At 35.7% G+C, this 288,358-nt stretch overlaps 17 protein-coding genes and 13 non-coding genes across 37 annotated transcripts; 5 read left to right on the top strand and 25 right to left on the bottom strand.

The window, feature by feature from the left end:
- Positions 1 to 6,542: 6,542 nt before the first annotated feature.
- Positions 6,543 to 6,615, bottom strand: Trnar-acg (transfer RNA arginine (anticodon ACG)). Its single transcript has one exon. It is a non-coding gene; the product is annotated as a tRNA-Arg (tRNA).
- Positions 6,616 to 8,494: 1,879 nt separating this feature from the next.
- On the bottom strand, positions 8,495 to 8,567 carry Trnar-acg (transfer RNA arginine (anticodon ACG)). Its single transcript has one exon. It is a non-coding gene; the product is annotated as a tRNA-Arg (tRNA).
- A 486-nt stretch (positions 8,568 to 9,053) lies between these two features.
- On the bottom strand, positions 9,054 to 9,126 carry Trnar-acg (transfer RNA arginine (anticodon ACG)). Its single transcript has one exon. It is a non-coding gene; the product is annotated as a tRNA-Arg (tRNA).
- A 3,085-nt stretch (positions 9,127 to 12,211) lies between these two features.
- Trnar-acg (transfer RNA arginine (anticodon ACG)) lies at positions 12,212 to 12,284 on the bottom strand. The gene has a single exon. It is a non-coding gene; the product is annotated as a tRNA-Arg (tRNA).
- Positions 12,285 to 13,292: 1,008 nt separating this feature from the next.
- Positions 13,293 to 13,365, bottom strand: Trnar-acg (transfer RNA arginine (anticodon ACG)). The gene has a single exon. It is a non-coding gene; the product is annotated as a tRNA-Arg (tRNA).
- A 486-nt stretch (positions 13,366 to 13,851) lies between these two features.
- On the bottom strand, positions 13,852 to 13,924 carry Trnar-acg (transfer RNA arginine (anticodon ACG)). The gene has a single exon. It is a non-coding gene; the product is annotated as a tRNA-Arg (tRNA).
- Positions 13,925 to 14,412: 488 nt separating this feature from the next.
- On the bottom strand, positions 14,413 to 14,485 carry Trnar-acg (transfer RNA arginine (anticodon ACG)). The gene has a single exon. It is a non-coding gene; the product is annotated as a tRNA-Arg (tRNA).
- Positions 14,486 to 15,490: 1,005 nt separating this feature from the next.
- Positions 15,491 to 15,563, bottom strand: Trnar-acg (transfer RNA arginine (anticodon ACG)). Its single transcript has one exon. It is a non-coding gene; the product is annotated as a tRNA-Arg (tRNA).
- Positions 15,564 to 16,051: 488 nt separating this feature from the next.
- On the bottom strand, positions 16,052 to 16,124 carry Trnar-acg (transfer RNA arginine (anticodon ACG)). Its single transcript has one exon. It is a non-coding gene; the product is annotated as a tRNA-Arg (tRNA).
- A 488-nt stretch (positions 16,125 to 16,612) lies between these two features.
- Trnar-acg (transfer RNA arginine (anticodon ACG)) lies at positions 16,613 to 16,685 on the bottom strand. The gene has a single exon. It is a non-coding gene; the product is annotated as a tRNA-Arg (tRNA).
- Positions 16,686 to 17,171: 486 nt separating this feature from the next.
- Trnar-acg (transfer RNA arginine (anticodon ACG)) lies at positions 17,172 to 17,244 on the bottom strand. Its single transcript has one exon. It is a non-coding gene; the product is annotated as a tRNA-Arg (tRNA).
- Positions 17,245 to 17,721: 477 nt separating this feature from the next.
- On the bottom strand, positions 17,722 to 17,794 carry Trnar-acg (transfer RNA arginine (anticodon ACG)). Its single transcript has one exon. It is a non-coding gene; the product is annotated as a tRNA-Arg (tRNA).
- Positions 17,795 to 18,553: 759 nt separating this feature from the next.
- Trnar-acg (transfer RNA arginine (anticodon ACG)) lies at positions 18,554 to 18,626 on the bottom strand. The gene has a single exon. It is a non-coding gene; the product is annotated as a tRNA-Arg (tRNA).
- A 6,320-nt stretch (positions 18,627 to 24,946) lies between these two features.
- LOC128244362 (zinc finger protein 271-like) lies at positions 24,947 to 28,087 on the bottom strand. Its single transcript, XM_052962376.1, has 2 exons — positions 27,997 to 28,087; positions 24,947 to 26,109 (listed from the first exon to the last, which is right to left on the bottom strand). Exons 1-2 carry the CDS (start codon positions 28,085 to 28,087, stop codon positions 24,947 to 24,949), a joined length of 1,254 nt encoding a protein of 417 aa, XP_052818336.1.
- Positions 28,088 to 39,629: 11,542 nt separating this feature from the next.
- LOC128245107 (targeting protein for Xklp2 homolog) lies at positions 39,630 to 56,075 on the bottom strand. 4 transcript variants are annotated; one of them, XM_052963340.1, is made up of 18 exons: positions 55,895 to 56,075; positions 53,511 to 53,660; positions 53,015 to 53,074; positions 52,693 to 52,761; positions 52,386 to 52,454; positions 50,059 to 50,152; positions 49,317 to 49,394; positions 48,816 to 49,061; positions 47,971 to 48,136; positions 47,552 to 47,686; positions 47,129 to 47,300; positions 46,618 to 46,774; positions 45,811 to 46,021; positions 45,136 to 45,234; positions 44,542 to 44,721; positions 43,222 to 43,365; positions 42,854 to 42,980; positions 39,630 to 42,511 (listed from the first exon to the last, which is right to left on the bottom strand). In XM_052963340.1, exons 1-18 carry the CDS (start codon positions 55,980 to 55,982, stop codon positions 42,195 to 42,197), a joined length of 2,562 nt encoding a protein of 853 aa, XP_052819300.1. In that variant the 5' UTR covers positions 55,983 to 56,075; the 3' UTR covers positions 39,630 to 42,194. The 4 variants fall into 4 exon arrangements, with proteins under 4 accessions (XP_052819300.1, XP_052819302.1, XP_052819301.1 ...); XM_052963342.1 differs by having other exon boundaries at positions 42,869 to 42,980; XM_052963341.1 differs by having other exon boundaries at positions 44,542 to 44,718.
- An 11,902-nt stretch (positions 56,076 to 67,977) lies between these two features.
- Positions 67,978 to 69,768, bottom strand: LOC128244361 (heat shock 70 kDa protein 12A-like). Its single transcript, XM_052962375.1, has one exon. The coding sequence runs from the start codon at positions 69,766 to 69,768 to the stop codon at positions 67,978 to 67,980; it is 1,791 nt and encodes a 596-aa protein (XP_052818335.1).
- A 10,553-nt stretch (positions 69,769 to 80,321) lies between these two features.
- LOC128244360 (heat shock 70 kDa protein 12A-like) lies at positions 80,322 to 82,112 on the bottom strand. The gene has a single exon (XM_052962374.1). It carries the CDS (start codon positions 82,110 to 82,112, stop codon positions 80,322 to 80,324), a length of 1,791 nt encoding a protein of 596 aa, XP_052818334.1.
- Positions 82,113 to 94,631: 12,519 nt separating this feature from the next.
- On the bottom strand, positions 94,632 to 96,419 carry LOC128244358 (heat shock 70 kDa protein 12A-like). Its single transcript, XM_052962373.1, has one exon. The coding sequence runs from the start codon at positions 96,417 to 96,419 to the stop codon at positions 94,632 to 94,634; it is 1,788 nt and encodes a 595-aa protein (XP_052818333.1).
- A 4,156-nt stretch (positions 96,420 to 100,575) lies between these two features.
- Positions 100,576 to 103,010, bottom strand: LOC128242657 (heat shock 70 kDa protein 12A-like). Its single transcript, XM_052959896.1, has one exon. It carries the CDS (start codon positions 102,713 to 102,715, stop codon positions 101,138 to 101,140), a length of 1,578 nt encoding a protein of 525 aa, XP_052815856.1. The 5' UTR covers positions 102,716 to 103,010; the 3' UTR covers positions 100,576 to 101,137.
- A 7,470-nt stretch (positions 103,011 to 110,480) lies between these two features.
- LOC128244357 (heat shock 70 kDa protein 12A-like) lies at positions 110,481 to 112,268 on the bottom strand. Its single transcript, XM_052962372.1, has one exon. It carries the CDS (start codon positions 112,266 to 112,268, stop codon positions 110,481 to 110,483), a length of 1,788 nt encoding a protein of 595 aa, XP_052818332.1.
- Positions 112,269 to 115,661: 3,393 nt separating this feature from the next.
- Positions 115,662 to 131,304, bottom strand: LOC128244356 (E3 ubiquitin-protein ligase DCST1-like). Its single transcript, XM_052962371.1, has 17 exons — positions 131,208 to 131,304; positions 129,773 to 129,883; positions 128,856 to 129,059; positions 127,623 to 127,762; positions 126,877 to 126,945; positions 126,031 to 126,211; positions 125,470 to 125,604; positions 122,970 to 123,103; positions 122,205 to 122,359; positions 121,349 to 121,448; positions 120,267 to 120,362; positions 119,397 to 119,523; positions 118,623 to 118,739; positions 118,206 to 118,348; positions 117,830 to 117,943; positions 116,821 to 117,009; positions 115,662 to 116,101 (listed from the first exon to the last, which is right to left on the bottom strand). Exons 1-17 carry the CDS (start codon positions 131,302 to 131,304, stop codon positions 116,018 to 116,020), a joined length of 2,196 nt encoding a protein of 731 aa, XP_052818331.1. The 3' UTR covers positions 115,662 to 116,017.
- A 5,991-nt stretch (positions 131,305 to 137,295) lies between these two features.
- Positions 137,296 to 151,429, bottom strand: LOC128243931 (peroxidase-like). Its single transcript, XM_052961944.1, has 16 exons — positions 150,946 to 151,429; positions 146,248 to 146,314; positions 145,817 to 145,988; positions 145,120 to 145,207; positions 144,576 to 144,796; positions 143,544 to 143,729; positions 143,310 to 143,373; positions 142,237 to 142,346; positions 141,979 to 142,080; positions 141,685 to 141,780; positions 141,121 to 141,467; positions 140,633 to 140,769; positions 139,867 to 140,097; positions 139,425 to 139,606; positions 138,904 to 139,006; positions 137,296 to 138,066 (listed from the first exon to the last, which is right to left on the bottom strand). Exons 1-16 carry the CDS (start codon positions 151,098 to 151,100, stop codon positions 138,003 to 138,005), a joined length of 2,325 nt encoding a protein of 774 aa, XP_052817904.1. The 5' UTR covers positions 151,101 to 151,429; the 3' UTR covers positions 137,296 to 138,002.
- A 3,352-nt stretch (positions 151,430 to 154,781) lies between these two features.
- Positions 154,782 to 213,648, bottom strand: LOC128243144 (nuclear factor of activated T-cells 5-like). Of its 4 annotated transcripts, none has more exons than XM_052960708.1 (15): positions 212,354 to 213,648; positions 190,459 to 190,581; positions 187,956 to 188,048; positions 185,849 to 186,671; positions 181,534 to 181,597; positions 180,238 to 180,426; positions 178,451 to 178,641; positions 177,854 to 178,026; positions 174,724 to 174,917; positions 173,884 to 174,010; positions 167,496 to 167,576; positions 164,937 to 166,048; positions 162,588 to 163,566; positions 162,151 to 162,300; positions 154,782 to 161,896 (listed from the first exon to the last, which is right to left on the bottom strand). In XM_052960708.1, exons 1-15 carry the CDS (start codon positions 212,454 to 212,456, stop codon positions 161,802 to 161,804), a joined length of 4,497 nt encoding a protein of 1,498 aa, XP_052816668.1. In that variant the 5' UTR covers positions 212,457 to 213,648; the 3' UTR covers positions 154,782 to 161,801. The 4 variants fall into 4 exon arrangements, with proteins under 4 accessions (XP_052816668.1, XP_052816671.1, XP_052816669.1 ...); XM_052960711.1 differs by having other exon boundaries at positions 165,744 to 166,048; XM_052960709.1 differs by having other exon boundaries at positions 180,238 to 180,423.
- LOC128243146 (peroxisomal coenzyme A diphosphatase NUDT7-like) lies at positions 197,869 to 202,028 on the top strand. The gene is made up of 2 exons (XM_052960712.1): positions 197,869 to 197,938; positions 201,214 to 202,028. Exons 1-2 carry the CDS (start codon positions 197,896 to 197,898, stop codon positions 201,993 to 201,995), a joined length of 825 nt encoding a protein of 274 aa, XP_052816672.1. The 5' UTR covers positions 197,869 to 197,895; the 3' UTR covers positions 201,996 to 202,028.
- LOC128243147 (uncharacterized Nudix hydrolase NudL-like) lies at positions 201,892 to 206,451 on the top strand. The gene is made up of 2 exons (XM_052960713.1): positions 201,892 to 202,027; positions 202,301 to 206,451. Exon 2 carries the CDS (start codon positions 202,338 to 202,340, stop codon positions 203,070 to 203,072), a length of 735 nt encoding a protein of 244 aa, XP_052816673.1. The 5' UTR covers positions 201,892 to 202,027; positions 202,301 to 202,337; the 3' UTR covers positions 203,073 to 206,451.
- Positions 213,649 to 219,284: 5,636 nt separating the features above from the next.
- Positions 219,285 to 226,083, top strand: LOC128242258 (uncharacterized). The gene is made up of 12 exons (XM_052959349.1): positions 219,285 to 219,436; positions 219,853 to 219,968; positions 220,317 to 220,460; positions 220,838 to 221,074; positions 221,350 to 221,473; positions 221,933 to 222,121; positions 222,472 to 222,595; positions 222,720 to 222,839; positions 223,186 to 223,265; positions 223,661 to 223,841; positions 224,241 to 224,341; positions 224,847 to 226,083. Exons 2-12 carry the CDS (start codon positions 219,854 to 219,856, stop codon positions 225,022 to 225,024), a joined length of 1,593 nt encoding a protein of 530 aa, XP_052815309.1. The 5' UTR covers positions 219,285 to 219,436; position 219,853; the 3' UTR covers positions 225,025 to 226,083.
- A 4,372-nt stretch (positions 226,084 to 230,455) lies between these two features.
- LOC128242468 (guanine nucleotide exchange factor MSS4-like) lies at positions 230,456 to 235,140 on the bottom strand. Its single transcript, XM_052959625.1, has 2 exons — positions 234,984 to 235,140; positions 230,456 to 232,062 (listed from the first exon to the last, which is right to left on the bottom strand). The coding sequence occupies exons 1-2, from the start codon at positions 235,113 to 235,115 to the stop codon at positions 231,820 to 231,822; spliced, it is 375 nt and encodes a 124-aa protein (XP_052815585.1). The 5' UTR covers positions 235,116 to 235,140; the 3' UTR covers positions 230,456 to 231,819.
- Positions 235,141 to 236,448: 1,308 nt separating this feature from the next.
- Positions 236,449 to 251,251, bottom strand: LOC128242108 (cytoplasmic tRNA 2-thiolation protein 1-like). Its single transcript, XM_052959151.1, has 13 exons — positions 251,136 to 251,251; positions 247,893 to 248,016; positions 246,840 to 246,958; positions 244,695 to 244,751; positions 244,358 to 244,415; positions 243,891 to 243,968; positions 241,645 to 241,686; positions 240,992 to 241,041; positions 240,235 to 240,365; positions 239,309 to 239,367; positions 238,918 to 238,977; positions 238,385 to 238,509; positions 236,449 to 238,119 (listed from the first exon to the last, which is right to left on the bottom strand). Exons 1-13 carry the CDS (start codon positions 251,190 to 251,192, stop codon positions 237,796 to 237,798), a joined length of 1,284 nt encoding a protein of 427 aa, XP_052815111.1. The 5' UTR covers positions 251,193 to 251,251; the 3' UTR covers positions 236,449 to 237,795.
- Positions 251,252 to 252,223: 972 nt separating this feature from the next.
- Positions 252,224 to 263,182, top strand: LOC128243232 (NFX1-type zinc finger-containing protein 1-like). The gene is made up of 4 exons (XM_052960849.1): positions 252,224 to 252,287; positions 253,848 to 254,049; positions 254,357 to 254,499; positions 254,966 to 263,182. Exons 3-4 carry the CDS (start codon positions 254,364 to 254,366, stop codon positions 260,776 to 260,778), a joined length of 5,949 nt encoding a protein of 1,982 aa, XP_052816809.1. The 5' UTR covers positions 252,224 to 252,287; positions 253,848 to 254,049; positions 254,357 to 254,363; the 3' UTR covers positions 260,779 to 263,182.
- A 2,709-nt stretch (positions 263,183 to 265,891) lies between these two features.
- Positions 265,892 to 282,845, top strand: LOC128243549 (NFX1-type zinc finger-containing protein 1-like). 2 transcript variants are annotated; one of them, XM_052961387.1, is made up of 2 exons: positions 265,892 to 266,046; positions 276,283 to 282,845. In XM_052961387.1, the coding sequence occupies exon 2, from the start codon at positions 276,291 to 276,293 to the stop codon at positions 282,663 to 282,665; it is 6,375 nt and encodes a 2,124-aa protein (XP_052817347.1). In that variant the 5' UTR covers positions 265,892 to 266,046; positions 276,283 to 276,290; the 3' UTR covers positions 282,666 to 282,845. The 2 variants fall into 2 exon arrangements, with proteins under 2 accessions (XP_052817347.1, XP_052817346.1); XM_052961386.1 differs by lacking the exon at positions 265,892 to 266,046 and adding an exon at positions 266,535 to 266,614.
- Positions 282,846 to 288,358: the final 5,513 nt, after the last annotated feature.

Genomic DNA, 288,358 nt, shown 5'->3' with positions numbered 1-288,358 from the left:
CGGTTATAGAGGGCGGCGTCAGTGTGACGGTTCTAGAGGGTGGCGTCAGTGTGACAATTCTAAGGCGCGTCGTCAGTGTGACGGTTCTAGAGGGCGGCGTCAGTGTGACGGTTCTAGGGCGCGTCGTCAAAGTGACGGTTCTAGAGGGCGTCGTTATTGTGACAATTCTAGAGGACGTCGACAAAGTGACGGTTCTAGAGGGCGTCGTTATTGTGACAATTCTAGAGGACGTCGACAATGTGACAATTCTAGGGCGCGTCGTCAGTGTGACGGTTCTACAGGGCGTCGTCAGTGTGACGGTTTTAGAGCGCATCGTCAGTATGATGGTTCTAGAGGGCGGCGTCAGTGTGATGATTCTAGAGGGCGTCGTCAGTGTGACGGTTCTAGAGCGCGTAGTCAGAGTAACGGTCCTAGAGCGCGTCGTCGTTTTGACGATACGTCAGTGTGACGGTTCTAGAGCGCGTCGTCGTTGTGATAGTTCTGGATGGCGTGTTCAGTGTGACAGTTCTAAAGCACGTGTGCAGTGTTGAATTTATTATTAAGTACTGTCAATGAACAGTTTGAATTAGAAAGAAACTGCTTTTGTCATATGTCATATACTGCAGCAATAGATGTTTTTATCTTTTTGAATAAGTTTCCGTTTAAGATCGACCAGTTGATGCTCATATTTCGGACTTACCATCAAGCTTTGACTAAGTCACAACAACTTTAAGCCAATAGGTTAACGGGTGCGAATTGTTTACAACAACACCGAAGGAAAACTTTACGGTGTTTTGATTGCCTTTCAAATATAAATACACCAACTTCTTTTACAGAGAATATTGAGGACTTCACACGCACGTTATTTTATCGAGGTCGGGAAGCCTTTTGTCGAAGTTCTCGGTCTTTACGTTAAATAACCGGTGTCCGGTTCCACTCAACCACCATATGTCATGTTACACGCGTTCCCTTGTTCTTAACGATCTTGTAGTATAAATTCGAGCAGGCTGACTTTGTTCTTGGTCACAAAACACGTGAATAAAAACGAGCGCACCCTGGACGATTTCTAATACTGTGGAATAAAAGCCAAATATTCTTTGAGAGAAAGGTGCGTTACTCTTTGATTTCTCAGTAATATACGGGAAAGAAAGAAAATAAACTAAAGTGGCTGATGAATAAAGCCCGTTATTCCGAAACAGTAAATGTGTTAATCAAGCACCTTCTTTGTAAGTAATCGATTAATAAAAACAAATAATAAAGATGGCCGTCTCTCCCTGGACATTAAATCCATTTGGCTCAAAGAAGAAAACACACAAGTGCCAAGTCCAAATCTCGTTTTTGATAAGTAATCAATCTTCTATTATCGTTGTTTATATAACACGGTGAAAACATATGTAACAGTTGTGTTGTTCCGCTCAATAGATTCTGAGAAACAGTGAGGCAGTTGTCTTCTAACGAACAGTGGAACAATGCTCTTCAAGAAAATATGCGCCATAATTAAATTGGTACCTAACACTATGAAATATAAGATAGTGTGGCTACTGGTACTTTAATTCTGATTAAAAGATAAAAGTTATGTACTTCCATGGAAAATGCATTGACAGTGACTTTTCGGCTTCAATAATTTACCAAGAAAATTTTATAAAACTTACGTTATAGCGGATAAAAAGAGCATTGTAACACCAATATACCATATCATTGTTACACCAATATACCAGATCATTGTAACACCAATATACTAGATCATTGTTAAACCAATATACCAGATCATTGTTACACCAATATACTAGATCATTGTTAAACCAATAAACCAGATCATTGTTACACCAATATACCAGATCATTGTAACACCAATATACCAGATCATTGTAACACCAATATACCAGATCATTGTAACACCAATATACCAGATCATTGTTACACCAATATACTAGATCATTGTTAAACCAATATACCAGATCATTGTTACACCAATATACCAGATCATTGTAACACCAATATACTAGATCATTGTAACACCAATATACCAGATCATTGTAACACCAATATACCAGATAATTGTTACACCAATATACTAGATCATTGTTAAACCAATATACCAGATCATTGTTACACCAATATACTAGATCATTGTTACACCAATATACTAGATCATTGTTACACCAATGTATACTATTATTGTTTCACCAATATACCATATCACTTTTACACCAATATACCAGATCATTGTTTACCAATTTCCCAAAACTATATGAACTTTATGTGTAACAATGACATTTTTTTATCTGTATTAACGTAAGTTTAAACTTTGTACAAATCGACAAACACAGTAAATATGAAATTGCATTTGTTTTACAAGCAAGTTTTATGTATATCTGTATTTGTTCTATGAACAAATCTTTGTGAAAGAAAATTGAAAGCATCCATGGACAGGTGCTTATTCTTCATTCGGCATCACTCGGATTTCATTAGGAGCTCTAAGTACTCTTGCACATGGCACACTCAGCCACTGAAGAGCGCCTTTCTACGCCATGCACTTCCACGATTATTAATACTAATGAATATCAATTGAATAACGGTGCATGTTGAACAAGTCTTTTGATGTTGAAGATGAAATCCACGCAACTACTAGAGCGAATATGTCGGTATAGGTTTGAACCTATTTCTATACCGAATTTTTAGGGTAGGCCTTTCATATTTAAGTGTTCTGATGGTGATAATGGCAAAAAAACAGGTTTGGGTTCCAAGTACCACCATTATCATACTTCACGTAAAATACACTGCTGTTGATTAATTAATTAACAAAATTACATGTTTATATTATCGTTTGAGGCAGGAATTACTGAATTGGAACTAAAAGCGTACAATCTACCACAAATTAGGGATGTATTGTTAAACACGTGCCTTTGAAGTGCTCAGCCTTGAAGTGAGTAAGTTATTGCCGGAGTCCTCAGATCAAAGGACCCATTACGTCCCATACGGTTGACATATTTATCTCATGTAATGTTTATAGACAAAACTGTATAGATATGCATAACCTAAGCTTAAACACGTGTCGTACCGTTAGGATGTACCAAAGCAAAGTGTATAAGGCCAAAAAAAAATACCTGTGTTTCCGGTGACCCGACCGACCCTATTTTTTCCTCGCCGACCCTAATCATTTTCGTTGTTTGTCTTTCAATGTCCCCGGTGAATATACTTTCATTCCTGATTATGTATTACCGAGACGGGGAAACAAAATGGCGGAGGGCGGCGAACCCTGTCCGATATCATGCTTACGGTCCAAACACGTTGTTGATCACCGGAGACATATTTTGCTGTCTTTTTAATGAAAATATTTTGAATTATAGTTCGCGGTGTTATTTATCCATACCCATGTCCAAAATAAAACTTACTTTTGTTTACGATTAGGCTTTGTGTATATCATGCAGGCTTCTTACGATTAGGCTTTGCGAATTCATGCAGGCTAACTGCCAGGTTCCAATACACATTTCATTAATTGTTATATTATTTATCCGCAATTATCAATGGTTATTTATTTCGCCTTATTTAAGTCCCATCAACTGAAATCCAAACAAAAACCTGCGAAAGTTAACAACACATTTATTGGAATGTGTCGGCTGCAGATCAAACGGTACAATTTGTGACGTCAGAGCACGAGCGGGTGATAAGATCAAAGGCGCGTGGCTATGGTTTGTATCAAATTCGGTCAGTCGGATACCGTATGATCCCATTTGATTGCCAGGATTTCGCCTAGGCTGGTACGACAATACCATACGATCGAAAAAAAAATCAATAATCGTCGTCTGGGAATCTTAAAACAATGACCGAAATGTTTGGATTCACTATAAATCCATATCCGCGTTTACTTGTTTTTTTATTAACCTACCTCCACTTGAAGGCCTAGTTTCAGGAGCTCACAGTTGACAAGAAATTCGGAGATTTTCCTCAAGCAAATTAAAAACTTAGTTGATAATTAACTTTTTGACTAGAAAATTATCACGGATTTGTTGAAATTGAAGTGCTGGATTTTTATAAACGAGTATTGTACCAAAAAACACCAGATTTTATGGGCAAAATTGGCGGGAAAATATGATGCCGAGTTTGCTTTAAATGTTTTTTAAACAGTGAATGCAGGTTCACAATATCGCATTATATATTAATAGTAAGTATATGTATGTATGGTCATAAAACAAGCATTACATTGCGTGTTCGGAGAATATTGTAGTATGAATCAGGCTAATAGTACAATTTAGCCGGTCAATTTTTGCCGTAATGGATTACGTTTAACTTTGCGCATGCGTGACTCCCCTTTCTCGTCAACTAATGTTATGGCCGAGCAGACATGTTCCGAAGGAAGCCTGTTTCAAGGTTACAAGATGCGACTTCTTTCTTTGTTTTACTGTGAGTTGAGATTATAAAAACAAATACGGTGATTTATCAGTGTGTGTATACCACGTGATAAATTGCGTCATAAATGCTACTTCGGAGGCAATATTTTGCTTCGAAAGAAGACTTTAAACAAAGATAACTTTACTATTTTTTCACCATTTTAAATAAAACATAGCGCAGTCTACGCCGTTTACGGAGCCCCGCCTTCGGTCTTTTACCAGAGTTTGGCGTAATATATCACGTGGTATACATACACTGTTTATAGAACAGATGAAGAGTGAGCAACCACGAACACCTTCTCCAAGGCCTTGTGGTTAAGGCGTCCGCCTACGGAGCGGGAGGTCGTGGGTTCGATCCCGGGCCGCGTCACACCGAAAGACGTAAAAAGCTGGTACAAGTGGTTCCCTTGCCTGGCGCTCGGCATTTAAAGGGTAGTGCTTGGAAAAGTGGTGTACTCAGTACTGGTTCAACCCAGGAAAGTTGTATCCCGTGTATCGGTGCTTTACACCGAACACGTTAAAGAACCAAGAGGTCTCTTCGCAAAGAGCTAGGGTATCGCACCTGGATCTCTTGTATCTCACTCTGTTTCTTCAAGTCTGGATCTGACTGTGAATTGATGTCACTTCTATCTCATGTCACTTATGGCATTTAAAAATACAATTTAAGTCGTGATGGCGGGGTCAAGCCATAATGCAGCCAATGGGCGCGGGCAGACCTTGATAAACTCAAATAAACAAACAAACAAAACAGCAACCGTGAACTAGATGTCTATCATTATTTAATCACTTTAATTTCACATGATTTCGTTATGGTATGACGCAGTCACATGACCGTAGTACTACGCTCGACATATTGCCTCGTGGATGAAGCCTAGAACACATATTAACTAGAGCGAAAGTAGACCCGCTCGAATTGCTCGAATTGAGAACCTGTCTTTGCGGTAATTGACGTCACAATATGGCGGCTATAGTTGCAAAAATAACTATGTATTAGACGTCAAAAATATAAACATTGGTTGCCGATACATTTAAATAACATGTTCAAATAACCCATTCCGGCAGGACTCGAACCTGCAATCGCATGATTTGTAGTCAGGCGCGTTATCCATTGAGCACGGGACGTGTTACAATTAAATTAACAACTATGTTTAAATAAAACTTAGACAAAATTAAATATAGTTGCTGAAACGGCATACGGAAATTGCGATCACGGCAGGACTCGAACCTGCATTCTCATGGATCGTAGTCAGTGGCCTTTTCCTTTGCAGAGACCTTCGCTAATTATGTAACAACAAAGTTCAATGTTTAAATCAAGCTTCGACAGCATAAAACATTGGTGTTTTGAATAGGCATTTCTAAAGCAACAGTGCCACCACTTTTATAAGTAAGTGTCTAAATCCATTTTGTGAAATGCTTGTCAGTTTTGCGGATGCGTACTGGTGAAAGTACTATACATTATAGTTATATATTTGCAAGCGCAAAAAATGTTCTTTATATGATGTTAATGCAGTTGAAATTAGTGATGTTCCGATGATCGATTATAATCGAAAATCGATTGGTTGGGCCTGAAATCGGCGACAATCGATAGTATTTAGTTATAATCGATTATCGAAAAAAAAAGTGTTCAGATGTTATCTTTAACAAAATGGCTGATGAAAGCCACAATGAGCAAGAAAATGAACTAGTTTTTATACAACAACACTTAATAACTTCAATCATAGACATAATGTATATGCATATAATGATTAAGAGTTTAATACTGTACATGAATAAAACTACAACTCAGATACTATCTAGTATTTTAAAAACCGATTGTACTATCGATAATCGGTTACTTGAGTGGAACCGATCATCGATAGTAAAATTGCAACCCATTCCCAACACTAGTTGAAATGCTAACATATCTCAAATTTGCACAAGTCGAATCGGGGAAAACACTTCTCGCACGACACTTTGCACAATATTGAAACGGAATCGTAGCCAACCTGTAGTAAAAGATTTCTTACACGATATCACAGTCTCCTATTTTAGGCATTATGTATATTTTATTAACATATCAGATTAAATATAAGTCATTCTCACGCAGTAGTCATGTACTAATGTCACAATGACTGCTTTCAACAATCATTGACAATATCAAACATGTATGGGCCGAAATCTTGGGCAAAAGTACGATCCCGGCAGGACTCGAACCTGCAATCTCCTGATTCGTAGTCAGGCGCCTTATCCATTGGGCCACGGGACCTGGATGGCTACTTTGGACACAACAGTTCTCTTTTAAATCAAACATCGATAACATCAAACATGTCTGGGCCAAAATATCAAGGAATCCGTTCCCTGAAGGATTCAAACCTGCAATCCCCACGATTCGTAGTCAGGAGCCTAATCCATTGGTCTACGGGACCTGCTCTTCTAATTATGTAACAACAAAGTTAAATGTTTAAATCAAACGTCGACCACATAAAACATTGGTGGTCAAATAGTCATTTCTAGAGCAACAGCGCCACCACTTTTATCAGTTTGTGCATATTTCCATTTCAAGAAATTCTTGTAGGTTTTGATGCGTGCAGGTGAATATGCTATAAATAAAAGTTTTAATTACAAGCGCCAGAATGTTCTTAAGTTGGGTCAATGCACACAAGTGAAGTTGAAATGCTAGCAGATCTCAAATAAGCAAAAATAGAATCGGGAAAAGAGCTCCTGGCACCCCAGTTGGCACACTATTGAAATGAAATCGTAGCCAACCTGTAGTAAAAGTGTTCTTACACGGAATCACATTATTGGATGGGTGAAATATGTTGATTTATTAAACATATCAGATCAAATATATGCCATTCTCACGTGTGTACAAATCAACAAAAGGCCCAGCTTCACCACGGATAGTTCCATTGCTCGATTTCTTTGCATCACCGTAATTGGCGTTAAGTAGGCATACATATATGTTACAACGACTATTTCAATCCATTATTGACAACATCAAACACGTATGGGCTGAAACATTAAAAAGTCCGTTCACGGCAGGACTCGAACCTGCAATCCCCATGCTACGTAATTAGGAGTCTTAACCATTCGCCGGGACTTCCTTCGCTAATTATGTAACAACAAAATTAAATGTATAAATTAAACGTCTATCACATAAAACATTGGTGATCAAATAGTCATTATTAGAGATACAGCGCCACCACTTTTATAAATTTTGTGCATATTTCCATTTCAAGAAATGCTTGTAATTTGTGATGCGTGCCGATAAAAGAGCTATATATAATAGTTTAATAGCAAGCGCCAGAATATTCTTAAGTTGTGTCAATGCACACGAGTGAAGTTGAAATGCTAGCAGATCTCAAATAAGCAAAAGTAGAATCGGGAAAAGAGCTCCTGGCACCCCAGTCGGCACAATATTGAAATGAAATCGTAGCCAACCTGTAGTAAAAGTATTCGAAAGGGTCGACAGATGATTTAAGTTTTACCACCGTTATCGACGTAAAGTAGGTATGTACTATTGTTACAATGACAATGCTTTTATCAATCATTGACAACAGCAAACATATATGGGCCGAAATCTTTGATAAAAGTATGATCACGGCGGTACTCGAACCTGAAATCTACTGATTCGAAGTCAGGCGCCTTATCCATTGGGCCACGGGACCTATTTGGATAGATGTCTACTTTACGCCTGAATTCATGCATGAAAGTAGACCTACAGGGTAAAATACTTGCACTGGCACGCATCAAAACCAGCGATGTGTCTATGCAACAAAATGTAGTTAAAATGCTAGCAGATCTCAAAATATAAGCACAAGTCGAAACGGGAGAAAAATTCCTGGTACCCGAGTTGCAAAATCTTGGCACGAAATCGTATCCAACCTGTAGTAAAAGTGTTCTTACACGGTCTCACATTCTCTGATTTTCAAAATATGTTATTTGCAATACACATATCAGAATAAATATACGTCATACAAATGATTAAAAAGGTCCAGCAGACCGTAGATTAATCAAAAGCTGATTTATTTTAACCACCGTATTAAGTGACGTTATGTAGGCATGTATTAATGTTACAATGACTATGCTTTTATCAATCGTTGACAACATCAAACATGTATGGGCCGAAATCTTTGATAAAAGTACGATCCCGGCAGGACTCGAACCTGCAATCTCCTGATTCGTAGTCAGGCGCCTTATCCATTGGGCCACGGGACCTGCTTAGACAAGTTGCCTACTTTACGCCAATTCTGGTGCATGAAAGAAGACCTACCAGGTATAATACTTGCACCGGCAGGCAACAATACCTGCGATGTGTCAATGCATCAAAATGAAGTTGAAATACTAGCAGATCTAAAAATTTAGCACAAGTTGAAACGGGTGAAAATCTTCTGGTACCCAACCAAATGTTGGAACGAAATCGTAGCCCACCTGTAATTACTTATAAGTATTCTTAAACGGTATCACCGTTCTCTGATTTTTAAAATATGTTTATGCAATAAATAAATCAGTAAAAATATAGGTTATACTCACGTGTACAAATAAACAAAAGGTTCATCTGACCTTACATGTATTAACAGCTGATTTATTTTTTTTCAACAGTAATTGACGTTTAGTTGGCATGTACTAATGTTACAATGACTTTGCTTTTATCAATCGTTAACAACATTTAACATGTATGGGCCGAAATCTTTGATAAAATTGCGATCCCGGCAGGACTCGAACCTGCAATCTCCTGATTCGTAGTCAGGCGCCTTATCCATTGGGCCACGGGACCTGCTTGTCATGGATTCCTACTGTACGCGAGTTCTGCAGCACTAAAGTAGACTTTATAGGCATAATACTTGCACTGGCGCGCACCAAAACGTGCGATGTTTCGATGCACCGAAATGTAGTTGAAATACTAGCAGATCTCAAAATATAAGCACAAGTCGAAACGGGAGAAAATATCCTGGTACCCAAGTTCGCTAAATATTGGCACGAAATCGTAGCCGACCTGTAGTATAAGTATTCTTAAACTGTATCACATTCTCTGATTTTCAAAATATGTTCACGCAATAAAAAATATCAGAATAAATATATGTCATACTCACGTGTGTTCCATCTAACATTAGGTCCAGCTGCACCAAGGAAGGGTCGACAGCTGATTTATTTTTTACCACCGTATTTGACGTAAAGTAGGCATGTACTAATGTTACAATGACAATGCTTTTATCGGCTACCAGACAAATCGGCCCCTTACCAAATCGGCCCCTAGCTCAAACGGTTACCTTTTCGGCCCCTTACCAAATCGTCCCCATCCCGTAGACGTTTCGGCCCCTGATTACCGAGACGTTTCGGCCCTTATTTATATTTTATTTTTTTATTTCCAAATATAAGTAAAAAACATGTAATTTCATTTTTTATTTTAATAGACAAAGCTATTTACATACATACAAAGGTATAGATAAAATAGATTTAAAGAAAATATCTGTACACTTGAAAACATGTAAAGATTTATTCACGAGATATTTTTATAAAACGAAATAGAGTTAAAGAAAAATAATTAAACTTCATTTTTTTTTAAATAATCTTTAAATATTATACATAACTATGTTGCTAATATTATGTATAATGACATGTCCATTGTCTAACATCAGTCTTGACCAAACACCTATCGCCCGCCGTAGATGGCACCAACATTTTTCAGGAACTCCTCGCAGGTGACATCATGCGAATCGTATGAGTCCCACTCATCCATGATCCTGGCGTCTAGAGCGGATACTTCATTTGAAGTTTCATCAAGGAACGATTCCGCAGTGGCGAACTGCGAAACATCTGAATTGATGGATAATGATTAATGAAAAGAAGAAAACAGATTTTTTATAAGAACTAATATACAGTACACCTTCTTATTAACTACAATTTAATAATAAATATACACACACATGGTAAGACATAAGTTATACATTTTATGAATTTATATTTTAAATCAGGTAAGGATGAAAAAAACTATTATTAATCTTATATTGAATACGTATGCAAAACCATACTGGCTTAAAAGGTGTTTTTAAACAGACGGTCTTATAGCGAATTGTCACATTCCACAGGGGTATCAGGCGTTGGAATTATGACACTTTGTGTTTACAAGCTTATAAATACGTGTACAAGGTTTGTTCCGACTTTCCCAACCGCTAATTCTCACACTTACAGAATACCAATTATCTCTTCGCACCTCAAACAGAATATTATTATTTTATTACGGATATATTGCTTTACTCTTTTTAAAATGCATATTTGTTGTAGAATATCTGTAGAACTATCAAGTTGTCACTTGTTTGCAAGTCATATCTATAAAACACACATTATTTCCTAATTATGTATAGATAAAACACTAATTGTCAAAAATAATAATTTATAATTATTCTGGAGCAATAGTATACAGTATACTATTGCTCCAGAATAATTATAAATTATATACGTTTTACGTTTTTTTTATAGTATAATACCACATACATAACGAATTAATGGTTGAAACGTAAAGGCATTTTCAAAAACCTTGCTTAATAACATAAGTTCTATTCTATCATAAGTTTGATAAAAAATATTGTGAGAATGTTATCGATATTAAGGTATAATATGAAAAGGAAATGATTTCGGTGTTATACATACCGCAAGGTACATACAACACAAAAGAAACAAGAATACGTACATCGCGTATGTCCTAAGGATCTACAGAATTATGTTTAAACACTACCGTTTTTGATACAATAAACATAACAAAGAAACATAGCAAAAAATTCATACTAGGGAAACACAAGTCAGACACGCGTGTAATCAGGAATGATTGCAAAATAAAAACCACGAAAGCCAGTCCAGTGTCAATGACAACAGCTTTGATATACCTTTGGCGGTACGTGCATTTTAATCTAAATTACATACGTTATGGGAGTACTTAGCGGTAAACATAGCCATACCTGGATAGTGTTATACATTTATATACGTTTTTTTGTGTCTATAAAACATATTAATTGCACCTACCTGTATCGTACCTGCTGCCAACGGTCTCACAACCTTATCTCACTCAATGCAAAAATCCGAATCAGACATTACAATTTTTAACAAATTTCCATTACACAATAAAATAAAAGTAGAACAACAATGCGTTAATAATGTCCAATATACGAAAATTTAACAGTAGCACAGCAACACGTTTAAAACAAATCGTTTCTAAATATATATACTTACGGTGTTTATATTACTCAAATCTTCTTTAATCAACTGTAAATAACATTAAAAAATTAAAGACAATTATTCATTCACACGTCTTTGAATGTCTTTTTCACACCCACAACACTTACCGTTTGCCTTGTAAAGAACGCATGGTTCAAACACACATTTTCTTTGAAGTCTTTAATGATCAATTAATAATTAACAGTTATAACAAATAAACTTTCTTAGATTTTCTAACATTTTATATTAAAAATCAGGGTTAATAGTTATTTAGATTTTAATTATATTTTTTATATCAGTCATATCAATGTTTTTCATGCATATTTGTCTATTTGTAAGTTTAAAGATGTTATTTACAACTTATTTACAGATCTCATTTACATTTATAAGACGACCTACAATGTTTTTCTTTATACTCAAGATAAAAAATAAAATAAAATTAAGGGGCCGAAATGTCTCTGTTGAAAATCACTAAGGGGCCGAAACATCTCGAGTCATTTTAATTAAGGGGACGAAATGGCAGGGCCGAAACGTCTTAGGGGCCGATTTGGTAGTAGGCCGATTTGGTAAGGGGCCGATTTGTCTTGCTCCCCTTTTATCAATCATTGACAACATGAAACACGTATGGGCTGAAATATTCGATAAAAGTGCGATCCCGGCAGGACTCGAACCTGCAATCTCCTGATTCGTAGTCAGGCGCCTTATCCATTGGGCCACGGGACCTGCTTGTCAGATGTGCATACTTTACGCCAAATATCGTGCGTTAAAGTAGACTTGCTAGGTATAATACTTGCACTGGCACGCATCAATACCTGCTTTGTGTCAATGCACCGAAATGTAGTTGAAATACTAGCAGATCTCAAAATATAAGCACAAGTCGAAACGGGAGAAAATTAACCCTATCAATTGCAATAAATCGTGACAGTGGGATCTCTGAATGTGATGAAAATCAATTTTTTCTTAATTCATTTACCTCCAAAACTTTACATCATCTTAATTTTTTATGATGTTGATTTTTTTTTTTCAATTTTGATTGGGAATTTTTCTGAAAATTGGGAAAAATATCTTATATTTTGATTTGGGAATGGGTCCAATAGTCGGACCCGTGGGCAGTACAGAAAAAAAGCCCTTTAATCAACCACATCATCAAACTGGTATGGGCCGTTATCTGTAATAAAAGTGCGATCACGGCGGTACTCGAACCTGCAATCTCCTGATTCGTAGTCAGGCGCCTTATCCATTGGGCGACGGGACCTGCTTGGATAGATGTCTACTTTACGCCTGAATTCATGCATGAAAGTAGACCTACAGGGTAAAATACTTGCACTGGCACGCATCAAAACCAGCGATGTGTCAATGCAACAAAATGTAGTTAAAATGCTGGCAGATCTCAAAATATAAGCACAAGTCGAAACGGGAGAAAAATTCCTGGTACCCGAGTTGCAAAATCTTGGCACGAAATCGTATCCAACCTGTAGTAAAAGTGTTCTTACACGGTCTCACATTCTCTGATTTTCAAAATATGTTATTTACAATATACATATCAGAATAAATATACGTCATACAAATGAACTAAAGGTCCAGCAGACCGTAGATTGATCAAAAGCTGATTTATTTTAAACACCGTATTAAGTGACGTTATGTAGGCATGTATTAATATTACAATGACTATGCTTTTATCAATCGTTGACAACATCAAACATGTATGGGCCGAAATCTTTGATAAAAGTACGATCCCGGCAGGACTCGAACCTGCAATCTCCTGATTCGTAGTCAGGCGCCTTATCCATTGGGCCACGGGACCTGCTTAGACAAGTTGCCTACTTTACGCCAATACTCGTGCATGAAAGTAGACCTACCAGGTATAATACTTGCACCGGCTGGCATCAATACCTGCGATGTGTCAATGCATCAAAATGAAGTTGAAATACTAGCAGATCTAAAAAATTAGCACAAGTCGAAACAGGTGAAAATCTTCTGGTACCCAACCAAATGTTGGAACGAAATCGTAGCCCACCTGTAATAACTTATAAGTATTTTTAAACGGTATCACCGTTCTCCGATTTTTAAAATATGTTTATGCAATAAATAAATCAGTAAAAATATAGGTTATACTCACGTGTGTAAAATAAACAAAAGGTTCATCTGACCTTACATGTATTAACAGCTGATTTATTTTTTTCAACAGTAATTGACGTTTAGTTGGCATGTACTAATGTTACAATGACTTTGCGTTTATCAATCGTTAACAACATTTAACATGTATGGGCCGAAATCTTTGATAAAATTGCGATCCCGGCAGGACTCAAACCTGTAATCTCCTGATTCGTAGTCAGGCGCCTTATCCATTGGGCCACGGGACCTGCTTGTCATAGATTCCTACTGTACGCGAGTTCTGCAGCAATAAAGTAGACTTTATATGCATAAAACTGGCACTGGCGCGCATCAAAACGTGCGATGTTTCGATGCACCGAAATGTAGTTGAAATACTAACAGATCTCAAAATATAAGCACAAGTCGAAACGGGAGAAAATATCCTGGTACCCATGTTCGCAAAATATTGACACGAAATCGTAGCCAACCTGTAGTATAAGTATTCTTAAACTGTATCACATTCTTTGATTTTCAAAATATGTTCACGCAATAAAAATATCAGTATAAATATATGTCATACTCACTTGTGTTCCATCTAACATTAGGTCCAGCTGCACCAAGGAAGGGTCGACAGCTGATTTATTTTTTACCACCGTATTTGACGTAAAGTAGGCATGTACTAATGTTACAATGACAATGCTTTTATCAATCATTGACAACATGAAACACGTATGGGCTGAAATATTCGATAAAAGTGCGATCCCGGCAGGACTCGAACCTGCAATCTCCTGATTCGTAGTCAGGCGCCTTATCCATTGGGCCACGGGACCTGCTTGTCAGATGTGCATACTTTACGCCAAATCTCGTGCGTTAAAGTAGACTTGCTAGGTATAATACTTGCACTGACACGCATCAATACCTGCTATGTGTCAATGCACCGAAATGTAGTTGAAATACTAGCAGATCTCAAAATATCAGCACAAGTCGAAACGGGAGAAAATTAACCCTATCAATTGCAATAAATCGTGACAGTGTGATCTCTGAATGTGATGAAAATCAACTTTTTCTTAATTCATTTACCTCCAAAACTTTACATCATCTTCATTTTTATGATGTTGTTTGTTTTTTTCAATTTTGATTGGGAATTTTTCTGAAAATTGGGAAAAATATCTTATATTTTGATTTGGGAATGGGTCCAATAGTCGGACCCGTGGGCAGTACAGAAAAAAGCCCTGTAATCAAACACATCATCAAACATGTATGGGCCGTTATCTGTAATAAAAGTGCGATCACGGCGGTACTCGAACCAGCAATCTCCTGATTCGTAGTCAGGCGCCTTATCCATTGGGCCACGGGACCTGCTTGGATAGATGTATACTTTACGCCTGAATTCATGCATGAAAGTAGACCTACAGGGTAAAATACTTGCACTGGCACGCATCAAAACCAGCGATGTGTCAATGTAACAAAATGTAGTTAAAATGCTAGCAGATCTCAAAATATAAGCACAAGTCGAAACGGGAGAAAATTTCCTGGTACCCCAGTTGCAAAATCTTGGCACGAAATCGTATCCAACCTGTAGTAAAAGTGTTCTTACACGGTCTCACATTCTCTGATTTTCAAAATATGTTATTTGCAATAAACATATCAGAATAAATATACGTCATACAAATATACAAAAGGTCCAGCAGACCATAGATTGATCAAAAGCTGATTTATTTTAACCACCGTATTAAGTGACGTTATGTAGGCATGTATTAATGTTACAATGACTATGCTTTTATCAATCGTTGACAACATCAAACATGTATGGGCCGAAATCTTTGATAAAAGTACGAACCCGGCAGGACTCGAACCTGCAATCTCCTGATTCGTAGTCAGGCGCCTTATCCATTGGGCCACGGGACCTGCTTCGCATAGATTCCTACTGTACGCGAGTTCTGCAGCACTAAAGAAGACTTTATAGGCATAATACTTGCACCGGCGCGCATCAAAACGTGCGATGTTTCGATGCACCGAAATGTAGTTGAAATACTAGCAGATCTCAAAATATAAGCACAAGTCGAAACGGGAGAAAATATCCTGGTACCCAAGTTCGCAAAATATTGGCACGAAATCGTAGCCAACCTGTAGTATAAGTATTCTTAAACTGTATCACATTCTCTGATTTTTAAAATATGTTCACGCAATAAAAATATCAGAATAAATATATGTCATACTCACGTGTGTTCCATCTAACATTAGGTCCAGCTGCACCAAGGAAGGGTCGACAGCTGATTTATTTTTTACCACCGTATTTGACGTAAAGTAGGCATGTACTAATGTTACAATGACTATGCTTTTATCAATCATTGACAACATGAAACACGTATGGGCTGAAATATTCGATAAAAGTGCGATCCCGGCAGGACTCGAACCTGCAATCTCCTGATTCGTAGTCAGGCGCCTTATCCATTGGGCCACGGGACCTGCTTGTCAGATGTGCATACTTTACGCCAAATCTCGTGCGTTAAAGTAGACTTGCTAGGTATAATACTTGCACTGGCACGCATCAATACCTGCTATGTGTCAATGCACCGAAATGTAGTTGAAATACTAGCAGATCTCAAAATATAAGCACAAGTCGAAACGGGAGAAAATATCCTGGTACCCAAGTTCGCTAAATATTGGCACGAAATCGTAGCCAACCTGTAGTATAAGTATTCTTAAACTGTATCACATTCTCTGATTTTTAAAATATGTTCACGCAATAAAAATATCAGAATAAATATATGTCATACTCACGTGTGTTCCATCTAACATTAGGTCCAGCTGCACCAAGGAAGGGTCGACAGCTGATTTATTTTTTACCACTGTATTTGAGGTAAAGTAGGCATGTACTAATGTTACAATGACAATGCTTTTATCAATCATTGACAACATGAAACACGTATGGGCTGAAATATTCGATAAAAGTACGATCCCGGCAGGACTCGAACCTGCAATCTCCTGATTCGTAGTCAGGCGCCTTATCCATTGGGCCACGGGACCTGCTTTGACAAGTTGCCTACTTTACGCCAATTCTGTTGCATGAAAGTAGACTTGCTAGGTATAAAACTTGCACCGGCAGGCATCAATACCTGCGATGTGTCAATGCATCAAAATGAAGTTGAAATACTAGCAGATCTAAAAAATTAGCACAAGTCGAAACAGGTGAAAATCTTCTGGTACCCAACCAAATGTTGGAACGAAATCGTAGCCCACCTGTAATAACTTATAAGTATTTTTAAACGGTATCACCGTTCTCTGATTTTTGAAATATGTTTATGCAATAAATAAATCAGAAAAAATATAGGTTATACTCACGTGTGTAAAATAAACAAAAGGTTCATCTGACCTTACATGTATTATCAGCTGATTTATTTTTTTCAACAGTAATTGACGTTTAGCTGGCATGTATTAATGTTACAATGACTTTGCTTTTATCAATCGTTAACAACATTTAACATGTATGGGCCGAAATCTTTGATAAAATTGCGATCCCGGCAGGACTCGAACCTGCAATCTCCTGATTCGTAGTCAGGCGCCTTATCCATTGGGCCACGGGACCTGCTTGTTATAACTCCCTACTATACGCCTGAATTAATGCATGAAAGTAGACCTACAGGGTAAAAGACTTGCACTGGCACGCATCAAAACCAGCGATGTGTCAATGTAACAAAATGTAGTTAAAATGCTAGCAGATCTCAAAATATAAGCACAAGTCGAAACGGGAGAAAAATTCCTGGTACCCGAGTTGCAAAATCTTGGCACGAAATCGTATCCAACCTGTAGTAAAAGTGTTCTTACACGGTCTCACATTCTCTGATTTTCAAAATATGTTATTTGCAATAAACATATCAGAATAAATATACGTCATACAAATGAACAAAAGGTCCAGCTGACCGTAGATTGATCAAAAGCTGATTTATTTTAACCACCGTATTAAGTGACGTTATGTAGGCATGTATTAATGTTACAATGACTATGCTTTTATCAATCGTTGACAACATCAAACATGTATGGGCCGAAATCTATGATAAAAGTACGATCCCGGCAGGACTCGAACCTGCAATCTCCTGATTCGTAGTCAGGCGCCTTATCCATTGGGCCACGGGACCTTGTCCACCTTCGTCTTTATGTTTGACTGAATAATTAATACTATTATACATTGGTTATATCTAAAAAAAGAGAGTCATATGGGCATTACCACCACTATTAAAACGATAGGTTCATTTTTAAACATAAACATTAACCATAAAAACCTATAGATCTAGATCAACCCAAAGTTCCACGATGATGTCTTTTCCCAATATATTCCGTAATACTATACATGATTACATATTATATAGGTTGACATAAAATGGCCCTCATACTGCGATGGTGTTATATTAAAAGTCATAGCTTATTGTTCAACCAATTGCCTCTAAATAACTCACATGCGTTTCAGAAGATAATAAAGTTTCAAAAAATGTACAATTTCAAATACACTTCAATAAAATGCATATTTCGAGAAATACTGGTACTTTAGGCAAAAAGGCAAATCGTCATTCTGTGTGTTTCAAATTAAAATCGCTCGTTCCGTCAAATTAAACAAATAACAGGGCATGCAACTGTCAAAGGTTATAAAACCAAAGGTAACAACCTACTTACACGCTAAACATATTCTTAAATCGCTACCAGGTCAGTATAATGTCAATTTGTTTTCGCAAGTGGTCATAATTCGGATAGTCATATTCGGATACGGATATCACAGAAATGTTTTGTCATACCCTATGAATCTATAATTTTTCTTTCTTTTTTTTTTCAAAAACAATTGTGAATAATTGTATACTGCCATTATCAACTTGATGTTGGTGGGCAAAAATATTAAAAAAGTATGATCCCGGCAGGACTCGAACCTGCAATCTCCTGATTCGTAGTCAGGCGCCTTATCCATTGGGCCACGGGACCTGCTGACTGCAGACATAAATTTAACATTATATACTCAATACTATTTTAACTCGTCTTAAACCTATCCTGTTTATTTGTAAGTTTTACTTTACAGTATATAGCTGACAGACGAAGACAAATATATTTTAAATTAATAATTATGTAAAGAAATCATGTTGGCTAAGATCAGATAAGATAAGACAAGATAAGATACATATTATGTCCAATCGTAGGTCATGTGATAAATGACTTGTGAATCCATACCATGGTATCCAGTCAATGTTTTGATTCACATTTCATTTATCACATGATCTCAAAGTATGAAATCATATATTTCTTGTGATGAATGGCATGTGAATCATAGCATAGGCTAGGGGCGGTAACAAGATTTGAGGTTTGAGGGGGCGTAACTCAGGGGCGTAATTTTTTAACTTGAGGTGTTGGCAATTGGGTACGAAAATTTTAGCAATTTATAGTCAAAGTCGTGCATTATAGGCGTATTTTATTACCATTACTCTGTTTTGGAACAATTCATTTTTTTAATTTATTTATTTAATTTTATTTATTTATTTATTTATTTATTTATTTATTTATTTATTTATTTTTATTTATTTTTATTTTTTTTATTTATTTATTTATTTATTTATTTTATTTTTTTTTGGGGGGGGGGGGGGTCCGCAAGTGTAGAGAATTATATATCAGTTACTGTACATATATTTTAATGAAAATAAAGCTCATTCCTGTTTGTTTAGACACAGCTATATTAAACTTGGTCAACAGCAATAAACAAGTTAAATTCCCATTCAAATTTCCCGTCTACATAGGAAAAACTAGACAATAAATTATTTTAACATTTATATTAAAGTATACAGGCGCGTAGCGTATGTTGATTTCATTCAACTTTCCCGTCTACATAGGTAAAACAAGACAAAAATATTTTAACATTTATAATATTATTATAGTATAAAGGCGCGTAGCTGACTGAACGCAAATACGCAGTTGCGTTATGAAATTTTGACATACTAAAAACACTCATACTTAAAATAGTTCCTCCCACAACTACCCCGAGACATCAATCTGCGTAATCACAAATTGGCCCTAGCTACGCGCCTGGTATATAATAAGACATTTAATATCATTAAAACTTAAGCATATTGTATTGTTAATAGGCCCTTAAACATAATTGAACATCTTTTAACAAGAACAGTATAATCAGTCAGCTACAAATAGTTAAAGAACTATCCAGTACATGTACCTTTGAAATAGCGGTGACATTCTAACATTTATACATGTCAGATTATCGGCACACCTACAGCTTTTGACCCACTTTTTACCTTTCTTTGAGGCTGTGGGGGAACTGACACATACTACAAGTTTGTTTACCCCCTGCCAAATGAATGCAGCAGTAAGCAAAGCCGCTGAGTAGATTATTTTTTAAAGATGTACACGGAAGTCTCAAAACGAAAGTGAAAGTTAAGACTTACGCGCTGTAATCAACCTACCCTATATTTATGTATGTTACTAATGCACATTGTGAAGTATATTTGTGCTTTAATAGAAAACATTGAAATATGTTTATTTCATGGACAATTTAACTTGGTCCTGTTACAGTAACATAGCTTCACTAGCGGCTTTAGAGGGGGGCGCACCCGGCGCGCGCACCCTCTAAAATCTTCCAAGTCTACCTTTCATTTTAAGATGGGCGAAAAAGAAATAATCACTTACGCTTAAAATGCAGCATTTCTTAATATAAATTGTTAAAATATGCTTGAGGTAGTAACCCCCAACCCCCCTGCAAATGTTTATGCCATATACATTCGGTTCTGAGGTAAGGGCGTATGTCAAAGGGTTGCGCCCCAAAGTTTCACCCCCTCTAACGTCAATTTCTGGATCAGCCCCTGATCTTAGTCTTAAACCTTAAGCTGCGCTATAATAAGACTTCGCTGGAGACAGCCATGTTCAGCTACGGGCAGAGTCTACACAATAAATGCTCTTTAATACGTATATTTATTGAAACGCAGTTTACGCCAAAAGCGGGTTAAGGCCTGGAAAATCCTTACGATCATTATTTTAACGGGATCAGAATCTTAAGACAGTGTTTTGAAATATTTTTTTATTAAACAAGATCCTAATAAACTGGAAACATTCCAATATAAAATTATCCAAGTCAAAGATCATGTATGTTCGTATAAATTTCGTGGACAGGCTTCGTATTTTAAAATATCATTATAGGCTTGGAATGCTAATCTAACAAAAGAGTCACATATTTCCAATCATTTAAGACACAGATTCAGTTTGTAAATATGGCCATATATAATATTTTTTGTTAACGATACTAAGAAAACTAAGACGGTATGGACCACTCAGCATTTTGAAAATATTTTGGGTTGCAAAATACTTGAAATTTAAATAAACTTGCATGATCCCACGGACCTTTAAGCCATATACTAGTAATTTCTACAGGTCAATGATAACTTCATATGAAAACTCAACATTGATATCTAATAGCTCGAACACCACTTGAAACATTGTACAAAGTTTAAATATGATCATAAACGTAGAAGAATTTTATCGGATTAAGAAACTCATGGGCGAAAAAATCAACGTTGAAATCCTTGAAATTGACATTAAATACGGAGCACTAAAGATTCTTGGCATGAACTGTTTTGCGGTTAATTCTAAACATTTACCCCTAACACCTGATCATTTTCACATTTGATAGGAATGTGCATATGTTTTCTCCAAATATTTTATAAATTTCATCGAATAATGGCTTCAAACGGAAGTTTCTGACCTTGAATCTGTTTCGACATGCGCCTTTTAAGCTGCACTCTCACAGATTAAACGTATTGACAACTTTTATTTATCTATTTTTTTTGTTTTGGAACGAGCCAATTTTTGCAAAAATGCGTAGTAACCAGTGATATAAGACTGCCGACAAAAATCAGATTGCAGGTTTTCATATTTATGATGAAAAATGATGGTTTATGCATTATCATTGATTTTCGAACGAATATATGAAAAACTGCGATCTGATATTTTGCCGGTGGTCTTTATACCACTGGTTTTCAGATATTTACAGAATGGCTCATTCCAAGAGAGTGCAGCTTTAAAAGAGTGTTTTTATGAGCATTGCGTAACCACTGTTTACCGTACATAGTCCCACATGAGGAAACGGGAGATCTAAATAAATTTTAACTGATCTTAAAGAAACGGGTAATAAGATACAACATCTAGTAACTATATGGGCAGATAACAGTCTTTAAAATATATTGCCTTTTTAATTCACCGGACGCCATGACGTGTCAAAGTGCTACGAACCGAAAAGGTTGTTCGTTAAAAACTGCACATAGAAAGCCCATACCAATAAGATTTTTTTAAACTTCTTCATACGACATATCGTATATATGCTGTATTGTTTACATTAATATTTGGTGGGATGAATTTACTCCTGTCCACAAACTTTACGAACAGCCCTCGTAGTTTCTAATACTATATATGCAACATATTACGTAGTTCAATAATGATATTTTTATAATGATTTTTTTATATCATTAAACTCGCATTATAGCATTTATTCATATAAAAAATGGTTAAACTAAATACTCCATACATGAACCAGTAATGTTATTTTAAGCATTGATTAAAAATTAAAGAAACGAAAACATTTATTTTTTATTTGTTTGTGTTAATGTGTATAATCATAAATCAATTAGAAATAATGATGCTATGTCAACAAACGAATATATGGCACAAAAATTCAACGCTAAAGTGAAACTGCCAGTCAGCAAGACTTTTCTTAACTATATCGTTAATGATATGCTTACTTGTCTTTGACATTTTGTTTCTTTGGCAGGATTTAAACAAAAATAAAGGCAATACCTGATGCTCAAACATATACAGATTTTGTCATTTTGCACGTTTATATAATATATATCTTATTATGATACTACATGGATTTATTTATTTTATATTTTGAGGGTGTGCCTGTCTTGTGTTGATCAATGAAGTGAGATTTATATAATTAGTACTATACGATTACAATTATGTTGTTTATTGACAAGTTTTTTTTTTGTAGAAGACCACGTTGTAAAACATTTTTATTATTTATTATTATTATTATTATTATTATTATTATTATTATTATTATTATTGGATCATGGTCCAGATTAGTTCGTGAAGTTTCCCGCCTAGCGGCTTGGCGGCGTTCAATTGACGGCCTGGCGGTCTAGTGACATGGCGGCGTTCAGTTGGCGGCCTGGTGGTTTAGTGGCATGGCGGCGTTCAGTTGGCAGCCTGGTGGTTTAGTGGCATGGCGGCGTTCAGTTGGCGGCCGGCGGTTTAGTGGCTTTGCGGCGTTCAGTTGGTGGCCTGGCGGTCTAGTGGCATGGCGGCGTTCAGTTGGTGGTCTAGTCAGTCTAGTGGCATGGCGACTTTCAGTTGGTGGCCTGGCCGTCTAGTGGCTTGGCGGCGTTAAGTTGGCGGCCTGGCGGTCTAGTGGCATGGCGGCGTTCAGTTGGCGGCCTGGCGGTCTAGTGGCATGGCGACGTTCAGTTGGTGGCCTGGCGGTCTAGTGGCATGGCGGCGGTCAGTTGTTGGCCTGGCGGTCTAGTGTCTTGGCGTCGTTCAGTTGGCGGCCTGGCGGTCTAGTTGCTTGGCGTCGTTCAATTGTCGGCCTGACAGTATAGTGTCTTGGCGTCGTTCAGTTGTTGGCCTGGCGGTCTAGTGGTTTGGCGTCGTTCAATTGACGGCCTGACAGTCTAGTGTCTTGGCGTCGTTCAGTTGTTGGCCTGGCGGTCTAGTGGCATGGCGGCGTTCAGTTGGCGGCCTGACAGTCTAGTGTCTTGGCGTCGTTCAGTTGGCGGCCTGGCGGTCTAGTGGCATGGCGGCTTCAGTTGGCGGTATGGCGGTCTAGTGGCATGGCGGCGTTCAGTTGGCGGCCTGCCGTTTTAGTGGCATGGCGGCAATCAGTTGGCGGCCTGCCGGTCTAGTGGCATGGCGGCAATCAGTTGGCGGCCTGGCGGTCTTGTGGCATGGCGGCGTGAAGTTGGCAACCTTAAGGTCTAGTTGCATGGCGGCGTGATGTTGGCATTTTAATATTTTTATGATTGTCGGTCTGATCGCCTTCAACATGGCGGCGTGAAAGTAGAGGCCTAACGGCCTTTATATATTTCGTGATCTGTAGCAGTAGAATATTTACATTAGGGAAAGGCAGGGACATTATGTTAGGCCATAACTCTGAAACCGCTTGGACGATCACGTCGATCGAGGTACCGTTATAAAGGTCTAAGAGAGCTCTGGTCCGACCTGGCTCATTTGTCACCCTGCCCGCAAGTTTCGGCTGCGGCTGATCCCTGGTCAAGCGGCAATTTATTCAATGAAAATACAAATGCGTTTTGTGCAATATTAATGTTCACATGCGCGAAAATTGGTTAATTAACATGACACGTTCGGTAAGAGACTTCGAAAAAACATGATTTAACACTTGATTTAGATCAAATATTAATGCAACTGCTATTGTAAGTGAAATGAAATATTAGGCCGCCCCACCGCCAGGGTGCTAAATTCATGCTGCTAGGCCGGTAGGCCGCTAACTTGACGCCGGTAGGCAGCCGACCTCACATGCATTTGTAATGTAGTGATTATGGGTTTTGTTATCGAAAGATTCCCACAAATAAATCGAAAACCTATATCATAACATCAAAATCCATTGCAGACTATATAACTTCAAACTTAAAACAAGAAATGTCCTGACGCCATAATAGCTAGAAAATGTGCAAGTTCCATATCTCGCCTCACTTTCGGTGGAAACCGGTATCATATTATAATCATGATAGTGTGTGTTTCAGTTGAACTAATAATGAAACATCGATCCAGTTGAAGGCTGTTTTGTCATACTTGTGTTTTAAACATACAAGTTTTTTTTCTCTTCTAAATTTGAGGTCTTTATATTTTAAAATTATTCCAATAAAAAAAAATGGACTCACCATATCATGTGACCATATACAGCATTGCTGCTGATTTGCCCGGAAAAAAGGTCTTCGGTGCTCTGGACAAGGTATTATATTTTATAAATGTTGGGAGTTGGAACAAAAAAAATACATTTAAGTTTAATTGTTTTTTTGGGCTACGTTTTTATTTGGTTATATCATAATATACATTATCATATAAATAATTACAATAGTTATATAGTATTATCTTATTACAATTTTACATATTAATTTCGCAAGTTTATGAAATAATTTAAATATCACATTTTCCAAGAATATGTTTTTTTCGAGATAAAATAACACCTTTATAAAACATATTAAGCACTATTGAACATGGAGAGCCATAGTTCGCTACCGTCTGAGTCCCATACAACTTCCCTCCTCGTGTTTCAACAGCAGCGACATTCTGGAAAAGGTTTTGGAACAGTTCTTGCACCCATATTTCTTAATGTCAGAATGAGTCTGAAGATGCGCGCGCAGGTTGGATCGGTCCGCGAACGCCCGGCCACAGTGCGCACATTTAAATGGCTTCTCCCCGGTGTGTGTTCTCACGTGACCCTGCAGTAACCATGGTCGCGAAAAAGCCTTACCGCATAGTTTACATTTACACGGTAGGGTGTGGGTCCGTATGTGCATTTTTAAGGCACCCAATGATCCGTATGACTTGTCACAGTATTTACAATTGAACTCTTTCTTTACATGACTTACACAATGGAACTGCTTGTGTTTGGACAACCCACCAAATGTGGAGTAGCTCTTTTTACAGTCCTCGCATTGATATCTGGGCGGTGGTGGAATTCGAGACTCTTTGGGTGGATATGATGTCAGCGAATCCGCTGATTTTATCCATGACATCAAAAATGGTGACGCCATATTCTGGGCATGTCTGCTGGCCATTAATTGTTGCTGAGCTAGTAAGCTTGCATTGTATTGGTCCATGGTTATTGACTTTTCTTGTTGCTCACGTAATGACTGAAGTTGGCGTGGGGTTTGTGGTACGCATCCTTGCATCAAATAAGGATTTAACCCTTGAGCTAAAGCGAACCGTTGCTGTTGTTGTATGTGCTGCTGTTGTTGTAATTGTTGCTGCTGGTGAGCGAGTCTCTGTGCCTGTAAAAAATGTATTTGTTCTTGAGTCAATCCGTTGGGACTGGCGTGCGATGTCGCTACAGGTGACGTCATATATGGATAGCATGACGTCATATTTGGTGACGTCTGGTAGCACCTGCGGTCACATTTTGCCAACATAGCCAGAGGGGACAACTGCGCTGTCCCAGGACAGGACATGATCGGGGAAAATGCACTCGGTGCCATAGTTTGTGACGTCAGAATGTCGGTTTTGCCCAAGCTATCCAATAGCCGGCCTATCGGGTCCCGACGTTTGCTCGTAGCGTCGTCGGGCTTTCGTTTCGGTGTGTCGATGGATTTGGTCCTTGAAATATGTTCTGTCAATGTCACTTCAGGTGACGTAGGAGGAGTAGGAAGCGCCGGCACAGGGCATGTCACTGGGACACCTGAAATGGTACAAAACCATTGTAAATCATTTGGACACAGATCTATATATACGTCTTATGAAATAAAATGTTTACTGAGGGGAAGTAGGAAGTAATAAACATTATTTGATTCCTATAAATTACTTTCTTTCATTTTACACACAGATCTCGTTTATGAGGCTGAAGTGAGAAGCTGTTTAGAGGAATGGTATCATCAATTTTCCATAAGTATGTGGAAGTGGTTACAAGTGTAATGGCGAGCGCCGTGCGGCCGTGGACGGCAGTGTAAACAAAACAAACATAATTGAGCACGGGTCGTCCTAATCACCGCCACAATGGTCGGTATGCGCGTGCATTCTGGAGCCAGATTCCACACGCGGACCACGTGCTGGGATGGGCTACAGAAGTCACATGCCTGCCTGGTCATGAATGCTTTTGAATACTCCTTTGAACAATTGAACCATATTTGCTGTTGCATAATTGGTTAACGACTTTTCTTGTGCACAGCCCTTACTATGTTCAATAAAGGTATTAACTCTGCAATATGTATGCTGACTTGTATTGCAATTATGATTATCTGAACTCTTTTTTAAAACTTTAACCATCAAAACAGTGTCATTAGAGGAACATTACGAACATTTACTTGCTCAAAAAATAATAGTCGTTTGTCATGAGTTTTGGGTAGAAATAATTGGGAAAAGTCTCGTTTGCACTTCTATGTATTTTTCATGACATATGAGGCACTTAGTTATATTTTTATTCAAATCATTAAAATGTCATGATCGCCGTTGATAAGTCATATTTCGGTGTTTTAACATGAGCTGATGTCAGTCGCTAGTGATGTTGTCTCAGACTCTTCTACCCCACGCTAAACACCCAAACGTAATAATCACCACCGCAGCTTTAATGACAAGCAGTTTCCTACAAAATTCATATTAACAAAACTTCTTAGCAATCCACTTAAATTCTTATCAGCAACAGAGATCATCTTTATTTTCTGAGAGTAAAAACTTGCTCGGTATTTTTAATTGCAAATTAAACGAATGCCAGAATGGCGTACCAATTAGAATTAATTTGTTGCATTAAATGTTTTATTTGATTCTTCAAGGCTGTTTTTTTTTGCCTACATTTAATATTACAAAAACAACAACACATTTTTGACTGCCATTCCGTTGAACATTTTTATTCAACTTAAATTAAAATTGTCCAATGACCTGCTATATTTTGTATTTGTTATATGCTTAAGGATTTTCTTTCTTAATTTGGTTTTAAGCCGTTTTTTATTTATTTACTTATGTTTTTATTTATTTACAAAGGCCCTTTTTCACTGCATTGTTTTCTATATTTCGATGCCTAATTTAAAAATACATGTAAATCTATAAAAAAGCAGTATTATTGATGAAATTGAATTTAATCGATGCTATTAATTTACCCTGTAGATAATTACTCATTTCAATAAATAACAAAGTCTTTTTGAGGTTTTCTTTTATATAATAGATGTGGTATATCGTATTATAAAGATAGTACAACTGTCATGAATATATAATATATTAAAATAATGTATGCACATTTCTCAGCAAAAGCTATACGGGCTATTTTAGTTGTTTATTGTAAAGGATACTAATAATTATACTTTAAAAAATGTTTTTAAAACATATACTATATTGTAACTTACGCTATTCCTATGTGAACTCCTTAACGGCGCAAACTAGGTTTTTTAATGTTTGTTTCATCGTTTAATGTATATTTTGCTAGTGTATGTTTTACAATTTTTAATGCTGAATTGACCGTGTTAAGTTAAACTTGAAATGAGTTGACTCTTTGTCTGTACATATATGTATATTTTAGTCATTCTCATATCTTTTAAAACTAACATGTAGAATTATTTAAATAAATGCATTAACATACCTGATTGGTTGTCACCAATATCATTCTGTTCCTTCTTCGAATCTTTTTGCAGAATGTCCGATATTGTAAACGTTTTTGGCTTTGATGTCATCTTTTTTTTTGGCTTTTCACCATAAACGTTAAGATATATTCCGCAAATGTCAATTAAATGTCCACTCTTTCAACCACTCGAATGTATCTCTAGTATGACTTTTCGTGTTCAACTGTTTTCACCACAATGCCAGAATTTATGATTATCTTGTAAGATATGTGTATTCATTACTTTACAGCATCTACAATTCCACAGAGGTGATAATTGACTTCTTAATTTCATATCGCAGACTTCTGGGCATCTCCGCCAATCGCCTACAAGCAAAGAACCGTTAACTCCGCCCTCCTGATGCGCACGACGAATTGCACGCGCCCATACCTCTTTTCTCATTGGATAAACATTTTTGAATTCTCAGAGGATCGCGTGCCACAAAATTCCTGCAAATCTAGCGATTAAAATCGTCTCCAACCATGAAAGCCACGATAAAGGAATGTCAGATACAAATTATGCCCATTTTGTCTCAAATTCTCTTGAGAATGCGACTGCATTTATAATATCTCTTCAATAACAGACTGAAATATTCTGACTGTTATTTTGCTATAATATTCCATTGACATTATAATTATATGAGAATTGCAGAACTTGGTGTCAAAATAGGAAGGTGTCTTGGAAGTATGGCAAACCGAATAATACACATTACAAAGACAATATTCTCGTTTTTCTCTGCCTAGTAGTTTGACACTTTTTCAGGAAAACCTGTTTTGAGGAATTTCTATGTTGAACCATGTTGGCGTCGTCAGGTCCCCTGGTCGCTCATTTAGTTCAATGCCATGAACATAACTGGTCTCAAAGAAAAATATGTATTATTTAAATCTGTAATTTTGTTATTACAAGATATTACGAAATGCGATTTTCTGACTTAAAATTACAAATAATATTCTAGTATGAATTCATAGGAAATTTTGTATAATGCGTCGTTTCTTGTTTCTGGACAAATAGTTTAACAGTCAGACATTTTCAAAAATATTGTCTTTTAAAGTGTTAAACTTAAGAGTACATGCTTTGGGCCTAAAGTTTACTCTTTCGACACTGGTCAACATATATACCAATGCATGAACAACACCTTTTCCCGTTTATGTCAAAGAACTACCTTTTTTCCAACTAAATTATGATATCATTTTTGGAATGAACCCCCATGTCAACGATAGCTTTCCCCATATGTCTAATGGTTTTGAATGCACGAATTGAACCTCTACTGAAACCTTCGGCCCCTCGTCGTGTCTCTGAAGTCAGTAGTGCTACTGTTGGTAAAACAGCGATCATTAATATGTTGGCCGAAAGAAGAGGTCCATTAATTCATTTGCCTAACGGTTCATGTCATTTGGTCAATTTGAAGTTCATGGTTCTCGCCGGTTCAAACGGCACCACATCTCCATGTCGACATAGATCAGTCAGAACGCTCAGCATCTACATAATTAATTGATTTTTCCAGATCATATTTATTATCATTTCTTTCAAAAGTTCATATGCCCAATTAATAGGCTATCTTTGATGTTAAAAGAAACATGGACATGTAGAAAAATGACCCTCTGTTTCAAAACAAACTCGTCAATGACAGATACGAAGTATGCGGAAGAAAATTGAAGAAAGATGCATACCCAAAGCGAAGATTATCCGCAATAAATTTCCGGGACATTTAGAATTCAAAGGAATACAAATTTTAAGGAAAATGTGCGGTATTTCGTTGAAGCATGTAATAGGTTGCAAAGCGTTCATTTAATGCCGTGTTTACATGTGCTTACAACTGGTGAATGGTTGCCTAGACAGTTCTGAAATTAATCATATTGTGGTTTGATTGGCAGCGCCTTCAGCCCACGTTTGTTTCGCTGCTATATGCTCGACGATTGTTTGCCGTAATTGTTTTCCAAGCACTTGCCGTTACAAAGAAGCATTAATTTTGTGGCAAAAAAACCGAACGGTATTAACTTGTTAGGTATCACCTGATTTGAAGTGAAAAGCAATTTCTTGGTGTGTTTTTGTGTGTATTTTTTTCGTCAAGAAATGTACGTTCGCCGAACCTGTCTATTGGAATATCAAGTTCACTTATCTTTGTTGTTGTGGGTTTTTTTTAAATTTAAAAACAACAAAAAACTGAAGTAGAAAATGAAGTTGCAAGTAACAAAATAAAATCCCTTTTAACAAAATTTTGAATATATGAACAGTCGAACACCCTTGGCTCGATCTTGTTTAGTTCGAATTAATCGTTGGCTCGAACTGGATATAAAGGACATATTTCTTTTATGACCTACAGGTAAGAATTCCCGTTTGGCTCGAATTTTTCGAGGCTCGATGAATTTTCGCCGGTCCCGTTGGGAGTTCGAGCCAGCGAGGTTCGACTGTATAGTAAATGCATCTTTTAATATAGACAGGTTGAACCATTTATATACAATGGGTCGGCGTAAATGTGTGTAGATTGCGGTCATCTTGGAAGCCGACAATTAAATTGATTTTTTTACGATATCATAGAGTAAAATTATGATAAAATAAGGGTTTTCAGATGCATTACCGGGAAAACTATTTTTGGGTGAAAAACATGGGCCAGTCCCTTTAAACGTTAAAGACCCCTTATTATACTAAGTAGAACAAGTTTCGTTCGGAGATGAAATGGTCCTGACTACAAAAAGGCACTGAAAAGTTCGGCCGAAGTTGTATTTGTCATGAGACAGTTGTACACACACAGACACTTTCCCGCTTACCTGTCGGTATCTTTAAGAGTCATTCTCGCAATATAAATATTTTCCTGAAGGAGTGCCTTTACAAATGATTGCAAAAATAGTTGTTTTACTGCAATAACATAAAGCAAACAAGAGGATCTGATGATCGCAATATGCCGACAAGTGATTCCGCGGGGAAATAGTTCCGTACTATTCGCACTGGCAGGAATTTTTATTACAACAATACCGGATTTAATAATATTTATATTATTGTATGCATGTTAAAAACTTTCGTTCTTCAGGTAAACCATTTGCTTTGCAACAGGTGTTTAAGCGATCTGCCTTTGATGTTTAGGTATTAATTTTGATTTCTTAACAGCAAGAGTGTGCAAAAAGTAAATAATACTTAGAAGAAAGGTACCGCCACTTTTGAATCGCACATGTTTCAGAAATCAACTCCAGGAAAATACGAAATATCAGAATTATGTACTCTATTTCAAATATTACGGTAATTAGTAAAGAATGCTATGATGGTAAATGTATTTTTACCTTTATTTTAATCGTTTACAAACTTCAGGTACAGCCATGAGACGGTTCGTTAACATTTACATGATGACACGAGGTATTAAACTTTATAGTTTTAACGTACAAATACGTAAATGTCAGAAGGTTTTATTTATTTGAACACTTGCTGGGGCTATAAATTATTTATTTTTGTACAAGAAGCGAGAAAACATCTCAATTATTTGTAATTCGTGCCCTGTCACGGGTTTTAAACATACGACTCGCGTGATGAATTTCTGTGGTTTCAAAAATGATTCACCGTGACTCTCTGGAGTTGTAGAGTAAACAAATAACCCGGGAAACAATAAATAAATAGCATGAGAGGGGCAATAAAAATGACAATCTCTGCCAATTAGTGATGGAAGAAGCCATTGAGTCAAATATAAGTCAAATATGACGGCCCTTTCTATATAGGTTATATATACATGTATACATGTACAAAATGAGTATTCTATTAATAAAAACATAAAAATGAGATTTATATATTAATAGGCTAGCTCCATTTTTTATGCCGAAACATGTATATATTTTCTGGCGGAAAAAAATAAGGTTGTGGTATTACGATTATATAATACGTCTTTCTTATTTGCTTTGATAAAGTCTTGGACTAAGTAAACTGTACGGCATTTCTGACCTGTACAAATAATGAAATATAAAGAATCGGTTTGCTATTGTTTGATTATTTGCATAATGATTTCGTATTTTGTAAGTTTACAGCCAAAACAAATGAGAAAACCTGTTCAATTTGAATAATAAATATTAAATTGTAATGAAGAAGATATTTCAATTTGTTCACCAACGAGAATAAGACAATACATTTTCAAACCCATTATTATTATTTCTGCAAAAATGGAATAAAAAATATATTAAAAAGTCAATAGTGCCTTTCAGCCCCTTAAAAATCCCGCGTTTTATTTTGCTTCATGAAGACAGCAGTTAATAAAATCTCGACAGTTATATTACTTTGGGTGTTCCTGTTTCCCCCACGGGGCTGCCGAGCTTTGACAACAGTTCACACATATAACTGAAAATCTCATTAAATTCCGAGGTGGTCATTTCCGTACAGTCTACAGACAGTTAGTTTGCTTTTCCATTGATCTATAACTGCCAAGTGGCGCGAATATTCCACATAAAAGTAAAAGTATATTTTCCAAATTATTATTCTATTTAGCAATTTAAAACTTCAAAGCCACTTCTAATACATCGCCCATCAGCCCGGAAGCGCCGCGATCGAGGACCTATATCGCTACTTGTTCCTATTTCTACGAACCTTCTCTAATTAAATGCACAAAGGGCCAATTGACATAGAATATTTAAAAACCTGTCTTAAGGATCATCAAAGAGTATTCTGAGAGGGATCTTGAAGCGCTCTTAGTATCAAGAAACATTGGTGTTTTTTGCGCTTTGAAACTGGGAGAAGGGTTCCTGGGTCGACTCCGACTGGGAAGGGTTTGGAGCTTGGGGTGCGGGCACGAGAGCCCCGTGTATGCGTGGTGTATTAGATTTAACCACGACTGCCTTGTAGTGCTCATTGGATATGAAATGAAGACTATCATATGTTTAATAGCGAACAGTAAGAAAATGAAACACAAAAATAGCGTTATATTTCGGTTAGTTTCATTTTTTATGACCACAATGGCTTTAAAATGGATACCAAATTCCTTCTTTTACTTAAAATTAGGTCAATTTTGAAGTGGTTGCAGACACGCTGATTATAAATATAAGAAACAAATTAACTCTGTGCATAACGAATACCTTCAAGTATTCATTATTATACCAATAACTGTTTTAGCATGGGGGTGAAATCTGCACGTTTGTGCACCTAAATACCTGTCCTACATATTGCCGTCCCGCCGCGTCTTTACAGGGGAGGCGGAAGCATGTGGCGTCCAGTGCAGGCGAGAACCTGTCGCCTCAGACGTCCGCCATGTGCTCGCCATTTAGCTGTATTATTATAATGCACAGTGCCGGTCCCCTCGTTTACTGATTACCGCGGGGGCAGACGTAGGCTGTAACCAATCCTGGAGATCAAAGCCATGAGCTGCCTCCATGCTGGAGAGGCGGCCGCCCATGTACCGCTACATAGAGCCTCTCGAGGTCTTTATGCCAGATCAAATAGCTAAGCGTATAAAATATATCAACGGAATGGTCCGAGGATAATTTACTGCTGCTAAAGTGATGTATACCTTTTCCAACTGTCGTCGACATCAGACGCCCCAATTAGATTGGTCTACAATATTTTTGCTCTTCTTTACACTGACTGTATGTTTTTAACAAATTCAAGGTATGTGAAAATAGTTGCCACAGAATTCACAATAATTATTGTGTGATGTGTTGCCCTAACCGTGATCGAAAAAGAATTCTGGTTGTCCGGTTAGCGCAGTGGCTAATGCACTCGCTTATCACCTAGGCGACCCGGCTTCGATTCCCGGCCTGGGCGCATGTGAGTTTTGTTTGTGGTCACTAAGGCGGACAACTGGGTTTCCTCCGGGCTCTCCGGTTTCCCCTTCAACGCAAGACTACACTCTCGCGTAAAATCGTGCCAACGAGAGTGATTAATATAATGTTGTAATAACTTGTTTCGCAATCGTTGAAAATATATAAGTTTAAACTAAAAATACCTCTCGTCAGACGATTTTGTCTTTCCGACAATGTTATGATACAACTTCAGAATTATGCCAGCAGGCAAAGAAAACATCTGCCTTTTCTAAAATAAATTATTACAATTTAATTGGCAAATTTATGCGCATCAGAAAATGAATTAAGCTATTTTGTGGACGAGATTTTCCATGTTGTTCTCAATGGCCCTTAGTAAACATGTGCAATGCATTTAACGTAATTTAGTGTCTCTTAAAAAACTTGCTGATAATGATCTGTGATGCCGTACAAAATTCACCAATGCAATTGGGAAAAAGCATCATTGCCATGTTCTTATAGATTTGAACATACTCTTCCACTCCAAGTAAAAAGACAGCCAAAACGCATCAAAAGACTTACTTCATTACGATCCTCAAGAGAACAAATTGCACGTGCTCCCAGCTCTTACAGATTGTGTCATTGTCTCATTAAAGCTCATTTGTTAACGTTTCAACATTTTGAAAAAAACAGTCTATTTCTCTTAAAACTCTTAACAGCTGTTTGTGCGCATGCGACGTACGACTAGCTGTGCGCGGGGTTATGCCTCATTTACATCACGAAATGGAAAAAATCGTCATAGACATAGCGGTGCATGCAGATGTAGGTAACACAGCACGAGCGGCCGTCCTCCTAGCATAGGGCTCCCACTTGTTACATCAAAACTGCGACCAGCTCAACGGGCAGGTTAGATTCGCTCGTAATTACCGTTAATTATGATAATTACCTGATACTATATGCACGGTAAACAAGATGGTAGCTATTGTCATAACTTAACGAAGTGCTGATAAGCCCGGAGTATACAATGCCTGGTGCAACTGTATCAATCATATCCCATCAACCCACACTTGGTTCAGCGGTCAGCACGGGTCCCACGGGGAATCATGCACGTGCCGGTGACACGTCCGAGACAGATCAGGAATTACTGAGCAAATGGAGGAATTTGCTTTCGTTTGCAAGTTGTATTCATGGCATTTTACGATGTAACTATTCTAAGGGGTACATAAACAGCTAAGGTCATTAATTTAAACTGACTTGTAAAAATGCACATATATTGCAAGTTCCATTCACAGTTAGGAACAAGAAGAAACATGTATAACAAATATAAATTTTGAATGATAAACCTTTAACTACTTACTAAATAATGCATTTATGGAAAATATTAATTACTGATAACAAGATTGTAACCGTGTATTTAACACATGAAAACGTAAAAATATTAAATGATTGGTTAATGCTAAAAGCGGTCTGCTATCGTCTCATTAGGTAGAAATACCATGTTTTCTGCACCCTTCTTTCAAATTAAATGCAGTATCCTTTATAAGAACCATTGTTTTTGACATTTATTCACCTTTTTTGTATATTTAAACAATTGTATTAATTGTGGAAAATCTTATTTGAGAGTAAGAGTGCATCTTTAAACATAGAAAAGAATAATTTCATATTCGTTTCCGTGAATAACACTTCATCTACCATCTAACTGGTCTTAATCTACTGATTCTCATCCATCACAGGTTTAATAATGATAAATCTATCTCAGGTGTACGTGAATGAATCTACGGGACTATTCACATAGTGACAGTTTTAATCAAATTTGGAGTAACACCGCTTAACGAAGTGGGTTCCGCTCCCACGAGTAGCACTACCAGACTGCCTGAAACAATGACAAAGCCCACTTCCGTGTTCGCTGCTTCATCACTGCTTGTCATTTCGAGGACTAACACCTTGACTAACTTCAGGCTGCTGAACGCTTAAACAGTTTGTTTTCATGAATAGAGTATGGATTGCGTACAGAAGAGGTTTTGACTTTCGTCGGTATCGTTTTCCTGTATTCCTTTGTCCATAGATGGCATAATCGGTCAGGGATAGTAACTTTTAGTATGTTATAATATATATTTGTACAATTATATGCCTCTGATCGATGAATACTTTGGTAAATAATATGAAATTAAGGATCAATCGTATTTTAATAATAATAATATAAAAAAAAAAAAAAAAAAAAATAATAATAATAATAATAATAATACTTATGTATGTTAAAAACTTACAAGTGGCCAAGTACTTATTTTAGATACAAAAAATTACCGTTTGCTACTTAGGAAATTCAAATGCATTGTTTTTGCTCATTTGAATTCATTCTCAATGGTCAAAGGCCACATTTTCATAATTGTATTGCATTCATTTATCAAGCTATCCCGTATAACTGATCATTTAGGTGTAATATCCATGTTGTACTATTGATAATGAAGTTGAAATTGAAATAACCATTTTGCACTGTATATAGATCAACAAGTTGAATAACCATGTTGAATTAAAATAACCATGTTGCTCCTCCGAACAGTAAGTTGAAATAATGATGCTGCGCCGTCGATGATTAAGTTAAAATAATGATGCTGCGCCGTCGATGATTAAGTTAAAATAATGATGCTGTGCCGTCGATGAATAAGTTAAAATAATGATTCTGCGCCGTCGATGATTAAGTTAAAATAACCATGGCTCTTCCCATCGTCAATACACGTACGTAACAATGTTACGCCTGTATAAGAACAGGCACTGTTTTCGTTTCAATTGCCTTATTTATTGAAAACTTTACTGTTATAAAAGTGTGTTAAAACATACTTGACTTGTTTCTGGAAACGAAAACATGTTGTAGTTATATACAGATATTAAACTGATATTTGTTCCGTCGCATCGGTATATTTCCTGGTACACGAATGTGGCGGGGCTCATTAGCCTGAAGCACATCCATATGTGAGTTTCCTACCAGCCACCGACTCGTTATCTCATCCCACATCATAATTAACATTACCATCAAGTGTTACGACTTATATTCGCAATAACACAGCTAACATTTCTTTTTTTGAGATAAAAACGATCTCCTGAAATGCGTGTAATGATAATTTTAGTTTTATTGCAGTAGTTTGTGGTGTTTTAAATAGTTTGCATCAAACGCCTTGAACTGTCAAGAACTGCATCTTCATAAATGCATGCATTGACACGCTAGAGCACATTTGGAACTGAACATAACGCCGCACATTAAGAGAGTTTTGTGATAATGTCTGTAAGGAAAGTATGGTTATTAAACTACCATAATTCTCAAATATTCAGTAAGAGCTCTACTGTCTGTTTTTTTCGTAATTGAAACTGAGTTTTTGTAACCCTATTTGGTAAATGTTGCTTCTTAGTTCTATGTCGTTGTGGGTTCGATTCCGGTACTGGTGTTGTCAAGTTATTCGATATGTTACTTCCAACCCACAAGGTTAAAACCAACCCACTAGGGTACTTTGAGCACACTAGGTCAATACCAACCCACTAGGGTACTTCCAGCACACTAGGTAAATCGTAACAACTCCGCCATCTCCGGCAAGCGTAGAGATAGTCAATTATGTTGGATACTGGCCGAGGTGTTCCGATTGACACTAGGTAACTAACCCACTAGGTTACTACCAACACACTAGGGTACTACCAACCCACTACGTTACTACCAACCAACCCACTATTTTAATACCAATCCACTAGGGTACTTCCAGCAACCAAGGTAACCAACCCAAAAGGTTACCACCAACCCACTCAGATACTCAGGACCTCGGTTTTTAAACAGTTTATTTCTTTTAATCGTTTCTACCATTGCGGCACAATAACGCCATCATATCTTGGCATCCATCTCATAATTTCCTCGTTAATTCCGTCACATATACAATCTAAAACTGCCAGAGTCCCCTTATCCGTCAGATATCTCAGATTAACAAGTGGTGACATAATGATTAATTTGAATTATTAGCATCGAGTGCGTTGGAAGTGTTTTCGCCATAAACGTTGATGTTTTGAAGGCACGCTGTTTATAAAAACAAATGGTATTTCTTGTTAGATGGTTAATAATCATTTATTTGTTCACGCAGTTTTTATTGTCACTGTTTCTCTACGAGTGCCATTCAACAATAAACATGACAGTAGATACTCAATATACGTTAAACATTAACAAAATAATGACCTAGTGACCTAATTTCTATCATAGTCGTGTCTTTAAATTAAACAGGTACATGCTTAACAAGTTTTGCAAATACTGGTATTAAATAGAAATTGTGACCTCAATATTTTCAAATTCTTATATTTGGCTGAATGGGCTTGTTATTTTACTAACATTCGGACCTGGGGCGAATAATCTAACGCAGACAGCTCATATCTAGATTTTCATGAAATTAGACATTTAAGGATGTTTAAATACTCGGTAATATGAAGACTAGTTAATTCCGAGATCAAAACTACGTCGAAAAAGCTGCCTTGGGGGATAAACTATCTCGAGTCATTTACAAAGTATTTAAAATATTGTAGGTCGTGACCTTGATGTATGGCCTACTGATCTTATAGCAAGGGGTCTTCTTCGTGTCAAGTAACTGTACTAGCTCTAACGCTAACTGTTCTCGGTTTGTTGTAAGGACGTTTTCATAACATTGTTGGCCACGTCCTTCGCCTACTGACCCCTAAACATGGGTCATCTGCTGGTCAAGTACAAACAACAGGTGTTGTTTCATTGCCCAATGTCCACCCGTTCTCATTTTTGTGCGGAAAATGTCTTTAAAACATTGTTGGTCGTGACTTCGAATTACTGCACCGTCTACTGGTCATGTACATCTCACCTGCGACGTTTCGTTGTCCTTGGTCTTATTTATGCAGACGAAGTATTCAAAACAGTACCAGTGACCTTGCCCTTCGACCTACTTGTCCCTAAAACAGCGACAATCTACCAGTCAAATACAACCAGAATAAGATTTACTGTCCTAGGTCTCACCTTTAAGATATTGATTTTTAATACACTGTTGATTGTAGCCTTGACCTTCTGAAGCAAAACGTGGCAGGGGTGATCTCATGGCCAAGGGCACCGTACCAATGATGTTACATGACCCTAGGTCAAGGCGTTCGCAAACGTATGTCCTGTTATTCTGGCCCCAATTTCTCGAAACTTCTTAAGTCCCTTATAACAGGATTAAGCTAATCTCACTATTTTTGTTGTTCTATAAAATGTGTTATATTTACTTCTTCAAGAATTTTTAGAAATTATTTAGGAATAATCTGTATGATTATCAGAATAAACCATTTTTCATTTATCAAAATTAATTTTCAGTATGTATTTTGGCTGTTTGAAATAAGGGACATAAGCCTGTTAAGCTTAAGAAGTTTCGAGAAATTGGGGCCAGAAGTGCTTCCATCTAGTATGTTAAAGTGGTCTAAGGGAAGCAAGCCATTGTATTGTACAACCATAATCAGTCAACAATGCTTTAAGTATTCATTTTAATGATGACCAAGTTATTTTGTCATTTGATAGCTAACTGCCTGTTTGATAAATAGTGGACATAACCATTAATTTATAGGATCCCTTAATGCCCAAAACCAACACGGAACCAATTATAGATTTGAAATCACGCATCAAGCTAAAATTTGAGCTTAATAATAATTATGTATTTCGTTGATTTGACAGCAGATGGCAAATGACCAAACCAACCATCCAAGGATTCTTATTAATCATAACAATCATTGTTACGAGCAGCGCAATCATTTTTCAGTTAGTTTGAGACTATGAGCATGCCCGCGCCAATTGGCTGAATAATAGCTTGACCCGCCGTGACCCTATTTAATACCAGTGACTGTTACAATGTCCCGAGATAAGTTTAAATCAACAAATAACCAAGATCACAAATTCATTATTTATTTCCATACAAGAATACATCAACATTTTTATTACAATCATTCACGTTAATCTGGCATTAAAAATTTAAGAGTGTCCATTGAATGAATAAGTGATAAAACTGCAATAAAAACTTACATGTGATTATAGATACAAAATACAACTCCCAAATCCAGGAAGATACGAGGAAAGAAAGACACAGAACATTTTGACAAAACATTAATAACGCGCATAGGTTACTATGTTCTACATTAAAACTATAATTGTATTTACAAGTTTTACTTAAAATATAAAAATAATTTATCATACACCCTTCCCTTAATGATAATGCATGACAGAAAACTGAGAAAAATGGCTCCTCACAAATATGCATAACCGATGAACTTCCATATCAAGTCTCTTGATAGCGAGGAAAGTGTCAGAAAAGTTAGAAAATGAAGTAAACAGGTTTGTCAAAGAAGGAAAAACAAGAGATGTTTGTCAAACATTATGCCCCCTGAGCGCCAAGTTGCCAGAAATATTTGGACAATTGAATGAAATATGCATGGACTGAAATGACAGCTGATTTGTCATTGGATGCATATGAGGCAGGTCATCTACTTATGATAACTTAAGAAGGCAAATAAATGCCCAACTAAAATAGTAACATAAAAGAAAATCATTTCTATACAAACATTTATACATCAATCCCAATCATCTGTGCATGCATTAAAAAAATATGGACAATCAGAAAACCTTTTTTCAGCTTACAGTCACACTGACCTTGACCTTTGACCCACTGACCTCAAAATCAATAGGGTTCATCTGCTGGTCATGACCAATAAGCCTACCTAGTATGAGGTCCCTGGGTCAAAGCGTTCTCAAGTTATTGATCGGAAACCGTTTTTCATGTAAAGGTCACACTGACCTTGACCTTTGACCCACTGACCTCAAAATCAATAGGGTTCATCTGCTGGTCATGACCAATACACCTACCAAGTATGAGGTCCCTGGGTCAAAGCGTTCTCAAGTTATTGATCGGAAACCGTTTTTCATGTAAAGGTCACACTGACCTTGACCTTTGACCCACTGACCTCAAAATCAATAGGGTTCATCTGCTGGTCATGACCAATAAGCCTACCTAGTATGAGGTCCCTGGGTCAAAGCGTTCTCAAGTTATTGATCGGAAACCGTTTTTCATGTTAAGGTCACACTGACCTTGACCTTTGACCTCAAAATCAATAGGGTTCATCTGCTGGTCATGACCAATACACCTACCAAGTATGAGGTCCCTGGGTCAAAGCGTTCTCAAGTTATTGATCGGAAACCGTTTTTCATGTAAAGGTCACACTGACCTTGACCTTTGACCCACTGACCTCAAAATCAATAGGGTTCATCTGCTGGTCATGACCAATAAGCCTACCTAGTATGAGGTCCCTGGGTCAAAGCGTTCTCAAGTTATTGATCGGAAACCGTTTTTCATGTTAAGGTCACACTGACCTTGACCTTTGACCCACTGACCTCAAAATCAATAGGGTTCATCTGCTGGTCATGACCAATACACCTACCAAGTATGAGGTTCCTGGGTCAAAGCGTTCTCAAGTTATTGATCGGAAACCGTTTTTCATGTAAAGGTCACACTGACCTTGACCTTTGACCCACTGACCTCAAAATCAATAGGGTTCATCTGCTGGTGATGACCAATACACATACCAAGTATGAGGTCCCTCGGTCAAAGCGTTCTCAAGTTATTGATCAGAAACCATTTGGTATTCCGACCGACCGACCGACAGACAGACAGACCGACCGACCGACCGACCGACATGTGCAAAACAATATACCCCACTTTTTTCAAAAGGGGGCATAATAAAAAGAAAAAATGCACACACACACACCACTAAGTAGATTAACATGGTAACATGCATAGTGTCAATATCAAATGCATACTGAAAACCTTTGTTTTTCTTAAAGATTATGGTGCCATTCTTAAAAATATATTATGTACTAGCATGATCTGAGAAACAGGTCAATATCAAAATTAACACTGCTTTGTCTGACCTTTAACTCTTAATTTTCCCTTCAACTAAATCCTTATTCCTTTAAACAAGAATCTGAAAAGATATTTTACCTACAGGGACGTCATTTACCAGGCAGCTAAAGGGCTGAAACTAGTTTGGTGATGGGTTTGGGTGGTGCTTAAGACCCCCCAAATAGAGGTCAAAGTGGGTGAAGCACCATGCCAAGGAAGCAAAAATGGCTTTTTAGAAGCCCTTATCAGGCTAATTTCAAATTAAATGGGAGTGTCAATACTAACAACCAATAAAGCAGCAACCCATTTTTTAAACATCAGCGAAAAAAATAATAATGGGGGGTCATGATTAGACAAATCCCATTCCTGCTACATTCACTGTAACAAAAATTAATTTCTTTTTAATGCCAAGTATACTGAATCACGAAAGCCATACAATTTCCTACATTGTCATGTTGGAAGAAAATGAGTCTTAAAATTAATCAGCAAATCAATTATCACATCAATTTTAGCTAAGAACAAATGTTTCAACCAACATTGTTACCAGCCAACACTGTCTGAGTATCATGCAGACATAAAGCTTTCAGCATCCTGGTTCCTGGACCGTAGTCTAGAATCTGTCCTGAAGTGGGGTGACATCGGGGCGGTGAGGGGCTTGATGCTTGGCCTGATGGGGACACCCTTGTAGTGTTTCACGGGCTCGGCATGGTGGACCGCCTCCCGTCGGAGCCTCTCATTCTCTGCCTGCTCTTCAGCCTCGCGTGCGCGCTCCTCCTGCAGTCGGATATTATCCAGATCGTCCTGTCGCTGCTTGCGGCTCATCTCATAAGCTTCTCGCTTCACGATCCTCTTGGCCGTGTTTAGCTCAAATTCACTGATCTCTGGAAAACAGTGTTGAAATGGACTTGTTAATAATGTTGAATTTGATTCATACCACAAACAGTGGTAAGAATAGTTTATTTTTTAAGTGATACAGAATGAATAAATTTAAGACCATTTGAACCATTGCAAATATACTTAATATGTTTAAAACATTTTTTATACTAAAACCGAAAAATGTGGCCCAGCAAATATTAATATTGAATATGGTATATACCTTTTCAAACAATGAGAATTTAAATTAACAACTAGCTTTCTGATAAATTGTAGTTCAATCGCTCACAAAGCACATCTTAAAGAATTGCAACATTGTAAACCTATTTGGATAAATCAATATTTCGTACCCCTGTTTTCAGTACCTGTGGCTGGCCTGTTTTCCTTTTGTGGTTTCCAGGGCTCTTGTTCAAGGACTGTGGGGCTGCGCGCTCGGAACCTCAGCCTCTCCTTTGCCTCTTGCTTTTCATCTTCCATCTTAAATGTATAAATAATGTCATTATGAATATTCTCTATCAAATGAATTTCTTCATGTGAAAACAGCTACCATGGTCATCAAAATAGTTTGCTCCTGTATGAAATCTTTCTAACAATGTTCTATGTCAATGTCAATTCTATCCTCTTGCTGTACAATTTATAACATGTTATTTTCATTTTACCTGAAAAAATAGACTCAAATTAAGAAGCTCCAAGCAACAAACAAGCCATGAACATGTACCTTTTTATTCCACTCCTCAACCTTGCGAGCCCCACGATTGTCGGTGTCAAGGTTAAAGGGGCATGCTTTCGTCAGGGGCATCTTCTTCTTGGGGGGCAGGTTGGGTTCGTGATCCGGTAGGGGCTGGGCATGGAACTGTCGGTTCTGTACAAAATAGAAATACATAGTTTGATACACAATTGTTCTATAATGATTCATGCTATAAAACTATTAAAGGGTCATAATACAGTTTACACTTAATGGATGCAAAAAAACTTACAAAACATATTTTTAATGCACTACCGCATTTATTTTCTGAACTATACCTGTCAGATATTGGACGCTAGGCAAAAATATGTAATCAACTTTAAAAAATGCACTGTTACTCCCAGATAAGATTTACCACAATTAATAGTAGTTTTAATATTTCAAAAAGGTTGAATAAATGTAGAAAACAATGGTTCTTATGAAGGATACCGAGTTAAAATTGAAAGAAATGAGCATAAAACACAGTATTTCTACCTTATGAGACTATAGTAGAACACAGTAAATCTTTTAGCATTCACCAATCATTTAATATTTTTGCGCTTTCTGCTATTAAATACACGGTTACAATCTTGTTATTAGTAACTAATATTTTCCATAAATGCATTATTTAGTGAGTAGTTTAAGGTTTATCACTCAAAAATGATGTTTATCATACATGTGTATGCATTAATTTGAATAAGAGTCACTTTGATGATCAAAGCAAAATGAAAGCATATGATTCATGAACAGATAAAAATATTCGCGATATTTTAACTGAGGAATTTGTGACCGCAAAGCTATTAATTGAAAATCCATTTGAAAAAGTTAATATTTTTTAACTTGTTTAAACCTTCTTTTTTTGGATCTATCAAGTGTAAATCTACCTAGTGCCCCTTAAAAACACCTTGACATGTTTGCAGCAAAATATCCCTCTGACAAGTTTCTCCTTCAAAATGCATCTTAACTCCAAAACCGCAAAACTTATTTCATAGCAACATCTATCGTACAATGGGACAATTGTACAGAACTTTGTTATCTGTAACACCGTGGTAAACAGCATACCGGGTAATTGTTAACTTTTAAGCGTGAAATATTTTATTTTATTTAAATATTAACAAATTCAGCTGAAACAGTTGTCTCATACTAATATTTTGTAAGAAATACAGCAGATCACAAGTGTATCCATTAAGCTTCCAGAACACTAACGTTTAAAAAGTTGGGAACGATGACAATAACAACGTTGTTATCATAAACAAATTTCTGAACAACTGGCCCATTATGTTGCTCTTTCAGGATATGTTGAGTGCCACTAACCTTATTTTCCTCTTCCAGTATCTGTTCCATCTTGCGGGCACGGACTTCAGCCCTTTTCTTCTCTCGTTCCTCAAAGCCAAATGGTTCGGGCTCGGTTATCTTGTGGTTCAGCTGGGGCTGGAACGGGAGCCCGTAATGGGGCACCTGGCGTGACCGCAGCACAGGCTTGTCTGATTCCTGCTGAGAGAGAATTGGTATACATGTATGAAATAATATAACCAACATGCATCTCAGCACAAAATGGATTTAAGAAACGAATACCTAAAACTGTTACAAAATCATAATGTCATCATCATTGTTTATATTTTCTATGTAACCTTTGTGTGAAATGTCATCATCATTGTTTATATTTTCTATGTAACCTTTGTTTTTTAAGATTACCAATGTATTTGGTATCATTTTCAAAAAATTCACAACAATAGTCTGACTACAGCAGCTATCTGTAAGCATAATATAAAAGATCATTTACAGCAAATATACAAGTCTACAGCCCATCATGAAAGCATACTCCAGTTATTTTAGCTACCATATTTTCCCATCTCAAATAAGCAAACAATATAATATAGGAAATTCCAGCAATGGTAGAGCACTCACAGTTGGTTCCTCGACTATAGGTAACCTTGCCCGGTGTTTGAGAGCAAAGGCAGGCGACTCTGGGGCAGTTAGGGGCAGTCTCTTCGGCTCCTTTACTCCCTACAATATAAACAAGACACCCATGTAACGCTGTATAACATATTTTATGACAATTGTTTTATTAATTCACCCTAAACTTTCCCTTTTGTAAGTTGGAATAGAGTTAAGCTTACTAAGGATCCAGCCACAGCACTGTTAAAGTGTTTATTCTTATAAACCCTTTTTTCCTTCCTTGGAAGACACTATAAAGTTTATTCCAACGAAAATATTTATCATTCATAACAAGTGGTTGAAATTATAACATGCAAGCAAGCTTCATCCCTGGCTAAAAGTTTTGACATTCTTACTGAAAATTTGTATTTTACATATTGCTATAAGTTCTAAAACCAAACATTGTTGTAAAAAACTTGGTTAGATAATTCAAAGACTTCAGAATCCTTGACTGAAATGGTTAGTGAACATTAATAACCTAAACTAAAGCTGTCAGCTGAGTGACGAATACTTGGCACAGAAATAATCACAGATTTCTTTGAGAAGGGGCCATAACTCAAGCAAATATTGTTGAATTGAAACTAATGGACATGTGATTGCCAAAATATTTTTTGTTTGAGTATAATTATAAAAGAACAAACATACCACAGGGCCATCTAGGATCTTCTTGTTCAGCGGTTTAGCATGAAACTCATAATGCTCTTCCTGGTGTTTGTCATCGCGGTGCAGGGCCCGGTTGTTGTGTGAGAGGTGGAACTCCTCAGGAACTGTGGGTGCCTTGCTGGAAACCTTCCGGATACCCGTGCTGGGGTTCTTGAAGATCCTTTGGTTCATTGGGTGAGCCTTGAACTGATGCCTACACAACATCATGAATGATTTGTAATGTTATAGACAAACGCAAAAATTTAATTCTATTTATATTCTTTACCATAAGATGAATAAAATTATACAAGGAAATGAGAATGTTGATTTTCATCACTGAGTTTTTACAAATTAGACCATACAAAATGAAGTACCTAAGTCAGGACTTTGGGACAAACATATTATCAAATAACATAAAGTAATGTAGAGACTTTCCAACATACATACACAACATAGGCATATAAAAAAATCTAATTTATTTGCTAGCAATAACATGGTTAAGACTTTCATAGCACTGACTGTTAAAATGCCTCTATTCATAGTATCAAGTCACATCAGATGATCTCAAACTCAATACTCCCGAGACAATACCTGACATTCCAACACTGTTGTTGAGAAAGGGCATTTCCATTTAAACATATTACCCTTGGGGGAAGGCACTTCTAAATGATACAACCATCCTACTGAAGCAACTTTACACTTTTTGGGTCCAAATTAGGGAAAAAGACTTATATCATGAAAATAATTGACCTTCCCCCATGGGTTTTATGCTTTACTGGAATAGCCCTTACATAAATGTTTTGCGCTTACTTGTGCATCTCCTCTAGCTCCTGTCTCTCCTCATCCTCTCTGCTGGGGGCTGTCACTGGGCGGGACCGGGTGCGCGTCTCAAACTGGGGCGTCTTGGGCACAGTGATCCCATGGGGTGGAGACCGGGAACGGCCACGCTTCTCATTAGTGGGGCCAGCTGGTAAAGATTTTAGATAAAAACCATTTATATTGCAAAGGAAGTATTAAACTCTTCTTGACCTAGGTTATTAATACTGAACATTATTCTTAGAACAAGTACAAGACACTGAGTCAAGTTGTCATACCTGTCAATAGCTTTTAAAACAATAGTTTCTGTTTTCATGCTTATTTTTGCTAATTCCTGCCAATAGCAGCAAAACAAAAAGCTTAATATTCGCAAAATCAGTAAAAATATCCAGTGCATGTTACAAAAACATATGATCTATTTTTAATTTTAAAAAGCATTTTTCCACCAGTGAATCTATTCGTGTAAATCCCATGAACCCTAAAACCAATTCTATTCTATTTTTACCTTTTGGTTTGGACCGGAAGCGGTCAGGGGTTTTGGCGAAATTTGCCAGTCTCTGGGCCATAGACTCATATTTCTCTGCTTGTTTTTCCTCCAGATCTGGCAATTTCCTCTTCCTCTGGCTTGACAGCTTGAAAGGCTCCGGTATAGTTGGGCCAGACTTCATTGGTCCAGCCTGGTCAAGAAAAAGTTAGGTATCATATGGAAGTTGATATTCTTGATAAATATTTGACTTGGTTTGAAATTATTTCCCCATTTTTCAAAATTTGTAATAATAGAATCATACAGGAAAATGATAAGCATGAACTCTTCAAATCCAGCTTCATCAGTCCAAAAACAACCTAACTGCAAATAACAAGACAATTGCCATACATTTGTAAATTATGTGTTAGGAGGACCTTAAACCAGATATTAAATAAAATGTACTTGTTTGCCAGTATCTGATCTGAGGCCGCTGGCAAAGTCCTTCACATCCCCGTCACCTCTAGTCTCCATGGCATGCGTCTTGATACGGGAATCCGTCTCAAATTTGAACTCCTCCGTCCTTGTGAGATGTTTCACCTGCAGAAGATTGATTTAAAAAATGTAAAACCACCCATGCAAATTTTGAAAAATAGCTGTTAGATTTTACATGGATGCACAATTTTACTCCATAGATATTTTAGATATTAATTATTAATGCTGTTCCTGTACATTTTTTGTTTAATTTTATGCAGATGTTATTTCATTCTTCAAAAAAATGCATGTGTGACGTTTCTCGAAAATATCATGTTCTTTATGGGTTGGATTATTTTTTGCTGAGGGAAACAGGCACTAAAATGCAACTTCAAACGCAAAAATCAGACCTGTACAGGTCCAACTGGGCCTTTTCCAGCAAGTGCTGCACGGCAGCTTTCCTCGTTGATCTTGCGTTTCTTTGCCAGCTCCTTCCTGTAGTAGGCAATCTTCTCCAACTCGAGCTGCTCCGAGTTCTTCACTGTCCCCTGTGGCTGAACATTCATGGGCTTCCTCCTGAGAAGACATAAAATGAAATATACTACGTAAAAAATACACTGCATGTATTTAATGATTTTACCAAAGATATAGAGTTTCATGTCATGTACTGTATATATTTTAACCTTGTTGTTTTGTTATTAATTTTGTCAAGTTCAGGATCCAAAGTTTTATTGTTTTCCAAGTTTTGAAAGTCTGACTGATCTGATAAAAATCTCAATTAATCAACAGGGTGATGCTTAAATTCAGACAATGATAAGGTTTAACCCAGGGTGCCCATGCTGGTCTCCGCAAGGTCAGAAGGTTGCTTCCAAAAAAGGGCAGGGTGTAGAACCCTTCCATATCTCTTTAGCTAAAACCCTGAACAATGAAACAGTTTCAAGACATTATGACTAAGACTAAGAATGCTAGTATGGGGAGAATGCTCATGCTCACCACCTTATTATTTAAGGGATGTGATTGACCTGACATCTGAAGCGCTGAAACCATTTCAGCCAGGGGTTTGGGGGCTTCTTTCGGCCTCTGATGGGGTGAAGCTCCCTACCCAGGGGTAAAACTGGCTTTTACGAACCAACTTTGAGGGCTCTCCTTGATTCAAATTTGGGAAGAACCATAGGATCCACAGACAAATCACATTCCTGTGGTCATATTATCATCGAAAATTAAGTTACATGCAAATTCTTAAATAAAGGCTTACTTCATAACTGTAGGTGTTGTGGGTATGGTCATGCCACCCGTCTTATGTTTTTCTTGACTGCTGGCCGACCCTGCCCTTCTGTCCCCAGAAAGCCCACGGGTATGTGCCTTCTTGGTTGTGGAGTCCATGGACTGGTTTCGGGTGGTGTGGGTGTTAAAGGTGTTACTCCGCTGGAGGCCCGTGGTACGCCCGGGCGCTCTACCCCTTTCAGTGCTCTCTGTCCTTGGTTTCTTTTGGGACTCAGACCTGAAATGATGACCTAACTGTTATACAAGTAGCACCTTCAATCAAAGTGGAGTTCAAAACTTTTAAGTTTTAAATTTTTAGACATATAAAAGGTACTGAGATTTAATAATATTTCTTTCTGCCAATTAACGTAGCATTTCACAAGATTTTGTTGCACCTGTTTACAATGATCCTGGGCATTTTATCAGTAGCGATATAACTGAAGGAAATGTTAAGGCCAGCATACTCAGATGCAGGACCTGTAGAAATGTTTACCTGTCCAGGGAGCGATACTGGCGTTTCGTTGCTGGTTTATTATCCATCTCTCCCGCTTCTTTTTGTACTTCACTGCAGCTATGATATAACACAATGTATTGCAAAGTTGTAATCAAGAAAATTCCTCTTTACTTTAGATTATATAGATTTGATATTACAAATCTATTAAAGGCTGTATATATATCCCTCTGTGCTGTTCAGACTACTGTTGTTTTAAATGAAATGCAAACAAGAGATAACAATATTAAAACTTACAACAGTAGTTCAGTTTTTTTCAACGCATTATCAGCATTAATTGGGAAAACGCACGGCCTTTTGATTTTGGGAAAATGCTTCAAATTTGAATTTTTTTTATAAGTGTTTGGCCTGAATTATTCAAGCTCATTTAAGAAAGTTAATATTCAATTAACAAACAATAGAAACAATCCAACTATTATAACATCAGCACTAACAACCATTCCTATAAAGGGACTGGCTCATGGATTGTAAAATCTTTTTCTGCGATAACAATAAAGTGAAAATTTCCAGATGAAAAGCCAGGAAAATTTATACTTGTGCAAAAACATGAGCAAGTCCCTCAATATTAAAAACATTTTTTATTCTCTTTTTTATTAATATTTTTTTGAAACGTGTCTATAAATTGGGAAAAATTCCCTTTTTATCAAATATTAATTGAATTGTAGCCTAATTACAGCCTCTGCTAAAGAAGGTAGGTTAAAAGCCCTGGTTACGGGTGTTATACCTTTTCTGCTGTTTAGTTGCAGTTGTTTTCTTTCGCCACTCATCCAGGTTTGTACAAAGGTTCTTTGGCTTTTCATTTTGTTTAACCAATTTTTCTGAAGAGAAAACATTACCACATCAGTTTATAACTCTCCATTTTTTTGAATGAATACATTACATATCTTATTTTGAAATTAATGCTTAAACACACCTGTAGGAAGGAAATTGACAAAACAATAATTTAAATTATGTCCAATATAATAATGCTCAGATTGTAAATTTTGCAGTAGTCTTTTTGAATAGATGATGAACCACAACCCAATTTAGGTGATGAAATTAAAACCTGCAAATCAACACGAATAAAAATGAAATTTCAATGATCCCATTTCTTTACATAATTTTTCTAAGCATTTTTAGTATGATTAATTGAATGAACGAAATGGTTCGTCTGCGCAAAATCATTGAATCGGCTATGTATGGTTTAAGAGTGAAATACTTGAAACAAGAGCTGTCACAGTATGTGACGAATGCCCCCGAATGTGACATTGACCTACGAACAAGGCCAGTACATGAAAAGTTGATCTTGCCTTTATGTGTCAAATACATATGGCAAGTTATTTTAAATTTCCTCTGAACATAAAAAAATACCACCCATACTTGACAACCTACACTGTTATGTCCTTATATTCAGAATTCCCTTGTAAATAAACACTTAGTGTATCTTTCACCTTAGAGGTAGGGACATGGGTCTTGCACAGGACACGTCGTCTTCGTATGTGGAACACATGTAGCAAGTTATTTTAAAATCTGTCCTTACAAGGGAAAGTTACAGCCCGGACACGACAACCTATACCCTATGTCCTTGTATGCAGCACTCCATTGTGAATAAACACTAAGTGTGACCTTGACCTTTGAGGTAGGGACACGGGTCTTGCACGCGACACGTCGTCTTGGTATGTGAAACACATGTGGCAAGTTATTTTAAAATCTGTCCATACAAGGGAAAGTTACACCACGGACACGACAACCTACACTCTATGTCCTTATATGCAGCACTCCATTGTGAATAAACACTATGTGTGACCTTGACCTTTGAGGTAGGGACACGGGTCTTACACGCGACACGTCGTCTTTGTATGTGGAACACATGTGGCAAGTTATTTTAAAATCTGTCCATACAAGAGAAAGTTACAGCCCGGACACGACAACCTATACTCTATGTCCTTATATGCAGCACTCCATTGTGAATAAACACTAAGTGTGACCTTGACCTTTGAGGTAGGGACACGGGTTTTGCACGCAACACGTCATCTTGGTATATGGAACACATGTGGCAAGTTATTTTAAAATCTGTCCATACAAGGGAAAGTTACAGCCCGGACACGACAACCTATACTCTCCTTATATGCAGCACTCCATTGTAAATAAACACTAAGTGTGACCTTGACCTTTGAGGTAGGGACATGGGTCTTGCAGGCGACACATCGTCTTGGTATGTGGAACACATGTGGCAAGTTATTTTAAAATCTGTCCATACAAGAGAAAGTAACAGCCCGGACATGACAACCTATACTCTATGTCCTTATATGCAGCACTCCATTGTGAATAAACACTAAGTGTGACCTTGACCTTTGAGGTAGGGACACGGGTCTTGCACGCGACATGTCATCTTGGTATGTGGTACACATGTGGCAAGTTATTTTAAAATCTGTCCATACAAGGGAAAGTTACAGCCCGGACACGACAACCTATACTCTATGCTTATATGCAGCACTCCATGGTGAATAAACACTAAGTGTGACCTTGACCTTTGAGGTAGGGACACGGGTTTTGCACGTGACACGTCGTCTTGGTATGTGGTACACATGTGGCAAGTTATTTTAAAATCTGTCCATACAAGAGAAAGTTACAGCCTGGACACGACAACCTATACTCTATGTCCTTATATGCAGCACTCCATTACGAATAAACACTAAGTGTGACCTTGACCTTTGAGGTAGGGACACGGGTCTTGCACGCCACACGTCGTCTTGGTATGTGGAACACATGTGGCAAGTTATTTTAAAATCTGTCCATACAAGGGAAAGTTACAGAGCCGGACGGACGGACGGTGCGATTTTAATATGCCCACCTTTGGGGGCATAAAAAAGAACAACAAGAACAAAAAGTCTTATGGCCTTGTTTGTTTAACACAGAGACAAATTATACTAAAAACATGTATGAAGTACTGTACATGTACACTTTAAGAACTGTACATTTTATAAAAAAAATCATTTTTTGTATAATCATTAATGTCACTTTGTTTCATATTTATAACCATGAAGCTTGCGCTATTTTTTTGATACCTACCAACTGTATTTGGAGTAAGTCCCTTCCCTGCCCTGGTCACCCGTGGGCTACCAGTTGGCGTCTCTACATCTGAAATGTTCGAAAACATTAAACCATGTTCCTTTAAATGCGATGTACAGGTTTACAATAAATGAGAACTTTATCAAATATTGGTAGTACAGTATCGTCAAAGTGAAACTAAGTCACAGTTTAATATTACTAATTTAATTGATCTCATACTTAAGCCAATGAACTACCGTCAGGGTTTTTCCAGTCCTTTTTGTATATTTATAACCAAAAAAAGCTTGCATTATTTGCTGCAACCTACCAACTGTTTTTGGAGTCGGTCCCTTCCCTGCCCTGGTCACCCGCGGGCTATCAGTTGGCGTATGTACATCTGAAATGTTCAAACATATTGAACCATGTTCTACGAAATTGGATACCCTGGTCCATGTTTACAATAATGAGATATCAATTACTGGTAGTACTGTAATGTCAGAGTGAAACAAAGTGGCTGTTATTTCAAGTAATAAAGCCTATGAACAACAATTGAAAAAGGTTGATATTAGTTTCTGTTACCATTCAACTTGTTACTTTAAATAAATGCAAATGTAAGGAGATTGGATAATAAGAGTACTGATCCAACTAACCTTTCGACTGAATTTTACTGGCAACTACTTCTGGCGTGGGAACATCAACAGCATTTGATGCTGAAGAAAAGAAATACACATGTAAAATAATAAAATTACAAATGTATTGGGTATATTGTTACATGGATTATATTAATAGCATGAGAAAAGAGGTGCTTAAGGCATCAAAACACATAATTTTTTACTTAATGAGAAATGTTTTAAAAATATATATAAATATTTTAGTAAAGAACATGGATCCCTATACTGTTCCTATAATAAATAACTTATTCTCAATCTTTTTGGTCTTTTATTAAGCATTCTTGTTCATTTCTAGGCAAAAATTGAATTGCCAATTTAAGTCCATCAGAAAGACCCTGGCCCCAGTACCAACGTGGTTGAAGTTTTAGCACTTTGACCAAGCTGATGACTGCAATTGTTTCACAAAAAAAAGGTTGACAATTTTCCTTAAAAACAACAAAGACAAGATAAAATGTACATGAAAGACATCTAGAACCTTTGTTTAGTGGTGTCCGTGTCGAAGATCTGGTGACTCGCTTGACCTCACTTTGAGGAGTAGCAAACACATCACCTGTGTCTGTGCCGTTCAGACTGCCATCTATACCATCTTCCAAACACACTTGCTCTCCACTTTCATAGTCAAGTTCTGAAAACAAAAATCATACCATGGTTTTATTTGACTCAAAATAACTTTTATATATAAACATGTTTACCTTGTCCCTCAAACATTAATATTGACAAGGAATTTGTTAACTTTTTGTTGTTAACAAAAGTATAACTCAATAGGTTTAAGAATAATGAGCTTGTGTAAGTCCCTATAAATAATTTAAAGAGTCTTGACTTACGATGTCTTGTATTGGCAGACTATGGTTTCCATACCTACTGTTGTTAACCCAGTTGTGAATGCAATGCAGATATTCTATTCCTATCGCTCCTGATTTTTACAATATCAGAAGGTAGTTAAATTTCAAATTGACCAGACATTTTATAGACACTTTGGGTAAAAGTTACTTCAGGAAAAATTAAACACAAAATCTCATTTTACGCATGAAGGGACAAACAGGTGCTTGTCAGTGGAAGTGAGCTTTCGAGTTTTAAAAGCCCTAATATATATGTTTATATGTATTTGAACGACACAGTGAACCAACTTGAAAGCCAACATAGTCGAGGTAGTGAGTAAAGAGACTGATCACCACTACCTGTCCTGCCATCAAGAAGATGTACCGAGATAAGGGTTGAAACACCCAGTGACAGATTGGCACTAGGCTTAGAACAGTTTGTTACGCAGTACATCTGTATCCAAACATGCCTATCATGTATGTAACAAAACTTGTGTGTAAGCCCTTCAATGTCGAATGAGCCAGTAAACTTTAACAATCACATTTACACAAAAGGGAATGAAACCAAGTCATAGACTGCATTTGCAGAATTACATAAGAGCGCTCAAACCACTTTAATTAAAAAAAAGTAATCTGTAGCTCTGTAAAATGGATTACGTTCTAAATTAAACTTTAAGATTCATGCATTTAAGTTACAGTCTAGAGTTCAAGCATTACAGGAAAACATAAAAATATCCAAATGATGTTTCCCTGACCCTGAGCACCCGCAAGAGTCTGTGTCAACATCTGGTAGTCTCTGAATACTGATTATTTTGCCTAAGAGTGATCATTTGGTTGTTAAGTGGAAAGAACTAGTCTTATGGTAATAAGAGGAGGTGAACACATAAGCCACAATAATGCGCGTTTAGGGAACTTTTTTAACATTTGGATATTCATTTTGTTCCTAAACGCCACAAGTCGACTGATCCATATCAATGTAAAATATATATTCTTCAACTGAACAAGCATTACTCCACAATACTTATCACTTCACTTTTAAATAAAAACACAAAAGTTACACTTCAATTGCTTTAGACAATACCTTTTACTTATTACACTCAAGTGTTTAATGAAACACAAATAATTAGTTATCCATAGATCGACTTTTATCAATAAAGCAACGCCATTTTGAAACCATCTAGCAAGTGCCCGTTATCTTTCCGCTCAATATACTTAGTACTGGAATCTGTCATTCTTTGCTAGTAAAACAAAATGTGGGATATGGACGTGTAGAATCGCCAAATCAAAAATCGTAAAAGGCCCTGAAGCGTCTGTTTATATGGACTAGTGAACACATATACAGCTCACCTGCACTTACTTGACTCGTTTTTCTCCTTATCTAACGCCTATCTCTAAATTTTCCTATCACTTCTTTTTTTACCTGTAACCACCCATCGCATAAATGTAGAGTGGGACTGACTCAACATGCGCTGTAGATGTAGAAGAGAAGTCGTACCCATACAAACTCATACCACCATTACAAATTCATACCATATATTTGGAGGTGTCACTCAATTGTATACAGTTGAAGTAACCCAAATAAAGGTAAATTGTGAACGAAAAGGAAAGCTATCGACGAGACAACAATATAGTTTATTTCACTAATAGTTAACTAGTGTCAGATACATAACACAAGGGTTGGATTTTCCTTCAATTATTATTATTTTGATCACTTCATGAAGAAAGATGAATGATTTCATCTGTATGTTGGACGAGGTCTGATAATTTTCGTTTTCGTACAATTTGTTTGAACAGACTGCCCCATGATTAATATGGGTTTAAGCTTTCTTTCTTCGCATAATTTGTTACTAATTTAGCTTTAGTATAGATATCATCACTAATACTTTGTTAATCAGTCTGTGTTATAACTTTATGAGATATTTGGTTTGTTACTATGACATATATATATATATATATATGCACGAATAAATCTATCTATCTATCTATAAAATACACTTTTCGATTTATGTATTGTGGGTGGGGTAACAGAAATTTAAATTACCAAAGTATTTGTCGACATTTTCGTCCTCGCACGGTTGAGAAAAGTCGATGTATTGTGGGGCATTGAAATCCCATCCTCCGGAATCCATGACGAAACGAAAAAAGTGTTAATTCATATGTACATTTATAACTTTAAATCGTACACAATATTAGTATTTTAATCTACCCGCACAAACAAATAAACCAATGAACAACAGCCTTTTTTACACATCATAAATGTAACGCTCGTTTTCATTGGTTGAAAGTAATCTCTGCGTGCACTCATATCCGTTCGGTCAAATCATACATTCGTTCCATATGGATTGGGTTTATTATTATTATTATAATTATCAGTATTATCATTATTATTATTATTATTATTATTATTATTATTATTATTATTATTATTATTATTATTATTATTCATTATTCATTATTATTAAAATTATTATTATTATTAACATTTGGATTATAGAGTCTTAACACGTTAGTTTAAGAATCACTCAGAACCAGCTGATTTTAGTACATTCAAATAAGTCATGTAAGATAACTGGTTCGATTATACCAGAGTGGGTGCAACTGACTTATTATCGGTTTATGAACCGTCCGTGGTCTAAAAAAAACGGTTAGTCGTTCCTTACGTTACTGGTGTCTAGAAAGGTTTGGTTTACATACTTTTGTAAAGTAAAATACGAATTAATGTATTCCTCCATGTTGCTAAGTTTGGCTGCGCTAAATGACACGATCGTGGATGAAGATGTCACGCGAGTTTGAGGTTTCCCAAACTAAAAATGGGATGAAAAGTTTTCGGGTTGAAAAAGTCCTGTAAACGACTACAGTCGTAGATAGCGTCTCGCTGCTTTTTTCTCTCTTGTTACTTTTTTGTACTTTGTCATAATGAAGAAACTCGCGGGGTCATGATTACGAACAGTCTCAAGTCTGAGTTTAGACTCAAGTGGTAATACTGCCAATATTTGTTTCATTGTAACTTTCTGTTCGAAATTGTACAATTTATTTTTGTTAAACGAATGTTTGATAAAGAAAGTTCTTTGTAATTTAATCAAAAGTACCGTGATTCTAGTAGTAGTAGTAGTAGTGGTTGGGGTGGTGGTGGTAGTAGTAGTACAATGTAGTAGTAGTAGTAGTAGTAGTAGCAGTAGCAGTAGCAGTAGCAGTAGCAGTAGCAGTAGTAGTAGTAGAAGTAGCAGTAGCAGTAGTAGTAGTATAATTATTATTTGCAAAACGGCATGGATTTTACCGGGCTGGATTAATTTACAAGTTGACTGATCTTTTCCTTTGTTTGCAGTGTCAAATATCGTGAAAAATACAAGTTTAAAAGCCAAGCCTGACACTCGTCAAATCTTTACCTGATTTTTGTACACATCTGGTGTTGTTTAACAATTACCAAAAACCTTAACCACAATGTGAAGCTAATACGTAAATCATATTTTTTTAGCAAACCTGAACATAAATTCTTACCGGATCTGCTAGCACATGACTTCTGGTCTCAGTGACCGATTGGCTTAACATTCCCAAGAGTCCGGCTGTACCGTACAGTCGTGTTAAGGACCATGAAGAGCGTGTACAGGCTCAAATACTAATACTCCATTATTTCTCTCTATTCCCGGTACTCGAACGTTTAAGAAACCATTCATTATTGTTACCGTAACTATCACAATCCGAGATTCAAATTGCTTTTTATGGATCGATACCATTCCAACTGGCAAGGGCGGTTTTCACCCTTTCGACCACAACACGCGGGGATGTCGGTGGGGCCTAAGCCACAATTCAATCCACAATGGGTGCGGGTGACTCTGTCATGATAACTGAAACTGAAACTACCCCCCCCCCCTACACACACACACACACACACACACACACACACACACACACACACACACACACACACACACACACACACACACACACACACACACACACACACACACACACACCTCTTGTCCAAGAACACTATCTCTAAAGCTTAGACATTTGATTTTGAATTTTGATACACGTATCGTTAGCTAGAGGTCTTGATACTGCCGTTGTGACAGAAGTACTACACTAAAATGTTTATTAATCCCAGCTTCAACGGTGGTGAGGCTCTTTCATTCTATATCATTATTAAGTACTATGTGTTTTTTTATTAATTTGTAACTCTGTTTCATTGCGTTGCCATGGTAACATGTGTTTTAAGTTGCTCTTATACGGTTTTTGAGTCATTGTCAAATGCTGAAGTCTGCACTACGCCGCCATCGATGCCTCAAAAGCTATGGCACATTTCCGGCTGTCCTCGCCAGTTTGTCAAATAACACCGCCAGATGTTGTAGTTGTGTGATACTTCTCTTTGCCATGCCCATGTTCATATAGTACACATAATAAAACCCCCACATGCCAATCAGTCTGCAAACATGCTCTTTATTGGAGACTTAAAACATATTGACACTATCGACTCCAAGCCAAAACCAGGCCTATCGAAATGTTCAAGTGAGCTTCTAGTGTCAATATAGAAGACAAAAAATGAAATGGTAAGTCTTATATTATTGCGGTGTATATATAACACCCGATAGAAGGCGACTATGGCACGCCTATTAATATAACTATTTGAATAAGGCGGCGGGTTTGTGTCACAATCTTACCCTAACTAACCATACCCCTAACCAGAGTGACGTTTAAAATTAGCCCCACCGACGCTCAACCTACGTCTGTTATTGGATGACATTTAGACCTCACGTAAAATGACCATTAAGAGACCCTTTCAGTAAGAATTTTATATGATCTTCACCGATTTAGCTGCTGTATCCATATTTGCACATCCAAATTTCCACAGTTCGTTTGTGCTGCCTTATTAAGTAATAAAAGACTAACTCAAAGTTGTAAAGAATGTTTTTTATGTAGAACGTTTTGTCGTGTTCTTGTGTTGACTTTATCATTGTCATCGGAAATGCATGTTCACTCTGTTTCAATGCAAGTAGAATTTGCCGACACGGTCTGTTAATTGTAAAACTGACAGAAAATAACAAACATATGATTGATCATAAGGTTCACGGAAACTTTTCACAATAAAAGGAATAAGTCAAATAGTTTGTGCACATTCCTGTTTACGTGCGTAAAATATTATTGCTTTGTCAATAATTTCGATCAAATTTCAAATCTATTTGGCATTGGTTTTGTGCCATAATTACATAACACTCGCACTGGAAATGATCAAAGCGTAAACAAGTTTTTTGTTTATTCGAGTTTATCAAGGTCTGCCCGCGCCCAGTGTTATTTTTTCCTTTAAATCACTTTAATAACAGTCTACTAACAAAACTCATCAAAGATAATCATTTTCTTTGTCCAGACGCCTCAGATAAACAATACGTGGAGGATTAAATAACCATTTGATATGAATGTTTAAGGTCATATATTCAACTTAGGAACTGAATTAAAAGAGAATTCGTTTAAGCAGTCTTACAGCATGAACAATAGACTGACGATCCAGAAAATATAAGCTCTACCTCTTCAAACTGCAGCTTGACACAGATGAATAACTGGGTGAAATTAACTTAAAGGAAAAAGTAAAACGAGAAAAAAATGAAAAAATGCTTATAATTTCTAAACTTCTTCTAACCACACCTTTGCACAGCTGAGTAACTAGGCTTAACTAACTTAAAAGTAAGGAAAACGAAAAAATGACAAAATGATGAAAATTTCTAAACTTCTTCAAACCACAGCCTTCTAAAGACGAATTACTGGGCTTTACTAACTTAGAAATTAAAGTAAAACGAGAATGACAAAATGCTCAAATGTTCTAAACTTCTTCAAACCACAGCTTTGCACAGATGTATAACTGTGTTTAACCAACTTAATAGTAAAAGTAGAACAAGAACGAAAATGACAAAATGCTCAATTTTTCCAAACATATGTTATGAACATGTGAGATGCACGTTTCGAATGTCTTGTTATCTAGAAGAGTATGGATGGTGCACTCATGAGCATGTCAGACATGGTATAAGAGATAACCAAAGCCATAAACAGAAGACCCAGATTATTTTTCCGCCAGGATGAGTACATCTCAAGTATAGATAATATTCACAAAACATATTGGGAAAATTGCACTTACTAACACATAATCTGAATGTTTCATATTACTACGATTCCTTATCAAAATATTTAACGACGTAATAGTATACTAAATTTACTTATTTGTTTAGTGCTCATGACGGGATTAAGACAATGGCGAAGTGCGTACAATACGTAAGACACCTTTGTTGGGAGAGCCCTGAACTCTTGTGAACCTGTGATAGGTGATTAAGTCTGATTAATTTCTGGTTATGCTATTCTGCCACATTGAAACAAGAATTTAATGGCCGATTAAGATTGTTTTGATATTCGACATTTGTCAGGTTTATTGTTTAGTTGGCCATGTTCCATTGATAAGAGCAGATGACTTGTTTTCAATCAGATGACGCCTGGGCGTATCTTAAGTTCATGTCAAAGCCGATATAAAACTGAACACGCACAGATTCGTCAACAAAACTTTCAGAAACCTGCTAGTAAGACAACCCTACAAATCCACTGACTATTAAGTAGTTGGAAATTGCGTAAAACTGCTGAAAGAAAAGATAGTTGAAAAAATGGTCGGATATTGTGAAAGAGGAGACTTAAAATATCTACATCTGAAGTCTCTACAGAGTAACCGTCTTGATACTGACAGAGGAACATTTACTGTGCAGGAGTCTGGACCTATTCTTGCGAAACGAAAGAAAAAAGACGCGAAAAGGAGGAAGAATGTTAGACTCACGCCTATCCACGAAAACGATGAACGTGAACGGGAAATGTCGTTTAGTTCATCAGATGTTGCGATTTCTGGAAGTCCAGACAGCGCAGAGTTTATTGAGGGAACACCAGAACGGACAGCTCAGAGGGACGTTGTTTACGAACGGTCGGATACCCCGGTACGAAAATCATCTAACTCAAATCTTACTCTTGACTTTGATACGTTTGAGGAAGAACTTGAAAACATTCCAGAAGAGAGCCATTTTACAGTGCAGAGCGATTCCAGAGACATAAACGCGCTAGCGGACCTCCCTCCTCGACCGAAATGTAAGCTTAAGGTCCTTCCGCCAAGCATTACTGGCTCTGAACAAGCAAAACCTAAGGCAAAATTGTTAAAACTCAGACATAAGATCCAGAACCGATCCTCCGTTGACAATTCGGTATATAGACATGAACTTGCTGTTGCTAAGGAATTACAAAGAGTTGTTACGAATGAGACTATTCGCATAATAACAGAAAAGATGCGGCCTAAATCGGCGGATAGAGTTCGTGTGATAAGACTTGGGGACCTCAGTTCAACAAATAGCGGCTCAGTGCCAGATCTTCCATCTATTATCAAGAAAATTGCAAAACAGGCTGAGCTGAGGGATGAGGAAATTGATGCAAATAGACCGCGCGCACCTATACGCGAGAGTTCTTTTGACGACAGTGGGGCACTCTCAACACCAAGAGATGGTGCCAAGACCCAGAACTCTTTACGCGGAACGGATATTTCGTCATTTTACCATATGTGGGAACGGACAAGCAAAAAACGGCCTTTTGACAGAAAGGACGTCGATAAGGGGCCGAAAATACAGACTCACAGGAGTTGTATGTGCTCGATTAGAAATTGTGTTAGAAAGTGCTCTTTTCAGAAAAACAATGTACTGCCTCCGATTGTGTTGCCACATAGGGACAGTTAGTGATGATTCGGAGAGACTTTTCGTGCATTTACTTTGATTTATTTCTGTGGTGCTTTTTATTCTTTTTCATATATTGTACAGAAACGAGACGCCGTTCCGGTATCAAATATAACAATATCTTCAATGCCATATACTTTTCGAATTATATTGTTTGTTTACTCATTGCAGTTGTATTTGCTGATGTTTTATTTGTAAATACGAGTATCCCATCAAATCATACCATGACGAAGTGCCATAATTGGACGCATATATTTATCATTTGATAAATAAATAATAAAGAAACGCAATATTTTTCTGTTTTACTGAAATAAATTGTTTATCTTATTAAAGAAACACACATATTGAACAACGGATTTTAAAAACTGAAAATTATATACGAACTGAACAAACATTACCCTTTTAGTCAAGTTTTTGAAATATAATGAGAATAACTCTTTCTTGTCTGGTATATCACTTAAATATATGATAATGAGTATATAAATGCACGTTTAGGTGGATTCTGCAATTTGAATTATACTAGATAGCATAGTTGATCATAAAGTCGATTTGCTTTCAAGTTAGCTTAAAATTGTATTAATAACAAGTGATCCATAACAGGCGATAAAAGTTTTATTTGTGTTCGCAAAAAAATCAAGTTTTATTGACACGGACACAATTCTACTAGCAAATAACAATTCTGATATTGAATAAGTCCAGAATAAACGTAAGTGCAAGACTTCCAGATCGACAACTCTGCACTCTTGAAGCAAATAGTTCCCACTAAATAAGCGGTACTAAAATCTGATCTCACTGACATTAAAGCTATAAAAATGTAGATTTTATCAATCGCCATATTTAGAAAAGTGGCTTAATAAGCAAATAAAACTCTTTTAGAATATTTAGAACAAAAAAGGAACTAATTTTTGTCAAAAAACATACAAACGGCTACATCAAATTTGGCTTATACGATAGGTAAATTTACTTGCATTATCTTTATTCACACTCTTAGGGTTTTATAAATAAACCTTAGGCAAATTGTAAGGATTTGGTTATGATAATGCAAAAAAGAAAGGGAGTGTACACACACCTGACAATGTATTTTCAAAACATAGTACAAGTTCATGTAATATAGCAGGAAATTATGAGGATTGTGATAAACCATTCAATTTTATATACATCGTTCGGTGAAGTTTTATCAAAAATGAAATTTAATGCAAAATGGCGGCAAAAACTAGCGACAAACCTAGGTCAGCAACACTCGTCCAAAACATTAACAATGTTTGAAGTTTTTTCTCTATAGATAGATATTAAAAAAAGAACTGCGTACGGTCAATGGGTACTACTGGTAGTAATAAGATTCATATTTTCAATGGCACAAACCGGTGTCTATGACTCTAAAACATAGTTCACACCAACGTGTTTATAACTCTGAAATCATACTTCACACACAAGTGTCAATAGCCTGTAGACATAGGTCACACACAATTGTTGATAATTCATAGACAAATTTCACACACAAAAGGTAAATGACCCCCTAAAAAGTTAACACACACAAATGCTTCTAATAATCGTAGACATTTTTAACTCACAGAATCATAGTAAGAAATAGTTCACACACAAAATGCGTACCACATGTTTACATGTTTCATACACAGAATGATTATGATTCGAAGACTTAGTTCAAAGAAATATCACTGAAAACCAATTAGCGCAATATTTGTTATCAATATCAGATGAAATTGATATGTTATATACATAGTGAAGATGTTATCAATTTAAATATTAAAATTTGGTAAATAACTCTTAGTATATTTACAAAAAAGGAGGACATAGCTTTTTATAAAAATACACAAAAGAACAACTCAATTTTGGTTAATTCACTAAAGCAAATTAAGTTACAATATTTTGTATTCACACTATAAGATCTTCTCAAGTAAAATGCATGAAGAGTTTAACAATTTGTAAGAATTCGGTAAAATAATGCAGAAATGGTCACTCGTAACTTGTCCGAAAAAGGGCAAAATTCACCTTTTTTAAAATATCTTCTTTAAAACTTGATCATTAAACTAAGCAGGGAATAAGAGTGTGATTAATAGAACAATTCTTTATACACCCTTCCGTGATTGTTTTAAAAACCTCATAATTTAGGTCAGCACCGATCTTTTAAATGTGATTAAAATGACAGTTATCGTAGAGGGAACGTCGATGGTCAATGTATACTACCTTGTTATGATACGCACATCAACGTGCTTAAGGTGGAACGCGACTATGATTTTTTTTCGAGTTACTGTCTGAAAATTGGTATACGCATAGAAGAGCATATGCCCAGTTAGGGACTGTTTTTACTTTTTCAATATTTGGAACAGTTTTGAATCTACGAGTCTTCAAAATATGCCACTGACGTCAATTTTGAGACGTCTCTCATATTTTTGCGTTCCAGCTACAATAACCGATATTTTCATCAATTCTTCGTTTACAGCTATGAAATTTCAACGTCAAGTGCGTCTTGTGAAACGTTTACGTTCATATATTTTTCTTTCTCTTGTTGAACGTTATTGTTTCTAAATTCGTCTATAACGGCATTTTTCTAATCTTGATGTAGTCAATCGGTTATCGTTGTATAAAAACATTATTGACTAAATTTGGTAGTGAATATAACTCTTGAACATTTTCAACGAGGGTCATTTGTTACGCAACGGTTTGGGGAGGGTGGGGATGGTCAGTTCTTGACGTTAAAAAATGATCGGTCATTCTTTGAACAGAAAGAAAATGAGTCATGTGGTCAATATATAACGGGTCAAAATTGAATGATACATCGGCGTTCATTTAAAACACACTAAAATTTTAAAGTGAAACTCTTTTTCAAAATCAATATTCAACATGTATAACAAACAATTATTTTGACTGATAAACCCTTACATCTTACTAAATAATAAACTCATACAAAACATTATTCACTGATTACAATATTGTAACTGTTTATTTAATAGTAGAAAGCGCAAAAATGATTCATTTTTTTGGTGAATGCTTAAGGATTTACTATGGTCTCATATTTCTATCAAATTAAACTCGTTATTCTTCATAAGAACCATTGTTTTCGATATGTATTTATTCTTAAATGCATATTAAAACAATAGTATTAGTTGTGGTAAATCGTATTTTTGTTTAATACTTGCGTTTGCACTGATTGTAAATGATCACATTGAATAGTTTCTATTATCTCATCTTATAAAGGGTTGTTATAGTTCACACAAATGTACTCACATGAACGCACGTATACGCCCACATACTCGTACATGCACGCACGCCCATACACACGAACACGCACACGCACGCACACACACACGCTATGATATAATATATGTTCCAAATGGCTCAAAGAATGATCTTTAAGTTAATGTTTTTATAGCAGTAAAATGTTTAATTTTGTTAATCAATACAATGTTTGTTTTAATCCATAACGAGTTATTTTGTTTTCTTGACTTTACCACGTAATCAAAGCTTCTCGTGCGTACAAGCAACTTCATGAGACAACTTTCGGCGATGCATTCAATGCCCACAATACAGAAGCCAACATAGTTACCTCATCCCGCACTCAATATCCCTGCCGTGCGTACAATGGCTGTGCACGCGTGCGTTCATGCGTTCATGCGTGCGTGGGTGTGCGTGCGTGCGTGTGTGTGTGTGTGTGTGTGTGTGTGTGTGTGCGTGTGCGTGTGCGTGTGTGCGTGCGCGTGAGCGAGCGTGTGTGCATACATGCCTGTGTGTGTGTGTGTGCGTGTGCGTGTGCGTGTGCGCGTGTGCGTGTGCGTGTGCGTGTGTGTGTGCGTGCGTGTGTGTGTGTGTGTGTGCATGCGTGCTTGAGTGTGGGATGGTGTGTGGGGTGCGTTTTTACGCGTGCTTGCGTACGTGACTTTATTGTACGTTTTGTGCGTGTGTTTGTATGTAAGCTATAACAACCCTTAACAAAATGAGCTTAAAGTAACTATTTAATGATGCACACTTACTCTCCCATCTCAACTCAACTCAATATCTTAATTTTCCCCATGGCTGGACATAATCACAATATATCCAAACATTGATAGACATAGAACATAAATAATATTATATACAATAATAGTACAGTTTAAAATTATAGCATATTGGTGTCAAAATATTTATATAGGTAGGATATAGCTATATATTAGTATAGATAAAAAGCTTATATTCTACATGCAAATAAAATAAGTCTATTTATCTTCCGTGATAGTAAGGTCGTATGTGATCTGACGCTTGGATGCAGAAATCTTGTCGAAAACAAAGGTTCTTATGAGAAATACCGAGTTGATTTGAAAGAAATGAGCATCAAACATGTTTTTTTACATTATGAGATTAGGGTAGACCACAGTAAATATTTTAGCATTCACCAATAATTTTTTGCGCGTTCTGTTATTAAACACGCGGTAAAAATCTTGTAATCAGTAATTAATATTTTCCATAAATGCATAATTGAGTAAGAAGTTAAAGTTTTATTAGACAAAATTGATCTTGTTATACATGTTTATGCATGGATTTTGGATAAGCATGTCACTTTAACTATAGTTCATTTATAATCAGTGCTATAATGATTTAATAATGTTAACTATTCGGAATTCAACAGAAGAAAACAATGTTGAATTATCAATTTAGCTAAAATTAACAACAACTGTTATATGTTATTAACCAGTGGTTTATTGAAAACTAAGCTCTTATTAGCGTAAATAATAGTTCGATTTATGTCATGCTAAACGTTTTATAACAAAACGTAATGAAAAATAACAGGTATAGGGGTTAGATTATTTGATACTGCGCAAAAACGAATTCGGTGAGGTACCCTTATTTTGATATCAGGCGATTTGTAATGAAACATTGAATACATGTATTTAAAAAAATCAAAAATTAAACGAGCAGTTTTTTCAAGAATTAAAGAAAGGCGCACTTTTTTCAGCGAAACACGACGCCGTTTTTCCAGCGAAAAATGACGTTAAAGACGAAAAATAACGTAAAACAAGAGAACGAAAAATATATGAGAGTAAACGTTTTCACAAGACGCACTTGAGGTTTAAATTTCTTAGCGGTAAACGAAGAATTGATGAAACTATCGGTTATTGTAGCTTGAACGCAAAAATATGAGAGACGTCTCAAAATTGACGTCAGTGGTATATTTTGAGGAGTCATAGTATCAAAACTGTTCCGAATATTGAAAATGTAAAAACAGTTCCTAATCGGGCATATGCTTTTCTATTCGTATTCCAATTTTCAGACAGTAACCCGAAAAAAATTCATAGTCCCTGGACGCATTTTGAGTTAATGTGTAAAATTGGTGTATACATAAATCAGCCATAGACAAAGTTCAAATCGACATGCTTTTTCCACGTTGACATTTTTCACACACACACATTGCTTATGACTTATAGACATAGTTCACTTTTAAACATGCTTTATACTAGTTCAGTGTGTGTATATCACGTGATAAATTGCGTCATAAATGCTACGTCGGAAGGCAACATTTTGCTTCGAATGAAGACTTTAAACAAAGATAACTTGACTATTTCTTCACCATTTTAAATAAAACTTAGCGCAGTCTACGCCGCTTACGAAGCCCCGCCTTCGGTCTTTTACAAGAGTTTTAATGAAAGTTTAGTTTCTTAAAACACTTTGACAAACCTTTTCACATTACGGCCGTCTGACGGAGCACTGTCAAAACATTATATTATAAACAGGTTTGTCAAAGTGTTTGATGAAACTAATCACCATATCAAACTTCAGTAATAAAACGGAGGCGGGGCTCTTTAAGTGGCATTGGCTGCCCTTTGTTTTATTTAAAATAGTGTAGCAAAAGAAAAGTTATCTTTGATTTAAGTCTTCATTTTAAACAAAATGTTGCCTTCCGACATAACAACTATGATGTCATTTATCACGCGGTTTACACACACTGTAGTTGACATTTTTCAAACACAAACTGCTTATGAGTTGTAGACATTGTTCACATCGACATGCTTCATACTAGTTTACATGTTTCACACAAAAAATGCTTATGAGGTTTAGACACTGTTTACATCGACATGCTTCATACTCGTTTACATGTTTCACACACAAACTGCTTATGACTTGAAGACATAGCTCACATCGACATGCTTCATACTCATTTACATGTTTCACACACAAACTGCTTATGACTGGTACACATATTTTACATCGACATGCTTCATACTTGCTGACCTGGTTCACACACAAGATGCTTATGACTTGTAGATATAGCTCACATCGACATGCTTCGAACTAGTTTACATGTTTTACACACAAAATGCTTATGACTTGTACACATATTTTACATCGACATGATTCATACTCGTTGATTTATTTGCACACAAAATGCTTATGACTAATAAACATAGTTAACATGCATTTCGTGCTCTTGTCCCGTAATCTTGTTGACAAACTTCAACTGAATTTCATTTTCCAATACAATCAGTTGTTGTTCGTGGTGCAAACGGCTGGGCCACCCGCCCGTAGGAGGCGATATTTCAACGATTGCAACTCTGCTGCATTGTTCCTCCTTTGTGCAGTACTTTGGATCAGCTTTATCGGACTTCCAAAGAGATGTAAATCTCGTTTTGTGTTTCTCTTTTTTGTAGTCTGTTTTTGATTCTCTCGAAAACACCTGACCATAACGAATGATTTGTCCTTTTTCAATCAATTTGTGAAATACTTGATCGCACTGTGGGATTCCTTCATGGTAACATTTCAATTCTTGCGGATGGTTTTTCTCATCGAACGGTATCTTTTTGTAGAATCCGTATGTATATCTCGAACGCCTCTTTATGACGGATTGAGGTGAAATCCCCATCTTAAGCGCCCCTAACATAACCGAGCATTTAGCGTCTTGAAAGTGAACGACCCGAACATTTCGCTTTTTCATCGCTTTGTTGATGTTGTTTCTTACGTAGTCGGAATCTGAAAAACCACCTGTTAAGAGAAGCATCTCCACACGTAAGTTGTTGGCAGAACATTCGGCATGTTTTTCTGCAATAAACGAGGTTATATTTCCAAGCGGTCTATCAAAAAGATCTTTCATCAATTTATCGGACATAATTAATCCAGTATCTTTTTCGTAACGGAGCTTACTGTGAAACATTCCGGAGGAAATTCGCTCGTTCAAAGATTCTGCGGAATGCTCTTCAAACTCTTGAACAACAAAATCGACACTCAATATCACTTCTTTCGTCGTCGATCTGAAACGTACCTTTTCATCTTCAAAATCCTGTAACAACTTGTTGTATTTAAACATTTGTTTGTCTTTCAACCTTTGAATGCAATCGTTACCAAACAGGTTTTTAAGCAGCTCCTCGAATTGGAAATTAACATTGTATCCTCCGAAATGTGCTCCAGCCGCTGGGTAAAGCTCCATCAAGTTTCCGTCTACGAGAATCTCGTGCACACAAAGGTCAACCGTTCCTGCGCCGAGGTCAACAAGGAAGTATTTTGCGCCCGGTTCCAGGGGTTCAATAGCATTATTGCCCTTAGTTTCAATGCACCTATCGCGGATGTACATTGATGCAGCTTCCGGTTCGGTAACTAGCCGTATGTTGTTGACGTTCATTCCTGCATCCATCGCCGACTTCCTCATAAAATCTTTAAAAGAATCATTCCATGCCGATGGGAAAGTAATCACCCACATAATATCATCCTCAATGATTGGTGCACCAGCCCCGGGGTTTGCAATGACTTCATTGACTCGTTTTATTACGCATCTTTTCAAATAATCGAGAGCCCCCTTGAACACGCACAATGGATCGATGTCATGTCTCGAAGCTGTGTCAGTCAACTTCAGATGTTTATCTTCCACAGTCAGCGAGGTTTTAAAGTTTCTGTAGAAATAAACTTGATCTCTTTCGGCTGGTGGGGACCTGCTGTATTTGTGCAAGGCGTCCCTGCCATACCTATCAAAGTTCTTGTCAGCATCGAACAAAATACATGTTATCTCGTGTTTCTTTTCAAGTTCGTTTGCGTAGCTCGGCTTTGCGTCGTCATTGTCCCTGATTTTGAACGCATATACAGTAAAAAAAGTTCCGAAATCAATAGAGGCTACCACAGGAAACTTCTTTTCTTGCCTTGTCAATTCTTGACCATCGTTGTCGGCTTTAGCTCTTTGTCTGGATAGATTTTGTCCCATCCTCTTTCAATGTTCCAATTTAACAATGCATACGCAGGACAGTGAGACTCAGCCTATCTATCTAGTTCACCACTCGAACATATACTATTCAATATTTGCAAGGACAACCTAAGTACAATCCTACATAGCATGTTATCCTAAAGGCCTTATTAGTTCTAGAAATGATGGACTGGTAAAAAAATACACTGGTACAAATCAAATGGCGTCCAGTAATAATTTATAAAGAGATTTGTAATACCAGCTTTACAGGAATGTTACCGGAACTAGTTATATAGGCTATTGCTATTTTCAGGTGTTTATCATATAATAATGCCAACGGTCATAATTGAAGGTGTTAAAAAGACTTTATGGTAGATACATTAATATCAGTAATGTTTAATTCGCTAACGGTTACATATAGTTTCGTTCTGGTAATTGTGTGGATCTTAACTTCAGTTTAAGACGTTTAGTTGGTATGTTCTTACTTTAAGGTAAAATACTCATTGAGTTCAACAATGACCGTCTTATTCCTTTTCATTAATTTCATACAATTCTTAAACCAGAATAATTGCGATAGATCCTTGGCAAATTTGTGTAGTATATTTTCGATTTTATCTAAGCACGTACACCGTTTTGCCACTTTTAGATATAATTTAGTTGTATTCCCTAAAATAATCGGAAGATAATCAGTAGACGCATGGTTTTAATATGTTATCAGACAAAACAATTGCGTGTATGATAAAGTTTATCAATTTCAGAGGAGGGAGGCGGAGGCTTAATCTATAGTCAAATGCCAATTACCTCACTTTATTATGAGCCACGTGGAAAAATATGTCCGAGATAGTATCAAGATTAAATCAAAACGTATTTATATGACATCAAGAAGGCCATATGGAAAATATGACCGAGATATATTCAAAACTTATTTACGTGACATCCAGAAGGCTATATCGGAAAATATGACCGAGATATATTCAAAACATATTTACGTGACATCCAGAAGGCTATATCGGAAAATATGACCGAGATATATTCAAAACTTATTTACGTGACATCCAGAAGGCTATATCAGAAAATATGACCGAGATATATTCAAGATATAATCAAAACGTATTTATATGACATCAAGAAGGCCATCTGGAAAATATGACCGAGACATATTCAAGATATAATCAAAACGTATTTATATGACATCAAGAAGGCCATCTGGAAAATATGACCGAGATATATTCAAAACTTATTTACGTGACATCCAGAAGGCTATATCGGAAAATATGACCGAGATATATTCAAGATATAATCAAAACGTATTTATATGACATCAAGAAGGCCATATGGAAAATATGACCGAGATATATTCAAAACTTATTTACGTGACATCCAGAAGGCTATATCGAAAAATATGACCGAGATATATTCAAAACTTATTTACGTGACATCCAGAAGGCTATATCGGAAAATATGACCGAGATATATTCAAAACTTATTTACGTGACATCCAGAAGGCTATATCGGAAAATATGACCGAGATATATTCAAAACTTATTTACGTGACATCCAGAAGGCTATATCGGAAAATATGACCGAGATATATTCAAAACTTATTTACGTGACATCCAGAAGGCTATATCGGAAAATATGACCGAGATATATTCAAAACTTATTTACGTGACATCCAGAAGGCTATATCGGAAAATATGACCGAGATATATTCAATATTTATTTAAAGAACGTCAAAGACGCCATTGCCCATGTTAAAAATATGAGAGTGATGTATTCAAAATTTAATTTACAGATTGGCAAGGACGCCGTAGCCGATGTGGAAAAATATGAACAAGATATATTCAAGATGAAAAGGGCATCTGGGAGCCCATTGTCTATGCGGAAAAATATGACCGAGATTGAAGGCCATGGCCCATGTGGAAAATACAAATGTTCAAAGACCAATCGACGAACATATTATACTAATTAAACCATTCAGTAATAACTAATAAGTAATTTATCGTTTCATTTATCAATCTTTGAAAACATATCGTCATATAATGAAGTTTCTTTCTGACAATTTCAAATTTCTGAAAAATCGAGTTTAAAGATAAAGATCTTGGTTTTAAAAGAAAATAAGGGATTACGAATATGAAAACAAATTTTGAGTATGTATTTTTGCTAATAAAATAGAAATTCTTAATGGCATGAATGCAAAATCTGATTCATCTTGCATAATTAATTTTTCTCGCAAAATTAATCTGATCTATTACTGTTTTTAACTATTGAATGTAGTTTATTTATACTGGTCAATTGCTATTTGTTTTTGCATATGTATTTCATTTTACCAGTTTATTTGTATTTCTGTAGATCATGTAAGACATTTTTTTTGCGCAGAAGTGTATGCTATATACATACCTAAGATTGTTTAAGTCCGGCATATGTTTGGGACATTTTTGCATACATACAATTTTTATTAATAATAGCATTATGTGATCATATGTTACGAGACTTTAGTGTTTTCAGGGATTTCGGCCCGTGGCTTTTTTGTTAATCATTTAATAAATTACTTGTATGTGATATATATAACACTCACATTATTATTACATGTTTAAACTTACAAACTCATAGTAAAGCACAAACATCAGGCACAACCCAATGCCTTACAAGTGTGAATAACTACAAGTCCTTATCGACAACCTTTCCTCCTATCTCGACCGTAATAGCACTGATAAAAGAAATAACAATAACAAAACACTTCGCCTATGTCAAAAACAAGCTGTCCATTGGTGTTACACGTGCCACCTTTAAATAATTTCATATTTAGTCATCTGGGAGCGGTAAGAACGTCATTGATCTATCACTTTATCCTCTACAACATTACAATCAGTAAACCCAAGATAAACTTTGTATCCCATAATATAATTGTTAAATTTTTGGCCAGATGCTTGCTTAAAATTCGTTTTAAATATTCTTGACTTTTGCAAAAAACAATTGACTTGACAATAACTAAATTGAAAGACAGCCCTTCTTTACACCAAAGTTTGAGTACAAGGTATTCTTGTCGATACTATTTCTCTAACGGCACGCTTACCGCGGAGTTCAGCTTCTCTATACTCTGCTAGATAGTTTTAACAGGCATAAAAAGCTTACACTGAAACAACTTCAATATACATTGTATTACCTCAACATTTTACGCAAGGTTACCAAACCGGAACAATATTTCTTGCGTCACCTTTATGACTTAACTATCGGGGATACAATGACCAATTATCATATTCGCCTTAATTGCCAGTCAAGTTAGGGCAGACACAGTATTATGGCACGACTTCCTCAATTACTACAATGGCTGAACACTTCTAAAATATGTTATATTTACAACCTCTTATCAATGTCAATAGGTTTTTCATGTAGCCATGGTTCATCTTTTCGCTTTCGAACAAAACTTAAATAACCGTATCCCATTGCACATGTCGTGTCTATCGAAAGACAAAGTCATAATGAACCTTATTAGGAATATTATTCCTACGCTTTTAAAAACATTTCGGTTTCCATGTGAAACGCATGACCACCAATACAATATGTGACCGTTTTTCTCGGTTACATGTTCAATATTTATGTGTAAAACTACAGAAACAAGCTCAGTAGCCAAAAGTTTATAAATAAACCCCGTTTAATGGCACAGGGTAAACGCCAATGACATAGAACACAAAAACAAAATAATCACAAATAAGAAACTTTGAACAACAGCACAAAACTCCAAAAACAACACAGTGCATATATACTATACAAACAAAACAGGGTATTTTTTCAAGGATTGTTAGGTACCGGTCAAGTTCTTTTCATTTGATCCAATGGTAAGAGTGCCAATGAGTAACTTACCGACGACATCTGAAATAGTGTTCTCATTCATTACCAACCTACATTTACAAAAATATTATTTTATCACCCATAAGTAGCCACTTGTCGTCAATTATATATCAGCATCTACTCACAAATTACACTTATCTGTGCAGTTCCTTCCTGGTAATTCGTATGACACAATGTACACACAAATCAAACTCCAAACCCGAAAGCCTGTTTTAATTGAGAACATAAAGACCCTTTCAAAAGTGACTGCCTGCGGCTTTGCAATAAATTCACACATATAATAGTCATGTCAAGCACTTCCATTGTTAGCCTTTTATGGTTTCTTTAGAACTTCTCTCTTCCAAAAGGAGCAAAGCCCACCATGTTTCCGCCTTCTACATAAATTGTTCCTCTCGTTTTGTTTGAAAGCTACTTAACTACACAGAGACTAATCATGACCGATTTTTTTTGTAATAGCAAACAGTACCCCTTTTACTCTGCAGGGGAATATTCTTAACATTTTTTCGTGAACCTTTTACATTTTGCCAGTCTCTCATCTAAATATTACAAATTCGTGAGTTTGAGTTGCACTCAAGCGGTATTATCAGTAAAATCTGACCATGATATCATGCTTTTGGCAAAATGGAAATCTGACTAACTTAGAAAATACCGTAGAAATTTACAAATTCCGTTCTTAAGCACTATATTTATCTTGTGCAACACCACAGGTAGGAGTTGTGTTGCACTGAACCTTTAATAGTACAGTGATTTGGGGCTGATATTGGTTGTGCATCAGCCATTATTATTCTTCAAAATTGTATACTAGTCAAATTTTCTACGCTCATCTCCGAAAAGCAAAACTCTCATTTTTAGTCAAATGACAGATGGTACCTTTTAATTTATCGTACATATTAGAATTCAAATAGTACATAACCAAGTCCGTGTCTTCACTGAGGTTTTGTATTATGACGAAAACACTACATTGAAATCGGACGCAGCCGAAAGCTTTTTTCTCAGTGACATAAAACTCATTTTTTTCTCTGATAAATGAACAACGATTTTTTTTAAATTGAGGTCGTATGTGACGGTAAATGTAGGAACATTTAGCCTTAATAACAGATAAACATCTCGATGTAAGCAGAGTTGGGCACAGTAGTTACTCAATACATCAGTTATGAACTTGTATAATTAAGAAATTTCAATTCGATTTAATTATTCTTGTGTTTTGTGCATGCCATTTTGTTGAAATGCTTTGGGAGTTATGTCGGTTATTGGCGCAGGAAAAATCAGAAAAGCGCCTTCACTGTTACAAACAGTCGGATCAGCGGTTACTGAGGCTTGAGGAGACATCTGAAAGGCTGCTGGCCTGACTGACATAGAGAAGTCACTTTGTTCATCAGTTGTTGAGATTTCTGTAAGTCTAGACAGGGCCGAGTATATTAAGGAAACACCAGACCGTGAATCTCACAGGTTACTCCGGTACTAGTATAATCTGATACCCCTGTAAGAAACACATCTTCATCAAATGCATATACCAGCTTAAAAACTATCCAAACGAAAGCCATGTTAGGAGAGATCCTGGAGTCATAAATGTGCTCGCTCGCAGAAATCGATGAACATCGGCCGCGCGCCCTCGACGGAAGAGTTCGTTTAATGACAGTTGTATACTCTCAACACCGATAGAAGGTGCGAAGACCCAGAACTCTTTACGCGGATCACCTTTATTGTTCTCTTACCATATCAGGGAACGGACAAGCAAGAAACGCCATTTCATCAGAAAGGACGTTAGTAAGGGGCCGAAAATACAGAAAATATAGGAGTTGTATGTCCACAATAAGACAAAGTGCTTTTTCAAAGAAACAATGTACTGCCTCCAATAGTGTCGTCACAGACGGACGTGGTGAGTCGGATTATTTTTAATTAATTATGTGGTGTTTTTATTTATCTTCATAATCATAATGCACAGAAACAAGCAACCGTCTCGGTATCAAATATACTTTTATCTTCAATGTCATCATGTTTCAATTAATATTGTTTGTGTACTCATTACAGTTGTATTTGTTGATATTATATTTATAAAAACCGAGTACCCACATCACGCTTACTATAAATAGACGCAAATTTTTGGGGACTTTTGATAAATAAATTATGAAGAAATGAAAGAACTTTAGTCTTTTAGTTAATGAGCGCTTCATTTAGCATAGTGAGCTTTACTAGCTTTTCTTGTATGTAACTGTTCATGCGTCGCTTATCGTCGATTTGATTTCATTTACCAATCAATTGTTCGCATAGGCTTGTATTAGTAGCAAATCCCTCATATTCAGATGATACAATTTTTATTTGCGTTTGTAAAAGTTTCAAGTTTTTTAAAAATGATTAAACTGCATAAATCAAGAATAAATGCAAGTGCAATACTTCAGGTATGACGCAAATTTGCTTGTTCAAAGATTCTGCTGAATGCTTTTCAAAACACCGTTTGTCTGTGAAAACTATTCAGTGAAAACCAATACACCTAATAATTGATATCAAATTAGACAAACTTGATAGTAAAGTTTAAAAGTTTTATTTGCGTATCATGACCATGGCCCATGTAGACAATTATTCAGTATCTACAGATGAACGCATAAACAGAAAACAATATTACCAATAATAACTGTCAATACATAAAAATTAATAGCAAACTTATCAAGCAATAAAGCAAAATACTTTAGTTATTTTGAGATTTTTACTTTGTACACTGTTTAACGATAAATAAGATATTAACCTTGTAGTTGTATAGTTGATTTCATATACAACTTTTATCTATTTCAGTATAATTCTTTCCCTTATTAAAGTTTATTATATTATGCCATACTAATACAAATGATGGAAACATGTGTAACATATCTATCAATTTTCAGTTTTAAACAAGCGTGGTATTACCTCTTAAAAAGAAGTTATTTGTTTCAGATAAGAGTTACTACACACAATTCACATTACATATTGTAAATAACTGATAATGTAACCATCGTTATGAAGTAGTTAATGAGAAATAAGTTAATTAACAAATACCGTTAATCCCTATATGTGGCCATCTATACGAAAACGAGAGAACCGTTATTAAAAATTACGTAAACGTTCTTAAATTTTACAAATCAATCCATATTATGTTATATATATATATATAAGACAATTTATAGATTATTGATATTAGTGTACATATGGCATATAATAAACTTAACATTTCTTGCAAAATTCACACATGAAAATATTTGAATATTCACACAAGATCATATATATTCACATTAGAGCATACGTATTAACTGATCTCATTATAATAGCATTTGAAACTAAGTTTTCTTAACATGTCTCAATTGTTATATGTTACTAATTTTATATACGTCAACAATATAATGGAATATATGTATCTCGTACATATATCAGAATAAAGATTACATTTCAAAACAAACTGGTATTCGTCAGTATTGGCCTACATTATAAATTCTTTGATTAGTAGGTAAAGGTTTTTGTTTCGCCAATTATCCACTTTCGACTTTGAGTGTTTGTTCAGATACACGTAACATAGATAATCTGAAAAGAAACCTTTTTATATTACATGAATTTAAATAAGGTTGAAGTTTAAAACTTGCTATATTCTTGTTAAAATGCTCTACCAGATTCGTCATATCTTCCATTTCATTCTTTAAAATTATCATTCAATCTCAGTTTATGCAACATTTAAAAGAAATATTTTGTCATTACATACATCTTGGAGAAGCCATGCATAATAAAATTCAGAGTGTACTTCGTTTCTAATCAATAAACACCAACTGGTCATATTTGGGTATCCTTCACAAACATTCAACACTGTAAGGTTTATTATCTATTTAACTTATTATCGTTTGTACGTATCGCTTAACCCAATACTTTCTAATATCATAATATCTTAATGTCTAAAAATTGACACGTTCATGTTCACCCAAAATAAAATCATTCTGCCTTCTCCTCTTGTACATTTTATCAATTAAAATATTATGAAAAAAGACATAATTGGTCAAACAAACTATTAGTATATCTACTACAAAGAAGGACATAGCTTTTGATAAAAACACACATACGATTAAATCAAATTTGGTTAATACACTTAAGTTAATTAATTTACAATATTTTTATTTAAACTTATATAATAAAGAAAAATGCAAGAAACTCTAGACAATTTGTAAGAATTGGTTGAAATAATGCAAAAACTTGTCGCTCGTTACTTGTCCGCAAAAGGGAAATTCACACTGCTGACAGTACATGTCAATTAGCAGATAATAAGAGTTTGTAAGAATTCGGTGAAATAATGCATGAAAAGTTACTCGTTGATTGTTCGAAAATGGATAAAAATCACACTTGTGCCAAGATTTTCTCCAAAAATGGTATTTAAACTTAGCAGAGAATTGGATTGTGATAAATCGACAATTCTATATACACTATTCAATGATGTTAATCGAATTGCATTTCTAATGCAAAATGGTTTCAATCTAATAACAAAACCTAGATCAGCTACAATCTTTCAAAATGTTAACAATGTGAGCAATTCAAATGCCTGTTGTCGTAGAGAACATCGGTAGATCAATTCATATAATAAGTTACGCTCATAAATAGAGAATACTAGGTTAGTGCCGTGGATGGAGGAAGTTTATCTGGCAAGGCGGAGGAATTTATCGGGTGAGCCGAAGGCGAACCCGATAAAATCCGCAGCCGAGCCAGATAAACTTTCTCCACCCACGGCACTAACCTAGTATTCTATTTATCCTGTTACTTTGTTTAATTAAACGCTATAAAACCTTAAAATTAATAAGAATCTTTAAAAGTAAGGGGGACAACTGTTTTTCCCTGTTGACGTCATCACACTCGGTATCCATGTTTAAATCGCCCCCAAAATAGTTCGTAAAACTGTTCAACTTTTTTAGTACGTTTATATTCAAAGTCATTGCATTTTAATACGTCAATATCAATTCAAAACATAAAAATACTTTTAAACGTGCATAAGCATGGATCAGTCTCTGAACATTATCTGATGATGTAACAATTATTCCGCAAGTCAGAGTACAGTACACAGGTCAAAATTCAAGATCACGAGTGTTTACAAACAATCGCAACATATTAAATGGATTTAAATGATGTTGATAGTGTTGAATGATCATAACTGCACCGGCAAAGAGATCATTCATTTCTGTTGTAAGTGAGATTTTGTCATTCACCACAGAAATGGAATAAACTATCGACGAGTATCGTTGAATGCTGTTTCACAGTTTCCAGCATTTGCGGGTGGGGTAAGATTTTCACATCTCATGAAGATTTCAGGTCGATTGTTTTGCCAGTGTCATTATTTTGCATAATGATGGGACTTTATGGGCGAGTGATTGCTGAGGTCGGCTGTTAGTGGTCCATTGATAAGATACTGAAACGGCAGTTCTGCTTTTCTTCTGACATTGCAGAATATATAAAAGAAGTTCGTTTTCGCGGTCACATGACCACCTGACTGTAGATAAACATCACGTGGTCTACTATCCTAATAAACTAAAGTTTACACGGCACCTTGTTATTGGACCGATTTGTATGCAGGTGACAGGATAAATTTCACATCAACGTGCTTAAATCTAAAACAATAGTTTAAAACAAAGTGCTTACAGTTCACACCAAAATGCGTTTGACTCTTGGGCTTATTTTTATCGAAATCGTTATAAATCGAAGATATGTTTCACATACAAAATAATGCATATGACTCACGCACAAAATGGTTCTGATGCTCGAAGATATTGTCAACCCACAGAATGACATAAACTATCAAAACACAATTTACAATAAAATGCGTTTTACTTCTAGAAATGGTTCAAATACAAAATGCTTAATACGCTTAAACATAGTTCAAATAATCATGCTTCATACTATTATATATTTCACAAAATGCTTATTACGCTTCAACATAGTTCACATCAACATGCTTCATACTCGTTTACCTGGTCCACATATAAATAGCTTATTTTTTATTCGAAGACATAGTTCACATCAACGTGCTTCATACTTGTTGGTCTGGTTAACATATAAACTGTTTATGACTCGTAGACATAGCTCACATCGTCATGCTTTATAATCGTTAACATGTCCACACACACTGTTTATGACTCTTAAAAACAGTTCACATCAACATGCTAAATACTTGTTAACATGTTCACACACACTGCTTATGACTCTTAAACATAGTTCACATCATCACGCTTTATAATCGTTAACATGTTCACACACACTGCTTACGACTCTTTATTTCAGTTCACATCATCATGCTTTATAATCGTTAACATGTTCACACACACTGCTTATGACTCCTAAACATAGCTCACATCATGCTCTATAATCCTAGACATGTCCACACACACACTGCTTATGACTCTAAAACACCGTTCACATCAACATGCTTTATAATTGTTAACATGTTAACACATACTGCTTTTGACTCTTAAACATAGCTCACATCATCATGTTTCATAATCGTTAACATGTTTACAGACACTGCTTATGACTATTAAACATAGCTCACATCAACATGCTTTATAATCGTTTACAGGTTCACACACACTGCTTATGACTCCTAAACATAGCTCACATCATGCTCTATAATCCTAGACATGTCCACACACACTGCTTATGTCTTAAAAACAAAGATATTCAACAAGTTTCATACTCGCTGACTGTTTTTACAAACAAACTGCTTATCACTAATATTCATAGTGTACCAGCATTACATGCTCTTGTTCCGTGATCTTGTTGACAAACTTCAACTGAAATTCATTTTCCAATACAATCAGTTGTTGTTCATGGTGCAAAAGACTTGGCCACCCACCCCTAGGAGGTGGTATTTCAATTGTTGCAACAACGCTGCATTGTTCCTCCTTTGTGCAGTACTTTGGATCCGTTTTATCAGACTTCCAAAGAGATGTTAATCTCTTATTGTGTTTTTCTTTTTTGTACACTGTTTTTGATTCTCTCGAAAACAGCTGACCATGACTAATGACTTCTCCCTTTTCAATCAGTTTGTGAAATACTCGATCACACTGTGTGATTCCTTCATGGTCGCATTTCAATTCTTGCGGATGGATTTTCTCATCGAACGGTATCTTTTTGTAGAATCCGTATGTGTATCTCGAACGCCTCTTTATGACGGATTTAGGTGAACTCCCCATCTTAAGCGCTCCAAACATAACCGAGCATTTAGCGTCTTGAAAATGAACGACCTCAACATTTCGCTTTTTCATCGCTTCTTTGATGTTGTTTCTAACGTAATCGGAATCTGAAAAACCACCTGTTAAGAGAAGCATCTGCACACGTAAGTTGTTGGCAGAACATTCGGCATGTTTTTCTTCAATAAACGAGATGATATTTCCTAGCGGTTTTTCAAAAAGATCTTTCATCAATTCACCGGAAATAACTAATCCCGTATCTTTCTCGTATTTAACCTTTTTGTGAAACTTTCCGGAGGAAATTCGCTCGTTCATAGATTCTGTGGAATGCTCTTCAAACTCTTGAACAACAAAATCTACACTCAATACAACGTCTTTCGCCGACGGGTCAAAATTTTGCTTTTTATCTTCAAATTCTTGCAGTAAATTGAAGTATTTAAACATTTTATTCCTTTTCAACTTTTGCATGCAATCGTTACCAAACAGTTCTTTAAGCAGCTCCTCGAACTGGAAATTAACATTGGATCCTCCGAAATGCGCCCCAGCCGCTGGATAAAGCTCCATCAATTTTCCGTCTTCGAGAATCTCGTGCACACAAAGATCAACCGTTCCTGCGCCGAGGTCAACAAGGAAGTATTTTGCGCCCTGTTCCAGGGGCTTAATATCCTTATTGCCCTTAGTTTTAATACACATATCGCGGATGTACATTGAAGCAGCTTCCGGTTCGGTAACTAGCCGTATGTTGTTTACATTCATTCCTGCATCCGTCGCCGACTTCCTCATAAAAGCTCTATAAGAATCATTCCATGCTGTTGGGAAAGTTATCACCCACATAACATCCCCCTCAATAATTGGTGCACCAGCACCGGGGTTTGCAATGACTTCATTGACTCGTTTTATTACGCACTTTTTCAAATAATCAAGAGCCCCCTTGAACACGCACAATGGATCGATGGCATGTCTCGAAGCTGTGTCTGCCAATTTCAGATTTTTATCTTCCACAGTCAGCGAAGTTTTAAAGTTTCTGTAGAAATACACGTTGTCTCTATCAGCTGGTGACAACCTGATGTATTTTTGCAAGGCGTCCCTGCCATAACTATCAAATTTCTTGTCAGCATCGAACAAAATACATGTAAGCTCGTGTTTCTTTTCAAGTTCGTTTGCGTAGCTCGGCTTTGCGTCGTCATTGTCCCTGATTTTAAACGTATATCCAGTAAAACAAGTTCCGAAATCAATAGAGGCTATCACAGGAAACTTCTTTTCTTGCCTTGTCAATTCTTGACCATCGTTGTTGGTTTCAGCTCCTTGGCTTGTGAAAATTGATCCCATTTTCTCTGTATTCAAAATGAGCCAATTCAATCCATGGATATTGATTTAATATTTTAGTTCAACGACATGTACGCAGTATTGCGCAACTCAGCATATCAATATACACTATTCAATATTTGCTAAGGACAACCTTACTTTACTCCTAGCACGTTATTCAAATGGCATTCAGGTTTGTAGAAGTGTTCGATTCCTTAACAGACACAAGAAAATATCGCCCAGTCATATTTTGTAATGAATCTTGTTATATTTTAACTGAAGTATTACCGGAACCTTTTGTATAGGTCCTTGCCTGTACTTGCTATTTTCACGTTCACGAGTTTATCATGTAATAATATCATTGGTCATCGATGCAAATTTAATATAGCTTGAACGTGGATACATTATTTTCAGTAATGTGTACATCTGGCATATAACTGTCGTAGTTACTTTTGATAATTGTGCTGTGATTCTAGACTTCAGTTCAGGTGATATATTTTTTTTTGTTTTGTGTAAAGTACACATTGATTATAACAATGAGTTTAAATGAAAACCTTTTAAAAAAACATGTAGTAGATCTTAGCAAATTTGAGTAGTATATGTTCTATATTATGTGAGCGCGTCCAATGTGGGTTTTCTTTTTATACAATAATGTATCCCTGAAATAAGGACAATTGTATCATGAGACACACGATACTACTAGTTTATCAGACACAAAGCAATTGATTTTTCGATAATTTATCGATTTCAAAGAGGGTGCGCTACAATATATAATCAAACCAAATAACCACACTGTTAACTGCAGCTATTCACATTGTATTTAAAATCATAATTATCGCACGAGGAGATACAACGATAAAATAAGCATATATTACAAAACTATAATTTCTTCAGTAATCAACGCAAACACGTATTTATAAACACAACTTGACTTTATGTAAGTAGCTTATGTGTTTTAAGTTGTCCTCAGACGAAACGTCACTTCCGGTGTCAGTAGCGCTAAAGTCTTCCACCGGTAGACAAACGTAGCAGCGTTTCTGAAAAATATCAGCGAGATTTATTTACAGAACCCACAGAAGGGCATGTTTTATGTAAATAAATTTGACAGAGGTATATTCAAGATTTGTTTATAGAACATCCAGCAGCCAATTGTAACTCAAACTGGTTATTTATTTAGTTTTGTTAAATTTCTTTGATATGCGAACTAAACAAGAGATAACATGTGAAAAACTTATCCAGTTTTATAGAACTGGCTGAGGATGACCATTGTTCTTGTGGACATACTATTATACGTTACAGTGTTGACATATCAATCGAAGCAAATTTTTAAAAAAGTAATTAATATTTCATCTATAAATCTTTAACAATATATATACGAGATATTATAACATTTAACGATATAAGCAGAAGTTCGAATCCTCATTCAAGTTGTTTTACAAGACTAATTGTGATGCAAAACAATAAAAACTCGGAGAATACCTTGGAAATACGACTAAAAGAAAGCAGATGCAACAGCATACCTGGATACTAACATTTTTCACTTATTGAATGAAATTCACGAAACGAAACGGACTTTCAGCTTGAGGTCAACACGACCTTGACCTTTGACCAACTGCCGTCAAAATAGGACGATGGTCATGTTTAAGGGACCTCTACAAAGTTCGAGGTCTCTATGCATATGCATTTTTTGTTCATTATTGATAGGAAATTGCATTCAAGTATTCAGCTTAACGTCATAACGACCTTGACCTTTGACCCACCGACCTCAAAAGCATAAGGTTCATCTGATGGTCATGACCAACCTGCTTACACAGTTTGAGGTCCCTGGCCATAACGCACTTTAGATATTGATCGGAAACCGTTTTTTAGCTTAAGGTCATCACCTACTTGATGTTTGATCCACTGACCTCAAAATTAATGTGGTGGATCAATCAAACTACCGAGTTTGAGGTCCCTATGCCAAAACGTTCTTCTAATAGTGAATGTAAATCCACTGAATGTCACCATGAACTTGACCTTTAACCTACTTATCTCAAAATCATAACAGTATCGGACATACGATCAGATATATGTATTCCACCCTTTTGGGCATACAAATCACAGTTGCCGTAATGTTTATATAAACGTTGGTTATAGGTAAAGGGACTCGCACTTTTTTCATGGACATATAAACTGTGGCAAATCATTAGGAGTGTTAAAACTAAGATACCCAAAGCTGGAACCCTTCAGCAAATGTTGATATATGCTCAAATATCGTCTTTGAGGGCCACAAGTGTCATTAGCGTTAATAACGGCTTTGTTGTTGCGTGATTGATTGACATTGTCACGTGATGTTATAAATGTTTTGTTAAAACCGGCGTTGGTTCGCACCCCACTGAAACCAGAATATGTTTTTATACTTGAAAATGATCATGATCATATATGAGAACAGAAGTTCAAAGTAATTATAATAGTACTATTGTGTTGTGTGTTTTTTTTCGATATAGAAAGTCAAGAGTAGAGCTAATAAAAACTCGTGTTAATTATTAATTGGTTGTGTTATTTCTTTTCGAAAATGAAAGTAAATAGTAGAACTTATGAACTCTTATTGATTTTTTTTGGAGATCCATTACCATCCGTTTCAGTTTCCAAATTTTCTTTTAACTTTTCTTCGCATATTTATTGTATTTCTCTTCTTCTGCAACATATTGCGTTTCATACAGCCGTTGGCAATAATGTAATATAATAATGCCTGATGAAATGTTCAACCCATGTTACTTTGGTATCATTTGAAAGGGCATTGCTTACTGATGAGAAATAAAAACACGAAAATACGTGTATGATTACAGATAAAGTTATGGCAGTTTGTATATTTTTTTTTAAATAAAATTGAAAGTAAAATGCTCGATTATCATCGATTGCCCAAAACAGCCTGTTTGTGATATTTTTAATCAGTTTTATATATTCTTACTCTTCACATTTAACATTTCTCTGTAATTTCGTATTTTTACCTCATAAATACGAAAAAAAGTCAAGTGGCGAGGTGAAAACACGAAACTGCGACAATTGGTTGGGCGAAACTACAACAGCTCATTATTAAGTGCGTACCAAAGGAAGTAGTACTCGTAAACCTTGGTAAGAGTTGTGCATCTGGAGGGAAGCCGAGTTGGTTACAAAAATAATTCTATGTAATAAATAAATATTTATAGAACTTGAAATCGAGTTTGTTATTCTAAACCTGTTTCCATGTAAATTGGTTTTGCATTCTTAGCGTCACTTAGGGTCAAGTTATTGGTACAAGGAAAGTCTGAAAAACACCTCCACTGTTTTGATACAGTCGAACAAGGGTTAAATGAGGTTGAGAACACATATCAAAGTCAGCTGACCTGACTGAACTTGAAACGTCGCTTCATCAGATGTTGAGGTTTCTGGAAGTCCAGACAACGCCGAGTATATTGCGGGAGCACCAGATCGGGGAACTCGCAGGGACGTCGTTTACGAATACACGGATACACCGACACGAAAATCATCTAGCTCGAATCTTACTCTTGACTTTGATACTTTTGAGGAAGGAGCTGGAAAACATTCCAAACGAAAGCCATGTTACAGTGAAGATCGATCCTGGAGTTAAAAACGTGCTCGCTCGCAAACATTTATGCAAATGGAGTGTACGTGTCGACAGTTGGGCACTCTAACCGCCGATAGATGGTGCCAATACCCATATATTCTACGCGGATCAGATACATCGTTCTTTTACCATATGTGGGAATATACCTGCAACGCCCTTTCGTCACAAACGGGCGTTGATAAGGGGCCGAAATACAGCAGTTGAATGAGTTCGATTAAACATTGTGCAAGAAAGTGCTCAGTTCTGTCTTAATTGGTCAAACAAACTTTATAAGTATATCTACCACAAAGAAGGACATAGCTTTTAATAAAAACACACATATGATTGAATTAATTTTGGCTTATTAAGTAAATTTGTTTACATTTTTTTATTCAAACTGTAAGATATAATGAAGAGAAATGCAAGAAACATGAGACAATTTTTAAAAAATTGGATTAAATAAAAATGAAATAATGCAAAAAAATAGTCGCTCGTGACTTGTCCGCAGAAGGGAAATTGACACTGCTGGCAGTACATGTAAATTAGCAGGAAATAGAAGTCGGTGTAAGAATTTTGTGAAATAATGCACGAAATGTCACTCGTTATATTGCTACGCTCATAAATTTCACATCAACGTGCTTAAATCTAAAACAATAGTTTAAAACAAAGTGCTTACAGTTCACACCAAAATGCTTTTGACGCTTTTTCTTATCGAAATGGTTATGAATCGAAGATATATTACACACACAAAAAGCATATGACTCTTAGTAATAGTTCACAAACAAAATGCTTCTGATACTCGTAAATATTGTTACCAAACAAATGACGTTGACTGTAAAACATAATTCACTGACATGGTTCAAATACAAAATGTTTATTACGTTTAAGCATAGTTTATATAAACTGCTTATGACTCGTAGACATAGTTCACATAAACATGCTTCGTACTCGTTGACCTGGTTCACATATAAAGTGCTTATGACTCGTAGACATAGTCCACATCAACATGCTTCATACTCGTTGACCTGGTTAATATATAAACTGTTTATGACTCGTAGACATAGTTCACATCAACATGCTTCATACTCGTTGACCTGGTTAATATATAAACTGTTTATGACTCGTAGACATAGTTCACATCAACATGCTTCATACTCGTTGACCTGGTTCACATATAAACTGCTTATGAATCGTAGACATAGTTCACACCAACATGCTTCATACTTGTTGACCTTGTTCACAAATAAACTGCTTATGACTCGTAGACATAGTTCACATCAACATGCTTCATACTTGTTGACCTGGTTCACACATACACTGTTTATGACTCTTAAACACAGTTCATATCATCATGCTTTATAATCGTCGACATATTCACACACACTGCTTATGACTCTTAAACACAGTTCATATCATCATGCTTTAGAATCGTTGACATGTTCACACACATACTGCTTATGACTCTTAAACACAGTTCACATCATCATGCTTTATAATCCTTGACATGTTCACACACACTGTTTATGACTCTTAAACAAAGCTTACATCATCATGCCTTATAATCGTTGACATGTTCACACACACTGCTTATGACTTGTAGACAAATATAATCAACAAATTGCATACTCGTAGTCCTTTTTACAAACAAACTGCTTATGACTAATATACATAGTTTGCAAGCATTTCATGCTCTTGTCCCGTAATCTTGTTGACAAACTTCAACTTAAATTCATTTTCCAATACAATCAGTTGTTGTTCATGGTGCAAAACACTGGGCCACCCGCTGCTAGTAGGCGGTATTTCAATGGTTGCAACAACGCTGCATTGTTCCTCCTTTGTGCAGTACTTTGGATTAGTTTTATCAGACTTCCAAAGAGATGTAAATCTCGTTTTATGTTTGCCTTTAACAATATGATGATGTAATTTAGAAAGCCGAATCATGCATATGTAAAACTGCAATCCTACAGTCGACACTCGCATTCGTAAAATGAACATTTGCAGTCCAACAAGTCCAGGTTTACAAAAGTGAATTGGCAAGTTCAGAATTACAAGGATAGACGATTTCGCCTATACGTTATATGGTAAATGTCACCGAAAGAAACGAAGGTGAATGGGCGGAGCTAACGAATCAGACTTTCTTTCGTTTATTTCCGTCGAATCAAGCAAGGGAGATAACATCTTCACCTACCTCCTGTAAATTCCCGGTTGTATATCCGAGTACTCTCCCTTTATTTCACAATCAAAACTAAAATTAACTTCATCTTTTGTTCTATTTTGACGATGTCCCTAAATGGGTTATAAATCACCACATTACTTAGACATTTAAAGTTGGGTGTATCTGAGCTGGGCTCACGGACCCAGATTTATATTGCCACTGTCAGTTGTTTTTTTACTTATATATCCAAGCAAGCAAAAATTGTTCATTTATATTATTTACAAGTGGACCATGGGCGGTTTGTTCAGTGGGGGGTGGGTGGGGCTGTAGGGCCTGTGCTCCCCCAGTTGGCCCGCAACTAAACTTAAAGGTTAATTTTTTTGTCAATAGTTCTCAGAAAAAAGTACTTTTACGCCATAATGCACCAATTCAGACTAAAAATATTTTAAAAATTCTAGGGGGAGTACCTCTAAACCCCACTTCCCACATTTTAAACATATTAATGTCATGCCCACTCGAGGGATCATGTCCAAAAAGTTGTGCCCCTAAGAAACGCCCCTCTAAAGCAAGTCCCTGTTCAAAACGTGCTCCAGCAAACCCACGAAACTTTTGATGGACATCATAATGATATCCACCTAGTTTTGTCTGATGTTATACATTTACTATCTTAATAAGCATGTTTGGTGTAAACGTGTAATTTCAATACATCATTGAAATAAAATATCCATGTGGATGGAAGAACAGCCCTCCAACCCACTTGTGTCCCCCAGTTATGAATTACGGGATCTGCCACTGTGAACCATAACAATCAAGTGGGGGATTTCAAGAACATGAAAAAATAGATATCGTGAGTCTTAGATTAGAAAAACAAACGCGCGATTTTCCCCTCCAAAAGGGCTAGGTCCGCTTCACCGAAATGTGAAAAAAGCCCTGACTGTTGAGTGTGGTCGGGGTATAAAAGGTAGCAGCAAGTAATAATTGTTTATTAGCAATAAATTGACTTCATATTTAAAATACTTTATTAATTACCTATAAAATAATATTCGTTACAGTACAATGTACGAGTTATATGAAGTTGTAATCTTAGTGTATTTTATCCATACAGTTCCAGCTACCAGGTAAGAAACCTCTGGGGCATCTTAGTGAATAATTTCAACTTAATGGAAATTTAGATTTTTTTCTTCGTAAATTTTAAATTATCATATATTACTTGCAATCTTAAACATTGCAAAAAGGCAAGAAAGTGTCCTCTAATGGTAGAATTTAAAATAGTGTTTATAGTAATTTCAAGCCCGCACTCTCACAGATTGACAGTTTTGACAACCTTTTTTTTGTCCCAGACTCGGCTGATTTTGGCAGCAATGCTTTCTATACAAATAATAAGATTACTCACAATAAAACAGATCTAAATTGTTTGGAAAACTGCCGGCATTTTTCATTTTTCTTAAAACGTTACTGTAGTATCACTTTTAGCCATAAAACATCAATTTGCGAACGTAAAACTGAAAAACTGTATCTGATCTTTTGTCAGCAGTCTTATACCACTGGTATCCAGACATTTACGCAAAACAAAAAATAAAAATAGTTGTCAACACCGTCAATTTGTGAGAGTGCAGCTTTAAAAGAAAAATAAGACAATGGGACTTTTCATTCTTGAAGTATAATTTAATGCTAATGACTTACATTTTGTTGTGTTTGAGTCAAGTATCATTTTGCATACATCTCATTTCATGTCATATGTGCGTATTAATTACTACTATATAGACAAAAACATGTTGTAATATCATATTTTATTCGACATGAAATAATTTATAATCCATCCTGTTTCCAAATCATAGTCCATAGTGTCATAATAAAGATGATTCGTCATGTCCATAATAAGGTTCGCAATGTCCCTGGTCCAAAGTATCCATAATTGGTTTAAATAGAGCCGAGTGATAGCGGAAATTTCCGAAAGGCGTAAGGAGGAGTTAAGACATGGTTAAGGCGGAGTTAAGACATGGTTAAGGCTGAGCTATATATAAATAAAATTAAATCCATCTCGTAAACATGTTCAACTGCGAATGAAAAGTCACCACCATACAATGTACTTTGTAGAACTACGAACTGAAATCTGTCTTCTACACACCGCAATGTAAAACTCGGCATGTGACTTTCACAGAATGACGTGTGTTTAACATACACAACTTTATAAACACGACTGAATCGTCTGTTGAATAGATGCAACGAGAATAAAACTCCAATTGGTACAATGAAAAATGAAAATATGCAGTGTAAAATGTAAACATACAACCGATGAGTTGGCGGTTGTAAAATGTAAATTGGTAAATCATCAATGTTACAAACCTAAAATACACACATACACGTCTGGACTTTTGGCAACGAATAGCCTCCATATGGAGAGCTCGTTTGACGACAGTGGGGCACTCTCAACGCCGAGAGATGGTGCGAAGACCCAGAACTAGCGGATCAACTATTTCTTTCTTTTACACTATTAGGAAACGGACAAGCAAAAAAAACGTCATTTCAACAGAAAGGACGTTGGTAAAGGGCCGAAAATACAGAAAATATAGGAGTTGTATGTCCACAATTAGAAATTGTGCAAGAAAGTGCTTTTTCAAAGAAACAATGTACTGCCTCCAATATTGTCACCACATGTGGTGCTTTTAATTATCTTCATATATTGTACAAAAACGAGACACCGTCCCGGTATCAGATATACTATCATCTTCAATGTCATACACTTTTCAAATTTTATTGTTTTTGTGAACTCATTACAGTTGTATTTGTTGATATAGTTTTCGTAAAAACGAGTACCCACATCAAGCTTACCATAAATAGACGCAAATTTTGAGGAAATTTGATAAATAAATTAAGAAGAAATGCAACATCTATAGTATTTTAGTTTTATATTATGAAATAACTTCATTTATGATCTTACAGTATTAACATAATTATAATAAAGGAACACTGATTTCAATAACTGAAAATTACACAGAAATAATCAAACATAACCTTTTTGCAAAGTTTCAAAACATAATACTGATTTATGACGATAGCATTACTGATTTCGGAACAGGGAAGTCAACATGTTTATAACCACTCTTTCTCACGAGCGCTTCATTTAACATATTTACTCGCTTTACTTGTATACAACTGTTCATGTTTTCGCTAATCGTCGATTTGATTTCAGTTGTCAATCAGTTGTTCCATAGATTGTATTAGTAGCAAGTCGCTCATATTCAGATGATACAACTTTTATTTGCGTTTTCAAAGGTTTCAAGTTTTATTTACAATGGTGAAAATCCACAAACCCATAACAAGTTTTGAAATTGAATACAATCAGAATAAATGCAAGTGCAAGACTTCAAAGTTGACGCAAATTTGATCGTTTAAAGATACTGCTGAATGTTTTTTAACATAATTGTATGACAAAAATAAATCACTGAAACCAATACACGCAATAATTGTTATCATTATTAGACAAACTTAGTAAAGTTTAAAAGTTGTATTTGCATAGCATCCAGAAGACGATGGTCCATGTATACAGACATAATATTCAGTATACAGATGATCGCATAAACAAAACAATATTACCAATAATAACTCTCAATACACAAATAGCAAAATCATCAAGCAATGAAGCAAAATACTTAAGTAAATTTGACATTTTTACTTTCTATACTGTAGAACGATTTGTCAAATAAATTTGATAAATTAGATATTGACATTATAGAAGTATAGTTGATTTCATATACAACTTTTATCTATTTCAGTATAATTTTTACCCTTATCAAAGTTTATTTTGTTATGCCATACTAAAACAAATTTTTGGAAACATGTGGAACATATATCTATAATTTTTCAGTTTTTAACAAGCGTGTCATTACCTCTTAAAAAGTAGTAATTTGTGTCAGATAAGAGTTACAACACATAATACATGTACTTTATTGTAAAAAACTGATAATGCAACCATCGTTAAAAATAATTAATGACAAATTAGTTAATTAACAAATATCGATTAATCCCTATATGTGGCTATCTATACGAAAACGAGAGAACAGTTATTAAATTAACGTGAATGGGTGTTCTTATATTTTTACAAATTATTCGATAAATATATATAATATAATTAATAGATTATTGATATTATTGTACACATGGCACATATAATTAACTAAACATCTCTTGCAAAACTTAATATTTACATCCGTACTTGATTTTCTGACAAGAAAGCAACGATCTGATTGGGCGCTGGTGAATCATCGCGCGTAGTGACCTTTCTATGATCTACTTTATTGCTAAATATAGCAGGGCACATGTTCTGTCGAATGCCGGCTTGTTTATATAATTATTTTGAAGCTTTACGAAGAATTTAGATGAAATACATTATTTTCTGGTAATATCATTTGAAATGCTTTATTTTGCATTTGATAACAAAAGAACACGCATTGAACAAATAGTAAAATCAAGTTAAAATTGATGCGGTTTTCACTACGGTTCGTCTTCAACAACTGTCAAAACAAGCATGGCTTTTACATACATGAAATGATGAGAGACTGTCAAAGTGTCGTATATTTTCGCGAGTTCGAACAAACGTCTTAATATTGACAATTCGAGAAGACATCACAAAACTTCAATGACTTTGCAAAAGTTAAAAGACATAAAAATTATGAGATTATAACGTTATAATTACATTAAACTGGAAGTTATACATTAAATCACCATGACCATTTTTTAACAGGAGTAAACATGTATCGAAAGTTCTTTTGATTAAAATGAAGATATTACAACAAAAAAACATTATTACCTCCACATATTTTACAGAAACTACCAAATGATAAAAAAATCTTTGATTATTTATTTGTTTCTGCAAATAACGCGGTTTATTCCTAAATGTTTAGGCCCCAGTAGGGGTTTGACATAAATGGAAGATAGATAGATATATGGACTATTTATGATGCGGAGGATAAAAAGAACGCCCAGCTAAAACACCAAGAGCGACAAGTGCTCTTACAATTTACATACGCTCTACAAGTTTTTGTTCCCATTTGTTGTAATTAAAGACTTATTCTCAAACACTATTAGTTCGAAAAAAATAAACAAATAAAAAGGGAAAATGTAAATATAAGTATTGATTCTTATTTTTTTGCGTTCATGCAGTGTGAAAGCTCGGTCGCGATTTTGCATTTTTCCTAAATCGCGGTCGAGCGTTCATACAAAAAATAAGAATAAATCCTTAACACATGAAAATATTTGACTATTCATCATAATAAGCAGCAAACGTATTAACTGATCTCATTAAAAATGCATTATTAACTAAGTTTCCTTAACGTGTCTTCATTGTTAGATGCTCCTAATTGTATAAACTTGGTCATTAAACTTAGCAGAGAAAAGGATTGTGATAAATCGGAAAATTCTATATACACTATTCAGTGATGTTAATCGAAATGCATTTTTAATGATAAATGGTTTCAATCTAACGACAAAACCTAGATCATTTAAAATGTTAATAATGTGAGCAATTCAAATGACTATTGTCGTAGAGAAAATCGGTAGATCAACTTATATAATAAGCTACGCTCATAAATTTCACATCAACGTGCTTAAATCTAAAACAATAGTTTAAAATATTGCTTACAGTTTACACCAAAATGCTTTTGACTCTGTGCCTATTTTTTTTATCGAAATCGTTATGAATCAAAGATATATTACACATACAAAATGCATATGACTCTTCGAAATAGTTCACACACAAAATGGTGCTGATGCTCGTAGATATTGTCAACACACAAAATGACATTGACTGTCAAAACATAATTCACAATAAAATGCGTTTCACTCGTAGACATGGTTCAAATACAAAATGCTTAATACGCTTTAACAAAGTTCACATCAACATGCTTCATACTCGTTTACCTGGTCCACATATAAACAGCTTATTTTTTACTTGAAGACATAGTTCACATCAACGTGCTTCATACTTGTTGGCCTGGTAAACATTTAAACTGCTTATGACTCGAAGACATAATTCACATCGTCATGCTTTATAATCGTTAACATGTTCACACACACACTGCTTATATCTCTTAAACATAGCTCACATCATCATGCTTTATAATCGTTGATATGTTCACACACACTGCTTATGACTCTAAAACACAGCTCACATCATCGTGTTTCATAATCGTTAACATGTTCACACACACTGCTTATGACTCTAAAACATAGCTCACATCATGCTTTATAATCGTTGACATGTTAACACACACTGCTTATGACTCTTAAACATAGCTCACATCATGCTTTATAATCATTGACATGTTCACACACACTGCTTATGACTCTTAAACATAGTTCACATTATCATGCTTTATAATCATTGACATGTTCACACACACTGCTAATGACTCTAAAACATAGCTCACATCATGCTTTATAATCATTGACATGTTCACACACACTGCTTATGACTCTAAAACATAGCTCACATCATGCTTTATAATCATTGAAATGTTCACACACACTGCTTATTACTCTTAAACATAGCTCACATCATCATGCTTTATAATCGTTGACATGTTCACACAAACTGCTTATGACTCTTAAACATAGCACACATCGTCATGCTTTATAATCCTTGACATGTTCACACACACACTGCTTATGACTCTTAAACATAGCTCACATCATCATGCTTTATAATCGTTGACATGTTCACTCACACTGCTTATGACTTTAAAACAAAGATATCTAACAAATTTCATACTCGCTGACTTTTTTACAAACAAACTGCTTATGACTAATATACAAAGTTAACATGCATTTCGTGCTCTTGTCCCGTAATCTTGTTGACAAACTTCAACTGAAATTCATTTTCCAATACAATCAGTTGTTGTTCATGCTGCAAAACACTGGGCCACCCGCTCCTAGGAAGCTGTATTTTAATGGTTGCAACAACGCTGCATTGTTCCTCCTTTGTGCAGTACTTTGGATCAGTTTTATCAGACTTCCAAAGAGATGTAAATCTCGTTTTATGATTCTCTTTATTGTAGTCTGTTTTCGATTCTCTCGAAAACACCTGACCATAACTAATAATTTGTCCCTTTTCAATCAGTTTGTGAAATACTCGATCACACTGTGTGATTCCTTCATGGTCGCATTTCAATTCTTGCGGATGGATTTTCTCATCGAACAGTATCTTTTTGTAGAATCCGTATGTATATCTCGAACGCCTCTTTATGACGGATTGAGGTGAAATCCCCATCTTAAGCGCTCCAAACATAACCGAACATTTAGCGTCTTGAAAGTGAACGACCCGAACATTTCGCCCTTTCATTGCTATAAAGATATTGTCTCTTACGTAGTCGGAGTCTGAAAAGCCACCTGTCAAGAGAAGCATCTGCACATCTAAGTTGTTGGCAGAACATTCGGCATGTTTTTCTTCAATAAACGAGATGATATTTTCTAGCGGTTTTGCAAAAAGATCTTTCATCAATTCATCGGACATAACTAATCCGGAATCTTTTTCGTAATTGAGCTTACTGTGAAATTTCCCAGAGGAAATTCGCTCGTTCAAAGATTCTGCGTTATGCTCCTCAAACTTTTGAACAACAAAATCGACACTCAATACCACTTCTTTCGTCGTTGAGCTAAAACGTAGCTTTACATCTTCAAAATCCTGTAGCAACTTGTTGTATTTAAACATTTGTTCGTCTTTCAACCTTTGAATGCAATCGTTACCAAACAATTCTTTAAGCAGCTCCTCGAACTGGAAATTAACATTGGATCCTCCGAAAGGTGCTCCAGCCGCTGGGTAAAGCTCAATCAAGTTTCCGTCTTCGAGAATCTGGTGCACACAAAGGTCAACCGTTCCTGCGCCGAGGTCAACAAGGAAGTATTTTGCGCCCGGTTCCAGGGGTTCAATAGCATTATTACCCTTAGTTTCAATGCACCTTTCGCGAATGTACATTGAGGCAGCTTCCGGTTCGGTAACTAGTCGTATGTTGTTGAAGTTCATTCCTGCATCCATCGCCGACTTCCTCATAAAAGCTCTATAAGAATCATTCCATGCCGTTGGGAAAGTTATCACCCACATAACATCGCCCTCAATAATTGGTGCACCAAACCCGGGCTTTATGACTTCATTTACTCGATTTAAAACGCATCTTTTCAAATAATCAAGAGCCCCCTTGAACACGCACAATGGATCGATGGCATGTCTCGAAGGTGTGTCTGCCAACTTTAGATGTTTATCTTCCACATTCAGCGAAGTTTTAAAGTTTCTGTAGAAATAAGCTTTATCTCTTTCAGCTGGTGACAACCTGCTGTATTTGTGCAAGGCGTCCCTGCCATAACTATCAAATTTCTTGTCAGCACCGAACAAAATACATGTAAGCTCGTTTTTCTTTTCAAGTTCGTTTGCGTAGCTCGGCTTTGCGTCGTCATTGTCCCTGATTTTAAACGCATATCCAGTAAAACAAGTTCCGAAATCAATAGAGGCAACCACAGGAAACTTCTTTTCTTGCCTTGTCAATTCTTGACCATCGTTGTCGGCTTTAGCTCTTTGTCTGGATTGTTTTTGTCCCATCCTCTTTCAATGTTCCAATTTAACAATGCATACGCAGGACAGTGTAACTCTGCCTATCTATCTAGTTCACTTCCTTGACTTGTGAAAATTGATCATATTTTCTCTATATTCCAAGTGAGCCAATTTAATCCATGAATATTGATTTAATATTTTAGTTCAACGACATGCACGCAGTATTGCGCAACTCATCATATCAATTTACACTTTTCAATATTTGCTAATGACAATCTTAATATACTCCTAGCACGTTATTCAAATGGCATTCAGTGTTAGACTTGTTAAACAGACACAAGCAAATATCGTCCAGTCATATTTTATAAAGAATTTTGTGATTTTTTAAATGAAATATTACCGTAACCATTTGTATAGGTCCTTGCCTGTACTTATGCTATTTTCACGTTCACGTGTTTATCGTGTAATAATATCATCGGTCATAGATGAAAGTATTATATAACGAGAACGTAGATACATTATTTTTAGTAATGTGTACATCTGGCTTAGGGTTTTATAAATGTCGTAGTTACTTTTTGATAATTGTGTTGTGTTTACTTCAGTTTATGACCTCAGTTCACATGATATATTCTTACTTTTATTTATAGTACTCATTGATTAAAACAATGAGTGTATCTGAATTCCTTTTAACTATTTCATAAAAAGAGTTTTTGAGTGCTTCCATAATTAACTATTTTGAAACAAAAAAATGCAATAGATCTTTAGCAAATTTGAGTAGTATATGTTCTAAATCATGTGAGCACGTCCAATATGTTTTTTATGTATAATTTTGTTTCCCTAAAATAAGGACAATAATATCATGAGACACACGAAAATTCTAGTTTATCAGACACAAAACAATTGATTTTATGAAAGTTTATCGACTTCAATGAGGGTGCGCTATACTATATAATCAAAACCAAATAGCCACACTGTTAACTGCAACTATTCACATTGTATTTATTTATATAATTTTGTTAAAACTATATTTCCTTATGATATCAACGCAAAAACGTATTTATAAACAAAGCTTGACTTTATGTAAATATCTTATGTGCTTTAAGTTGGCCTCAGACGAAACGTCACTTCCGGTGTCAGTAGAGCTAAAGTCTTCCAACGGTAGACAAGCGTAACAGCGTTTCTGAAAAATATGAACGAGATTTTTTTACAGAAGCCCCGGAAGGGTATGTTCGAAGTGAAAAGATGACCGAGATACATTCAAGTTTTTTTTTAAATTATTGATAGGAGGCTGCGTATTTTTAGCTAAAGGACATAACGACTTTGACCTTTGACCCACTGACCTCAAAGGCATAAGATTCATCTGCTGGTCATGACTAACCTGTCTACAAAGTTTGAGGTCCCGGGCCATAGCGTCCTTAAGATATTGATCGTGACGTTTTTCAGTTTAAGGTGATCACCAACTTGATGATTGATTAGCGGACCTCAAAATTAATGTGGTTGATTAATCATACTACCGAGTTTGAGGTCAGAAAGCCAAAGCGTTCTTCAAGTTTTGAATGTAACCCGATTTCAACTGAATCTCACCACGACCTTGACCTTTGACCCACTGACCATGAAATCAATAGAGTTCGTATCATGTTCATGGCCTATCTACCTGAGCCGAAACGTTCTTTTACGATTTTTATGTGAAGCTTATCTTAAGATCACCATGACATTGACCTTAGATCAGCTGACCATAAAATCAAAAGGCTATATCGGCTGGTCATGACCAACCTGCCTACAAAGGGTAAGAACTCTGGGCCTTCAGATAGTGATTGAAAACGATGGAGATGGACGGATGGACGGACAGACGACCTTATAACTGTATGCCACCCTTTGGAGCATACAAATCACAAGTGTCGTATTGCTTTTATAAATATAGGTATGGGTTAAAGGGACTCGCTCATGTTTTGTAAAATTCACTCTTATTTTCACTTGGCAAATCATCAGGAGTGTTAAAACTAAGATACCAAAAGCTGGAACTCTTCAGCAAATGTTGATATTTTCTCAAATATCACCTTTGAAGACCACAATTGTTGTTAGTGTTAATAACGGCTTTGTTGTTGCGTGATTGATTGATTTTTTGTCATGTATTGTTAAAACACGGTTTTTATACTAAAAATTGTATTTTTTCTTCAATTTCGATACCATTGAGTAAAGTAATTATTATAAAATGCATTTACGTGGAAACTAGTTTTTGGTCCAAAAACATGAGCAAGTTCCTTTAAGTGTGACACAAACTTTGGATGAATAAGGGAAATCCACACTCTCTCAGTTTATTAGGGGTATGATAAAAACAGGAGTATATATGGGAAAAGAAGTTCAAAATCATTATAATAGTATAATTGTGTGTTTTTTTTTCGAAAAAGAAAGTAAATAGTAGAACTATTATGAACTCGTTTTAATAATTATTTTGTTTGAGATCAATTACCTTCAATTTCAGTTTCCCGGATGTTCTTCTGATTTTCTTCGCATATTTATTGTATTTCTCTTCTTCTGTAACATATTGCGTTTCATACAGCCTGGTGATTGGCAAAAATGTAACATAATGATGGCTGATGAAATGTTCAACCCATGTAACTTTGGTATCATTTGAAAGGGCATTGCTTACTGATTAGAAATAAAAACACGAACATACGTGTATGATTACAGATAAAATTATGACAGTTTGTATATTTTTTAAATAAAGTTTAAAGTGAAATGCTCGATTATCATCGATTGCCCAAAACAGCCTGTTTGTAATATTTTTAATCAGTTTTTACTCTTCACATTTAACATTTCTCTGCAATTACGTATTTTTACCTCATAAATACGAAAAAAACCAAGTTGCGAGGTGAAAACACGAAAATGCGACAATTGGCGGAGCGAAACTACAACAGCTCATTATTAAGTGCGTTCGCCTTTGTATGCCCCGCCACATGGCTTAATTTTGTGATACCGTATTTTAGAAATTATTATAATCGTGGCGATCATGCTTACCCAAATCTTCAGGTATGGCAATGATTAATTAGCGCTATAGTGGTATATCGTACTAATTTTTGCTACTGTGTCGTATGGCAAAAGAGATGTGGCCAATTGTAGCTTTCCACTTAGCTCGTTCTTCTGTATGGTTTTATCTGATCCAAAATTTTTAATGGCATCTAGGAAATTACTCGCAATACTGATTTTATTTAAATACTGCCTTGTTTATGTTTTATGATATCGTTAATTACGCCTCTCAATTTTTGTTAGTCTCATTAATATTTTAAAATTGTTTCAAGACTTTAGTTACTTTTCAATAATTCGTGATCATTTTATTAAAGGTTCAAAGGACGCCTTAGATCAGTGACATTGAAATGTTTAAGAAAATTATCATTATTCATACCATTTAAGGAAGAAGAAATACTCAAATGGTTGTTACCATACCTAATAACAAAGTTATGAAGAGAAACACAAACTCGAACAAAGGCGATGTGGAAGGATGGCGAAACCTATTCCACTACCAAAGGATGTAGTACTCGTAAGCCTTGGTAAGAGTTAAGCTTCTCGAGGTTAGCCGAGTTGGTTACAAGAGTTATTCTATGTTATAAATAAATATTTATAAAACTTGAAATCGAGTTTGTTATTCTAAACTTGTTTGCATGTAATTTTGTCGAAATGGTTTTGCATTCTTAGCGTTACTTAGGGTCAAGTAATTGGTACAAGGAAAGTCTGAAAAAAAACCTCCACTGTTTTTAAACAGTCGAACAAGGGTTAACTGAGGTTGAGAACACATTTGAGGAAGGAGCTGGAAAACATTCCAAACGAAATCCATGTTACAGTGAAGATCGATCCTGGAGTTAAAAACGTGCTCGCTAGCAGACATTTATGCAAATGGAGTGTACGTGTCGACAGTTGGACACTCTAACCGCCGAGAGATGGTGCCAATACCCATATATTTTACGCGGATCAGATACATCGTCCTTTTACCATATGTAGGAACAGACCAGCAACGCCCTTTCGTCACAAACGGGCGTTGATAAGGGGCGAAATACAGCAGTTGAATGTGTTCGATTAAACATTGTGCAAGAAAGTGCTCAGTTCTGACTTAATTGGTCAAGCAAACTTTTAAGTACATTTACCACAAAGAAGGACAAAGCTTTTAATAAAAACACACATATGATTTTATAAATTTTGGCTAGTTAAGTAAAGAAGTTTACATCTTTATTCAAACTGTAAGATATATTCAAGAGAATACAAGAAACATTCGACAATTTGTAAGAATAAGATGGGAAAAAAAATTGAAATAATCCACACTGCTGACAGTACATGTAATTAACGCACGAAAAGTCACTCGTTATTATGCTACGCTCATAAATTTCAAATCAACGTGCTTAATATCTAAAACAATAGTTTAAAACAAAGTGCTTACAGTTCACACCAAAATGCTTTTGACTCTTGGACCTTTTTCTCATCGTAATGGTTATGAATAGATGATAAATTACACACACAAAATGCATCTCTTAGAAATAGTTCACACACACGATGCTTCTTATGCTCGTAGATATTTTCACACATATAAACTGCTTATGAATCGTAGACAGAGTTCACATCAACATGCTTCATTCTTGTTGACATGTTTAAACACACTGAATATGACTCTTAAACATAGCTCACATCATGCTTTATAGTCGTTGACATGTTCACATACACTGTTTATTACTTGTAGACTTCCTACTCGTCGACTTTTACACACAAAATGCTTATGACTAATATACATAGTTGACAAGCATTTCATGCTCTTGTCCGGTAATCTTGTTGACAAATTTCAACTGAAATTCATTTTCCAATACAATCAGTTGTTGTTCATGATGCAAAACACTGGGCCACCCGCTCCTAGGAGGTGGTATTTCAATGGTTGCAACAACGCTGCATTGTTCCTCCTTTGTGCAGTACTTTGGATCCGCTTTATCAGACTTCCAAAGAGATGTTAATCTCGTTTTGTGTTTCTCTTTGTTGTAGTCCGCTTTCGATTTTCTCGAAAACACCTGACCATAACTAATAATTTGTCCCTTTTCAATCAGTTTGTGAAATACTCGATCACATTGTGGGATTCCTTCATGGTCGCATTTCAATTCTTGCGGATGGATTTTCTCATTGAACGGTATCTTTTTGTAGAATCCGTATGTATATCTCGAACGCCTCTTTATGACGGATTGAGGTGAAATCCCCATCTTCAGCGCTCCAAACATAACTGAGCATTTAGCGTCTTGAAAGTGAACGACTTTAACATTTCGCTTTTCCATCGCTTTAATAATCTTGCCTCTAGCGTAGCCGGAATCTGAAAAACCACCTGTCAAGAGAAGCATCTCCACACGTATGTTGTTGGCAGAACATTCGGCATGTTTTTCTTCAATGAACGAGATAATATTTTCTAGCGGTTTTCCAAAAAGATCTTTCATCAATTCACCGGAAATAACTAACCCCGTATCTTTCTCGTATTTAAGCTTATTGTGAAACTTTCCGGAGGAAATTCGCTCGTTCATAGATTCTGTGGAATGCTCTTCAAACTCTTGAACAACAAACTCTACACTCAATACAACGTCTTTCGCCGACGGGTCAAACTGTCGCTTTTTATCTTCAAATTCTTGCAGTAAATTGAAGTATTTAAACATTTTATTCCTTTTCATCATTTGAATGCACTCGTTTCCAAACAGTTCTTTAAGAAGCTCCTCGAACTGGAAATTAACATTGGATCCTCCGAAATGCGCCCCAGCCGCTGGATAAAGCTCCATCAAGTTTCCCTTTTTGAGAACCTCGTGCACACAAAGGTCAACCGTTCCTGCGCCGATGTCAACAAGGAAATATTTTGCGCCAGGTTCCAGGGGCGTAATATTCTTATTGCCCTTAGTTTGAATACACATATCGCGGATGTACATTGAGGCAGCTTCCGGTTCGGTAACTAGCCGTATGTTGTTGACGTTCATTCCTGCATTCATCGCCGATTCCCTCATAAAAGCTCTATAAGAATCATTCCATGCCGTTGGGAAAGTTATCACCCACATAACATCGCCCTCAATAATTGGTGCACCAGCACCGGGGTTTGAAATGACTTCATTGACTCGTTTTATTACGCACCTTTTCAAATAATCGAGAGCCCCCTTGAACACGCACAATGGATCGATGGCATGTCTCGAAGCTGTGTCTGCCAATTTTAGATGTTTACCTTCGACGGTCAGCGAAGTTTTAAAGTTTCTGTAGAAATAAACTTTATCTCTTTCAGCTGGTGACAGCCTGGTGTATTTTTGCAAAGCGTCCTTGCCATAACTATCAGTTATTGTCAGCATCGAACAAAATACATGTCAGCTCGTGTTTCTTTTCAAGTTCGTTTGCGTAGCTCGGCTTTGCGTCGTCATTGTCCCTGATTTTAAACGTATATCCAGTAAAACAAGTTCCGAAATCAATAGAGGCTACCACAGGAAACTTCATTTCTTGTCTTGTCATCTCTTGACCATCGTTGTTGGTATCAGCTCCTTGACTTGAAAACTGATCCCATTTTCTCTGTATTCCAAATGAGCCAATTTAATCCATGGATATTGATTTAATATTTTAGTTCAACGACATGTACGCAGTATTGCGCAACTCAGCATATCAATATACACTATTCAATATTTGCTAAGGACAACCTTACTTTACTCCTAGCACGTTATTCAAATGGCATTCAGGTTTGTAGAAGTGTTCGATTCCTTAACAGACACAAGAAAATATCGCCCAGTCATATTTTGTAATGAATCTTGTTATATTTTTACTGAAGTATTACCGGAACCTTTTGTATAGGTCCTTGCCTGTACTTGCTATTTTCACGTTCACGAGTTTATCATGTAATAATATCATTGGTCATCGATGCAAATTTAATATAGCTTGAACGTGGATACATTATTTTCAGTAATGTGTACATCTGGCATATAACTGTCGTAGTTACTTTTGATAATTGTGCTGTGATTCTAGACTTCAGTTCAGGTGATATATATTTTTTTTTGTTTTGTGTAAAGTACACATTGATTAAAACAATGAGTGTATATGAAAACCTTTTAAAAAACATGTAGTAGATCTTAGCAAATTTGAGTAGTATATGTTCTATATTATGTGAACGCGTCCAATGTGGGTTTTCTTTTTATACAATAATGTATCCCTGAAATAAGGACAATTATATCATGAGACACACGATACTACTAGTTTATCAGACACAAAGCAATTGATTTTACGATAATTTATCGATTTCAATGAGGGTGCGCTACAATATATAATCAAAACCAAATAACCACAATGTTAATTGCAACTATTCACATTGTATTTAAAATCATAATTATCGCACGAGGAGATACAACGATAAAATAAGCATATATTACAAAACTATAATTTCTTCACTAATCAACGCAAACACGTATTTATAAACACAACTTGACTTTATGTAAGTAGCTTGTGTTTTAAGTTGTCCTCAGACGAAACGTCACTTCCGGTGTCAGTAGAGCTAATGTCTTCCAACGGTAGACAAACGTAGCAGCGTTTCTGAAAAATATCACCGAGATTTATTTACAGAACCCACAGAAGGGCATGTTCTATGTAAATAAATTTGACAGAGGTATATTCAATATTTATTTATAGAACATCCAGCAGCCAATTGTATGAAACTGGTTATTGATTTAGTTTAGTTAAATTTCCTTGATATGCGAACCAAGCAAGAGATAACCTGTAAAAAATTATCCAGTTTTATAGAAATGACCATTGTTCATGTGGACATACTATTATACGTTACAGTGTTGACATATTAATCGAAGAAAATTTAAAAAAAAGTAATTAATATTTCATCTATAAATCTTTACCAATATATATACGAGATGTCATAACATTTAACGATATAAGCAGAAGTTCGAATCCTCATTCAAAGTGTTTTACAAGACTAATTGTGATGCAAAGCATTAAAGACTCGGATAATACCTTTGAAATACGACTGAAAGAAAGCAGATGCAACAGCATACATGGATACTAGCATTATTCAGTCATTGAACGAAATTGGACTTTCAGCTTAATGTCACCACGACCTTCACCTTTGACCAACTGCCGTTAAAATAGGGCGATGTTCAGTCATGTTTAAGGGACCTCTACAAAGTTCGAGGCCTCTAGGCATATGCGTTTTTTTGTTCATTATTGATAGGAAATTGCATACTAGTATTCAGCTAAACGTCATAACGACCTCGACCTTTGATCCACCGACCTCAAAAGCATAAGGTTTTTCTGATGGTCATGACCAACCTGCCTACACAGTTTGAGGTCCCTGGCCATAGCTACTTCAGATATTGATCGGAAACCGTTTTTCAGCTTAAGGTCATCACCAACTTAATGTTTGATTCAATGACCTTAAAATTAATGTGGTGAATCAATCATACTTCCGAGTTTGAGGTCCCTATGCCAAAACGTTCTTCTAATAGTGAATGTAAACCAAATGAATGTCACAATGACCTTGACCTTCGACCCACTGGTCTCAAAATCATAACGCTATATCGGGCATACGACGTCCCTTTGTGGCATACAAATCACACTTGCTGTAATGCTTATAAAAACTTAGGCTATAGATAAAGGGATTCGCTCATATTTTGTAATATGCACTATTTTCATGGACATATAAAGTGTGACAAATCATTAGAAGGGTTAAAACGAAGATACCCGAAGCTGGAACCCTTCAGCAAATGTTAATATTTGTTATCGTCTTTGAGGGCCACAATTGTTATTAGGTTAATGACGGCTTTGTTGTTGCGTGATTTATTGACATTGTCACGTGATGTTATAAATGTTTTGTTAGTTCGTTAGTTAGTTTGTTGGTTCGCACCCCACAACCAAAATATGTTTTTATACTTTCCTTGTATTTTTCTGCAATTTCGGTATTATAGAGTTTAATAATTATTACAAGAAATGTTTTCAGATGCATTGAAGGGGGAGATAATTTTTAGTCCAAAATCATGGGCAAGTCCCTTTAAGTTTGACACAAACTTTGGATGAATAAGGAAATCCATACTTTTTCAGTTTATATGGGGTTTGATAAAAACAGGAGCATATATGAGAACAGATGTTCAAAGTAATTATGAAAGTATAATTGTGTTATGGGTTTTTTCAAAAGAGAAAGTAATAAGTAGAGCTATTATGAACTCGTATTGATTATTATTTTGTTTGATATCTATTACCTTCAGTTTTAGTTTCCCGGACTTTCTTTTCTTTCACATATTTTGTTTTTGCATTTCCCTTCTTCTGCAAAGAATTGCGTTTCATACAGCCTGGTGATTGGCAATAATGACATATAATGATTCCTGTTAAATGACCGATTTTCATTGCCAAAACAACAGCCGGTTTGCAATCTTTTTAATCAGTAAAATATTAACGTTTCCTCCTCTTCACGTTAAAACATTTTTCTGCCATTTCCAGTGGTCCAACGTATTTTGTGTTTTCCGAATTTTAAGTGAGGGAAATGTGGGTAGCGGAATAAAATGGTGGTGTTCGAAGATATGTTGGTGTTTTGGGGTATATTTTTACCTGCTAAGTACGTTTTTACACTTTACACTATTTAGACTGATAATATTTTTACCTCGAAATTACAAAAAAGCAGTCAAGTGAGGAGGTGAAAATACGACAATTAGCGGTGCGAAACTACAGCAGCTCATTATAACGTGTGTTCGCCTTGCCACATGGCGTTACAATGCACCGCCACATGGCGTAATTTCATGTTTCCATTTGTTTTCGAAATTTCGCGTCGAATATACGAAATGGCAGTTTAACCCAAGTCTAAAGTTTGGACAATGTTTTAATAAAACTACCGTAATAATTATCGTGCTACTGTATTTATTGCTAACGAGATCTGGTCAAGTGTCGCTTTCAACCTAGCTCGTTCTTTTGTTCGCATTTGTATTCCAAAAGTATTTAAATAGCACATACAAAATGACTCGCAATAATGATTTACAGTAAAACTGCGGTCGTTCAAACGGGGGGTCGTTCGAGAACCGGCGGTCCCTTGAGATCGAAACATTTCCCCGAACATGTTTCTTCTATTTTCATGTAAAATATACCGACGCTGCATCGAAACCTAAATAAGTGGAGGAGTCGAGCCACATAACCGGTCCCAAATACACGATTTATGCACAAAACCTTATGACTTTCTCGAGGTAATAATTTCACACATTTTCCCGAACGGGTGTTCAAAAAATAAGCGTGTCCAAATTTTCACAACTTGTAAAATATGCAATAACATTTGAAAGAAAATTTGATAATGTGTGAAAATCCTTCACTGCTTACGCATGACCGCTATTAGTAAGTAATGCTCAAATGGCTGTTACCATACCTAATAACAAAGCATGGTTATGAAGTGAAAAATACAAAACTCGGCGATAGGGAAGGAGGGCAAAACCTATTCCAATAAGAGTTGGGCATCCCGAGGTAAGCCGAGTTGGATACAAGTGTTTTCTATGCAATGTTATAAACATGTATATTTAGAAAACATAAAATCAAGTTAGTTCTAAATTAAATTGTTGAATGTTATTTCGTCGGAACGGTTTTGCATTTCTAGCGTTACTTAGGGTCAAATTATTGGTACAAAGAAAGTCAGAAAAGGCCCTTCACTGATTTTAAACATACTGAGGTTGAGAAGACATCTGAAAGTCAGCTGATCTGACTAACTTTGTTCAACAGATATTGACATTTCTGAAAGTCCAGACAGCGTCGAGTATATTGAAGGAACACCAGACCAGGAACGTCGTTTACGAACGATCGGATACACCAGTACGAAAATCATCTTCATCAAACACTTGATTACTTTTTAGGAGGAGCATGAAAATATTCCAAACTAACGGATTGTTACAGTGAAGATCGCTCCTGGGGTAAAAAAGTGTTCGCTCGCAGAAATTGATGCAAATGGAGTGCGCGCCCATGTACGCGAGAGTTCTCTTAACGCCAAGAGATGGTGCCAAGACCCATAACTATTTACATGGATCGGATATAACATCCTTTTACCATATGTGGGAACGGAACCCATAAAACGCCACAAAAGGACGTTGTTAAGGGGGCGAAAATACAGATGTTGAATGTGATTGATTCGAAATTGTGCAAGATAGTGCTCTGTTTTTTGCCTTAAATTGTATTGCCACACAGGGACTGGTAAGTGATAAATCGGAGAGGTTCTTTTTGCATATATACACATATGTACAATCCACCTTCGGAACTTCCATAAAAGGAGTGGAGAACACATATTATGAATACACGTCTAAAGAGCACACTTTTGACCGGAAATTATATTTCATAATCTGCAATAATAATACAAAACGAACAGGGTTTGTCATAACAATTGTGTTTTTTTACCCCACATGTTAAAAAAATACTTTTTAAACTGGATATCTAAATAATTAAGTTAAATGTATTTATGCGCATTTTACGACAGCTGATGTAAACAATGATTTGCATATAGGCACATTGCAGGTGCGCGTGACGTCTTCCTTCAATGTGTATATTATATTGAAACTTTCATCATGATGCAATAACACGGATTTAATGTTGCTTTCACGGTGAATTGTACTAAGAATTATACTTGTTATTGTAAATCCAATCGTTCATACGTTGCTGTTTGGACACCATAATGACATAACGTTGGTATTTACGGATAATGAAAAAGCTAAGTTGATGCAATCGGTATCCAGATATGACCTTCAGGTCATAACTTATGACTCATCACTATGCATGCCAAACTAACTGTTAACTGTGTGATTGTGTACTTCGTTTATTGTATTGTAAAATTAAAGTATTGAATAAAAATGTTAAAACTTAAGTAGTGAAAACTAAACCTAATAAAAAAATTCCTTTTTCATTAAAAATCATTGTGCATGCTTATGGTAAACCTGAGAAGAAAAGTGAGCCTGGTTTTGGGCTCAGACTCACGACCGCAGGAACACTAGCACGGCGCTCTTGCCAACTGAGTTAAATGGGCAGCTGGTTTCAACTCACACAGACTAGACTCGTCCGCCCATTACAGTAAAGGGGCTGTCTCACAGATGATAAAATAGCGAAAAAAATGAAAATTGTCGAAAAATATCATGAATTTGGCATCAATGTGTCCAATGCATTGAAACGTACATACTGAAGTATCACATAGTTTACAATTTATTTAAGTTCATGAGATATTTCATATTTTTCCATTAAAAATGATTACCAGGTAGAATTCATTGAATTCATTCTTTGGACTAGACACCGACTAGCTAATCACGCATGAGGAATGATTCCTCTCAAAGTGTTCACTTAAACTGTTGGAAGTCTTTAAGTTATTAAACAACAACCGTTCGAATGTCAGTTCTTTATTGTTCCACGTTCTTTCTAAGTATAATAATAAGTTCTAAATACAGCATGACATTTAAGGTAATCCCGCATCCTAACTGCCGTCCATTAAGGACCCAAGGCCTCTTTCCTTGCCTTGCCTAACCCCTCTCTAACTATCTTTCCATCATGCTTTCATATATACTCCTAGCTCTTGACAGGCGTGCCTATCAACCACCCATTTAATTTCTGGTTACATACAAAGAACGTCTTTTTACAGTCATGAACTGTCAAGCTAATTGGACTAATAGCCAGCGGCTATCACGATCTGTCAACAGCTAGGTCTAGGCAATTTACATACAAATCTATCTTTGATAATTATGATGAAATATTTGTTTTTCGTTCCAAATAAACTTTGAAGTCTACTTTTGATTTTTTTGTTATTACTTTAAAGTGTTTTATACGTAACTCCGTTACGTGACAGATGTATTGTAGAACACGTGTTTCATAAAAAGAACTACGATTCCGGCAATAACACTTCAAGCCCGTAGAGGCAGCGCCTTAGTTCATATTATAATTTATCATAGTGTCGCTTAATTTGTATGTTACATTTAATGTGCCGCAGAATATAAGTATCAATCATGTGTTTCCGGTACGGATAGAAAAATCCGACCTAGGGCACGCGCGTAAGCCGGGAACGAGGCGTGCCGGGTTCTCTTTCATTAAGCAATCAAGCATTTGCTTTGAAGGTATTAATAACAAGTCGAATATATTCAGATGCCAAAAGTTTTAATTTGCGTTCGCAAAAGTTTAAACTTTTATTAACAGTACATGTAGTACATTTTCACAAGCATACAACAAGTTCTGATATTAAAGTCAATAATAAATGCAAGGGAAGGACTTCAAGGTTGACAGCACCAAATTTGTTCGTTCAAAGAATCTACGGTCACAACTTCATGCCAATAAAAAACACAAAAACCAATAAACGCAATAATTGTAATCGAAATTAGTTCCAGTGGACATTTACGCTTTTAAAGATGTACAACCTATCAATTTGATTATTTAGAAAAGTGACTTAATTGGGAAAAAATAACCTTTTACTATGTTTAGAACATAGGAGGACATAGCTTTTGATGAAGGCACACATACGATGATTTCAAATTAGGTTAATACACTAAAATTGAAATGCAATATCTTATTCACACTCTATGATCTAATGAAGGAAATTGCAAGAAACCTCAAATAGTGTGTAAAAATTTGGTAAACGAATACAAGCTCCCAAATATCTTACAATGTCATGAAGCAGGAAGAACGATTGTGATATACCAGTCAATATTGTATTCACCATATTATCAAAGCCATAATATCAATGTAAAATGGCGATACAGTCAAATGACAAATTATACGCAATTAACGCTCGTTCAAAGCGATAACAATGTCGGCATTTCGTTCGGCGGTTGTCGAAGAGAGGACGGTGCGATGTCAATGAATACTACCTGTAGTAATAACAATCATTATTTTCTGAGCGACATCAACTTGCTTATGTCTCGAAAACATAGCTCACAAGAGAGTGTTAATAGTCCACTTCAAAGTGTTTTTGACTCTGAGACATATTTCTCATCGAAGTGAATATAACTCGAAGACATGTTGGAAACATAAGTGTTTATGACTTATAGACAAAATTCACACAAAAATACGTATGACTCTTAGAAATAGTTAGCACACTAAATGTTCCATACTCGTTGACATGTTGAACACATTAACTGCTTATGACTCGTATACATAGTTCACAAACTTTTCATACTCTTGTCCTGTAGTCCTATCGACAAACTTGAAATGTAATTCGTTTTCCAAAACAATCAGTTGTTGTTCATGGCGCAACATGTTGGGCCATCCACTCGCAGAAGGTGCCGGTATTTCTATGTTTGCAATAACAGTGCAATTTTCCTCCTTTGTGCAGTACTTTGGATCAGATTTTTCAGACTTCCACAGCGATGCACGCCGTGGTTTGTGTTTCTCTTTGTTGTACTCTGTTTTTGATTTTCTCGAAAACACCTGACCATAACTAATGATTTGTCCCTTTTCAATCAGTTTGTGAAATACTTGATCACATTGTGGGATTCCTTCATGGTCACATTTCAATTCTTGTGGATGGATTTTCTCATCGAACGGTATCTTTTTGTAGAATCCATATGTGTATCTCGAACGCCTCTCTATGACAGATTGAGGTGAAATACCCATCTTAAGCGCTCCAAACATAACCGAGCATTTAGCGTCTTGAAAGTGAACGACCTGAACATGTTGGCTTTCCATCGCTTGATTTATGTTGTCTCTAACAAAGTCGGAATCTGAAAAACCACCTGTTAAGAGAAGCATCTGCACATCTAAGTTGTTGGCAGAACATTCGTCATGTTTTTCTCGAATAAACGGGATGATACTTTCTAGCGGTTTTCCAAAAAGATCTTTCATCAATTCATCGGACATAACTAATCCAGTATCTTTTTCGTAAATGAGCTTACCGTGAAACTTTCCGGAGGAAATTCGCTCGTTCAAAGATTTTGTGTTACGCTCCTCAAACTTTTGAACAACAAAATCTACATTTAATACCACTTCTTTCGTCGACGAGCTGAAACGTAGCTTTTCATCTTCAAATTCTTGTAGCAGCTTGGTGTATTTAAACATTTGTTTCGTTTTCAACTTTTGAATGCAATCGTTACCAAACAATTCTTTAAGAAGCTCCTCGAACTCGAAATTAACTTGGGCTCCTCCGAAAGGTCCCCCCGCCGCTTGGCAAAGCTCCATCAAGTTTCCGTCTTCGCGAATCTGATGCACACAAAGGTCAACCGTTCCTGCGCCGAGGTCAACAAGGATGTATTTAGCGCCAGGTTCCAGGGGCTCAATAACATTATTGCCCTTAGTTTCAATGCACCTATCGCGGATGTACATTGAGGCAGCTTCCGGTTCGGTAACTAGCCGTATGTTGTTGAAGTTCATTCCTGCATCCATCGCCGATTCCCTCATAAAAGCTCTATAAGAATCATTCCATGCCGTTGGGAAAGTAATCACCCACATAACATCGCCCTCAATGATTGGTGCACCAGCCCCGGGGTTTGCAATGACTTCATTGACTCGTTTTATTACGCACCTTTTCAAATAATCGAGAGCCCCCTTGAAAACGCACAATGGCTGGATGGAATTTCTCGAAGCTGTGTCAGCCAATTTCAGATGTTTACCTTCCAAAGTCAGCGAAGTTTTAAAGTTTCTGTAGAAATAAAATGTATCTCTTTTATCCTGTGGCAACCTGCTGTATTTGTGCAAGGCGTCCCTGCCATAACTATCGAAGTTCTTGTCAGCATCGAACAAAATACATGTTATCTCGTGTTTCTTTTCAAGTTCGTTTGCGTAGCTCGGCTTGGCGTCGTCATTGTCCCTGATTTTAAACGCATATCCAGTAAAAGAAGTTCCGAAATCAATAGAGGCTACCACGGGAAATTTCTTCTTTATCTCTGTCAATTCTTGGGCATCGTTGCCTGGACTTGAGAAAGCTGATCCCATCTTCTTAATGTTTTAAATGAGCAAACTTTACACCGAACATATACTTTTCGTGAATTACTTAAACATGTCTTCGTATCCATGTACGATCGGTAAAATATTAATATCCATCCTGTGGTGGCACACCTTGCAAATATACACTTCCCAAAATTTGCTATGGACCACATGCATGCACATACATTTAACTGTTGGGCACTTGATTCGGAGTTATCTTCCCGTTGTGACATGAGCGTTTTAATACCTTTTCGAAAGACCAAACCCCTTATTCATGGCTGGTTATGCAGCTAAGACTTCATGAAACTATAGCCATAGTATATTCGTTAATGACTCAAAATAAAGTTCAAAATATACCTACTGTATATGCATGTAAACACAGTTGTACGGACCTTCATGGTAAGTTTTGCTTTGAGTTTCATTAAGCTAAGCACGAGTGGATTTTGGGGAGGGGGCTACCGGCGTGTGCACCCTCTTGAATCATCTAAGATTACTTTTTATGTCAATATTGGACGAAAAGTAAAAAATACACTCAATTCGCACCAATTTGGACTAAAAATTGTTATTATTTTCAAGGGGGTAATACAAGTTCCCTGAAAAAGTTGTGAAAAGGCCTTGAAAGTTACCTCGTCGGTACAGTTCTTCCCTTGTAGAAACTGGTAATTGTGTAATTGTGTCCTTTTTGAATGGTATACCACCCTCACCCATTCCCTCAACATTTAAAACCATTTATATTCTTTTCTGAGAGAGGGGCAATTTCAAAAGGTTTGCCCTCTAATTTATGCCCCATCTAACTCCCTGGATCCACCCTTGCTTAGTTGATGTGTCACCGTTGTAGAAAATCTCAAATATATTTAAAGAATATTTTCGAATTAATCCTATTCCGTATTAAAATATACATTTATATGCTATGAAGAACCCAGCATGGCACTACCATTAAAGCAATGCACTTTGTGACATAATAATTTTGAGCAGTATCTATTCCTACCAACACAGGAATTTGAAAACTGTATCAGTGTAAGAACTGATAAAGAAGGTTGTTTTTTTAAAACTCGTTACATGTACTCTAACCGTTTGTATATTGGTATCTTCCCCAAGACCATTAAGTTTGTCCGTGTCTTTGTCGGTTCCATTAGATCACTTTGTCACAACCAATCAGGTGTGAAATGTTTTCCCGCTTTTTTTTAAAAATCCTCAATTTATACCATGTGACTGGCAGTACTATAGTGTTAGGGCTGTACGCCACAGGCCTAGAGACTTTGGAACTGTAAAACTCATCATGTAAAGTCAGATCTACATTTGGACATGCCATGATATTTCAAAAAGGGACGTACATGTACACATGGTGTAATGCGGTTTAAAAAAGTGCGAATTAAAATACCACTTTATCTAAATACGTTCATAAGATTGCAACACTAATGTGAATTTGAAAGCAAGCCTTACATAAGTCTTGGTGAGGAAGCGAGGGGAATAGATAATCATCGCTTATTACGCAAACAATGGAAATGTGTTGACTTAAATACCCTATCACCTACGCAGTGATCTCCCTTGGCAAGAGGATAAATGAATGTCACCATGAGTAAGTATAGCTCCATTTCAGCTTTTTTGAAAATTTTGTCTCCTCTCCTTTTAGGATTGTTTTTTTTTTAATTTCAATTATTCAAAATACTGAGGTTAAATTAAAAAAAAATCAAATATTCAAGGTACATTGAGGTTAAAATAAAGAAAAAGATAGTTGACAATCTTACCATTATATTTTATGCATTTAGGGTCACGTGATTTGCATGGTGGCAGTGCTTACTGTACTGTAGGGAAAGTAAAATTGCGTGGATTTTAGGCGGCAGTGATAAAGGTACTGTATGGGAAGTAACACTGCGTCGTTTTGGTAAAGACTTTGTCTTACTTTACCAACTTGAAATAACCAAACCGTGCTCAGCCAATATCGGGTTTCATTTAGTTAACTAAACACTAGCAAATAACTTGCAAAATGAAATCAATACCTTTATATCATTGTACATATTGGTTTTTAAAGTTACTGAAACGTGCTGATTGTATTAAAAAACATCGATTTACATTACCTACCTTTTGGTAATGACAGGCACTTATCCGTTACTGTAATTTAAAGTTGGATTTGTTTAAAATCTTTGATATTTTATGTATTGTGTAGTTGCAATTATGCAGTGCTTTAGTTTAGTTATTTTCTCGATTGTTTTTGTAATGTTTCATACATATACATTTCAACAAGCGGCGTAAACCTTCTCTTTAGTCCATTTGCTAATATGTTAACATTTCAGTATAACCACTTGGCTTACACCCATCGCGAAAGTTTTAAAAGTGCTCTTGTCACACTTTTTAAATGATATTTAGCTAATTTCAAATAAGATAATTTAAGAATGTATGTGGATAAAAGCTTTCCTTTAAAATATCATATGTAACATTTTCAGTAATATGTAAAATGGCTTTGCTAACCTGACCACAAATGATCTGATCATATATGGATTACTTATCTTACCCATTTCTTATTTGTGGATTAGTAATGATTTACACTATCATAATAAAAAAAAACATTATCTTAAATATGGAATTAGCAAGAGTATTTTACTTATATCTGTAAAACTATGTATTGATATGTCTTAGTTGTCTTAGATATATATATATATACTCTCCTACTCTTACTAAAGTGGCAATGCATTTGTATGTATTGTTTGTTGAATGTACTTGTATTTATGAATGAGCAAACCATTGATAAGATTGCAATAAATTATAAAAACCTTGTTAGTGTGTATAGACAAAGAGGATATGTGTTTATTTCAGTGTTAGATCGTATTTTATTTCACGAGTGACATAGAAAAACATATTTAAAATAAAGATTCTCTATGATCACGAGTGGAATAAAATACGATCTTACACTGATACAAACAAATTGTTCTGCTTACAGCCCTGACCTGGCCCCCATGGATTTCCGTACTTTTACGGACATCAAAGGCCAGTTGCGGGGTCAGCGTTTCGAGTCGACATCTGACCTTATGCAAAGGACACAGAGGATCGTTTCCACCCTTGACAAAGAGTGGTACGTAGAAACATTCCAGAAATGGATCAGCAGACACCGGAAATGTGTGGATACCGACGGAGATTATGTTGGAAAGGTCAACAAGAAACTTTTATTGTGACGTCAGCTGATGTCTTCGACGTCGTTTGTGCGCCGGGTATTGCGTGATGGGTAGTTTCTGTACATCCGGTAATGGATTTATGTTTATTGTAAGCTTTTGATATATATACATTTATGTTTCGAGATATAAAATATTGTCATGCTGATTTTTTTGTTCAAAATAACCAGTATTGCAAAAGTTATTTTACAATTCCGCGAACTTCTTGGACAAGAAAATGTGTGGTACATGTATGTTTTATAAGACATATATAATAGTGTATACTGGAAGCGATTTATTGCCTGTTGAAGAATACGTTGTGTCTCTACGCGTTCTGGTGTGAAAACACATTCTCCCTTCTCTCAGTCGTTATTTCCTCATATGGACTAGGCTCTTACTCAATTCCGGGTTAATATGCCTTAAACCATCTTAAAGTTAAGTGTACGGGGTTTTTTTTCATTTCCTTTTCCTGAATTCAAATTTCTCTCACTACTGTAGTTACAACGTCGAAAAAACATTTCCTTTTCCTCAATGCAAATTTCTCATCTTCGAAAACACACAAGGATAATAAACGAAAACGGAGCATGTGTACACTGTCTACTGTCAATGTGTCTACATGTCGTCCTCGGATGAAATGTCACTTCCGGTATCAGTAGAGCTAAATTCTTTCAATGGTAGACAAGCATAGCAGCGTTTCTGAAAAAAAAAATTACCGGTAATTAGTTACAGAACACTCAGGAGGACATAGTCCATGTGGGTAAGTTTGGCCGAGTATGATCAAGATCAGTTTTATACCTGGTCATATATTTCGTTTTTGGTTAAAAGTTTGCCAAAATCTTTCATGATTGGTCAAAATGTATTTGATAATAAATGTTGACCAATCGAATTCCTTCGACGTGCAAACCGCGCCAAAATATAGCCTGTGGAAAACTTTTACACAACTGGCTGCTGAAGGTCTATGGACATTTTCGTTACAGTGTTAAGAGATCAATCAGCGCACATATTCTACAAATTATACAATTAAAGATGCACTGTTACACCAAAACAAGATTTACCAGAATAAATTCAATTTTTTAGATACACTAAAAAGGATGAATAAATGTCGAAAACAATGGTTCTTATGAAGAATACCGAGTTTGATTTGAAAGAAAGGTGCAGAAAACATGGTAGTTCTACCTTATGAGACAAAAGTAGATCGCAGTAAATCTTTTAGCAATCACCAAACATTTAATATTTTTCTTTTTCAGCTATTAAATACACGATTACAATCTCTTTATCAGTAATTAATATATTCCATAAATGGATCATTTAGTAAGTAGCTAAAGATTTATCACTCAAAATGTATGCTTGTTATACATGTGTTTGTATTGATTATGAATATGAGTATCTATCATCTACTCGAACCAATATCTAACCTTGAGATCACGCCAACATTCCTTACAATACTCGAACGTACAGACGGACGAGCCACATCGGACCACGGCGGACCTCTTGAGCCGCTCCCCGCACACCAGGCACGCCGGTTTGCTGGACGCGCATATCTTAAAACACCTCCTTAAACACGGACACCGCTTAGAAAGCGCCTCTAGAAGACCGCTACGTTTCTAGAAAGTCAAACGAAATTAAAGATGTTCTCTTACTCCCCAAATAAGATGAATCACAAATAATACAATTGTTTTAAAATTCCAAAAAGGAAGAATACATGTCGAAAACAATGGTGTTTGGTTCGAATGAAAAGCGCAGTAAACACGACGTTTGTACCTATTAATTAGACGAAAGCTAATCACTGTAAATATTTTATTACCCAACAGTCGTTTAATATTTGTGCATGTTCAGCTATGAAATACAAGGTAATAACCTTGTTATTAGTAATTAATATTTTCCATAAATGCATTCTTTAGTGAGTAGTTAAATGTTAATCACTCAAATTTGATTTTTGTTATATTAATACATGTCACGATGATGTGTATGTATTGATTTTCAATTCGAGTGTCCCTGAAAGTTTTGCATTTGGTATTTGGATAATTGATACTTGTACCTTTAAACGGCAGCTAAGTCATACATAAGGAGTCTTGATAAAGGGAGGATGAAAGACTTATTGAAAAATAACTTTAATTTATAAAAAAACACTTATGCACCAGTCATTTTACCTTCCAGGTGGTCCCGCAGTGCCGAGTGAATGCGGTGGTTTTGTTTGTTTTCGCACCGAATATAGCGGGGAATGGGCCTAACCTAGGATGTCCCCTGGGCTCGGGGGCATTTGGCGGGGATTTTACCCGGGACTCCCCGCTATTCCCCGAACCCGAGGTGGCCATGGTTACAATTGACTGATGCATTATAAGTCTTTTGTGTGTTTTTCGAGCCGCGCTAAGTAGAAATACTAAGTACTCGTATTATTATATATTTTGTTTGAGGATTCACTACCTTCAGTTTCAGTTTCCTAGCCTTTGTCTTGATCTTTCTCCGCATATCATGAAGAAAGGCCCGCCTCTTTTTCTGCAGCGTGTTGTACAGGTAGAGAATTCGCTGCTTTTCTCGCTGAAACAGCAATCCATTTTCTACCTATTGTTGCATTCGTTTTATACCGGAGATCGCAATCATTGTGCAACTCTGAAACTTTTATAGGCAAACTCTTGAGTTATTGAAGAAGTTACCTGGTGTGAAAATAGTGGAAAAAAATAATTCCTCAAAGGGTTGTTAATAAAGAACGATAATAAAGTAAAACACGAAAAAATGTTCCGACGAACTTTGCGTTTTCAACAAAAAACAAACAAACAAGAAATAGCGACATGATGTTCACCTTCCTGAAGAAGAACGCTGACACCAGACGGCGGAGACGGAGGGCGTAGGCGTCCAAGAGAATGAGCAGCCAGAGGGCGGCGTAGATTCCAAACACGATACCGTAGTAGCGCCTCTCCACCGGCTTCGGGCTTGGCAGACACACTGCATAGGTATAAAGGATTTCAAAGTTTTACCTATTCCAACGCCAATGGATGCTTTAAGCCTTCAACTCAAGGTAAGCCTTATGTTGGTTACAAGAGTAAATTTATAATTAGTAATTAACTTATATTTAAAAAAATATTCTTGTTGGAACATCTTTTGTAATGTATGTTTAAAAAGGAACTAGCACTGAAGCCCGTAGTTTTTAAGCTTCATGGGTACAGTATAATACTCGAAAAGCACATCTTTTGTTTTAAACAGTGGTACAAGCGCTTACAGAGGTTTGATGAGACATCGTCCATGCTGGCTTTGGTGTTGAGACCTTTCATGAACAGACGGACGAGCTGGCTCATGAACCCCGTACCGCCGACCTTCACTTCTACATGGTTGATACCTAGACAAAAGAATGGTGCAAATGAAAATAACGAGCATTGAAAGACAACAAATGCTATTTAACAGTAAGTAAAGAAACACACGGAACCTTTATATTCTTTACCAGTAAAAAACGACCGCGTGTTACTTAAGGACGTTTACATAAGAACACTTGCATGGTTCGAGTAAAGCGAAAACAACAATGGCAACATCACAATATTAACAAAGCGTAGTTAAAGTTAACAACGTTGTTAACGGCATCGTTGTTAACTTTAAAGGGTAAAATATTTTATTATATACGCATATATTTGAAATTTTGAATAAAACAAGTGCAGCTGAAATAGTTGTCTCAATATTTAGAAACACTGCAGATCACTTGTGTATATCCATCGAACTTCCAGTGATGTAAATACGGAAGTTTGAAGTTAACAACGCTGACGTTTACAACATTGTTAACTTAAGCAACCGCAACCAAATATTTAATTTGATATCTCAAGCGTGTATGGTACTTCAAGATATATTCCAAAACATTACTTAATCCTTCTTTAAACATATTAATTTTATCTGCAAACATTGTTAATAAATAGTCATTGTCATGGTAAAACGGCCGAACTTTGGGGCACCGGTCACAGAGTCCTTCATATAATCATATATAATACAATGGCCTGTTCCTGCGGACCTGATTGCCGGAAGTCGACCCTGCTGTGCCTTCGGATGATGTCCATGGCGGTGAAGAGGATGTGCGCCACGAAGAAAATCATTCCGGCAAGCGCCGCCCGTACCAAAATCAGCACGCTACCTTTAACCTGAGATGGCGGGATATTACCGGAAATTACCTTATAGGAATATACATGCACATTGCATACGCGTAAACGCACACATTAAAATACAGAAGAGCGTATTTTTTGTAAACGAATAATATGAAAAAATACATTGCCAACTTTTGAGAAATCCAGGGTAGTGTCTTTAGAGATTCATCGGTAAAAAATGGTTAAATGTTCTCACGTGTAAGTCTTTCAATCGATCAACTAACTTTATACATATATTTTATGATTTCTTGCCTTTTAAGATGACGTAAGGACATTTTAGTCCATTTTAGTTTTTTTGTGTCATTTTCTGCTGTATTTTGTTTAACTTACTTGGGAAAAATTATCTACCAAGCCGCTCATGGAAGATATGTATATCCCATCCCTCGCGCAGAATGTTTTAGAAAAAAACGGACTGTCGGGCTGGGATGAACCTACATGTATTCTACGCTCTCGGGCATGTGCGATACATATATGGTTTTTCGGGTACGTTTTAATCTATTCCCGTGGGCAAGCATAAGGATTTCCAGCATGGCCAAATATTTGAATCTACTTGTCTTTGGTGGAAGAAAAAGATATCCAAAATGTTTATTTATGTGTCAATTTTTTTTTTAATTAAACTACTTATTAATAAAATCCGTTTAACGAGTCAACTAGCCATAGCTAGCCTGTGGACAACTTATCAAAGCTGTATACAACTGGCTACAAAATGCTTTTTTATTTAATCATTCAGATAAGTGTACCAGTTTTCCCTTTTCTGACGCCATCAGTTTCAGACTGATGGTGTTGATACAGCTGCCGGCTTCCAATTTCTTTAAAGGCAGCAACACTCTCTTGCCCTACAATGGAAAACACCATCGCGGTTAGAGACCGGTACCAGATGTTCTAGTTATTGAACAACCAATTGACCAATTTGCATGGAAGCACTTAAAAAAACAATAAATGTGAAGCAGTGGTGGTTTTAGCGAGGGGGGGGGGGAGGGCGTGTGTGTTACCATAGCCCTTGTCCTCGGTGCCTGTCAAATGTAGTCTGACATAGTTTTTTAATGAATTTATGTCACAGAACTATTTAACTAGAGTATCAAACAATAAAGTATTGAATTTAAAATACATACATAAAATGATGTTACAATGACACTAAATACCCTTCTTGCGTTCAATTCTCGAAATGCTAACGGAATTTTATCATTCTTCTGAAGTCTAAAAGAAATACCTGTGGCAACCCGACCCACCCTGGCAATGCCCCTCGACCGTAGATAAAAATATTTGATTGACCGATTTTCAGTTGTTGTTTTGTGTTGACCCATTGTGTTTATTACAATAAAAACACCAAATATGTATTATTAAATACACAATATACCAAAACGTCACATTTTCTTTGCTGTTTTGCCTTTACTTATACACCAGTCAATTGTTGACACGGTCCGGGCAATAGCGGGGACTTTGACTTTCGATCCAGCCAATCCCGGGTAAAATTCCCGTTCTGCGGGGACTCACTGCTGGTAAAATCCCCGCCAAATGCCCTTGCGTCCCAGGGACATCCTAAATAAGGCCCATTCCCGCTATTTTCGGCGCGAAAACAAAACCATCGCATTCACTCGGCACTGCGGGGCCACACGGCCCATTTCCCCCGCTATTCCCTGTATACCCCCGGACCTAGGGGCCGTGGTTACAATTGACTTATGCATTAAAAACACCAACAAAACAGTGTCCCTGCCGTAACCTAGCATTTTAAAGGCCTTTGCCCTAAACTGAGAATTTAAGGCCTAATAAGCGTACTTCAGTTTCAGAATCTAGCAGACCGAAATGTGAATTTCAACCAGACCTTGAGTTTCCTCCGAGCGTCAATCTTCTTGAAGTAAGAAGTGATGTAGTTGTTGTCAAACCTCATATCGGTCACATATTTCTGGTAATATTTGTACGCCCTGAAATACACAAACAATAACGGTATCAGTTAAGATTTTTAAGAAGTGATGCGCTGATTGTTCAGAACTTAGTTTAACTAAATAAATTTGTTAATGCCATCGTTGTTAACTTTGTAATTATTACTGCACTGCATGTAAGTTTTTATGGAGACATTTCCATGTCTTGTGGTTCGAAGTATTTCTAACATCATGCCATAATACATCATGTATCAGTTTTAATGAAAACATACAAACATAAAAAAATAACACGCCAAGAAAAATTGATATTTAGTTTCCCTATATTTAATCACATGATTTTAACAAAAAAATAATAAACAATAATTATCAGCACAAGTTGCCGTATGCGTACTTGACTTCATGATCCTAAAACTGTCCATTTTCCAGTACTAAATAAAGCACCTCAGACCGCCCAGAATGCAATCGAGAGTGCATCATGGTTAACACAATTTTGCGAGGGGGCATGCCCCCGGACAACCCTAGCACAATTATGAATCGACATGAAAAGAAGGCTAGTTACGCCCCTGACGTGTATATGACAAATTGAGCAATGAAGTAGTGAATGCCGATTGTTTGCTTAGAGGGAGCGTGGTCTTATATCGGGATAAAATAGAGTATATAAAATTTATCTGTTAGCCTGGATTAATTTAACGTTTTATCCTGAAACTAATCTTACGGAACGATTTTTTGCATAAATGTGGATCAATAAGATAATTAAAAGAAAATATATAGATATATTTTTTTACAAATATCGAGAACCTGAAAAGCACGAGCAGGAATGTGAAGGCTAAAGCCCGCTTGATGAGCGTGAAGATGAACTCGAGCCACTGGCGACCATTCTTGAACTCGTGCAGGGCGTTACTCCGCATGTGTTCAGCCGAGCTGTAGTCGATCGCCTCCTTCGACTCCACTATCTACACGTGCCAGATATGGATAAAAAAATATATGACTTTTTGAGAGTGGAGAAAGGGATCTTTGGCGGCGGAACTTGAAAAGAAAGACAATATCTGCGCCTTTAATGTCCATTAGCTGGAGTTAATAAAACATAAGGAGGATAATTGTTTGTTTCGGTGTTAGTTAGCTATACATGTATATATGCGTAGCCACGAGTGAAAAAAAAATGTTTTCGATATGAAATTTATTTTCAACCAAACACTGAAACAAACGTTATCTTTCTTGTTATTATGTGTTTAAACACGATGCTAAAATGAAAGTTCATTGTAGTTTTCAAACTGTATGCGAACATGTGACCATTTCGAATATGATGCCGTTGATAGTGGCACAAAAAGTGGCACCGTTAGGAAACCAGGCCTTCATTATTGACGCAAACACTTGTACTTCATAATTGTCGTACCCGATAACGTCGTTATTTATGTAAAGCAAAAACGCGTGTATAATTATCAAACATTTTTTTTTAAATCCATTACCTTCTTTACAATCTGTATACTCCAATCGTTAATTTATATCCCATTTTTTTAAAGCATAGTATTTTCTACCGACCCAATAAGGCCCATACACGTGTACCTTGTACTTGATTTCGACCTCGAAGCCCTTATCCATGCTGTCTATAGACTTCTCTGACGAGGCGTACATGCGGCCGAACGACGGCTTCACGATGTCATCTGTGTTACATTCCCCACCCAGCGCCTTACCGATAACTGCAAGACGGGTGAACAGAGAAGGGTATTACATTACATAACTATATTTAGACGGGTGAACAGAAGGGTGTATTACATTACATAACTATATTTAGACGGGTAAACAGAAGGGTGTGTAATATTGCATAACTATATTTAGACGGGTGAACAGAAGGGTGTATTACATTATATTACATTACATAACTATATTTAGACGGGTGAACAGAAGGGTGTATTACGGTGAACAGAAGGGTGTATTACATTATATTATATTACATAACTATATTTAGACGGGTGAACAGAAGGGTGTATTACATTATATTATATTACATAACTATATTTAGACGGTGAACAGAAGGGTGTATTACATTATATTATATTACATAACTATATTTAGACGGTGAACAGAAGGGTGTATTACATTATATTATATTACATAACTATATTTAGACGGTGAACAGAAGGGTGTATTACATAATATTATATTACATAATTATATTTAGACGGATGAACAGAAAGGTGTATTACATTATATTACATTACATAACTATATTTAGACGGTGAACAGAAGGGTGTATTACATTATATTACATTACATAACTATATTTAGACGGTGAACAGAAGGGTGTATTACATTATATTACATTACATAACTATATTTAGACGGTGAACAGAAGGGTGTATTACATTATATTACATTACATAACTATATTTAGACGGTGAACAGAAGGGTGTATTACATTATATTACATTACATAACTATATTTAGACGGTGAACAGAAGGGTGTATTACATTATATTACATTACATAACTATATATGGACGGTGAACAGAAGGGTGTATTACATTATATTACATTACATAAATATATTTAGACGGGTGAACAGAAGGGTGTTTTACATTATATTACTTTACATAACTATATACGGACGGTAGAACAGAAGGGTGTATTACATAACATTACATAACTATATGCAAAAGGTTAACAGAAGGATGTATTACATTATATTACATACATACAACTATATTCAGACAGGCAGAACAGAGGGGTGTATTACATTACATTACATAACTATATGCAGAAGGTTAACAGAAGGATGTATTACATTATATTACATACATGCAGTTATATTCAGACTGGGAGAACAGAAGGGTGTATTACATTACATTACATAACTATGTGCAGAAGGTTAACAGAAGGATGTACACATGTATTACATTATATTACATACATGCATCTATATTCAGACTGGGAGAACAGAAGGGTGTTTTACAATACATTACATAACTGTATGCAGGCGGTTGAACAGATGTATTCCATTATATAACATGAATATATTCGGACGGGTGACATTACATAACATTTAAAGGATGTTGTTGACTTTTTGTTAGAAACGCTTGCAAAGCTAAGTTGCCTATAAGAGTTGGGTTTTCGAAACTAAAAATCTCTAAATCTCTAAACATCAGAAACAATATCATATTTATCAACCATGGTAAAACTCTTTTTCTTTCATTATCTTCTATTCGGTCGGTAGCATTGATTACGACTTAGTGATTTTTGAAAATAGAATTCAAGCAATTATGATTAATATCTATGAAAGCTGATGGTTAAAAGCGTTGACTATATTACTCGCACTTGTGTCCCATTTACAGTTACAATCAAACTGTTATGTTCATACGTTGGATATATTTTGTTCTTGCGAAGATCTGCGTCCAAAAATGTATTATTATATGGTAAAATATGTGGCCACCGACCATAAATGGTAAAATATGTGGCCACCGACCATATATGGTAAAATATTTGGTCACCGACCATATATGGTAAAATATTTGGTCACCGACCATATATGGTAATATATGTGGCCACCGACCATAAATGGTAAAATATGTGGCCACCGACCATATATGGTAAAATATGTGGCCACCGACCATATATGGTAAAATATATGGTCACCGACAATATATGGTAAAATATGTGGTCACTGTGTGACCAGGTTTGGACCAATGGCGTTGCGTCATTCATGTTGGAGGCGTGATAAATGTTAATGCAAAGCATAATCAGTTCCTGAAAGGGGCACAATAAAAGTTGATGCAAAAAAACTTTTATTTTTAACTTTAATGATAAGTGTACATAAGAAATAAACGTATTTATAAATAAGGGTTTTCCGAATACTAGCTATGCGGCCACTAAGTCCCAACCATTTATAAATAGGGTTTTGCCGATTACTAGCTATGCGGCCACAAAGTCTTAACTTAAAAAAGCGCCAAAATATCGTTAATATTTCATTATCTGAACACACATGTATCGTATGGGTTTTTTTATTTGATCATTAAAATCAAAAAAGTTTGTGCCCTTTTAACCGAAAAACTATGGTAATGTTGCTTACCTCCGAGGATGTTGCACAGGCCAGGATGGAAGATACCGCATAGCCAGCCCAAGAGAACTGAAAGCGCGCTCTTGCACCGATTTTTGAAGTTTTTCATCGTATTCTTGCACTTCTTTTTCGCTAGATTGTACACGTCTGAAGGTACCACATAAGTATCATATTAGGTATTTCTGTCAAAGATGAAATGACAATAGAAACATGGTGAAAAGGTGACAAAACTATAACTTACACACTAGCGGATTGAGAGGGGGCGCACCCCCTCTTAATTCGTCCAGGTTTACTTTTTATTTCAGTATGGGAGAAAAAAAGTAATAAAATACGTTAATTTGCACCATTCTCGACTTCAAATTGTTCAAAAATTTCTTCAAACTTCAAACCCCCATGCAAATAGTTTATGCCATATACTTTCGGTTCTGTCAGAGGTTCAGTGCGTATGTCATGAGGTTGCCCCCCTAAGTTACGCCCCCTCTAGCGTCAAATGCTGGATCCGCACCTGTTACGGCTGTACCAAAACCAGCCTTATGGGTTATTCCCATTTGTCCCAATGCATTCACCATGTACCTTCACACTGGAAATTGATTTTCTTCTTGTATTTTTTCTCAATCCGTCTGCCTTCATCGTCGTTGGGATCAGCGGCCGTTTGTTCCTCCACGCGGGCGGCTCTGCCTCTGTCAATGCCTTGGTTCCAGTCCTCCCACACCGTTCGCTCCTCATTCTCAGCCACACCCGCTTCCCCCTGGATCTTATAGTTAGATGGAGTATATATTATTTTACATCTTGTTTATTTTACTTCTTGGTGCACGAAAATGTCCAAAAGTCCCTTCGGTGACATGCGCACGCCTTACATTTTTGTTTTGGTCGCACCTATATATTTGCTATAGTTTATGAAGATTGCATACTAATTTTGTATAAGTATAATTTGGCTTGAAACAATCATTCCTAAAAATCAATTTTGTGTGCACCAAAAATTAAATTGGTATATAAATATTGGTATGCCGTACATTCGGGACTTTCGGACCCATTCGTAATACATAGTACTTGATTTAATATTTGCTGGAATATTGGTTGTTCATAGATATTAATGGTTACAGGTACTAGAAAGTAAACTTCAAATTCAATTTCAAGTATCAAACTTTATATCAATGATTACAGGTATCAGTAACTTAGTAAGAGTAAAATTCAAAATCGATTTCAACTTTAAATGTTATGGCTGTCAGTGGTTCATCAATCCACATGTCAAATCGTTATAAATGAAAGTCTTTTGTAAAATATGTCAAGGCTTTCAGCCTTTTAAGTGAGATTTGAATAAGTTTATGACAGGCAGGTCTAACAAGGATAAAGGCCATGCGGTATAACCCGACCCCCTGTGGACGGGGCCCGGCGCAGTGAACTTAGGTATTTTCTTACCTCTGATCGAATGGGCTTGAAAGCCCTGTTGACTCTCTTGCCCATCTTCTTCAACATGAAGCCCTCTGTCTACATGTAAAATAACAGTGCGTGTATACCACGTGATATATAATGTCGTAAATGCTACGTCGAAATGCAATATTTTGCTTCAAATGAAGACTTTAAACAAAGATATCTTCATTATTTATTCGCCATTTTAAATGAAACATATCGCAGTCTACGCCTTTTCCATAGCCCCGCCTTCGATGTTTTACCAGAGTTTGACTGAGAGTTAATTTCTTTAAATACTTCGACAAACCTTTTCCAAACTCCGGTACAATAGAACGAAGGTTGGGCTCATTGAGCGTCATAGACTGTCCTTTGTTTCATATAAAATGGTGAAGAAAAGGAAAAGTTATCTTTGTTTGAATCATCACTGGTAGCAAAGAATGGCGATTTAAGCATTTATGGTGTTTTTTTATCACATTTTATACACACACTGGAATAAGAAGAGTAGCGGTTATAAAAAACAAAAATACACTTAATGTTTCAACAGAGCAGCTGCTAAAAACTCACAGCTCTGTGTTCTTTCTCTTTTTGATACGATCTCTATTTCCCTCATTTTCAAAAAATGCATTTAACAAACAAGTTAAAGGCGATGGCTTTTAGGGAACTTTAATCTTGGAATTGTTTTAGATCAAAACTATAGCCTTAAATACAAAAATGAGCCTGAGAGTTTTTCGGTAACTACAGAAACGCGGTCTTACCTGCATGTCCTTTAGAACGTTGCCGACGGGTTTGAGGCGGAACTTCCATTTGGCGGCTGTCTGGTTGGCGGACAGCTCGGCGGCGCATGTAAGAGAACGCGTTATGTCCTGCGCGTTATCTACCATGTTCTCGATCGGACCTGGATATGTATATATATATATAAAGTCACAATCTCGTATCAAATCAATGTTTTATAAGGTTTAGAATACAATCTATATATTTAGCCAAAGAAACTGCAAAAACGTAAGTATTAAATACTACGCTTAATCATTAAGATTTCATCTCTTCCGATTGTTTAAAGGTCCGCCTACTGTCACTTATCCAATACACTCCCTGCGTCAGATTTTGCGCAGAAAATGAGTCAGCCAATGAGCTTGTAATCTAAGTCAGTTAGATGACCTGAAAGAATACCATAGCGGCTTAGAAAGGATCCTTCGCGATGCTCACTCCACCCATTCTTAATCATATTTTGTTAACTTCATGTCATCTAACTATTACATGTGCAGTGCTTATTTTGTTTTCGTCCATACGTAAACTTCCATATCGAAACGGTGACAAGCAGGCGGAGCTTAACCGTGCTATAGTTATCGTGGGGTTAAATAACAACGCTATTCACTTATACCGTTTAATCGTATCCGTGGCCTGAGGTTAAGGCGTCCGCCTACGGAGGTCGTGGGTTCGATCCCGGGCCGCGTCATACCGAAATACGTTTAAAGTTGGTACAAGTAGCTCCCTTGCCTGGCGCTCGGCATTTAAAGGGGAGTGCTTGGAAAAGTGGTGTACTCAGTACTGGTTCAACCCCGGAAAGTTGTATCCCGTGTATCGGTGATTTACCCCGAGCATGTTAAAAAACCAATTTAAGTGGTGATGGCGTCACGGCGGGGTCAGGCCATAATGCAGCCAATGGGCGCGGGCAGACCTTGATAAACTCAAAGAAACATACAAATTATACCGTTCGCTAGTTATTAAACTTTTTCTATGACGGTACAATACACGCGGTCGTGTATAACTTCAATTACTCGGGCTGTGAGTGCAGCTACTATTTCTTCTTCACGTGTTTCTAACTTTCTATAAATATCATCAGCAAGACGTTGCCAGAAACAAAGAGGACGCAAATGTAGTCACTTTCAGGAGCCGACTGAGAGAAGGACCTCAACTATTTTGTATTCATTAAATGACTGTTTGATTCAGTTCACATATTCGCGTCCGCTTAATATAAAAACAACTGATACCCGAAATCAGGTAGACAATGGCAAATGTTCCTATGTAGGAGCGGCCGGCCTTCCCCATAAATGTTGGCACGAGTAGACAGCACATGCACCGGAAGCCAGCGGATAGGGCGAACCCGGACGCCATTGCGAACACCGTCATTGCGCCCGCCAGTTTTCGGCTGTCTTCGCCCAGTGACATAGGCGTGATCACGAGTTTGTATAGACCTGTGAGAGATTAACGTATTCAGAATCAGTGATTTTTTGGGGAACTATTTTTACCGCCTGTGCCTTGCAAATTGGGAAAAAATGTCGCCTTTGGAAAAAATACAAAATCAGGCCAAAAAAGCTAATATAATGGCAAATATACATGTTTTAACTTTTTTTATACACACATAATGCTGTGAAAGAGTAAGTATTGTCAAGATTTTGTTTATATTTCAAGAAATTCATTGCTTTTTTATTCATTAACATAATGGTCATTTATCAAATTGGGAAAACAATATAACATTTTGGAGAAAATGGACTGTTTTTCGCAAGGGGAAACAGCCTTCAGAAGGCAGTAAATTGCACCAAAAACACTGAGAAAACATATTCAAAGTCAATAGCCATTGAAATTAGACTGTTGGATTCTTACAGAAATGAAAATCATAACAAATAAAATGAACCAGACTTGAAATACAAAATTTAAGGAAGCCTCCACTGCATGGATGAGGGCTGGTGCAAGTTTGGTCTACTGTATTGTGTCATTTCAAAGCCATTTTATAAAAACAAATCTATCATTTAGTAAATATGAAAGTTGGTAAAGGTAAAAAGGTAAAGGTAAAAACCTAGTGCACTAAAGCTTTTTTATATAGCGCATGTATTAAAACAGTTGCTAGAATGGTAATATAGAGCACATAGTTAATAGAAAATGTTTGAAACATAGGTGTCTTGCTTACCAAATCCGAGCAGTGCTCCAACCGGAAATCCCAGGAACATCTTCCAGTTCCGGTATTCCTCCGGCTCCGAGGTGAAGAAGCGTACAAGCGGCGTCACCAGCAACTTAAGCACTGCACATTCATTGGAAGTGATATAAATTATAAACTATTCCGATTATCTTCGCATCAAATATCTCTCAAGCGAACACAATAAAAATACCAAAACAGGTACCATTTTCCGGTTAACCGCAGGCCTACGGACTTTAGTACCGCAAATCGAAATCAGGTATCGTCAAATATACTGTTTGACATGACATGTTATAAGAATAAATGCGACGTGGTTACAAAATGGGACGTATGGTGTCATGCGGTTTAAAATAGTATGAAATAAAATTCCACTTTGTTTAAATACGTTCATAAGCTTGCAACGTTAATGTGAATTTGAAAGGAAGGGGAAGAATCTTAAATAAATATGGGTGAGGAACCGAAGGGAATAGATGAGTAAAGACAATTACGCAAAAAAATGAAAATATGTAGACTAAAAGACCCTGCCTTAATTTACCAACGACAAATAGTCAAAACTTAATCAGACCGTATCGGGTCTCATTTCATTAACTTTAAACTAGCAATAAACTTGCGATATGGAACCAATATTTATCGATATAATCTAGGTTTATCATATACTGTTTAAATATGAAACTAATTAACTTTATTGTCTTAAAAATCATCAGTTTACATAATTACCTATTCTTAGCTAATGGCAGGGACTTATCGGTGTCTGTTGCGGCCACTCAAAATGTTTTTTTGGATTTGATTGTTATTGCCTGTGAACATAATTGTCAAAAAGGTAAAATCACGCTTGTCGTGCCTACGGTGAGTACCTAAATCGGAGCACTTTCGGCACTATTTTTGAAATAGTTTTAGTTAGACTTGTTCTACAAGTACAAAATTTTCCATCAGCTGACAGCATACAAGGATTCAAGACCAATTGGTTGATATAAATGATATTTTTCAAAATACTACCAATCTGCATGAAAAGTACTTTCTTAACCGTACAGTCAAGGACTGCCATTTTTGTACATGAAAACTTTTGAATGATCGCAGCATTTGAACTACTAACCGGAGTATTGTGTTCTTTGGAACTTGTATCTAAGGCAAGCGTCTTTATTGATTAAAATCGTAAATAAACCGATCGCGATCGGAAAAACGCTTTTATCACGGGTGTTCCATATTTACAGTACGTACTGTTCCGATTTAGATACTAACCCAGTACAGTATATCAAGCTTTGAGCGTATCCATTGCTTTAGCTGTTTGTTACAACATCAGAGTTTTTTTCAGGGCCAATAGTCAATTTAACATTTGCTGATGTCTAAATAGTGATGTTCTTTTTCCTACTTAAAGTCCATGAAAAACAATAACCTTGTAAAGATGTAAAACTGGTAAAGAAAATCTAACCATTTGTTTTTCTTTTCTTTCTAGAGTTAGGAGTACTCGTCCTGCCTTTGGGACTTTTAGATTTCTTCCTCTTAGTTTGGCCTTTGACAGCCACCATTTCATCGAGTGAAAATATCTGAAAATGAAACTGTTGACAGGGTTCTTAAATTTAAAAGTGTTATGGCAAACCCAATGTTGTATGGTTTCGCTGGTACAAGACTATGGTGACTTACGGACCGCACACTACATTACATTTTGTATATAGTAAACACCCGTGTGAGTGGATGCGAGTTGCTTAACTGGTCGTTATCGAGAGCGCTTTCAACAGCGATTTCGTACGCTGTACCAGTACAGTACTTATCTGGTACAATCCGAACACTCGAGTGTAACACGTATTTAAAATCACTACATACAGATGTATAATAAACATAAATTTTGAATAATAAATTTTTAACAAATTTCTAAATAATACATCTATGGAAAACATAAATTACTGATAACAATTTTGTAACCGTGTATTTGAAAGCTGAAAAACACACAAACAATTAAATGGCTGGTGAGTGCTAAAGGATTTATAGTGGTCAACTATAGTCTCATAAGGTAGAAATACACCTTTCTTTCAAATTAAACACAGGACCCTTCATAAGATATATAGTCATCCTCTTCGGGACGGTAGATTAAAACAGTTGTTTTAATTGTGGTACAGCTTATTTGGGAGTAAAAGATAAAGTGCATCTTTAACGCGCTGCCTCTATTTTGATTTAGGTGATTGCTTCATCATTAAGGAGCGCTCTGACAAACGTGTGTGGCTCGTTGAGCTTCAGCGACACTATTTCTAAAGTGACAGAGACTACAATTTGCGTATCATCCGGAATGGATATATCCGAATTATATACACCAAAAAGCTCAAAGCTTTTCATTATTTGAAAGAAAACAAAAACATTTAATTAATTAACCGGTTAAAACTTATAACTAGTATGCAATGTAAAGCATTAATTTAGTTTCAAAACACTGAACATGTATTGCTGTGCCATTTGACATTAGATTAGTAGTGATTAAAGTACAAATACAAAAGAAAACAAACCTTGCAACTTTGTCAATAAAAGTGACGTCATCAGGGAATGTTATGACGTCATCAAAATAAATAATATTCTAAAAATAATATGAAATTTTATTTTTAAAATTTAGTAACAAAAACGGCTGTAGGAAGAACACAAACTAATGTAGGGAGGGAAGCACACAAACTAATGCAGGAAGGGAAGAACTCAAACTAATGTAGGAAGGGAAGAACTCATTAATTAAACTAATGTAGGAAGGGAAGAACTAATGAAGGAAGAACCCCAAATAATGTAGGAAGAACTCAAACTGATGTAGGAAGAGAAAAACTCAAAGTAATGTAGGAAGAACTCAAAGTAATGTAGGAAGAACTCAAAGTAATGTAGGAAGGGAAGAACTCAAACTAATGTAGGAAGAGAGGAATTAAAGTAATGTAAGAAGAACTCAAAGTAATGTAGGAAGAACTTCAACTAATGTAGGAAGGGAAGAACTCAAACTAATGTAGGGAGAACTCAAACTAATATAGGAAGGGAATAACTCAAACTAATGTAGGAAGGGAAGAACTCAAATTAATGTAGAAAGGGAAGAACTCAAACTAATGTTGGAAGGGAAGAATCCAAACTAATGTAGGAACAACCCAAACTATTGTAGGAAGAACTCAAATTAATGTAGGAAGAATAGAACTCAAACTAATGTAGGAATAACCCAAACTATTGCAGGAAGAACTCAAACTAATGTAGGAAGGGAAGAATCCAAACTAATGTAGAAATAACTCGAGCTTATGTAGAAAGGGAAGAACTCAAACTAATGTAGGAAGGGAAGAACCTAAACTAATGTAGGAAGAACTCAAACATATGTTAGAAGAACTCAAACTAATGTAGGAAGAACTCAAAGTAATGTAGGAAGAACCCAAACTAATGTAGGAACTTCCGAAGGAAAGAACTCAAACTAATGTTGGAAGGGAAGAATCCAAACTAATGTAGGAAGAGAAGAACTCAAACTAAAGTAGGAAGAACCCTAACAAATGTAGAAAGAACTCAAACTAATGAAGGAAGGGAAGAACTCAAACTTATGTAGGAAGGGAAGAACCCAAACTTATGTAGGAAGAACCCAAACTAATGTAGGAAGAATTCAAACTAATGTAGGAAGGAAAGAACTCAAACTAATGTTGGTAGGGAAGAATCCAAACTAATGTGGGAAGAACCCAAACTAATGTAGGAAGAACCCAAACTAATGTAGGAAGGGAAGAACTCAAACTAAAGTAGGAAGAACCCTAACAAATGTAGAAAAAACTCAAACTAATGTAGGAAGGGAAGAACTCAAACAAATGTAGGAAGGGAAGAACCCAAATTTATGTAGGAAGAACCCAAACTTATGTAGGAAGAACTCAAACTAATGTAGGAAGAGAAGAACTCAAACTAATGTAGGAATAACCCAAACTTTTGCAGGAAGAACTCAAACTAGTGTAGGAAAAACCCAGACTAATGTAGGAATAACTCGAGTTTATGTAGGAAGGGAAGAACCCAAACTAATGTAGGCATAACTCCAGCTAATATAGGAAAGGAAGAACCCAAACTTATGTAAAAATAACTCGAGATTATGTAGGAAGGGAAGAACTCAAACTAATGTAGGAAGAAAAGAACCCAAACTAATGTAGAAATAACTCGAGCTTATGTAGGAATGGAAGAACTCAAACTAATGTAGGAAGGGAAGAACCCAAACTAATGTGGGAAGGGAAGAACCCAAACTAATGTGGACAGAACCCAAAATTATGTAGGAAGAACCCAAACTTATGTGGGAAGAACCCAAACTAATGTGGGAAGAACCCAAACTAATGTAGGAAGAATCCAAACTAATGTAGGAAGGGAAGAACCCAAACTAATGTGGGAAGAATCCAAACTTATGTGGGAAGAACCCAAACTAATGTGGGAAGAACCCAAACTAATGAAGGAAGAACCCAAAATAATGTAGGAAGGGAAGAACCCAAACTAATGTGGGAAGAATCCAAACTTATGTGGAAAAAAGTCAAACTAATGTAGGAAGGGAAGAACTCAAATTAAAGTAGGAAGTAAAGAACCAAACTAATATGGGAAGAACCCAACCTAATGTAGAAAGAACTCAAAGGGAAAGAACCGAAACTAATGCAGGAAGGACCCAAATTATTATATTGAATGTAGGAAGAACCGAACTTATGTAGGAAGGGAAGAACCCAAACTAATGTAGGAAGAACCCAAACTAATGCATGAAGAACTCAAACTAATGTAGGAAGGGAAGAACCCAAACTGATCCAAGAAGAACCCAAACTATTATATTAAATGTAGGAAGAACCGAAATACTTTAGGAAAGGAAGAACACAAACTAATGTAGAAAGAACACAGACTAATGTAGGAAGGCAAGAACCCAAACTAATATAGGAAAAACTCAAACTAATGTAGGAAGGGAAGAACCGAAACTAATGCAGGAAGAACCCAAACTAATGTAGAAGGACTCAAACCAATGTAGGAAGAAAAGAACTCAAACTAATGTAGGAATAACCCAAACTTTTGCAGGGAGAACTCAAACTAGTGTAGGAAAAACCCAGACTAATGTAGGAATAACTCGAGTTTATGTAGGAAGGGAAGAACCCAAACTAATGTAGGCATAACTCCAGCTAATATAGGAAAGGAAGAACCCAAACTTATGTAAAAATAACTCGAGATTATGTAGGAAGGGAAGAACTCAAACTAATGTAGGAAGAAAAGAACCCAAACTAATGTAGAAATAACTCGAGCTTATGTAGGAATAGAAGAACCGAAACTAATGCAGGAAGAACCCAAACTATTATATTGAATGTAGGTCGAACCGAACTTATGTAGGAAGGGAAGAATCCATACTAATGTAGGAAGAACCCAAACTAATGTAGCAAGAACTCAAACTAATGTAGGAAGAAAAGAACTCAAACTAATGTTGGAAGGGAAGAACCCAAACTAATGTTGGAATAATTCGAACTAGCGTGGGAAGGGAAGAACTCAAACTAATGTAGGAAGGGAAGACCAAACTAATGTTGGAATAATTCGAACTAGTGTAGGAAGGAAAAAAACTCAAACTAGTGTCGGAAGGGAAGAACCCAGACTAATGTAGGAAGAACTCAAACTAATGTACGAAAAACCCAAACTAATGTAGAAAGAACCCAATCTAATGAAGGAAGTACTCGAACTAAAGTAGGAAGGGAAGAACTCAAACGAATGTAGGAAGAACCCACACTAATGTAGGAATAACTTGAACCAGTGTAGGAAGGGAAGAACTCAAATTAATGTAGAAATGGAAGAACCCAAACTAATGTAGGAAGAACTCAAACTAATGAAGGAAGAACCCAGACTAATGTACGAATAACCGAAACTAATGAGCGAAGAACCCAATCTAATGTAGGAAGAACTTGAACTGATGTAGGAAAGGAATAACTCAAACTAATGTAGGAAGGCAAGAACTCAAACTAATGTAGAAAGGCAAGAACTCAAACTAATGTAGGAAAAACCCAAACTAATGTAGGAAGAACCCAAACTAATGTACGAAGAACCGAAACTTATGAGCGAAGAACCCAAACTAATGTAGGAAGAACCCTAACTGATGTAGGAAAGGAATAACTCAAACTAATGTAGGAAGGCAAGAACTCAAACTAATGTAGAAGGCAAGAACTCAAACGTATGTAGGAAGAACCCAAACCAATATAGGAAGAACCCAAACTTATGAAGGAAGAACTCAAACTAATGTAGGAATTGAAGAACCCAAACTAATGAAGGAAGAACCCAAACTAATGTAGGAAGAACTTGAACTGATGTAGGAAAGGAATAACTCAAACTAATGTAGGAAGGCAAGAACTCAAACTAATGTAGAAAGGCAAGAACTCAAACTAATGTAGGAAGAAACCAAACTAATGTAGGAAGAACCCAAACTAATGTACGAAGAACCGAAACTTATGAGCGAAGAACCCAAACTAATGTAGCAAGAACCCTAACTGATGTAGGAAAGGAATAACTCAAACTAATGTAGGAAGGCAAGAACTCAAACTAATGTAGAAGGCAAGAACTCAAACGTATGTAGGAAGAACCCAAACAAATGTAGGAAGAACCCAAACTAATGAAGGAAGAACTCAAGCTAATGTAGGAAGGGAAGAACCGAAACTAATGCAGGAAGAACCCAAACTTTTATATTGAATGTATGAAGAACCGAACTAATGTAGGAAGGGAAGAACCCAAACTAATGTAGGAAGAACCCAGACTTATTCAGGAAGGGAAGAACCCAAACTAATGTGGGAAGAACACAGACTAATTCAGGAAGGGAAGAACCCAAACTAATGTAGGAAGAACCCAGACTAATGTTGGAAGGACCCAGACTATGATATTAAATGTAGGAAGAACCGAATTAATGTAGGAAGGGAAGAACCCAAACTAATGTAGGAAGAACCCAAACTAATGCATGAAGAACTCAAACTAATGTGGAAAGAACCCAAACTGATCCAGGAAGAACCCAAACTATTATATTAAATGTAGGAAAAACCGAAATCATGTAGGAGGGGAAGAACACAAACTAATGTAGAAAGAACCTAGACTAATGTAGGAAGGCAAGAACCCAAACTAATGTAGGAATAACTCAAACTAAAGAAGGAAGGGAAGAACCGAAACTATTGCAGGAAGAACCCAAACTAATGTAGAAGGACTCAAACTAATGAAGGAAGAAAAGAACTCAAACTAATGTAGGAAGGGAAGAAACCAAACTAATGTTGGAATAATTCGAACTAGTGTAGGAAGGGAAGAACTCAAACTAATGCAGGAAGGCAAGAACTCAAACTAATGTAGGAAGAACCCAAACTAATGTAGGAAGAACCCAAACTAATGAAGGAATAACTCAAACTAATGTAGGAAGAACCCGGACTAATGTTATATAATGCTCATGCTTGTTAAAAATAAAGCAGAATAAAAATTAAAAAAGTGTTCGGAATAAGGCACCTTGCCCAATATTTACCAGACAATAAAGCTAAGAAGTACCATTACACACTTTTAAGGACAAACAACTGTCTTAGTTAGTTTATTTATTCGTAAACATAAAAAATTAATAAATATTTAATGAAATAAATACAACTTCTAAACTTTGAATACACATAAAAAGGCAATAGTGATAATAATATAAGATTCTAGAAAATGCTGAAATAAGCAACAAAACGTAGGTAGACACAGAAATTTAAACTTGAATAAAAAAACATAGTTTGAAATGAGATGCCGGCGACAAACATTGTTTCTGTGTTTGTGGTTGGTTTTAGTTGCTGTTGGTATGTGTTTGTTTTTTATTATCTTTATTGTTGTTTCTGTTTAGGGAAGGTTTACAAAGATACACTCTTTTGAAATGATGATGGTATTGCTGTTTTATATAAAGGTTTGACGACACGAATGTCTTGCAAATGCTGATGATGTCACTGCTAAGATGAAGCTGATGGTGCTGCTGGTGTTGTTCTTCTTCATATCTTTGACGCGGTGCTTTCTTTTCATCACATATACAGAGCATATCACTTTCAAACGAAAGATGAAATATTACATACAACATTGAGCATTTCCCGAGAGTTAACAATAACACGAATATTATATTATATAAGTATTGCACATAAAGAATGACATGTATTGTTTTTGCAGACAAGACGCATCCATCCAATCAAAGTTAGTGGGTGTGGTCAGGGCCTGAGAGCTCAGCCAGGTTCCGAGGTCAACGTCCGGTTGACGCAATCCGGGTCTATAGGCTCAGCCAGGGTTCAAGGTCAATGTCCGGCAGAGATTCACAAGCCACCAGTGGATTCCTGTGGACAGTGATAGAACATCAATAATCAATACAGTGTTTGACCTCATAATTGAGTTCGAGGACATGTGGACTTACAAAAAGCGTTCATCAGTTATTCTAGTTCGGTATGAGCAACGCTCTCACGAGTAAAAGGTTTTATAACTTCCAAACTGTTGGAGATTATTTTATTTTTTGTTAAAATTAGGATGTGATGATGTTTTCTAACAGTTTATATGGTTTGCAATGTCATTGCTGCATATATATGTAGGTCTCGGTCAAGGTCATATAAGGACAATATTGAAATTAATTTCAAAACTGTAAACATCGTCTTAATTTCATTTCTTTAGCAACAACACTGAGAAAGAAGGTCAAAAGGTCAAAAAGGTCAAATATCATAAACATTGTAATTGATATTTGTTACAAAATTGTCCAAATTTCATTGCTGTACCTTAAAACATAAGAACATATTGTGAAAAGGTTGTCAAACGTTTTATGGGCACTATGACAACTGTTTGCAAACTTTACATGCTGACTTGTCCAAACTTTAATGCTGTTGCCTCAACAATAAAAACAAATAACTCGGACAAAGTCAAGTGTGGAAAAGCTTTTCAAAGTTGTTACTTTCCATTGCAATGGCAGCCAGATGTTAGACTGGAATTGTCTTGATTGACGGAATCTGAAAAGGGGCCACATAAGGAACATTCCAGTAAAGTTGCAATGAAACTGGATCGAGTTGTTTCGGAGGCTAAGTTTCTTAAAGCAAACGATGACGACGCGGTCAAAAAGTTATCACAATAGCTCACTATACGCACATGGTGCTCAGGTAAGCTTAATATAGAAATACACCATCGTTTACCATTCACTTGGTGGTTTAAACACATCGGGCTGAATTCTTGGTGTGTTCATCGTCTGGCAGAGAACCTTGGACAGTCGAAGCTTTCGTATGGACTTCAATTGTTCTAAAACAGCAAATTAGAACCAGAGTTTATTATTTAAGTTTGTAAGAATCGGGTATACAATTTTCATTTTGACTTATTCAGGTTTTCACAACGAATTTTGAACACGAGTGTCCGACCTCCAGCATTCAATTGTATAAAACTGTTTAATTCTTTGGTTTTGTTAAAGTTAGACAAAATGTTTATTGATTGGTCAATAGTTATCCAAAAAATAATTTTAACCAATCAAATCCTTTAAATATGCAAACTAGCATATAAATAACCTTCGGACAACTTATCCTTTTTCCATACAATTGGCTAAAGTTGCTCTAAACATCCAGCTGAAATCAGTTACTGTCAAATTAAACGGTTAGAATGATAACAAATGCAATATACTTGGAAAAAAGGGAAGGGTGTGTGGTCTGGTGATTGAATAGCTCACCTAGGCTAAATCCTGTATCTGGCCCTCCCGCCGGCGATGGGTTCTCAAAGTAAAACCTGTCCCCATACTTCAGCCGCTTGAATTGCGTCCCCAGCAAGCAGGCGAATAAGGGTCCAACCTGAGCCTTCGCTAGGTGGCGCTCCTTGATGGCTCCCGTAAACAAGTCGATGTCATCCGGATGCCTGGTGTGCATTATAATGTCACAAAGTGAATGAAAAATGACTTGTTCAAATCATCATTAAGACAAAAAAACGTGTGAAACAATGTTATAGCGAGTAAAATGGATACAATTATATATATCTTGATTATGAAGCCAATGGACTGAAGGACATCTCCTTTCAATATTATTTACCATGGCGTACTAATTAATTAATTCATTAATGATAAGTACTGTCATTTAGTCGATTTACACTAATCGGATACTTTTTTATGGGCGACTTACTCATATACACTTCGAATGCTATCGGCAGTGTCCACGTCGAAGTCTCCCATGACTGCCCCGGCAGCTTGGAACTCCCCAAGGGTAATCTCCGATAGGCCGCAGTGACGGCGCCATCGGTTGTAGGGCGGCAGGCCGTGGTCACGACCCCTCTGGATGTTTCGCGCCGCTAAATCCGTAGACACGTTGTGGGCGTCCGGAAACAGCTTGTCACGGATACCGACACCAAAATTCCTAAAAAATCATCATCATCATCATCATCATCATCATCATCATCATCATCATTATCATCATGTAAATAATAGTATGAGCATGTTACTAGAATTAAATTTTGTTAATATCAGTGATAACCTGAACTAAGTATAATACTCAGATCGTTATATCGTTTGGTCAGGCTTGCATTAGGTTAAAACCTAATATGATTTTACTCTGTTAGAATCATATTCTTTCAGAAATAATAATAATATTGATATGTATTATTGGTAAAGTCGTTGGAAAAAAAGTAAGTGATGTGCTACAGGGTTACTAAAATAATGAACTTACTTGAAGAGATATAAACGCATTATATTTGGTTAAATTGTTTATATCTAAAAAAAAACACTATCTCTCACTTCCACAACGCATTCCGGCTTAATTTAGAGTTCACCAGGTGAAAGCATTGAAATTGTGAAATTAATTTTACAGGCCAATCGAAACACTCAGATTCTACTCATAAAATTAAGTTAGATCAAAGATGTTCATTGATTTCAATCCCTGGTATGTTTCGTACCCGTCGGTCGGTAGAGCTGGGCTGTGTGTGATCCACCTGACGACGCCGTCACAATGGTGGTACGTCATGTTTGGGTCGTTATACGTCGTCTCGATCGACGTCTTGTACTCCGACGCGTACGACTTTTTAAGAGATTCCTAAAAACTCATCAAAAAGCAATGTTTCATTCAAGGTTAAAATTAAAAAGTAGATAATGAATAATAATAATAACACTTAGGGAAGTGTACAATGGTGTCCAAAATAATCAGGGAAGGTTATAAATGAACAATTTTCGTGACTTTGCAGTCTGATGTTGACCATTGTGGTTTCTCAACAAATCTTCTCATAATGTTTGACAAATCTGCTAATAGCGTTGAAGCTGAAAATTATATGTTAGTATTACTGTAACACAATACAATTACAATACCATACATTTCATGGCTACAACTGGCTGCACCCACAACACACTGTGAAGGTCCACATTGAATGAACACTTAAAGGCTTCTGACCTGTAAGTCGGGTACTGTTGTATGTCCGAATCGGAAGGCAGCGGCGTTGAACGCGTTGAACACGGTCGCGTCTATTGAGGCGTCGTAAACACGCGCGTGTCCGCCGTCTGCTTGTACGTTCAGACGGTACCGCTCCATAATGTCGTTCCCGAGGACGGCCGGCAGATACTCGGCGTATGCAAACTGCTGAATGATCCCGATTACTAGCTTCCGGCTTTCCTGAAAGAGACGCTCGTCGTCCCAGGCTGGATTGATACCTGCGAGGCGGTCCGCTAGCTGGTTGTGCAGACGGACGAACATGATGTGGTGGGAAGAGAGGTTCGGAACAACATTTACACGACTGTCTCCTGTAAATCAGCAGCATAAAAAAGTGTACATTTATGATATGTATGTGCGTAAATTGGGTTCCTTATTTCGTTATTATTATTATTATTATTATTATTATTATTATTATTATTATTATTATTATTATTATTATTCAGATATAACTTCATGCAATCTGTTAATTATTTTATCATTTAAACACGCTTACAAAGACAACAAAAGGCTCGCTTCATGTAATACCTGCGGCGAAGCAATGCTGGCCGTACACAGAGAGGCGACAAGTATCATTTGCGGCGTACGGAAGTAGGTCTTTATTTCCGCTCACACTCAGGCGGCCTAAAACACATCTTGAAGGTCTTTCATCGATAAACAAAATAGCAATTGCATTTGTAACATACGCGAAAAATCAATCAGCATTTCATACGTTCGTGTACCTTTATGTAAGATGCCGTTGAATGTGCTGGATAAACACCCATTACACTCGCGGGGTTAGTAATGTTTTACAAAGTTCAGACTAAAAACATAAATGATTACCTCCAGTGGAATTCCTGAGCTTTCGACAACCTTGAGTTGTCTCTGCATAAACCTGACTGGCGTCTATGTATGACGTCATTCCATTCAATTGTTCACGCCCACCTGCAATGACGGGAGGAAAATTCCCGGACATTTTTATATTCCAGAAACAAGTTAAGAGGAAAGAATATGATGTAATAATCAGGCACGAACAATAAGTTATTATGAACACGGAGGCAATCGCCAGAAATAGCCAGAATATATAAATACCCAACTTACATATGCGGCAGTTAGGACACACGGCGGCTGCGGACCTCACAAACTCCATACAGTCACCAGACCGGAAGTACATGTCAGATTCCGGTATAGTGATAGGCAAGCAGGAATCGCTGTAAAATTCAAAGTAATGCAAATATTTTGGTGTACATTTATATGTTTCATTTTGTTCATGCCTTTACGTGTAATTTGTTATTACAACTGATGCCCCCATATGGGTTTAGTTCTTGAATTAAACTGGGAACTGAAATCTGAAGTTGACCAATAAATTTGTCAATTATACTCCCTCCCGTCACAGTTTTTAATGTATCAATTAAAGACGTGTTCTACGATGGCATATAGATGACATGTGTGTTTTCTACGATGGCATATAGATGACATGTGTGTTTTCTACGGTGGCATATAGATGACATGTGTGTTTTCTACGGTGGCATATAGATGACATGTGTGTTTTCTACGGTGGCATATAGATGACATGTGTATTTTCTACGGTGGCATATAGATGACATGTGTGTTTTCTACGGTGGCATATAGATGACATGTGTGTTTTCTACGGTGGCATATAGATGACATGTGTGTTTTCTACGGTGGCATATAGATGACATGTGTGTTTTCTACGATGGCATATAGATGACATGTGTGTTTTCTACGATGGCATATAGATGACATGTGTGTTTTCTACGATGGCATATAGATGACATGTGTGTTTTCTACGATGGCATATAGATGGCATGTGTGTTTTTATCTCATGGACAAGATTTTCTAACTCTTTTCCACGACTTAGATATCTAAAGATCTACTGTCGTCTCATAAGGTAGAAATACCGTGTGAGTTTTATTTTCACCTTTCTTTCAAATCAAACTCGGTATCCTTCATAAAAAACCATTGTTTTCGACATTCATTCATTATTTTTGGTATATTAAAACAACTTGATTGTGGTCAATCTTATTTGGGAGTATGAGTGCATCTTTAACTGTGAATTTTTATTATTTTGTAGACACTTGTGACCAAAATAATAAAGAAAAAGAATCTTAAACGCTTATAATACAAACCTTAGATTTGTAACATACACTTACAATGGCCCCGAAAGCGCGGCTCGGTGACCGTTCCTGCAACACTTGAACGGCCTAGATTTCGGTCCTACGTGTAAAAAATGAACCACATGAAAGTCCAAATATGTCAACAAAACAATTTTAACTATATTTACTGCACAACAATGTAAATCACACGAAATAGTTGTTTTTTTCTACACAGAAATAAAATGTGGAAGGATGTGAGAATACGAATAACACAAAATACTAAAAGCTTGCCTTTCATTTCCGGTGTGATTGAGAGGTCATGGGACAAGAACTGTCCGAAGGCCATGACCATGATGGTGGATGTGTTGTCCGTCCGTCTGTCCGTCCGTGCCCGGTGAACCGTGTTGCTGACCAGCCGGGGACTCGGTAGATCCCGGTGGACAGTGGACTTGCTGTACTGGCGAGGAGCGCCGATCACTGGGACGGTTGTTATATACAACAATAGACTATGATTATATAATAGACGAAATTAAACAATTAAAAATTAATTAATTAATTTTCACTTTTCTTTCAAATCAAACTCGGTATCCTTCATAAAAAACATTGTTTTCGACATTCATTCATTATTTTTGGTATATTAAAACAACTTGATTGTGGTCAATCTTATTTGGGAGTAAGAGTGCATCTTTAACTGTGAATTTTTATTATTTTACTTAATGATTATTTTGTAGACATATTAAATGAGTTTAATTTAGAAAAACTGTTCACAGACATGTCTTTATAGAACAAAATCTCAGACTTCACAAGATGTCAAGGGAAATTTATGATATCACAAGCATTGTCTTGTATAATGATGCTCTTAAATCTCTCTCTATTTTACGAATGAGTCCAACTATTTTATTTATATGTGACTTTGAGAGAGTTATCAGTGCAATAACATCACTGCTTCAAACAGTGATATAACAATTTGATATTTTCACCGTTTTAAAGTTTCGCCCGCTCCCACTTCCAAATCAAGCGCCGCGTGCACATTGCTAGGACACAATTCCAACGACGTCATTTCCGAAATGACGTTACGTTCTCATAAAGGTTGGTGCGTTTATTTAAAAACTACAATTAACTGTCATTTTATTTCAAATTTAGACACATAATTAACATGCTTAAGTGTAAAATCGCAATCTATTTAATCACGTTAACAAAAAAGAATAAATCTAACTCCTTGCTTAGCCACTATGAAGTATAACTTTTGGTATCATTTCGGGGAAATATATTGCGACATTACAATGGAAACAAACATTTATCTTCCATTTAGTTATTGTTTACCATTGTGGTAATCCGGTGGTATTTCTCGACGTTGTGGCGTCCACGCCATTCCCCAGTCAGTATGGTCCAGATTGTTGCACGAGCCGTCAATCGTACGGTACGGTGACGTAATAATGTCATTGGAACACGTCACATCCGGGTCACAGAGGTCACCTGCTACCGATCTGAAGAGCGTGTTGGCTTCCTGGTTTCCTGTAATGTCGCTGAATGACGAGTTCTTCCTGATTACAAACGAATTAACATTATTATATTTCAGTAGCGGAAGAAAAACAAATTATTTTTAAGCATAATTGTTAATGCAGTGCACGTACAACTGTTTTTATAAAGTAAATGGTTTAACCTCCTATGTCGGGTAAATGAAAGGGTGGATATTTGATTACAACCGTTGATAAATATTTTGAAATATTATGGTTATTGTTTTTTAAGTTATTACGATATTTCCTCAGTAAAAACGCAATACGAATTTTATAAGTAAAAACTTATGGCATAAATTCTCTGTTTTCTCATCATATGACTTTATGCAAAAGGGATACAATCTACGTACATAGCAACGATCTCTCTCACTATTTCCTGCATGACGTACGCACGGTGGGCTATGGACGTCAGTACGTCGGTTGTCTGGCCGCCGGAGTCTAAAAAATGATAAAGTTGCGACGGCTTCTTGTATACATGTTGTACTTGGATTTTTGAAATAGCACTATTTTGCAATGCATGTTCATGAAAAGAAAACTGTTCAGCCTTCGGCTAAACACATTTATACAGTTTTACGTTTTTTTATAAAAACAATTTAATGATTCATTGTTAAGAGTATGCGATCTAATTTTGAATTAAAAATCAAAGTTAGACATGTGATACAGTATCATCACGGTCGTGTTTCTTATATATAATTACACTTAAGGAAGCAAGTAAATTTTGAATTTAAAGAGTCAGTATCAGAATTTGCCTGTCAATTTAAAAAACAACAACATAATTCATAGCTTTATACCCGGATCCTTTTAATTTCAAAGTGAAGATGTATGATAGGTAACGAATTAACTCCAAGAAAGCGACACCGACCGTTAGAATACGTTAGTTTAATAATACATGAAATATAAACGACTTAGAAGTCATCATTTAAACCCAGGAATATAAATTATTAAGGGTGACCACACGGCTTATTATATGAATCGTCTCGTCTCGTACACTCATAACCAAAATAGAGTGAAGGAGATACTTGGCTCGAATTGGCCTATTTGACGTACCATCCTCGTTCTGGTACATGTCAGCATTCCACTGTGTAACGCGATTTTCAACTTGAAGACGTAGCGCTGTAAGACGTTGCACGTCATCAACTGGTATGACGTCATTACGAGTATCCGCCAACCAGACGAGACACAGAAGCAGGATTAACGTTATTGAGACAATTGTACTCAACTGGAACAAAAATGAATAAATATATGAATCAACGTCTATAACCATTCTTTAACAACCTTCCACATTTTTTGTTGATTGATTTAATATTTTGGAAAAAGTCTTAAACGCATATACCACCAAATCATCATTATTTCAGAGGTCGAAAATAATATTTAGTTCCTCAATGCAAAATAACTTTTATTTCCTGCACCTTTTTAAATGCGCAAAAGAATACATGATGTGATGTTACAGGTAAACAACTGTATATGTTTTCAGTTACCATGCAAAAGATCAGGCAGCACTTCTTATGGCAATATCGAACTTTCTCGGCACTTTGTTCATCAAACCTAAAAGGAAAGTGCTCTATTTAACGATGTTAAATACAGGATTAACTCTAAAGGGCATTCGTTAATGCATGTATGTTAAAGAGATCCCCATGCAGAGGGGAAAACATCCTCATTAATATGACGTGAAAAAAATTACATTCGGACAGCATCTTTTGAAAACACTTTACGAGGTTGAGTCAGTCAGTCAGTACATGGTTTTGAAAACAAAATAATGACAATTGTGGAAAGAATTGGAATATCACGGATGATAGGTTTGAAAGTGCCCAGAACTGCCACGTATAACATGCTGATGCTGTACAACTCCAACAGGTTATCCAGACATGTTTTTTCTCATTCCTCTTCATAAGTTACATATGAAATGGTTAACTAGATAGGATTATGTTACCACGTATCTAAAAATGTATTTCTGGTTATATTTTGCGAATTCCACTTTGTAAGTAACTTACTAACTAGATAAGATTCGTGTAACGTTGTAAGGTTATCTTACGGTACTAATATTTTACCATACATTTCACCATACATTTCATCATACATTTCACCATACATTTCACTATACATTCCATCATACATTTCACCATACATTTCACCATACATTTCACCATACATTTCATCATACATTTCATCATACATTTCACCATACATTTCATCATACATTTCACCATACATTTCACCATACATTTCACCATACATTCCATCATACATTTCACCATACATTCCATCATACATTTCATCATACATTTCACCATACATTTCACCATACATAGGTATTGCTAACTGATAACGTATATGTAAAGTAAATGGCCGAAAATGCATGAAAGATAAAGCTGTATTTCTTATATATTTTCCATTACATACTAAATCCTTTCATATGATACCAACATAATATATGGTGCATTGAATACCTTAATCATGTATATTTTACATAGTATATGTTCACACCATTAATATACATAGCATCAACTAGTCTGTATAAACAGTCGCTTCAGAGTCTTTGACGATTTTTGTGTTAGCGACTCTGGCGAAACATCAACAAGAAACATATAAATCATAACTTTATTTATATGCTAATCGATCTTAGGTGGTATAAAATATTCAACTTAAGTTGATTTTATGGTCATACATCATTGACTTCATTCACTCTATTGGTCAATTATTAACAACAAGTTATCCGATTAGCTACATCGTTCTTAATTCCATTTAAGACTAATATTGGATAACAGCCTTGTATTTAAGTTAAATATTTAAATAACTTCATCTGATCAGAACTTAACTACGAATATATTTGTAAATGTATGAAAGAAGCACTTGTTATGCTTAATTCAATTATTTATAATACAACTTAACGCCTCAAGGCTATTTTATTTTTGCTAGAAAACATATCAAAACATTTTTTTTTAAAGTTATTGAATTGCTGACAAGCTGTATATAAATTATTAATTAAATTGTCTGTACTGTGCTCAACTTTGTGGCAGCTTTTATGAAAATATGTATTATCACTATCAAATTCATTTCCATATTAAATGCATGTAATAAAATATTTAAACGTTGTTGTTTTTTGCACAATTAGCTTTCATGAATTATTTAAGGTAAATTACGGAAAGGAATAACATATCCAATTTATTGCATATTAAGATGTAGCAATGCCTGTCATGCCATTAAAATCATTGACTAGCAGCTATAGCTGACAAAAATTCCAAAATACAAAGAAAACTAATTGTGACAAGCCCCCAAAGTATAATAAAGTAAGACATGAAGTGAAATCTTAATGATAAAGCATGAACGGTGCGAGCGTAGCGAAGGAGCCCTTCTTAATGAATACGATTTTTCTTCAGGTCATTTAACTGATTTAGAATACAACCTCAATGGCTAACACATTAGCTTAATCCGACATAGTGAGTGTGTATTGGATGAATGGCAGTAGGCGGACTTTTAAACAACCGCGAAAGTAAAAAGTCTTAAAGCGTTCTACTTAATGATTGCCTAGCTGCAATTTCATTGGCTGAATGAGCAAGTTGTATTCCAAAAACTGCTTAGAGGTCCAAGGTAAGGGCCCACACGAACGGGCTACACAGACCTACATACTCTACAAACAGGTATCACACGTATCAAAATAAATTTACTAATAATCGATGGAATTACCGCCTTGGTTCGGTCAGTGAAACTCGCGCGGACATTGGAACTGAAGAATTGGGGGAGGGGGGCTAGTTTATATGGCCATACTCCACACTTGTCCCAACATTTTATAATCATTTACAATATTTTTTTAATGAATTAGCCTCAACAGAGCCAGCATAATCAATTTCATGAACTCAAAAGTAATTTAAACGATCAAGGACGAGATTTTGTGCAATCTTACCATCTTATCAGTGAACTTATCGTACCATCGCTTTTTGCAAATGAAAATTTCGAATAATACTAATATGTTTTTCACTATGAACTGCGTGATGATTATTCAAGGCAAAGTTAAACAATGCATGTATTGCTCCTGAATATGAAGGGGCTAGCTATGATAAGTTCGAACTGGAATGGAAGACTAGCTTATATGTATGTATTGTTCTGAATATGTAGGGGCTAGCTATGATAAGTTCGAACTGGAATGGAAGACTAGCTTATATTTATATATTGCTCCTGAATATGTAGGGGCTAGCTATGATAAGTTCGAACTGGAATGGAAGACTAGCTTATATTTATATATTGCTCCTGAATATGTTGGGTCTAGCTATGATAAGTTCGAACTGGAATGGAAGACTAGCTTATATTTATATATTGCTCCTGAATATGTAGGGGCTAGCTATGATAAGTTCGAACTGGAATGGAAGACTAGCTTATATTTATATATTGCTCCTGAATATGTAGGGGCTAGCTATGATAAGTTCGAACTGGAATGGAAGACTAGCTTATACTTATATATTGCTCCTGAATATGTAGGGGCTCGCATGATAAGTTCGAACTGGAATGGAAGACTAGCTTTTATATTTATATATTGCTCCTGAATATGTAGGGTCTAGCTATGATAAGTTCGAACTGGAATGGAAGACTAGCTTATATTTATATATTGCTCCTGAATATGTAGTGGCTAGCTTTGATAAGTTCAAACTAGAATGGAAGACTAACTTATATTTATATATTGCTTCTGAATAATAGAAATGCTTTACAAAGAGCTAGTTTATTAAGTGTAAAAAAAACTTCGGGTAGAGTTACAATGGCATGAAATCGAAAAAAACAATTATATTTTTAACTGGCGATTGAGGAAAACTTGCAAATTGTGTAACTGGATTTGTAAAGAAACGATACACAATAACAGGAACTTTAAATAAAATGTAATTTGATATGCTACAAATGTACGGCCCAATATTCGTTTAAGAAAAAAATGTAAAGTAATCATCTTGATTGAGAGACGGATAAAACCCAATTCGCCCCCAATACAATCCACTCTACAATTGCTTGAACATGCGTAACAAAATGCCCCCACCCCTCCCGCATATGATATATTTTAATATACATCGATTTAATGTGAACTATATAGTCTAAGAGGAGAAGTGTTTGATTCAGTGTAAGATCGTCATTATATTTCACCAATGAGCACCAACGCTATATTTCACGAGTGGCTTAACCGCGAGTGAAATATTCACCATTGATGCTCACTAGGTGAAATATATATTGTGATCTTACTCTGAAACAAACGATTTTTCAACTTTTAATTATATGCCTTTAAAGGATGTGAAAAGACATTCATTTGTTGTTGTTGTTGTTGTTGTTGTTTCAGAAAAGCGCGTAAAATTGTATGCGCACGTAACGTCATTTCGGAAATTAACTTCTTGAAGTTGTACCTCAGCCCTGTGCGAGCTGAGTTTGATTTTGCATATAAAGCGGGCTAATTATAAAACAGGGAAAAATATCAAATTACTCACTGATAAATCTCTATAAATTACCAGAAAGTATATAATAATGGTTTGATACATTTTTCAACAAATATAGTCCACAGAAACAAAATAAAAGATAGCTTAAAAGAATAGGGGAGAGGGGAAGGGGTCCGTATTTTCAAATAGAGGTGTAGGTGGAGTTTGCCAGGGAGGAGGGGGTGGGAGGGGGTGGGGCAAGGTAATGTTATCTTACATCCAACTTGGTTAAGTGAATCCAGTCTGGTAAACGCAACGATCATAGAAATTTATTTATTTTTGCTTTTACTTTGACCATTTTTTCACAGCAATTCACAACACATTCACGTTTTGCCAAAGATAATGATTTTTCCCAGATATGAAGCATACAATTATTTTTTACATAAATTGTATAGGGTCATGTCGATCAGATATGTTGTATATGTTGATAATGAATTAAAGTTCTTCTTCTTTAACATATAATATGAGACCAAAATAATAACAAGTGATCCTACCAAATATTTAGTTCCCAAAGTTTAAATCATTCTTTTAAATATTTTTGGGTAAAACGAATATCAAATAGACTTAGACGTAGGAGTTGAATGGTGAACAATGTGCTACTAAACAAATAACTTGTAGATCTATGAATCGATCGTAGATTAAGCTAGTAAAGCTAATACATGTACATGAAGTAGCAAAATCAAATTTAAATATGAATTTATACAGCCAACAGAAATGTATGTATTTACGCACATTTGAACCTTGTATTTTCCATTTCTCCTTGCAAAGGCTGACGTCCAGGTGAATTGTCTTGTATGGCTGGTGCCTCGGTTATATTGAGCATTTTCCGAACAAGTATGATTTGGAGACTTTGAGGTACTCCACACCTTCGGCTGATTTCTTTCCATGGCCTAACCCACTGAACAAACTAAACAACTAATATTTTCCGTATACTCCGATGTTGTTTATCTCGTGGTACTAAAGCCAAATGCGCATTTCTATTTTCATTAAATATTCCAATGAATTATGACCACTTATCATTTTCTTATATCAATATTTTAGCAAAAGCCGCTATGTTAATTTTTTCTAATGAATTATGATACTTGTGAAATCTAGCATTTTACACCCGACAGCTTAAACATGAGCTGTTAATGGCTGGTGGCTTTTAAAGCCACTTCAATATTTATAAGATAGTTTACATGTCCGTCTTTAATGCTAGTCTTAACTTCCTTGTGCATACAATTGAATATTCGACTGGGTATACATCGAAGTGTCATATTTGGTATTCGAATCTACAGGATAAACATTTGCCCAAATTTTGAGGAAATTTAATAATTAATAAGGGAGGAAACTCTTTCTCATTGCCGAATGTTCAATATTGTCCGCCCTTTATTTTGGCGCCTTTCTCACTTGTTCTTTAGTTTTATCCGGTTCGGACGTGTTTTCTATTATTTCGGCCAAATTAAAGTTATATTTTACATTTGTCTTTGTTCTTCCTGAGGGCAAGAATTATCGTCCAGATACTTCTTAACTAGTATATGATTATTCTAGTAAAACAAGAGGCCCATGAGGGCCTGTGCTCTACTGGCCTGCCTAGTTTAGTCCCTTGCTATATCAAGATCATAAGACAGTTGTAAACAATTGAAGTATAGCAATTCTGACTATTTCAATCCATTCAAGTAAGAGCAAATCTTGCTGATTTAAGACAAGAGCCAACCTTGCATAGATATCTATTTCATGTTTAAGTTTGGCGAAGATCGAATAATAAATGAAGACGCTATTGTGTTTACAAACTCAATTATAGCAATTTTTCATACTTCAAAGGCCATAATCCAATTATGCTTGATCGGATCGGGCTAGTTTTGGAAAGGAACAGAGATCTCATAAATATCTAACTACTGTATAAATTTGTAAACATCAAAATTTAAATAAAGAATCGTATATGTTCACAGGCTCACTATTTCGAGATCCATAATCCATAATCCAGTCATGAAAGGACAGATACCTGTATGACTGGTTCAAGAAAGGAACCGATACCTTGTCGGAGACTAAATGAAGGCGTGTGTTCTGAGGTTAATTTAAATCTAGTTTGCCAATTTTGAAATTAAATGGCCGTGATCTTGTCATGCATGGATAAAAGTGGCTGGTTTTCGAAAGGAACCGAACTCAAAAGTTCAATTATAAAAGTTCTGCCAATTTTAAAGGGCCATAATCCAGTCATGCATTGACGGATCCGACTAGGTTTCAAAAGGAGGTGAGTCCTCATTGATATCTTACTACTTTATAAGTTCGGTATTCATCGGAATATAATTCAGGACTCTATTGTCTTCACCAGCTTAATAATTGCAATTTTGACTATTTCAAGGGCCATATTCGGACTTGCATCGAAGGATATGGCTGGTTTTCGAAAAGAACAAAGCTCTTATGGATATCTAGCCACTGTATAAGTTTGGTAAGCATCGGATAATATATAAAGAGTTTATCGTGTTCACAAGCTCAATTATTGCAATTTTTACTATTGCAAGGCCCAAAATCTTGGCTACATGGACGGGCCTTGATGGTTTTCGAAAGGAACCGACTTCACCTGCATATCGATGTACTGTACACGTTTGGTAAACATCGGATTATATATTAGGAACATATTGTGTTCACATGGTCAATTATTGCAATTTTGACTAATTCAAGGGCCATAAGCCCGACATGCATGTACGGATATGGCTGATATTTTCCAAAGTAACCGATCTCTTATGGATATCTAGATACTGCAAAAGTTTGGCCAACAGCGGATTATAAATGAATACTTTATCGTGTTCACAGGGTCAATTTTTGCAATTTTGACTAATTCAAGGGCCATAATCCCGACATGCATGAACGGATCTTGTGAGTTTCGATACGAACCGAGCTCTCAGGTACATCCAGCTACTGTATAAGTTTGGCAAACATGGGATCATAAATAATGACTTTCTTGTTCACAAGGTCAATTATTTTTCTGCTAGCCTGGGGCCAGTAGAACTGAAATGTTTTCAGATGACTAAGAAAATGCAACAGCCATGGTCGGCTTTATCACCTTGCAAAGTCGAATACCTTTGGTCAGTAGAGCAGTGTGTTTTTAATTTATTTTCCCTAATGCGGCGTTTACACAGTGCCGATTATGGCTCCCGTTTGAGATCAGACAGCGCTACGACACGAAAAGCGAAAAAGTCGGATTACTATCCTCAATGATCTGGAATGTCCTATCATTGTCTGAACGCAGTCCTATATGTTCGTAACATAGTCCTACGGATCGGGAATGGTCCGGAGAGGTCGGCCAAGCACTCCCGACAGTTAGGTGCGTCCCGTAACATTCGGGAAACTCAGCCGATTTTGTCTAGTCGGATTACAATCGTGACTATGTCGTGACAGATTCTGCTGTATCGGATCAAAATCGTAACAATGTCCTGTGTTGTCTGGTCATTGTCCTGTGGAACGGGCATGATCTGGAGAAATTTTGCATTGCCGTTTCTTGCCGATTGAGTCCAGATTGCGTCCAGATCTTGCCGTCAGCGTCGGTTCATTGTCTGGTCACTGTCTGATCTCTGTCGGATCGCATTCGGGAGAATCGGGACGCTGTCGGGACAGATTCGGTCGTTTTTTACCATGACAAAGATACAAATCGGATCAGAATCGGATTGAGAACGGGATAATCGGGACGGATTCTGCTGGAAACGGCTGTATCGGGACACCTCCTGAACAGTATCTGATTGTTGTCGTGATTAAATAAATATTTTTACAAATTTTAATAAAAAAGTTTGAATTTCCAGCCACGAATCACAGGATCTTGATCAGACCTTTGACACATTTTAATCGGGAATGGTCCTATCAAGGACGGCAGTAAAAATCCTGAATGTGTGACTTAGGCTTAAGCAGGGATATAGTGCGACGCTGACTTCAATGTATCTAAGTATTACGCAACAGTGACAAAAACAATTTTTTAACGCTGCATTAGAAAAAACAACAACATGACAATGATTTAACAGAAAGATCAACCAGATAGAGGTTATCAGCCATTACAAGTATGATTCAGGCGATTTAATTCAGGTATTACTGGATTTACCACGTATAACGTCGAATATTCTGAACATAATTGCAGTTAACAAGGTTGTTGAAGCCATTATTGTTAACCTCCAAATCTTTACTGTTCTGTACGATTCATGGAAAAACTTGTGATCTGCAGTATTTCTCAAAAAAGATTTACCACAACTGATTCAGCTCTTGTCTGGTACCCAGCGTTCTCTGCACATCAAGAGTACGATAATGAAATGGTAAGGGCAGTTAACCCCGGCTACACTTGTGATTTGCAGTATGTCTAAAACAGATTTACCACAATTGTTTCAGCTGCACTTGCTTCGTATAAATATATGAGCAAAGCATACAATATTTCGCGTTTAAAAGTTAACAATGATACCGTTAACATTATCAACAAAGTTCAAAATAATCGGCCAAATGTTAACCCCGATGGTTTGACGTCAGAAACATCCAGTCATGAAATCCACGAATCTTACCCTTTCCACTCCCAATACTGATTTTGGACTTAATGAACAACACATACATGAATTTAAAGTACGATTTATTTGTACTTAGTTCATAACAAAAATCTTAACAGGCATACGACAATATTTGAGTACTGAAAATGATGTATAATAGGTGTGGTCTGTACTGAAAGATATGCTAAAATGAGTAACGCGCTCGTTTATATGAAAAAGCGTTTTCCATTTTCAATATTGGTTCCGGGGTAACGTTTGAAAAGATCATAATCCATATACCAAAAGCAGTTATTTTTACTTAGAGCAACTAACACTCGTAAACAGCTTTATATTATAACCTACATGTACAGCCATTGAAGTTACCTATCGGCTTTCAATAAATATCACGCTTAGTCGTTCCGAATCGCAGTTTAACAACTTTACGGACATGACGTCATAATGTGGTTCCCGCCTGCTGTAAACACGTTTTAATCGGAAGTCAGTAAGAACTCATTTTGTAAAATCCTAATAACTAAGAAGGCTAAATCCCTTCGCAAGCAAACTATTACAAATATTGTAAGAGCAATAGAGCATGTACAATTTACATATACCAACCCTCCGGAAGGGCCTCATTTATCTAACATTAACAGCGATATTAAATATTCATGAACAAAATATACAAGCAAATTAAAACAATGGCATGTGATAACACTGTCACAATAACAACATAACTACACAATTCTGCATGTATTTAGAAGCTAACGCAGGGATGTTCCATTTGAACATACACCCCAACCCAATTTTAATGAAAATACCATTAAAAATGGTAATTACTTTGAATTTCTTTTTTCATATATGTTCCTTTGCGGGTGTTCTTAAAACATATTAAGTCATGTCCCAACTTCAGTCATTTTCTTAGGTAAAGTATCTCACTATACTAACTTAATATTAAAAATACTTTTTTTTTCATTAATTTCATGTAATAAACACAATTTTATGTTAAATGTACATGGTCAATGTATTGGTGAGCTTCAGTTGAAAATCAGTTTACATTCAATATCTGAAAAACACTGACTGAGGGACCTCAAACTTGGTAGGATGATGGGTCATTACCAGGAAATGGACCATACTAGGTCAGTGGATCAAAGGTCAAGGTGGTGGTGACCTTAAGCTTAAAATCAGTTTCCGATCAATTTCTAAAAAAAACACTTGCCTAACAACCTCAAACTTTGTAGGCAGGTTAGTCACGACCAGCAGATGAATCCTATTGCTTTTAAGGTCAGTTGGTCAAAGGTTAAGATCGTTGTGACAGTAAGCTGAAAAATATTATCAATAATTGAAAGACGCTTAGGCCTAGAGCACTCATACTTGGTAGGGGTGACCAGCACCCTAACTATTTTTATGTCAGTAGGTCAAAAGTCCTGGTCATGGTGATCTAAATCTGAAAATCTGATTTCGTTAAATAACTGAAGAATGCTTGTATCCAGGTACCTCAAACTTTGTATACTGGTGAACTGCATCTGTTTCCTTTTAATAATGTTTCAAAAATATTCGCGGCATATTTCATGCTTTGCATAAAAATTAGGCTTGTTTTTAATTGTAATTATTTAAATCATCTTCAAAAGAGAAATCCCATTTCAGGAATCCGTTCTATGGTGGGGTGCATGTTTGAATGGTATAGCCCATATCATATCTGGCAAAAAAAAACCTATTTATAATATTACTTATACTTAATTTGATTTTGCTTGACTAATGGTTAAGCAGTTATCAATATATAACACATATGACTATTTCTGGAGATAAATGTTTTGAACTTTGTAAGCAAATTATATGGGGTATTTTTGGAGCATGCACACTTCATGATTTTTAAACGACATCTCTTATACATGCAGAAGAGTGGTAATGCTCTGTAGAATTGACATATTGTTTCACAACTATTATACAATGAAAGCTAATGATTTGTAAGAACAAATCTATCACAGGAAAAGAAAGGTTGAACACCATAAACAAATATATACAAAATGTACAGCACAATGTAACATACATACAGCACAAAGCTTGCAAATAATAGGAAATCTGAAATCAGTAAGAACAAATATTTAAAGACAAAACAAAGACAGAAAGGGCAAAGAAATATTACCTTTTTTATAAAATAAAATAGTCTAGCCATAAAAATCATGATTTTTTTTCTTGCTCCCTCCCATCCAGTTTGATATAACGCAAATACATGTAGAATATAAATAAGGAAATACGAATGTTGGCTATCTACTAACCCACAATAATTAAATGAAAATGTCTTGGTAAACAAAAACCAAATATAGTTCTCTTATTCATCCATACAATGTGCCAAACTTGAGATTCATAGGGAAAAAAAATGGCATGTGAAATGTTGGTGAGTATATGTTTGACTAGATAAAAAATTTCAATCAAATTTCATGAGCAATTTCTATTATCAACCACTAAAATCTTGTTATAAAGGTGACTTTGTTAAGTATTAAATGAAAAACTGTTCATTTCAAAAGAAGTACACTTCATACTAATTATTAAAAACAAATATTTCTTCAAGGAATAAGCTAAGTTAGAACAGGATAGAATCACCAAGCAAAGAATAAAGTATTTTTTTGAGCTCTGTACTATTTCTAGCTAAATAAATGTGTTTACATGGCATAATATTGACTAAAAATGTATACTCAAAATGACTCAAGAGTTAATGTGACCATTAAAACATGCAAACAGTTAAAAAAATAATTGTGACAACTTAAAGCTTTTTCAAAAAATATTAATACTGCAACCAAACAATATACAATAGTTTTATCATGAGAAAAATAGTGAAAATTTAATCTATACATGTATAGATGGATCTAAAACCTTCTTAGAAAAAAATGTTCTGTTCTGTTCTATGAATTCTTGAAGCATTTTATATCTTTTATTTTTTTAAATGCATTATTACAAAGAGAAAATCTGTCATCATTTTTATCATTTGGTTCTATTTCACATTTGATTTAGTCATGAAAACAAGCAGGGTTTTCACAAAATTACTCATAATTATATATGTACCTCCGCATATCATAAAATACAAAAAAATACACACAAATAAGCATGTATATATACATAACACAGATTGGACTAATTTCAAAATGCTGTTCATCTAGTTGCCAGTACAATAATTGCCCTATGAATATGAACATCAAAATTTGAACAATGATGAAAACAATATGTTCAAATTCAAATCTGGTACCAATATCTCAAGCAATCTAAGGTTCCTGGTTTCTAAATCGAGTTTGGCGCACTACATGTATCTTTGTTTTGTTATGAAATATGCATTTTTTATCCTCTAAGTGAGTTCTGGGACTTTAATAAGAAATAAATTAAAGACAATCATGTTAAACAATTTTTGACACGAACAATCAATATTTTACAAAGTCTATTTACAAAATGAAAGGATATACCTAGACTATTTGAGAAATTGGGGCCTAAAACAAAGTGCTAACACCAGTCTACAAAAATAGCATGGAGTTATTGTTGAAAACATTGGAAAAGGCAGCAGTTTAATGAAGTTCCATTGAGTTTTTCTTGCTATAAAAAACTATACCCATTAATGAAAAAATCCAAATTGATTGTAATAACTGTATCATAAACAAGAGCTGTCACAGAGACAGCGCACTCGACTATTGGGCCACTTTTCAGTGTAAGAATTGAAAAGTTTTGGCGAAACATGCATGGATCACTGTTAGATTAGATTTTAATGCAATACATGATGTGCGGAGATATTAACATAAATGTGGTTACATGCAAACTTTTATCCAGAATTTTTAAGTCTGATAATAAAGGGCCATTATTTGCAAAACACAGTTATCTAACTTGATTATTCAAGTAGGTTGGATGGTTGAGTACCATTTTATAAAGTCTCAATGCAATTCATCAATTAGTTGCTGAGATATTAACTATGTGTGCTTACATGCAAAACCTTAACCAGAATTTCTGAGTCGAATAATAAAGGGCAATTATTTGCATTAAATGCAAACTAGAGTTATCTTACTTGGTAAATTAAGTAGGTTGGATGGTTGAGTACCATTGTATCAAGTCTCAATGCAATACCTCAAGCAGTTGCTGAGATATTAACCTATGTGTGCTTGCACGCAAAACCTTAACCAGAATTTCTAAGTCAAATAATAAAGGCCTATTATTTGCATTAATTGCAAACTAGAGTTATCTTACTTGGTAAATTAAGTAGGTTGGATGGTTGAGTACCATTGTATCAAGTTTCAATGCAATACCTCAAGTACTTGCTGAGATATTAACCTATGTGTGCTTGCACGCAAAACCTTAACCAAGGGGTGACGCCGACGCTTGGGTGAGTAGTATAGCTCTCCTTATTCTTCGAATAGTCGAGCTAAAAACAATCATTTATGCTTACTTCTCAATTCTGTAAATGTGTACTTAAAACTTATTCTTGTCATCTTATACTTACAAATATCGACTATTACGATAAATTTGTGATTATCTGTCTCTTTGCTTTTATATGTGTATTGAACTTCTTATAATATCAAAATAAATACTAGTTAAGCCAATGATTGATATTCCCTGATATGAGGTCAAATACTAGAAAATAATGTAACACAAATACTTGATAGGTGTCATTTCAACCCAAAATTGTCGGCATGAGCTTTATCTCCCATTATATGCATATGGTAGTTTAGAATAGGTAAGGAAGTTAGGATATCAGTGTGGTATCTGCTTTTCTTATAGTGAAATGGAAAAATGAATGTACAATTTAAGAAGCACCGATCTCATGTCTTATAAACAATTAATGAATACATTTTGTAAATAGCCTGATGCAAACCAGAGACATGTACAATACCAATCATTGATGAGTTATAACAAATCGAACTGCTTCATAATACACACAAACAGTGCTATGATGGGCACTTGACAATGTTCTCTTAAAAGTATCTTTATAATCATATCCATTTTAAAATAGTGAAATAAACTTATTACAAGAGCTTTTGAAAGTGTGTTGACTGATTTCCCATGTTAGACTGGTGGAAGCTAAGCCTCATCCTGATATTTTGATTCTGATGTCGCACACAGCTCTGATTTGCATCCTCGGTATGGCATCAGAAGGTCACTTCACAGCACTGGGTTACATACAACCATTAGCACATATATATTTATATAAATAGAGCTCTTTGCACAAATACTGTCTATTTAATACAATATTTAACACTGATCTGATTGACATCATTTTCATAATGATAATTTCAAAAACATATATACAAATAAAATATTTACATTTGATTGAAACTATCATGCATGTATTACAACATTTTCGACATCTAATTTATACATTTAATATAAACACATGTTTTTGTATGATTTCATAATAAGGCAAAAACCTTCTTTGTTTTGATTATCTCAAAATTTCATGAAAGAATATACCACAGGGGATCTAACAGCTGATTGTTGTAAATCCTGAAAAATAGCCGGGATCTGATTGAGGCGGAGAGCCCCAAAGCAGGTAAAGGGGCTAAGACCACTTCTGAAATTGTTTATAACAGTAATTTATATTCATTTTAAGGAACTTCCATCTTTTTTTATGCAATTTTCTGAGCAAAAAACTACAAGATTCGTTTACAACCGTACAATAGTCTGAAGTTAAAATCTCTACCAGATTTCAGGATTAATCTTCAACTTAAGAACCCCTGTAAATATTTTACTTATTCTTTCTTTATCTGTTGTATTCAGCATGCTAACTTTACATAGCAATTTGAAAGACAATATATTTACAGTTTCATTTGACCCAGATGACAAGTGTTCCTTAAATTTGAAAATTCATGAAAAATTGTACCACATACAGATGAATGTACCTTTTTATGTTTGACATTAACCACAGAATATTAACTAAACACTTTAAACCACTATATGTTACCAAACAAATATCATACACACATTGTTTTTGTTCAAGCAATTTGAACATGATCAACCCTTTTTTTTCAGATATATTGCACAGACTTTGATAATACCAACACACTCTGTCAATGTACACTGTCCATTCTAAAACAAATTACAAAGATCTTTTTCATCGATCAGAATTCATTGCGCAAACCAAGCACAGCACTGGTTAATCAAATACTCTTCAGGCTTGTACAAAACTAAGAACACAAATAGCCAGATTTGTTATGTTTTTATATATATTTTTTTTATATATTTACTATTTTTTTAGTATGATAAGCATTCAGGCTTGCACATCCAGAAGACGAATTTCGATGAATCTTTTTTGTTCTCTTGGACACACACATAACAAACAACAAACAAAACCGAAACTCCTACAACATGAGCAAACAACAAATTTGGGATTTTCTAAATCTTATTTGATTACGAAATAAGACATGATTAGAATGTATAAAGCTATTGAAACACCGTTGAAATTCACGCATGAGAACAATAGTCTATAGCTGCCAATATGCGGTCCTATCCTGGACATCTAGGGCTACTGCCATCGTACGTGGAACAGTCCTCTTCAGGTACGAGAAACAGATGAGTGCATTCAAATAGTTTATAAATGTTCACAAGGGCAGATCAATTTCATGTCATCATGTTTTCCTTCTTTTTCCATTATGAATTTGTGAGATCAGTCCCAAGACAGATTTGAACAGAATATCAAACATCCTTTCAAACCTCTAAGTAGGAACCCTGTACACTAGTCGATGTCACATCCTAATTGCCAATGCTTTTATCCAGAGAGTGTTAGCACAGGTCTTTTTTGCATTTGTTAGGAAAAGCACTTAAAACCTGTGTTGTGTAGATGCATTAGTAACCAAGAAATTGAATAATTGGTTGACGTAAACTTCAGTTTCTACCAAAATCTGAGGCTGTTACAAGCATGATTCCTCAGAAAACAAGCAATAAGAGACTTGAACATCAAGCATCTTGTGATTTCTGTAGTGGTCATCACCCAGGAGCTTTATAAACGGCTTCAAGCCACCCTATAATACAGACTGATCAAGCACCCAGTGGTAGAGACTAGTCAAGCCTCTCTGTGTGCGGACTGGTCAGGCTCCCTTATGTACAGAATTGTCAAGCCCCTCAGTGCTAGAGACTGGCTGGTCACTCGTTCATGGGTGTTTGTGTTGGTGGTTCTGCTGGTTGGGTCTGTTGCTGGGGCATCATGCTTCCCAGTATTGACCGCAGCAAACTTTCCACTGAAACAGACATGACCGCTCAACAATTGTCAACAATCTGGACATACATGTATCTTCATCACAATCTACAGTGTAAACATATCCATGAAGAAAATTTTTGGAGGCATTTTAAACATTACCAATATCGTTACTCTTAGGCTCCTAGTAACAAAAGCTTTTTAGTTACATGCATTGATATGTTTAACCTTGACATTTCAATATCTGCACTATAGTTATCATGGACTTTTTGAATTTACATTACATAGACTACTTACTGTTGTTATTAGATCCCCCCTGGCCTGGCACTATGACAATACTTGGAGCACCGCCACCAAACTGCCCCTGAGTGCCAGGCATACCCTGGGGGGAGGAGTTACATATGATAATCTGGGGAGCTGTCGGGGTGGATTGGGCAGAACTTGCAGCTATAAAACAAAGCAAGATGTCAGTCAATACAAAGGGTAAAGTTATGCTGGGTAATATAATGTCTTTAGTAATAACACTTGAATGGTTTTGGTCTTTAGTTTGAAAGCTTGACATGAAATATATTTTATCAAAATTGGCCTTGAAATTAACCTCCATTTTAAGGCCATAGAGGTGAAAGTTTCATATTAATTCATTTTTAAATCATTGTTAATGATGTAAAGAATCAGCACTGGGTAAAACAGATATGTTGAAGAGATAGAATATAATGATAAAGAGGGTTACTCACCTACAGTGGTGCCAGGAAAGCCTGCAGCCTGCATGTTCAGTGCTCCTGTTACTGTGCTGAGGGTCTGTGACTGGGTCATGCCCTGTAAGAACAGCTGGGGCTGGGCCATTGATTGATCCACTTGCACGGCTGGGGGCTGTGCTCCAGTGGGCTGCTGGGAAGGCAAGTATGGGGATGCAGGCATGGGGGACTGGACCATCGCTGGTGACGGGGACTCGGCTAGGTCTGTGTGATTTACCATTGGGCTGCCCAGGTGAACCATAGATGACACCTGTGGCGTATGGGGTGAGGCTACGGAAGTGTATGGGGACGCTGGTGCCATTGTTGGTGAAGGAGGGGGAAACTGTAATGGGGTGTGTGGCTGAGAAGAATGTACCTGGGCATCTTGGGAAGGTGACACAAATTGCTGTTGGGAAGGTTGGTTCTGCTGGTGTTGGGGCGCACAGATGTTATCCATGGGCTGCTGATACTGCTGTGATGGAGATGGGGACATCCCATGCTGTTGTGGGGGAGATGTGACCAGCAGGTGCTGTTGCTGTTGTTGTTGCTGTTGTTGAGAAGTTTGGATTCGCCCATTCTGGAGATTTGTTTTCTGGGATAGATGTTGTTGTAATACACTTTGAATCAACTCTTGATTCAAATTCACATGCCCAGATGGTTGCTGTTGGCCAGCATTATTCTGCAGTTGCTGCTGTATCTTATCCTGTTGGCTCTGGGAGAGCCCGTGACTGGCTATAAGCTGAAGAAATTGTGGCAGTTGGGCTAAACTGGTGGGCATATTGATGCCAGATGCTGGGAGATTGTGCCCTTGACCAGCAGGCTGGGAGCTAGACTGTACAGACATGATACTATTTTGTAGTGAGGAAACAAGGGACTGGAAGGCCGCTGGGGGGTGATGCACTGTTGCTAGACTCGTGTGACTTGACCCGCCCAACTCATACATGGAGCCCGGAATTGTCAAAGGCTGACTCCCCATCGGCTGGAAAAAGAAACACAAGTTTGAAGTTTACAACACCATAAAATAGAATAGTATTTGGCAACTGCTTTTAATAATAGCATCTATTGTATGAAGACTTGAGGAATATCATTAAAGCATTGCTGAGTCAAAGTATATCAAGCAGTGTATGGGGCTGTAAAACTAATACAAGAGGGCCAACATGGCCTTATATCGCTCATCTGATTGGACAAAGATTTCTCAAAAGTTATTGATCAGAAAATTTAAAAGTTATTTATATTGGCTAACAAACATATAAAAAATATGTACTTGTTAAGAATGTTACAAAGGGCCACAACTCTTACAATATTTAAGTTTGAATTATATAACTTATTACAATACAGCACATTGTTAATGTGAATAATGTCAAGTAGTTTGAAGACGTTTCTGTGAAATTATTTGAAAACAGGTCAATGGTTCCTGAAGAGAAGATTTTCAGAGTTTTCCATAAAAATGTATAGTGGTAACTAGCCCCACTCCTGGCAACCATTTTCTTTTATGAATCAACATTGGGTGGAGAAATTTGACAAGAGGATTACCTTAGGAACATATCTGTGAAATTATGTTTAAAATCCGGCCAATAGTTTCTGAAGAGAAGATTTTCAAAGTTTTCCATTTAGACCAATTATGGAAAGTAGTCCCGCCCCTGGTGGCCATGCTTTTTATTAATCAACAAAGGGTGAAGGAATTTCATTGCAGTTCACCTAAGGAACATTTCTGTTAAATTATTTTAAATCAGGCCAGCTAATCTTGAGGCGAAGATTGCCAAAGTTTTCCATATAGACACATAATGAATAGTAGTCACGATCACTGGTGGCCTTGTTATTTAACGAATCAACATGGGGAGTAGGAATTTGATAGAGGATCATTCCTGTGTAATTAATTTTAAATTGGTCCAGCCGATTCTCAGCAGATTTCCAAAGTTTTCCATATAAACATAAAGTGAAAAGTAGCCCTGCCCACTAGCGGCCATGTTTTTTGTAAATCAAAATGGGGTGAATAATTTTGAAAGAGGGTCACCGAAGAATCATTTCTGTGATTATTTTTTTTAAATCAGTCCTGCAGATTCAAAGGAGACTTTCAAAACTTTCCACATAGACACATACTGTGAAAAGATTTTCAAAGTTTTCCTTTTGGCTGCTATGGCAACCAGAGTACTATATGAAATCACTTTTGTTAAAGGCATCTTGAAGAGGACCATCCAAGGAACATTACTGTTAAGTTTAAGTGAAATTGTTTCAATGGTTTAGGCGGAGAAGTTGTTAAGAGGAAAATGGTGACGACGGACAGACAGACTCAGGTATACACGAGCTTAAATATCATGATTATGAAATAGCGGAGAAGATAACACCCACTTGACTTGTTGACAAGAGCAATTCTTGGAAAGGTAAGCCTGACTGTATACTGGGCGCAATCTGCTGGGGAGTGAATGCTATATGCTGGTCTTCCTTGTTTGTTTCATCAGACTGGGTAAGGTCTATTGTGTCGGAGGTGGACGTCACAGTAAACCCAAGGCTAGGCTTGACATCCTCCAAGGTATTAATTGTCGATGGCATTGCCACACTAACAGGCTGTTGAGTGCTATTCAATGCCTGCTCACTTAAGAGCGCCTTTAGGGCAGAATCCACACCTAGATTAATGTCCATGTTCATGATATCTGCGTCATTTTTCTGTGATGATTTCAAACCAGCCGTTGCTTGCAGAGTGGGCAGATACATGGCATCCAAGTTTGCTGTAGAGCAGGTCAAGGCCTCTTTCAGAAATGAGGACCCTTTGGGTACATTATGACAGTCAAGTTTATCCGTGGTCATGACCGAGTGGCTGCTAGCTGAGGTCATTATTGTGTCATTGTTATGTTGAGCGCGGCTTGACATTACAGAGTTCTGTAAGGCCATTTCAATGTTTTGAAGGAACTGGGAAACAATGCTACCAGCACTTTGTGGAATTGACTCAGGTAATTTCTGGACGCCTAACACACCAGACATGAAGCTGTCACTGGTATGTGTTTGGACATCATTTCTATCATTATAGCTTACATCCATAGGCTGGCTTGAAAAGACATCTGAATTACTTGAAAATACATCTGAATTTGAATTAAAGTCTAAACTGCTGAGTGTTAGACAATCTGAATCAGCTTTCTCAAAGAGATCTTCATTCTTTACCTCCCATTGTACCTCTCCTTCTCCCTCATTGAAATGACTTTGCACTTCACTCAGAGTATCATCGGAGATCTGGTTCATAGAGAAGCTTTCTCTTCTTGAACTATCACTGGAATGAAAGCTTCCATCTGATTTGGACTGAACAATAGACTGGTTCGAAGCCTCAGGCTGGTTTGATGGTGACTGGTCCATGGCAGAGTAACTGGTGGTTTGGTCCATCACCTCGGAGATGACACTCGGGGGAAGCTTAAACATGGAGTCACTTCCGCTGCTAGATCGCTGGATCTGGTGGTTCAATTCAAGGGCTTCTGTAAAACAACATCAAGTCCGGTGAACATCAAGTCAAGTTTGAGAGCCATGGGTGCAGGCATTGTCGAGTTATCACTCGAAACATTTTCACATTCAAGGTCACTGTAAACTTGACCTTTGACTTGATGACTCCTAAAATCAATAAGGGTCATCTTCTGGTCAGGCCTAACTTCCATGTCAAATTTGATGATCATAGGTTCAGGCATTGTTGAGATATCACTGGGAGAAGATTAGTTAACTTTTTTGCGTTAAATGTTACTGTGACCTTGACCTTAGCCCGATGACCCCAAAGTCAAGAGGGGTCATCTACTGGCTCAACCTTCATGTCAAGTTTGATAACCATAGGTCCAGGAATTGTCAAGTTTGCCTTCAAGGTCACTGTGACTTTGACCCCTTAAATCAATAGGGGTCATCAACTGGTCAGGCTCAACTTCCAAGTCAAGTTTTAGGGCCATGGGTGCAGGCATTGTTGAGTTATCACTCGGACCTTTTACCATTCAAGGTCACTGTGACCTTGAGCTTTGGCCCAATGACCCCTAAAATCAATAGGGGCCATCTATTGGTCTGGCCTAACCTCCAAGTCAAGTTTATGGGCCATGGGTGCAGGCATTGTCGAGTTATCACATGGACAACCTTTTACCATTCAAGGTCACTGTGACCTTGACCTTTGACCCAATGACCCCCCAAAACAATAAGGGTAATCTACTGGTCAGGCCCATCCTTCATGTCAAGTATGAGGGCTATGGGTGCAGGCATTGTCGAGTTATCACTCGGACAACCTTTTACCATTCAAGGTCACTGTGACCTTGACCTTTGGCCCTATGACCCCCCCAAAACAATAGGGGTCATCTACTGGTCAGGCCCAACTTCCATATCAAGTTTGATGACCATAGGTCTAGGCATTGTTGAGTTAACACTCGGACAAGCTTTAAAATTATTTTACCATTAAAGGTCACTGTGACCTTGACCTTTGACCGGAGGAGCCCTAAAATCAATAGGGGTCATCTACTGGTCAGGCCCAACCTTCATGTCAAGTTTGCTGACCATACGTCCAGGAATTGTTGAGTTATCATTCGGACAAGCTTTGGTCTACCGAGGGACCGACCGACTTCTTCTAAGGGGGGCATACAAATAATGTATTTTTACCATTACCACAGGGTCAAGTTTTCACAATGCTATGATGATAATTAATTTCTGTTCTTCAAATCAACTGGCAAAGTTGCAACATTGAAATAAGGGAGTCAAATTACTCCCAAATTAATTCCCATCTACAGTAAAACTTTAAGCCATCGAAATTTTCTTGATTAACCCGAATATTATATAAGTTCAAATAATGAGATATAACACTCAAATCCGAATCTAAAATTACATATGACAATATCCAAAGTTTTCGTTATAAGGCCGAGCTTGCTACATGGGCTGGTGCTTACTTTATTCATTGATTACCTGGAGCCACGAATGGGTAGTTCCTTTTGCGTCCATTGTCTTCGACAGTCATGTCCATATCCTGCTTTATATCGGGGTCATCTGTGAAAATAACCACACAAATACCGTCACTTCTGGTATCAACAGGAGATGACTTTCTACATCGTGTAACACTGCCTTACAGCAAATACCTACAGTCAGTATGCCATCATTTTACTGTTTTTTTGCTATGAGGCAATGTTTATCTCCAAACATGCATACCAAACAATTGCAGTAAAACATACACACTCACAATCAAACATGTACTGACACAATAATCTTTGCTTGAACAACTGCATATTATCTGGTATTATGAACGTTTGCTAGCATTACAAAATCCAACATAAGGAGCACTCAGGCCAAAATCGTTATGGTATTTGTTTTAGAGGGAAAAACTGAACATATAGAAGGTGAAATGATTTTAGGTGGTCTTGTGGGTATGTTGCTATAATCTACCATTGTACCATGTTTGAGAGTGTATTCATTGTTTTAATCTATATATCAACTCCTATATTGGAACAGTAACAAGTAGGCGGAGCTTAAGCATTCAATAACCAGCATGCAGATAACAACACTATTTACCTGTACCACATGCTAGTTATTGAACACTTAACAACATGTTACATACAGAAACATCACCCACTTCCATCATGGTTGAAATTATACAATCATACTGAAGTGCTCATGTATAATTTCAAAAACTCTGGTTGTGGGTGCAGTAACTATTTCTAAGGCGTCCTGCTATTGCACCCAGGCATGATACAAGCATGTCAAGGTCACCTGTTAAAACTTGAAAGCTTAAATGTACCAATACACAAACTTTAATTTCTGTTATCTGAAAGCTAATATCCCCAACGCGGTGCTTATAGTGTATTAAAATGTGTGTCACAATGGAAGCGCAACAAATGAAAATGGGAAATAACTATTTGGTGAGCAGTGAAACCATAGCCATGTGTAATGAGTTTTCATAAATATGAAGTTAATCTTTCTTGGTTACCATAGTTAAAGAACCCTTATCAAAGATTGGCACTGGCAGCTCCATTTACAGTATTGATTTTAAACTAATAGGCTCAAGCTTGCATTGTTATGTGGTTTACATTGGCTTAGTACAAATACTGAAGCAAAGCATTCTAAACAATATAAGCTTGACTGTAGTGTTTCTGCTGTCTGCAGTTGTCTTATGACTTGAATCCTTCACGTTACTAGACAGATTACAATGGCAACAAGTCCTTTAATGCTGTCATTATTAACTGCAAGCTGTACACATTGCCCTGCGCTCAAAACTTACTAATTGAGATACACACTGCAAGCTTGAACCTGACATTCTTTTACTATCTTTGTAGGTGGTAAGCTATTGTTCACACTCCACATAAACAACAAGTCTGGTATACATGTTTGGATGATCGTGTAGAACTTTCATAGATAATACCACAATCATTACAATAGATAATACTTGAATTGGGGTTTGACAGCATGCACACACACACTTGCATTTTACTGGTGCTTAAAGATAAGCTTGCAAATTAACACAAATGTCAGGCAAATATCATGTTGAGGGAGATGATACAAGCATTGTATGAGCAGATGTGGAGGTCACACATCGCTATCCCTCCTGCATGGAATAGGACAGGCTAACACATTCATTGTGAGAAAAACAGTCCAGTCTATCATTTAAGTTATGTGCTTCAACCATTTACAAATTAGTAGCAATTAAGATACTGAACACTTTCGACTATTTTCCATACATATTTTAAGTCAGCTTAAAATCTTGAGCTACGAATTGCAACTCCCTCACAAACATTTCTTTCTTCTTTTTTTTACAATAATTAGCCAACCACCTGTCACTGTGTAACGAGAATGGTACGCTCAGACCTTTCGACGGTACCTTAAGCATCAAGGTCATTGGCTAGACTCTATCAGCCTCTATTCCGCTTATCTAGGGGAAAATCACACATTGCATTAAACGTCCCACCCTCCCAATGTTTTACAGTATGTTCAAATGCTTATTAAGAGCTGGAGCATGGAATACATTGGTTCTTCAAACAAATACATTTTTCGTTTGTTTTTTCATTGAGTGTAAAAAAAACATTTTTATTTTTTTGCAGCAAATAAACTTGTTAATCAGCAAAATCAATTCTAACAATATATGATTTCGCAAATAGCTATTAAGCTGATATAGCTTGGTTTAATAAATACATCTACTGTAAATGTCCTACTAAATGCACATGCCTAAATCGATATGCCATGGGTTTTTTTGTGGGTCTTCTTTTCCATTCTGCGACTAAGCTTTACCTTAACTATTAACTAATAAATAAATTATTACTTCCGATGAATAACATCCTATCAGCACATAAAGCTTGCGGGGAGGACAAAATATTGCGTATAACCAACAATAAGCTCATACAGAATGTACGATATTTGTTTATGGCCCCTTCATATTTGTCATCTCTGCGGGGCAAATTATGTAATATTGGTCCATTATTTATGACATGCGAGAGGACATTGACAGGAATACACTGATGATTACCACATTTATTGTCTTGACAAAATTAAAGGATTTCCATAAGTTAACATGCTTGATTGATTATAATCTGACGACTATCCTGTAATTTCTTTTTCTCAAACATATATTTCAAGATATGGAACTTGATTGGATATTTTAAATATTTAGATATATATTTGATAGTCCTTATTAAGTGAGAGTGAACAATTAATTGTGTCAATTCAATATACCACCCTCCACAGCTCAACCCCCAAAGAACACTCCCACAATTTTTTTCCCAACCTCCCCCATTATACGGTCTCGATAAATATGAAATCAAATTGATCTTTAAACTACTTGTGTTATAACACATACAATTTTGAAGTTTGCGCATCTTATATTTATTGTTTAAGATTAATATTATATTTTGTAGCTTGTTTTCAAGATAAATTCTAAGAAAACTCATACTCGTATCAAAGCTTAATGAACTTTACAAAATTAAGGAAAAAATATCGGCAAAACATCCTATCGATGATCAGTGATCAAGAATGCTAAATGATTCGAGCGTTTTAATTAGTCGATGATAATATTAGGAAAATATCATTTTATAGTTTTGCACTCAATTCTATACACAATAGTTAATCAAATTCAGTCGATTTTATGGTTCTTATTTAGCCCGCAAAGTACTCAAAGAGACATGCACCCAGTGTGTTTAATAGGACATTTACGGTATATTGTGATTCTACAGAATAGTGATGAAAAAATATTCAATCACATTATCCTGTAGCTGGTAAAAATTGATTTTCGGTTTCACTTAAATACTATTAAAATTAATTTCCCCAAAACAATTAAATTCCTTAATGGCTTGTAAATAATTTGTTTGGTGGGAACACACAATGCATTCCAATTACCAGAAATGTGTGGTAAAACAGAGTAAAACAAAACTAATGGTTTACGATACCTCCACTTGATAAAAGCCCGTTAGAAATGTTCCAAGGGGCTCGTTGACGGCCCGCTCGCCAACTCAAATGATTCGACGGAAAGACGAGTCATTTTGAATTTTAGTTTTCAGTTATTAACATACAGGATGAGGGCATCCATTAGTTTCTCAGTTTAACAATTGCCAGGTCCGACACAATTTTTACAATTGCCAGGTCCGACACGATCAGACACAAAAAACAAAAACAAAAACAGCACCCCAATTGAATGCCAGAGCTCGTCCACATATTGATAAATATTTTAAGTTATTGGCTATGCTTGAAAGGTTTTGCACAACAAATATTCTATAAATGGCGAGACCAAGGCAATGACAATACCTCAACTTTTTTCTTTCAAAAACAGAGGAAATCATGTATTTGTTATGTAGTGCAATTAGCCAGTCCTTTAGCATGAACACTTTCTGTTTGTTTTAAATCTTACTAGTTAAACTGAAAGACTGTGACTGCAGCAAGCAAGTAAAAAACAAGCTTCTCTTGTAAAGTGTTCACTAGAAAATATAATTTTAGGCACATTGCAATCCAAGGTCACCTTCATGTATGTATATCCATCCCATTTTAGCAGTTAGCCACCTCATTTAGATGTGACTAAGCTTAGTATTAGGAAGATTGAAGCCCGGCTGATTGATGTGCAGTGCCAATCTGACAATAATCTAGCAATTATAAATTGCATTTAACAGATACCCCTTTTAAGGGTGAATGGTAATGGGAAATGCTGTCACAGAGGCAATATTTCCAACAAGAATGCTACAGAGTAAAGGCTTGCCACAGAGAAATGCTTGCCACAGAGTAACACTGGCCACAGAGTAAACACTCGCCAGAGAGTAAACACTCGCCACAGTAACACTCGCCACAGAGTAAACACTCGCCACAGGGTAAACACTCGTCTGTTCTCGTTTTTCTGTGAAAAGGGGCATTATATGCCCGAGGCCTTGTTATACATGGGCACATTGTTCCCTTCAACAAGTATGTTAAGTTTCTTGTGAATATCTTGACTGATTGTTGTTTTATACATGGGCACATTGTTCCCTTCAACAAGTATGTTAAGTTTCTTGTGAATATCTTGACTGATTGTTGTTTTTTGTTTTATGGCCAAGGTTCAAGTTAATACACTATGATGACAAGGCCATCACCGCCGACAACAATGCTTTATCAATACTTCGAGATTTCTTCCTTGAAAAAGAACCTGACAACTTTAAACAACTGCACTCAGAACTGGCCCTTTGCTTTCAAAAACAGTGTTGACATGTATTATTTTAGACTAATTGTCTGTTGTAAATGAGTTGTGGGGTCAATGTTGTTAAACTAAATGCAGCATTACAATGCAGAAACAGAAATGAAACTGTAAAACTGTTTTTATATAGTTCAAGTTAGTTCATTTTAACAGACAACTAGGCGAAATGTTAGATGTCATTTTACAATGTTTCTCTCATTTTTTTTTTATCTCCAATAATAATAATGAAAAAATATCGGTCGGACAACCAAATCCTGACAAATGTTAAACAGAGACACAGTAGAGCTGAAATCAAGTTTTGTCATTTATTTCAGAGCCGGAATGGATGCCATGGTCAAAGCTCAATGTCATATGATGAACATTCAGTCCTGGCTCAAACAAAACTGCATGGAATATTTTCCCATTAAAAACATTTGTTTCTTTTAATTTTCAACATGTTTTCGAGGACAAAGTATTGATTTATCCTTCACAATTCCAGAATTGGATTTTTTTTCTAAGGCTGCAAAATGATGCATAACTAATGGTGAAAGACCTGCATTTCTACCAAGACTTCATCTTACATATTGTCATTTACAAATTATGACATATGGCCGAAATAGAATCAGGACTATAGACATTCCGTTTAAGCCAGCTCTGAATGTGCCCACCCAGTCTAGTGCCTAGCCTCAGTTAACAGACCAGGGGGATACTTTTTATGATCATTGCCTTGACCAAAATTGGACTCACAGTTAATGTCCCCTTTCTTTACCTTGTATACTGATCTCCAATGTTCAAGGCATAAATTTGCCTTGTAGAATTTCTTCTACCCCTATGATTAAAGAGTCAAAATAAAAAATGGTCAGATCTCATAAAAAAAATAGTTTTACCTGCTTAAATAAAGACTACTGTATTCTATCATTTCCTCTAAGATCTGACCACATCACCCCTCCCCTAACCCAATACTTTCGAATACCCCAGTTTCCATTTTCCCTAGAAAAGGGGACAACTGTACAACTATATCAGGTGAGAGCTAGTACTTGACAATTTCACTCTCTAATGCTGTGAGTGTGTGCAATTATTAACCAATATTACTGCTATATGAGCCCACTTCCATATTGGCAGATACCAATTGGCAATATTCTCCAGATTATATCAGCGCCATTTACTCCGTCAACACCCATCTGCATGCATAAGGCGCATTCAACACTGACAATTTCCACAAAAAAAACATCTTCAAAATGACCCACAGCATGTAGTGTAGACCATTGAAATCCACACAATCCTCAACATGTGAACTGATACTCGAGCATCAAGTACTGCCAATATGGAAGTTTTCTTTGCGAATTCGAACAAAACCAATTTATCTTGAAACTGCTTCAATCACACATCCAGGAAAATTTTGTTTGAACTGTAAATAAAAGATGTGTTAGTAATTTGCCCCTTAGTTGCAGAAATCTGCAAGCTCTCGATGGAAGTCCTGAACAGGGGCATAATCACTGTCTAAACGAAGAATTTACTTCATGAATTTACAATAGAAACTTCATTCATCGATATCATTTTTTTCCGCATTTTTATAAGATTATCATAATTTTCATGTTACAAAAAAACACTCACAGAATGAAAGAGCATTGGGTGGGCTATATGCAAGAATGAGTGACGGGCTGATAGACATTCTCGTACCTGATTTGTAGGCGAACGGCTGGGATTCGCTGATCTTACCACCACTGTGGACCACAACCTGGAAGTTGGCCTTCGCGAGTGTGGACGTGTCTCCATCATAGGAAGGTACAACTACGATCAAGTGGGTCTGTAATATATTGGTATGAATATATTGGACAGGTTTTAAAGAACTGTGTTAAAGTTAACAACGTTGTTAACGTCATCGTTGTTAACTTTCAAATCTTGACTGCTCTGTAAGTTAAATAGATACACTTGTGATCTGCAGTATTTCAAACAAGACTTGAGAATAAATGTTGAAGTTGTACTTGAAGTGTTTTTAAATACATGAGCACCTTACAAAAAGGGTCACGTTTAAAGTTAACAATCTCGTTAATATCATTGTCACACCGAGATATATATGCAAGTTGTAAAGGTGAAGGATGAAAAAAGATTAACTTTGTTTAATGAATACCCTTGCAAAGAAATAAGGTTTGTTGTAGCAATTTTGAAAGATATGCAGCTTTTTGCAAGCTGTATAAGAGTAAACTGAGAAAATCATGCCAACTGTTAATCATGCGATGCTCCATGTTGGTCTACTGAAACGAACATGAATGATAATATTGATGTAACCATAGAAATAGTTCTTTGTCATTAAGGTGCAAAACATTTTTCATTATCATGAATGATAAATTAACACATGTTTAACCTTTTCTCTGAATGCTTAAATTTTTTTGAAGAATGATAATTCAAAATTTACACCTTTATCTCTATTGTCATTGTAAAAATACTTTTTTTTTTTGCTTGCTTTAGTTCAACATTTTTGCCGAGAAAAATCTAGATCTAAATTTTTGAAAATCGTACAGTTTGAAAGAAGTCTTTGTCGATCTCTCCCTCGCGTTCCCACAAGGGGTCGTCCTGATCGTCCACCATCTGCTGGAAGAATACACGCGTTCCCCGCAGGAAGTTTTTCCCGATTATGAACAGCTCGTCTCCACCAGACATGAAACTCTCCTTTAAGCTCATCTTACAGATCTCAGGCTGACCAATTGGCTGAGCTGAAATGTATAACAGACTTATAAGGGATGTGATTGAATCATCAAATTTAGGCTTTTGGATGAACAAGCCTGAATTTTTATACTATTGCTTGGCATCAAATTTTTTAACAAGCCCTGCTATATAAAATTCAGAATTTCAGCAAGACCGGAAGCATTTTACCAGTAATTTCAACTACTGGTGATGGCCCTGGCAGCTGAAGGGCTCAACAGTTTTTTGGTGATGGGTTAGTGGGGAGCACTTTAGGCCAAGGGGGTCATGCAACCTGCTTCAGAAGCAAATCTGGCTTTTTTAGAAGCACTTTTGAGGGCCATCCTGACTTCAAATTTGAAGTTAACTAGAGTGTCAGTATTAACAATAAATAAAATAACAGCCAAAAGCAACCATCCTGCCCAGCAAGTTCGCAGACAAATCACATCCCCAGGGTTACAATTTTGGTGCAACATCTGGCTAAAAATAGTATCTCCAAAAAGGTCTATAATTGGTCTTGAAATATTCTACAACAGATAATGAGACAAAAGAAGAAATGAAATGGTGGCTTATCTAATGCATTCGTGTCCAACATCATATTTCAACTAATTTTTCATTTTCTCTTCCTGGGCAGTTTTCACATTTTGTATCTTGGCGGCAAAATGCACTAGAGTGTACTCAAGTCCCTGTCATTTTAACCAGGATGCACTCAAAACAATGCTCACATATCCTTTAACAGACAATAATCTCTTGACATTTAAATGTCACTCTGTACAAAATTTATAACCATCACATGACAGATACAAATTTTAGTGCCCTGAGAGTTATGGCATTTTAAATTTGTCAACTCAGTGTAGAAAAATGAGCTGATGGTCCATTAAAATAAAACTTCCAGAAATAATTGATTAAGGACACTGACAATTGGGCATTTAGGAATTAAGAAATACATTTTTTCTTTTTAACTTTATAGATCAGAGTCCGTTTAGATGGAAAAGTAGAAGTAAAGTTATTGGACCTATATTTAAGGCAGGGCTTATCAGTGAAAATTATTACCCGATGCCCTATATAAATGTTATTCACTATTTTTGACTGTTTTACAAATAGTAATCAACAATACAATGTTTTGAACTGTTGCCCAGTGAACAGTATGAAGTGTTACCCGCATTGAGGCTACGTCATAGGTTCGTCTTAGGTTTTGCCTAGACTAAAAAAATACACTGCATATCGTTTTAACTCCTGAATTTCCGGTATTGATTTTGTAATTTTAATTGGTTCACAGTGAATAATGAACAAATTTCAAGCGCTCAGTTGTCTATATGAAATGGATGTTTGTTGTGAAACTTCAATACATTCGCTTTACAAAAGTAATTGTCTTCTTTGTGTTTGAACAAAAATATATAATCAGGTAATAAAATAGTTGTTGCATGGGCATTTGTGTAGCAGTCAAAACTGCTGTCCCTCTGTGTCGAGGACGACATTCTGAACTGTTGCCATTGTCCTATCCGCCGCAGGACAACAGTACAGAGGTCATCCCCTCCACTTCGAGACAACAGTTTTGACTGTTACACAAATGCCTATGTAACAACTGTATGCTGTTACTAGTAGGTGGGCAGGCAGGTATGTGATGAGCCTGGCTGCTGAAGGGCTGAAACCATTTGGGCAAGGGGTTTGAGAGCCGCTAAAAGGCACCGTGCAAATGGGAGTAACATGGGGCAACGCCCCCATTGCCAAAGCTTAGTTAGCCATCAAATGCGCAGAAATCTGCAGACAAATCACATTCCTGGCAGGGCTTATCAGTGAAAATCATTGCTACAATGAAAACATAAGCACATGGCTTTGGGTAAGAAAAACCACCATCTGTTTCAAGAATCACTATAACTATGCAGGGATGTATGCACTGAAATGAACCAGAAGCTTTCTATTGTATGTAGCAAGTTCATGGACTGAATGTGGGATGGGCTGGGCTTATCTGTTGCTGTGGTAAAAATCCTGAATTTCTTAAAGCAGGGCTTGTTACAATTAAGGCTTTCTCATATGAAAGTCTTGATTTTGATAACTGCTATTGCAGGGAAACAGATAACAAACGTCAAAGAAATATTTTCCTGAGAATATCCTCTAAATTTAACCAACATTTGATCAGTGAAATATTCAGAATATGTGTGCCAAAATATATAGGAAAATATTGACTAAAATCAGAGGAAGTCCTTGGTGTTAAAAAAATTGACATTTTCGCAACCTCCACCGCTTTCATAGTGAAAACTCCAGTGCTCAACTCCTCCATTTATTTTATCCATTCAGGGGGATTCTTTCAGAAAGGAGGTCTTGGTTGGCGAAATTTCAAAGTATTTATAAGATGCAAGTAAGAAGAAATGTATTCACATATATTTTGCTATGAAAACCTCTAACCTTTTCGTTACACAGAATTATTTTATGTCATGATTTATCATTTTCTTATGATACACTGTCACGTCATACTGTAATGCACTTGCAGAACAAAATATGCCATTGGAAAAGTATTTTTTTGAGACAATTAAATTAAATTTACCTTCCACCGTCTTTTAAAAAAATCTGCTTATACTATCAGCTATGATGACGTTCAGACAATAAGAGAATGGAATAAATATTAATTTCTTCCTTTTCCAAAATAGAAATATTTCTTTGCCTTTGATCATTACTACAAATTAATTGATCACCTGTTGTTAAAGTTTCCTATCAGCATTTATCGAAACCTTTTTTTAACAGTCATTTCACTCTTGTGGAATTGCTTCTTTACATTCAGTTTCACCCACATACTGTGCTTTCACTTTGACATTATTGCCTGATGTAAAATCTCTCCATTTTTTTTCTTAAATTCCGGGGGATTTTTATCCCCCACAGGGAGACCGGGGGATGGATTAAATTCCGGGGGATTTTCCCCCCCACCGGGGGATATGGCAAGTATGGATAAGTCAAACTGAAGCCAACTTACTACACAGTATGGTATGGGAGGGTAACTGCAGCACCTGGGGGCTGCCACAGGGTTTCTGGAATGTCACACGGAAAATCATTCGCGCTTTCGTGCTTTTCTTCTTTGCCTTTGATAGGCCGATCCTCTGTTCCACATCTGCATTACGCAACTTGAGTATTCCAACACAGTCAATCCTGGAAGGAGAATTTTCATAATACATTATGTGATAATAAATGATTTCTATATAAGAAACTGGATTCACTCATGGATGGTAATGAGGAAGTGATTGTATCCACTTTTTGTGATTTAGTCCAGGGCCGTTAGAATTGAGGAAATAGTAACATAATGCCTAAAGTTGTGAAATACCATAGTATTATTCAAACAAGAAAATGAAGCAAAGACACTAGATACCGAATTTGAAGAATTTTAAGTGATCAGGATTTTTTTGATTTTTTTGGATTGTCAATCTTGGGGATTGTAAATGGGGCCTAATTTCGACCCCATTTTCAGTCATAAAGAAAAAAGTGTGAGGATGCTGCTTTTACCCGCCCATTTGCCATTGTCTTAATGCAATACCAACTGAATTGACATTAACAGCAACCATAAAATTTTACTTACGTGGCAGTCATATCATTGCTGGGACACAGCGTGATTTCTATCACTGTGGTACCATCTATATCCCGGTCCACACACTGGGTTGAGTTTTTCCCACACACCTTGCAGGCCTGGTAGAAGCCGTGGGGGCGCACCTTCCCGTTGTCATTACCAATAAACACCTGTAAGGTGGCCTCTCCTGAATACCCGAACAGCTACAACACAGGAGAGAAATGCATCTTAGCATTTATTTCCAATACAGACTATAATTATTACAAAGTCAAAAGTAATTATGTTAATATAACTTTTTTCACATCATTCAGGGCTCTCACTAAGCTGAAAATTTTGGGAGAAGTGACTTCTCCCTTCAGTCAATTTAGGGAGAAGTGGGGAGACTTTAGGGAGAAGTGATACTTTTTGTAACACCTGATACAAAAACTATACCATACCACACACCTGGTTTTATTCACATTCAAACTGATTGCTATAACAATATAAAATGTTCATAAAATAATATATCACTTTTGGCTCAGCAAAAGTGTATTTATCAATGTCACATAGTTTATAGATCTCCAAATAACATCTAACATGAAACAAAAAACCAAGATAGCTAAGGATTTGAAACAATCAAAATGATTAATAAATTAACTGTCAATATAGTAGGGGGCGAATCTTATTTTGGTACGTTCGGGATAGGGTAAGAATGTCACATTCAGCTATGCTGTTATTTACTTGTCTCTGGCTTAATAATTTTAAATATGCTGACATTTAAGAACCAAATGACATTTAAATCACAGTCCTAAGTGATGAAAACTTTACCAATACATAATGGGAGGTTGAGAAATTAACTCAGAAAATTGTTCTGACATTTTTTTGATATCGTAACCAGGAGAAAAATACTGTAAGTATTAAAACCCTACATAAAGCAATAAAAAAAATGTGTTGACAAATCAATTTTTTATCGTAAACATTTCATTAAAACCAATCAAATATTTGGTGATACGTCATGTTATTGATTTTCTTAGCCCCACCTTGCCGATGGCCTGAGATGGCTATGACCGTCTGCTTCATAAGCAACAATGTTTAAAATGTCTTGCATTGTTTGTTCAATACATATATCAATTACTTTTTAACTTCATTAATGCTTGACACGATTGTTCATAATTATGTCGCCTTTTCTATCTCATTTTAACAAACGTATATCATTTGATCAGGGTCTTCTCAATGTATATTCTGATTGGTTAACTTTCAATAGCTCCGCCTACCGGCGATGTTTTGGTAATTGGATGACACGGTCCAATTATCGGATTAGGAGATTACCTAATTTTATGATTGGCTAATTGCGATGTTTTGACTAATGGGACAGTGGCCAAATAATCACTGATTGACAGATTTACAGTGTTAAAATTTTCGGCGAAGTCAATGTCGCTTTGATGATACAAATAGGCGAAGTCTGGGAATTTTAGGCGACCACTTCGCCCAAGTCGCCCCCTCGCGAGAGCCCTGATCATTTAAAAAAAAATCAGTTAAAACTAACCCTTTCACCTGCATTTCCTTTTTACAGGGGATTTCCATCACACAGAAACCCTGGGTCTTTGAATCAAGCAAGGGACTCCCTTTTAAATTCACTTAACATACCCTGAACCCCCAAAGTAACCAACGAGTGTCAACAAAAATATTAAACCTCAAATGGTTTCAAAACACCCCCAATTTTCAACTATGATGGCCATATGCCCAAAGCTGTAAAATCAGAAGAAAAACCCAGCTTTCAGCCTTAATCATACAAAAAAACAAGCCCACTAAAAACTCACCTTAACGACAGGATGGCCATTTCCATTTTTACTTTTCACAGCTCCACGACTTCCCTCAGTGAGATATCTGGCTCGATGCTGGTCCTCCGGTTGTTCCAGTATTCGCAACTCACACCCATGCTTACTCGCCGGGAAATGCTGACACAAGATCGGTTCCTTCTGTCGACGTAGTTCACCCCTTTTCTTCTGCTATTATAAATTCAATCACAACTTAAACCAGAAACTTGAACCAATTAATAAAGCATTTAATAAATGAATATACCAGTATATTGGACGTATATACAAATAAATATTTTCTTTGTATATGCATGATCTCCATTTAATTTGAAATGTAATGTAACACTTACTTTCAATTTGTACACCTGGGATGAAGATATAGCAGTAAGCAATCATTCTAAAAAATTACTTCCAAGCATAATGTTGATCATACATTTGAAGACAGACTCTCTGTGTTTTGTCTCAAGCAGTTTTACAATAGTTATGATTTCAAACTTCTTTGAAATTTAACAATTTAGTGTAGCTATTTTCACCATTTGAAGGGCACTTGCCTTATTTATAAAACATATAAAAACACTGACTCTACAGTTAGCCCTTAAAAAGTTATTGATAAGAAACAAAAGTGTCTGCTTGAAGTAAAGGTCACCATGACCATGACCTATTAGACTAAAGAGTCTACTTTCAAACAATCAGAAGTAATTGATGGGAAATGGAAGTGTGATGCTGATGATGCAGACGGCCAAAAAAAATCCTGCATCTACCGGTACCATGCTTCACATGCAACACAAACAGAGATCATAAAGCAAAGTCGAGTCACACTCTGATAATGCTCTGATAAAGCAACTCAAATTAACCCTGATAATCCTCATCAAATCTAAACATTAATGACAGTTGTTCCCCTTTACTTGATACATTATCTGAATGACATCAATCTCTGAATGACCCCATTTATCAAAAGTGCACATAGTGACCTTGAGTTTATCAGTGCTTGTTTACACCCAAGGACATGTTGACATGTAAAGAGATGTTAGTCCTCTTTTACCATTTCATGATAACAGATCACAAAATTTCCTGTGGTACTTAACTTTGTGGACCAGTAAACAAATATATTTTAGATTTTGCAGATTTTTTAGAGTTATATGCAATAAACTCAATAAAATAAGAATTTTACAGTAAGAAGATATTTATTTTTTGAGAATGCAGAAAGATAACGAAATAATGAGAATGGTACATCTTTGTTTTTAGAAGGATATACATCTACGCAGCTACAAGTAGAAAACCAAACATCCAGATACGTACAAACACATTTGTAGGTGTTTTAAACGGACTTGGACTCACAACGCTTGGCAACGCTGGACTTTCACTGAAAAAAACACACTCAAAACATACATATAAAGTCAAATATGGTGAAAAAAATATGAATTGTGAATACCTTTTCTTTAAAATATTATGTTAACTATGAATTTAGCTGCATATACACGCAAAACAATATTTAAAGCTCAAAAATTGCAAATGCAAGTCAATAAAATTTGTAATTAAATGCTTGTGTTTTGCTTGGTGTTTTGACAAAGGTTAGCAGAGTGCTGCCCTTTTGACTGCTGGGAATAAGCTGTGCTGCACTTTTATCATGCTCTAAAGATGCGCCAGGTGCCCTGTCATTTGACAGCTTTTAGTGTATTTGTACTCTTTCTTTGTGTTCCCAATGAAAGAACATAGCTTTTTCCCTTAAAATGTGTCTTCAAAACAAGAGGGCCAAATGGCCCTGAATCGCTCACCTGTCATATATTGCACATTGGTTTGATAAGAAATCTGGATGGTTCAAAGTAGTTAAGGTTTTTTAGAAGTCTGGGTCATTTTTTACCCCAATGCCAAAGTTTAGACAATAAAGGTAGAGGTCCACTTAATGATGTATTATGCCAAATAGCTCTAGTCCTTGTGAATTCGGAGAGAATTTTTTTTTTTATGCTTCTATTATATACAAATATTGAAAACCTAAGCCTATGAACACGGGGCGTGGCCAATTTTGACCGAAGGGCTAAAGTTTGAACAATCTTAATAGTGGTCCAATAAACGATGCTTCATACCAAATATATAAGGCCTTCGCCTTTTGGTTTCGGAGAAGAAGATTTTTTAAGTTTTCATCATATACATATATAAGGAAACCCATGACCGCCCGGGTGGGGCCATTTTTTGACCCCAGGGTCAAAGATTGAACAATATTGGTACAAGTCAACTAGATGATATATCATGCCAAATATCTAAGCTCTTGTCACTACTTGACTTTACGTGTGTATCTATATATGTATATTTGTTATTAATTGTTGTATGTGGCCCATATTGAAAATTGGTATGTGTACTAAATATGTTATCCAGTTTAAATTAAGACGTTACTTGTCTTTGTGAGTTCGGAGAAGATTTTTTAAGTTTTCACTATAACACATATAGAGAAAACCCATCAGCCCCGGGGTGTGGCCAATTTTGACCCTAGGGCCATAATTTGAACAAATTTTGTAGAGGTTCACTAGACGATGAATCATGCCAAATATCTAAGCTCTAAGCCACGTAAGTTCAGAGGAGATGATTTTTGAAGTTTTCACTATAAACATACAGAGAAAACCCATGACCCCCCAAGGGGGAGGGGCCAATTTTGACCCCAAGGCCATAATTTGAACAATCTTTGTAGAGGTCCATTAGACGATGAATCATGCCAAATATATAAGCTCTAGTCCAAGTAAGTTCAAAGGAGAAGATTTTTGAAGTTTTAACTATAAACATATAGAGAATACCCTAACCCCCCGGGGCGGGGCCAATTTTGACCCCAAGGCCATAATTTGAACAATCTTTGTAAAGGTCCACTAGACGATGAATCATGCCAAATATATAAGCTCTAGTCCAAGTAAGTTCAGAGGAGAAGATTTTTGAAGTTTTCACTATAAACATATAGAGAATACCCATGACCCCCCGGGGCAGGGCCAATTTTGACCCCAGGGCCATAATTTGAACAAACTTTGTAGAGGTCCACTAGACGATGAATCATGCCAAATATATAAGCTCTAGGCCAAGTAAGTTCAGAGGAGAAGATTTTTTAAGTTTTCACTATAAACATATAGAGAAAACCCAAGACCCCCCGGGGCAGGGCCAATTTTGACCCAAGGGCCATAATTTGAACAAACTTTGTAGAGGTCCACTAGACGATGAATCATGCCAAATATCTAAGCTCTAGGCCAAGTAAGTTCAGAGGAGAAGATTTTTTAAGGTTTTCACTATAAACATAAAAAGAAAACCCATGACACCCCGGGGCGGGGCCAATTTTGACCCCTGGGCCATAATTTGAACAAACTTTGTAGAGGACCACTAGACAATGAATCATGCCAAATATCTAAGCTCTAGGCCAAGTAAGTTCAGAGGAGAAGATTTTTTAAGTTTTCACTATAAACATATAGAGAAAACCCATGACCCCCCGGGGCGGGGCCAATTTTGACCCAAGGGCCATAATTTGAACAATCTTTGTAGAGGACCATTTGGTGATCCTACCTACCATATATCAACGGCCTAAGCATTGTGGTTTGGGAGAAGAAGATTTTTAAAGTTTTTCCTTTTGGTTGCCATGGCAACCAGAGTTCTGCATGGAATTGAATTCTTTGAACAACTTTGATAGAAGACCACCCAAGGAACATCCCTATGAAGTTTTATTAATATTGGCCCAGCGGTTAAGGAGGAGATGTCTTTTAAGTAAATTGTTGACGGACGAGGCACGACGCACGACGGACAAAAGGCGATCACAAAAGCTCACCTTGTCACAAAGTGACAGGTGAGCTAAAAAACAAAAACAGGCCGCTAAACATCTGAAACAATCAGAATATCCTTACCAATAGTATGTAATTAAGGCTATTTTTATGTTTTGTTAAAGATGTATTTGTAGTTTTTTGTTCTTTATGCCTGCAACTACCATCTGCTACAAAAGCAACAATGTTAAATAATGCATCTTTTCAATAAAACCCAGGTTTGAGGTACCGTATTATATCATGCATAGGACGCACTTTTTTACCCCCAATTCTCGTCTTAAAAGTTGTCTGCGTCCTTTCTATGCTATTAGAATTTCATCTGTTTTTTTTCCAAGTCCATTTCAGGTCGAAAATATCGGACCGGGGAAGAACGCGGTAATAGTAAGTATCTGTACTGCGTCACCGAAGAGAACAACTGACATAGGTAAAATCACGCAAGTTAACACACGCAGAAATACATTGAATGTTTACTTTAAAATGATTTATTGAGAAATAAATTGAAAACAAACAAGAGTGTTTACTTTTTTATAAAAGGGACGCTACTCACAAAAACTCGATGTGAGTCAGCACTTTAACTGGATTGAGTTATAACGGCAACGGAAAATCGGGAAACGAGGTAAATATCAATTAATTGTGTTCATGATTTTAATGTTTCGATATTTTACAAAACATTTTGGTTCTATGTTACTGTTTTAAAAAAATAATAAAGGAATGTGCATAACGCAAAGTAGCATTATTGTCACTATCAAATCTTTTCAAATGTGCGAATGTGTGAAAAACACCCGCTGTCTGTCATTAGAAAAACATCAATAGAACAAACTATTGCGATGGTAATACCGTATGGTTGTTTGTTCGCACTTAACCCGATGTGCCTCCCGCTGGCAAGGCTAATTACCGACACGCATTAATTATGCCGATATGCTTTAATTCGTGCAGCGACAAGCCTTATCAAAACACTCAATAGTTTTGACAATACACAGTTTTGTTGCGATTGCAACCGTTGCAACGGTTGACTGTCATTCAGAAGGCATGTCCGGACTATTGCAACGGTTGCAACGGTTGACTGTCAGTCGGGACTATTACGGCATTTGTATAAGTCTTATAATATGCGTGAATGTTCTCAAAATATCAAGACATATATCATTGTTGTGTACGCTAAATTACCAAAATACGACGATAATTATCGAAATACACAAGACAGTTATCAAAATATGCCTTATATAAAAAAAAATGTTTGTTTTTTACTTCAATATATGTATTAAATTCTTTATCAACCTCAATTTTTCGGCTCCGATTTTGACATTTTCCCGCTGCGTCCTATCTTTTATATTAAGGGTTTTTACCCGTTTTCTCAACTATTTTTTTGCCTGCGTCCTATCTATGCTAGCGTCCTATACATGATATAATACGGTATGTATAATACAGTATTTGTATCAGAGTTCTTTTTTTCTCTTTGTACAATCATTGTGTTTGATTAGGGGCAGACAATTTTAGACAAATGGTTCATAAAATAATTTGTTCCTAATAGTTCATTGAGATGATCATGCTTTTTATTTTTAAGTCAGATATTTTAAGTCTAATATTCATATGGCTGTTAAACTAATATTAAGCAGTTTTGTGATTAAACCAGGTGGGTGCCCTACCGGTATTAAGAAATAAAGATGGTAACATTTATGCCCTTTTTACAGAAAACGATGAGTTTGCCCTTTATCAATCCTGGTTCAAACAACAAAGTTTTTAGTGTTAAAAACTGTAAAAGAATTAACATGTTCTGAAGAACCAAAATAAACATGCAATATTCAACAAAATGCACACAAAATCAAACTGACCTGTTCAGAACTTCACTGCCCTCACTTCTGAATGGATATACGCTCCCTAGATTAGGGTCGTCTCCTTCCTGGCCAAACTTTGTGAAGATGAACTCATTGGGTACCTCTTGCTGGGCCTCATCTGGGTTAAACACGCAATCCACTGAAGGTAACATCGATGTTGATGCCGTAGACGCGTCAGAATCCTGAGGCATCCTCGGAACTTTACCAGCTTTATTCTCAAAGTCCAAATCTGTTAATTCCTGTTTAGGCTTCAACTCACTGTCAACATTGTCAATGGGTTGTATAGAGTCTATACACAGACGATCTGTTCCATTTATTAACGAGGACTGCGTGGCAGTATCTGCGGGGAAGCTCAAACCATTGGAAGGGTTGAGGGGTAAAGGCACCCCATGCTCTGTCTCCATAAAATTAACACCAGAGTCAAAGGGGCTCAAGTTAGGGTCTGTATAAGGGCTTCCAGTTGATGATGTTGGATACTCCGGACTAGACACACCATTGTGAGGTATCTGGGGCATCTGCCCAGTTGGGATCTGGCCATCAAACGGCAGCAGGTTTGGCGAGAATGCACTGTCAGACTGCCTTCTATCTCCATCTGAGATTATAACAGGTTCATTACCACTATTCACGTTTACAGTAAGACCATGTGACAGGCCATTGTTCATAGAAAGACCTTGTGACAGTCCGTTAAATGAGAGCACTCCACCATCCTGGTCCTTGAAGTTATGTTGGGACAGTGTGGGACTCTTTAGCGATGAAGATTTGGCATCATTTATCATGCTATTTAGGTCAAGGCCCAACGGCAATGGGTGATTCTTCATGCCTGAAGCAAAATACAATCAGAGTTTTACTGTAATATATTAGTTCTTACTGATACATGAGTAAATGTCCACCACTTCAATCAAGTTAATAGATTTGATTTTTTCTTACGTTACTGCAATTCCAAACATGTGAACAGAGTATAGAATTTGGTCTCAAAGTCTGAATACTTAATAGCTACAAGAGCAGCATATGACATTAGTGTTGTTCAGGAACCCAAGTTTCATGAAGGGCCTCCAGAACCCGACGGGAAACCACACTTCCTTGACAAAAGGTTGATAAAAACCAAAAATACATTTCAAGCAGAAATTAATTAAAAATTGCCAAAAAATGATTTTATTTTCAGACTATCAAGTGAAGTAAGTAATCATGTGCACATGATTGGTTTTGCTAGTCAGTGGATGGTGTCATTATTTTGGATGCAAACAGACCTGCATACAGTAGACTTTAACCTCTCAAGCATGCAAAATTATGTTGGAATTGCCAAAACATACCAACAATGAAACCATGTTTACTCAGACAACAATGTGTTCTAACACATGATTTATTTTCATAGAATTTCATCCATATAATTAGGAATTTATGATTTTTTAAGTGTAAAGCAGCTTTACAAAACATATATACACTTTCAAAGTACTAAAACTGAAGAATTAAGAGCCCTTCTACACCATATGTCATGTGACCGTCTTTGTAATTACACATAGAACATTTTTTCAGAAGCCTTTTTTAAAAAAGGGACAAGTGACTTTGGGAAGAGACATTTGATTTCAACTGGTGGTGACCATTCGGAATCCCTGGAAAGTACAGGTAGTGTTGACTAGTGATGTTCCGATGATCGATTATAATCGAAAATTGATTGGTTGGGCCTGAAATCGGCGACAATCGATTGTATTTGGTTATAATCGATCTTGAAAACAAAAAATGAAAAAAATATAAGTAAGTGTTCAGACGTTATCTTTAACAAAATGGCAGATGAAAGCCATAAAGAGCAAGTAAAAATGAACCATTTTTTATATAACACTTAATTACTTCAATCATAGACATAACGTATATATGCATATAATGATTAAGAGTTTTATAATGTGCATGAATAAAACTTCACTTTAGGTTTTATCTAGGGGTTAAAAAAAACGATTGTACTATCGATAATCGGTTACTTGAGTGGAACCGATTATCGATTGTAAAATTGGAACCGATTCCCAACACAAGTGTTGACCCTTTCAAACGTATACAAATTGAAAAGTGTGTAACTAAAACTTAAAAGAACTTACTATATTTGTGCCCATACCTGAATTATGCGCTGTGATAAGTTGGTTAGCTTGACTGGTAGCTGTTGCTATTGTCTTCAACAGTTCTGCAGCTGACACATTCTTGATGAAATCTGCAATACATATTGGGGTTTAAAACCTGGCATGTACGCTTGTGTCTTAATGCTAAAAACCTTACTTAAATGAGAAATAATTCTGTTTTTCACCAAATAAATGTGTACCAGCTGCAAATTGCAAAAGATGAAGTTACATCACTATAAACCATGTTATTGTTTCAAAATTGATTTTCCTCTCATGCAACCACTTACAGAACAATCGTGTAAGTCCGAGTTATTACATAACAACTTTTGTTTAACATTGTTTATCTCTTGTATACAACATTATGCTTAATCACCTGACACAAATGTGTACGTTACGTAAGACCTTTGAGTAATTATATCATCAACTCATGTATTTAACAAATACTGTATCTTTACAAACTGTCACTTAAGTGTATGTGTACTCTGGACTTCATTCTCTTTCATTTATGTGAAGTTACTCCATTGCATATAGCAAAAAAATGATTATTATTCTTCAAATATTTACTATACATTATACAAACACTGAATTCACATTAATATATGGAGGATTATTATTTGTTCTAATGTAGGATAGCAATATATTTCACCAAGTTAGCTATATCTCACAATAAACAGGAGTGAAATATTTACTTTTGATGATCACAAGGGGAAATATAATTATGCAATCTTGCGTTAAAACAAAAACAACTTCTTTATTATATGCCTAAAAAAGTATAAAAGGACAAATAAGCAGTTTTTCAAAATAGCGAGCCAAACTCACTGTATGTGAACCTAACATTATTTCCATAATGACATCGTTAAACTTGCGTCCAAACCTGTGTGGGCTAACTTTTAATTTGGAGGTGAAAGCAGCCTAAAATTTAAGAACAGTGACATATAAATTAGATTGATATTTTAACTGTTTAAAACTGTGATTTTTTTTTCACTGAAAAATCTGATTGAACAACCTAAAAGCATAGAATAAATAATTAAATAGACATGTTATGCTTCATTTGCAAGACCCATGAATTTAAGACATATCCAATAAATGGGTAAATCATGAACAGTTTCATAACAATGTCAAAGTCAACAAAATATTGGTCAGTTCACCTATTTCGAGCAAAATCTTGAAACACATGTACATGTATGCTAAGTTTCATGTGAATACCTTGAACAATTTTTTTAGTTATGATCAAGGTCAAAGGTTTTGTGCAAAACACCATAGTCACCAGGGCTATGCCTACTTTCTTTAATACCGTATTATATCATGCATAGGACGCACTTTTTTACCCCCAATTCACGCCTTAAAAATTGCCTGCGTCCTTTCTATGCTATTAGAATTTCATCTGTTTTTTTCCAAGTCCATTTCAGGTCGAAAATATCGGACCGGGGAAGAACGCGGTAATAGTAAGTATCTGTACTGCTTCACCGAAGAGAACAACTAACGTAGGTAAAATCACGCAAGTTAACACACGCAGAAATATATTGAATGTTTACTTTAAAATGATTTATTGAGAAATAAATTGAAAAAAAAACACGAGTGTTTACTTTTTTATAAAAGGGACGCTACTCACAAAAACTCGATGTGAGTGCACTTTAACTGGATTGAGTTATAACGGCAACGGAAATCGGGAAAGGAGGTAAATTTCAATTAATCGTTGTTTATGATTTTAATGTTTCGATATTTTACAAAACATTTTGTTGTATGTTACTGTTTTAAAAAATTGATAAATGAATGTGCATAACGCAAAGTAGCATTATTGTCACTATCAAATCTTTTCAAATGTGCGAAGGTGTGAAAAAACCCGCTCTGTTATTAGAAAAACATCAATAGAACAAACTATTGTGATGGTAATATCTTATGGTTGTTTGTTCGCACTTTACCCGATGTGCCTTCCGCTGTCAAGGCTAATTACTGACACTTAATTATGCCGACATGCTTTAATCCGCACAGCGACAAGCCTTATCAAAACAATCATCAGTTTTGACAATACACAGTTTTGTTGCGATTGCAACGGTTGCAACGGTTGACTGTCATTCAGAAGGCATGTCGAGACTATTGCAACGGTTGACTGTCAGTCGGGACTATTACGGCATTTGTATAAGTCTTATAATATGCGTAAATGTTCTCAAAATGTCAAGACATATATCATTGTTGTGTACGCTAAATTACCAAAATATGACAATAATTATCAAAATATACAAGACAGTTACCAAAATATGCCTTATATACAATTTTTTGTTTGTTTTTTACTTCAATATATATGTTATAAATACTTGACCAACCTCAATTTTTCGGCTCCGATTTTGATATTTTTCCGCTGCGTCCTATCTAACATATTAGGGGTTTTTACCCGTTTTCTCAACTATTTTTTTGCCTGCGTCCTATCTATGCTAGCGTCCTATACATGATATAATACGGTAATACAACAACAAACATCTAAAACAAACAAATGAGTCTCACCAAATGAAGGCCCAGAGTTGGGAAGATGATGTCCATTAATAGGTTGGTTTGTTTCCCCATTACAAGACTTGCTAACTGTTGTCTCACCATTGAGAAGCTGGATACCAGTCTCCTCTGACATTTCTGAAGAAAAAAATCTGCATGCAAGTATTTGACATATACATGAAGGTATATACTGTTCAGAAAAAACACATCAACAAAATACTTGTATGTTGCTTCAAGATCCTGTGCCTTTACAAGTGAAAAACAAAACAACAGTTACTGTACAAGTAATGAAGATTGAACATAAACAAGAGCTGTCACAGAGACAGCGCGCTTGACTATTCCACCGCTTTTCAATGTAAGGATTAAAAAGTTTTGGCAAAACATGCATGGATCACTGTTAGATTAGATTTTAATGCAATACATGATGTGCTGAGATATTAACATAAATGTGGTTAGGCCAAAAAAAAAAATTGTTTGTTTAGGGTAACCTTCCCAAAATTTCTAGGTAGGGTAGGTAGGGATTTTTTTTTATATTTTTTTTCAAAATCTGTCGTAAGTTCAGAGTGTTTTCTTGCTCATGGCAGTCTTTCCTACATTAATGTCATTGCCTGACTTTGTTTTATCATATAAACAATAACTCTGATTAAAATCTGCATTTATCCGCCCTTCGTAACTCTCTATTCGCTAACGAATATTCTTTTTGTTCAGAAACGGAAAAAAATAGTTAGGGTCGGCGCATTTTTATAGGTAGGGTCGGGTTACCCGAAACGGACATATTTTTTTTTAGGCCTTACATGGAAAATTTTAACCAGAATTTTTAAGTCTATTTTTGAAGGGCCATTATTTGCAAAATACAGTTTTCTAACTTGGTTATTCAATTACGTTGGGTGGTTGAATACCATTGTATGAAGTCTCAACGCGATACATCAAGTAGTTGCTGAGATATTTATATCCTATGTGTGCTAACATGCAAGACCTTAACCAGAATTTCTAAGTCTCATAATGAAGGGGCAAAAAAAATATAATATGGAAGATAGAGTTATCTTACTTAAAGATTAAAGAAGAAGGTTAAATGGTTGGGAGCCTGTGTGTAAAGTTTCAATGGCATACATGTATTCGCTGAGGTATTGACTTAAAAGTGGTTACATGCAAAACCTTAACCAGAATTTCTATGTCAAAAAAAGGGACCATTATTTGACTTTAACGCAAACTATAGTTATCTAACTTGGTTAATTAAGTAGGTTGGATGGTTGAGTACCATTGTATCAAGTCTCAATGCAATACCTCAAGTAGTTGCTCAGATATGAACCTATGTGTGCTTGCATGCAAAACCTTAACCAAGGTGTGACGCCAACGCCGACGCCAACACTTGGGTGAGTAGTATAGTTCTCCATATTCTTCGAATAGTCGAGCTAAAAATGAGGGCTCTATTCAGTTATTGGAAAATGCTCTGAAACAAAGACTTTTATTCTGTTTACAAAATCTGTAATTTGAGTTTAAATGATTTAAAAGATTACTGTGACACTGAGGTGTATTTATTTAGATTTAATCTTAACTTTTCCATCTTTACAAAAACTTTTTTATCATTAAATTAAATTTCATAAATGTCTGCATGTGCCAAGGCCTAAAAAAAAAATACATTTGGTTCGGGTTACCCGACCCTACCTACGGAATAGGCGCCGACCCTACCGTTTTTATAGTCAGTTTGAAAAAAAAATGAAAAACTAAAAAAAAAAAAAAAAAAAATATTTCGTTTTTTTTTTAATTGCTTTTTAATATTAAGTTTAAACCTTAAATGCTTGTACAGAAGATAGCTTTAACACCATTCTCCAATGATGAAAATTATATTCTTATATAAAACCTAATAAAAAAAAAAAATAAAAAAAAATAAAAAGCCTACCTACCCTACCTATTTTTTTTAAGGATGTAACCCTAACCAAACAATTTTTTTTTTTAGGCCCAATATTTTTTGCATTTCACATTTGAAATGTTGTATTTTACTCTAGCAGTCTACTTCCAACAAAGCTGATTCAGCAACTAAACCTACAACATCTGATTATCAGTGGCAGATCCAGGACTTTACATAAGCCCAGCAACCATAGACACATGTTTAGACATTCGTCCTCTCCACTCCCAATAAAAATAAGACACAATTTATAGGTTTTGGGTTTATTTCAGTTTGAAATGGTGTGTTTTGTTGTAACATAATGCATATTTTCCTATTGTTTGGAATGGGCAACACAAATAACCTTCCCCGAAAACACTGGATTGGCTAGTGAACATATACATTAAGTTAAGGGCCAGTGGGCACTGTTGTTGGAATTAATTTATTAACATCAATAACTGACAAAAACTGCATGATTACAAATAATTATAATATGCATGAAAAATTCCTTTAAAAACCAATTAAGCAACTGTTTCACATGCCACATGGGATGCATATTGTCACTGCTAAAAATCATCAGAAAGATTGCATTCAGCGGGTGACATTGTAATGGTTCTGGTTGTACAACCGTATTTCCCCGAATATATGGCAATCTGCTTATAAGATGACCCCCTTACTTTGCCTATGAAATCTGGTGCTTTTTGTATAGACTCGTTTACAAGATTAGGTCGATTTTTAGGCAAACCCAGTTCTTCAATTTCTTCAAGTCTGTGATAATGTTCAAGCGAATAGTCAATTATCAATTAAATTTGTTGATATGCTTGAAAAAATGTGCTGATTTTCTTGTCAACTGTGAGCTCTCTAATGTGCGGTAGGTTAATATTAGAAAAAGGTTACGCGGTTAAGGATTTATTTATCGTATCTTATTTTCATACACCCAAAAAGTTCATTCATATTCATAGTGAATTCAAACATTTCAGCCATGATTTGAAGGTTCTTGGACAACAATTATTTATTATTACTATTCGGACCTTATTATTCGGACCATATGGTATGTTCTAACCAGCCTACATGCAATCATGGGAGTAAAATGGTATCATATGGTATTTGACTGACCGATTAAAATACAAACCATTGCCATGCGCCTTTGATCTCTACACTGCTCATGCTCTGACATCACAAATTGTATTATTTGATCTGCAGCCGATAAACACGACACATTCCAATACATGCAGGGCTTCTAAAAACCAGCAATTTGCCGGTCTGGACTGATTTTGACCAAGCCAGACCGATTTCAGTTTCAAAAAAGTGAAAAAAATCAGTCCGAAATTACCGTAAATGACTGGGTATTAGACGCACTTTTTTCCCTCAGATTTTGATGCAAAAAAATGCCTGCGTATAATACCCAGTAACAATTTTTTGAACTTTTTTTCCGAGGTCAATTTCAAGCCGAGAGTTTGTTTAGATTTATGTAGAAAGGGATGTTACTCGCGTCATATTGATCGAGTATATACGGGTTAAAACGGCAGTTGAAGATCGGGATACGGTATATCGTAAGACGTTTATAATTTCAACAAAAATATTTTTCGATTAAAGTTACCGTAATTCACCTAAGAGTTCAGACACTCTAAATATTTGGACACCCATAATTATTTCCCAAAATAATTAATTTTGCGTACCTAATTTTCGGACACCCAAAGGACATCAATCATAACTTTCATAGTTACCAAGTTTCACAGACGAAGATTATTGATTTTTATCTTTACAATGCCTGGCTAGATTACCTAACCGTTTACACCACTGTGACAATTTAATTAGTTACTACCCATCCTAAACAATTTATTGCCTGTTGAAAAGGAAGTGTGATATATTTATTTGAGGATTAAACAACAACAAGGGCAATCAAGGGATTAAGAAAACATCGACATGACATGTTTGTAAAACGATCTGCCAATAAGCTTTCAAACTTGTACCACACTTATAGACTAGACTATATGAAGCAATAATCGTACAGTTATACATTAATCCTGCATAGCAATGTCCATGCTCTCCACGAGATCCTCGTGGGTATAACTGTAAGTTGTGACGTCACACAGTGTGACTCTTTGATCTGAAGCCGATAGAATGTGTTTATTCAGTTCAGTGCATGTATAAAATGGTGTTTTAATTAACTTGATGAAGGATTTACACTTATAGGCGTAATAAATAAGTTTATGACCATTGATTACTACGGATAAATTAATAAGTGGTAAAAAGGAAACATGAAGAAAAAAGGCAGGTTAAACAAACATGTAAATAAAATGTAAAAATGATAATTTTCTATGTAGTCGGAGAGGGAAAAAAATAATTACGTTATGGTGTCCGAACTCTTGTGAATTACGGTATTCAATATTATTTTGAATAATAAATTGAATTAAACAATAATCAAACTTACATATAAAAGAGCAAAGTTGGGCACTGTCAATTTTTTTTTTGCATAACATAATTTTTCATTCTGGACAGTATGGTTGTATGGTTTTAAAGAAAACCATCGCCATTTTCACGAAAAAAAATTTTTTGTCACTGTCATCAAACATGGTGGCTGAAAATACCGGACGATTTTGACATTTTTTCTATGCGTCTTTTAACCAAAAACATAGATTAAAAGTTTTTTCCTCGGAATTTTCACAGATTTTTTCCCCTGCGTCTAATACCCCCTATCGTCTTATACCCAGTCATTTACGGTATCTTATTTTTCTTTATAATTTCAGTCCAAAACGACTAAGTCAGTAAAAGTTGTTGAAATTGTGTTCTTGCACACCAGACGTGTTTCCGGTCATGTGACCAGTGCTGGAAAAACCCATCTTACACCCCCCATGTAAGATGAGTCACGCGCAACAACGTCCCACTTCTTATTTGTTTTATTGTATGGTTTATGTCAAGTATATTATGCATTATTTCAATAAAGCGCAGGGTTCGAATTTAACTTTGAGGAGAACTCCCAAAATTTTGCGAGTGCTTTTTGAGGCAACTCGCAAAATGAAAAATCAACTTGCAATTTTATTATTTGCTTTATTTCCTTATAATATTGTCTAATTAAAGTAGATATAAGATATACTATAAATATTAAAAAGTATCAATCTTTGAGTGTTTGACATTTTTCACTTTGAAGGGGGGGGGGGTCATATTTTCCCTCGCCATCAGGTAATACCAATTTGGCGAGAACGCTACAGATTTTATTGACTTTTATTGAAGTATTAAAAACAATAACAATATAAATTTTAAATAAATAAAATCAACAGTAAATGTAGTGTGGATACTTTGGACTATAAAATATATCGAAGTCTATTCACTTTGACAGTTGGGCGGATATATTCAAAGGTTGATGGGGTTTATATTGCACAAAAGCGCTAAATTTAGCCAATGATTGAGCTAGGTGATTACGTCATTTGTATTCACTTTGTATTATGCACGCCTCGGAACATCCCGGAAAGATTCGAGATAAAACTCAGCCTTTACCGTATTTGTTCTATTTTTGAAAACTCACTAAAGCAGGACTCCGTACTGTCTTCTTTATACTGGTAGTTTAAACATGCCACTTATAGGCTGTTTACACTTGACTACGTAGGGGATTTAAGTTCATGTTTATTCTACTTTCCTTTTTAAAATTGTGTGGTCTAGAAAAAGCCACTCGCAGAATTTTGCCAGCTTGAATAAAAGTCACTCGCAATTTGCAAATGTGGCTCGCATTTTGCGAGTATGCGAGTCTTAATTCGAACCTTGAAGCGCAATTAGCCAAACCGACCGAAGGACAGGAACCACGGGAACACACAACACTTTTACATAGACTATCGTTACCTTACCTCAAAAGGTTCTCCTGTCAAATATTCAACCCATCGTCTGTTGCGTGTGTGTTTTTCAACCATTTTTGAGAAAATGCTAACTATACGACGGGTTGAATATTTGACAGGAGAACCTTTTGAGGTAAGGTAACAATAGTCTATGTAAAAGTGTTGTGTGTTCCCGTGGTTCCCGTCCTTCGGTCGCTTTGGCTAATCGATGAAGGCGAGCCGGGTACTACGTCATTTTGACAGCACAATGTCTTCCTAGCGCTTGTGATAATTCGCATTTTGAAGCATTTTCGTCGTATACTGTTTCTCTCGACAAGGATACCGTTGTTAACCTGCACATAACTGGTCGCTGCATATATGAGCCAGGTATTTTGTTTGTAGCTTAATTCGAAGTTATCATTTTCGACGAGTATTGGTCTTTGTTTACATTTTCGCCGGGCGAACATTCTTCACTTGTTTCATATTACAGTATAGGGTTGTTTTTTTTTTCAAATCTCATTTTATGTTTATGGCAATGTATTATATTGATGATATACATGTTCAAGTATGTATAAAATATAATTTTGGCTAGTTGAATTTTTTTATTGTGACTTTAATGAGCCTTTGTCATCAAGCCACTGTGACTCTATCCTTTCTACATTTCTTAAAGCCTCGCTTATAAGACCGGCCCCCTACTTTCAGGTTAAAATTGGGCATCCCTACAAGTTGAAGGATAGTAGGACCAAGCCTACTGTCAATTGAACATGCGAGGAATCATGTGACTTCAAAGGCATTCTCGCATTGGTCACCGCAGTTTACAATGTAAACAAACAAGTAAGCGATGTCAATTTCTAAATAACTTTTTGGCAGAAAAAGATATGAAAATATTTCTTAGCCTATAACAGATTGAGCTATTAACTGCTTTAACACATGTGAAAAAAATTATTTTATAAGGGACGACTTCTCAGTATATATGGCACGACCTCGCAGTGATGCGAGTTTGTGATGGTACAATATACAACTTTTCTTTTAATCAGATCAGTGACCCTAGTTAAATTATTTGCAAGTAATTGGTATGAACCCAGACATATGTCTAGCCTATGCTGAAATTATATGATTGCCCACCAACATGGTCTTAGTGATGACAGGGACAAAACTTCACAAGTTTGGCCATCTTTAAGTTCTTGCCACTTAAATTGGTATGATTCACTTAATAATAATATTAGAATTGCAACCATTCAATCCTTCATTTAATAGTCTACACCATTTGTGAAAAAAACATAAATGCAAAGCACATTTTACAGAGTATTCACAAATGAGAAATGTATGCACATAACATTCTCTGCCAACTCGACCGTGAAAATCGAGATCCGCCATTTTGTTTCATTCCTAAAAAAAACAGATATACCTTTTAACAAGCCGTAGCGTGTTCACGTCCGTAATATAGAATCAAAGTTTAATCCATATCATAAAATATAGCTACAAGATTTAATTCAATCGGTATTAATTGGTTGTCAATAAAAGAAAAAGGCAATAATAAACAATTTAGTTGCAGACAGATTCTGACCACCGTCTGTTTGCGATTTCCTTAACTATTAAACTCATGAAGTATTCTTGTTTATCATTGGTCAAAGGAAAAATGGGTCGACTGTGTATCGTACATTTCGATGTCGATAGCTCTATCAAAAACTCGGTCAGTAAACCAGTCTTTGGAAAGTGCCCAATCGCCGACTTCGTTGCAAATGTAAACATCTACATATGTCACACAGATCCAAATTCTTTGCGTCGGTACAACGAAAAGGTGATATTTTGTAGTTGTTTTATTCATCCGTCAATAACATATTCATGTGTATCATTTCACATAAGGTTTATTATATGATTTATATATTTTGCTTTACTTGACAACGTGCTTTAGCAAAGCTTTACACAAGGATTTGTTTCCGTACATGCACCAGTCCAAATTGAATTCGTACCAATTTCTGAACCTACTTTGGCAACTACATGTTGTTCGAATCTACTACTACTTGGATGCTCGTTCGATTTTGTGATGCCAAGCATTTATGTAATATTGTTGGCTTACTTGTATTTGTGTTTTTAATATTAAAGGCACTCTCTCATGTTTTTGGACCAAATATTATTACTGGTAATGCATCTTACACTTATTTTAGAATTATTTTACTCTTTGAAACCAAAGTTGCAGTAATAAATACAATTAAAAAGTCTGGTTGTAGTGCAGAGTGAACCTAGGTCGGTAGAGTCGAGACAAAATAAAAAAGTACTTTCAACCTCAGACACAAGGACTCATACAGGAGCTGATGTATATTTATACCTTTATCGAATACATTGGAACATCACTTGATAATATCCATTAAACAATCATACTACAATAATTTACAGAAATGCGTTGCTTAGCTTAAGGTACTCATAAAAAATTGTGGTCTTCAAAGACAATATTTGAGCGAATATAAACATTTGTTAAAGGTTTCAAGCTGTCGGAGTACCTTAGTTTTGACACTCATTTTGATATGTTTTCTAATGTAATAAAATTTAAAAAAATGTTAAAAAGTGTCTATTACAAACAATGAGCGAGTCCCTTTAAAACACAAAGTTGAAGAAGAAAACTTGGCAAAAGCAAAATCTGAACAGCATTTTGGAAGCTTTTTGCTTATGTGACAGCTACATAAAAAGTTATGAGATACATGTGTAAGATACATTGTGACTCGGGGTGTTGTTATATGGGTTGCAAAATCATATAATACAAATTATGAACACCCAGTACATTATCACCAATATTTGCTGTAGATTCAGAAAGGAAAATGTTCATGAAAGATACACTTTGTTTTTTTACCACAAACAATGTTGTGTATGGAATGCAGGATAATGAAAGCTCAATGAGGAGAAGTGCATTGTACAGGAGCCATAACTGTGGATCCAGTTTTATTTTAATGATTTGCCTTGGTTTATTTTCATAGTTTTTCCCCAGAGCATAACTTTAAAAGTATTTGAGGTATTGACTTCAAACTTCAAAGATCAACCATAACTCTGGCTGCAGTATATATTTTTATAATGCCCTTTGTTAATGTTCATACTTAATTTCTCCAGAGCCTGTCTTGAAAAGTCTTTGAGGTATTGACTTCAAACTTCATATTCAGATATATCTCATTTAGGAGAACTGCAGTGCACAGAAACCATAACTCTGGGTGCAGTTATTTTTAAGTTATTGCCCTTTGTTAATTTTCAATGTTATCCTTTGTTGTAAAGCAAAGTTGATACTGTTCTTAATTTGGAGGGGGATATGCCAGTCTGTGACTGTGTGACTGCCCTCGTTTTTGCAGGGAATTGTGTAGTTTGTGTTGTACTGAAAGTTATTGAAATGTATTGTTTAATTTGGAGCATGTACATGTCATCCACTAGTCAAAGGAAATCCATTATATAAAACTTTTAGTAGCTTTCGTCACAATTTCGATTCATTAAAGCAATAATGCAATGACTTCGTAAGATCAAGGTCACAAAAGAGGTTCCTTATATTATGTCTGCTTCATACCTCTTTTACCCATTAAAGCAGATATGTATATAGTATTAATATTAAATTAATGAATCTTCAATTTACCTTTGAATGTGCATTGGTCCTAAATTTTCATCTCTCTTTTTTGTGTTCTGTAAAGATCACACCTTATCACAGTCTTATTTCTATGAAAATATAACTCCAAAGATTTAGTCACAATTTTTAGCAACTACATGTATATTAATGGGCATTCAGAGAAACTTTTTATCATTTTATGTTCCCTGTAATGCCACAACTCTCAACTGTAAATCCTGTGCCAAAAAGTATAAATTATTATTTAAGCTTAAATTCCATTTCATTTTTACAAACAGTTATAAATAATTTTCATAAATAGATAAAACATATATAATAGGAACAATATCAACATGCACATGTTTTTGTAAATGCACTTTTTTGTATGAGGAGCGTTAAAACTAAGATTCTGACAACTGGAGCCCTTTAACCAATGTTTATATACTGTCCAAATATTCTCTTTGAATGCGCTAGAAACAGGATTCAACAAAAGGCTTAATTAAAGGTTAAGTTATCCTTATGATTGTGTATCAGTTCTTGTGGGCATGAGGTTTTGTTGTCAGTTTTCTTACTTTTTTCTTGCTTTACCGGCATGGGTTTGCACCCCACTAAAACCAGATATTTTATACTTTCAGTGCATTTTTTTCTGTTATTTCGCTATCAAAGAGTAAACTTATTATAATATAAGTGATTTCAGATAAATTAACAGGTATCTTTTTGTTAAAGTTTGAATAGCTTCTGATATTGTAAAAATCTGTTGTCTTGGTTGAAAATCACTGGGCTGTATTCATCATTGCATTGCAGGGAATCTGCCAATACCAAAAATCATAAAAATTGTCTATTAGGACTTAGTCACAATTATGCATTATACCAATCAGAAAGGCCCTTATTATATACAGAGCCCTTTCAAAAAATGAAGGAAAACATGTTTTTTTTATCTTTGGCTTTACAAAGAATAACTAGCTTAAAAATAAAATATACATGTATATAATATATACAAAGGACTGAATGGCCTTATTTATTAAAGTGTCCAAGTTATGTGACAATCACCCCTTGGTGCATGACTTTGTATAGTTTGCAACAGGGGGCATTATTTAGTACCTTGGGCATCTAGTATGTGATTAGATTAGTTTGTGTTTAAATGGTAATTGTTGAAACTAACACAGTTCAGGCTTAGGCAATATTATCAGCACATGTAAGTTTAATTTGGTGGATATATGTACTCGTACATTTTTAATTTTTAATTTTATGACATTCATTGTTTTAATGCGTTGTTCACTTTCAGTACAACAATTAATCACCTTCATATTCATGTTGTTTTTTGTGTTTGCGTTTTCTTTGATTCTAAAGCCTTTGAACAAGGCCATTGTTTACTTAAAATGCTTGTTTGTCTTCTATGTTTCTATCATACTTTTTCAGTCTTTATTGCATCCAATTTTTATGAAAATATTGAAATTTAATGGCAGTTTTGATAACATTGTGTTATTCATCATTTTCAGGACTACCAATACAGATATGTCAAATGGATACAACATCAAATGCTTCCCCAGATGAACAAGTTGAAAGGCTGAAGGGTATCTTTAACAAGTTTGACATAAGAGAGAATCCTGCACTTTATAACAAACTTCCATTAAAGGATTTGGAACTCAGAAAAGCTAGTGTTCTCATACCACTACAGTATATTGATGGTGAATTTCATGTGATCTTGACTTTGAGGTCAGAAAAACTGACACATCATGCTGGGGTAGTGGCATTTCCCGGGGGAAATCAGGATGACTCTGATAATGATCACATACATACAGCTCTGAGAGAAGCTGAAGAGGAAATAGGGCTTCTTCCTTCACATGTCAAGGTCATTGGCGTGTTCTTTCCACAAATAGTTTCACCCTTTACTCTTGTCCACCCAGTAATTGGTGTGGTAGACTCGAACTTTGTCGCAAAACCAAATGAAAACGAAGTCTCCTTAGTATTTAAAATACCACTCAGAAGATTCTTAAGTTCTGAGAGAACAAAAGTTGTGAGCTATCATTCTCCTGTTGACGCAGTGTACCATATTCACCATTTTTATGATACCTGTGATGGAAAATCTGTAGACACGTTTGGATACACTGCTGCTCTGTGCGTGGAGACAGCTCTTGGTGCGCTCCAGTCAGACAAAACATTTGTATTCTACAACAACATAGAAACTTCGAAAGACAATCTGTTCCATCCAGAGCAGTTTGTCCATGTTCTCACACAGATTTTGAAGAAGAAAAAGCTGCAAAACGATTCAAAGCTTTAGCAGATAATTTTGCACTTTGTGCTTATTTCACTGTGAGTATACCTGGTATTGTCTATCAAAAGTTTAGATATATCTGTAGTACCTGTGATCAAAGCCATATTTGTTGTCATTCAAGTAAAGTACCGCCACTGGTCTGTCATGTAATGTAATGGTATGCAATCTAGAAGCTACAATATGCTGTATCAGTCCTTCATGGTAAAGCATAGAACTATGCATTCTAATGTGATTATCTTGAAATAATATTTTTTTCAAACAAATTTACTGTCTTCTTTTTGCATATGGGTCCATCACTTGACTGATTTCAGGAAATCAAAGACCAGACATAATTAGACGATTAGCAACATGATGGAAAATCTAAAGGATCCTGCGTTTGAAGAACTAGTTGAAAGAATGAAAGAGTTTGACATCCGCTACAACCCTGACAAACACCGGTTAAAGAACTACAACCCAGACATGCCTCTTCGCCCGGCCAGCGTCCTCCTGCCTCTCTTTTACCGTAATGGCCAGCTACACATACTTTTGACTATCCGCTCCAGTGGAATGCCGACCCATGCTGGTCAAGTGGCATTTCCTGGTGGAATGAGAGCACCTGATGACCCTGACGCCATAGCAACAGCCTTGAGGGAAGCAGAGGAGGAAGTTGGCATTGTGCCAAGTGAGGTGAAGGTCATTGCTGTTCTTCCTCCCTGCATTGTTCGACCAAAATCCCTTGTTACATGCGTGGTAGCACTAATTCCAAGTGGTTTTGAACCTCAGATTAATCCAAGGGAGGTTGATTATGTGTTTGATTTACCGCTAAGAAGATTTCTTAGTGATGAAGGTAGATCAGCGGAGGAATTTCAGTGGAATTCTGCAATACCATTTAGTGTCTACCATTTCAAGGACACCATTAAAGGTCAAGAAGTTGATACCTGGGGGTTTACAGCGATTCAGATTGCCCAGACAGCTCTGGTGTGTTACCAGTCTGATGTAGAATTAGTTAGTATGAATAGACGTGTGTTAACAAGGAAGAATTGTTTTAACGTTGAAATAACCGAAGTTATTCTAGAAAATTATATAAAAAACGCAAAACTATAGGTTTTATAGGAAAAATCAATCCTTTAGATTTTGCATTTTTGTAATATGTAGAGATGTTTAATGGTTTTTACAGTATTTTTATTGAAGAATATTTGTTTTATGACTTGCAATGTATGGACTTCATTATATACATATTGTTACTGTGTATTATTTATTTGTTTGCTGAGAAATAATTCTTTCTCAACATTTACTGAACTTTTGTTTTGTTAAAATTAATAGCAAAGACAAGAATGGTGATTAATGTTAAAAAGGAAAGAAAATAATGTCTTTATGAATTTGGGAACAAATCATTGAATTCATATCACATAATTTTTTGTTTCAGGGGTCAAACATTATTTTTAATATTGAACAGTTTTTCCACACCATTTTAGGTATGGGGCTGCCTGTGCCTTTCTTATAAGGAAAAATCTGTCATTTTGACTAACATTGGGAATTCCAATATTGCAAGGAAATGAACAAAAAATGCTTTAAAATATAGACAAAAAAGACAGTGATAATGCAGTGGGGTTTTTTCTCACCGCTTTTAAGAAAAGGGTGGTGGGGCCCTTTGACAGGGCAAAAATAGCCTCGTTTTTGCAAAAAGGGACAAAAAATAACATGATTCATATACAGACATTCACATGATTGTTCCATAGAGTATTAAATCAGTAACATGCTTTAATAATTATTGTGAATAGTTAAATTTCATGGATTTGATTTGATTTGATTTGACCTTCAAAATGTTTCCTAACATTAAAATCTTGTTTACAGTTCTATTGAGCCAGACTAAATGTCAGACAACAGGCTATCATTTGACAAATGGGATGCAAAAAATGTGTATATTGAAGTTTATTGAATTATACACAAGATAGAAGGTAAACCCTGTGCAGCTGTTTGTTTGATGAGAATTTATTTACCTAACATGTAATGGGTTTCTCATAGATTAAAAGCCCAATGCATTTTTACTCAACTCTTTGAATGCTATTATTCTGGAGAAGACATTTTTTTATCAATTGAAAATGTTGGCTTTACTCCAATCAGATATCCTTTGACAACTCAAAGAAATGGTAAATAATCAATGAGGTTTTGGAATGGGTGTTAAGGTTTATTAATTAAGAATTCCTTTGTTATACAAAAAAACTTGGTCAATTGAAATACTGCCAACTTTAATCGCAAAAACAAGGGCAGTTTGAAATAGTGCTGACAGATATTGATGAAACTTGGTGTGTAGGTAGCTTATGTGAAGAGCTAGCTTGGGATTGCTTTTGAGTGGGGAGGGGCTAAGGTCAAGGTCACTATTACTAAAAATAGAAAAATGGTTTCTGCCCAATAACTTTAGTTAGGATTGACAGAAATTGATGAAACTTGGTGTGTATGTAGCATGTGAAGAGCTAGCTTGGGATTGCTTTTGAGTGGGGAGGGGCTACGGTCAATGTCACTGTTACTTGTAATAGAAAAATGTTTTTTGCCAAATAACTTTTGATGGCATTGATAGATATTGATTAAACTTGGTGTGTGGGTAGCTTATGTAAAGAGCTAGCTTGGGATTGCTTTTTAGGGGGTGGAGCTAAGGTCAAGGTCACTGTTACTAAAAATATAAAAATGGTGTCCACCCAATAACTTTAGTTAGCATTGATAGATATTGGTTAAACTTGGTGTGTGGGTAGCTTACGTACAGAGCTAGCTTGGGATTGCTTTTGAGGGGGGTGGAGCTAAGGTCAAGGTCACTGTTACTAAAAATAGAAAAATGGTTTCTGCCCAATAACTTTAGTTATGATTGATAGATATTGACGAAATTTTGTGTGTAGGTACTAGTAGCTTATGTGAAGAGCAAGCTTGGAATTTCTTTGAGGGGGGTGGGGTCAAGGTCACTGTTACTAAAAATAGAAAAATGGTTTCTTCCCAATAACTTTAGTTAGCATTGATAGATATTGATGAAACTTAGAGCGAAGGTAGCTTATGTGAAGAGCTAACTTGGGAGGAGGGGTCAAGGTCACTGTTCCTAAAAATAGAAAAATATTTTTCTGCCCAATAACTTAGTTAGAATTGATGGATAGTGATGAATCTTGTGTGAATATAGCTTATATGAAGCTGCAGATTGAACTTGCTCATACAACAAATTAATTGGCTATAATTTCTGATTGCCCATAACAAAAACCTGGTTTTGTCGCATTGCGGCGCTTCTAGTTTAGAATATGCTGGGCAAAATGAGACTTGGTGAACCTAGCTACCCATGTTTATGTTAGTACCACAGGGGTCCTCACAACTCTTTTTACCCTTTTTATAATCCATCTATAGATTATATAAGTGAAAAGGGTATAGGGTGGAAAAAATCATGAGAAACCCCTGTGGTTATAACTAGACAGTAACTATTGACAATATTTTATGTTATGAATATTTTTGCATTTTTATTTTTTCAAATTTCAGATAGAAAAAACAGTAGGCCTACGTGACTTTAAGGAAGCTTCATTAACTGCATGAAATGCTTTCATCCAATGTTTGGTTTTCCCCTCAAATTTTAAGAGAGAGTAAAGTAAATAAGTCAAGTGCTATACTGCTTTATACAGCTATTCCCGTCTTTATTACAGAAAATTATGTAAAACATAATGAAATATTAGGTTGTTTTTGCCTATTATCATAGATAATAAATCTTCATCACATTGCGTGTGAATTCAACTTAGTTACCAGTATATAATATTAGCTTGTAACTATTAAAAGGTAATTATTTCTTTGATGAATGGGGAGATAATTAAAATAAACATTTCTTTATCTCTATTTCACTCATTTGTCATATTTAAATATTTCATAAGAATGTATTTTTAGTTGTTTTACATTCTGAAACAGCTTATTCGAAAATGCAAATTAAATTATGTGGTATCAAGAATGATGCCTCTTTAGCATCATTGAATGTTTTTGAAAATGGATAGGTTTTGTGGTACCAGGTACATAGAAAGTGATGTTGATTCTGCCAATTTTTAAGGCTGCTAATGAGAATTATTTTCAGTATATTATTTTTTTCTTGGGATTGACAGCTTGGGTACCCTAAAGTGGATCCAGTGGTTCGCCCCTACCCCACCTTCCCCTCTCAAAGAAATAAAATAAATAGCTGACCAAATTATTTTTAAATGACAATATGTTAGAAGTAATATGCTAACAGTAAACCAATTATACTATTTTCAATTAATTATAAACCCCTATATCAATTGTAAATCCTATATTCTTCTGTTTCAGGGTGGGGTGGGGGTATAGTGGGGTTTACTCCTGAGCTGTGCCCCCAAATTACATCCCCCTTAAGTGAAATTTTAGCCCACTTCTGGTACCCAGCTATCAGTACTATCTATGTCTGAATAAGATGAACGATTTCATAACCATATAATTGCCATTAAACTTTTCATCTTCACATATCTGTTATGTAGCGATTTTGCATTGAAAAATTGTCTTTTGGTGGAATGTTTCTGCCTCAATGATTTTATTATTATATTTTCATTATCCTCATGTTAGAGGATAGTGTTTAAATGAATTTCAGTATTATCATTTATACAAAGTCATGCTATTTACTTAATTCATGTAAATCTTAGATTATAATCAGGTGTTTGCAATTTTAATAGGATTTTAATGGAATATTTTACAATGAGTCAAGGCGTAGTTTCTATTTTCACACAGGGTTCAGAACTTACATGTTTTTCTACTGATAAAATAATAATTGTTGTGTCTGTTATTTTGCTTGGTCCTCATGAGTGACACAAGAATGGTATGGAAAAGGAAATAGCGGCGGTAACGTTGAAATGAAACAATATAAATTCCTTACTGGCAAAATTTTCCCTGACCTGTCGGAAAAACCGTAATACAATATGTATGTCATGTTTTTATGCTTCTCAAATTACTTCAATGAAATATCCTTGTCAATTAGTTAAATATTAAAGTTTAATATGGTAGCAATGCAACTTGACACTGAAGTTGAGATCAAAATTTCTTAAGTCGCAAATTATTGGCAGTACGTTTTTGCAGCCACTAATGTTATCAATGAACCTTTTGGTGTTAACATAAAGTTTGTTTATTAACCAGGCTTTCACAAAGTGAAACCTGGTTATTAAAATTATGTACATCATTGTTCGGGCGGGCGGGAAGGTGCCGTCAAACTAACCTATGGTATCGAGTTAGGTTTGACTTGCAGTGACCAAACTTGGTATAAAGGGCGAGTTTTATGGAAACCTTTCATGGAATTACATTTGTGACACCTATCAGGGTCAAGGTCAAAGTTAACATATTGTGACAAACAATAAAATATCTTAGTTATAATTCTCTCCACAGACGCTGAAATTCTTCTGTCAATCATTAAAAGCCTGGTTTTGTCATATTGGGTCGTTTTTTGCTTTGGTTCAGTCAGTCAGTCTAGCAATTTGAAATATTTACAATATTCAGGCTTATTTATTGTCACTTGATACTACTGTGGCCACTCCTTTAGTTTAAACATATTTATTGAGGAAAATAACACAAGACAACATATATACATCAATGAAAAACAAAGAATTTGATCGAAAGCATAGCTTATATAGATCATTTTCGTATGCATGTATACTTTACGAATCAGAAAAAGGTTGTCGCACAAAATATCATTTATTATATTTACCAAGAAGATGAATATGTCTAAAATAAATGTACAAGAATAATGCTATTATGAAATTTAAGTATTGTAATAAATCAAACATAGAGCAAGTTTTAAGTTGAGCGGTACTACAAATGAATATTGCTATAGTAAAATGTAAATATTTTAGTAAGTCAAACATATAGATAAATGAGTTAAGCGCTCATAATACAATAATATGGCCACTCCTTTGATGTGCACGGGCAACTTAGAGATTGACAGCACTAAATATGATCTTTACTCACTGAAGGCATAGTTAACATGGTGAACAGTAAATCTGGAATCAAAATTGAGGGCTACATTCTATGAGACTCATAATAACATGATGCCAAGCAGCTTTTATTTGTTTATTTGTGACATTTTAACCAATGGAAAAAAATAAAAATCCTTGACAAATAAGCTATTCATTACATTACAGCTCTCGAAAACAAACTTAATAGTTATCAAGGGCTGAGATAATCCAATCGCAACTCATGTCATGTTCCATACAACCTTATTTACAGACATACTATGTCAGCAGACTTGTTTTTAAATGTGTGATATTTTATTAATATTGTGCATTGGTTTAATCAAACTATGGAAATCACATTTCCCTTGTTCAATAGATGACGTAAAATGTAATATTGCCTGACAACTCTTTGTCAACAAAATGAATGAAGGCAGACTACATTATCTTGTAATGTACTTTACATTTATATTGCATTAACCATGGCTAAATTTGCCTTTATGAGACATAAAATGAAATATTGTAAGCTTGGTTTCCCAGCTAAGAATGACAGAGTTTTATGAACCGTAATAAACATAAATAGGCTGTACTTTTATTTTTTGAATTATCAGTTTTTAGCATCATATTATGAAATATGTATAAAATAATTTTACTTTGTACATTGACAGATTTTTTACGATTTTTGATATGGCAAATCCTTCACGACGTTAGGGATCGTGTATAACACGTCTATTATTTTAGACTAATGAAATATGTTATTCATAGAAAGAACCATGAACTACCATAATTAAACTGGGGTTCAAAAAGTTCCCGATTGAGAGTTTTTTTTACATCAGACTATTGTACAGATGTAAAGAATTTACTTAAAGATGCACTATTACCCCAAAAAAAGATTTACCATATTTAATACAATTGTTTTAATATACCAAAAAGGATTAATAAATGATGAAAACAATAATTCTTATGAAGGATAGTGTGATTATTTTGAAAATAGGTGCAGAAAACACGGTATTTCTACCTTGTGAGACAATAGTAGATCACAGTAAATTATTTAGCATTCACCAGTCATTTAATATTTTTGTGTTTTGAGCGATTAAATACATGGTTATAAACTTGTTATCAGTAATTAATATTTTCCATAAAATTAATGCATTATTAAGTAAGAAGTTGAAGGTTTATCACTCAAATTTATGTTTGTTATTACACACGTGTATGTATTGATTTTGCTCAGACATTTGCATTGGAAAAAGTAGAAAGAACCTTAAATTGATATAAATGACTGTGTAAACAATTTTAAAAGGGGTCCTGAAGCCCCGTACACTCTTTTTGGCATGAATCCCTCATACATAGTCAAACAAATTCTCGGCTGTATTTTAGGATAGTACCATGTACCTTTAAGAATATGCCACTCCATAGATTTCCCCATTCTACGTGGTCATAGGAAATGATGTCATAGTTCTTAATTACATATTATTTACTGTACCTCGTATAAGGCCTTTTGTAGCGGTACATATGCTTGGAAATGTCAGCTTGACTGAAACTTTTTACTGGTTATCTATATTTTTACAGGTTTACCAAGAATGTTACTTGTTATTTGTTATGATTTCTACATCTTGAAGGGTCACTGATTTTCATATTAATATTAGAAGCCTTTGAATATTAATGGATGATTAATTTTTCAGTCAGAAATAGATTTGATTGCCCATCACGAAACGACTTTAATTTAAAATGAGCACTATGAGCATAAGTAAGGATTTAATGGTTGATGCTTATTCAGATTCAAAACACTTAAAGATACACTCTTAATCCTAATAAGATTTACCACACATAATATGATTAGTTTGATATACAAAACAGGATGAATATATGTTGTGAATAATTGGTTCCTATGAAGATCGATACGGAGTTAAATTTGAAAGAAAGGTGCAGAAAACACGGTATTTCTACCTTATGAGACAATAGTAGATCACAGTAAATCTTTCAGCATTCACCAACCACTTAATAATTTTGCATTTTAAGCTATTAAATACAAGGTTAAAATCTTGTTAGCAGTAATAAATATTTTCTATAAATGCATTATTTAGTAAGTAGTTTAAGGTGTATCACACTAAGTTTATGCTTGTTATACATGTGTAATTGTTTTTGAACAAGAGTGTCATTTTAATACAGAATACAAAAGAGTATATGTTAACATTAGAATATAGATATGAAAGTACTTGAAAATATATCATAAAAAAAAAAATTATCACTAAAATGCAGACAGGATATGTTAATGACTATTTAGAAACTATTGTTCTTAACTTGTCTGAAGTTTATTGTGTAGTAACCGAGATTTGGCAATGAAAGTCATGGAACTTAAGCATAGTACATTGACTTAAAAACTGAGTGGAATTACAGACTTTGACCTAACAGCCTTTTAATCATATTGAACATTCATAGAATATCTTTAATAATTGTTTCTGAATGGCTTAAATATCATCTTAATGTCAGTTTAGTATGGTCTACCAGTGGCCAAAATGCAACGAGAATTTGATAGAGACTATTAAGAATATGTCAATGTAAAGAATCTATAGGAACAATGGGACATCTTATATATCAACCAGGGCCACATCAGACCATGTTGGAAATTTATATTGCTATTATTTAGAAATGTTGATTTACATAAAACAATCATAATTATGATACATTTCTTGATACGATGGCCCAAATTAAAGCCTCAATTTGTCTGTGAGGCTACCGATAAACCAAAAATTGCATGTAGCACTTAATGGTGTAGGGAGCGTTATGGACATACCGGTAATCACTTTGTGATGTAGCTAGCTTGATGGACATATCACTTAGTGATGTACCACGCATTATGGACATAATCACTTATTGATGGACATAAAGGAAATTTATATAAACCTATAAATGCAATATATTCCACTGTAAAAGCATATGTAAAAGCATACTTAGTGATATACTTAGAATTATGGACATTATCACTTAGTGATGTAGCTAGCTTTATGGACATAATCACTAAATGATGTACCTAGCATTATTGACATTATCACTTAGTGATGTTGCTAGCTTCATGGATGTAATCATTTTTTTATGTAACTAGCATTATGTACAATATCACTTAATGATGCACCTAGCATTATGGACATTATCACTTAGTGATGTACCCAGCATTATGGACATTATCACTTAGTGATGTAGCTAGCATTATGAACATTATCACTTAGTGATGTAGCTAGCATTATGAACATTGTCACTTAATGATGTACCTAGCATTATGAACATTATCACTTAGTGATGTAGCTAGCTTTATGGACATAATCACTAAATGATGTACCTAGCATTATGGACATTATCACTTAGTGATGTAGCTAGCTTCAAGGATGTAATCATTTTTTATGTAACTAGCATTATGGACGTAATCACTCAGTGATGTAGATAGCATTATGGACATTATCACTTAGTGATGTACTTAGCATTATGGACATAATCACTTAGTGATCTAGCTAGCATTATGAACATTATCACTAAGTGATGTACTTAGCATTATTGACCTAATCACTTAGTGATCTAGCTAGCTTTATGGACATAATCACTTAATGATGTAGCTAGCTTTATGGACATTATCACTTAGTGATGAACCTAGCATTATGGACCTAATCACTTAGTGATGTAGCTAGCTTTACAGACATAATCACTTAGTGAAGTAGCTAGCTTTATGGACATTATCACTTAGTGAGGTAGCTAGCTTTATGGACATAATCACTAAAGTGATGTAGCTAGCTTGCTGGATGTAATCACTTTGTGATGTAGCTAGCATTATGGACATTTTCACTTAGTGATGTAGCTTCCATTATGGACATAATCACTTAGTTATGTAGCTAGCCTTATGGACATAATCACTTAGTGATGTAGCTAGCTTAATTTATGGACATTATCAGTTAGTGATGCAGCTAGTTTTATAAACATTATCATTTAGTGATGTAGCTTCCATTATGGACATAATCACTTAGTGATGTAGCTGGCTTTTTCGACATTATCACTTGGTAGCGTAACTAATGTATGGATATAATCACTTAGTGATATAACTAGCGTTATGGACATACTGGTAATCACTTCATGATGTAGCTAGCGTTATGGTTATAATCATTTTGAGATGTAGCTAGCTTAATGGACATAAGCACTTTCTCATGCAGATAGTGTTATGGGCATAATCACTTAGTGATGTAGCTACCAAGCCCTTTACTAGAAAAATATGATCTTTGTCACTCCAAAATTTTACTAATACTAGACTTGTACTGGTTTACATCCAGAAAAATGGACTCAAAAGAGATATATATCATCTCTCTTCACAACAGAGCCAAAAATACATGAATGAGAGTGTTGCATAAACATGATCATTTATGCCCCTTACCAGGAGTTTTCACTAACCTGTGTCTGGATCGAAGGGCTGTACGTCATGGAGATCTCCGCCACAAGCACGTTCCATAAATATCACTTCCATAGCGATAGGCTGGCGATGAGGAATCAACATGAATATCCTTCTATTGATATATGAATATCTCTACATCGATATAAATATCTTTACACTTGAATATGAAAATCCATTAATTGATTTATAAAGCTTTGAAACATATTTTTTTGTACATAAATATAAATATCTTTACATTCACACTGATATAAATATTTTCACAAAGATTCAAGTATCTTCACACTGATATAGATATATTCATACTGATATAAATATGCTCACACTAAAATAAATATTTTCAAAGAGATTCAAATTCCTCACACTGATATAGATATATTCACACTAACATAAATATTTCACAGCGATACAAATATCCTCACACTAATAAAGGGATCTTTAAATTGAAACAAATATCCTCACACTGATACAGGTATCTTTACACTGAAACAAATAACCTCACACTGAAAAAGGAATCTTTACAATGATACAAATATCCTCACACTGATACAGGTATCTTTACAATGAAACAAATATCCTCACACTGATAAATATATCTTTACAATGATACAAATATCCTCACACTGATAAAGGTATCTTTACAATGAAACAAATATCCTCACACTGATAAATATATCTTTACATTAATACACGTATCTTTAAACTGATACAACTATCTTCTGTTTCATGTAAGTGTTTGTTCACAGTTTAACTGCCTGTCAATACGGTATATTTATCCTGCTTCAATTCAAGGATTGACAGTATTAGTTGGTGTGATTCCATGAAGTTCCTCTCAAATAAACCTCTGTATTGATTTCAGGAAGTTTAAATGTTTCTGGTGGATGTGCATTATAAGTATTTATATTTATAAATTCAGTTTCATGAAATGCCTACTAGTTAACTGTCAAATTCAAAGTAGTCATGCTAACTAATTATACTTAAGTGGGACAAGGTACCTTAACAAAATGTAGGTTACCTTAAGGCAACGTTATTAAATACCTAACATAGTTTAATGTCTATTTGTCCTTATATAATAATAATAATAATTGATAATTGCTGATCCCTGTAATTCATGAAATAATCTTTAATTATGTTTTTTTCTGTATAATATCCATTTTTTAATCACATTTATGCTGAATGAAATCCATTTCAGAGAGTCTAAAAAATATTAACTATGTTAAATTATGTAATTTATTTCGGCTTGTCAAAGCATTGAGGTATGTTTTTGTAAAGATATATTATCAATAGGATAGTCAATAAGCTTGAAAACGGAATGAATGAATTATTTGTAAACATGAACTATGTATTCAAGCACAAGGCTGAACATTTGCCAATAGTCTGTTACCGTAAAACAGGTTTTGTGGAGCTTTAATTTTTGTATACTATAGGGCTGAAAAAGTATGCCTTTCAATAATTATCTCAATGAATAATATTTATGTACGTTTTTGGACATTGTGTCAATTTTTTTTAAACTTTTAATTTTAGCGTTTGTTGTACTGTTATGTAACTATGATTTCGCAAATGCTTATCTTCTCTGAAAGTGTATACTTTGCAGTAGGTTATCCATGGGCCAGACTTAAGTTTTTGTCATTAAAATCATTTCAGTATTCCAATTACTTAAACGTTATAATTTTATCTGGCAACTGATCAAACTGTTTTCTTGCCGCCAATATGAATGATATTGTAAACAGGGGTGGATCCAGAATTTGATGTTAGAGGGGGGTGTAACTTAGGGGGCAGTAAAATTTGACATTTGCCCCTCTCCTGGAAACGTTTGAAATGGTTTGAAATGTTGGCAGAGGTTGGTAATCTTGAGGAATATTTTAACAATTTCTAGTCTGAAATTGTGCATTATGAGCATATGTTATTACTTTTTTTCTCTGATATGAACATAAAAAGTAAATTTGGATGATTTAAGGGGGGCACATGCACCAAGTGTTCCCCCCACCCACCCTTGAATCTCTGAATCTGCTAGTGGTAAGGATATTTCTATTAACTAAGATTTGTTTCTGCAAAGAACTCTGTTACCAATAAAACATTAGGTAATAACTTGGATATGGAAACATATTCCCAAGGTCTTTGCCAAGATATTTATTTGCAGAAGTAAAGTACAACATAGTTTATGATATAATGAACAAATACCAGGTGTGATAAGCAACGTTCTAGTCTGGTTTCAGACAAAAAATTGCGGGTGCTGCATGCAAACTAGCTAAAAGATAATCTGTGGATAACTTACCCAGATTTAATTATACAATTAACTGATGGTAGTTTTTTTTCTATCCGATTTGCTTCTATGATTTTCTCTCAGGGCGGATTGTTAAGAATTTTGGTTAAGTTAACAACCTTGTTAATGTCATGGTTGTTAACTTTAAATTTTTGAATGCTGTTGAAGTTTAATGGATGCACTTTTTATATGCCATATTTCTAACAAGATTATAGACAACCGTGTCAGATGTACATGTTTTATTTAAATATATGAGCATATCATTCAACACTCAGTGCCATAGTGTACATTAAAAAGTTAACAACGGTGTCATTAATCGTGTGTTTAGCTATCCCAAACTAGCCGAAAGATAACTTACCAGATTTATACAATTAGCTGCTGGACAACTTTATGAAAATATCTTTGTAATTGTAAATTAAACAATATACTGATAATGCAGTTTTGATTCAATGACAAAAAAAATTGGCATTGCCTAAAAACTATGTTCTTAAACACTGAAATTCAATACATAACAAATTGGTCCTTGTTTAAGTATATTCATATCATATACATAGAATTTTATGTAATTTCCGAAACTGACACATGTTATTTTTTGCCAATAGTTTAATCTCTATGTAAATAGATACCTCTGTTTACAACTAGTTTTTTGGTAAACATGTCACTGATTATTTTGACAAAACTTGTGAGCTGTTTGTGTCGTGCCAATTCACATGTTTACTTCCTAATTTACGATATATTCCCGGTACCTCAAAATTTAAAGGGGCACAATACAGCCTGATGCAAAAAAAATGAAATAAATATATAAATTAAAGTCCCAAAATTATTTATTTGTATGTATATCCAAATGACTTCTCTTAACCCTTTTGACATTTTTTAACCCCCAGAATGATTAAAAAATTCATCAGACATTATCTGAGACTCTATCATAGTTATATACTCACTTATTTTTTCTCTAATTATTTCATCTTAAGTGGCACTTGGCCTTTAATTTTAATGCATTATTATGTTTTAATAACTCCTGTGACTGTAATGATCAAATCAAATCAAAGCATTTGATTTGTGTTCAGAATTTTATTCAATTAGGGATATCTTGTCACTGTTTTAACTGGGGAATTTCTGGCCACGCTGCTGTTAATTAAAAAAACACACATAATAATGGCTTATATATTTTTAGGAGTATTCAAATCACGTGCCTGTTTTATATGGATCATTACAGTCAAATAAGTTGAACATTGTGATGAATTAAAAAAAAATATAAAAAGTTTTGCATCGACCTACTTTAAAGGACTTCCAACCATTTTTTTTTTGCATTTCAGTTGCTTCTAGTGTATATGTTTTAAATATATTATTTTAAATTTATATTGTTACAATAATTTCTTAAAGGGGCTGTACTCCGTATAATGAAATAGCGAAAAAAAGAAAAGAAAGAAAATTGTCGAAAACTGACATAAACTTGGTATCGATGTGTACAATGCATTGAAACTTACTAACTGAAGTACCACATATTTTACAATTAATTTATTTTTTCGCAGATTTTTGTTTTTTCCATGAAAAAAGATTACGAGGTATGTCTACCTAGTAGAATTCATTCCTTATGCGTGATTGGCTAGTCAATGTTATCACGTGATATTACCATGTTAGGTATATAGCTTAAATATTCCAACCGTGTAGGGTAAGCCTTCGTAGCACAGTGGATACGACACTGGACTGCAATTTTGGCGACACTGGTTCAAACCAGGTCTCCGAGTTGATTTTTTTTTACATTTTGGTATTTTTTTTACATTAATGATATCGAAGAGTAAAACATATTATTAAAAAATTGTCCTGGGATTCGTTACAGAAAAAAAACTTTTTTGGTGCCAATCTGGTGTACAGTCCCTTTAAATAAATTGATGTATCTTATAAGTTACAGGGTTAGTAGGTGACCTGATATGGAATATAGGGGCAAAGGAAACCATATGGGGTGAGAGCAAAACTCGAACTCGAATATGGTTTCCTGCCCCCATGTATCACATATCTGGTCACCTTCTAACCCCGTAACATATATATCAAGTCGACAACCTGTTTACATTTTAAAAAATTTCATTTATTCATCTAAATATTCATTAGAATCGGAAAATAGACGCCATTTTGGTATGATATTAATTTGGTGACCAAATATGGAAACATAATTAAAAACACCACCTGACCAGTCCTAGACCAATGGAGTTGCATTATTTGTGTTGGAGGCGTAATTTATATAAATATATATATATGATATACTAGTTGGTATTTTTAACGTTCCACAGAAAAAAGAATGGCCTGAAGTGATAATTAATGAAACACTCAACTCTTAATTAAATATTGAGCTGTTTATACATGTATGTCTGTGTGATATGGTCGTCATAATATTAAATGCAGTTTATATTGACTTATGCTCACGCCTATGCATGTTTGAATATTTTTCTCCAAATTTCAACTTACATGCATTCACCATTGGCCCATTGAACCCAAATCAATTTCATATCTAATATTTTCATTGTTGCTGGTCCACTGATTTTAAATTCAATTTCATTTTTCCCAATTGAGATGTTGCCACGATTTCACATGAACCTGCTGGGATGGTATATTTTTATGGACAGATCATTTTGAATATTTTTAATAGAACATTAAACAAATACAATTTTGATACTTTTTTCCCATTTAAAAGCGTACTATATACAGCTAGACCTGTTTAATGGGCTTGGCATTTTTAATAATCTTTCAAATTGTATCGTTACCCATGAATGACAATTTCTTTGAAAAACTAATTGTAAATTTCAAATTACTTAGTATCTGTATGTACCATTTCTCTTCTTGCACAATACTTATATAATAGGGCTTTAATTTATTCCATGTAAGCATTATCTTTGACATCAGTTCATTGTTTAAAGTGCTGTTTTGTGACAGTGATGGCAAGACAGCAAACATGTTCTATCTATACCTATAGCACAATTTCAAATTATGATCATCGACAAAATCTGTTTTTTTATATGACATAAATTATTCTATAGTGTCCCTGTTACCTACAAAGTATTTGAACTGCCAATTAAAAGACATCGAATGATCATCGTAACAGATGAGCACTTTTTATAAAAAAGAAGAACAAAATCAGATCAATTTTTTAGCCATTTTCTGTTTCTGAAATCAGTTTGATGTGGTCAAAATTGGTCAAAACCGGAAAATTGTTGGATTTTAAGAAGCTCTAATATACATGATAAACTATTTATTTACTCTGATACCAACAATATTTTACTGATTTACTTCAAATGATATATTAAAACAAAATATACTTGATTGATGCCAAAAAATACAATTCAATTATATTTAATGCATTATTATGTTTAAGTAATTTGACTTTAATGATCAAAACAACAATACATGATAACAAATTGTATGTGTCCAGTTAAAATTTGTTTAGCCTTTATACTTAATGATGTTCAATTATTAGCTGTGTGGCTATTGTAGCGTGCGAGCCAACAAACACCAATAGATCCCTTCAGAGAAAAGCATGCTCGACCCTGAAGGGGTCCACTGGTCTTTATATACACTAACTTCTCTATTCTCACAGAGCCCGAGCTTTGCTCATTTGCATATTACCAACCAAGATAACATCCGTTTTGAACGTACTTCCGTTTATAACGGAATGTTATTATGAACGCACATCCGCCGCCTACAGCGGACCGTTACACTACGAACGCACATCCGCCGCCTACAACGGACCGCTGCATTATTATGAACGCACATCCGCCGCCTACAAGCGGACCGTTACATTACTTTCCCCTCCGAGAAGAGTGGTCTGGGAAATTCATGGGTAAGGCAACTCCGTTCCGGCAGTTGTCATTATCCCACCGCTGCCACCATTTGTAGCGTGCGAGCCAACAAACACCAATAGATCCCTTCAGAGAAAAGCATGCTCAACCTTGAAGGGGTCCACTGGTCTTTATATACACTAACTTCTCTATTCTCACAGAGCCCGGGCTTTGCTAATTTGCATATTACTAACCAAGTTAACATCCGTTTTGAACGTCCGCCGCCTACAGCGGACCGTTACACTATGAACGCACATACGCCGCCTACAGCGGACCGCTACATTATTATGAACGCACATCCGCCGCCTACAAGCGGACCGTTACACTATAAATTCCCCACTTATATATAAAAAATATATTACAATTAAAGCTCTAAATGTTTGTTTTTATCTGAACACAAATCATATGCTTTTTTGGATTTGATCAAAGTCAATGAGATAATCATTATATCTGTGTTTGTTTGCATCAACATACCTTAAGGGCTACTCTGTGCGGATTAAGGGAGGTAAAAGTGTTTGACATTACTAGAGGTGTACAGTTCAGAGTATACTCCCTTTAGTTACTAACATAAAATTATATTTTATATTGTTCAGGGTTTTATGCACTGATAATGGTCCTTATTTATAAACAATTTCCGAAGTAACAGAGAAAAAATGCTGACAACGATATTTCTTAGCAATCACATTTCTTAACTGTCGGAATGATAGGTACACTACTTTTAGGAATTCTATAAATAGTACATTACACCATATTCTATATATAGGGATGACCTAGATGTTTAAAAATAGAAAAATGTGAATGGTGAACAATTTTTGTCAGATGATTAAGTGAGTTTAATACGAAGAAATGCTTACCCAGTCTATTCCAAAGGTGGGCGTTTCCAATGTTTACATGTCAGAACATGATAGGTACTGGACCACAGGTGATATATATACACCGTTTGTGGTCATTTTTGGATCAGACAGATAGTGAACACAACCCTGAACAGAAATGTAAGCTACAGTTTGAATTATAGAATTATAATGCTAATTTATATGGTTTATTATTGCTTAAGTTAATAACGAATTGCTTTTATTATAAAAAAATATTAAAAATGTCCCATTATTGCCAAAAAATATACTGAATTTGCTCCATTAAATCTCAAGAATAAATATCATATTTCAAATTAGCTCATTGCACAATGCTTTCACATCCTTTAGAAGGGAAATCCCATTTAAGACTGAAGCGCAAATGTTTTAGCCATTAGTAATAATATATTGCACAGTTGGTATTGATTTCTCAAAGCTTTGAAATTTCAAGACTCTGACTCCACAGTGAGCCAGATGGGGCGCTATGCATTCACAGTAACATGCAAGATATTGCACTTTGCTTTCACTATGCATTTTCTTTATTGTATCTCTCCTTGCAGCATGTCAGACAAGAAGAAGTGTCAGTACTTTGAGAAGTGTTATAGGAAAGACAAGAATCACCTGGCGGAGTATCTGCATCCACGGGACCTAAAAGCTGCAGCAGCCGACAAGACAGGTGTGAAATGGAAAATACATGCATGAATGTATTCGTTATGATTGAACATTTGAGCCTTTTATTGACACGAAATGTAATTATTAATTCATATAATTATTCTGTCTCCAGTTGTAGAACATCTCTTAGAAAATCTCCTAGAAAATATTGTATTTTTTTATTCGTGTTAGTGGGAATAAAATTGAAACTTACAGTGTTGATATATACTAGTGTACAATAACATGAATGTACACTGAAAAAATTGAGTTTTAGTATAAAGATGACTCAAACTGCAAACTCATAAAAAACAGTGTTGAAAAGTTACGATCGATTCATCCCTGCCTTAATCTATAAGTTTATTTCTTTTTTCAGATGTGAAGCCGGCGATGCGTAAAGAGAAAACCGTGGAGCTGAAAGATGAGGAGGTCCCGGTAAAAACTAGCCTACGCAAGCGCAAAACACATGAGATGAGTGTGTATGATGATGACACTCCTGCGGAACCCCCAGCGAAACGAGGTTAATAGATTGTAATTTATAATTATCAATATATTTCAAACAAAAATTGTATTGATAGTTTATATTTCATTTTAAGTTTGATTTGCAACCACATGAATATATTTTAACCTGTAAATATTTTTAGATGGGTTCTAAATTAATAACATTCAATTTGAAATTTACCCTGATACAATGTGGTACAGATTTGTTATACAATGTGGTACAGATTTGTTTTTGAAAATTGAATCTAAATACTAAAACCAGAATAGGTTATAATGTTGGTAGATTTAAATCAAAATCAAAACAACTTGCGTCAGATATCTGTATGATATTCTCATAGTTCAAAATATCATCATGTAAACATTGCGTCACAATGTGAGTTAATTTTTTATTTACAGTTAAAAGAGAAAAATCTAAAACCTCAGCTGACAAAGAGCCTGCTAAAGAAGACACAGCAAAATCCCCAACCCCTGCTTCTGAGCCCTCTCCCTCCACCAGTAAATCTCCAAGCCCAGGTGCGGGGAAACGGATGCGATGCAAGTACTGGGACAAATGTTACCGCAAGGACAAAGGTCACAAGGCCCTGTATGTCCATCCAGGGGACCCTGATGAAAAACAGGCAGAAAAGTTTAAAGGTAGGAAACTGTTTTGAAATTCCATTGTTCTTGTGTCTTTTGTATCATATAAAAGTAAAGAAGACTAGATTTGTGAGAAAATTTACAAAATCAGTAGATTATTCTTTTCATATTAGATAACACAAAAGAAGGTTAGTCAAATAAAGGTCTTATTTCTAAATAAATTGACTGAGAAATATCTTTCAAGGTTAATTTTCTTTAAAGAATAACATGTACAGCAGATAGAACTGTAATATATGAAACAATTTCTTACCAATAAAATAACTCTTGTACAGAGGGAGTGGCAGGAAGAACGAGGACGGCCGCGAGACCCAAGCCTTTACATCACATGGACAGTATAGACTCTGTGTTATCTGGAGGCATGACTCTCAAACGCACAGGCAGTGTGTATGCATGCACGTAAGTATTGTTATTTTCCCTTTTATCTGGAAAATTGATACTTTGCTTAATTTAGCTAATGTTAATTAGACATCAAGACTGAATGGAAATATCGACTGGCAGAGATTAATTTTAAGTTACTTTAGGATTTTGTTATAGTTTTATATTTTATATATATAAATATATTTTTATAAAATGAATTTTATATAAAAAAATATACAAAAAACAATGTTTGGAAAATGTATTCACGCAAAAGTGGAAAATAGACACACTAAAAGACCCAAAGCCCATCTATTAGGGCATTCACATTAAAAAGGACATTTACGGTATTTAGGATTCATTTAAGGTATCAGATGTACAAAAAATACTTTCATTTTATCATTCATTGATAATAATATTAGATTTTGATGGCTGGTGACCCCACGTAATTTGGATATTATTTTAATCTATATTGCTGATACGGATTATCTTCTCATGCAGATGTGAAGAGTACAAAGGATCCGAAAACTTTGGTAAGGCTGAGAACATGAAGACTTGTAGCCACTTGGTGAAGTACCTGGGCGAGGACTTCGAGCGCGTGCGGTGTGAACTGCCGGAGAAAGGAAAGAAGGCACATATACCACAGCATGTCAAGATCAGCGTCCTCCTCGCACACAAATACAAGGATGGGTGAGTATTAAAAACAAACTAAATAAGATTGAAAGTTAGTACAGTGTATTGGTACACTTAGTTTACGCTATATCCTATAGGTGGTTTTAGTTGGGGGGTTTATGTGAAAATTGTTACATTTTTTGGTAAATGAATGCATCAATGCAAAATCGGACCTTTTTTTCCTAATGCATGTGGATTTGATCTAATTTAAGATGTGTCAATGCTTAAAAGAGGTTATATTCAAGATTATTAACAAGGAGTACCCAAGATTCATGAATGGTTTTTTATTCAAGAAATAACAGAGCATTTTCAGCTCAACGATATTCTAGAATCTGATATTTCACATTTTAAACATTGTCCATTTCCAGGGAAACAAACCCAACAAACTGGTGGATGAGCGAGAAGCTGGATGGAGTGCGAGCGTACTGGAATGGCAGATGCTTCTACTCTCGCCTCGGCAACGCATTCTACGCACCCTCATGGTTCACCAAGGTATTTAAAGTTCTTTGTTCAAGAAGACAAAGTAAAATGCCATTTTTCAATGATTTAGCACGCCTTATACATAACAAAAAAAAGTCAAAGAAATAATCATATGTATTCATTCCACCTACTTCAGGACCTACCTAAGGACATGCATTTAGACGGAGAACTGTTCGGGGGTCGCAAGAAGTTCCAATCCACTGTCAGCATCGTGAAAACTCCAGAACACCCCAAATGGAACACCATCAAATACTGTGTAAGTAAGGTCACCAGATACTCTCATTGTTTGAACATATTTTTAGGGGAAAACAGATGGAAATAAGCATCAAAACCTGTCAAATGTCTACTTTTTGTGATACATGTACCGTTTGTTAAATATAATTGATACTTTATTTATACAACATATAGCTATCGCGAATGTCAGATATCAGCTGCAAAACTAGCTCATAATTCAATCTTCAGATTTATTATTAACAATAGTATTGTTTCAAAATAAGAAGTTTCATGTGTTGTGGATAAAATCAATAATTGTATAACTATTTGATGGTGGAAACTCTTTGCAATCATTTGAATACGGTTCTGACAAACTTGTTTCCTTTCAGGTTTTTGACGCCCCACATCTGGAAAAGGAGCCATTTGAAAAAAGAATGAAAGCTATTCAAGACCAGTTTGAGAAAGTCAAGTGAGTTTAAGGTCCTTGTTACACTTCAAAAGCAATAAATTTAATACTTATCTAGAAATACTAGAAATGTTTAAAAATATTGTGAACTATTATTTTCTATAAGATTTTCTGGACCACTGATTAAGTATTTTAGTCTGACCAGTGGGCCTTTTATCTAATTTTATTTGTATATATTTCAAGGAAAGCTAGATGCTAGTAGCCATAAACACTTTTTTAGCTCTTCTGTGTTTAAGATATAAAAATGAGTATTGTGATAAGCCTTGCATGGTGTCGTGTGAGAACTCTGGCTTTGGTTATTGTCCGGTTATGCCAATTGTTAAAAAACAGCAACAGACAAGCGTTTGGTCTGATTGTTTATGACATAATCAATCAATTTTTGTTCTCTCTGTGTACAGGCCAGCGTATGCAAAGTTTGTTGATCACGAGAAGTGTAGAGGGACAGATCATGTTGACAAAGAGCTGGCCAGGATAATCGCCCTGGGAGGAGAGGGGCTGATGATCCGAAAGCCTGGGTCAAAATATGAACGGACCAGGTCCACTACACTGCTCAAGATTAAGAAGTTCCATGATGCTGAGGTATATAATAGTTTTTGTTAAATAGTATTCAAGAATTAAATACTATTTTTCTGTTTCATTAATGTACAAACTGTTTTGGGCCTAATAAACATTGATTGTGAAGTCAGCTGCTAGTAGAGGCTAATGTAAATAATGCTTTATTCCATTCCCTATGAGAAGCAAAAACAACATTAATAATAATGGATGGGTTTTTAATTACTAATGTGATACATTAAGAGCTCAAAGGGTATTAATATCATGTTGTCTAAGTTTTCTGGAAGGTCTTAGATATGTACTGACATGTTAATATTGTTATTATTTGTACAATAAACTTTTGAAATATCTGATACCTACAAGATTACAATAGCAATTTCCGATTATTTTATTTACTAGCTATGATAACTTTGTTCTCACTTGCAGGCTATAGTGATAGGGTATGAGCCCAGCAAGTCCAACCCTGGTCTCACCGGGGCTCTCTGGGTAAAGATGGCCTGTGGCAAGAAATTCAAGGTCGGATCTGGGTACGTCAGTCATGCTTTACTTGTAATAGATGGTGTGGTTGGTGTAGAAGTTTACCATGGGCCCATTGTTCAGAACTTAATTAAAGTTAACATCATGATTAACAACATTGTTGTTAACTTTAAAACGTGAACTGTTAGATGATATGCTCACATTGAAGTATAATAAAGTACAGCTGAATCAATTGTTTCAAATGCTGTTGAAAAAACAGCAGATCCGAAGAGTTTCCATTAAAACTTCCAGATCAGTATTTGAAAGTTAAAAATGTGTTAACTTTAACACAGTTCCAAACAATCGGCCTTATACCGTATTTAGTAACCATACATTTTTAACAGCCTGCAGCACACTGTTTAAGTTATAAAGAAAGTTTAGTAGTGTATCTGTCCTTACTGTAGCATAATTTTGCTAAGCATTATTAAGCAATATATAATTGATATAAATTCATTTAATCTAATATATGACTAGCATGAAAAAAGGGTAAATCTTATTTTTACCTGCACATTTCAGATTGTCAAACAAGGATCGCAGGAGTCCCCCAAAGAAGGGTACAATTATAACGTACAAGTTTCAAGAATTGACCAATTCCGGCAGTCCAAGATTCCCGTCCTATGTGGGAATCAGAATAGACATGACAGAACCAAAAGACGCGGAGGGCGTTGTCATGGTGGGCAATGATGACGAGTGAACCTAACTGACACACAGTCGTACCACACAAGTGGTCAAATATTTGCACAAAAAATGTGCTAAGACTAGCCAAAGGTTTGAAGGGACACTGTATTATTTGTGACTTATATCTGACTATGTAATTAATAAGGCCAAGGTAGCAATGAGGTACTGTGAAACTATAGCTTTTTTGTGCCTTGCCTGTGATAATTTTTATGGCAGCAAAAGTACTTTCTTAGGGATCGTTGTTTATATTTACATATCATGATGACTCATCATCATAACAACTTATAAGTGAGCAAAAACCTTTGGGAATTGCGATTAGTTGTCATGATAATGTAGCTTTTTATGGAAATAATTAGTGTTGTGTAGAATAATTGTGATACTGAGACTGTGTTAAGTAGATCCTCTTAGCATATGAGATGGCTAAAGGGCCATTTAGATTTTAATAGGATGACAGATGTAGCGACTGAGTGTGTTTTAACTAGTGTCTGTCAGGTTAGGCGCCTATTTCTAAAGATCTGAATGTGACAAGCAAGGCTGCTGTAGTAATTGATGACATTTCTGACCTACATGTACATGTACTAAGAAAGAGAATGGCTTATTTGTGTTTTCTAACTGATGTGCAATAGATTCTAACATTTGTGTGATTTTATACAATATTTACTCATGTCTTTTTCTCAAATTATCCTTCTTTTCTGTGATACATTTTAATTTTGTAATGCTTTTTATTTATTCTTTTAACTCAATAAGCTGTTGATAAAAAGTATACATTATAAGCTTGTATTGCCCGATATTTAATATTTTGAGTTTTATCAACCTTTCTATTTATAATTAATATCTACTTATATCGACAAACTATTTATTTCTTTTACATATACATGTTAAGGTTGTTTGGTATCTTAATTTATATTTACTTACATCTTTTATTTATGAAATTACTAATGAGTATGTCATTACGTACTTTTTTGTATGAATAGATGTTTTGTTTTTGTATTTTTATCATGAATGAGATATTATTGACTCTTATTTTGACAGGTACTGTAAAACAGTACTGGAATAAAACAAATTGATCTCAACAGATTTTATTCTTATTTAACTTTTGCCCAGAAAGCACAGCTTCTGGGACTGGGCGTCGTGGGTTAAATACCTGTCGCGTCATTCCAAAGATTGTAATAGCATTGGTGACTCCCTAACCTTGAGTTTGACCTTGATGGTAGAACGGGGAAACTTGGAGCAATAATTACTGATTAAACCAAGGAACTTTGTCTCCTAGGTATCTGGGTTTTATACTTTTATACTAGTCACTTAAAAGAAAAAAGGTCTTAATGAAGTAACTACGGGAACATTTTATCAGGCCCTTATTTCTCTAAGAATCTTCAGTCTCTTATATGTATCATATGTACTGAATGTTATTGTCATTGATTTATAAAAGAAAAAAATATAAATAGGCATATAATGTTATGTCCAAAGCAAAGAACTAAATAAACTTGAATTATGCTAAACGAATGTGTTGCCTGTTTGTGGCATGCCCCTAGTTCTTTCAAGTAAAGGGTTGGCCTGGCACTGACCCCACACAAATAAGATCAATCTGCATACCAAGTTTGAAGGTAGTTTAAAAGTGATTAATGAAAAGAATAACTTTAGTATTAAAGGTCACCATGACCTATTTGCCCTCAAGGCAAAAGGGGTCATATACTGACCATGTCTAAATCAGTAATGTACATACCAAGTTTGAAGACTCTACAAGCAGTTCAAAAGTTACTGAAACAAAAGCGCCTATAATTTTCCTAGTAAAGGTCACCATGACCATTAACATAATTGACTCCAAAATCAAAAGGTGTCATATCCTGTCCATGACCAATGTGCATACCAAGTTTGAAGTTTATACACCAAGTTGTTCAAAAGTTACTGATCTGGAAGTGTCAAGCCAACGCTGCCAGTGACACAATAAAAAATAGCATTCCAAATACTGATTGATGCCGGGGTCAAACTAGCACTCTTTAGGTTGTATATTCCGCATAAAGCCACCAAATTGAGCCGAATTGTAAGTTACAGGCCTACTATTTGTTTTTATTGATTTTCAATCACCTTTGTTGCCCTTAAAACCATGAAAAGAACAGAATCAACCAGAGAAAAATATAGCTGCAGTAGTTCATTGACCATGTAAATATGCACCTGTGACAGTTTAAACAAGACCAACAATAATCAGACAAGTTTTACTTATTAAGTAAATATTATAAATATTTCTTTACTTTCTGTGCACTTGACATTACAATGAATATAGATTTGTGTTTTATATCAAAATGAAAGTATATGTATGAAAGGTCTAAAACAATTGTTGTTACCTGTTTTAATTTAAACAATGTCCTTTTAAAATGTACAAAGTATGTAACATATGCAGCAGCATACTATTGTTGATTAAAATTGTTTATGAATTTATTTATTTTTGCAGTTGGCTGGAACAGACACTCTGTATGTCAACTGAGCCTGACCTTTATACAACATGGCTGGAACAAGCACACTGCATGTCAACTGACCCTGACCTTTATACAACATGGCTGAAACAAGCACACTGCATGTCAACTGAGCCTGACCTTTATACAACATGGCTGGAACAAGCACACTGCATGTCAACTGAGCCTGACCTTTATACAACATGGCTGTAACATGCTCCCTGCATGTCAACTGTCCCTGACCTTTATACAACATGGCTAGAACATGCTCCCTGCATGTCAACTGTCCCTGACCTTTATACAACATGGCTGGAACAAGCACACTGCATGTCAACTGAGCCTGACCTTTATACAACATGGCTGAAACAAGCACACTGCATGTCAACTGACCCTGACCTTTATACAACATGGCTGAAACAAGCACACTGCATGTCAACTGACCCTGACCTTTATACAACATGGCTGGAACAAGCACACTGCATGTCAACTGACCCTGACCTTTATACAACATGGCTGAAACAAGCACACTGCATGTCAACTGTCCCTGACCTTTATACAACATGGCTGAACAAGCACACTGCATGTCAACTGTCCCTGACCTTTATACAACATGGCTGGAACAAGCACACTGCATGTCAACTGACCCTGACCTTTATACAACATGGCTGAAACAAGCACACTGCATGTCAACTGACCCTGACCTTTATACAACATGGCTGAAACAAGCACACTGCATGTCAACTGACCCTGACCTTTATACAACATGGCTGAAACAAGCACACTGCATGTCAACTGACCCTGACCTTTATACAACATGGCTGAAACAAGCACACTGCATGTCAACTGTCCCTGACCTTTATACAACATGGCTGAAACAAGCACACTGCATGTCAACTGACCCTGACCTTTATACAACATGGCTGGAACAAGCACACTGCATGTCAACTGTCCCTGACCTTTATACAACATGGCTGAACAAGCACACTGCATGTCAACTGTCCCTGACCTTTATACAACATGGCTGAAACAAGCACACTGCATGTCAACTGACCCTGACCTTTATACAACATGGCTGAAACAAGCACACTGCATGTCAACTGACCCTGACCATTCAGCAACATTGCTGGAACATGCTCTCTGCATGTCAACTGACCCTGACTGTTCAACAACATGTCTGGAACATGCACTCTACATGTCAACTGACCCTGACTGTTCAACAACATGGCTGGAACATGCACTCTACATGTCAACTGACCCTGACCATTCAACATGGCTGGAACATGCACTCTACATGTCAACTGACCCTGACAGTTCAACAACATGGCTGGAACATGCACTCCACATGTCAACTGACCCTGACCATTCAACATGGCTGGAACATGCACTCTACATGTCAACTGACCCTGACTGTTCAACAACATGGCTGGAACATGCACTCTATATGTCAACTGACCCTGACTGTTCAACAACATGGCTGGAACATGCACTCTACATGTCAACTGACCCTGACAGTTCAACAACATGGATGGAACATGCACTCCACATGTCAACTGACCCTGACCATTCAACATGGCTGGAACATGCACTCTACATGTCAACTGACCCTGACAGTTCAACAACATGGATGGAACATGCACTCCACATGTCAACTGACCCTGACCTTCAAACAACATGGCTGGAACAAGCACACTGCATGTCAACTGAACCGGACAGTTCAACAACATTTCTGGAACATGCTCTCTGCATGTCAACTGACCCTGACAGTTCAACAACATGGCTGAAACATGCTCTCTGCATGTCAACTCTGACAGTTCAACAACATGGCTGAAACATGCTCTCTGTGTATTTCAACTGAGCCTGACCTTCAAACAACATGGCTGGAACATGCTCTCTGTATGTCAACTGAGCCTGACCTTCAAACAACATGGCTGAAACATGCTCTCTGTATGTCAACTGAGCCTGACCTTCAAACAACATGGCTGGAACATGCTCTCTGTATGTCAACTGACCCTGACCTTCAAACAACATGGCTGGAACATGCTCTCTGTATGTCAACTGAGCCTGACCTTCAAACAACATGGCTGGAACATGCTCTCTGTATGTCAACTGAGCCTGACCTTCAAACAACATGGCTGGAACATGCTCTCTGTATGTCAACTGAGCCTGACCTTCAAACAACATGGCTGAAACATGCTCTCTGTATGTCAACTGAGCCTGACCTTCAAACAACATGGCTGGAACATGCTCTCTCTGTATGTCAACTGAGCCTGACCTTCAAACAACATGGCTGGAACATGCTCTCTGTATGTCAACTGAGCCTGACCTTCAAACAACATGGCTGGAACATGCTCTCTGTATGCCAGCTTCTCGTGAACAGAACACTTACAGAACTACATGTAATTAAATCTTAATGGATATTTATAAATACTGTTTGCACATAAACTTAGCACAAAGTGCTTGTCATGTTCACATTATTACCATAGCACGATATACTGCCCAAATGAAAACAGTCAGATTTGATTTTTCAAACAGGTTTGAAGTCAGGTTTCATTTCACTGAGCTACGTTGGCATATGTAGCTGTGGCTATTGTGGGCTGTCAATGAAAGTGGTAGTACCCACAAACCTCGAAATGCAAAATCCATTTGCAAAAAAAAAAGACCCAGAGCAAACATCAATGCTAGTCTGTTGTTTTTTTCCAGTCTGTTGCAACATGTGTACCAAGTTTCATTTGAATATCTTGAATGGGTTTTGAGTTCAGGGCAAGGTTAAAGATTACGTACGGTCAAGAGGCCACCAGTAATGATGACACAGATGACAACACCAAGGCTATCACAATCCTCATTTTTTTCTTTAAAACACAAATCAGCTAGAAATTGCCATCAAACAAAAAATTGACATGACATTGAACTGAAGCTTTAAGATACTTTGAGCTCATCTCCCTTCTGATCATGTTCATTTGGACATGTTCAATGATAACAAATCAACAAAAATTATCGTGTTAATTGTTTATTTTTCCATTATATACTTTTAAGCTACACAAGATGTTTAAAACGAAAAAAAATATTGCACAAGGATACATGTATGTCAGACTTTTATCTTGATATTTAAAATTCAAAATTTGTAAAAAAAAGATTGATAAATGCAGTTGGAAAGTGAAAGTACAAATATTTTTTTCCGTTAAATGACTCAGTCATAGATTTAGTTAGTATATAAGTATAATTTAAATAATTATAATCAATAAAGCTATAAATTGAATGTTTTACCATTGTAACAAAGCATTTTTGTTCACAATATGTCTGAACCTATAAAAACTAACAAGTAAACAAATTCCACTTTCTCACTCCACATCTTGAAGTGATGAAAAAAAGGGAGAATCATTTTTGTGGTTGCACAAACCACCAAGAATCTGGACAATATATAAAAGCTCAAACCAAGACACATACATTTTACAATAATATATTATAAATATACAAGTGGTCCCATAGGTCTACATTTATGCCTACACTGCATTTATTGATTAAATGAAACGCGACAACTGAAATGGGCCTTAAAGTATATACGATGTCAACAAACAGTATGATGGCATTAGTTCTTGTTACTATCAACTGTGGTTCCCATCTAGTAATGAGTATAAAAGACTGTAGGCTCTTTTAATTGATATATCGTTTTTGTTTAAAACATAACTCGTTGTAATTCTCATAAGCATAAAAGACACTTAATTTTAGGAAATTTACTTGTTACGTATAAAGCTGCACTTTCATGGATTGAATTTGAACGTTTTGACAACTTTTTTAGCCCACTTTCAGTTTTAAATCAAACATCAATGTGCAAATTCAATGACGTCATTTCTGAAATGACATTATGTTTGAATATAATTTAACTGTTTCAAGTATTATAGCCAGTTTCACTGTAAAAAATCAAACGTCGGCGCACAGCGTAATGGAAAGAAAAATCAATGATGTAAAATTGTCTAATTTAATTTTAATTAAATATTTATTTTGATGCACTTCATGCATAAAATTAAAGAAAAATGTTTGTTTTAGTCCAAGATGTTTCATGGAGTGAACATTAAAGGCTGTATTTCACGAGTAGCAATGCTATTTTACACTGAAACAATTTTCTTCTATGTTATATCTCAATGTATTAAACTATGGAGATCCCTTATATCGATTTAACTAGTTTGGAGATATGTTTTGGAATTAGTACACAATAACTATTTGCAACATTTTTTTTACTAAATATCAGTGCATTCTCTTTAATATCAGTTTTATACAATTGGCCACTTTTTTAACAGCATGTATATAAATTCAATCCCTTATTTGAAATCAAAAAGTACTATATTAAGATTATGAATCATGATTCATTGTTTATATTGTATTCTTTTGTGAGCAATGTAGAACTCTTTCTGGTTCTTTGTATCATGATAACCAATTGGTCCAATTTCACAGTCCGCACAGACAAGGTATTTGATGCCATCTACAGCATTGGAAAAGCCGACATTTTCGAACGTAAACATGTCATCCACGAGCCAGAATTCCTCCAGTGTCTCCCCATCATCTGGCTCTTGCTGCTCCGATTTCTTCTTCATGTGTGGCAGGAACTTCTGAAATATACAAGCAAAGAACTGTCACTGCTGCAGAGAATAACTGGTTCATGTACCCATAGGATGTAAGATCCTGGTCCTTTATTTTATTTTAGTGCTAGTTAAAATTTAAGTTAAGACTCTTGATCATATAAAATATATAATATTGATAATAACACATAAACAAGACATCATGCCTATGTACAATTAAAAGGGACCTTACTCCTGACTGAGTACATTCCCTTCAAATGACTGTCATAGTGTTGATCAGTGAACCAGAGTACTGTGTTGAGATTATTTTTTTTGATTAATTTGGAAACTCTTACAAATTTCGTCAATTAAACGCATGTTTAATTTGTGAATTGAGAATTGTGGTTGTTTTTGAAAGCTTGGAGTATTATCTGTATGTAGGCTGCTTTTTTGTTTGGGTACTTTTATTGGCATGTTTTTTTTTAAACTCAAAACTTTTCAATCAAATCAAAGATGTTCATATTTAGTCTATTTAGGGGGTTTTTCTGATATTTTGAAACTGCAGTAATGCATAGTTTCTTTTAGTCTAAAATAATAGGCGTGTTATACAGGATTCTTCCAATCCCTAATGTCTAAAGGGGTTTGTACAAAAACAGGGTTTTTTTGCAAAAATATTGAAATTGTATTTAGAGAAGTATTTTATGTTTGAAATAGATAATAAACGTCTATAATCATATTTCGCAGCGATTTCTGGACATGGGAACCTTGTCTATTTAATGTATTTATAATGATATTTTTGCAAGTTTTACTCTTAGAAATTTATTGAAATGTCATTTTATCAATTTTAATTATTTTTTGTTAATTTTTAAACAATATCAATGGACTGAAGGGCCACATTTAAAAAAATATATATTTTCAAAGGACTGAAGAGCCCTATTTTAGTGACCAAGCTATGTGACGATCACCTTTGTGCCATATCAAAAACCGTAAAAAATATCTGTCAACGTACAATTATTTGGCATACATGTGATAATTTCTTGGGTCGATTCCGGGACACTTGTCGTAATGTCAACACACACTAGGGGGTCCGGGGGCATGCCCCCCCCTGAATTTTTTTTAAATGGGGAACGTCTGGTGCATTCTAGAGCATATCTGGGGCTATTTTAGTCGTTTTTTACGTGGGGGAAAATGTACCTATTTTGACTGCCAAGACGTATTTTTTACTTGACATGGTTTGTTTTTTTCTGCCTTTTCTTGAAAAAAATAAAACCACCAGATATTTTCCCAAGCTTTAAATGAAGTGCTAACCAGGAGGATATGCAGTCTACTTTCGGTTTCATCAAAACAGGATATAAACAACTATACGGGCACCTGTTTTCCCGCGCTTTTGAGAACATGCGACGTGTCTGTCACGTCAGGAGAAAGACCAGCGGTTTCTGCAGGGTGTGATATTTGTGGGTTTGAACAAGAACATCGACTGAAGGATTTCAATTTTATTGCGTTTTATAATCATACCAGCATGAATTAATAAAAATGAATAAATAATACAATAGATTTTCTATATGTAATATGTATTTCAATATACACAACGATAGTTCGAAAAAACAGTTCAAAACACTAAAATTCCTTATAGATGCGTAAGTTGTTTAAAGTTGTTTAAAGTATAACGACATATCGACTTTGAAATTTGAATGGAATATGGGATGTTTTCCGTGTTTTAATTTTGTTTTTTTACTCATTTTGTCACTTTCTTTGACATGCTCGTTTGTCGTTAAAATGTGTGAAAAATATCAATTCATCAATTAAAAGCTATCATTCATAAGACCAAACAAATCCATATGAAAACAATGAATTTGTATACAAGAACCCTCCCCGACTCGTTAAGCACAACAATAGGCAGATAGATCAATTATCGGGTGATTGACGATGACCTAGACGACACACATACCAATTAACGGATTAGTGTCAACATGTCCTGTGTTTTACGACCAGTGTCCCAGACAGGCAAAATAGCTGACTTACATTGGTAAAATTAAGATAATCGATTCCGAGATATTTTTTTTATGACTTTACGGGACAAACATGCACCCTCCGTGACAGAGATACGATTTCCGGGATAATCCCGGACGTCCGGGACGTTATCACATGTAGCCTGTGTGTTTCATCTATCGGTGTACTAAGACTTCCTTTGCTTATTGTAAAATCGAAAGTGATATAAATGTATAATTTTTAATACATATATGTTGAGGATTTAATTACCTTTAAAATTATGTGGCCATAAAAGTATTTCTATAGTATATGTCCGACACCTGACCTATTTGTTGACATAGGGGTCGGCCATTTTGTTTTGTAACGTATGTACAATCAACCAGTGTATATGACATTTTCAGTAGATAACAATACTGAACATGGAGGTAACGTGACCGCGGATATGCACATTGTTAAGAAGCACCTGTCAGTGACGTCATCAGCATATATAAATAGATGAAATCGGGAAAATCCGATCTGGGTTTTGCGAGATTCTAGCAATAGCAATGGCTTACATTTAGAAAGTTGAATTAGAATATAGAAAAAATGTAATTACGTATATTTTTTTTGATTTTGGGGGAATACTTACGCGTAGAAACGACATGATCTTTAAATGTTTGTAGCTGACAGTTCTCTCGAATGAATATAAACAATACGAAGTGCAGGTACCCATTCACGTGATCGATATTCGGCATGTTTCGGATTACATCGATAGACGGTATACACCGATAGATGAAACATTGAGTACATGTATTTGGAATAAGTTACTTTATGCTTGATCGTTTGTAGGAGTGATACCTTTGATAAATCTGAAGAAAAAAGTAAATAATTTTAGGTTAAATGTCACTAAACGTATTTCAGGTCATATGACACCAAAAATCAAATAACTGAGGACTCCAGTACAGTAAAGGCGAATAAACGTCAAATTCCTTAAAAAATCAAACCTCAATTTTCGCATTTTTTGCTTTCTTTGGAAGCAGGACGACAGACTGACATCTTTCGCAAATGATTGTTTGGTCGTTACAGTTGCATTCATCCTGAAATTGTGTTATATTGGATTCAGTCATTTCGCTCATTTTGCTGTCATTTGACGCTTTTAGTTATCAATGCTCTCAGACGCTTTGATTAAGACAAAACGGCAAATCACACTGGAATCAAACTTTACGCATCGATTACGTCCCTTCGCACAATGATACGCGTGATAAATATTATGTGGTTCATTTAAATGCATGTTTTTTTGTAATCTCTTCAATTTAACTTCAAAATTTCTTTTTTCAAACACATGAAAGCTTGGCCCAAACATTACTACCACCACCAACAAAAAAACCCACTAAAACAACAGCAAAATCACTACAATATCATCCAACGACGCATCAATCTTACTTTTAACCTCATACCCATGAATGGTAGATCACATTTTGGAAGTTTGATGTCGAGTTCAAATATCAGTTTTTAATGTATCTTCAACACTCTGCCCAATTTAACTCCTTCTTCTATAACGTCACTACATTCTGGTAGTTTAATATCAGGGTTGGCACAATGTCATTGGAAGTGTGCAAATATTAGAACAGGCTTGAAATTTATACTTATTAAGAATCAGTCTCAGTAAAGCAGAACAACACATGTGATTTCAATCGAATCTATCTCTGGCAAACTTTTTCTTTGGATTTAGCTGACATTGTTTTGCCTCTGCTCTGATAATTCTTTACTTATGTGACCATGAGATTCATAATTCAACCACTCTATCGAACCATTAGATAGACGTTTGGATCGTTCTGTCATAAACGTTACTTGTTTAACGTGCGATATCGTTGGCAGGACTGTAAGTGTAATTTAACCATATAGTTAAGGTGTAAACAAAAATGTGTTCTGATAAAATATAGAAAAGTTTCTAGCAGGGTGAAAAAATGGACATTGATATTAAACAATATATTTGTCTATTAGATTTCAACACAATGCATTTCTGACTCATTACCTTGTCGAAAGTTTAATTAACACAATCCACATCTTAAACTGTTAACAAATCTTACTATATTGCATTCATATCCTCTCTTTCTATCTATTATCTTCTTCTCTATACAGAAAAGTGTGAATGCTTCGTCTGTATGCCCCCGAAGGGTGGTACATGTATATAGTACTCGCACTGTCCGATTGCCCATGTGATTTTATATGAATTTCACAGAACCATTGGAAAGTTTGTCAAGCATATATCATTTTATTGCTGTCATTTGAAAGATCAAGGTCACGTCTGGAGGTCAATTTTTAACATTAAGAACAAGATCACCCAATGTAAACACTAATAAGTGAGGTCTCGTGTTGATCTTGGTAACATTTATTTAGAGGAATGACAAAACAGGCTTCATGTTTACATATTGTCCATGTTTACAAGATAGTCTGAACAATAAGACATAAGTTAAATTTGTTCAAATTTTGTCAACTGGCTTAAATTTGTTAATTTTGCAGGCAAAACATGACACAAAATGTGCTTGTCTGTATTCCTCTCGGGTTCAATATGGCTGTATTCCACTCTGTTAACGTCACATCATAACAAATATCATTGCGCGATGTATAAAGATGTCAACAGAGCAAAATTAAGGGTCACTAAAATGCAATTTATTATTATGCAATTTGTCTTCTTAGTGATTTGAACCAGTTATACATGTAATTAAACTGCATTTTAATCCTGACGTCATGTATTCAACTCTCATTGATTTTTGAAGTTTCGACTTCATTTGGCAAAACCTCGCTAATCCGAATCTGCAAAAATCGATGCGAGTTGATTACGACCTCCTGATGGGTTTTGGGGGCAATTAAGGCTCCCAGTGGGTAAAGAACCCTGTGACAGTAGCAAAACTGGCTTTTTTGGGAAGTCATTTTCAGGACTCCTGACTTCAACTTAGAACATTACTGGAGTGTCAATACTAACTACAATTTAACAATCAAAAGCAATACATGTAACAACCAAAAGCAACCAGTTAACTTTTTTAATCAGTTAAAAAAATAATATATGTATATATACTAGTACATTATTTTTTTTAGTCCCTGAAGCCATAAGATCCGCGATTCTGCGGACAAATCACATCCATGGATATTTGTGAAAATATGCACCTAAAATTCATTCTTGTTTTTGCCAGATTCCAATTCAAACATATTTAACAATGGAGAAGTTTATATCCAGTTTTAAAAATACTGAAAAAGAATGTAAATATGGGGACAAGAAACAATAAATTATTTAAATTTCTTCGGTTTAATTAAATCCTGCCTATTTATACTGTAAATTTGACCATTTTCAGTTTGCCAACATAAATTACGATTGTTCCACCATGGTTTTCACTTACACTAGACTACAGGTTTTATTTGAGTTAATGTTGGTGTAGATGAACAGACGGACAAACGAAAAAAGTGATTACTCTAGGGCACTCACATTTTTTAAGTGGTCCCTATTGCCCAACTTAAGTTGATCATTCTCAATATATGGTCAAAGACTAATCACCATCAAAAATTGCTTTTGATGCTTTATTCACATTTTCAACACAGATCAATAAATGAGCTAGTGTAATTTAAAGTCATGACAACTTATCGAATTTATTCAAAACTTAACAAGATCACAGTGGTCAAAAATATTTAAAGGAAGGGAATCATTAAAACATATTTTTGTTATTGAAAACAATGAAATAACCAAGCTTATGCATGAAAATCAACACATACTGAACAAAATCATACAAACAATGAAAACATGCTGGAAGTGACTAGCCTTTAAAAGTCTATAACTGGTTTCTTTGCCTTGTTAAATATTGACAGTTTCTCAAGCACTGTTTTTTCTCCAGTTGCTGGTTGGCTGTTTCTGCAGCATCCTGATTGGTTATCTCCAGAGCAACATCTTAATTGGCCAGCTCTGTCTCTTATATTGTTCCCTGATTGGTCAGTTTGTAAAACTGTCACTGATTGGGCGGATTTGTTCAAACAAGCACATCCTGACCTATCACAAGGCTTGTTAGACAATGACTCTCCAAGAGATGACATGTCTGACAATGAACTAGAAGCTGATGAGTCACCCTGTTCAGACAGCATCTCGTTCATCTGTTGTAAGAAAAAATAAACTATAGAATAAAGAGTTGAAGGTCTTAAATATTTAACTTATTGATATGTATTTAACGCAGGCATACCAAATGGACTCAATAATTCTTATTTCTTCCTACTTTTTTAAGCATGAAAAACTATTTAAGTCCTATCTGGTCCTACAAAATCATATAATATTGTTTTAATTCCTCAGCATACCATATAATTTATTGAATACCTCAAATATTTTTCCCACTAATTAGGTAAAGTTTAAGTTGTATGTCACCTTGCGTCTCTCCTTGTGAGTCTTGCCGATGCCGAGGCGTGGCAAGCCCTTGTTGAGTCCCTCCAACATGACACAAGCCTTACACACTGGGTTACTGGAGATGTACCCACACCTCTCACACACACCTGGAAACAAGCAAGATACAAACTAGCATGGAACACAGTATAAGAACTAGATTACGAGGCAATATATGCTCTTGTTGAGTCTCTCTAACATGACACAGGCCTTACACATGTGGCCATAATAACTGCAGTAAGACAGAATGATAAATTCTCAAAAAGCTAGAATATGCGTGTTTAGCTGTATTACATGTTTTTCTTCAGTTTCATAAACTTGATGGTTTCCATTAAGTTGCTTGGGCAGTAATGTATGCAACTGTCAAACGCCATTGGTATTATCATGATACACTTAAAACACTTAATTACCAATTGTTTTCACTCTAAACATGCATTCTAAAGAACCCAATTATGGATTGCTTTTGCGTGAAACTTGCATCCATTTTAATTTGAAACATGCTAAACCACTTGGCCTACCCTGTACCGGCATCCGGACCTCCTTCTTCACAGACAGACTCTCTCCAGAGTGGATGATGTCTAAAATATTGAAAGTTTGCAATTGTTTTCATTTATCTTGAAATCATTTCAATAGTCCTCAAACTTTCAATCACATTTTTAAATAAATTTTAAGAATAGCAAACCAGTATAAAGACTTTATATATAGGATGCAATACTTCTGCATGTGAAAAACATTATAAACACATTCTAATATTCATTATATCATGCATACTTGGGTATTTTTCATTTTACCTTCCAATTTTTATTTTTATTTTTCATGCATGAAGCTAAGAGTTCATCGAATACACATAAATTGATAAAATGAAGGTTTATTGCTAATGACCAGTAATATACTTCAATTAGTTCCTACCTATAATTGCACTCGGTCTTATCTTTTCTACATCTTTGATGTACGCTCTAGCAAAACCCCTGAAAAAAAACAACAGTATTTCCAAGCTAAATATTTCATTAAGTACATCATACTAGACACCATCTGGCGACATTTTGAGCACGTCAAAAGATCCTTTGGCACAAACATATTTCAACCTTTGACCTCTAAGCGTGACCTTGACCTTGCGTGGTGCAGACCTGGGTCTTGTGTGGGACATGCCACTTCATCATGGCAAGGACCTATTATAGGTCTATGATCATGGTGAACCTTCATGGCAAGTTTTTTGAAAATCCTTTAATTCATGGTCAAGAAACAGCCAAGACAAGAATCACTTCAACTTTTGACCTCAAAGGGTGACATTGACCTCTGAGGTACAAACTTGGCACTTGTGCCATGTCACCTTATCATTGTGAAACCTCATAGCAAGTTTTTTTAAAAATGGTATCATGCATGGTCCAGTTTTAGCCCAGACAAGGATAACTTCCACTTTTGACCTCTAAGGGTAACCTTGACATCCAATGAAAAGACCAGGGTATTGTGCGCAACATGCCACCTCCTCATGGTGAACCTTCACGGCAATTATCCTATAATGCATGGTCAAAATACACCCTGGACAAGGATCATTCAACCTGTGTCCTCTAAGGGTGACATTGACCTTTGAGGTACAGACCTGGGTCTTGTGTGCAACAAGCCACCCCATCATTGTGAACCTTCATGGCAAGTCTTTTGAAACAGTAAAACAATCATTTTTTAACAAGCACAGGGAGCTCTTTTACAGATTATCGAGAATTCTTTTGTGTTTTTACAGAGCTCCGGAGTACACCCTATTCATTGTCAAGGATTATATCTTGTTGTTTTTTTCTTATAAATTTAACCCAGAAAGGACTATAAAGAAAGGACTTTACCTGTAAGCATTTGGTGAATAGATGCACTCTGTTGAGAAGTAGTCCAGGTTCTTGAAGTAGGCGTACATTACTATCTCCTTCTCGTACGTGTATTTGAATGGCTTACAGCGTGGCAATGCTCCATCTGTGCCCTAAAAGACCAGTTCATAAATCAGTTAGGGTTCTTGAAGTTTGCAAACATTTCTTCTCTTCTGTGTATGTTGATGGCTTACAATGCAGCAATGCTCCATAAGTTCCATTTAAAAATTATAACATCCATCCAAGCCTGGGACTCTGGACTTTGACTGTGGTTTATTGAGAAGCTTAATACAGAACCTTAAACAAACATTTTTCAGCGATATTTCTAGCAGAACAACAAGATTAACACAACTCACACAAGTGGATGTTAACATTCTGGCTAAGCAGCATAACTTGACAATGATTACAGCCACAATGTTGGGCTATGCTACACGTATACACCTTATCATTGATAACATGTGTCATCAGTTTCATGTCAAGATCTTTAATGGGATTTGAGTTAAGCGCAAATGTTATAGTTCTTGCATTACCTCACTAATTACAATGACTTTACTTATAAAAAAAATTGGAAGTTTCATAGAAATAAAGAAACTGAAAATGTCAATGAGTTTGTTTCTGTTACTAGCATTAGCCTTTTAATTCTGTATCATAAACTGTCATTCAGGCATTTGATTACATGTTTCAAACGTTGCATAATATTGATCTGTAATAAATCCTTCACACCAAATGACCCACTTACTGTTGTGATCGCAGTACATCTACGTAGCCTTCCTATGTCACCACGCAACACTGAAAAGTGGTTTAAGTGATTACAAATGTAGCAACAATTAATTCAATACATCAAACAAAAGTAAGTTCATTTTGTCTGGCCATATAACACGAAATTGCTGGTCTTTTTATTTTTTATCCAAACAAGGGGCATCACTCAACAATCATTTAAGCTAGAGTTATGGGTCTTGCTGGTCATGTGTGTACTGTCTCTGGCAACATGTGTACCAAGTTCAGTTAAATTCCTCAAACATTTTCTTAGTTAGGGTCAAGGTTTAAGTTAAATGCACAACATTCCGGCGGTGCTGAAAATAGCAATACCAAGGTTACAACAAGACTGACCTTATTTCTCTGTAAAACAGATGAGCAAAAAAACTTAAAGTTAAATGATATTATTGAGGTAAATGCCAGAAGGTTCTAAATCCTTCTATATTTTAATGTTGCTTGGTACCTTCTTTCTCTCACTGACGAATTAACCATTTATAGGTCCGTGATTCACCAACCCTACAAATCATTACTACTTTATTTTATCTGAGAATTGTAAAACTGCCAAATAAGTATATGAAAGAAAATAGCATTAAACATGTTTTTAATAAGATTGATGATTGAGAGATAATAACATACCATTCATGATAACAGTCTCGGCAATGTCATCTGCATTGTGACCTGGAAAGAAAATCACAAAATTAATATTGAATGAGTTTGTACCAAAAATTGTTGTTGATTTCTGTGTTTTTCTTTGAAATTTTCTTCCTATCAAAGTCATTATTAACATACAGCAATAGCCATATTCCCATATTTCAGGTTTGTTAGTATATTGCAAGTATATTGCTCCTTTTCACAGCTAGATTCGAGTTGTTGTTTTTTCCAAACAAAAATACTAAGACAGTTTCAGATAGTGATGTTCAGTTGATCAATTATAATCAAAAATTGATTGGTTGGGCATGAAACTGGTGACAATCGATTGTTTTTGGTCATAATCAATCATCGATTCAATTGGCCAGTTGTTTTTCTTTCTTCCTCTTGTTATTTGCTTTGCAATTTTCATTTGTACACATTTGGAGGTGTTCAAATGTTATTGTTAACAATACATTGTATATATATATATTGGTCGTAAGAAACAACAACACTAAATGATTTATGTATCAGAAAACCTGCAAGTACAATTAACAGGTGAAATTATGTAAAAACAAATTCTAAACTACAGCAATCTACTATCTCAATCTCAGCTCAATTTACCACATAAAAGCATAGTATGATTCAAAATCAAGCATGTTTTTCTACTTTTTGAAAATGTGTATTCTCATATAGAATGAGTTGATAACAATGTTTTATCAATATTTCAAAAAAGACTTATTCTAGAGCAAAAAATATACTTGTAATTGAAAAAACAATGAATTGTACTCAAATACATTTTTGACAGTAGAATATTTTTCCCTTGGAATATAATTAACCAAGGGCGTTAATCAACATGTTCTATGATATAATGCGCTTTTAAAAGGCATAAAAACTTATTTGATTTTTAAACACTTTTAATGGTATTAAAACTATTAGGTAACAAGAGTTGAGACTTAGATTGAGACTGTGAGTATTTCTGTGATATTAGAGCCGTGAGCATAAACCAACATAAACCAACATGTAATTACGTAAATTTAATGGGCCTTTGATTTGCAAGCATACAGTGATTTTTCTCATTCCAATTTACTGCCTTTTGATGATGTTATTCCTTACAAAAAAGAGTCCCAAATCATAATATTTTCCAAATTCAGTTAACAAAGTTGCCATCAATGAATAAAAGAAAGCTATGTATTTCTTAATTTTTTATATATATTTTCAAGAGTAGATTGATTACTGTATAATGATTGCATAAAAAAGCCACATGTTTACTTAAAATGATACCAGGGACCATATTCACTAATGTCTGGAGAATGAGTTTCAGACTCAGAAAACTGAATTTTTAAATGTTTCAAAATATCTATAATATCACTATTTTTTACATAAAAAGTGTGCCTGATTATAAAACTATTGTTTTGTTACTGACACAGTAAATTTCACTATTCTTGATTCTGTAATAGAATTTTTGCAACATTTTCTTTTTGCTTTTTTTCTGAGTCTGACACTGAAACTCAGACTCAACATGATGGTGAATACGGGGCCACATATTTTGTCATGATTTTGTATTTTCCCAGTGGCACAAAAATCCCTATTTCGAAAAAAATCCATAAAAAAATCACTGGCATACTATGTTTCATGAAGCTGCAGCCCACTTCTTGACCCCGCCATGATGCCATCACGACTTAAATTGTGTTTAAATGCCATAAGTGACATGAGAAAGAAGTGACAGCAATTTGCAGTCAAATCCAGACATTGGAAGACTTGAATAGACAAAGTGTGATACAAGAGATCTGGGTGCGATACCCTAGCTCTTTGCGAAGAGACCTCTTGGTTCTTTAAAGTGCTCGGTGTAAAGCACCGATACACGGGATACAACATTCCTGGGTTGAACCAGTACTGAGTACAAATGTACACCACTTTTCCAAGCACAACCCTTTAAATGCTGAGCGCCAGGCAAGGGAGCTACTTGTACCAAAGTCTTTCGGTATGACGCAGCCAGGGATCGAACCCACAACCTCCCGCTACGTAGGCGGATGCCTTAACCACTAGGCCACGGAGACGTTTTTCTTCTGTTGATAAGTTCAGATTGTCGGAGGTCATGGCAGATAGCATTGGGCAACTGATGAGCCTCTCCTTATCTGGACGCTGATTGGTCAGTCGGTATCGACAGGCTAGTTTGACTGACAGATGTCCTGATTTTTATTATATGTCAAATTATTTTCTTCAAAACAGATGATCTAAAAAAGTGCATTTACCTGTTGCAATCTTGTCCACCTTGAGAAGCAGAGCTCCTCTGTCCAGTGCCTGGCGTCTGAACACCCCACAGAATGTACCTGCACAGCAGACAACAGTTGGTTATACATGTATTTTATAAATGCCCTGCAGTAGACAACAGATGGCTACTTTTTATAAATGCCAACATAAACCTGCAGCAGAGAACAACATTTGGTTACTTATTATAAATGCTATTACAAGGCTGGTTGTGCAACTTCATAGATAAATGCTACCTAACCTGATAAACTAACTTACATCTCCGATCTGGTCAAAATGTCAGATGAACCAATAAAAATCCTTTGGAATATTTAATGGCCCTTGTCAAAAGTATTATCTATCATATATTCCATAGTAATACTTATAAAAGTATTTAAGTGTTTTTTTTAACTCCGCACAAAAAACATAAATAATCATTAAAAGTAAATAATGATAGTGGTGTGTCTCTTACAATTATTCTTCAGGCCAATCTGCTTCACAATGGCGTCCATTGTCCATCCATACAGTTCCTGAATAATTAACATTTATATCAGACAACTCGCAATGCAACCATACACTTGGCATAAACAGTGGTTGTGATTAGTACAAGCTCGCAAGTCCTGCACTGGTACATGTTATAAGTTGGCTTGCTCAAAATCTGAATTTTACACATTTTCAAATCACTTAGTAATGTTGAAATTAAAACTAGTTGACCAGAAAAGTGCAATAAATTCAGAAAAAAATCAAATGATTAATTTTTCTCAAGACTCAAACCAATATTTCAAGTATCATGAAATTTTCATTCTTACCTCATACGATATAATCTTCAGCGGCAAATCATACTGAACTTGGTTTCTTTTAACAGTCTGAAAAAATATAGAACAAGATATGTTAACACTTTTGTTAATGTATACATTAAATATCTGTTATAACCATTGATTACTTAAGAAATAATGATAACAAACAGCTCAATCCAGGCAGTATATTTTCCTCTTTGAAACATCCTAAGAAGAAACAAAATTAAAACAAGAGATGTTTGTCAAACATTATGCCCCCTGAGCGCCAAGTTGCCAGAAATATTTGGACAATTGAATGAAATATGCATGGACTGAAATGACAGCTGATTTGTCATTGGATGCATATGAGGCAGGTCATCTACTGGTCATACCTAATCTTCATGTCAAGTTTGATGACCATAGGTCCGGGAATTGTTGAGTTATCACTCGGACAAGCTTTGGTCTTCCAACAGACCGACCGACATGTGCAAAGCAATTATATAACCCCTCTGCTTCGAAGGGGGGCATAATTAAACTAGATGTTCACTGAAAACTGATACTTCAACTCATGCATTTAGTGACATATAAATTTCTACTGTCTACTATATAAGAAAATAAAATATGGACAATCAGAAAACCTTTTTTCAGCTTACAGTCACACTGACCTTGACCTTTGACCCACTGACCTCAAAATCAATAGGGTTCATCTGCTGGTCATGACCAATAAGCCTACCTAGTATGAGGTCCCTGGGTCAAAGCGTTCTCAAGTTATTGATCGGAAACCGTTTTTCATGTTAAGGTCACACTGACCTTGACCTTTGACCCACTGACCTCAAAATCAATAGGGTTCATCTGCTGGTCATGACCAATACACCTACCAAGTATGAGGTTCCTGGGTCAAAGCGTTCTCAAGTTATTGATCGGAAACCGTTTTTCATGTAAAGGTCACACTGACCTTGACCTTTGACCCACTGACCTCAAAATCAATAGGGTTCATCTGCTGGTCATGACCAATAAGCCTACCTAGTATGAGGTCCCTGGGTCAAAGCGTTCTCAAGTTATTGATCGGAAACCGTTTTTCATGTTAAGGTCACACTGACCTTGACCTTTGACCCACTGACCTCAAAATCAATAGGGTTCATCTGCTGGTCATGACCAATAAGCCTACCTAGTATGAGGTCCCTGGGTCAAAGCGTTCTCAAGTTATTGATCGGAAACCGTTTTTCATGTTAAGGTCACACTGACCTTGACCTTTGACCTCAAAATCAATAGGGTTCATCTGCTGGTCATGACCAATACACCTACCAAGTATGAGGTTCCTGGGTCAAAGCGTTCTCAAGTTATTGATCGGAAACCGTTTTTCATGTAAAGGTCACACTGACCTTGACCTTTGACCCACTGACCTCAAAATCAATAGGGTTCATCTGCTGGTCATGACCAATAAGCCTACCTAGTATGAGGTCCCTGGGTCAAAGCGTTCTCAAGTTATTGATCGGAAACCGTTTTTCATGTTAAGGTCACACTGACCTTGACCTTTGACCCACTGACCTCAAAATCAATAGGGTTCATCTGCTGGTCATGACCAATACACCTACCAAGTATGAGGTTCCTGGGTCAAAGCGTTCTCAAGTTATTGATCGGAAACCGTTTTTCATGTAAAGGTCACACTGACCTTGACCTTTGACCCACTGACCTCAAAATCAATAGGGTTCATCTGCTGGTGATGACCAATACACATACCAAGTATGAGGTCCCTCGGTCAAAGCGTTCTCAAGTTATTGATCGGAAACCATTTGGTATTCCGACCGACCGACCGACAGACAGACAGACCGACCGACCGACCGACCGACATGTGCAAAACAATATACCCCACTTTTTTCAAAAGGGGGCATAAAAAGTTCACAACAGAGGATAAATAATAATAATTTTAGAATCTTACTCTTAAAATTTAAACAATAACAGAACATTGAACATTGTACTATTGTACTGTTATTGACAAACACTGACTTTCAAAAGTGTGCTGTCCACCTCAATATACAATCAGTATATTGGCTGGTACAGACTTACACTAGTTCAATACTTTGTAGTATAGTACATGTATTCACAAAAAATTAATTTTTTACAAAATAAAAAAGCAATTCACTCTCATAAGCCAGTATGCCACACAGACAAGCCTACCTCCAGTGAGTCATCACGGTAGCCAGTGATTCCCTCGTCCACCGACAGAAGGACAAGGTTCACTCCGTAATCGTAGCGATCATTGAGCAACTTCATCATATATGCTAGAACTGTAGAGTCTGAAAATAGGAAGAGAGAACGCTTAATGATACAAGAGCCGTCACAGTCATGTAACATATGCCCACACTGATCCTTGTCAGATGGATAGCCATTATTAAAGCACAAAACATATCTGTAAAACATCTTTGACCCCCTAATGGCAACCAGTTATCTGTTTTGCATTTAATGTCTGTGGGGCAAATCAAGGTTATACATGTAATCAACATCCCTACAAGATTGAGGATAGAAGAATCAACCATACTGAAGCTATCAACTGGACAAGTTTTTTTAAAGTCATGACTGTGACCTTCAACCTACTAACCTCAAAATCAATAGGGGTCATCTGCTGATCATGATCAACCTCCCAGCCAATTTGAGAATCCTAGGACCAAGCATAATCTGGTTATCAATCAGACAAGCTTTTTGTGTTCAATGTCATCATGACCATGACCTTGAACCACAAAATCAACAGGGTCATCTGCTGGTCATGACCAACTTCCCTACCAAGTTTGAGGACCGTAGGTACAAGCATGCGCTAGTTACCAATCGGACAAGGTTTGGTCTACCGACCCACCAACAGCCATGTGCCAAGCAAATTACCTGATTCTTCATAGGGGGCCGTGATAAACATTAGAAATCAATTAGCAGCGCCTGTCCCTCATTCAAACACTGCAAAAGCAGGATTATTAAAAAAATACTGCCGAGATAATTCAAGTCATAGAACAGTCATTGAGAATCAGGGTGACCAGTTTAGTTCCTGGCCTGTCTGTCATACGGTAGACGTTACTACAATGATTTGAGTGGCTTCCTCCCCTGATGCTTGTCACTACAGGGAATTACAGATAACTGAGCTGTAGAATGTCAATTTTGGTAAGTAAAACTCCTGGCCTGTCCGTGTCATATCAAAGAGGAAATAAATGACTTCCTTGGTACACAAAGCCTGCAGTGTCTCACCTTTGCCGCCAGATGCACCAATGGCAATAGTCTCCCCTCTCTGTAACAGGTCAGCATTCACAATGGTGTGGTGAATCTCCTCTTCAAATGCAAAGTAGAAACATTCCTTGCACAGAGCATCTCCCTGTAGAAACAAAGAAAATACATCAGATCTCCAGAAAAGCAGTGTATTTGCACAATGACATAATGTCATGGAAATGCATTTTAAATTTATATTGAAGAGTACAAAAATCAACAACACAAAACTATGGTAATGCAATTACAAGGGCAGTAATATCAGGTGCGTCCAGGTTTCCTGATTCATTGTTTGGGATTAGGATAAACAATCGACGCCCTTAAATCATTATTTTAGAGTACCATATTTTTACCAGATTTAGGATGAACCTGGATTCTAAAAGTGTACAGAATGAATATTAAGTAAGCATTTTCTTAAATGTGTTGATTTATCTCCAAAACTGGCAATCTGCACTTGGAAAGCAGAATCAATACCTGAAATTGACCAAAACAAGGTATCGGACAAGAATAGCACAAAGAGAATGGTATAAAATAGTAGTTTTGAAGCATAAAGTGAGTCTGTAAACCTAATAAGAACAATAAATTCAACATGCATTGTTTTCACAAGATATTTTAATACAGACATGATTTTCATCTAAAACAAGCGTGATCGTAAGCAAGAAATTGCTCCTCATTTGGTGCACAAGGTTGTTTCTAAAAAAAATATCGTTGAAACATATCGAAAGCAATGTTTATATTCACCGAATCGAGTATGTTTTTCATCTAAAACAATGAACCAGGAAACATGGATGCACCTGACAATACTGCCCTTGATTAATGTAACAACGTAGCCTATATTTTCATATGATGAGCCTAGTTTTTCCAAATTCTTCCAAAGATGTTATTAAATCATCTGTGCTTGACTGGGATTCTTTACAGTACTGTGCCAGTATTCATAAAACATCTTAACTCATTTCCTACCTGAAGTCATTTTCCTAAGTTAAGTATCTCACTGGTTATTTGATATAAAAGCTTAATACTATCTGAAATGCTTTATTTGTTTTGATGTTATTGAATAAACATATTTTTATTATAGAATCACTCATACTTTTCTTTTGATTTGATTAGGAAAAATTTAAAAATTAGACTTAAGTTAAGAAAGTACGTTTTATGAATACTGGCCAAGATCATTATGAAAGCAATAGTCTGTTAATATAAAATTATTTATCTGGGCGCTTGATTAGCATTTTTTACAGTACTAATCATTATGAAAGCAACACTCTGTTAATATAATTCATTTAGACGATTGGTGGGCATTGATAGCACTGGTAATGTAAAGAATCAAACGTCTGAATATTGTATTATAAATATGGCTTTCAAGCAGCAGAAAGGAAGTATCAACAACTCTAAGTTATTTGATGGCTTCCGTTAAAGGAAGTTTGGAAGTATATTACTCCCTAGAAATGGGTTAAAACTTCCAAAAATGATTCATTGGAAGTACAAAAACTTTCATAATTTTGAAGAAAACTTCCAAAGTTGAAAGCTTGGAAGTTCAAAATATCAAAACCTTTTGTCAATATAACTTTTATAGTCATAATTTCAATCAGTTTAAGTGTTTTTAAGTAATGAATTTTAATAATATAGCCTAAAGTGCAGATTATTTGATTTTTAATATATTTGTTGAAAAATAGTTGAAAAAGATATTGTATTATGGAGACTTAAACTTCCATTATTTAGTGTAAAACTTCCAAAAGTGATACACAGGAAGTTCATATTTCCAGTTTCAATTTCTTAATGGAAGCCCTGGTATAGAACACTTTCTTCCTAAGGATGATGTTGTCGTTTCAACAATCAATTGGTCTGTACTGGTTATTGGTACATTTCCAAACAGGGCACAAATCCCGAACACCGGCTAAAACATGCTTTTGTTTACTGTGATCCATTATTTGATAATCTAGATCAATACAGAGGCTTGCCTTGGTCACACTAGCGAAGTTTCATCTGTTCAAATACAGAGGCTTGCCTTGGTCACACTAGCGAAGTTTCATCTTGTTTTGTTACGTATTTTTCTAAAAAAATGCCATTCAATGTTTATACTCTTAAAGATCAAAATGTAGCACATGGGGGAATGACGTCAGAGGGCGCACGCACATCTTTAGTTTTTGCAGTTATGTTGACCTATATTCAAGATATTTATAAATAGAAATAAAGGTTTACATTTGAAGTAGCTACAATAATGAGCAATCAGGGACACTTTTTTATTATTTTGACATTTCTTATGTATCCCTGTAACGCTACAACTCTCTACCATTTAACAACGGGCGAAATGATATACTGTAATAATATGCATTGATGTTGAATAATAATGACAAAGTTGTTCAATTTTTATCCGATAGTGATCTGAACTGGATTTAATTTGTCATTAGAGTTGTTATTTTCACATTAATATATTATGTGTCACGAATACCGTTATACATGTACAAAACCAGTCAGATTTGTCCCAGATTTACCGATATCGTGATACTCGATAAACAATCGACACTTGTAAGTGTTTTATGATAACTAAACATGTTTTTTGGGCATACTGACATAACTTAATACGTGTTTAATAGTAGGCAATAATATTTTCGTAGAAATTTGAATTTATAACGGAGATAATTTCAAAATTGTGGCCGCGACGATTCTCTGCGCAAGGACCGCTTGCTACTTTTTGCTGGGATGGTGGACGTCACGAGTCTGCCATATTAAAAAAAATCGTCAAAAGACTCATTGACGGCCATTTAGGTGGACTAACATTTGAAGCAAATGTTTTGAAAAAAACATCGGCAACAATAAATCACTTGGCAGCTAAGTGTTTATTTAATATAGCATAATTTTTAATTATAATTGTATGACCATGTATTTTCGCTTCTCAAGTGTTCGGTATTTGTGCCCTCCATAGCATAATTTTAAGGGTAATTTACTGTCCATACACAATGTAAAATGAACGATTTTCGACATAAAATTGATGAGATCGTGAATCTGTACTTTGACAGCTGTTTTCACATGACCAAAGATGTTTCATACAAAATTTTAACTAACTACAACAAAAACTCTCCAAGATTTTTATAAAAAATCTCAAAAAGTGTGCGGATATATACCGTCAACCAGTACTATTTTAGATAATTGTCACGAAAATATATTACATTTCATTTTTTTGAAGAAAATCAACTTAAACAAATAAAATAAAATATATGAAAAATAACATACCGTTTTGGGTCTTTTCAAAATTGCATTTTCATTGCAGGACGCACACGTCGTAGGCATTTTTGTAGTATAAATTTAATCGATTCGCCAACTGATGAGGAAATATTGCGTAATTTGCGGTATGACTAAAATACGAAAATAGGGTTATTTTTTTACGAAAATTTAGTTATTTTCGCGAAAATAAGATTTTGTTAAAAATCTGAAGAAAGTGTTAGGTTGGGCGAAATAACATTTTTGACAAAAAAGTAGTGATTTTTTGGCTAAAATAATTTTTTTTCGCGAAAATAAGATTTTGAAAAAAAATTGAAAATAGGGTTAGTTTTGCCGAAAATAAGATTTTTGACCAAAATGTAGTTAGTTTTGGGCGAAAATTAAGTTATTTAAGCGGTGTGCCTATCAACCACCCATTTAATTTCTGGTTACATACAAAGAACGTCTTTTTACAGTCATGAACTGTCAAGCTAATTGGACTAATAGCCAGCGGCTATCACGATCTGTCAACAGCTAGGTTTAAGCAATTTACATACAAATCTATCATTGATAATTATGATGAAATATTTGTTTTTCGTTCCAAATAGACTTTGAAGTCTACTTTTGATTTTTTGTTATTACTTTAAAGTGTTTTATACGTAACTCCGTTACGTGAAAAATAGCATTTTGATAAAAAAATCTGAAAAATAGGGTTAGTTTTGGGGTTTTTACAAAAATGTAATTAGTTTTTTTGATAAAATAAGTTGTTTCAGAGAAAATAGCATTTTGATAAAAATCTGAAAAATGCAAGTGCACGTACAGGCAAATCGATTGGGAAACAACTGGGAGTAGGATTAAATTGTTATTGGTCCCAGGTACCACTTACATATATAAGTCGATGCATAAACATTTGTTTTAATGTATTGTTATGTTCTATTTAAAATTGTGAAGAAATAGTGAAGTTATCTTTGTTAAAGACTTCATTCGAAGCAAAATATTGCCTTCCGACGTAGCATTTATGACGCAATTTATCACGTGGTATACACACACTGTCTTTGCAGAGTCATATTATACATGTATGCTTCATATGCTTCTGACCCGAACCAAGGATCGCGCACACCCAAGTACTCCTGCAGAATCTTCGGTGATGCGGTGAAATGGACAACACAGTGCAGTGCGATTCATGTAAATTGTGTTACCCTAGGACTTTATGCGCATGCTGGGTGAAATATATAATGCTTTGACTGCCAACAGTACGTGTGGTCGGCATGGCGGTACTAACCCAACTAAAGCCAAAATTCCTTTTCAGTATGCTTTAACTGTATTTTGTTTCTGCATTTTCGATATCATAGAGTAAAATAATGATAATATATGTGTTTTTAGATGCATTACCGGATAAACTAATTTTTGGTCCAAAAGTCATGAGCGAGTCACTTTAAGAATGAGTAACGTAAATTGAGGATTTTTTTTAATAAAATTAGCTAGTTTCATAACAATAGCTGTAAAACATATATATGCACATTCAATGTGTTCATCTCCAAACTAAGGCCAATTGAAATGAAGACGTTTAGACTTTTTCAAGGTTGAAGGCAAAATAAGGTAGGGTCTTTCTGTAAACATTTCCAACATGCATTTCCAAACATTCGGAATACGTCGGCAATTTTCCATCAAAAACAACCTCGGATGTATGTCGGTACATCAGTAGAAATACTTCGTAAATTTTAGTAATAAATTATAATAGTGTTTAAAAGTGTTATTTGTATGACTAAGTTTAAATTGGTAACCAGTGAAGTGTATAATTGCATAAATAATTAAGATTTCCAAGAGTAAAGTTATTAAGTTGAAAATTGAAATTACTACACGATCTATTTGCAGCGTAGTTAAATGCAAAGATTTCTGACATAGTAAACCGTCCATGGATATGCATCAAAGGTTGTTTTCGATGCAAAATGGCCGAGGAGTTCCGAATGATTTCCATTTTCCTCGTAATTATATTTGTTAACATATTCCCTCGGTTCCTCGTCAAGATGTATTTAAGATTCTTCGGCTTGCCTTTAAACTCGTGCTAAGGTTGAAATCTTATGAACGTAATATACATATATATATGGCAAATCGTTAATGCACCAGTCAATTGTCACCACGGCCCGCTTAGTACGGAGAATAGCGGGGACTTTCGGTCAAGCCAATCCCGGCGAAAATCCCTGTCCAGCGGGGACAAACTGCTGGTTAACCCCCCACCAAAGGCCCCCTCACCTCGGGATACCTAGGTATAAGGCCTATTATCCGCTATTTTCGGCCCGAGAACAAAACCACCGCATTGACTCGGCACTGCGGTGCCACCTAAAAAGTAAAAACACGACCCATTTCCCCCGCTTCCCCCGGTATAGCCCCGGACCTGGGGTGTGGGGGGCGGCGTGGTTACAATCGACTGGTGCATACAACTAAGTTGTTGTTATCTTGCCACTTTCAAGAAAAGTTAATGTGTTCAAATTTTGTCTGAAATACTTAATTTGAAACCATAAAGTACAGACTTTTCATACAGCATGTTTTAAAAATTAAATCATATGTCGGTTTTAATTGTACTGGTGGTGAACAAGTGTTGTAATTATACGTGTAGATCTTAATTTGGATTTTATTAAATGTGACCTTTCAGGGACATCCATTACTAAATTTAGTAAATTGTAGAGTGCGTGCGCACCAATTATTGTCCGAAAATGGTTTTCTAGTTTCGTTTTCGATTTTCAGAAAATGTGAACATTATTCAGACTAGAGGACATATCGATTGGCTTCAACACTGAAAGAGTGGAATAGAATAGTGAATGGAATAGTATAAACGATAGATAAACATCTTATAAAGAAAATTTTTGAATATAAATATGTATCAATATAAGATACATCTATATATTTGTGATTGGAGATATCAAAAACTGATAGACATGAACTGAAGGTTAGTTAGATTTATATATTTTTTAAATTTATAATATAAGAAATTGTTATAAAACATACAAAATAGAGGTAAGCGTATATAATGTAAGAAACTTGAAATATGATAACAAATTGCTGTAATACATGTGTCAATCGGGTACACCGCGGTTATACAATTTAACTTTATGTCCTTGGGTACATGTACATGTAAACCAGATCATGTAAACTGATCAATATGCTTTTCAGCATGAGTTCTTATTTTGGTATTGACAGCAAATACGAAGGCCATATACTATTGCAGATACTATTAACTTTTTCGTAATTGCCAGGTAAACGATGGCATCAGGAAGAAGCCGTGATTTGGCAGGAGGCCAATATCCATTGTTGATATTTGACGATGACGTTGATGTCGTAGTTCAAGATGATGAAACCAATCCAGCCAACAGGGGACGCGGGAGAGGACGAGGCAGAGGTAATTATCTGCCTCATTTTTGGTTTGTATTCTTTAAGATGGCCTTTTCATATGGATACGATTATGTTTGTGTTTACAGAACAAGTTTGATCAGTTTAACTTGTAAACTTGTCTTAAATGACATGCTGGCAGGATTCGGTGTGCAATATAAACCTCACATGCGCAAATTAATCTAGCCGGTGTATGCGCAGTCAATGATATGCGTCTTATCCAATCTTGGTTTAATTTACAGTTAAAAGGACATTCTCCGCTTTGGGCAGTTATGTAGAGGCCTTAAATGGTTTAACACTATACGAATAAATCCTTTAAAGGTACATAAGAGCATCGTAAATGTTTCTGTTTTGAGCAAGCTACTCAGCAAACAAGGTTTAAAAAGTAAGCAAGCCAACCCCTTTGCAAAACCAATTATCGTACGTTATATCAATGAAAAATAAATAAATTAAAAAACAACATCTTCTCGCTTTAGGCCGTGGGTGCTCTGCAGGGCGGGGTCGCATACGTAGAAGATCGTCATCTGATCGTGAACCAAACCAGTCTAATAAAGGATCTGAGCCATATTCGAAAAATAACCAATCTGACAAAAGGCGTGGTCAGAATGGCGAAAGACGGGCACGCTTTGGGCATGTTCGAGGAACAGGCCGTGGACAAGACCAATCAAGGCTTAGGCAAGACGGCATGAACGAAAGTGGGCTGGATCATACAAATGAAGATGATTCTACTCGCAGGCAAAGATCGGAAACAAGAACAATGGCATTTGGAAAACTGAAATCATTAGCTGAAAAAGAATGTGATCCAGACGACATTTTGATGGACTTATTGCAATCTAGAAGTGGGTTTGTAGAACTTGTACATTCGTCTTTTGATTTTAAGGATAATGCTTTTTATATATTAAAGGTACTAAACATTGCATCAAAAGCAACACTGAACCCTCTCAATCTAAGACAACTGCTTGAAAATGTGCATGAGAAAATGCTCCCTGCTTTGATTAATCTCCTCAGCAACATATTGATGAAAGACAGAAATGCATTTTTGCTTTGGAATAATGAAGACAAACTTGACAAATTTTTATACTATGTCTCTGATTTCACCCAAACATTGATGTCGGTACTTCCAAATACCATCACAAACTGCCACACAATAATTTTGAGTTTAAATGCCATGAGTATATCCTTTCCGCAAATCAGTAGCGTTGCTGTGTATGTAAACAACGTCCAGGAAGTATTCAACAAAGTCAGGGAGGAAAAAGAAAGGAGCCAAGCAAAGCCAAAGGTAAGAACAAGACCACTATATAAAGATGACGAAAACTCAACACCACCCGATGACTTTCGACAGATATCAATATTTCCAAGAATGGAAGACATTCATTTGAACGAAGCTCCCTTTTTACGAGCCAACAAAACCAAAGGTAGGTATGTCTCTGTAGATACTTACCTTGATATTCAGTTTCGTCTTCTGCGGGAGGATTATGTTCAACCATTGCGCCAAGGAATTTTAGAGTATAGGCAGTGCGTGAAGGAAGGTGTCAGCGTGAAGCGATTGAGAAACGTCCGGATTTATCAAAACATACAAATATTGCGACCAGTATGCTCGAGTAATGGAATCAATCATATCTTGCAGTTCGACAACTCTCAATTCAAACACATTAACTGGACAGCATCAAGGCGTCTCTTGTTCGGTTCTCTAGTATGCTTGTCTAGCGATGACTTTGATACTGTTTTATATGCAACAGTGACAGATCGAAATCCAAAAAACTTAAGCGAAGGCAATATTGAAGTTCACTTTGACGGAATAGACACTGAAATTTTAGATGCGCACAAAAATGACACCTTCGTTATGGCTGAGACAACAGCTTATTTTGAGGCGTATCGATATGTTCTTGAAGGACTTCAGGAAATGGATGAAACTATGCCAATGTCAAGGTATGTGATAGATTGTGAAACGCAGATAAAGCCACCATCTTACCTTCTCGGTCTTGGCGGTCCGAAATACAATTTTGGAACCCTGTTGGTGAAATCTTCATACAAAAGATCATTTCCTGTCTTGAATACCGTTGGATGGCCTAGTGCTTTGGAACTTGGGTTAGACACTTCACAATACAAAGCGCTTCAAGCGGCAATCACAAAGGAATTCGCAATTATTCAGGGTCCTCCAGGAACTGGAAAGACTTTCGTCGGATTGAAAATTGCTAAACTTCTGTTAGAAAACAGTGCGTTTTGGAAAACTAAAGCTGATCAAAGCCCAATCCTGGTTGTGTGCTTCACAAACCACGCGCTAGATCAGTTTTTAGAAGGCATCTATCAATACTGCGGAGAGGAAGGTATTGTGCGGATAGGTGGTCGTTGTCAGAATGATACGCTGCAACCTTTTGTTCTTCGGAATCTCAAGAAAACTCGTAGGGAACAAAAAGCTAGAACTTTCAAACTTATGCAAAGTGAACGAGATTGTCGTACACAGCTTAGAACAAGCGAAAAACAAATCACTGATATAAGTGTGAAACTCAGAAAAACGACCCAAGATATTCTCCCGTTTACAATTTTGAAGAAACATATGAATGATCAACATAGAGAAGAATTTGAAAACGAATTTAAAAACGAAGAGACACTGAAAAATTGTTTGTATCAGTGGTTAAATTTCTGTCCATTTGAAGACGACGGTGTTGGCTTGGTGGATTCTTCAAGAGCCATAAGAAATGAATGGGTTTCATTTATACTGACAGAAGTAGAACCTCTGCCAAACCAAGAAATCCAAACAATCGACGATGTTTGGAATACCGATCTTTCTAGAAGGGCAGGGATATATAAATGCTGGCAAAGGGAATGCATGCAAAACATAACAAAAGAGTTGTTATCTGCATATCCGGGTATTCTGAAAAGATGTGAAGAACAGATTTTGACTTTTACTGAGATACAACGTCTATTGGTCAAACCAAAGTCAAATGCTCAGTTGAAAAGTTTGCTGCACGGTGCAAACAATAACAAAAACTGTGTACATCTGTGGCTTAATCTTGATGATTCAACTACTCTAGAAACAGTGAAGGAAACAATGGATGAGATTCAAGTCGGTGGACACGTGGAGGAAAAAGACACTGAGTTGGAAGAAGCAGACCTCGAAGAAGATCGTGCATTAGATGATGATGATTTCGATGATGATTTTTTGGTTGGTTATTCATCAAAAGATCACGAAAAGGATAATAGAAAAATCAAGGGCATAAAATCTGACGGCGACTGGTTTGTGAAATGGAATAGTAAGAAAAAGGCTAAAAAAGTAAAACGCATTCTGAATGAAGCAAAACCAATGTCTGAACGAGATGCTCAAAACATATGTGGTTTGTTTAGCTTAAAAAGTGACAAACTTAGATATTCCCTGTATGCTTTCTGGCTTAGAAATTATCGGGAATATTTGAGATCTTCAGTGAAGGAATTCGAAAAAGCATTTCGGGATGCAACCGCGAGACTTCAAGAAGTCAGAGACATGGAAACCGTCCAAATACTGAATGACTCCGTGGTTGTTGGCATGACAACTACAGGAGCTGCAAAATACAGAAAACTCTTGCAAAAGGTACAACCTCAACTCATCATTGTGGAAGAAGCTGCAGAAGTTCTCGAATCCCACATTATCACCACGTTGAATGCCAATTGCAAGCATCTTATTTTGATAGGGGACCATAAACAGCTGCGCCCTTCAACCACTGTCTATGAACTATCAAAGAAGTATGCAATGGATATCTCCTTGTTTGAACGAATGGTCAAAAACAGCGTACCGTGTGTTACTCTCGAAGAACAACACAGAATGAGACCTGAAATATCTAGTCTTCTGAGAAGAGAAAGACTGTATCCTGGACTTCGCGATCATTCCAGCGTCTTTGAGCATGAGAAAGTGAAAGGCGTAGACGTGAACATGCAGTTCATTAGTCACGAAGAGGGAGAAGTGTGCTCAGGTGAATCAACCAGTTATTCAAATACGCATGAGGCGAAATACATAGCTGCTCTTTGTCGATACTTTTTAAACCAGGGTTATGCAAGGGACCAAATAACTGTCTTAACGCCGTATATGGGCCAAGTTCTTCTTCTACGGAAAGAAATGCCAAAGTCATTATTTGAGGGTGTTCGCATTACAGCTGTTGACAATTTTCAAGGTGAAGAAAATGATATAATTCTACTTTCTCTTGTACGCAGCAGCGAAGTTGGAAATGTCAGAGGTCGCAATCCAATTGGTTTTGTTGGTATTGAGAATCGTATTTGCGTTGCACTTTCGCGTGCAAAGGTCGGTATGTTTGTACTGGGAAACTTTTCACTGTTTGAAAGTTGTAGTGACATGTGGAAAGAGATTCTATGCGAGGTTAAGGAAAAGGGCTCGGTGAAGAGCTCTCTTTTGCTTAGGTGTAGCAATCATCCCCAAAATACGACAATTGCCAAAACAGCAAGCGATTTTCTGAGTGTTCAAGAAGGGGGGTGTAAAGTACCGTGTGGGAAATACCTGCCTTGTGAACACATTTGCCCACGGACATGCCATACATATGACATGGAGCACAAAAAAGTCGTTTGTGTGAGACCATGTAAGAAAGCTGTCAAAGGTTGTCCATTTGGACATCCATGTACCAAGAAATGTCATCAAGAATGCGGCAGATGCGCTACAAATGTAGAAAAAACTGTGCCTGTTTGTGGACATAAAGCTAAAATGGCTTGCTATATGGATCCATATAAATGGGACTGCAAAGAACAGTGTCCAACTATTTTATCCTGTGGTCATTCATGTGGAAAGAAATGTTCTGATTGCACGAAAAATCGACAACATGAAAATCAGTGCAAAAAAAAGGTTGAGCGAATTTTGCCATGTGGACATACGGTTCGAATGCTTTGCTACCATAATATCAAGGCGGTGGTATGTCCAGCACCATGTAGTGGCGTCCACGATTGTGGTCATCAATGTTCTGGAACTTGTGGACTTTGCCATGGTGGTAGGATCCACAAAACATGCAGGGGCAGCTGTGGGAAGACATTGCCCTGTGGTCACAAGTGTACATACCCGTGCAGTGATATTTGCCCACCATGTAGTCAGATTTGCCAATGGAGCTGTTCTCATGGCTTAAAATGTAAGCTTAAATGTTCTCAGCCTTGCGTGAGATGCACGGAAAAATGTCAGTACAGATGTCAACATGGCAAATGCGACAATGACTGTCACGAACCATGCACTGTATCTGCTGCATGCAATGGAATGTGTTCGAAAATTCTGCCATGCACTCATAAATGCTCAGGATTGTGTGGAGAAGTATGTGTATGCCTAACTTGCAACGAAAAACATTTAAGAAATGATATAGGTCAAGTATTTGATGAAAGCAGTATGTTCATGCAGCTACCTGATTGTAAATGTATCTTTGAAGTTGGACGTCTAGATAAACACATGAAAACACCAACTCAATCAAAAAGAGGTAGTATTATAAAAGCATGTCCATTTGACGAATGTGGAAAAGCAATACGATCTGAGATTAAACGATACTCTTCTATTCTAAAGGGAATCCGCTCAGCTGTTGTTCAAAAGTTTGAAGAGTTACAAGGGAATGGAGCGAGGCGACAGTATAAAGTAGCTGAGCTTACTAAGAAAACACACAGCATGAAAGCACTAGGCATGGCCGATGCAGACATTGTAAAGTTGCTTAAACCTTTGCAGACACAAACTTTTGGTGGAGTTCATATCACTGAAAAGAAGTTGGAAAAAATAGAAGATATCATGAAACAAACACAAATAATACAAGACGCAAAAAAACAAAAAGTGATCGGTGACTTCCAGCTGGAAGGCATTTTAGATCCACTGAGCCTGAAAGATATCATTCTTGAAGAAAGAAGGTTTGCCACCAATCAGTTTTGGGATGAGATATCAACTGAAATTGAAAGAATAGCAATTGGACTGAAATTCGCTCTCTTTAAAGCGTTTTGCAAAATCAGTGACCAACAACCTATATTCTCAGAAGTACTTGAAATGAGTTTTCAAGTCCTTGCCAAAAAAGACTTTGATATTGGAAAAAGGGAAGAGCTGAAGTCTGTATCTAAGGAGTTGAAATCGTTTCTTGACGGAAAAACAACCTCTCCAGACTTGATGGTTACTTTGACTCGTCTGCAATTAGCTTATACTGGAGTTGGAAGCAAACGCCAGACTGAAAGCAATAGACATGACTCAAACAGAAAAACTGAACCTGTTTCTCAAAATAAGAATTTAGTCCCTCGTAAATCAAAAATAGAGACTACAAAAGTGGTGGGGGCAGAAGGACAAACAGAGGTGTAAACAACGGTCCAAACACCAGGCAATACTTCGTGTACGGGTATATAGTTAAGACTTTTGCTACCCGGCTTGTCTCTAGAATCGGTTTGTCTCTCGATCTAATTTATTTAAGATCTAGCGGTTCAAGGATGTTTGCAACAGGTAATAGTACTAGTATCATATGTCTTAGGTGGAGAAAATACAATACCAATTTTGAGATATATGAAAATGGAAACACTGAGCCAATGTCATACGCTGGTCTGTTGCTTTTTTGTTGTTGAAAAGGCGCTTTACTTGGCAATTATTAACGTCATAGAGTTATAAGCATCATATTCGTTTGCCTTGTGAGGCATGTGCATATGTCACTGGGAACATATATACCGAATTCCATTTGATTATTTTTAACGGTCAACTTTTTTCTTCAAAATTCACAAAAGCTAAAAATGTACTTCATAGAAATTCACAAAAGCTAAAAATGTGCTTCATAATACTAGTATAAATAAAAACCTATGCAACCAGTTACACGTATTTTTACCGTCAAATTGTCTTATGTTGTGTTTTTTTCTCATGCACTTTTGAAAGTTTGTTGTTATTTTTGTTGTGCCATAATGAATATCATATCTTAGGTTACCACTGTATATAACAATTATACTAAATTGGTGATTGTTAAGTCATAAATATAGCGTTTTCATGCGTGCGTGTGCGTGTGTTTGTGATAGTATACATGTGCATATTTCCACGTCACCGTTATCAGTGTTTTGGACAAGTCATGTTTGTATATATTTTTGTGTGATTTTATATTTACATGTAAGAGTCTTTATTGGTTGAGATCTACGAATAAACAGAAAAGTACTGCTTGAAAAGTCTCTGCTTAATTTTGTATATACATAAAGTTGGTTTCTTCAAAGCATTTTTTGCCTGTGTTTATATAAATATATTAAGTGTTATCTTTTACAAATTTGGCCAATGTAGGAATTATACTGGCGCAATCCAATGACATTTTATTTAACTCGCATGAAAACGTGTATATAATACAAAATCTTTGTTGCTTAGATAAACAAAGCTTCGAATTGCGTCGAAATAGATACTATACACTTTTCTCCAATAACGTTATAAATATTGGATCACGTAAGCGGTAAAGCAATTGTTGTTTTCTATGTTTACTATAAACACAGAGAATATTTATATTGTATAACCATGTACGATGTTGAATATATATGATACTTTTGTTCATCTTAGCATTGCAAATATAATACATTTATGTTTAGAATTGTGTGCGATATGTAAACAATTGATGTATTACAGTTATAATTTTCAACATTTAATCAAGTGGTATGATTAAAAAGTATTTTGTGTTCATTCTTGAAAATTGTTGTACCGGAAATGTCTATTTTTATATGTTTATGTTGTATATAACTCATTGGCTGAAAGACTAAAGTAAGATAAAATTCTTCTTCTTCTTTTGAACATTGGACTTATTTTGATGACATTAACACAACATTTCATGAACACAACAAATGTTGTAACTTAATTATTCAGAAAGATGAACAGTAACTAACAACACATAAAACCGATTGTTCAGAACTTCGTTAACGCAATCGTTGTTGACGTTAGAGTCTTTACTGTACTAAGAATTACTTTTGTGATCTGGAGTGTTTCTAACAAGATTTGAGATAACTGCTACAGCTGCACTTGTTTTATGCAAAAATATGAGTCCACTATTTTACCTTTTAAAGTTAACAAAGATGTTGTAAACAACGTTGTTAACTTTTACAATGATCTGAAAAATCTGCCCAGTATATACAATTTTTTCTTTTTATCGTTTTCGGTGAAATGACTTTGTTTATACTTTTTGACTGTTGATACTTTTTAACAAAGTGAATTTATTCAATTGCTATCATTTTATTATATACCAGGTATATATATATATATTAAACCGTTGTAATTTGTTTTTAGAATATTATTAAACAAATATTATTACTCTATATTTTTAATGTGAGTGATACCGATATGCAGTTGTTCTGATTAAAGATGCACTCTTACTCCCAAATAAGATGTATCACAATTAATACAATTGCTTTTAATTACTGAAAACGATGAATAAATTTTGAAAACATTGTATCTTATGAAGGAAACCGTGTTTAATATGAAAAGACGAAAACACGGTATTTCTACCTTATGAGACGATAGTTGATCACTGTGAATCTTTTAGCACTCACCAATCATTTAATATTTGTGAGTTTTCAGCTGTTAAATGCACGGTTACCATCTTGTTATCAGTCTATATAAAATGCAGTATTTAAGTAGTTAAAGGTTTATCACTCAAAAATTATATTTGTTATACTTGTGTATGCATTGATTTTTAATATATAATAGATTTGAGTGTCACTTAACACTTATCTTTGTTGTGTAAATAAAAAAGTCAATACAAAGTGTTGTCGACATGTGCTATTTCTTAGCAAAGAACGTTTGGTTGATAGACTAAGTGGAAACCTAGGATTAATTCTGCTTGTTCAAAGCGTTCAAATTGCAGAAAACGTTATTATGCGCATAAAAATATCACCAATAATAGAATGACAAATACTTCAGTCAAACATTTTTCATATCAATTAAAAATTAATTTGTAATTACACATGTTCATGATCAAAGGGGCAGAGTGCGTTGTTTTGACACACCACGCCCCCTCTTTCTTTTGGATAAATGGAAACATTTTTTTTAATTCTATTATCTGAAAACCAACATGGCTGAAAACCAAACTACACGGACCACAGAGCAAGCTGGGTCCGATGTAAGTTCCCTTTCTTGCATCTTACTTCTTCACAGATAATAGAATAAAAAAATAAACAAAAAAATTGCCAGTTATCACAAGTTTCAGTTACAACACCATATTTATACTATTAAATAAATGATAAAAAGGGGGGGGGGGGGGGCTGATGTGTCAAGACAAACCACCCTGCCCCTGTGTTAATGAATGTACAGATATTTGAATGACGTATCGCTGGGGCAGTATTAGATAACCACCAAAATTAACCCAAATGATTGCCCTACATTTTCATACAATCAGGGGCATTAGATATTTAAAATGTTTAGTTTCGTAGTTGTGACGAATCGTTACTAATTGCTGAAGACGACTCTTCATTATTAAGTTAATTGCTATAACAGAGCATGCGCGTATAGTCACGCATACTGTTTGCATATATGCAATGCCAGCGCTGATTTAAATGACGTCACAATATCTTGGAATGACTGGTCAAGTCGCTTCAGTTTAAAGCTGATGCAATTTAGTAAGGGCTAACTCTATGTTGGTTAGCATTCGCTGCGCTCAGCTCCCGTAGGGTTACTTATTCACGAAGAAATTACATAATAACCCCCCCCCCCCCCCCCCCCAATTTATATATAAAAATATTTTGGTTGAAGTGGGGAGCGAACCAACGCCGGTAGAGTCAAGAAAAAAATAACTGATCCCTTAACCCACTCGGGTTAAAGAACTTGCAATATTGGACGGATATCTTAAGCATTATCCAATACATTGGTAACATCACGTGATTAAGTTAATCAACTAATCACGCTACAACCTTTTGTTGAATCGCTTTACTAACGTTTTCCAATTTGTGGTCTTTGAAGAAAATATTTTAGCAATTGTCAACATTTGTTGAAGTGTTCCAGCTGTCAGTATCTTAGTCTTAACACTCCTAATGATTTGCCAGACTTTATTTCGTAATATTTCTTTTTCGTATAAGTGCATTTTTTGCATTTTACAATCCATAAAAGAGTCCCTTTAAAGGTTATTATTGGGTTAGACCTAGAATGTTCAAACTTGAACAACTGCTTAATACATAAAACCAATCTGTAATATATTTCTTTAACATCTACATATCAGGAGCATTTCTAGTTCGCTATACTTTATTGACGAATAAACAAACATGTATAATATTGTTATCAGTAGTTTGCTACGTAATTTTAAAACATTTAGAACATTCAAGTTCTTTTTTACTTCTTTCTTTAATTAAATATTCAACGTTAGATGTAATTCTTATACTGTCATTATAAATCGATCCTATTTAGATATATTAATCAAAAATAACACTTGTATTATGATCATATTGTATTGTAATTGGTATAATAGTTCTTCTTCACTTCATTCCTTATGGTAATTGGGATATTTCTCTTTTTGTTTAACTACGCAAACATTGGGTTGAATACCTGTTTAAATGCAAGGTAAAATGTAAGTAAGTGTTCTTCAATAATACTCTTTTAAAGCTGCACTCTCACAGATTGAACGTTTTAACAACTTTTTTTATTTTTTGTCTTGGAACGAGCCAATTTTTGCGGAAATCCATAAGAAATGGTGATATGATTCTGCTGACAAAATATTAGATCGCAGATTTTTATATTTAAGTTCAAAAAATGATGTTTTATGCATTTTTCTTAAACTGTAACGGTTTAAGCCATAAAACATTTATTTTCGAACGGAAATATGAAAATCTACGATCTGATTTTTTGTCAACAATCTTATATTATTGATTTGCAGATATTTATGCAAAAAAATGCTCTTTCCAAGACAAAAATTGTAAAAATGATATATCTGTGAGAGTGCAGCTTAAAAGCCCCCATTATTCACGAAAACAAAATACCTTTGAAATGTTTATATAAGAAACGGCATGACATGGGATAGTGAACAGATTGTTCCAGTGGGTCCGGCCAATAAAGGTGTACCAATAACCCTTTTTTAAAAGTTATACTTCGTCCTACAATGCAGTCGTAGTCTACTAAAGAGCTCAAAACCTCATGAAAATAAAAGTGTTATTAATGTGTTTGGGTTCAGATTAGTCAAGTCAAATACAAAAACAATTTGTCCTTGTCGAAAATGCAGTTTATTTTGTCCGTAAAAGGTCTTCTTTATTCTCACAAAAGTAGCAAATATGCAGGTATATAAGATTGTCTTTCATTTAAAGGGACTGGATGGTCCAAGAATCGGCAAATACAGTATATTTCCTCAAAACAAGCCTAGAATTGACAAGCTAGTAAGAGGCCGATAATACATCAGTTCACATGATTGAAAGAATAAACGCAACAATCATATTGATGACTCATCTGAGTTTCTCCGTTTACGAATTGCGCATTATGGTTTCCCAGTTCAAATCATATATGTTTATGAGTACAGATAAATATAACGGAGCTACTTTTAAACTTACTTGGATTAACGTGGTAGACAACAACAGTAAATTTCAAATGGGGAAAATGCGCAAAAACTGAGAAAGATGCATGTGTCGTAAGCGATGTGATACATCAGTAAGTAAGATTCGATGCGTTGTACACAACGATGTCAGTTCTGTAAATTTTGAAAAGAAAATCTTTTTTTCTTGCAATTGTATCAACTGGTGTCTAGTCCCTTTAAAATAATGGGTATACATTGGTATTAAGTTACGGATAAAAGCGACACTCATGGCGGGTATGTTTTGCAAACAGTGCAGTTTTACAATCAATTTTCCAATTTCAGAAAATGTTCTCAATAAATATAGGGCGTACAAACAAGATTTGATTCTAGATCAATGCATTGCATGTCAAATGACATACACAAAAAATCATTACAAGATACCCGGTCACTTTTTCAGTTTCGTTTGCGAAAACTAATAATTATCAGAGGTATTTTATATAGGAATGAGTATTCGCATGAAAGAAAAAGACAACAGGTTGACAAACCAGAACCTCATGTTTTGTTCTGTTTAGCTCGGCCTGAAAAATCACGTGACAATATATCTGCGCACGACCATAAGTTACTATTTCCTGGACTACCACAATAAGCAGTTGGCGATGATATAAAAATATATTTAAAGGCTATGTAAAAAAAACTGAGCTGGTATGTATTCTTTATATACGCTTTTGTATTTCACGTTACTTCTAAGAAAATTTAATACGGATGTTGTATTGTTTTCACTAGCGTATTCCTAAAATCGCCCAACTTTACTTTTTATTTCAATGTGGGTGAAGAAAAGTAGTAAAATACGCCCACCCCACCATTTTCGGATTAGAAATTGGTCAAATTTTCTTCGGGGATGACCCAAAATCCGCACTGCCGACATTTTAAACCAAATAAATAACGTTTCTAAGAGAGGGGCAAAAGTCAAAAGGGAACGCCCCTAAGTTACGCCCCCTCTAACGTCGAATCCTGGATACGCCCCTGATTTTCAAAAATGTAGCAGATACACCAATTGACAAATAAATTCACCATTCTGTAATAAGGCAAATTGAAGGGCGAACAAATTCATATAACTTCATCATTATTCACAAATACTTAAACAAAAATAAATACGAGGGTTGTTCGGGAAATTTATGGAATTTTTACATACAAGGAAATAATTCTTTTGAGAACGATTTGAAATTGGTACGAAAAAGTTCAATGCAGTCTATATTAATTGATGTATTTTATTTTATTTTATTTTCTCTATTCTGGTTTGAGCATTAGTCTTCATGTGCCATACATTCCATCCTACATGTGATTGTCAGGGCAAACCCATTGAAACAGAATCCACAGAATTGCAGTGTTTGTTTTATTATGAGATCATTTTTTAAAATTATTATACATCCCTTCCATTATCACAAAGAATGCGATTTAGACCTGGCTTTATACCTTGACATGCACAGAAGATTAAAACACGTACAAATACGGGTTTATGGATGTATTTATTAATAAGATTAACAATATCACTGGAAATATATAATTTCGTTTCTTTTTTGAAAAATATTGTTTAATTACATATATAGAGTCAAAGTACATCAGATTGTATGTTTGAGTCCTAAATAGCAATGAAATCATCGAACTGAAAAGAAACTCAACAAACAGCCTCACATTGGCATATATTCACGCATATAGATGCTTACCTAACGCATTATAGTCCAAACAGTATAACCTAACAGATACGTTACATAAGGTATATATTGGCCTGTGTTTTTTTACGTTCATCAATTGTATACGCCTGTTCATAGACCGGGGCGTATTAAAGTTTCACCGACGGTGTAAGGGCGGGCGGTTGGCGTCCGGTGTGTTGTCCGATCAACTTTAGAAGCTTTTGTTCAATCATCACCGAGTTTGGTCAGATTGTGTATGGGGAATAATATCTCGGGCATGTTCGATAACCAACCATATCGCTCTCGTCACTGAAGTGTAATCGCCCTTTGACTCGTCCGAATCCTTTGTCCAATCATCATCAAATTTTGTCAGAAATGTCTGGGAAAAGTTCCATAACCAGCCATATCACTTAAGACATTCAAGAGTTATTGCCCTTTAATTATAGGAATTACCCAAAATCCATCTTGTCCGATCATTAACTTAAGAAGCCATTGTCCAATCATCACCAAATTTGGCCAGACTGTATGAGCAGAATTTCTCGGTCAGGTTCGATAAACAGTCATGACGCATTCGTCACTCCAGAGTTGTGGCTCTTAAATTTGCAAAATCTTTATTTACAGTATCCGATCTCTAAAATTGGCTTACGTACAAGCACTTGTTACCAGACTTGGTTCATGTTAAATTGGATAAAGATTAACAATTAAATGAATTGTGAAAAACAGCAGGAACTTGCACAAGCCATGCAAACTGTAATAACGGTCTTAATTTAAGTAATAAAAACTGTATAACATGTTGTTATGTTCTTTGCTTTTTCAACCAGAATACTACAAATGTATGTTTATGAATGTACCGATAAGGTTCATATATAAGCTTCAAATTCTGCTATTATCGACGCTTATTGCTTTGCTTCAAATATAATTGGTGCTTTCACAAAGTCTATATTGACAGATACGTTACTCTTAAGAAATGCATTTTACATCAATTTTCTAAAACAACATTATGCAAAAAACATTTTAAACATTGAATGCGAGCATTGTTTTTTTAATCAGAAAGTGGCAATGACAAATCTTTTATCGAAATTTCGATAAATTGGCCGAGGAGCTCCGAATGCTTATTTTTCACTTATCGTGACAAGGCTTGTACCAATGACGATATTGTTCATAGTTCTGTAATGCTAGCTAGTTGTGTTGCAGCCGTGCCTCGCTTTCTGTGATTCATTCATTCTTTAGAGTTCTGATTTCATTGGAAAATATTGATTTTCTATTGTGTTGTCTTATAGCTGCACTCTCACAGATTGAACGTTTTGACAACTTTTTTTGTCTAGGAACGAGCCAACTTATTTTCGAAAATACATGAAAACCATTGATATAAGACTGCTGACAAATATTCAGATCGTAGATTTTTATATTTAAGTTCAAAAATTGATGTTTTATGCATTTTTCTTAAACTGTTAGTAACGGTTTAAGAAATTTTAAAACATTAATTTTCGAACAGAAATATGTAAACCTGCGATCTGATCTTTTGTCACTTGTTTGCAGATATTTACGCAAAAATTAGGTTCATTCCAAACAAAAAATAAAAAAGTTGCCAAAACGGTAAATCTGTGAGAGTGCAGCTTTAAACAAATAACCGTATCGAAGTACGACACATTTTCACATGACTGTATCTGATATCTGTTATCCTATTTCTGCCAATATAAATAACAAATAAATACCTTTTCGCTATATTGTTTACCCTCCAGTTTGAACCGAATGCTTCATTAAAATCAATATAAAATGTAAAGTTCTACTGTATTTCAAAACATTTGTATCTGTATGTCAGTAAGAATAACTCGAGTAAGCAGATATAACACTTAAATGCAGCCACAGATATGCATTTACTGCAAACGGAAAGTAGAGTTTATTTCTCGAGATTAGTTATGCCCTCGAAGTCAGGCGTATAGTAATTGGACCGCTCGTCCTTCCATCCGTCTGTCCCCGTGGTTGCCGCTTAATATCTATAGAACGCCTATGTACAGAAACCTCAAACTTGGTAGACAGGTTGGTCATGACCTGCAGTTGAGCCCTATTGATTTTGAGGTCAGAAGGTCAATGTCGTAGTGACATTAAGCTGAAAATTCCTTTCCGGTCAATAAGAAGAACTCTTATGCCCAGGGACCTCAAACTTGATAGGCAGATTGGTCATGACCAGCAGGTGAACCCTTTTGATTGGTCATGACCAGCAGGTGAACCCTTTTGATTGGTCATGACCAGCAGGTGAACCGTATTGACTTTGAGGTCAGTGAGTCAAAGGTCAAGGTCATGGTGACCTTCAGCTGGAAATCTGCGGTTTCAGATTATTTTATGATCAGTTATTGGTTTGTTACTCGTACTGAGTAACTTACAATATTTTTAACATTTCAAAAGGGACTTCAGCAATATCATATTATTATAGAACATTCCTCTTTCAACTCTGAATGCTGATGTGATAAATAAAGAACCCATGTGTTCAAGAGTTTACAGCGTGGTGTTGTTCCCAAATTTTACTTTTGACATGTCCACTGCTGATGGTGTTTAAAGGGAGCGTATCTGGTTAATGTTAAACTATATACTCCAGGTATATCAGTGGTGAACGTAATTATAAATTGTATCAGGTTTCACTGAATAATGGTGGCATTATCTTCACCATCCTGTATTTTGGCACTTAAATAATTGATAAAAAACACAAATGCTAGCACTTTGTGTTGATAACTTTATTCAATAAATTGAAGTTGTGTTGTGGAATTAATCTAGCTGATTCAGTGGGAAATTTGGTTTTGAAGAGCAAACAATGAAATGTTCATACTAAGAAATAATAGTTTTTTGGGAAAATCCTGGAAGTTTATGAATTACTTTTAAAACTAAAATTGGAGTAAATTTCTTTTTTATGGTTATTGTGTATTAATATGAAAATAAGATGAAATTAAATTTCATTCTAATTTGATAAATATTAATAATTTCTATTAAGATTTAAAATGTTGAATGATATTGACTGTATTTTTGCATAATTTCAATTATTGATGATAATAATAATGTTATTGTTTTAATCCGTTATAATATTTGATTGTTTATACAGACTAAGACGATGTATTTTCATTTCAATATAGATCCAAGTTTGGAACGTGTTTATACGATACAATCAAGACGAAGGATTACAAACACATGTTGCAATCACGACAAACGATTACAAACGCATGTTGCAATCAAGACAAACGATTACAAATGCATGTTGCAATCAAGACAAACGATTACAAATGCATGTTGCAATCAAGACAAACGATAACAAATGCATGTTGCAATCAAGACAAACTGTTACAATAGCATGTTGCAATCACGACAAACGATTACAAATGTATGTTGCAATCAAGACAAACGACTACAAACGCATGTAGGATTCGCTTAAAGTTTTAGTTAAAGTTGGGACTTTTACAAACAATCTTTATATCATCTAAAATACAAATCATGACCCTTAATTGACTTTTAAATATTAATTAAAAAAATATGGGAAGGTAGAATAGGTCACCATAAAAATATATTAGATACTGAAGGCTATCTGTACATATACTGAGGCTATCTGTACATATACTGAGGCTATCTGTACATATACTGAATGCTGTCTGTACATATACTGAAGGGTATCTGTACATATACTGAAGGTTGTCTGTACATATACTGAATGCTGTCTGTACATATACTGAATGCTATCTGTACATATACTGAAGGCTATCTGGCTATCTGTACATATACTGAGGCTATCTGTACATATACTGAGGCTATATGTACATATACTGAATGCTATCTGTACATATACTGAATGTTATCTGTACATATACTGAATGCTATCTGTACATATACTGAATGCTATATGTACATATACTGAGGCTATCTGTACATATACTGAATGTTATCTGTACATATACTGAATGCTATCTGTACATATACTGAGGCTATCTGTACATATACTGAGGCTATCTGTACATATACTGAATGCTATCTGTACATATACTGAATGCTATCTGTACATATACTGAGGCTATCTGTACATATACTGAATGTTATCTGTACATATACTGAATAATATATGTACATATACTGAGGCTATCTGTACATATACTGAATGTTATCTGTACATATACTGAAGGTTGTCTGTACATATACTGAAGGCTATCTGTACATATACTGAATGCTATCTGTACATATACTGAATGGTGTCTGTACATATACTGAAGGGTATCTGTACATATACTGAAGGTTGTCTGTACATATACTGAATGCTGTCTGTACATATACTGAAAGCTATCTGTACATATACTGAAGGCTATCTGGCTATCTGTACATATACTGAGGCTATCTGTACATATACTGAGGCTATCTGTACATATACTGAATGCTATCTGTACATATGCTGAATGTTATCTGTACATATACTGAATGCTATCTGTACATATACTGAATGCTATATGTACATATACTGAGGCTATCTGTGCATATACTGAATGCTATCTGTACATATACTGAATGCTATCTGTACATATACTGAGGCTATCTGTACATATACTGAATGTTATCTGTACATATACTGAATGCTATGTGTACATATACTGAGGCTATCTGTACATATACTGAATGTTATCTGTATATATACTGAAAAATATATGTACATATACTGAGGCTATCTGTACATATACTGAATGTTATCTGTACATATACTGAAGGTTGTCTGTACATATACTGAAGGCTATCTGTACATATATTGTATGCTATCTGTACATATACTGAATGCTGTCTGTACATATACTGAAGGGTATCTGTACATATACTGAAGGTTGTCTGTACATATACTGAATGCTGTCTGTACATATACTGAATGCTATCTGTACATATACTGAAGGCTATCTGGCTATCTGTACATATACTGAGGCTATCTGTACATATACTGAGGCTATCTGTACATATACTGAGGCTATCTGTACATATACTGAATGCTATCTGTACATATGCTGAATGTTATCTGTACATATACTGAATGCTGTCTGTACATATACTGAATGCTATATGTACATATACTGAGGCTATCTGTACATATACTGAATGTTATCTGTACATATACTGAATGTTATCTGTACATATACTGAGGCTATCTGTACATATACTGAGGCTATCTGTACATATACTGAATGCTATCTGTACATATACTGAATGATATCTGTACATATACTGAGGCTATCTGTACATATACTGAATGTTATCTGTACATATACTGAATAATATATGTACATATACTGAGGCTATCTGTACATATACTGAATGTTATCTGTACATATACTGAAGGTTGTCTTTACATATACTGAAGGCTATCTGTACATATACTGAATGCTATCTGTACATATACTGAATGTTATCTGTACATATACTGAATGCTATCTGTACATATACTGAATGCTATCTGTACATATACTGAGGCTATCTGTACATATACTGAATGCTATCTGTACATATACTGAAGGCTATCTGTACATATACTGAAGGCTATCTGTACATATACTGAATGCTATCTGTACATATACTGAATGTTATCTGTACATATACTGAATGCTATCTGCACATATACTGAATGCTATCTGTACATATACTGAGGCTATCTGTACATATACTGAATGCTATCTGTACATATACTGAATGCTATCTGTACATATACTGAATGCTATCTGTACATATACTGAATGTTATCTGTACATATACTGAATGCTATCTGCACATATACTGAATGCTATCTGTACATATACTGAGGCTATCTGTACATATACTGAATGCTATCTGTACATATACTGAATGCTATCTGTACATATACTGAGGCTATCTGTACATATACTGAGGCTATCTGTACATATACTGAATGCTATCTGTACATATACTGAATGCTATCTGTACATATACTGAATGTTATCTGTACATATACTGAAGGTTGTCTGTACATATACTGAATGCTATCTGTACATATACTGAATGCTATCTGTACATATACTGAATGTTATCTGTACATATACTGAATGCTATCTGTACATATACTGAATGCTATCTGTACATATACTGAATGCTATCTGTACATATACTGAAGGCTATCTGTACATATACTGAATGCTATCTGTACATATACTGAGGCTATCTGTACATATACTGAGGCTATCTGTACATATACTGAGGTTATCTGTACATATACTGAATGCTATCTGTACATATACTGAATGCTTTCTGTACATATACTGAAGGTTGTCTGTACATATACTGAGGCTATCTGTACATATACTGAAGGCTATCTGTACATATACTGAATGTTATCTGTACATATACTGAAGACTATCTGTACATATACTGAATGCTATCTGTAAATATACTGAAGGCTATCTGTACATATACTGAATGCTATCTGTACATATACTGAATGCTATCTGTACATATACTGAATGCTATCTGTACATATACTGAATGTTATCTGTACATATACTGAAGGCTATCTGTACATATACTGAATGCTATCTGTACATATACTGAAGACTATCTGTACATATACTGAATGCTATCTGTACATATACTGAAGGCTATCTGTGCATATACTGAATGCGATCTGTACATATACTGAATGCTATCTGTACATATACTAAATGCTATCTGTACATATACTGAATGTTATCTGTACATATACTGAAGGCTATCTGTACATATACTGAATGCTATCTGTACATATACTGAATGCTATCTGTACATATACTGAGGCTATCTGTACATATACTGAATGCTATCTGTACATATACTGAAGGCTATCTGTACATATACTGAATGCTATCTGTACATATACTGAATGCTATCTGTACATATACTGAATGCTATCTGTACATATACTGAAGGTTGTCTGTACATATACTGAAGGCTATCTGTACATATACTGAGGCTATCTGTACATATACTGAGGCTATCTGTACATATACTGAATGCTGTCTGTACATATACTGAAGGGTATCTGTACATATACTGAAGGTTGTCTGTACATATACTGAATGCTGTCTGTACATATACTGAATGCTATCTGTACATATACTGAAGGCTATCTGGCTATCTGTACATATACTGAATGTTATCTGTACATAAACTGAATGCTATTTGTACATATACTGAAGGCTATCTGTACATATACTGAATGCTATCTGTACATATACGGAATGCTATATGTACATATACTGAATGCTATCTGTACATATACTGAAGGCTATCTGGCTATCGGTACATATACTGAGGCTATCTGTACATATACTGAGGCTATATGTACATATACTGAATGCTATCTGTACATATACTGAAGGCTATCTGTACATATACTGAATGATATACTGAATGCTATCTGTACATATACTGAATGCTATCTGTACATATACTGAATGCTATCTGTCTGTACATATACTGGATGCTATCTGTACATATACTGAATGCTATCTGTACATATACTGAAGGCTATCTCTACATATACTGAAGGCTATCTGTACATATACTGAAGGCTATCTGTACATATACTGAATGCTATATGTACATATACTGAAGGCTATCTGTACATATACTGAATGCTATATGTACATATACTGAATGCTATCTGTACATATACTGAAGGCATGTACAGACATGTCAAAATACTAATAGATATCTGTCCATCGAGCCCAACTGGGGGCATTTGTCACGTTTTTGTGACATCTTTTGTTTTGAATTGTCTCCAGTAATGTTGCAAATGAAACATTTAAATATGTTGGTCATTGTCAACGGATCGGTGGAGCTGTATAATTATCGCTTTACATCTAGATGTCATTTTCGGTATTTAAAAAATCACACAAAGCATCGAACAAAAAGAACGATACTCATTACAGGAAATATCAAAAGTAAAATTTAACTGATGTTCTTACTATTTTAAATTATCCTTATGGAACTCATCGGAATATTTCAATAAGGAATAGAAGACTAGACAAGTCTACAGTTTGTTGTGATTGAAGCCTCAGAAGGCCCATGCAATAAAGGATCAGAGTCTATTTATGACGTAAATTGGAATTAACATAGTGTCATATTATCGGTATTTGGCTACATACTTGTATGAATTGAACTAAGGAGTGTATATATAAAATAAACACAAAATAAAAACAAGCAATACGTTGCCATTTGTGACGTTCGAACAGATTTAAGATAATTGAAGATATTCCTTTTTTGAAACAGCCCCGGGCTCTACCACAAGAACATATGTGCAAAAAACAAACACAGTAATATTTAGTAAACGACCCATTCTTCTGTATAATGCAAAATAAATATTAGATGCTAAACATTTAATACTTAAATGATACGTTTCGACTTGACAGCAAAAAATAATTGTTTAGATTGTTGGCTTTTTAACAAACATTGGACATGCAAGTGTACAATGCTATTCTGATTCAACGTGATTTCAATAACCAACTTCGCAATATCTCTCATTTCGTGGGATAATTGTAGTACCGACACCTTTCTATTTCAAATTCATAATGACCGGGTTTATATTGTGCGTAGCACTGTCTCTATGTCCGTTTAGAAAAAAATATCAAAGTATGACATGGATTTGATAAATTTGTAAAAGAGGCATCTTTTGTTTCTTAGGGTAAAAAATGGCAACCGGAAGTGCCGATGATGACAGATACCCGCTGCTTGTGATTGACGATGATTCAGATAACGAGAAACATTCTTACTATGGAAGAAAACAAACAGCATCTCCAGCCATAAGACATTCTATCGAAATAATAGATGATGATGATGATGATGATGATGATGATGATGATGATGATGAAGAACGTAAATCTACACCGCGGAGAGATGCATACATACCCCGAGGAAGGGGGAGAGGCCGCGCGAGAGGCAGAGGAAGACCCGACAGTCACTATGTTGGATATAATCCAAGAGACAGAAGTGAGAGCGAACACGATCATAACAGATATGACCGTGGCAGGGGTTTTCACGCTTCGCACAGAGGCCGTCCGGCAACAGACAGCGATAGAAGAAGCTCGCATCTTGATTCTAGGCAAACTATGGACAACAGTGGAGGTAACCATGCTAGGAGTGTTACAAGGTTACCTTTCAACAGAGCAACTAGGCAAATGTCAGTTAGCAAACTGAGTGAGCTTGCAAATAAGGATGATTGCAGTGCTGGTGAAGTGCTCGTTGAAATTTCTCAGTCAAGAAGTGGATTTTTTGAATTGATTGAACGTTCATTTTTGTACATGAATAACGCTTTATTGATCATGAAAATCTTACATAAAGTAAAAGATTCAGCCTCTACAAACATTCTGTATGGATTTCTGCAGAAAATTGAAGAAGTTCTGTTGTTAGGATTAAATGAAGTAGTAAGCAAAGTAGTGATCGAAGATGTTAGTGTGAAGCCAATTTGGGGTACATCAGAAATACTTGAAGCCTTTTGCTTTGATTCACTACCAGTAGTAAGGAAAATGATGACATCATTCCCTGGAAGTCTCCATAAGTGTTATGGATTGCTTTTAGGATTCAAACAGATAAATGACTTGCATGAACACATACACCTTGATGAGCAAATTAAATTAGCCCAGAAAGTATTCGAAGCTGTCAAGGGAGAAAGGGATAAAACACACAAAGAAGACATTGTCAGAAAACAGAGTAAACCAATACCAGACATAGACGTGGCACCCCCTGATGACTTTCGTGATATAAGTATTTTCCCGAAAATGAAGGATATTTCTCTAAATGAAGTTCCATTTTTACGTGCAAATAAAGTAGAAGGAAAATATAGTTCAGTCGATACCTATCTCGACATACAGTTTAGACTTCTGAGGGAAGATTACGTAAAACCCTTACGTGACGGTATTTTTGAATACCAAAAGAGCATTAAAACAGGCGAGAATGGCCAGAAACCGAGAAATATTCGCATTTATCATTCGGTGCAAATTCTGTTTCCAGTGTGTACAAATAGTGGATTAAATCACATAATTCGGTTCGACAACAGCAAGTTAAAAGGAATAAACTGGGGGGCATCACAGAGGCTTAAGCATGGTTCTTTGGTATGTCTATCACCTGACAACTTTGAGACGGTAGTTTACGCTATTATAACGAATAGAGATCCTAGCAAAATTGAAGAGGGAAAGCTAGAAATTCATTTCGATAACCTTTCAAATGAGGTTCTTTGTGGCAAAAGGAATGCCATGTTCATCATGGCCGAAAGCACAGCCTATTTCGAAGCATATAGACATATTTTAGAGGGCCTTCAAGAAATCACCGATGAAATGCCAATGAGCAGATACATAATAACATGTGAAACAAAAATTAAGCCACCTTCTTATGTGTTGAACAAAGGCAGTCCTGAATATGACTTTACTTGCTTATTACAAGGGAATGAGGATGCCTCGGAAAGAAAGTATCCGGTGTTAAATACAAGGCAGTGGCCAAGCTGCAACCAATTAGGACTAGATACATCCCAGTATCAGGCTCTTCAGGCTGCTGTAACAAAAGAGTTTGCTTTAATACAGGGTCCACCAGGAACAGGAAAGACTTTTGTAGGATTGAAGATTGCAAAACTGCTTTTAGCAAACAGCTCATTCTGGAAACCTAACGAACAACATAGCCCACTATTAGTGGTCTGCTACACCAATCATGCGTTAGATCAATTTCTCGAAGGCATGCTACAATTTTGTGAAGGTAAAGGTATCATTAGGATTGGCAGCCGGTGTAAAAATGCGAAATTGGAGCCGTTTCTATTACATACAGTAAAGGAAAGAAAAAGAACGTTGAAGACAAGGACATTTTCAATTTTACAATCGGAAAGGGATGAATATACTAATGTTAGAGAGAGTCAGGCAGAAATTCTAGCCATTAGTGCCACGTTGAAGAGGACCAAAACGGATATTTTGGCATATGAAGAACTTAAACATGTGATGTTGGAGAAGCAAAAAGATCAATTTGAAAAAGTTGAACAATCTAAGAGCTTGTCCCCATGTTTATCAACGTGGCTTGATTTTCCCACTTTTCTTGTTTTGTCCAGTGAGGAAAAGGAGAATGAACGAGAAATAAAAGAACTTTGGAAAAACCTTATTCTTTCTGAAATCCAACCCGATGAACAAACCGAGGTTGATGAAGTTCAAAATATTTGGAACACAGACCTATTAACAAGATCTAAAATTTACATCATTTGGTTGAATGAATGCAAAGAAAATATTTCAAAAGAACTTGTTCGAACACTTCCAAACGCACTCGAAAGATGTGAGGAAGAAATTCTCACATTCAACGAACTCGAAGTGTATCTGTTAAGTCAACAAGCAAAGGCAAAGTTAGGAGGTTTACTACTTTATACAGAAATAGAACAGGAGGAACTTCTTTTGAAATGGTTGCACCTGGCACCGGAAGATGAGAATGATGAAATTAAAGCAGTCATTGAGAGCTTTGAAAACAATGCCACTGAGGTTGCCACAGATGATCTCGAAGAAGATAAAAGTGTTGATGATGAAGAAGCTGACGACATGACGATGATGTACGAAGGTCAATATCATAGATCCGCAAAGAGAACAAAATCTGATCTTGAATGGCTTCAAGAACGCTATGATAAAATGAACTCATCAAGAATTAAGAATCTTTTCGAAGGGGTAATTCCTTTGACCAAAGAACAAGAAGAAAACATCGGAAACGTTCTCGATTTAAGTAGAGCGCAAAAGGTTTCAATGTATGTCACATGGATCAATAAATACACCAATCTTTTACGAAAAAGGATACAGAAACACGAAGCCGACTTTGTTGTAGCAAACAAAAGTCTACAAGAGGTACGTGATATTGAAACAATAGAGGTGCTTAAAGATTCTCTTGTTCTTGGAATGACAACAACTGGGGCGGCAAAATATCGGACAATATTAAAAGCTGTTCAACCGCATATCATTATTGTCGAAGAAGCTGCTGAAGTTCTTGAATCACATATCATCACGTCAATGAATCAAAGTTGCAAACACTTGATATTGATAGGCGATCATAAGCAACTGAAGCCGACGACAGCGGTTTATGAACTTGCAAAAAAGTATGCTTTGGACATATCTTTATTTGAAAGAATGGTAAGAAACGATGTTCCATGCGTTACGTTGGAAGAACAGCACAGGATGAGACCAGAAATTTCAACATTGATCAAAAGACAGAAACTGTATCCCTCCCTTAAGGACCATGTAGCAGTGAGGCAATACAAAAATGTATTAGGAGTAAATGCGAACGTTCAATTCATATCTCACTTAGAGAATGAGGACTCTTCTGTTGAGTCTACTAGCTACTCAAACCCTCATGAAGCAAAGTACATAGCTGCCCTTTGTTATTACTTGACATGTCAAGGATACAGTAAAACTCAGATAACTGTAATTACACCATATATAGGTCAGGTTTTACTTCTCAGAAAAGAAATGTCAAGGGACCAGTTCAGCGGAGTCAGAATCACTGCTGTTGATAATTTTCAAGGCGAAGAAAATGACATCATTTTACTATCACTAGTTCGCAGTACTACTAAAAAAAATCAAACAAGCAAAAGAAATCCGATTGGCTTTGTTGGAATAGAAAACCGGATATGCGTGGCATTGTCAAGAGCGAAAATTGGTTTGTATGTCGTGGGCAACTTTTCTCTGCTGGAAACATTCAGTCCGCTGTGGAGTGAAATCGTATCAGAAATGAGAGAAAAGGGTCTTGTGAAGAATTACTTGACGCTTATATGTGAAAACCACCCGGAAAGAAGAATTGATGCGAGTACTTGTGAAGATTTCAAAAGTAGGCGTGATGGTGGTTGTGGGGTTCCATGTGGAGAGATTTTGGAATGCGGACATACATGTCCACGCTCATGCCATATTGTTGACAGAGAACATAAAGTAATAACTTGCGTATTACCTTGTGAGAGAACCATAGGTTCATGTCCGCTGTATCATCGTTGCACGAAGATATGCTTTGAAGATTGTGAACCTTGTGATACTGAAGTTGAGAGGGCCATCCCAGGATGCAAACACATTCAAACTATGTTATGTCACGAAGATCCATACACCTTTAAATGTAAATATCAAATTGAAAGAGAGCTGGAATGTTACCACACAGTAGTGATGAACTGTTCAGATGATCCAAAAACATACCAATGCCAAGTCAAAACACAGAAACGCTTACTACATTGCGAACACATTGTTGAGATACCTTGTAACGTCAATCCTGTTGGATGGAAATGTGAAGAAGAGTGTTCATTCTTGCTTAATTGCGGACACATATGCAGAAAACCATGCTTTCAATGTAATCAATCTGGTGATCACGAAAGTAAGTGTAAGATGCAAGTAAAACGTGATCTAGGTTGCGGACATTTTACATATGTTCCTTGTTACCTTGAAGTCGGTGCAATCGTTTGTCAAGAGAATTGTGTTGCCAGACATGATTGCGGTCACATGTGCTCTGGTACATGCGGCTCATGTTTCGCGGGTAGAGTGCACAGACAATGCAAAGGGTCTTGCGGCAAAATACTTCCTTGTGGCCACAAGTGTGATTATACATGCCACGAGATTTGCCCGCCATGTAATAAATCGTGTCAGTGGAAATGTTCCCACAACATAGTGTGTAAAAAGAAATGTCCCGATTCGTGCGATGGGTGCAGACATGCCTGCAACTATTCATGTTCTCATAAAAAACGTTGTGACAATGATTGTCCGGAAGCTTGTCTCGTCGAAGGTTGTAATGAACCTTGTAAGAAAGTTCTCAAATGCAAGCACACTTGTGCCGGAATATGTGGCGAACACTGTGTATGTATAACATGTAGTAGTGATCATATAAAGGAGGGTGACAGTGAACAATCAGACAAGACGTTGTATTTCCAGTTGCCCGACTGCTCATGCATTTTCGAAGCAACTTTTCTAGACAAGCACATGCATCAACAGAATGAATCTAAAACCGATTTGTGCAAAAGATGCCCCTCATGTAGGAAGCCAATACGAAGTGATGTTAGAAGATATTCTAATATTTTAAAACAGATAAGACACGATATTGTAGAAAAGTATGAAAATGGGATCGGTAATAAAGCATTGAAAGAAAAGAAATGTGGATTCCTTAAGAAAAGCATTAATAGGTTAATGAAAAAAAGAAAGATTTTGAATATTGATGAAATGAGAAAAATGCAGAATGAGTTGAAAAAAATCCGCTTTTATTACCTAGATAACATTGACAAAAGAATAAGCCAACTCGAAGAACTTTCCCGCGTGTCAAAAGGTATGGAAAACGTGCAAATCAGCAAATTGGTCAAAGGTGTAATGACAGTGTCTGAAATACGACAGGCTATTTTGCATGAACGGAGGTATGCAACGGAACAGTATTGGAAAGAATTGAAGAGAGAAATATCAAGGTTCGACATTGGAATAAATCTTTACAAGATTCGAGAACAATACAATCGAAACAAATCAAGTGCTACAATCGATATGGTATTTGAAAAATCCCTTCAGATTATAGCAAAGACACAGTTTAAAGATGTGGAAAGAGAAACTGTGAAAACAGCTCTCCAAAACATTAAAGAGTACACTCAATTTGGGAGAAAAACCAGCGAGCTGAAAACTTCATTGATAAGGCTAAACAGCCATCTAAGCAGAGACAGTGACATCAGAAAAGATATCGATGAACTTCTAGCAAAGAGTCCACAATCGTATGATGAACTTCCAATCATGAAACACAAAATAATATCAAAACAATTCGCGGCACGAGGAGACAAATCGCACATTACATCTCCTCAAAACGAACCAAAGAGAGATAACGAAGAGTTGGACACATTGAATGCCACAAGTAGAATTGCTAACGTATCAATAACATCAGATGCATCTTTGTCTGAAGAAGGGAATCTTACTGATCAGCTCACATTGGTAGTTAAGAAAACCATATCGAAAAGAAATGTGCGTGTCACCTCTGATGACAAGTTGCAAGAGTCTACACCCAATGTTGTTGATCCTAACAGCATTCTTCGCGGTGATGAATACTCGCTGTAACAAGAAATTGATACTAATGAACGTATCGAATAATTGAAGCTATGGATGTTGACATAGTAGACACTAATGGCATAAAGACATTCGCACATGAAATCAAATGATTCCTTTTGCACGCTGAACGTTCAAGTGTCTGTTTTTTCACTTTGCATGATACATGTAAAAAAAATATGCATACAAACATATTTGCTTTACTCAGTTTCTACGTAATGAGATAGGTGTTGTTACTTTCAATGTCATAAACTTGAATATATAAAGCAATATTGTGTCTTATCGAGGCGATATGATAATTTATGTCAAATTCATCATTAACGCGGTAATTAAGTAGGGCTGCCATGGTGAAATACGAGATATGCAGTAAAATATCATGACAGACTCATTATAAGAACTTGATGTCATTAAATAAGATAATAGGTGTTAAATGAACTCTTAAAGAGTTCGTGCTGGAAACGATGTTTTTCCCGGGCATGACTTGTGCAAACCTTTTTATAAAGTATTATTGGAAAACTGCATGGATACTGCATAAATAAAAACTCATTTTAAAATCGCTTTTTCTTAATAACCATTTTAAATTTATTGTGTGTTCAACTATGCTTCCAACGCTTTTCCCGTAAATGAAGCCATCTGTCATACTTTTCCATATCAGCAAAACATTAAGTATCCCTTTAAATATTTGAAGATTTTGAAGCAATAATTGGACAGAGATAAATAAAAGAAAGTTTGTAAACAGTAGTGATACACCTATGTTGGTAGTACTGGTGTTTATTGCATGTTTATGACAATGCTAGACCTCGTGTGCTTTGTTTAAACATATTGTTATTGGTAATAATTAATCAGATGCTTAAAAATATGTTTGTTATTACAGATGCATAAAAATGTGTTTATTATTTGTGTTGATTAATAAGATGCATAAAATATTTATGTTATTGGTGATGATTACAGATGCATAAAATATGTTTGTTATTTGTGAGGATTAAATTTTTATTTACAGTATTATTGAAAACTGCATAGATACTGCAAAAATATAAACACATTTTAAAACAGATTTTTTTAATAGCCGGTTTAAATTTAATAATGTTTCCAACGCTTTTCCGTAAATTAAGCCTTCTGTCATACTTTTCCATCTCAACAACACATGAAGTATCCCTGTAAATAATTGAAGTTTTGGTAACAAGGATAATGTTTTCATATAAAAAATGAAATTATGCTATGTTTAATCCCCTCAAACATGAGAGTCCTTGGTCTCAGGTTGGTTTAGAACGAAAATAACGATTTTGAAGCAATAATTGGACAGATAAAAATAAAAAAGTGTGTAAACAGTATTGATACACATAGGTTTGTTATTTTTGATGATTACAGATGCATCAAAGTATTGATGTTATTAGTGACGATTATAGATGATTAAAAATATTTGTTAGTGGTGAGGATAACAGGTGCATGACGATATGTATGTTCTTGGTGATGATTACGGATGCATAAAAATATGTTTGTTTTTTGTGATGATTATGGATGCATAAAAATATGTATGTTATTTGTGATGATTTACCAGATACATAAAACTATTTATGTTATTTTTGTTGTCTTAAAGATGCATAAAATATTTATGTTATTTTGGATGATTACAGATGTATAAAAATATTTATGTTTTCTGTGATGATTACAGATGCTTAAAAAGATTCTCGTCATTGATGATGATTACAGATGCATGAAAAATTATTGTTATTGGTGATGATTACAGATGCATAAAATATGTTTGTTATTGGTGATGATTACAGATGCATGAAAAATTATTGTTATTGGTGATGATTACAGATGCATAAAATATGTTTGTTATTGGTGATGATTACAGATGCATAAAATATGCTTGTTATTGGTGATGATTAAAGATGCATGAACAATTATTGTTATTGGTGATGATTAAATATGCATGAAAAATTATTGTTATTGGTGATGATTAAAGATGCATGCAAAATTATTGTTATTGGTGATAATTAAATATGCATGAAAAATCATTGTTATTGGTGATAATTAAAGATGCGTGAAAAATTATTGTTATTGGTGATGATTACAGATGCATGAAAAATTATTGTTATTGGTGATGATTACAGATGCATATAATATGTTCGTTATTGGTCATGTTTAATCAGATACTTGAAAACATGTATGTTATAAGTGATGATTCATCAAATGCATAAAAACATGTTTGTTATTAGTGATGATTACAGATTTATACAATATGTATGGTGATTATTATAGGTGCATGAAAAATATTGTAATAAGTGATGATAACAGATGCATTTATGTTATTGGTGAAGATTACAGATGCATAAAAATACTTATGTTATTTGGGATGATTACAGATGCATAAAAACATTTATGTTATTTGGGATGATTACAGATTCATAAAAATACTTATGTTATTGATGATGATTACAAATGAATAACAATATGTTTATTATTGGTGATGATTACAGATGCATAAAATATGTTCGTTATTAGTCATGTTTAATCAGATACTTGAAAACATGTATACTATTAGTGATGATTCATCAGACGCATAAAATATGCTTGTTATTGGTGATGGTTGAATATGCATAAAAATATGTATGTTATTGGTGATGGTTGAAAATGCATAAACATATGTATGTTATTGGTGATGGTTGAATTAATATGCATAAACATAATTTTATGTTTGTTATTTGTAATGATTCATCAGATGCCAATAAATGGTACATGCTATTTGCAATGCTTCATCAGATGCTTATTCCACAAACTATAAACTTACGGTACCCAATGTACAATAAGCTTGTCATTTGACCATGCCATTGATAATGTTAAATGGTGATGCCTGGTGATTCCATATAATTAATCAGGTTATTAAAATATTAAAATGATGATGTTATTGGGTGCGTATAACTGTTTCTAATCAATAAATAAAGCTAGGGCTGGCACATAGTGGTGAAACTTGATACGTAGCACGCTCATGTGCAAACGAAGCTTGAGATTGAATGTGGTCAAGGTCAAATTTTGTTAGGAATATGGCTAAGTGATGAAACTTGGCATGTAGCAAGTTAACGAGCATATATACTTAAGGATTGCATGCGGCATTATGGGCTTAATTATCACTATAATCCTGGTGTCAGCGAATTGCAGCGTGTTTAGTTTTGGTATAATTTCTTAGGGTAGTTCTTAATTACAAATATGTAAACTAAATGACAAAAAAGGCTATTGCAGTTTATATTTGTGTTCTGTATTTCAACATAAATTGGACATGAATGGCCTGTGTTGCAATCTTCCAAGCCCAAAAAGCTTATATTGCTTATGTGTATGTATTTTATTGGTTCAATGCTTACATTAAATGTTACTATTATATTCTGTTTTTAAAGATTGATAGTAATTTGCTGTCACTTTCACTTGCTGTCACTATCATAATTATAATGATTAATGTTTGCTCCTTTTGTATTATTTACAAACATTACGTAGTTTGTGGCATAAATTGATTGAAGCGATGAAAGGAGTTTAAAACAACCTTACGAAAATTTATCCCACATTAATTCGGATAGCATAGTGCACGATCTAGCAATGAACCTTCAAGGTCAGTGCTTTTCAAAGGGCCCAGAACTCTAAAATTTATCACGATTTTCCAATTAAATATCAATATATTTATTGTTGTTGAATAAAAAGAAAGAAAATGTTTGTTTCGTTGTAAAATTGCAATATATTTCACTGTAACAAATTATTTTTCTCATTTAAATAATCAAAACTTAAATGGAAAGTAAACTTTCAGAGAAAAAAATGAGATAATCATTATGAACATATTTTATTGATTTGGCATTGAACACTACATGAAACCACAATGAAACAGCTGCTCGACTCAGCTATGATATTATTGATAAAATAGTCACTTTTAGCAGTACTAACACTTCAGCCTATTTCTTCGAGTGCAATAAATCAATGCTAGGTTAGCGCTATCACTCAAAGAAACTGTATCTTGTGTGCAGTTATTAAAGCTGATTTGAATTTCCTACATCATATGTTAGGCCCAAGTAACTAACCTTAAGTGGCCATTTCCTATGTTAAGTTAGACATCTCAATTGCTTCACTGTATGTACATAAATGTACATAAATTGCTTCAATGAATAATACAATTTTATCAACAGTGTCAAGAATAGCTGCGCTGATAGTCTGTATCCAAGAAAAGTCTTGAGTTTTGTGAACATTTGTAATCACTACAAGTATGTCCATCAACTGCATTAAAACATTTTTTGCAATGTTTGAATTACATCAATTAGGAGGATTCCATGGAACCATCTATATTCATTGCTATGACACGATATCCTGTGTTATACCATTGATCTCTTTTTCACTGTATGTCCTTGAGCTGCATGTACGTTTGCAACAAGATGTTGCTGGGTAATGGATGGGAGGCAGGGGAGAGCACTGTGAGAAACTGTTCTTGTTTGGGTTATATTCGGTGCTGAAACCACATTACAATACTATACATACTGTTGTACGAGTATTATAACCAATACCATATAATGATATGAATACAGGTTCTCCATAACAAAATGTTCATGTTTTTCAGTGGCATCCTCAAGGTTCTGCACTCATTTAATATTTTTATTAGAGGTCAAATCTGGAGCTGAGCACATATTTACTTATGTCGTAAACCTTAGGCTCAGAAAAGAAACCGTTTAATGCTGAAAAATTTATATTACAGGAGAAAACTGGTAAAAATTTCTGTATTGGTAAGAAATAACCTGTTCTACAATCAGGCAAAGATCTTTATGTTATAGATATTTGAAAACCTTTTAGAATTTGGTTTTCCAAGCTTGAGTCATCAACTCACAAACGTGTACGGATATGGGCTGAGCTTTCTTGAACTCATAAGTACAGATTATATAGATTATTTAGAAATTTAAAAGTAAGGGGATCATGCGTGGTCGCATATCTTACTCACTCAACCAAGGGGCATACTTTAATACTTATCAAACAAATGGTGTGAGAGTAGTCTACTGGTATGGGTGTATGTTTTTAACCCAAAACCACTTTTTGCCAGGTTTTGCACCCAGAATCTCTCAGCGGCATGTTTTCTTGGCCTAGTAAAGAACACATGTATTGTATGTTATTGTTATTTACCAAGCGAATTAAGTCAAGTTTGATTCATAACAGTATGAGAAACGGCATGTACAAATGATGTAAGAGACCTGCACCAGAAACAACACAGTATAAGAAACACACTGTAGATACATATAGTGTAAGAGACCCGTACCTACAACAACACAGTATAAGACACAAACGGCATGTATACATGGTGTTAGAGACCTTTACCTAAAACAACACAGTATTAGACACAAACGGTATTTACACTTGGTGTAAGAGACCCGTACATGAAACAACACAGTAATAGACACAAACGGTATTTACACATGGTGTAAGAGACCCATACCTGAAACAACACAGTACAAGAAATCAACGGTAGGCACGCATGGTATTAGAGACCAGTATCTGAAACAACATAGTAATAGACACAAACGGTATTTACACATGGTGTAAGAGACCAATACCTGAAACAACATAGTACAAGAAATCAACGGTAGGCACGCATGGTATTAGAGACCAGTATCTGAAACAACACAGTACAAGATACAAACGGTATGTACACATGGTGTAAGATAACTGTACCTGAAACAACA

The sequence above is a fragment of the Mya arenaria genome, chromosome 8 (genome assembly GCF_026914265.1).
Source record: "Mya arenaria isolate MELC-2E11 chromosome 8, ASM2691426v1".
NCBI classification, from domain to species: Eukaryota; Metazoa; Mollusca; class Bivalvia; order Myida; family Myidae; genus Mya; species Mya arenaria.
The sequence above is the reverse complement of the archived record's forward strand: the minus strand, read 5'-3'. Positions and strand labels throughout refer to the sequence as shown.

Excerpts from the sequence above, each read along its gene's own strand:
- LOC128244362 (XM_052962376.1), bottom strand. The coding sequence starts at position 28,087 with ATGACATCAAAGCCAAAAACGTTTACAATATCGGACATTCTGCAAAAA. Across the intron at positions 26,110-27,996 it reads TATTGGTGACAACCAATCAG|GTGTCCCAGTGACATGCCCT; the intron begins GTATGTTAATGC and ends GTACCATTTCAG.
- LOC128245107 (XM_052963340.1), bottom strand. The coding sequence starts at position 55,982 with ATGGATTCCGGAGGATGGGATTTCAATGCCCCACAATACATCGACTTT. Across the intron at positions 53,661-55,894 it reads AAATGTCGACAAATACTTTG|AACTTGACTATGAAAGTGGA; the intron begins GTAATTTAAATT and ends TTTTGTTTTCAG. Across the intron at positions 45,235-45,810 it reads AGATCCTAGATGGCCCTGTG|GGAGTAAAGGAGCCGAAGAG; the intron begins GTATGTTTGTTC and ends TTTATATTGTAG.
- LOC128244361 (XM_052962375.1), bottom strand. The coding sequence starts at position 69,768 with ATGGGACAAAATCTATCCAGACAAAGAGCTAAAGCCGACAACGATGGT.
- LOC128244360 (XM_052962374.1), bottom strand. The coding sequence starts at position 82,112 with ATGGGATCAATTTTCACAAGCCAAGGAGCTGAAACCAACAACGATGGT.
- LOC128244358 (XM_052962373.1), bottom strand. The coding sequence starts at position 96,419 with ATGGGACAAAAACAATCCAGACAAAGAGCTAAAGCCGACAACGATGGT.
- LOC128242657 (XM_052959896.1), bottom strand. The coding sequence starts at position 102,715 with ATGCTGACAATAACTGATAGTTATGGCAAGGACGCTTTGCAAAAATAC.
- LOC128244357 (XM_052962372.1), bottom strand. The coding sequence starts at position 112,268 with ATGGGATCAGCTTTCTCAAGTCCAGGCAACGATGCCCAAGAATTGACA.
- LOC128244356 (XM_052962371.1), bottom strand. The coding sequence starts at position 131,304 with ATGGTGGCTGTCAAAGGCCAAACTAAGAGGAAGAAATCTAAAAGTCCC. Across the intron at positions 129,884-131,207 it reads AAAGAAAAGAAAAACAAATG|TGCTTAAGTTGCTGGTGACG; the intron begins GTTAGATTTTCT and ends ATGAATGTGCAG. Across the intron at positions 117,010-117,829 it reads CTAGGAAACTGAAACTGAAG|AAACGTAGCGGTCTTCTAGA; the intron begins GTAGTGAATCCT and ends TTGACTTTCTAG.
- LOC128243931 (XM_052961944.1), bottom strand. The coding sequence starts at position 151,100 with ATGGAAAGAAATCAGCCGAAGGTGTGGAGTACCTCAAAGTCTCCAAAT. Across the intron at positions 143,374-143,543 it reads AATCACACCGGAAATGAAAG|GACCGAAATCTAGGCCGTTC; the intron begins GCAAGCTTTTAG and ends TTTTACACGTAG. Across the intron at positions 139,007-139,424 it reads AGATACAGGATTTAGCCTAG|AACAATTGAAGTCCATACGA; the intron begins GTGAGCTATTCA and ends TTGCTGTTTTAG.
- LOC128243146 (XM_052960712.1), top strand. The coding sequence starts at position 197,896 with ATGTCACACAGATCCAAATTCTTTGCGTCGGTACAACGAAAAG. Across the intron at positions 197,939-201,213 it reads TGCGTCGGTACAACGAAAAG|GACTACCAATACAGATATGT; the intron begins GTGATATTTTGT and ends CATCATTTTCAG.
- LOC128243147 (XM_052960713.1), top strand. The coding sequence starts at position 202,338 with ATGATGGAAAATCTAAAGGATCCTGCGTTTGAAGAACTAGTTGAAAGA.
- LOC128243144 (XM_052960708.1), bottom strand. The coding sequence starts at position 212,456 with ATGTTGATTCCTCATCGCCAGCCTATCGCTATGGAAGTGATATTTATG. Across the intron at positions 181,598-185,848 it reads GGCAGTGAAGTTCTGAACAG|TGAAAGTCCAGCGTTGCCAA; the intron begins GTCAGTTTGATT and ends TGTTTTTTTCAG. Across the intron at positions 163,567-164,936 it reads TGCTCTTGTCAACAAGTCAA|CCGATGGGGAGTCAGCCTTT; the intron begins GTGGGTGTTATC and ends TTCTTTTTCCAG.
- LOC128242258 (XM_052959349.1), top strand. The coding sequence starts at position 219,854 with ATGTCAGACAAGAAGAAGTGTCAGTACTTTGAGAAGTGTTATAGGAAA. Across the intron at positions 220,461-220,837 it reads GGAACCCCCAGCGAAACGAG|TTAAAAGAGAAAAATCTAAA; the intron begins GTTAATAGATTG and ends TTTTATTTACAG. Across the intron at positions 223,842-224,240 it reads AGAAGTTCCATGATGCTGAG|GCTATAGTGATAGGGTATGA; the intron begins GTATATAATAGT and ends TCTCACTTGCAG.
- LOC128242468 (XM_052959625.1), bottom strand. The coding sequence starts at position 235,115 with ATGAGCGAAATGACTGAATCCAATATAACACAATTTCAGGATGAATGC. Across the intron at positions 232,063-234,983 it reads CAAAAAATGCGAAAATTGAG|AAGTTCCTGCCACACATGAA; the intron begins GTTTGATTTTTT and ends TGTATATTTCAG.
- LOC128242108 (XM_052959151.1), bottom strand. The coding sequence starts at position 251,192 with ATGCCTACGACGTGTGCGTCCTGCAATGAAAATGCAATTTTGAAAAGA. Across the intron at positions 248,017-251,135 it reads TTTTGAAAAGACCCAAAACG|GGAGATGCTCTGTGCAAGGA; the intron begins GTATGTTATTTT and ends TTGTTTCTACAG. Across the intron at positions 238,510-238,917 it reads GGTCCGGATGCCGGTACAGG|GTGTGTGTGAGAGGTGTGGG; the intron begins GTAGGCCAAGTG and ends GCTTGTTTCCAG.
- LOC128243232 (XM_052960849.1), top strand. The coding sequence starts at position 254,364 with ATGGCATCAGGAAGAAGCCGTGATTTGGCAGGAGGCCAATATCCATTG. Across the intron at positions 254,500-254,965 it reads CGGGAGAGGACGAGGCAGAG|GCCGTGGGTGCTCTGCAGGG; the intron begins GTAATTATCTGC and ends TTCTCGCTTTAG.
- LOC128243549 (XM_052961387.1), top strand. The coding sequence starts at position 276,291 with ATGGCAACCGGAAGTGCCGATGATGACAGATACCCGCTGCTTGTGATT.